At 43.2% G+C, this 288,358-nt stretch overlaps 3 protein-coding genes across 8 annotated transcripts in view; all 3 read left to right on the top strand.

The window, feature by feature from the left end:
- The first annotated feature begins 30,390 nt into the window (after positions 1 to 30,390).
- On the top strand, positions 30,391 to 88,756 carry LOC112264890 (angiopoietin-1). 2 transcript variants are annotated; one of them, XM_024441792.2, is made up of 9 exons: positions 30,391 to 31,435; positions 54,589 to 54,744; positions 55,923 to 56,044; positions 57,288 to 57,520; positions 62,232 to 62,356; positions 63,304 to 63,405; positions 65,671 to 65,837; positions 82,626 to 82,756; positions 86,240 to 88,756. In XM_024441792.2, exons 1-9 carry the CDS (start codon positions 31,013 to 31,015, stop codon positions 86,401 to 86,403), a joined length of 1,623 nt encoding a protein of 540 aa, XP_024297560.2. In that variant the 5' UTR covers positions 30,391 to 31,012; the 3' UTR covers positions 86,404 to 88,756. The 2 variants fall into 2 exon arrangements, with proteins under 2 accessions (XP_024297560.2, XP_024297559.2); XM_024441791.2 differs by having other exon boundaries at positions 30,393 to 31,435; positions 62,229 to 62,356.
- A 29,354-nt stretch (positions 88,757 to 118,110) lies between these two features.
- LOC112264891 (sterile alpha motif domain-containing protein 12) lies at positions 118,111 to 234,309 on the top strand. 5 transcript variants are annotated; one of them, XM_024441794.2, is made up of 5 exons: positions 118,111 to 118,342; positions 150,858 to 151,054; positions 158,130 to 158,259; positions 170,148 to 170,288; positions 193,124 to 193,677. In XM_024441794.2, the coding sequence occupies exons 2-5, from the start codon at positions 150,887 to 150,889 to the stop codon at positions 193,216 to 193,218; spliced, it is 534 nt and encodes a 177-aa protein (XP_024297562.1). In that variant the 5' UTR covers positions 118,111 to 118,342; positions 150,858 to 150,886; the 3' UTR covers positions 193,219 to 193,677. The 5 variants fall into 5 exon arrangements, with proteins under 5 accessions (XP_024297562.1, XP_024297561.1, XP_042151654.1 ...); XM_024441793.2 differs by lacking the exon at positions 118,111 to 118,342 and adding an exon at positions 126,319 to 126,939 and having other exon boundaries at positions 193,124 to 193,678; XM_042295720.1 differs by lacking the exons at positions 118,111 to 118,342; positions 193,124 to 193,677 and adding exons at positions 134,189 to 134,318; positions 229,531 to 234,309 and having other exon boundaries at positions 170,148 to 170,321.
- A 26,477-nt stretch (positions 234,310 to 260,786) lies between these two features.
- Positions 260,787 to 288,358, top strand: part of LOC112264892 (exostosin-1b) — a 129,391-nt gene continuing 101,819 nt past the window's right edge. Inside the window, exon 1 of the mRNA XM_042295722.1 lies at positions 260,787 to 262,616. Within this exon, the coding sequence (XP_042151656.1) occupies positions 261,673 to 262,616 (944 nt within the window). The 5' untranslated portion in view covers positions 260,787 to 261,672. The remainder of the gene's footprint in view (positions 262,617 to 288,358) is intronic.

The raw sequence follows: 288,358 nt of genomic DNA on the forward strand, positions 1-288,358 counted from the left end.
AGGTCTGTTAGCATAAAGTCCCAGATTAATTGGTATAAATTGGTCATTGACTTTGTGGAGGACGCCCGTCTTACTCAGTACAGTTACTCAGTACATTATCGGCGGTGAGTTCTGCAATAACCAATGAGCGAGGTGAACAGTCCCATGGGTGTCATCCATATAAGGCATTAAACCCAGACTCTATCAATATTTGAAAATCATTTTGCATGTGAGTCGGGGCTACATCGGATGGGCCTTGCATCCGGTTGTTCCAACTTCCACCCTGTTTGGAAAAGGTTCCACGTGCCGGTCTACTGCTATATGCAGCTGTCAAGGGGTTGAAAATAGAGGGCGTAAGAGAAAGGGCCGGTGCCAAAATGAAAAAGGACCTAGCCCCAGGCCTCATGCAACACCTATACAGCAGATGTGCCACACTCACAATTAATCGAGCGGTTCGTCCACAAAGGAATTCACTTTTGAGAGGCAAGGAGGTGTGTCTAATCGCACCAGACCTCTGTGTCACCGGGGGACTTTTCAACAGTATGGGTGAACCATCTCTAGTCTATCCCTTCTTCATTCGATTTCTCTTATCCAACACACACGCTCGCGAACAAACATCTAAACACGCACACTCTCACACACGTGCCCCGTGCAAGAAGGCACACACACACACACACACACACACATGCTCACATACACTTAGCCTATCTACAGTGAGGCATGTACACACGCACACACAATCTAGTGGCTGCTGAATGAGCTATCTTTTAGCTTACACAGAACAGTACATTGCACTGCAGATACTGTACTTTGACATAAAAGATTTCTCTATAAACCTCACTTTGTGATAATACTGGATGATACTGTAGCATAGCCACTGAAGTTGTATATACTTACTACACCAAAGATCTCCAAATAGTCGGCTGGGACATCGCTGGATCACAGTTCAGTGTTTCCGGGCAGACGTTGGATTTCATTGGGGTGTTTATCTAGTTGTTGATGGTGACAGGAAATCTGTGGTGATATCACAAGAGGGTGTTAGCCACAATGCTAATGCAGTCTTAGAAAGCCTTCCATGTGATCCTCTGGCAAAAATGTTGCCATCAACACCTCAACACAGACACAGTATGATTGGTACCTATAACAATACAATTATTACAGTATTTCAACATGTAATTTAGGGTATATTACGTGTACAGGTAAGTGCCAAAATAAAGGAAACACCAACATAAAGTTTCTTAATAGGGCGTTGGGCCACCACGAGCCGCCAGAACAGCTTCAATGTGCCATGGCATAGATTCTACAAGTGTCTGGAACTCTAATGGAGGGATGAGACACCATTCTTCCATGAGAAATTGCATAATGTGGTGTTTTGTTGATGGGGGTGGAAAATGTTTTCTCAGGTGCCACTCCAGAATCTCCCATAAGTTTTTAATTTGGTTCAGGTCATGTGACTGAAGCATAGGATGTTTGAATTGCTTAGTTAAACCAGGAACCACACCTGCATGGAAGCACCTGCTTTCAATAAATAGTGTTTCCTTTATTTTGGCAGTTACCTCTATGTCAACATAAATCGGTAATGTCTTTAGCGTCATCAATTCCTCTATTTAATGAGTGAGCAGAGAGAGTTTGTGAAGTAGCATGCAGCTCGGGCTACAGTGCTCATCCTCACGTCTTTGAATCACCAACTGCCATCCTCCAGCCCCCGTTGCCAATTAGGAGAAAGAGCAGAGTGGCCGACAGCAGAGATAAGGATTATTAAGGCTCATTTGGCCCCTCCTCAACATGTACACACACACATATACACGCACAAACAGAGTGCACACACACACACACCCAAGCTCTTCTACTGAGAATAAACTCCAATGAGCTTAGTCTTTATGTTTCCTTAATCTGCTGGGGTTTACAGAAACAAACACACTACCTGTTTATAGGAAAATCCTGTTTGCATTCTCTCAACCAGACACATAAACAGACATACTCTGCCAATGTAGCAAACTGTCACGACTTCCACCGAAGTCCGTCCCTCTCCTTGTTCGGGACGACGTCACCGGCTTTCTAGCCATCGCCAATCCACTTTTCCATTTGTTTTGTCTTTGTCTTACACACCTGGTTTCAATCCCCCAATTACCTGTTCATTATTTTAACCCTCTGTTCCCCCATGTTAGTTTGTGAGTGATTGTTTCTATGTAGGAAGGTCCGTTATTGTGGCCTCTGTTTTTGTATTTATTATATGTTGAGTATATGTTTATTATATGTTGAGTAAAATACGTAAAATACGTTTATTTACTCATATCTGCTGTCCTGCGCCTGACTCCTATACACCAGCTACACACAGACTTCCCTACACTAACTCCTGAGTAGCGATGCTGTTCGTTTGTTAGTGACGGGGGGTTTGACGTCAGAAGAAAAGGACCCGCAGTACCCACAACCATTTATAGTAGAGAAATTACACATACAGTGGGAAGAAAAAGTATATGAACCCCTTGGAATTACCTGGATTTCTGCATGAATTGGTCATCAAATTTGATCTGATCTTCATCTAAGTCCCAACAATAGACAAACATAGTGTGCTTAAATTAATAACACAAAAAGTATTGTATTTTTCTTGTCTATATTGAATACATAATTTAAACATTCACATTGTAGGTTGGAAAAAGTATGTGAACCCCTAGGCTAATGACTTCTCCAAAAGCGCATTGGAATCAGGAGTCAGCTAACCTGGAGTCCAATCAATGAGACGAGATTGAAGATGTTGGTTAGAGCAGCCTTGCCTATAAAAAACACTCACAAAATTTGAGATTGCTATTCACAAGAAGCATTGCCTGATGTGAACCATGCCTCAAACAAAAGAGATCGCAGAAGACCTAAGATTAAGAATTGTTGACTTGCATAAAGCTGGAAAGGGTTACAAAAGTACCTCTAAAAGCCTTGAAGTTTATTAGTCCACAGTTAGACAAATTGTCTATAAATGGAGAAAGTTCAGCACTGTTGCTACTCTCCCTAGGAGTGGCCGTCCTGCAAAGATGACTGCAAGAGCACAGCGCAGAATGCTCAATGCGGTTAAAAAGAATCCTAGAGTGTCAGCTAAAGACTTACAGAAATCTCTGGAACATGCTAACATCTCTGTTGACGAGTCTACAATACGTAAAACACTAAACAAGAATGGTGTTCATGGAAGGATACCACGGAAGAAAACACTGCTGTCCAAAAAAAACATTGCTGCACGTCTGAAGTTTGCAAAAGTGCACCTAGATGTTCCACAGCGCTACTGGCAAAATATTCTTTGGACAGATTAAACTATATTTTAGTTGTTTGGAATGAACACTCAACACTTTGTGTGGAGAAAAACGGCACAGCACACCAACATCAACACCTCATCCCAACTGTAAAGTATGGTGGAGGGCGCATCATGGTTTGGGGCTGCTTTGCTGCCTCGGGGACTGGACAGCTTGCTATTATCGACCGAAAAAATGTATTCCCAAGTGTATTAATACATTTTGCAGGAGAATATATGGCTATATGTCCACCAATTAAAACTCAACAGAAGTTGGGTGATGCAACAGGACAACAACCCAAAACACAGAAGTAAATCAACAACAGAATGGCTTCAACAGAAGAAATTACGCCTTCTGGAGTGGCCCAGTCAGAGTCCTGACCTCAACCCGATTGAGATGCTGTGGCATGACCTCAAGAGAGCAGTTCACACCAGACATCCCAAGAATATTGATGAACTGAAACAGTTTTGTAAAGACGAATAGTCCAAAAATCTGATCCACAACTACAAAAAACATTTGGTGGAGGTTATTGCTGCCGAAGGAGGGTTCATCCAATACTTTTCCCACCCTGCACTGTGAGTGTTTACACAGTGTTTTCAACAAAGACATGAAAACGTATAATTGGTTTGTGTGTTATTTGTTTAAGCAGACTTTGTTTGTCTATTGTTGTGACCTCGGTGAAGATTAGATCAAATTTTTATTCCAGGTATTTACAAAGGGTTCACATACCTTTTCTTGCCACTCTTTCTTATTTTAGTAATGAACAATTGAACGTAATGAAATCAAAATGATGCATGGAATAATTTTTTTTTCATATTTTGTTTCTCTTCCTACTTCTTGGAGAACCACCTGGTGAACACACTTACTTTCTTTCCCTTGCTTTCCATCTCAACACTGGACAGCATGATGGAGACCTCGGGGGCAGAGTCATTGTCTTTACTGGTCTTTTTCTCTTTCTCCTGCACTTTATCACCCACTGCCCACCTCTCCCCTCAGCCTCTTTTCCTCCATCTCACCATTCCCCCTATTCTCCCCTCAGCTTCTTTTCCTCCATCTCTCCATTCCCCCTATTCTCCCCTCAGCCTCTTTTCCTCCATCTCTCCATTCCCCCTATTCTCCCCTCAGCCTCTTTTCCTCCATCTCTCCATTCCCCCTATTCTCCCCTCAGCCTCTTTTCCTCCATCTCTCCATTCCCCCTATTCTCCCCTCAGCCTCTTTTCCTCCATCTCTCCATTCCCCCTATTCTCCCCTCAGCCTCTTTTCCTCCATCTCTCCATTCCCCCTATTCTCCTCTCTCACTCTTTCCTCCATCTTCCTCCTCTCCACCCCTCTCCCGCTCTTTCCGGCATGCTATTTTCTTCATCCTCACTCCATTCCTGCCCCCCAGGTGAAAATAAGGTCATGTCTGTCTCAGTTGTGTCCAGGTTCATATCTCTTCTCAGTTCTGCCCTCACTCGAATCCCCCTCACTGTCTCCTTCCTCATCTTCTCCCTCTCTTTCCGTTCTCTCTCTCTCCATCGTCTTATCGAGGTTCTCCAGTTTTTCTCCTCCTCTCTTCCTCAATGAATTTCTCTCTATCCTCCAAAAACACTTCCTGTGTGTGTCCAGCTATTTTACGAGTTCTGCCACCTCCCTCTTTTATGCTTCCAATTTTCCTTCTTTCTTGCTCACTTTGCTTTTTCTCTCCTCCACCCCTGCCTGAATTCCCGCAGACTCCATTCTCAACTCCTCTCTCGTCTGTCGCTTCCACACCTCCTCCTCTGGCATTCGCTCCGCTGCAGACAGCCACGTCTTCTCCTTGTCTTTCGTCTCCTCTGTCCGTCGTCCCTGATCGGACCTACTCCTTCTCTTCCCCTGCTGTGTCCAATCCAGTTTGGAAGTCTTTGATTTTGATCTCAGTCTCTTTTCTGTTCAACACGTTCCTCTCCTCCATCGGAAATGTCCTCATCCTTTCATCCGCATACAGTGCATCCTCCGCTCCTCCATCTTATCCAAATCCCACATCTCCACTCTTGGCTACAAGATCGAGATAGATAATTTACCATAATAAATTATTTTCACAGGATTAAATGATACATTATTACAGGATTAGAGACCTATAAGTATTTGGTACTATAATTGAGTAATTACAGTACCAAATACGTATAGGTCTCTAATCCTCTAATAATTGCCACTATACTTACTATCAGTCACTCTTCTCTCCTTTGATGTATTTGCATCTGGGGAATCAGCCAAGTGTGGCAAGGAAAGGCATTCTTACTGTGAAATATGTTGAATGGGTTTGAATCACAATCATAGAATTAGAATTCCAAATTAATTAGATGTAGCATTCTATTTCTATTATCATATAAATAGAGTCTCTCCATTGCTCAGCCTGACCTACTCTTGGCGTACCTGTGGTTATATTTCACACTTGATTAAATTAGCACACACACCTGGCCCGGCTGTTCCCTTTCTCTCTCACACCCTCACAGCTGGTAATCTTGTTGTCAGGGTTATTATTAGGGCTGTGGCCTTTGGCTAGCCTTTTTAGATATTGGTGCTGCTTTCATCAGCCCCATCCTCCCTATTGCTCTTTATCTGTTTGCCCTTAACCTTTTCTCCCATGGGCCCGTTGGCCAATTTTACTCACTACTGGAGTATAAATAAAGTGAATTAAAGCTTTCATCTAAGGTCTCATAGTGCAGTGTCATGCCACGATTAGCACACTGGTGCCCTAGATCTATAACTGCTCTTTTACAGATCTATTAGATGTACCTTAGCTCTATTAGATCCTTCCTGTTTGGCCCTGTCTGGGGGTGTCCTCGGATGGGGCCACAGTGTCTCCTGACCCCTCCTGTCTCAGCCTCCAGTATTTATGCTGCAGTAGTTAATGTGTCGGGGGGCTAGGGTCAGTTTGTTATATCTGGAGTACCTCTCCTGTTCTATTTGGTGTCCTGTGTGAATCTAAGTGTGCGTTCTCTAATTCTCTCTTTCTCTCTCTCTCGGAGGACCTGAGCTCTAGGACCATGCCCCAGGACTACCTGACATGATGACTCCTTGCTGTCCCCAGTCCACCTGACCGTGCTGCTGCTCCAGTTTCAACTGTTCTACCTTATTATTATACGACCATGCTGGTCATTTATGAACATTTGAACATCTTGGCCATGTTCTGTTATAATCTCCACCCGGCACAGCCAGAAGAGGACTGGCCACCCCACATAGCCTGGTTCCTCTCTAGGTTTCTTCCTAGGTTTTGGCCTTTCTAGGGAGTTTTTCCTAGCCACTGTGCTTCTACACCTGCATTGCTTGCTGTTTGGGGTTTTAGGCTGGGTTTCTGTACAGCACTTTGAGATATCAGCTGATGTACGAAGGGCTATATAAAATTAAAATAAAATAAAAAAACTGATTTGATTTGATTTGATTTGATTTTGATTAGATGCGCCTATAGTCGATTGCCGCACCAATGTAGTAAAATTATTTTTTAAATCCCCATCAAAGTCCGTACATTTATGCTAGAGATATCTGTTTTTCCACTGCATCTGCCGGTGAAAGGTGGCGGTGAAAGTTGATGGTGGCGGTGAAAGGTGGCGGTGGCGGTGACGGTGGCGGTGAAAGGTGACGGTGGCGGTGAAAGGTGGCGCTGGCGGTGACGGTGGCGGTGAAAGGTGGCGGTGGCGGTGACGGTGGCGGTGAAAGGTGACGGTGGCGGTGAAAGGTGACGGTGGCGGTGAAAGGTAACAGTGGCGGTGAAAGGTGGCGGTGGCGGTGGCAGTGAAAGGTGGCAGAGCTTGAACGGTATTTGTCAGACCATGAGACATCCCGAAAATCAGAAATCTTACGAAAACGTCTGTAGCGTCCGAATGGTTTGACTTACTATTATGGCCCCTTTATGGAAAGGGGAGACAAGTGTCACGGGACTCATCTGAAGGTAACCTGTGCAGGTCTAAAAAAAGTAGAAAGGTAGTTGTGTGCCTACCCAAAAAAAGGGGTTAAATATCTGTAAAATATATATATATATATACAGTATATATTTCCTGTGCTTTCTTGTAACTCCTAGATATAGGACGAACACTTCAAAACCTTATTTCTTATTATGTATTATGTATTTTTTGCCATTAATGAATGTGTTTTTCAATATGTTTCTTGGGCTATAGTAGTAAAGGCCAAATTCTATATTTGATCAAATAATTGCTGTATATATTTTGATACCTAAAGGAGTCCTACAAATCTAAATCAAATAACTAAGTGGCCCATAATATGACCATCTTAAAAACAATTCCAACTTCCATAAGTTCCATTGAACCCCCCGCCCCCGGCCAAAACCTTTTTTGAAATGTACCTGAAAGGTTTATTTTAGCTCTTTAGACATTCATGTTTGAGTGCAGGCATCAATGACTCAACATTGTTCTTCTGCATGTGGCAATCACTAGTTATGTGTGGCATGAAGAGTGATTCTCTATGAAGTCTCTAAGGAAATGCCAGTGAGCACAGCATGGAAGACGTGATAACACATCCATAAGGTTAAACTGAAGTTAATGGTTGGACCCGATGCTCAAACATAACCAACTGTCAGAAATCCAAATAACCACTGGAGAGAGTTTTAAATACTGCACACGCTCAATGAAAGCTGACAAATAACATGCAGATATGATTTAAAATGGCTTTGCACAATTCTTAGCTTTTCACCTCTTTCTGTCAACTGTATGCTTAACCTTCCACTTGTATTCTTAAGTAATTCGTACAGATAGATGTTCAACTTGCACAATAGTAACCAAGCATGCCAATTTCCCACTAATGAATGTGGATTCATAATGCAAGACCTGGAATCTGAGATGAGGAAGGCCTTCCTTTTTGTTTGCCACATATTTTAATTTTGGCGCTATCCAATCCCCTATCATGACCATGTTCTCAATACAAAGGTCAAAAGCCATGTTGGTGATCAGCCAACAAAGTAGAATCCAATGTAAGTGTCAGAGTCGGTTCCCACCTGACCAACTGAGCTAATTGATCAGTTCAGTGATTGCCTAAATTCAACACACCTGTTATTCCAGGTCAGTTCAATCAAAAACGTGAAGTGCCTGCGGTACTCCATGACCAGTGTTGCCTACCCCTGACGTAGAGATTCAAGTCTGCCATTAAGACCCTTTTAGATACCGCTGACAGTTTGTTCTGACCTGGATTTATGGCTGTTTAGTGTTGCAATCCCCTCAAGAGTACTTTATTACTGTAATCAAAAACATATCGCTTTGGCGGGAAGGACGGGGGTCAAAGGACGGCAGATTTATCATCTCCTGTGATATCCCCTACGTTGCATTGCCAAGGAGAGGGTCAGCTTACTCTCGGAGTCTGTTGATCCACCTGCCCGTCTCGCCGCCTGCTGAGCGCAGTACATGTCATAACGGAGACCTCTATGGAGCCTCTCTGTCATACTCCCAGGTGTGGCTCTGTGCCTTCACCAATCATCCTCTTCTTCAGTGCTAACGGGGGAAGGTGCGTCACCCGACAAAGTGGCAGTGACAGACGAACCCGGACCCTGGTCCAGAGGAGCTCATCGCTCCAGGCTATTCTCCTTGTGTTGAGAGCTTTCTTGGCAACGGGCACACAGCATATGAAGGTGCTTAGCACGAGACCTCTCCCACTCTCCCTCACAGTGGCAGGACAGGAAGAAAGAGTGAGCTAGCATGTTAAGAGTCAGCAGGAGTTGGATGTAATGTTGAAAGGCTGGCGAGTGTCCAACAGAATGTGACATGCTCAATATAGTGTGGTGTGATAGACAAGCTATAGATGATATACACGTTTTCATTTTGCGCACATCCGCTGTTCATTATCAGTTTGGAGGGTCCGGATGCATACATATTCAATTTGGGCAATATTATCTCTGGCACTAAATAATATCTCTGGCACAAAATAGTATATCTGGCACAAAATAGTATCTCTGGAACCCATTGCATCATTAGAAAGAAGCATGATAAGTGTTGCGTTGTGTGGTTGGATACATTTTTAAGTAAGATATGGACCTAGATCAGTAAATCACACATTTCCTCAAATATCATCGTTTCAACAGCTTGTGATGGGTTTACAAAATAGTCTTGGTTCATATAGTTGGTAACAATGTGTGCAAGTATGTTATTTTAACAGACAAGACCAACAAACTTGGCACCGAGTGAGCTTCGACATTATCTTCAACCTTCTCAATACTGTCCCCTTGCTGCAGGAACCATGGACATTCAGTAACATTTTCTACATTCCATGAGAAGTGGAATGTTAATTCCACACCAAAGACAACTTAGTGGTTTTAAACCCAACTTAAGCTTGGAAGTGATACACAGACAAACTCAGTAGTGATGACCTTTCAACCCTTTGATGGTCATTGTATATTGGGAGACATTACCTGTGGCCCGACAGGCTGTAACTCAGTTTCAGCACAACAACTTCTCTTATTTTTTCAAAACAAACAAGGAGAGCCTCCCGAGTGGCCAGCGGTCTAAGGCACTGCATCACAGTGCTAGAGGTGTTCGATCCTGGGCTGTATCACAACCAGCCGTGATCAGGAATCCCATAGAGTGGTGCACAATTGGCCCAGCGTCGTCCATGTTAGGGGAGGGTTTGGCCAGGGGGGATTTATTTGGCTCATCGCGCTCTAGCGACTCCATGTGGCGCGCCGGACGCCTGCAGGCTGACCTTGGTCGTCAGTTGAACAGTGTTTCCTATGACACATTGGTGCGACGGGTGGGTGTTAAGAAGCATGATTTGGCGGGTCATGTTTCAGTGGATGTATGACTCGACCTGAGCCCGTTGGGGAGTTGCAGAAATGAGACAAGATCAAAATTGGGGAGGAAAAGGGGGTATAAAAAAAGAAAGGAAGTTGGAGGTTTGAGATGACCTCTTGTTGCAGTTAACGTATCAACTGTTCCTTTTTTTCATAACGTTGACATCCTTAGTCCTCCATTTCAGCATCCACCTGATCTAACTATCTCTGACATGGCTCAATCCTCTTCCCCAAAACATGACCCCAGTCTGTTGTTAGTGAAAACAAAATGGCTGCCATGTTCCATCATGGTGAGTCATATTCCATGACAACAATGTCTTCAAGTAAAAGTTGTTTCAGTTCACCATTTACATTTCCTTTAAGGGCACAACAACACCACCTTTACACATAGGAGAAGACTGTTTCCTACATGGAGACATATGTTTGTAATGGTAACAGACACAGCCAAATTCAGTTTTTGGCCGACTTTATGAAATCCTCTATTAGTTTTTATTTATCATAATACTGCTAATGCTATATTTTTCTGCCTTCCCACAACCTGAGGTTTGGCATGCCAAAAGCCTTCAGCAGAAAAAAAAGACAAAACATTGTCCACAAAACCACACTCAGTCTCTGGCTGCATTTCTAATTCAGTATTTCCTTCTCAATCATCTTATTTCCCCCTGAAACCCGATTTACACGTTTTACATCAAGTTTTCTGGCTTCTAACCATATCCTTGAAAAGGAAGTCTGACCAAAGTCAAGAGAAAGTATATGGTGAATGGAAAGGATCTGTTTGGAAATCTTTTAATAATGTCACTTATTACTACAACTCACCTGCATTTGCTTGTACTGCATCATCAATATTCACAAATCCACACAACCATATGTTGCCTACTGCTATATTACTTAAACTAAAAAGAATCTTGAAATTGACTTCACGTGGGAATAGAATGGCAGTTGTAACGTGTCGTTGAATATATGATTAGCGGATAGCTGTCTTCATTTTCAACAAAGTAGGGATAAGATCATTATAACAGACTTATTACAATAACCCAGGGTGATTACTCCTAAAGAACATATTAGAGTTGGAATCCACATTTCAAGCTTTGTCAGCTGTTTTCCTTGCTAACTACACATGGGCTTCACTCAGTACAGAGCGTCGGGTGGCTGTCACTGAGGCACGGTTGAACAAGCAGAGAATGTGCGCTAGCCGTGCCCGCCGTCTGCCCATCTGTGAAAACGGGGAAACGACACTGCATAACCAGTCGCCAGTTCTGTAAACTGTTAGAAAATTAGGATCAACAAACAGAACCACCGCAGTCGGCAAGCTGGTCAAACCCTGGGTCAGAAAGGTCGCACACCATGTGCTGGTGCTTTCACTCCCCTTCATGGAAATGAGTTCTCATTTATTTGTACGAGCTAATAGTGACTTCAGTGCGTGACAAGTACATAGACATACACTCAGAGAACTGCTGAAGGCCTTACTCGCCTATCCTGAGGCACAGAGAGAGAGGGAGCTCCATTGATTGTGTTTATTGTTGGCCTCCTGAGCCATACAACAAAGTGACGTGATGTAAACCATTGGAGCACTTCTGGCCAAATTTGATGTGACAGTCTCACGGTAAACATATACATAGCGTGGCCAAGCTTATTCTTTTCCTTCACCTTCCACCCTAATGACTTGACATGAAATTGATTAGGGCAAATTAGCAGCCATGTAAACAGAAATTACGTAGATTAAAGGCAACCATAAATTGACTTTGATGGTGAAATTGGTGTATAAACCTTTAGTCAGTATGTGAAGAATCCAACCCCACAAAATGGCCTTTTCCCATTTACTACAGTTACTTCACATCGTAAAGGAAAGCGTGGAGGAGTATAGCGAGGTCTGGCTTGTACCACTGTGAGTGTTCCTGAAAGGTGATGGCTGTTACTTATCCCCACAAATCACACAGAGGATAACTTGCTGTTGGCTGAAGACACGTCAAGCTGACTGTTTTATTAGTTGCCTTTTTAATATGCAGCTAATGGCCCTACTTCTGCAAGGTGTTTAAGGTCCTCTTTAAACTCTGTCACTCACATCCCTTACCTCACCAGGTTGCAGATCAGTGAAGCAAGTGCCGCCAACCATGACGCAATGAGACTTTACAGACCCTTTCCACAGTCAGGGAATAAGAGAAATCAGCTCTGACTTCCCTATGTGGAAATACTCTACTTATGGTCGGCCTGGGCTCAATGTCCGCCATCTTGTTCTCATTATTTTAGTTTGGTTCCATAAATGCCTCCCATAATCCAAAAGTCTTGTCAACCTGCTGCTGTCGTCAGTGTGTTACAGTATTCATTTACATCGCTTTGACTCTCCACACCACACACACAATCTTAAAGAAGCCGAAAGGTGTTCTCGCAATGAGAGACACAAATGATTACTTTGGCTTCTTGTCAAAGAGCTTTACGAGTACACGTAGGGATGTGGTCATCCTGTGTCTAGGCTTTTTTTCACGGAGGTCTTATCATAAGAATAAGCTCATGCTGTAGTTCTCCTAAATGCATTTGAAAACCTTACAGTTTGACATAGTCCCAAGCGTGGCAGAGCTTCTCAGCTGTGTTGTACTATCAGAGCTTCAATGGGTGGTCACCACTTCACATGCCTTACAAGAAGATCATTCGGTGCAAGAGAGCTTCATTTGGATTTTGCTGTATGCAACTTATCTGAGCAATTTAATATTCCTGTCTTGGGTTGCTTTTAGATGCTTTGTGTGTTTTTCTAAGAAGTAAATATCCTTTTGCCCGTACATATCAGCTTTTGCCCATACATATCCAGTTCAAGTGTCCATTGTTATTCCGCAGCTTCAGATTTCAGAACAATCTTTCTGCAGTTCCTCTTTGATATGGCTGTGTTCTAGGTTCAATACAAAACCTGTGGCCCTCAAGACATTGTAGTTCGGAGCTATCCCTTAACTACTCAACATGGTCAAAAGGTTAGGCATAGAAATACATTGACTGTACCTGAGCTTCCCAAACATCTATCCAAGGGCCCAACACAGAGAGAGACAAATAAATTGCTCATTTGGCAAAAACACTAGAGCTAAAATGATTTCCTTTCGCGAAACATGGGCAGGTCTGTTACAGAAAGGGTCATCGATCTGGTGAAGGGAGAGCGAAAACACAAGCAAAACAATTGAATCACTCCGAGTTACTGCAAGAATGCACAATAGCATTGAAGAGATGTGGAGGAGATGTCAAAACAGAGTGAGGGAGTGTCAATGATAGCTCACATTGACCGGTTCATGTTTGTCGGGTTACACTTGGAGATTGATTCAATGTTACATCGACCACAAACACAGCCAATGCAGATCAAAATTCTACACCCATAAATAAAACCATTGTAATTCACTACCTGTAAGTGGTAAACTCAGCCAGGCCCTTAATGAACCTGGGATGATAACAGTAGTTCTTGCACACAGACACACATGCACGCATACACACACACACACACACACGCATACACACACACACACACACACGCACACACGCACACACACACACACACGCATACACACATGCACGCATACACACACACACACGCACACACGCACACACACACACACACTCACTCGCTCACACCACACACACACACACACACACACACACACACACACACGCGCGCGCGCACACGCACACACGCACACACACACACAGGTGTAGGTTGAGTGTGACACTAATCATTGCCTGCTACAGGCACCAAGAAAGGCATGTCATTGAAACTATCTGACGTGTCAGCCAGTCAGCACTTTTAGTGCCTACTCCACCTGTCCCCCTGTACATGGCTATCTAACTGGGTATTATTTTTATACCAGTAGCTATCTCTACTATCACATAGGAATTCGCAGGTCTGGTGACAGTGAATGGCTAAGGTCAGGCCAGGGAGAACAGGAGAGTGCACGGCCACAACATCTGCGTTTTGCTTCTATGGATTTACATGGAGATACGAGAAGAGACACACCAAAATAGACTATTGTGGTGATTACGTCTTGGTAGTTACATGGACATGTTATGATGTCATTTCTTGCACATGTTCTCAACTCGTCCATTTTTCATGAAAACTTATGAATAAGTCATTGGTGCATCTCATAACCAAAAGTATAGTAATAGAGCCAGGGGCTTCTTTATTGTGGCGGTGTGAGTGTGAGCGGATGTGAGCCCAAGCCCAATATGTTTCCTTCCTTTAGTGAGGCCAATTTTAAATAGCTAATGTGTAAGTTATAGCAACTACTTTTGATAGTATAACAATGGGTTCCAACTTAAAATAAGTGCAGTGGCGGAAAAAGTACCCAATGGTCATACTTGTGTAAAAGTATAGATACCTTAATAGAAAGTTACTCAAGTAAAAAGTAAAAGTCACCCAGTAAAATACTACTTGAGTAAAAGTCTAAAAGTATTTGGTTCTAAATATACTTAAGTATCAAAAGTAAAAGTACGAATCATTTCAAATTCCTATTAAGCAAAGCAGGCGGCACCATTTTCTTGTTTTTAAAATGTATCGATAGCCAGGGGCACGCTCCAACACTAAGACATAATTTACAAAAGATGCATTTGTGTTTAGTGAGTCCGCCAGATCAGAAGCAGAAAGGATGACCATGTGTTGTCTTGATAAGTGTGTGCATTGGACCATTTTGTCCTGCTAAGTATTCACAATGTAACAAGTACTTTTGTGTGTCAGGTAAAACATATGGAGTAAAAAGTACATTATTTTCTTTAGGAATGTGGTGAATTAAAGTTGTCAAAATTAGAAACAGTAAAGTAAAATACAGATAACCAAAAAACTACTTAAGAAGTACTTTAAAGTATTTTTACTTATTAAGTACTTTACACCACTGAATAAGTGTTCCTTATTCAAGGTAATTACAGAGGCAGGTAATTACAGAGGCAGGTACAATGTAATTACAGAGGCAGGTACAATGTAATTACAGAGGCAGGTACAAGGTAATTACAGAGGCAGGTACAAGGTAATTACAGAGGCAGGTACAATGTAATTACAGAGGCAGGTACAATGTAATTACAGAGGCAGGTACAAGGTAATTACAGAGGCAGGTACAATGTAATTACAGAGGCAGGTACAAGGTAATTACAGAGGCAGGTACAATGTAATTACAGAGGCAGGTACAATGTAATTACAGAGGCAGGTACAAGGTAATTACAGAGGCAGGTACAATGTAATTACAGAGGCAGGTACAAGGTAATTACAGAGGCAGGTACAATGTAATTACAGAGGCAGGTACAATGTAATTACAGAGGCAGGTACAATGTAATTACAGAGGCAGGTACAATGTAATTACAGAGGCAGGTACAATGTAATTACAGAGGCAGGTACAATGTAATTACAGAGGCAGGTACAAGGTAATTACAGAGGCAGGTACAATGTAATTAGAGTCTAATTTCTCTTTTTACCTGATGCCTGCATTATCTCTTTCAATTATGGCTAATGGGAGACGATTCCCGTCTTTCCATGGATAAACCAACTAGGCTAGTAATTCGACAATTTAATTCATATTTATGGATGGAATACAAGTTTGTTATTAAGGCACATGAAAGTTGACATGTTCCAGAAGCCATTTCTGCCACAAAACGCATTTTGATAAAAAATGTACGTTCAAATGGCCCTCCTGTGAAGTGGTAGCATGCGATATACGCCTAGTTTCCTAAAACAAGTCACATATGTCCCTCTAATTTCCAACGACTACTTACATTTCCCTCAAAACCCTCAACAGTGTATCCACTTTTTAAAATGTTCTACAGTGAGCCATTCTAATGCAGTTGGGGTGTCTGAATACTACTGAGGCCTTATACAGTCCAGTAAGCCAACTGTAAATGGATACAGGATTCACAAATGTTTCATCATCCCACTGCTTGTGTCTGAAAACATGAAAGACAGGCTGGCTTGGTTGCCATACAGTGCATTCAGAAAGTATTCAGACACCTTGACTTTTTCCACATTTTGCTTCATTACAGCCTTATTCTAAAATGGATTCCACTATGTTTTGTCAGAGCGAAAACCAAGCCATGAGGTTGAAGGAATTGTCTGTAGAGCTCCAAGACAGGATTGTGTCGAGGCACAGATCTGTGGAAGGGTACCAAAACATTCTGCAGCATTTAACGTCCCTAAGAACACAATGCCCTCCATAATTCCTAAATGGAAGAAGTTTGGAACCACCAAGACTCTTCCTAGAGCTGGCTGCCCGACCAAACTGAGCAATCAGTTTGGTCGAGAAGGGCCTTGGTCAGGGAGGGGACCAAGAACCGGAAACCGAGCACCAAACCTAAGGTGAAGCATAGCGGTGGTAGCATCATGCTGTGGGGATGTGTTTCAGCGGCAGGGACTGGGAGACTAGTCAGGATCGAGGGAAAGATGAACGGCGCAAACTACAGAGAGATCCTTGATGAAAACCTGCTCCAGAGTGCTCAGGACCTCAGACTGGGGCAAAGGTTCACCTTCCAACAGGACAACAACCCTAAGCACACAGCCAAAACAATGTAGGAGTGGCTTCAGGACAAGTCTCTGAATGTCCTTGAGTGGCCCAGCCAGAGCCCGGACTTGAACCAGATCAAACATCTCTGGAGAGACCAGGAAAATTGCTGTGAAACGACGCTCCCCATCCAACCTGACAGAGCTGGAGAAGGATCTGCAGAGAAGAGTGGGAGAAACTCCTCAAATATAGTTATGCCACGCTTGTGATGTCATAACCAAGAAGACTCAAGGTTGTAATCGCTGCCAAAGGTGCTTCAAGAAAGTACTGTGTAAAGGGTCTGAATAATTATGTAAATGTGATATTTCTGTTGTTTATTTGTAATTAATTAGCAAAATAATCTAAAAAAAAGGTTTTTGCTTTGTCATTATGGTGTATTGTGTGTAGTTTGATAAGTTAAAAAAAAAACAATATAATACGTTTTAGAATAAGGCTGTAACGTAACAAAATGTGGAAAAAGTCAAGGGGTCTGAATACTTGCAATTGACATTTTTTCCAGAGAACAAATGTGTACATTTTCAGCACATAAAACATGACATAAAACAGCAGTTTGTGGTCAGCATTTCTTTTAGATGTATTACTGTCACTCTCTGACCTCAGATATCTCTGTTTTCTTTATATTTTGGTTAGGTCAGGGTGTGACGAGGGTGGGTATGCTAGTTTTCGTATTGTCCAGGGGTTTTGCATGTCTAGGGGTTTTGTAGGTCTAGGTATTTGTATGTCTATGGTGGCCTGATATGGTTCCCATTCAGAGGCAGCTGTTTATCGTTGTCTCTGATTGGGGATTATATTTAGGTAGCCATTTTCCCTTTTGTGTCCACCATCTGTAGCTCAACAGAAGTTGGGTGATGCAACAGGACAACGACCCTAAACACAGAAGTAAATCAACAACAGAATGGCTTTCAACAGAAGAAAATACGCCTTCTGGAGTGGCCCAGTCAGAGTCCTGACCTCAACCCGATTGAGATGCTGTGGCATGATCTCAAGAGAGCAGTTCACACCAGACATCTACAACTACAGAAAACATTTGGTTGAGGGTATTGCTGCCAAAGGAGGGTCAACCAGTTATTAAATCCACAGGTTTTACATACTTTTCCCACCCTGCACTGTGAATGTTTACACGGTGTGTTCAAGAAAGACATGAAAATGTAGAATTGTTTGTGTGTTATTAGATTAAGTAAATTATGTTTGTCTATTGTTGGGACTTAGTTGAAGATCAGATAAAATGTTATGACAAATTTATGCAGAAATTCAGGTAATTCCAAAAGGTTCACATACTTTTTCTAGCCACTGTATGTTTTCATAAATGAGGGGCTTTGTAAATGAAGGATGTTTTAGGAAGCCTTAACTCACGACTTTTCAAATAAACGTTTATTGATGAACAACATAACCCCAGAAGATGGATAGGATGATTATCATAGCCCTTTAGAAACATTTAATCACATGAGAAGAACAAGGCTGGAACATCTTGCATATTAACTTGATAACTTTTGGCCTTGCTACAAGAAGGACATTATCTAAGTAGCAGATATGTTTTCATCAGATCCAAACAGATCTACAGCAACATAACTTTTATAGTTGTTACATCAACCACAGTAAGTAAGATGCGTCTGTTGTACATGAGTCCTCATATTGTACGTTTCCCGACAAGCTAATTACATTGTGAACATTTTTGGACTCCCAATCTCTCCATTATAGGATTACCATGGTGACAGAATTGAGAAAAAAACCCATGCTCTGTCTGGTGTTGGCTGCAACATACCTCATGATATCTGCAAACAACCCATAATAGGTGATGGCTGGAGCAGACTGAGAAACAGACTGAGAAACAGACAAGGCCTTGTCAGATTTTCTACCGCCATCATTCCTCTGTTGGAAGCCAGAGAAGAGAAGTGCACTGTAAGTAAACCTGAGATTTACCCATCCCTATTCCTATTGATCTCAGGGGGTTGATAGACCACCATGTATCATCCTGCTTCTCTGAGTGTGTTACGAAAACACAGGCATGCTCTGCCAAGACAACGGAGGCTTGGGAGAACTAGAAGAGGATGAACACGCACATGAACTCTATCTGTGGCTAACTGTGTGCGACTTCCGTGTTTCAGCACCACTTCAGTGCTTTTTATATCCCAGTAAGTGAACCTGAGAGGGAACTACATTTGAGTCAGGAACAGTTGGATATTGATTGAATAGACGAAAGGCAAAGTGCTATAGGTGGACACATTTATTGCGCTCGCGTAGGTGATCTCATCCACCCTCACACACACTCTTTGACTTGATATGTGTTGTTGTTGTTCCATAGGTAGTGTGGGTCCAGACAATAACCATTTGATGATCTCATGCTCTTTTCCCATGTTAGAACGACCAGTCCCATGACTGCAGAAGAAAATACAACGTAACAAATGGCAGCGTGTTGGCTGCATTCAAAATGAAGCGTGCAAACACAGCTTGCCAATGGGGAAATTAGGAGAGTAAGGAGAAAGATACCTGGGCTTGTTACGTCCGTCTGATGAACACGTTGGCCATTGCATCAGAGGCTGACAATGACAAAAAGCTTTGGGGCACACACATCATGACAGTGACTTTGGGCCACACACATCATGACAGTGACTTTGGGCCACACACATCATGACAGTGACTTTGGGCCACACACATCATGACAGTGACTTTGGGCCACACACATCATGACAGTGACTTTGGGGCACACACATCATGACTTGTGTCAAACAGTGGTCCAAGAAGCCAGCTAAATGAGTTAGGGCTAATTACGGCTGCATTGCTATCTATTCCCCATGGTGGATCAGGTTGCAGGGTTGATAATGTTGTGGAAGGCTGACAAACACTAGGGACAAAGAGTAGTAGGCTATATAGACAATCACAGAGAATAATCTCAGTGTATTGATGAAGTGGATGAGGTATTTATTCAGAGAAAATCATTGATGTTGAAGGGGCACTGAATGAAATGCTAAAATGAAGGGGCTACAATTAAGATTTCTTTGTTAGAATCATTTGTTTTACAGGTAAAGCAAGTCTGATATCAACAGGTATCAGCTTTCATCAGGTGCCAGTTGCACTTCATGCATGCAGTCCATTGCTATAATCTTGGAGATGTTTTTCCCAAAATGTCACTTAAATGGGACATTAACTCAATGCAGAGGTATGAGGTGGGGTCCTCTTGAAGCAGACCTAGACTATTGAAGTGTAATCTCTAGAGATCGTCTTTATGTAGGTAGGTAGGTCAGCATTTGTTTAGGCCCTGCCCACTGGGCACAGACATCAGTTCAACATCTAGTTTTGATTTACATTTGGTTGAGTTGTCAGTTAACATGAATTCAACACGAAATCTCCCCCAAAATTCCCCCTGTCAGAAAGTTGGGTGAAAAACAGACAACATTCCCTTAAGTTGATGACTTTTTGCAAATCCAATCAGTGATTCAACGTCATCACATTACATTTTTTTGTGAAAATGACGTGGAAACAATTTTGATTCAACCAGTTTTTGCCCAGTGGGTGGAACTGGAAGTAAAATCTAGGGGGACATTGGTTGCCTTGTTAGGGAGAATGGAGGAGTGTGATCTTCTGTAAACACTTCTGAAGGGTCCCTCCACCCTTTGCCGAGATAACAGCATTGCAGCACCGTCCACTTGTTAAAATATACAAGCCAGATCAAGCAGATTACAGAAGCTAACAGCTATTGGGGGATCTAAACAAGTTTGCTCTGGAAACCCAATCACCCTGGATATGCAGTGATTGTCCACACTTCAGTGAACCACCTGGAACCTTCTCCAGGCTAACCTGCAGACAAACATTGTTAAGTGTTGACTCTGCTTTTCAAATTATGGAGGAAAGAGTAGCTGCATGACATGGCAGATATCTTGAAGTAGCGCCAAATTCTGCTTGCCTCGCAAACAAGCAGCGGAGATCATATTCTTTGTTTACGCGTTTGTTTTTCGCACAGGGTCAGTCAACCTGTTGATTGCAAATGAAAAGCCAGGCTCGTGTTACATAATGTAAACTGCTATGTGACAATCCTGATCAAACTGATTCGTAAAGAGTCCCATGCATGCTGCAGAAGTCTAAGTATTCACAGTTAGGCTTTAGTGCGCTACAGTATGTACCTGCTTTGTATTGTGAGGCTACAGAGCACATGTTTGTGTTATGTGTACAGGTGCTGTAACAGGGCATTTGCAGAATTATAGCTGAATTGACATGTCAGCGTTAGCAAGCAAAATACTGTGGACTTTTGTAACTTCTTAGTCCTGAAGATGAATGACTACTTGAACTTTCAGTTTGCTTTAGCTACAATGCTAAACTGGTGAGCTGTAGGGGAAAGTACTCATGAGGTCTAAATCACAGAAGCTTTTAGAGGCCGCACAATTATACACAGTACCAGTCAAACGTTTGGACACACCTACTCATTCCATGGTTTTTCTTTATTTTTACTATGTTCTACATTTTAGAATAATAGTGAATACATCATAACCATTAATTATAACACATGTGGAATCATGTAGTAACCAAAAAAAGGATGTATTTTATATTTCAGATTCCTCAAAGTAGCCACCATTTGCCTTGAATAGTGGCTACTTTGCTTTTCACACTCTTGGCATTCTCTAAACCAGCTTCATGAGGTAGTCACCTGGATTGCATTTCAATTAGAAGGTGTGCCTTGTTAAAGGTTCATTTCTAATCAAAATCAAATCTAACTTTATTTGTCACATGTGCCAAATACAGCAGGTGTAGTAGACCTTACCATTAAATCCTTACTTAAAAGCTCTTAACCAACAACGCAGTTCAAGAAAGAGTTAAGAAAATATTTACAAAAAATGTGTTTGAGCCAATCAGTTATGTTGTGACAAGGTAGGGGTGTTATACAGAAGATAGCCCTATTTGGTAAAAGACCAAATCCATATTATGGCAAGAACAGAACAAATAAGCAAAGAGAATTCTGAAAATGTAAAAAACGTTTAAAGTTTCTTCAAGTGCAGTCGCAAAAACCATCAAGCACTATGATCAAACTGGCTTTCATGAGGACCGCCACAGGAAAGGAAGAGCCAGAGTTACCACTGCTGCAGAGGGTAAGTTCATTGGAGTAACTATAGCCCAAATTAATGCTTCACAGAGTTCAAGTAACAGACACATCTCAACATTAACTGTTCAGAGTGAATCAGGCCTTCATGGTCAAATTGCTGCAAAGAAACCACTACTAAAGGACACCAATAAGAAGAAGAGACTTGCTTGGGCCAAGAAACACAAGTAATGGGCATTAGACCGTTGGAAATCCGTCCTTTGAGTCCAAATTTGGTTCCAACTGCTGTGTCTATGTGAGACGCAGAGTAGGTGAACGGATGTGTAGTTCCCACCATGAAGCATGGAGGAGGAGGTGTGATGGTGTGGGAGTGCTTTGCTGGTGACACTGTCAGTGATTTATATAGAATTCAAGGCACACTTAACCAGCATGGCTACCACAACATTCTGCAGCGATACGCCATCCCGTCTTAGTGGGACTATCATTTGTTTTTCAACATGACAATGACCCAACATACCTCCAGGCTGTGTAAGGGCTACTTGACCAAGGAGAGTGATGGAGTGCTGCATCAGATGACCTGGCCTCCACAATCACCAAAACTCAACCCAATTGAGATGGTTTGGGATGAGTCGGACCACAGAGTGAAGGAAAAGCAGCCAACAACCGCTGCTTTTAGCTTTTAGTATTAGTCTACAATGTAGAAATTGTAAAAATTAACAAAAACCCTCGGATGAGTAGGTGTGTCTAAACTTTTGACTGGTACTGTATGTGTCAAACACATGTGTATTTTTTGCTGTCTGATCACTCTCTTGCTCTTTCATTTAGTCAGTTTCCAGGTTTATGAATGTTTTGTTTTCTATTTTGAAATGCTACCATGGGGCTAAGCCGCAGCTAATGGAGCTATGGGTGGTTTTCCCCGTTGACTGTTATTCTCTCCTACCTTACATTCCTCCTGTGACACTGCCACATCTGGGCACCACCAATGACAACGAGAGGAACTCAGGTCTCAATCAAGAATTACAATAAAAGAGCGCTTCGTAAAAATTGACAGGCGGGGACTTTTTACCTTTCCGTAAACTTGACCTGAACTTTGCCATCCGAGGAGGATAGGGGAGATCCGAACTGCTTTGACAGGGGACAGAGCCCAGTGCCGGTGTTGAGTTCGGGCTCAAGAGTGGAGGGGATAACTAGGAATGGCAGCACGTTCGAGTTAATGGCTTGGGGGAGTCACTCGTCGGGTCGTCTCACCCTGATGACATCATCCCTCCAGGCAAGTGCCACATTGGGCTGTTTAAAGAATCAATCAAGTCATTAGTCCAAGGTTCTATGAGGCAGACTAAACATGTCTGTCTGTCTGTCTGTTTGTCACTCTCATCCGGAGACATGTTATCCATGGTCCAGGCCCAACCTGTGACAAGATGCCCGCTTTGTCTCTCGGCTGTTCTTTTCTTTCTCGTGTGTTGAGTAAACAACTTCTATCCTTAAGTCGTTCATATGCATTCCCTTGCAAGTAAATCCATGTGAGATTGAGGCACTTCATTTGTTGCCTCAAGGATTTTGAGCTTACATTGTGAGCTCATTGTACTGTAGGCCTTGTTGAAGTACCCTTATGGATTTAGTTGTAGTTGAACAGCTCTCCTCTCTCAGCATACCACCCTGCATACCACTGCTTGCTTGCCTCTAAAGCTAAGAAGGGTTGGTCCCTGAATGGGAGACCAGACGCTGCTGGAAGTGGTGTTGGAGGTCCAATAGGGGTCCCTCTTCCCTCTAGTCTTAAAATTGAATCCCAATGCCCCAGGGCAGTGAAGTGGAAATTGCCCTGCGCAGGGTGCCGTCTTCAAGATGGGATGTTAAACGGGTGTCCTGACTCTCTGTCATTAAAAATCTCATGGCACTTATCGCAAGAGTATAGGGCTATTAACCCCATTGTCCTGGCTAAAATTCTCAACCTGTACCTATTTCTGTCATGGACACCTAAATATTATTATTATTGTTATTATTTACTCAAACACATAGCTACTCACATTCACACCAAGACAAACACACACACATCCTCAATCCCTAATTCTCACCTCACAACCGTCAAGTGTGAAAAGTGAAGTCTGCACGCTGATTCCTGTCAACACAGCCAGCCATTGTGTGATTTGCTTTTACGGCCTCCTGAGACCACGGAGGGACTCGACTGTGGGTACTTCAGTAGGAGAATATGTAGAGCTCACAGGTCTGCCCTGGACTCAGAACTCCAAACAGGAGAATAATACACTGTTATGGCCCGCATTAGCACTTGCAATGAATGGTATGGGCACTGGCGCTGGTTCAGGGTTGCCATGACAAACCTGAGGATTAGGGGCTAAAGCCTCTTCTCTGTCCTCATAGTGTCAGCACCACGGTGGAACTCTGACTGGATTGCACAACTATGTAATTCATTAAAATGTGCCTCGTTAAAGGAGCAGGTAAGTACGAAGGGTCTTAAGCTATTGAAGTGGGTACGAATTAGTTGCTTAAGCCTCTATTGGGAGATAACCCTCAGTTAAGTTCAACTCACTTTGTGCATTTTGTAACAGTTTTCTTTCTTCCATAATGTAAAAAGAAAACAATGTGCTATTGATGTAGGAGGCAAATGTGAAGACAATGTAATACCTTCATGGCAATTGAAACTTGTCTTTCAGGTATAACAATACTTTTTTAATTACATTTTTATCTTTTTAAATCTTAATATTTATAGACAATTCAGTAGTCTCGATTTGAATTGTCTTGCATTTACAGTTGAAGTCGGAAGTTTACATACACCTTATCCAACTAAACTCAGTTTAAACTCAGTTTTTCACAATTCCTGACATTTAATCCTAGTAGAAATTCTCTGTTTTAGGTCTGTTAGGATCACCTCTTTATTTTAAGAATGTGAAATGTCAGAATAATAGAGAGAATGATTTATTACAGCTTTTGTTTCTTTCATCACATTCCCGGTGGGTCAGAAGTTTACATACACCCAATTAGTATTTGGTAGCATAGCCTTTAAATTGTTTAACTTGGGTCAAACGTTTCGGGTAATCTTCCACAAGCTTCCCACAACAAGTTGGGCGAATTTTGGCCCATTCCTCCTGACAGTGCTGGTGTAATTGAGTCAGGTTTGTAGGCCTCCTTGCTCCCACACGCTTTTTCAGTTCTGCCCACAAATATTCTATGGGATTGAGGTCAGAGCTTTGCGATGGCCACTCCAATACCTTGATTTTGTTGTCCTTAAGCCATTTTGCCATTTTGGAAGTATGCTTGGGGTCATTGTCCATTTGGAAGACCTATTTGCGACCAAGCTTTAACTTCCTGACTGATATCTTGAGATGTTGCTTCATTATATCCACATAATTTTGCTGCCTCATGATGCCATCTATTTTGAAGTGATCCAGTCCTTCCTGCAGCAAAGCACCCCCACAACATGATGCTGCCACCCCCGTGCTTCACGGTTGGGATGGTGTTCTTCGGCTTGCAAGCCTCCCCCTTTTTCCTTTGAACATAATCTATGGTCATTATGGCCAAACAGTTCTATTTTTGTTTCATCAGACCAGAGGATATTTCTCCAAAAAGTACGATCTTTGTTCCCATATGCAGTTGCAAACCGTAGTCTGGCTTTTTTATGGCTGTTTTGGAGCAGTGGCTTCTTCCTTGCTGAGCAGCCTTTCAGGTTATGTCGATATAGGACTTGTTTTACTGTGGATATAGATACTTTTGTATCTGTTTCCTCCAGCATCTTCACAGGGTCCCTTTGCTATTGTACTGAGATTTTTACTTTTCGCACCAAAGTACGTTCATCTCTAGGAGACAGAACGCGTCTCCTTCCCGAGCGGTATGACGGCTGCGTGGTCCCATGGTGTTTATACTTGCGTACTATTGTTTGTACAGATGAACGTGGTACCTTCAAGCGTTTGGAAATTGCTCCCAAGGATGAACCAGACTTGTGGAGGTCTACAATTTTCTTTCTGAGGTCTTGGCTGATTTCTTTTGATTTTCTCATGATGTCAAGCAAAGAGGCACTGAGTTTGTAGGTAGGCCTTGAAATACATCCACAGGTACACCTCCAATTGACTCAAATGATGTCAGTTAGCCTATCAGAAGCTTCTAAAGCCATGACATCATTTTCTGGAATTTTCCAAGCTGTTTAAAGGCACAGTCAACTAAGTGTATGTAAACTTCTGAAATTTGTGGAGTGGTTGAAAAACAAGTTTTAATGACGCCAACCTTAGTGTATGTAAACTTCCGACTTCAACTGTATATTTGTCTTGTATGTGTACATATACATTGATAAAATCAACAGACAACCAAATAAATGTTGCTCATTTCTTTTCCAAAAGCACAACATGAGCCAGATACTGATTTAGAACAGCTGTATTCGGGCCTTGAGAAACTGACACAATCCATTCTGTGCTTCATTGCCATAAGTTAGCCATTTTGTCAAAGAAAGTGTTATGGCGAAAGACCAACTTGGGACCTCAACAGTTAGAAAAATGACAGTAGTAGCTTTGAAACAGCGTTTGTTTTCTCAGTAATGTTTCATGTTTACATTCCTATGAGAATTAAGATCTGAGATTACACAACTCAATTAAGATGATGTAAATACAAACAGCTTGTGAGTTATGGAAAGGCAGACAATGCCAATACAAGCTGGAATAAAAGGAAGTTGTTTCTGATATGACCATTTCTACTTCGTAATTTTATAGAGTCGACATGTATTGGCACTTGGGCCAATGACTCCATGGCTGCGCACAACTCCAACACCATCATTAAAGTTGCTCCACAGGATTTATTTATATTTTTGCGCATTGTAATTTCAGAAAATGTCTATTATAAATCTGCTGTTATAGTGGAATGATATTGTTTCACAGTATTACTGTATTGCTACTTATTCAACCACTGATTTCTCCTGCCGGGGTGGAATCTGTTGTCATAATGTGGCTGTGTTATTTAGTGGAAATTGCTGTGTAATTTCCTGGTTGCAAATATTCGACACGGTTTCAGTTATTGTGAGAAAAGAAGCACTGAATATTGTAGGGAATCATTGTACCATCTAAATCGTTGTAAATATATTTTCAATAACAAAACGTTGGGCCAAAACCATTGTCTTAAGGTTGGTGGACCAAAACCATTGTCTTAAGGTTGGTGGACCAAAACCATTGTCTTAAGGTTGGTGGACCAAAACAAAGTCAGAACAGTTTCCCATTTTGACAACAGATGACTATCCGGTGGGAGAAACCATTAGGCGAATATCACACCCAATCCCAACACTGCTGGGTAAGTAATAATGTAAAACATTATCATTCCACTATTAGCGGCAGATATATTATGTACACTTTCTGACAACGCAAAATGTCCCAAAAATTCTATGTGTAGCACCTTTAAGTTTGCTGATGACACGACGGTGGTTGGCCAGATCACCAACGACGATGAGACAGCCTATAGGGAAGAGGTCAGTGACCTGGCAGTGTGGTGCCAGGACAACAACCTCTCCCTCAATGTCAGCAAGACAAAGGAGCTGACCGTGGACTACAGGATACGGAGGGCTGAGCACGCCCCCATCCACATTGAAAGTGGAGAGGTTTGAGATCTTCAAGTTCCTCGGTGTCCACATCACTAAGGAATTATCATGGTCCCCACACACCATCACAGTCGTGAAGAAGGCACGGCAATGCCTCTTCCCCCTCAGGAGGCTGAAAAGATTCAGCATGGGCCCTCAGATCCTCAAAAAGTTATACAGCTGCAACATTGAGAGCATCTTAACGGGCTACATCACTGCTTGGTATGGCAATTGCTCTGCATCTGACCCCAAGGCACTATAGAGAGTATTGCTTACTGCCCAGTACATCACTGGGGCCGAGCTCCCTCCCATGCAGAACCTATATGACAGGCGGTGTCAGAGGAAGGCCCTAACAATTGTCACCCAAGTCATAGACTGTTCTCTCTGCTACCGCATAGCAAGTGGTACTCATCCACCAGTCTGGAACCAACAGGACCTACTCCCAAGCCACAAGACTGCTAAATAGTTAGTTAAATAGTTCAACCAAATAGCTACCGGGACTGTCTTTTGAGTCATCACGTACGCTGCTGCTACTGTTTATTATCTATCCTGTTGCCTGGTCACTTTATCCCTACCTATTGTATATGTACATATCTACCTCAATCACCTCGTACCCCTGCACATTGACTCGGTGCTGGTACCCTGTGTATATAGCTAAGTTATCGTTACTCATTGTGTATTTATAACTCATGTTATTATTTTTCTATTATTTCTCTTTTTTTCTTTCTGCATTGTTGGGAAGGGCCATTAAGAAAGCATTTCACTGTTAGTCTACACTTGTTGTTTATGAACTGTTAGAAGAAAGCATTTCACTGTTAGTCTACACTTGTTGTTTATGAACTGTTAGAAGTAAGCCTTTCACTGTTAGTCTACACTTGTTGTTTATGAACTGTTAGAAGTAAGCATTTCACTGTTAGTCTACACTTGTTGTTTATGAACTGTTAGAAGTAAGCATTTCACTGTTAGTCTACACTTGTTGTTTATGAACTGTTAGAAGTAAGCATTTCACTGTTAGTCTACACTTGTTGTTTATGAACTGTTAGAAGAAAGCATTTCACTGTTAGTCTACACTTGTTGTTTATGAACTGTTAGAAGTAAGCATTTCACTGTTAGTCTACACTTGTTGTTTATGAACTGTTAGAAGAAAGCATTTCACTGTTAGTCTAACTGTTTATGAACTGTTAGAAGAAAGCATTTCACTGTTAGTCTACACTTGTTGTTTATGAACTGTTAGAAGTAAGCCTTTCACTGTTAGTCTACACTTGTTGTTTATGAACTGTTAGAAGAAAGCCTTTCACTGTTAGTCTACACTTGTTGTTTATGAACTGTTAGAAGTAAGCCTTTCACTGTTAGTCTACACTTGTTGTTTATGAACTGTTAGAAGTAAGCATTTCACTGTTAGTCTACACTTGTTGTTTATGAACTGTTAGAAGTAAGCATTTCACTGTTAGTCTACACTTGTTGTTTATGAACTGTTAGAAGAAAGCATTTCACTGTTAGTCTACACTTGTTGTTTATGAACTGTTAGAAGAAAGCATTTCACTGTTAGTCTACACTTGTTGTTTATGAACTGTTAGAAGTAAGCCTTTCACTGTTAGTCTACACTTGTTGTTTATGAACTGTTAGAAGTAAGCATTTCACTGTTAGTCTACACTTGTTGTTTATGAACTGTTAGAAGAAAGCATTTCACTGTTAGTCTACACTTGTTGTTTATGAACTGTTAGAAGTAAGCCTTTCACTGTTAGTCTACACTTGTTGTTTATGAACTGTTAGAAGTAAGCCTTTCACTGTTAGTCTACACTTGTTGTTTATGAACTGTTAGAAGAAAGCCTTTCACTGTTAGTCTACACTTGTTGTTTATGAACTTTGACAAGTAAGCATTTCACTGTTAGTCTACACTTGTTGTTTATGAACTTTGACAAGTAAAGCATTTCACTGTTAGTCTACACTTGTTGTTTATGAACTGTTAGAAGAAAGCCTTTCACTGTTAGTCTACACCTGTTGTTTATGAGATGTGACAAATACATTTGATTTGAGAGTGAAAATTGTGAAAATTCCTACATTTTGTAACTTTTGAGATATATAGTTTCTCCTTTTCAGTTTATTGAGAAGTCATTGAAAATAGATGAACCTTTTTTCAATAATTGAATTGGAAGTCTACTTCCTTTAATTGACTTCCTTCCATTCGAATTGAGCCCAACCCTGGGCTGTGGACTGTTTGATAGTATATCTTATTTGACAGCATGGCATTTAAGCTCAGGTTTATGGCAATGCTAGTAGTTTTGATTTAATACACTCAAGAACTCCCTGGTTCATTTGGACTTTGTAACAGGACACCCATGTTTTAGGACACCAGCGAAGTTCATCAACTGTACCCAGTTTTCCCAGAAATGTTTGCACATGCTTCGTGTCTTGAGTAGCCAGGGTTTGTTATCTTGGGTCTCCTCCATGCATTAACTCACACACCCCTCCTTCTCCCACACTGTGAGCCCAACATTAGGTTGTATCCACTATCACAGAATACACACACTTTATCACACACACATCAGGGTGGTTTGGACCACAGTGAAGTGATGAGGGCCTGGTCATCTCTATCTGTTGATAGCCTTCCCTGAATCATAAGGATGTCAGGACACTGTCCATAATAGGGACTTGACCTTTGACCCTGGGCCTTTCACCACACTATTCCCTCGGCTTCCCTTGCTGGCTGCCGATGAAGACATTCCTCTGTCTACTTTTGGATTTCGGTTTTGTTTTCCTTAAAACACGGAGAGCTCTCCCGGATTGGTATTTTGACAGCTTTTGCAGAGTTTCGCACCATGTTGTGGCTATTTTTGGTGAGAGGAGAAGAATTACATTAGATATGATATATCACTTCACTCAATATGATAAAGTATGTAAACATTGAATTCTCTTACCACCTAAATGGGATAAAACTCGATTTACTAAAAACCATGGAAATACAACACAGCATTGTGAACCCCTGTGTTATATCGTTGAGTGTTATATAGTTGAGTGGTGGACAGTGAGAATCCTGTGGCATCTGCTGTGTACTGTAGTGCAGGGGAGACGGGAACAGACTGAGTGTGTACAGGGGCAGGGCTACCACACAAGCCTCAGGTCAGAGAGCGTGTAAACCAATCCTCGCAGTCTGAGCACATCCTCTGTGCTTGGGGTCCCTCTCTGCCTTACACACACACACACACACACACACACACACACAAACACACACACACACACACACACGAGGGAGAGAGAGAGAGAGAGAGAGAGAGAGCGACTCGTCCATAAACACACATTCCTCTGCAGTCTCTGTGAGGGGCAGGCTCAGAGTGTGCTGGAAGCCTGGTGCTGGTCTTTAGTGAGCCTCGCTCCAGTCGTTTAGTCACACAGGGAAACCAGAGCAGAGACGGAGGAGGAAGAGCAAAGCAGTCACACAAGAGGAGGTCTGACGACACTATCCGTATGCACTGACCCTTGTATTTAACACATGTAGACATACATGCACACGTGCATGCTGCATTGATACAGTGTAAAAAGGACCATCTATATAAACACACAAGCTGTCACGGTGCAACACGTGTATGCGGCGAGCCCTGGACGACTGGACTTCTGGCTGACTTCTGACCGGACACGTAGCGCTCCAGCAGCCCATTACAAGAGTGTGTGTGTAAGTGTGTACGTGTGTGTGTGAGCACACCGGAGATGCCCTCCAGACCTTCTCACAGTAGGAGGTCCAGCACGACGATGGATGACACGTGTTCTACATCGACTGGGATCCGTACAGCATTCTGATCCACTAAAAGAAATACTGGCCCAAGACCGACCGCTGAACAGACGAAAAGTCATCCAGAAGCCAACGATAAAAGGACTTTACTTTTTCAACCTTTCCTCCAGGCTGGAATGATGTTGTGGAACAAGTTTGCCTGCCACTTGCTTTCGTTGGCAGCCCTACTGGTGGCAGTGGGCTGCAGCGTGGGGGAGCATAGAAAAGGGACAGATGGCAGTGCCAGCGGCGTAGGACAGGGCAGCACAGGTGGCAGCACGGGTAGCAGCAGCAGCAGCAGCGGTAGTAGTAGTGAAAGTAGTAGCAGCAGTAATCGGAGGTACCACAGAGTCCAGCATGGACAGTGCACCTACACCTTTATCCTACCTGAGGGCGACAGCAGCGGAGGGAATTCGTGCCGACAAGGGAAAGCAGCGACACAGTTCAACAGCGCCAATGCGCTGCAGAGAGACGCTCCACCCCTGGAACAGGACTTCGCTTCCCAGAAGATCCAACACATGGAGCACGTCATGGAGAACTACACTCAGTGGCTGCAGAAGGTAAGGGAGAAGTGGTCATAGTCGAAAGCTTGTGCAGGTGTCCTTTTATGTTTACTTTCTGAGTATGCATTGAAGCGGTCTGTGTTTACGCAAGGGCTGTGTTGTTGTGTCTGGCTCTGATGGGTTTTTTTTTGTGACCCCTTTAAAGGTATGTGCGTTTGAGAGTGATGTTCTCCAGCTTTCAATTGGAGTTTCCTCGTGGTTGTCTTAATGAAAGTTCTTACAGTATTGTCAGGGATTTATCTGGGCGCTCTATGGCTGGAGCTGTGTGCTACGACTCTGGTATTCATGGTTTAAGATCTTGGAGAGGGTCTTGAACAAATCTCATGAGGAATCTAGTTAAAAGCCTTTGTACGGCTGTCCCATACCGACAAAATAACCAACATCCCATAAACAATTTACATCCATAAAGCTGTTTTGTTACGTAACTGTATATATTAACCATTGATCTATTTGTGTAAGATCCGTGTTTGGTACTTCTCCGAAAAACTCTGTGCTCCCTGAGCAAAACTCCACAGATGTCAAGTTACGTTCCACGCTGCATCCGTCACGATGCGTGGTCGTAATATGTCAGTCCTCCAGAGTTCTCCAGTGTGCTGTCTCTTTAATGACAGGAAGCCTGTAAGGACCACTGCTAGAGTACGACGGAAGAATGCTCCCTCTATGTACTGCCACCCAGGACTTTCCATTAGTCCACACTCTAGCTTTAGAATATAAAGAAAGCGAGTTAATGGAATCATCAGATATTTTCTATAAGTAAAGGATTTACTAACATGAAAGACATAAAAATAAAAATAAATGTGAAAACGTACTGATTATTGGGAATAGATTAGTTAAAGGGAATAGATCTTCCATTTTCTGATCTGTATCTTTTGCCTTGCAAAATTGTGTATACATCTTTATTTCAAAGCTCTGTACATTTTTCATGGGTAACCTTCGAATTGGATTTTCAACAGGCAAGGGCAGATTTACAATTGGGTAAGCTACACTACTGCAGGAAACAGAAATAATGATTTTGCAATGCAGTGCTCATTGAATTCAACTGGGAATGCAATCAACCAACAAATATACTTGTCGATAGGCTTGCCAAGAATTGTAGGCAAGGGAACTAAGCAAATGTACTCTCTATCAGGGGTTTAAGAGACAGATGCCTGTGTTGCGTACGACTCCTCACATCCTTTTCCTCCAACTTGTAAAGCCAGTCAGGTGTTTATGACCAGGAATATGGTTTCACTGTGACGTTGATGAATTGTGAAGTCATCACTGATACCACTTGGCAACTGAATTGTTAATCTTAGACTCCTTATCGTTGAAAAGATAAACTATCTCTCTGAAATGAATACATGAGTCAAATAAACAAACTCTACATTCGGAAAAGCAGCTCTGCTGTACTTTTTCACAATAATGTGACTTTGCAAGGAGATTAGGAGGGCCAATCTATGATGAATTGCTTAAACACACAATCGTTTATTTTTGTCTGTAAAATGTTGGCACAAAGTGAACAAATAATTGCACATAATGCACAATAGATTTGATAGTTTTCTCTGGAATTGTGGGATTAATTTAACTGAGCATCATCAATACCCGTTAGCGTGCTGGGGTCTCTGCTCACTAGTAATTGGAGCACCATCTTAAAAGCTATTGGGGCAAGTTTCTCAACGGTATTACTGCTTTTCATCTACCTCCGAAATGTATTCTTTCCAGTCCTCTGGTTGTGAGAAGTGGTCGTTCTTTATAAATGACCCAACATTTCATTCCAATGAACTGCTGGTTGAGTTTGTAGTTAGGAAAGTAGGAGAGATGTTATTGCTTCTTACTGTATGTTGTATATCACACTAGTAAAGCACAAACATAGAGGTATGCACATATCAATTCCCAAATAAATTGGTTGGCTTTTGCTCAGAAACTACACACATCACTATACATCACTCGGTTTATCTCGTATCTGGGAAGAGGAATTTCAGTGGTAAAAACTGCTCGAAAACTTGAGATAAGCTGTGGGCTGTAAATGGTTGTGGGAATGATGACCTATATAAATTAAGAAAAACTATTGGCATGCAAAACATTGTTCCGTGGAGAAAAATTATATCACATAATGAGGACCATGACTATACATTGTAAAAAAATAAAAATAAAATGTTGATTCAATGTACAATTTTAACGCAAGCAGTTGCAATAGGATTGTGAGTTTGCTCAACAAAATAACATTGAAGTTAATTCAATGTGCAATTATAAGTCAACCAGCTGCATTAGGATTGTGAGTTTGCTCAACATTTGGGCACATTTGGCCTTAGAGCTGAACCAACTTTGAGCAGAGCAAATTCTTGTCCTTTTGAAATGGTAAAAATGGTAGTGTGTGAAAGCATCTGCCATCACCACTAATACCATCGTGTTTCTTCCCCGACACATTTGCATTCTCTGCTGACCTCTGACATTTTTTTTCATCTTAAGGGGTAAAAAAACAAAGGAGAAACAAAAAAATCCTGCATCCTGCACGTCTTCAATATTCTGAAAGAACAATATGCAATAATCTTGTCAACAGTTGATTGACAATAGAAGTGACAGTAACCGGTGGACACCAACATAATACGAATTAGGGGAGACGTTTTAAGAGGCAGCACACAGTGATAATTCAGCCCAATTACAGAGGTGCGGGAACATCAGGATGCAGTTAACATTTCTCATCAAACAGAGGATTAAGTGTCCCAGCCAGTCGATCTATCTTAATCACGTAAGCCTTGACTGCTTGTCAAGAGGAGAGCTGTCCCTAAATGCTACTCCAGCCACCACTGATGAAAGAATCCACAAAGGATACCACACACGCCTCGATGCATGGGCGCCTTAACTTGTTGGGGGGTAGATGCAGCAAGCAGCTGTTCGGGAATTATTAGGCCGTCCCAATCTTTCCCCTCCGTGGAAGTCTGGTCGGCCCAGGGAAGAGCAGGCACTGATAACATTCCTGCTCAGTCAAAGGTGGCTTCTGTTTGTCCAAGGATTACTTCCCCGGCAGGCCTGTAAAGAAGGGGGAATTGGACCAGATTGCCTGTGATCTTTGGGTATTTGTTGCTGGAAAGTAGCCAATTAATGCATCCCCACTCCATTCCATCACTGCCTGGTTTGTGAAAGTGTGCATGTTCAGTTGTAGAAGAGAGATCATCGAGTTTGCCTTTTAACGACAAACAAAAAACATGAAATCAAAGTTAAAATAACATCGGGTGAGATGTTTCGTATCACTCAGCCGATCACTTCCAGATGCATTCAACGTTTGAATGATATAAATCAGCTACGGGAGAGATACACTCAAGATCCCCTTTCCACTTCCTCAATAATTCAAGGACAACTCAAGTCATTGAAACTTGGACCAAGGTCCATTTCAAGGAGCCAAAAAGAAATCCTGCTCCCCAGGAGTGAAAGTGATAGATCTTCACACGGTCACTTTAGTGCCGAGCGTAGAAAGGGTTTCAAACCAATGTTTCTTCAGGGGGAGGCATTGCCAGAATAAGCTGTTGAAGTTAAAAGAGGAGAGATGATATCAGTGTTCACAGTGCTATCCCTGTGAATTTCCCATTGCTCTGCCTGTTAGTGTAATCAGGATGCACAACATGGGTAGTTCCTAGTTTCCCTTCACCCCTTGGGGTTAATACAGCAAAAAGGGGGAATATTTCTTAACGCTATCAGAAGGCCACACAGCCTGCCTAAAGAGCCAAGGAAAGACTAAGCTATTTTAGGGGTGACTTCCTCTGTATCAAAGCTTCTTTTTGCAAATAACGCGGGCCAAAACGAACAAATTGGACGATGCAGCGAGCTACTGGACGCACAACAGACTGAGAAGCGCTTCCTTCCTGTCCCTTGCAGAAGTTGCAAGACCACGAAAATAGCAGAAGGGGCTGTTGTACTCTGCTACTGCTTCCATAGATGAATCTTTGCCTCACTTGCACTGGCAGAGAAGGTGGAAAAGAGAACAGAGCTTCTTTGCAGCATGTCAGGAGGATAGTTAAGGAAGTCCATTACAATGTCACAGTATTCCCACATGGATGTGAACATTGAGGCCGACATGGTTATTGTTATTTTCAGGAAATGGGTATTTAGTATGTTTGTCACGGTCAATATGGCAGCTCACTTAGTATCAAACTCTTTTCCCAGAAATCGTATTTCATTGTGGTCGTTAGCTTCGAACCTGTTAGAACTTTTGATATTGGGCAGAAAAAGTATTTTTAACTTTACGCCATGGTTATGAAACCAAAGTGAATAGGGGAGGTTTTTAATGCCCACGGTCTTGAGAGTCTCTCCAGTTTCTCTTGAGTCTCTCTGAGGCATCATGTGTACATGTGGTTAAACTCCCATCATTCATTTCAATGAATTAACCTCCAGTGGGCTCTTGGTACAGGATTTTACCTAGCTTTAATTGCAATGTTATTTTTGTATTTGCTTCGGAGTGCCAGTCATTTGCTATACACCGCTCAAAGACATTTTACTTACTGCTCTGCACTCCCCAGTATATGTGTGAAATCAGTTGAGAACGTCCTGTATTATGTTTGGGTTTCCGAGTATATTCACTTCTTCAATGGAACACATTTTTCTTCCTGGGATTACCACAGGTATTATACATAAGAGAGAGTGTGCTGCAGCATGTCACTCAGGTGATATAGAGAGCTTTACCATCGGCCTATACTGTATGTCAGGGGAACTGATATTTGGATACTTCCGTTCTCGATGACATTTGACCTTGTTTTGAGTAATGGTTCAGTATGGTGTGCCTGTATAAGGAATTAACATACCTTGGGTGGCAGGTAGCCTTGCGGGAGAGCGTAGGACCAGTAGTTGAAAGGCCGCTGGTTCAAATCTCTGAGCCGACTAGGTAAAACATTTGCCGATGTGCCCTTGAGCAAGGCAATTTAACCATCATTGCTCCTGTAAGTGCCTCTCGATAAGAGTGTCTGCTAAAGTCTCAGTCGTCGCGCTTGTCTTTAGAAGTTATAGCTCGCAAGCATTGCCAAACGTACAGCATACAGTGCGAAGCCTGTATGGGTGAGTGATTCTGACCCAAATATAAGATAGTAGCCATTGTGGAATATTATACAACACTATAAAAACGGATTGTTCAGTCAGTGGTCCAATAAATGCTGCTATCACAGTGTACTACAACAAATCGTTGAAATCCAGCTGTGATTTGAAAGAGCCCAATGGTATATCACTGCTTTCTATTATTTATACAAGACATAGACTATAACTCATGTCCAAATTTCTCTGGCTTGTTAAGTTTCTGTCATATTTCTCTGAACTGTCGTTCGGGGAGCCCGTTTGGGTTCATTCCAGCCCTGTAAAATTCCACGAGGCCCTACAAGACGCTGCCTTTATGTAAATGTGTACCTTCAAATTCTACAGCGGTGTTTTCTTCCAGGGACAGCGATCACAGGAAAGATATGTGGGCCTATGCTTTCTACTTCTGTTTACTGGCATGAGGCGGGAATAGAAGGAACGTACAGTAATGTATTGCCGTTATTTCTTTCTTTTTCGGGTCCAGCCAATCTTCAAGTTCGGTGTAGCATTTATCCTCTACAAATTCCCCATCGGAATCCTGTTCCATCTGACAATTATTCAGCTGAGAGATAAGGCTGACTGCGTGGAGTTCGGGGGAAATTCCTGAAGCATCCCAAAACACTGCCATTAAGCCCTTACTCCCCTTCGAGGTTGTGTCCTACAGATGTTGCATTGTGAGCGGTTGCTTTTGTCTGTCAGCACCGGGGCCACTTGCCAAAGTTCCAAAGGACAGCATTTCACCTCATTTGAGAGTTCAGCTTCTTCAACTTTTCCACGATTACAAATCAAAACATCACAATTGGTGATGAAAGAGAGCAATGGAATAGTTTCTGTCAAAGTGAGAGGCTATGAATAAACAAACAGAACAGCAGATAAATAACAGGTCATAAAAGCACCCGCCGTGTGGGAAAACAAATGAAGAGAAGCAAGTGAAGGTGGGGAGAGAGGGAAAGAGTGTGGGAGATATTGGGTAACAGATAAGCAGTTTCACTCCCTCACAGCCGGAGTTGGATCAGTAAAATGAAGAATAGGCGAGTTTTCCTTCTCTTACTCTGTTCTTGTTGTGATCTGGGCCAATCGCACATCAGGCTTCATGTCACACTTTGCAATAACCTCAGTCATTTCTTTGTTCTGTCTTTTGGTGTTGGTGAGGCGTAGGGAAAAGTTCCTTGATGAATAATTCTTTGTAGTCCACATCTCATGATATATTAACATACGGTGTGGATCTGCACAACATGGTCGGCCACTCACGACTCCTCCCAGTGCGGTGGGTGGTTTTGTCTTGTGTGTGGGACGTGTTTGAGTCCCGGGTTAACGGTTTAGAGCTGTGATCGGCGTGGCACCTCATCCACACCCCTCACACACACACACACACATACACAGACCCAACATAGGAACAGTTCTGGAGAATATCTTAACCCCGTCCAGCACTGTGTTTGCCTGGTCTGGGACCCAAGCCAGGTTTCTCACATTCCACACAATACCAGGGCTGTGGCTGGCAGAGCCAACTAGAGATGACTGGTGAAGATGTCGATAGAGTGCTTGCTTGACCCCCCTTCCCCTTTTCTTCCCTGTCACATCATTTTCGACCTCTGCTTAAAATTGGAGTCAAAGGTCAATCCACCTTACACCCTGACCTTTTAGAGAATAACTGTACTAAATGTAGTCTCAATTACCCTTATGATAGAGCCCTAGCAAGCTTTGTTGGGTCAGGATAAGACCGACCTCTTGTACTATGATACTGTAAGTGTTTCTAGTAAATTGCAGGGATAAAGGGATCGTTTCAACAAGAGGTGTAACTGTTGTCGAGGGCAGAAATTCAGTCACTACCAGACTGATGCGGACCACGACCAGAGAATCACTCAACAAGACAGCCCCAGAACACATGCCTGTAGCTGGAAAACGAATGGAGCTTTACGCCTGTTTACTCATAAATGGGTTCAGATGTTTGTTTGAGTGGACTTTACTGCCGGGGGAGCTGCAGGCTGGGGTTGCGGGTGTTAATCCTCAGCAGGTCTGGAGGGGTTGTGTTTGGATGGACTGGAGGAGCAGGGGATGAGATTCAGTCTGACTAATGGTGGTCCGTAGATGGTCAGGTGGGATCTGCCTCTGTAGGCCCCCAGAACTCATTCCTTGAGCTTGAAACATTATGCATTAAGTTCTCAAACTTCTTAATGTGTAGTATTTTATGTCATAGTGTCAATCTGCATACTAATATAGCGTTTTCTTTGACTTTACTTAACCTTATTTAATTTTTTGACCTATTCGGGACATTTCAATAATGCTATATTGTAGGTGACTACTGGTAGTCACATTTTCCAATGTAAGAGGAATCCAAAAAACAATTGGGCTCTCAAATATTACATAATGATTTTGGAGTATTCTATAGCATACTATAATATGGTAACCATAGTCTAGCGGAAAGGATCCCTAAGCTTCCCTTATACTTCAGCTCAGCCGGGGGATGATGGTCCTACAGTACTTGTCTTTGGGGTGCGCTGGTTTCGATCATTTGATCTCTCCCCTGCTTGTCACTGTGTGTATACACACTTCTTTTGCACTTCAGTCTGAGAAAGCAAAAATAAACAGAGGTCCAGCCAGATGAAAGCCTCGGGATAAGGCGACATTGTGCTACGTATGCTCTGGTCCTCTGCTGCTCCGCTCGGGGCCCTCTGAGGAGTCAGAGCTGTAAGTGACTGGAGAGGACCACGCTGGGTTATGATGATGTTACAGGGTTTAAACCGAGCTCTACTGTGCCGGTCTGGTCTGCCTGGGGATATTCCATATGATATGACTATGAGCTGAGCTTCCACAGCTCCAAGGGTTGGGGTTTTGCTTGAAAGTAACTGCTTTCTCTCCATGTTGACATGTGGATTTCAGATTAGAGAAAAAAAAAGTATCATTATTATTTATAGTTATTATTTTACACAACATGATCTCTGGGTTGTTGGTTAGGATTTGAAACTAGCTGTACAATTGCAGGAACAATGGCATATCTTATGACTTGTGACATTTTTTGATTGTGTAAATACTGAATATTATAGACATTGTTACACCGGTAGGACCTGAGGTCAGACCAAAGCAGCTCCATCTGGTGAGGGCTACTGTACCTCTTCCTGCTGCTTTGTTTTCATTCCACTGCTGTTCAGTAGGCACCGCAACTGAGGAAAAAAGGGCCTGTTTCCAGTGACTGCCTCTGCGGCCTCCACGCCATTGACACCCCCCCCCCCTTCTGCCCGGGGCACGATGACTACCGCTGTCAGCACAGACGCATGACATCAAAGCCCCCTGTCCAGAGTCCAGACCCGCACAGCTGCAGATGATACATTGTCCAGTCTAGCTGTGAGATGGGGATGAGGAGGCAAATGAGAAGTGCCCCATCATTTAGACCTGATGTAACAGTGTGGCTGGTTGTGTGATGTATCCATAGCAAAGGAGGGAAGGGGGCCCATGGTTTGACTTGGGAGTTTATATAGGAAGTTTTTCTGTTTGCGAGGGTAACCCTGGATGACTTGAGAGTCTCTAAATAATCGCTTCTTCACTTAGCGGGATGCTCGGGGGAAAGATAAACATGGACATGCCGCTGAATGTAACAATACCTTGCATTAAATGGCAGTTCAATTTGAATAGAAGAGGCATCAGCTCTGATAGATGTTTAGCTGGCACTGGCAGTGAGGGAACATAGTGGTTATTATTATGTGATGAGAAAGGCCTACCATATTCACAAACGTTGAGATTGCACACATACCAACTTTATCATGAGGCAAACTAATTCCATCTATGTCTGAAATGTGCTGGCAGAGATAAAGATACCCCAAATGTTTGGATCGAATCACCCACGTCCCGTGGGTTGATATTCCTGTGTGTTCTAGGGCGAGGAAGATTGAGACAGCAGTGCCGAAGGGTTTACTCAGCCATTAGTGGCCACGTTCCTACTTGGATGAAGCCCAGTGGAAACCTTCCCATGTTTGAGAGAATGACAAGCTCGATTCCTCGGAAAACTAGAAAACTAGGGGTCCAGTATGAGGGCAGTTGAATTTGTTGAGTTTGTTTTGTTGTTTGGTTTTGTTTCTCCATTCCCATGTCTTGGATGAATGAATATGTTTCCTCTCCCATACGTCCAGATACACATCATTAATTGGGGTAATTTGAGGGCCTGCTTTTGACATAAGAGAGCTCCTTGAAACTCAAGGATTTGTGAAAATAGACATCCACACACAATCAAGGCTGCAAAATATTTATTTTCTCTCTTGATGAATTCACATGACTGATGCTAAGTGACCTGAGCTCAACAGAAGGAAGTAAAACAGCAATATATGGTTATTACTATAATATCATATAATTGAATTATATGATGAGTAATTCATAGAATACTACTGTTCCTTATCTAGTTTTACAGACCGGGTGAAAATACTAATTTATTACTATACATGGGGCAAGTATAGAAAACTCAGTAGTAAAGGATTTTGGAGATTCATCAGGGTGTTGCTACTGGAATAGGGTCATATAAGATAGCCAAATAATACTTGTCTAGACCAACTCTAAGAAATCATTTGCAGAATCTTGATTGTAATAACAAGCAAGCCTTCCACATCACAGCACCCGAATCTGAAAGAGAAATGTAAACATTTCTGTTGGACGAGATCCCTGCGGCCGTTCAGAGAGGAGAGCTGAAATTCAAAGCGAAGACTTTCTCCGTCCCTCTTGTTATATTTCGACTAAGTTCATAAGACAGGATATCAAAATTTAATTGCTTCTTGGTTATGTTAAATTATTTTGGGCTTTCTTGTGAAATTGGCTCCTATCTTAAACTTTTTACCTGTCTGTCATTGTCTGTACATTTTTAGTAGCGTGTTACCTTGGTTGCCGAAGATTGTGTTTCGTTTAATACATGATATTGTTGAAGCCCTTGAATTGATGTGTGAGATCTCTCTGACATTGGTTAATAATACGTGTATAGTAGATGGATAGGCAAAGTATTCCAACCAGATAAATGATTCCAATCACATAAGAATGAATGTATCTGATGGATGAAGTAAGATCAAATTTCCCATAAAGGACAGAAAACTGTTGGCAGTCATGTTCAGATATAGTTTTACTTTTCTCAGGCTTTTTCCCATTTATAAACATTTGACCTTTGTCTTTACAAACTTTTGAATCTTTAATCTGTTTCAAGTTATGCAAAATGTTACTTTTCCAAGCATCGGACCTCCATTTCAGCCGACCATTTCAAATATGTAAATCAAATCAAATCAAATGTATTTATATAGCCCTTCGTACATTAGCTGATATCTCAAAGTGCTGTACAGAAACCCAGCCTAAAACCCCAAACAGCAAGCAATGCAGGTGTAGAAGCACGGTGGCTAGGAAAAACTCCCTAGAAAGGCCAAAACCTAGGAAGAAACCTAGAGAGGAACCAGGCTATGTGGGGTGGCCAGTCCTCTTCTGGCTGTGCCGGGTGGAGATTATAACAGAACATAGCCAAGATGTTCAAATGTTCATAAATGACCAGCATGGTCAAATAATAATAATCACAGGCAGAACAGTTGAAACTGGAGCAGCAGCACGGCCAGGTGGACTGGGGACAGCAAGGAGTGATCATGTCAGGTAGTCCTGAGGCATGGTCCTAGGGCTCAGGTCCTCCGAGAGAGAGAAAGAAAGAGAGAAAGAGAGAATTAGAGAGAGCATACTTAAATTTACACAGGACACCGAATAGGATAGTAGAAGTACTCCAGATATAACAAACTGACCCTAGCCCCACGACACATAAACTACTGCAGCATAAATACTGGAGGCTGAGACAGGAGGGGTCAGGAGACACTGCGGCCCCATCCGAGGACACCCCGGGACAGGGCCAAATAGGAAGGATATAACCCCACCCACTTTGCCAAAGCACAGCCCCCACACCACTAGAGGGATATCTTCAACCACCAACTTACCATCCTGAGACAAGGCTGAGTATAGCCCACAAAGATCTCCGCCACGGCACAACCCAAGGGGGGCGCCAACCCAGACAGGAAGATCACATCAGTGACTCAACCCACTCAAGTGACGCACCCCTCCTAGAGACGGTATGAAAGAGCCCTAGTAAGCCAGTGACTCAGCCCCTGTAATAGGGTTAGAGGCAGAGAATCCCAGTGGAAAGAGGGGAACCGGCCAGGCAGAGACAGCAAGGGTGGTTCATTGCACCAGAGCCTTTCCGTTCACCTTCACACTCCTGGGCCAGACTACACTCAATCATATGACCCACTGAAGAGATGAGTCTTCAGTAAAGACTTAAAGGTTGAGACCGAGTTTGCGTCTCTCACATGGGTAGGCAGACCATTCCATAAAAATGGAGCTCTATAGGAGAAAGCCCTGCCTCCAGCTGTTTGCTTAGAAATTCTAGGGACAATTAGGAGGCCTGCGTCTTGTGACCGTAAGCGTACGTGTAGGTATGTACGGCAGGACCAAATCAGAGAGATAGGTAGGAGCAAGCCCATGTAATGCTTTGTAGGTTAGCAGTAAAACCTTGAAATCAGCCCTTGCCTTGACAGGAAGCCAGTGTGGGGAGGCTAGCACTGGAGTAATATGATCAAATTTTTTGGTTCTAGTCAGGATTCTAGCAGCCGTATTTAGCACTAACTGAAGTTTATTTAGTGCTTTATCCGGGTAGCTGGAAAGTAGAGCATTGCAGTAGTCTAACCTAGAAGTGACAAAAGCATGGATTAATTTAGAAAAGTTTCTGATTTTTACAATGTTATGTAGATGGAAAAAATCTGTCCTTGAAACAGTCTTGATATGTTCTTCAAAAGAGAGATCAGGGTCCAGAGTAATGCCAAGGTCCTTCACAGTTTTATTTGAGACGACTGTACAACCATTAAGATTAATTGTCAGATTCAACAGAAGATCTCTTTGTTTCTTGGGACCTAGAAAAAGCATCTCTGTTTTGTCCGAGTTTAAAAGTAGAAAGTTTGCAGCCATCCACTTCCTTATGTCTGAAACACATGCTTCTAGCGAGGGCAATTTTGGGGCTTCACCATGTTTCATTGAAATGTACAGCTGTGTGTCATCCGCATAGCAGTGAAAGTTAACATTATGTTTTCGAATGACATCCCCAAGAGGTAAAATATATAGTGAAAACAATAGTGGTCCTAAAACGGAACCTTAAGGAACACCGAAATTTACAGTTGATTTGTCAGAGGACAAACCATTCACAGAGACAAACTGATATCTTTCCGACAGATAAGATCTAAACCAGGCCAGAACTTGTCCGTGTAGACCAATTTGGGTTTACAATCTCTCCAAAAGAATGTGGTGATCGATGGTATCAAAAGCAGCACTAAGGTCTAGGAGCACGAGGACAGATGCAGAGCCTCGGTCTGATGCCATTAAAAGGTCATTTACCACCTTCACAAGTGCAGTCTCAGTGCTATGATGGGGTCTAAAACCAGACTGAAGCATTTCGTATACATTGTTTGTCTTCAGGAAGGCTGTGAGTTGCTGCGCAACAGCCTTTTCTAAAATTTTTGAGAGGAATGGAAGATTCGATATAGGCCAATAGTTTTTTATACTTTCTGGGTCAAGGTTTGGCTTTTTCAAGAGAGGCTTTATTACTGCCACTTTTAGTGAGTTTGGTACACATCCGGTGGATAGAGAGCCGTTTATTATGTTCAACATAGGAGGGCCAAGCACAGGAAGCAGCTCTTTCAGTAGTTTAGTTAGAATAGGGTCCAGTATGCAGCTTGAAGGTTAAGAGGCCATGATTATTTTCATCATTGTGTCAAGAGATATAGTACTAAAACACTTGAGCGTCTCTCTTGATCCTAGGTCCTGGCAGAGTTGTGCAGACTCAGGACAACTGAGCTTTAAAGGAATACGCAGATTTAAAGAGGTTTCTAATAATCATGATCTTTTCCTCAAAGAAGTTCATGAATTTATCACTGCTAAAGTGAAAGCCATCCTCTCTTGGGGAATGCTGCTTTTTAGTTAGCTTTGCGACAGTATCATAAAGGAATTTCGGATTGTTCTTATTTTCCTCAATTAAGTTGGAAAAATAGGATGATCGAGCAGCAGTAAGGGCTCTTCGGTACTGCACGGTACTGTCTTTCCAAGCTAGTTGGAAGACTTCCAGTTTGGTGTGGTGCCATTTCCGTTCCAGTTTTCTGGAAACTTGCTTCAGAGCTCGGGTATTTTCTGTGTACCAGGGAGCTAGTTTCTTATGAGAAATGTTTTTAGTTTTTAGGGGTGCAACTGCATCTAGGGTATTGCGGGGTATTGTTAAATTGAGTTCCTCAGTTAGGTGGTTAACTGATTTTTGTCCTCTGGCGTCCTTGGGTAGACAGAGGGAATCTGGAAGGACATCAAGGAATCTTTGTGTTGTCTGTGAATTTATAGCACGACTTTTGATGTTCCTTGGTTGGGGTCTGAGCAGATTATTTGTTGCAATTGCAAACGTAATAAAATGGTGGTCCGATAGTCCAGGATTATGAGGAAAAACATTAAGATCCACAACATTTATTCCATGGGACAAAACTAGGTCCAGAGTATGACTGTGACAGTGAGTGGGTCCAGAGACATGTTGGACAAAACCCACTGAGTCGATGATGGCTCCGAAAGCCTTTTGGAGTGGGTCTGTGGACTTTTCCATGTGAATATTAAAGTCACCAAAGATTAGAATATTATCTGCTATGACTACAAGGTCCGATAGGAATTCAGGGAACTCAATGAGGAATGTTGTATATGGCCCAGGAGGCCTGTAAACAGTAGCTATAAAAAGTGATTGAGTAGGCTGCATAGATTTCATGACTAGAAGCTCAAAAGACGAAAACATTTTTTTTAAATTGTAAATTGAAATTTGCTATCGTAAATGTTAGCAACACCTCCGCCTTTGCGGGATGCACGGGGGATATGGTCACTAGTGTAGCCAGGAGGTGAGGCCTCATTTAACACAGTAAATTCATCAGGCTTAAGCCATGTTTCAGTCAGGCCAATCACATCAAGATTATGATCAGTGATTAGTTCATTGACTATAATTTACCTCTTTCCTTACAAGGCTTCAGTGATGAGTCAAACCACCGGACCTCCATTTCAGCCGACCATTTAAAATATTTGCCTCTTTCCTTACAAGGCTTCAGTGATGAGTCAAAGCACTGGACCTCTATCCTAGCTGACCCATTGATCGATCCTCCTTCTGTCACGTTAAGGCAGAGGACGAGAGAGAGGATGAGAGAGGATGAGAGAGAGAAGTCAATTAAATTGGAAGATCTGCATTTGCCCAAAAGCATAAAAATAGGAGCCAATTGGAATTTGGAAGTCCTTATTTTCCTTACTGCACAATACTCGAAATCAGATAGATTTTAGGGAGTTTTGGAAACAAAAGAAAACGCCAAGTCTTTAGAGTTTTCACCAGTGGGCACGCTTCTCACTTTTGTCAATTTGTTGAGCCTAGGAGCTTTTGATGGACAGAAAGTGGTGTATTGGCTTTACTTGCCAAATGATTTTGGGCACTGGTTTTATATGCAATGATTTGGGTTGGAGATGGTTGGTTTGGTTTCAGGTTGTGTACACAAGACTAACTATGTCCTTGGAAAAGGATAACAGAATGAAATCAACACAACAGCATTCTGACAGAAAGAGAGAGAAACAGAGAGGACAGCTTTGGGTCCTGGCAGTGGACTGGTTGGATTAGAGTGTGATTCCCATTGGACTCTGGTCAAAAGTAGTGCACTACAGTATATAGGGAATAGGGAGCAATTTCGTTTTGGTACATGGCAGTCACACTCTGTCCATGGATCAGTTAAGCCCTGGAATCAGCACCTAGCAGGGCTTCAATAATGAGTCATAGCACTGGACCTCCATTCCAGCCGACCAGAGGCCTATTGATCGATCCCCATTCTGCCACGTTGAGAAAGAGAGAAGAGAGAGAGAGAGAGAGAGAGAGAGAGAGAGAGAGAGAGAGAGAGAGAGAGAGAGAGAGAGAGAGAGAGAGAGAGAGAATCACAATTTGGTAAATGCCTGGTATCTAGCTGAGAGGGTAAAGGTTGTAGAAGGTAACTTTGATTTCAGCCTGAGTTGCTCTCCCTAATTCGTATCCTCTCATGGTCTCACTCACTGTCTCAAAGTGACTTATATACAAACAACCCACTACATTTTGGCTGAAGCTGGGGCAATGAGACAATGAGTTATATTCTATATGTATGCTGTTTGTAAAGAATTATATGCAACCTCAATTTAAGCAACCCATTAAAGTCCTGGGCATTGAGTGAATTATAACCACAGGTTTCAGAGAACGTATTAAATCCCCCTTCACTGTCCTTCACTGGCGATAAGAAGGCGTTAGCACATTTGCTGGCATCATTCTCAAGGTGCCCTGTGCTGTAGTGTGAGGTGCTAATCGACAGTAATAGCTCCTTTACCGTATCCACTTGAGGCTTCTCAGATGGTTGGGGCCCGTCAGTGGGAAATGCAACCCAGACACCCACAGAGCCAGAGATAAGCTAGGCTACAACAGAGCACAAACGGTATGTTATAAACTGGGTGGTTCGAGCCCTGAATGCTGATTGGCTGACAGCCGTTGTGTAACAGACAGTATACCACGGGTATGACAAAACATTTGTTTTTACTGCTCTAATTACGTTGGTAAGCAGTTTATAGTCGCAATAAGGCACCTCGGGGGTTTGTGGTATACCTCAGGGGTTTGTGGTAAGGGCTGTATCCAGGCACTCCGCGTTGCGTCATGCTTAAGAACAGCACCCTTAGACGTGGTTTATTGGTCTTATACCACAACCCCTCGAACTTTATTGCGTAAATATACCACGGCTGTCAGCCAATCAGCATTCAGGGCTCGAGCCACCCAGTTTATAAAGGGAAATCATGCACACTCTAGAATGCTCTTCAAGCCAATCAGAAAGGAGTATTCAACAATGCCATGGTATAAGTAAGCAACAAGCAATGCGTAAATCAATCACACAACCTTTACCACCTTTCTACTCATGGCTCTGATAATGATCCACAGTCCAGGTAAGAGGTTAAACCTGACACCTGACTGAAACCTGACAACCTGACACCACAGTTATGGCTAACCTTGATGGATTTGGAGTGACCCTCAGCCAATGGGCTGCGTGTGGAGTTTAACCAAGTCCTCCAGCTGCTGCTAAGCCAAGCTGAACTGGTTCCTCTGACTCAGATAATAGCCCAGATTCCTCTCTAACAAACGTGAATTTCGATCAAAGAAACAGAGTGATTCATTGGCCTAAAGCTATTTGTATTTGTCTGCTGTATTTAGATGGAACATATATTCGATTTTTTTGTTGTTGTTTCCATTCAAATGACATTGCATTGTTTCAGATTGAATTTGAGTGCATTTTTTCGGATGACTTGTGTTTTTGTGTCTGGTCAGATGTCATGAAAATCTGACTTTGGCATTTAACCAACCCACATGAGAGTGGAGCACACCAGCACTGCATGCATAGCATGCACTTTAATGTATTTCATCATCGCTTTCCCAATTCCCAACAAGGGTATGCCTCTCTACTCACTTTCTACCACTGAAGGACACTATTTACTTTCTCCTGATTTCTAATCCTCTGCTGCTCACTGTCTGGAAAAGCACAGGCAAATAACTTAACACCCACATTGGGCTACTTTGCTTCTTCCCATGTGGTATTTTGACATGATGGGCCGTGTTTGTGTAATCTTGTTTCTCCTTGGTACTTTCCGTTTTATGACCCTCGCCAGATTGAGTCCTGGGTCAGGCACATTCCCTGGGAGACTGGCCATATGTCGATGAGCGCTGAGCTTAAGTTTCTGGAGGGCCACCGGTGTCACTTCCACCGGGGTCTCTCAAGGTGACTTACGCAGGGTGCAAGCAAGGCATATCAGACAACATTTACACCGTTTCGTTTTAACGGATTAGCAAACTGCTATAAAGAGTACAAGCTGCTTGGGAAGCGTTTGAAGAGTACTACAGTGTATCACCATTAAAGGCACAGGTCTCCAAAGATAAATACTTGCCATCCAAGTCGTGCCACGAGCCCGAGGTTATCAATTCAGACTGTTTCAATACATTATAATATCGGTGTTTCCGAACCATGTAGGTTCCAGACTCGTCATGTTCTTTCCAAACTCTTGTACCCTAGTGTGACACTTAAATCAGTCTGTTGTACTTCACAGCCAAAGGAGCTCTGTTGTATCTGAAAGTGGGCCTGAAACAACGCTACACTTAGCTTTTATATGAACGCCAAGACAGGGATATTGCACTGAAAGACTATTTCCACGTGGCAGACATTTGCTGATGGCTGATGGGTAGAAAGATGTCACAGTTTTAGGATTGAACTGTCTCTGCTCTGTCTGTGTTATAGTACTGTATGTTCACGAAACATTGAAATCCATCCTTTATATAGGCAAGCAATATGACAGTTGAGTATTTCCCTATTTGTAAGTGCCAATCTTTTGAATATGTTATACACATTAAAGTGATTTCTCTCTCTCAGCTTCAGCCCTTTATACCCCAAGATAATTCTAGAATGCTACTGTAGATTACTGGGAATTTTCATAATAAAGCTAATCTTCTCACACATTTCAAATAAACAGACATAAAGTAGCTCAAAAACAAAGTACAAATGACAATTACAAAACTTAGTTTTAAAGAGCACAACCTCTTCTTTAATATGACACCACATTAGTGTCAATAGCAATAACACTCATTTTGTCTTCCATTGTGTAAAGACTGTTACGTCTCTCGTCGGAAGGCGTGGACCAAAGCGCAGCGTGGTAAGTGTTCATGATATTTATTGATCAAAACACGCGAACAAAAAAACAAAGTGAAAAACAAACAGTTCTCTAAGGCATATAAACTATACAGAAAACAACGACCCACAAAACACAGGTGGGGAAAAGGCTACCTAAGTATGATTCCCAATCAGAGACAACGATAGACAGCTGCCTCTGATTGGGAACCACACTCGGCCAAAAACAAAGAAATAGAAAACATAGCAATAAAGAAACTAGAATGCCCACCCTAGTCACACCCTGGCCTAACCAAAATAGAGAATAAAAGCTTCTATGGCCAGGGGGTGACAAAGACACTCACTATCAAAAAAACATTAACACTGAACACAACAACAAAAAGTATTTAAAATTGTAGTAAATTTGACTAAATTACTCACTTAAAATGTACCAAGTATAATATATAATACTTATAAATATTATTTACATATCTAAAATACGACCAGAGGACGATATTCAGAAAGTATTTCAAAACCCACACAAAGTAGGCTAGTGGAATGACAACATTTCTTACTTCTGCAACAATGTAAAAATTCAAACAACTATTCAGAGACCATTTAAAAAATATATGTAACCTCTCTCAATAAGATTTAGTACAGACCAGGCCTGACACAAAATGTAGAAATAGTAGCCTACTTTGACAACAATTCAGTGAATGCAGTATTAGATAGAGACAGATAAAGAGAGACACTACAAAACACAACAACTGTTCCGAGATTTGTAGGGCAAATTCATATTTCACACTGTCACTTTAGTGGTTGCATTTAGCCTACAACATGTCATGGAACTTCTGGAAGTACTGCCCCATCCTGCAAAGGGGCACAGAACACGTAGAGCACCCAAAGGAGGTTTCTACACATCTCCCACTCTTTGCCCTGCGTCCACTCCGGATGCACACCACACACCCACACACCACTTCACCTGCTTTCAAATGAGTTACAACTCAGTCCACACGCCCTGGTGCCACAGTCTTGGCTCCCCTCTTCCTGCCACTGTAGCCATATCACAAAGTGGATGGACAAACTGCATTTTGAATGCCTTCAGGGACCAGCGCCTACGGTTTCTGGGAAGGGGTCTTTGCAGGGTCCCCCAAACAATATATGCATTTACGATGGCAATGTTGAGCATCCCCCAAAACACATACTTCCACTATTTTCTGCCTGGTGCGTCCAACATTGTAATAGCTCCTCAGTTGGTCAACATGGTCAACCCCACCTATTTTCTGCCTGGTGCGTCCAACATTGTAATAGCTCCTCAGTTGGTCAACATGGTCAACCCCACCTATTTTCTTGCTGTAATCCATTACAAGCTCTGTTCCTAGCACCTCCAAAACCCTTACCACTTTTACTTTAGGCCCAGGCTGTGTGGTACTATGGTGAATGGTGGATCTTGGGGCAGACACACGTCATGGAAGGCTTCCCTCTCGGATGTGTTCTCCCTCTTCCCCTCCCTCTTCTTCCTCCTCTCGCTCGGCTTTGTCCTCTCCCTCCTCTTTTTCCTCCTCCTCTCCCTCCCACTCCACTCATTTCTCCCTCCTCTTCACTCTCCTATTCCACTCTCCCTCCACTCTCTTCTCCTTCACTCTCCCTTCCTCTCTCCCTCCTCTCGCTCTCTCCCTCCACTCTTCTCTCACTCCCCTCCTTGCTCCACATCTCTATCCCTCCTATCATCTCTAACTCCTATTCGTCCCTGCCTTTTGCTCCAGAGCCCTGACTCTCCACATCACTTCCTTCGCTTTCACTGACCTTGAGGAACAGAGGAACAGAGGGAGAGGAGAGGAGCAACAAATAGGATACAATTGTGGTCAGGAACATAAACTCTCTCTTTCCCCTCACACTGCCTCTCTCTTCCTCCCTCTCTTTCTGTTTTTCAACTATACACATACTCTCTTCCTAATAAGGAGTTTCCATAATAAATTGTCTGAAACAGTTACAAGCCTCCCATTCCACACACACACACACACACACACACACACACACACACACACACACACACACACACACACACACACACACACACACACACACACACACACACACACACACACACTCTCTCTCTCTCCTCCAATCAACTCTTGCTTTCTTGCCTGACAGACTAACTACAGAGTTCGCCAATGTTAGCTGATTAGTTACGAAGCTGGGACAGTTTCCAAATGAATTGCATTGGTAGAAACAGGATAGAACAAGCAACTTGTTAGCTGGCTATGTAAACAATTAGAAACTGGGTGGTTCGAGCCCTGAATGCTGATTGGCTGACAGCCGTGATATATCAGACCGCATACGGGTATGACAAAACATGTATTTTTACTGCTCTAATTACGTTGGTAACCAGTTTATAATAGCAATAAGGCACCAAGGGGGTTTGTGGCATATGGCCAATATACCACGACAGAGGGCTGTGTCCAGGCACTGAGAACAGCCCTTAGCCGTCGTACATTAGCCATATAACACCCCCCGCCCCCCTCCACTCGTGCCTTATTGCTTAAATATCCAACTCATCATATGAGCTCCACTGAAGAGGCATTTACTATCCTAACACGACAGCTAAGCTGTCAAATAATAGGAAAACAAGGCAATGTATAGCCTATAAATATCTGCACCTAGACAACATGACAACCCATGACAACCCATGTACTTGCTAGCAACAGATTGTTAGCAAGTACATTTTGCACTATTGACACAGATATTACTGTTGGAAAAACAAGGCCATTGGCGCCGCTATAGTAATTTAACTGTGGGAATTCTGTGGGAATTCTGTGGGAATTTAACTGTGGGAATTCAAATATGTTCGTTTTGTGCACATTACAAACCATAATTGAGACACACATAATACTCTTTTATACCTGACAGTCTTTAAAGTTGAAACTTCTACAGTTTATAGCCCTTCACAAACATACTGTACCTGTATATGGGTTGAAAATGGCAGATTTGGGCACTGATAAGAGCCTGTACAGTAATACTCTATAAATTATGTCAGCGCTCAGGCTCTGAGCTTTACAGGGCTTTATGGTCTTTGACTGAAAGCCATTCTGAATTTGAGCACCGCATGAGACAAGAATTTACCCCCATCCCTCCCTCTAATTGCACAACCTTTGCACATGTTGTGTTGTCTCAGTGAGGGAAATGCTGTAAATAAGAGAACTCTGTGTATTTTGAAAGATGAGACGTTGAGGATTATAATAAATACCACTTTGATGTCATACAAGGAAGACAAACCCCCGTCAGTCCAAATGTGCACTTCACATTTCCATATCATAAAACTCATGTCATATACAGTGTCCATGTTTATGATCACTATTTTTGATGTACAAGACGACATGGGTTGTTCTGAACAGAACGAGCCCATGTTTGTCTATTGTAAAAATGTGCCGCAGGAACACTCACCTGGATGCACGCATGACTCCTTTCTATGCGTACCAAACATGACGATGTGTTTCTCTGAATTGCCCTGTGAATGCCTAATACTGTAAGATGATATTTTATAACTTAGCTAGCCATTTTGGCAATAGAACAATCACCCAGATGATGCCCACCTGACCCAGATTGCGATTTATAATAGGCCGTTTTTAGATTGCGTGAAAACAACTGTTATTGTGTGATGGCGGAGATACAGGGTTGTGTTCCGAGAGAAAAAACTACTACAAGTGTGCTTGCTGTAGTTTCTCAATGCCACAGCTAGGAGAGCTATAAAAAAAGAACGTATGGTTTAAGATTCTTCTTTGAGTCATAAAAGCGCATTGAAATGACTTTGTGCCCACTTTGGAGAGGTGTGTCATGTGGCCGCTTGGAGACACCAGATAGTCCTTTCACGTGGTGTGTTGCACCTACCTTACATGTTCCAGGAATATTCGCATCATGTTACGGACGGTATCGAGAGTGTTTTCAGGTTTCGCTATCAACAAACGCAGCAAAGCGTACAGTAAATGTCAAAGGAACATAAAATCAACAGTGTAGCGTTTTGGATTCAGTCGCGTGCCGAGGTGAACTGTTTCCACAATCTCCAAATGGTTCCCTTTCAAATTGCTACCATACATATGCATTTCATGTTTCTTCTTCATGAAACATTGAAATGTATCCATAGATGTTCATTCCCGCACGGGTAAAGGGTTAATGGTGAAACTTCTACGGTCTTCAAAGTTTAAACTCTCACTCATGCACTAGCTGTAATGGGCATGAAAGCCAACATAAGGTCTGAGCATGAAAGTCTAGACTATCCCAGTGCCCGTGTTTTCTAGAATAGGACTAAGGGCCTTTTAACGTGAGTCATTCAGGTCCCTGGAAGCCACACATTTAAGGTTCCTTTAACCATGTCGTTTTGAGGGTATCATCGGACATCACGGCTAATCGGACAATAGAACAATCTGTATTTTCCGTGGGATGGAAAAATGAAGCGAGAGACTTTGATGTCACAAATGCTTCCTTTAAGAGTCTCACGGCAACAACATAAATCCTTCACACTCGAGTGAGTAGTGGAGTTTGGCCGGTGACGTCTCCGTGTGTGCTGTTCTTCTCGTTCAACGAAGTGTATGTGTACCCGGAACAGTTGCTGAGTAAGGACATCAGTGCATGCGACACTGCAATGTTTGTAACTGGCTGGTGGGTTTCTGAAAATACCCTATTAGATAGTGAGCTCAGAAAGGCCACTGTCAGATTGACCAAATCAAACAGGCCATCTAGATTATTCTAGAATGTTTTCAAAAGTGTCAGTGCAGATGGTGAAACGTAACAGGCCGAACATCACCGCAGGTGCATGAACTGACGTTGATTTAAACCCTGTCCCAGCCTTGTCATCCGTTCACTTTTGGGGGATGAAAGCCTGCTCTCAAGATAAGCACCAGTGAGTATCTGGCCATCTCTGTCTCATCTTTCCCTAGCTAAATGACCTACGTCTGGATCCACCTATATTCTGAAGCTCATTCTTCACTTTCTTTGATTCCCCAAAGAAGAGGTTTTGTGTTAGAATAATGTGGTGGAAAGACAGAATCAACTCAGTTGATCTATGACATAGAGATACTGATAAGAAGGCCTTAGAAATGTCCACGTGAGGGAATGTTACAATGATTACAGAATGTATGAGATTTGAAGCTTGATCAACATGGATGGGAGCCATTTGTCAGGCATGTTCTTTCTTTCAACTGTAAAGTGATTGAATGCCGTCTCTCAACTGTCACTGTTTTCAAACGTATCTCTATTTTGTTGTGTCTGCATGATTTACAGCGTCTGTTTATCCTCTGCTACTTTCGTTTTTCAACATGCCCCAGTTTTGTTGAGTCTGCATTATGGGCCATCTGTTTTAGTCTGTTTCATGCTCTGTGTCTCATCCATCCTCTCATAATCTATCTTCAGATTGAAAACGACATAAAGGAGAGCATGAAGACAGAGATGGCCCAGTTGCAGCAGAGTGCCGTTCACAACCACACGGCCGCCATGTTGGAGATGGGCACCAACCTCTTGTCCCAGACGGCCGAGCAGACCCGCAAGCTAACGGATGTAGAGACGCAGGTACTATATCCCCCTAAGCTCCTCACACTCCGGCCGGGAACAATCTCACGCACCATAGACTCGGCTATTCCACATTAAACCACCCAAAAAAAAGCAAAAGGGCGAATTGGCCAAAGAAAATATGGATGACATGTAAATACCTACGCTCTCTTTATGTGATGTTCATATCAGTGAAGGCTACGCAGAGGAGGAAGGGGAGGACCAGCCTACTCAGTGAATTTCATAAAAATAAAAATGGTAAAACATTTAAAAAGTTATCCATTTTAGATAAAACTACACTAAATATAATCACGTCACCAAATAATTGATTAAAACACACTATTTTGCAGTAGCCTCAACAGCCCTTTGTAGGGTAGCGCCATGGTATACTGTAGCCGGAGGACAGCTAGCTTCTGTCCTCCTCTGGGTACATTGACTTCCACCCAAAGTTATCAAATAATTATTATAGTACTGAATAAGCATAAGCTAGCACTGCAGTGCAGTGCATAAAATGTGGTGAGTAGTTGACTCAAAGAGAGAGAAAGACAATAGTTGAACAGTTTTGAACAAATGCATTTCTTCCAAAATGAAGGAGAAGCAAGAGAGAAATACGACGTGGCTGTGTGTTGACGCGTGATCAGGGGTTTATGCATTTTCCCGTTTCTGTTGAAAAATAGAATAGAAACTCTTGTTTGTGTCACTGTCTGTCACCTCAAATTTGTCTCTCAACCTGTGTCCGTTGTAGCAACCTCATGATGGGTATAAGGAAAATTTGAGTATCATGTAGTAGCCTAAACCCGTCGCTGTTACATTGAACTGGGTGAATGGAATATGAATGACAGTTATCCGACATGTTGTAATATAAATAAGGCCATGCTCATGAAAAAAAGAATCATCCTCCCTCATCTTAAACGGCACTGACCGCCACTGGTGCCTATGTATGTTTAGGTTTCAACTTCTCTTGATACTTGGGGAGCTTATGAAGGAAGGGGACAAAAGTGGTACTTGTGGGGGTAGGTTTTGATAAGCAAAGTCACTGAGTATTACCATGTGTCAGAACAACCTCTCTTCATGCAAAACCTATACTTTATTACCTCTTCCTAAAGAGGAGCTGATGATTTACATCTTACCTACATTTTGTTTTGCTGGAACACCTCTATAAGGCAGGATACCGCTAACCTATTTCTGCCTTGGGGCAGGTTCTGAACCAAACCTCCAGACTAGAGATTCAACTGCTTGAGAACTCCCTGTCCACCAACAAGCTGGAGAAGCAGCTCATGGTGCAGACCAACGAGATCAGAAAGCTCCACGACAAGAACGGGTAAACTCACAGGCCGCTAACACAATGTGAAACATCATTTAAAGACATCATGCCTTTCATGACTCCAGACACAAACTCATGTATAGACAGATCAACTCAATGTGCAACAAGACACCCAATCCCGTGAAGTATAACAGTATGAAGTCCATGAGGCCATATTTTCCTAGATGGTCTTTGAAAGCTGCACTTTAATGATGTTGCAATGGGAGTAATTGAATGTGGCTTTTGGATGGCTTTTCAGAGTCCAGTTTGTCCAGTTTGTCTCTCATCGTCTGCTTAAAAGCTCCCTCCCATCCCCAGTGTTTACTGTAAATACAGTAACACAGCTGTACTGAATTCTTCCATTCATAAAAATATATATATACTGATTCCTATATTTGAGAGCTTGCGCTCAAGGTTTATAGACATGGGTTCCACATGAGGTTGGTGGCACCTTAATTGGGGAGGATGGGCTCGTGGTAATGGCTGGTAATTGCCTCCGTTCCAGCCATTATTATGAGCCGTCCTCCAAGAGTAGCCTCCACAGAGGATTCCTTTACTGGGAGCAATTTTCAAAGATTGCGCAATTATGAAATCACCTCCCATTTAAACATTTTATTTTATTCATCAATTTAATGCAAGCGGAGTAGTTCTGAATTTGTTCATCAATACGACGTCAGCCTGTATCATCTTTCAGACTATATCATCTTTCAGATTAAATCATTTTCCAGACTATATCATTTTTCAGACATTATTTATAAAGACCATAGGATACGGTTAGAGCTTAAATTAGTCTGCAAAGTTTCTGATGTAATGTATGTATATGTGTTCATTGTCTGTGTGCAACTCATGGTGACTGAATGCACTGACATAAAGAATTGCTATTATGTCTGGGCGTAATGTATATAGTTGGGTTTCCATAACACATGTTGCCACGGCTACAGTTCAGAACATGTTTTAGGGTCGGGAGAAGGGGATATGCCGGAAGCGGATTTGGTATGATAATTCACTTGCTTGATCTATCAAACGAAGGCAGGTAGAAAATAACTTAGAAAGTGATGGAATTCGACTGTTTTTGACAATCACAAAGAAATACCAGTAATTATTTGGTAACTGTTATGTAACTACCATACAACTATGTAAGCAGCAAATCACAAATAGAGGACTAATCCGAAAGTTGGTTATAGCTTTAGTGTACAGTCATCTATAAACTAAATCTATAGGTCTAACAAACCTTCCTATGTCGGGTCTTCCGCCTCCCAAGGTTCATGGAGCAGAAGATGCAGGAGATGGAGTCTCGTCACCGGGAGGAGCTGGGGACGCTGCGGGAGGAGAAGGGAAGCCTGCAGGCTCTGGTGGGGAAACAGAGTGGGGTGATCCGTGAGCTGGAGACCCAGCTGACCAGGGCCACGGGCAACAGCACCGCCATGCAGAGGCAGCAGCAGGAAATGATGGACACAGTGCACAACCTCATCAGCCTCTGCAACAAGGACGGAGGTATAGTAGCTAAGAGTCTCGTGTTGACAGACTTCACACTGTATTGTCCTCCAAGAAGATGCCTAGTTGGGAGCTACACCCTGAAGAGAAAAGTCAAAACATGTGCATGTGTGTTATTACAGGTGCAAGATGTTAAAAAAATTGATATGTTATTTAAAAGAAGGTGCTTGGAAACTGTTTGGGCTCCCAAAGATGAGAGAGAGGAAGGAGCTGCCATGATGCCAATACGATAAACATGGTTCCATACAGAGAGGCACAGTGATGCCCTTAACCTCTGCTCGAGGGGGAAGCCAAAGTGGTCACTCATCACTCTAGTTGCTCGGTGTGGTGCTCTCGTTACGGTAATGGTTTATCACGCTTCACCGTGACAGCCTAGGCTGTGGTTACCGCTTGAGTGAAATGTCAAACAGCCACCATTTTGAGTAATCAACTCTTTTTCTTCGTTCGTGTCTCCCCGTGGCGATAATAAGGGACCCCTCGGTCCACCTCTTGACCCTGACAGCAACATGAGCCTCATGTTTAGTCAATGCAGTGAACTCATTACACCCCCTCCAAATCAACACAACAGCACTCCCAAACCCACTTGATCCCAAAGCTTCCCTCGATCACATTCAGTCACAGGAGATTTCAAGTAAATGTGTGTGCTGGGATTGGTGGAGTGTCTAGCGAGAAACCTTGCACTATGTTCATGTTCCTTACTTCCTGCTGTGACGGCCCAAGACCCCACACTGCTTCCTGTGGCTGTTCACCCGTATAACAGGAAATGAGCAGGCATGAATAGATATCTAAGACACGGAGAGTGGATATGTGCATGACATGATTATCTCGTGCTACTTCATAGCTTTATTGTTCTATGCAAAAAAGACTCCCTAGCGGCTTAATTTCATAGCTCTGACAGTAGGAAGACTTTATGGCAGATGGTCCTTTGAGTGTCGTTTAAGCTGTCTACTGAATGGGTCATATTAACTAATCCCTGTGTATTAACTAATCCCTGTGTATTAACTAATCCCTGTGTATTAACTAATCCCTGTGCCGTGCCATATTTTGACCCAAATATGTTATTAGGGTTTCTTAAGTCTCTAAAACTGTTTGCTAAATGAAAAACAAGTCATTAACTGACATGGAAAGACGTCCACGTTTGCCATGTTCCATTAGTTGCCAGTAATCCATTTAGTAAACACCTCTGCAACTTTGTCACCTAGTCAGCCATGTAATCTCCCTGTCAGCTCGGGGTGTTTCTTTGGGTCACTGGGGCATCCAGCCTCCCAACTTGATTGGTGGCTGCTTTAACAAGAGGAGAGTGAAATTAAACAATGGACACCCTGGCTCTGTGGTTGGTCCCATCCTCCTCCACGGTGGCACTGAGGGCTAACCGGGCGCTGGGGTCACCTCTTCACCCCTGCCGAATAATTCAACCTATAATGGCTCCTAGGGGAGGTTGCAACACTTCCGTTCCCCACAGTGTCTAAATCTAGATGTGATGATGCTCCGTTACAGGGGAGGATTTTCAGGGGGAGGATTTGTTTGTTTACCAAACAGATTTGTGTTTTTGTTCGGGGAGGGTTAGCTTTTCGTACCATTGGATGGCGTCTATTCGAGTTAGGCTCTGTTTTGAAAACTGACCCCTAGCATTTCCTTTAATGCTCAGATTCAAATCATCACTGACAGTTACTATGGGGAACATTTTAAAAAGGGAGTTTAGATGCTAAACATATGCCCATGAACATTGTTACTGAAGTTTGTCAAGAATCATACTTCTCAAAATTTAGGCTTATTTATACTGAACAATAATATAAATGCAAAACACGCAACAATTTCAAAGATTTGACTGAGTTTCAGTTCAGTCAATTGAAATAAATTCATTAGGCCCTAATCTATGGATCTCACATGACTGGGCAGGGATGCAGCCATGGGTGGGCCTCGGAAGGCCATAGACCCACCCACTGGGGAGCCAGTCCCAGTGAATCAGAATGAGAATGTTTTATTACAGACAGAAATACTCTTCAGTACCTTTTCCACTGTACTATGCTCTGAACTCTAATCCAACCATCTCTGGTGCAGCCAGATGCCACTGAGCTCACGTTTGGGTCGTCATTATTACCTAAATCTTTCGAGAGAGCATTGAGCCAAATACCGTTAGTAGTGGTAATTGACCTCAGTGTTGGAACGCTCTTCAGAATCTCTGGGCGCTAAATATGATTTTCTTTCACAGTATTCTATCATCGCACCTAATGAATGCCATCAATCATTTTTACAGCCGGGAAAGCCATGTCTGGAGGGAATATGATCTTATTTTAATTATCCGCATTTAGCTCAGAGTTCTATGAAATGCTTCAAAATGGCATTTACCGCGTTGATTGTACATAGTGTACAGTAAATCATCAGATGTTTTCTACCAAGGCCTTTTATGATTTAACTATGCTCATGTTTAAGCATACTAATTTGTCTTGAAGTGACACCTGACGCTGCAAAGATACTCTGGAGCAAGTAGGGAGATTATCCATGAGGTGTGTATTGGCATCATCTATCATGGACTTATTCCAGACTTCTATTGACCCTATTTTGGTTTGCTTGTCTTTCCCTCAGATATTTGTTTGTGGTTTTGAGTCAATTTTATTTGGTTTTTAGCATCCTTTCACATTTAATTGAGTCTGCTAGATCTGTCGCAGTCCATTTTGGTTCCTTTGTTTCCACGTGTGTCCATTTGACTCCATGAGGTGCCTTCTGGGTCCACAGTGAGATGTATAAAGGGACCTTTTCAATCCCCAGGGGTCTTTGAGGGGCCTCTCGGGGCTGCTTGGGTCCATGTAGGTTCATGAGAGTCTTTTTAGATCTGCGTCACAGCCTCTCTGGGTCCATTTGGGCTCTGGGTACTGATTTATGCAAACACCCAGCCCTGCTATCCTTTTCACATGAACCCCCTGCTGAATACAAGTCCCCACTGAATCACAAAATATTTGTCTGTAAATAAATATTGGGAAATACCTCATATTTTCAGAGCCAGGCTGCAAGCTCTTCAAGGGTGCCTCTCCTATAGCAGGGAGTCACCAGTCTCTGGTAGACTTTGACTGCACCGTTTATTGTGAAATTTGTCCTCACTGTGACAGACTGTGAGTCAGAAGGTTCCCCTTTGACACCGATCTCTCCCACCTCTCTAATGCGTCCTGCCATCTCCCAGTATGAAGTAAATTGCGTCACGACAGGGCCGGCCTTTAGTTGTGTTAGACTCCGCAGAGTAAGGTCCTACTCTATCAACCTGTCACGGTGGGATATTCTTGTCGCTGACACCCAATACTTCATCAAAATGGCCTAAATAATATGCCTAACCTACAGCCTGTGTCTCGACTGACTGTTCAGCTGAGGAAGGGGGATCAAAGTGGAGTCTAAGGATCACTGACACGTTTCGCTTTCCAGTGACATCCCCTTTGCGTAAACAATCCCAATAGTAAAAACAATGGTGTGAAAACTGAGATTCGCCCCCTCGTTTTGGAATTGTAATTTCCATCGATATAACAAGGACTTGGAGGGTAAATATAAACCACTTGTTATAACAGGAACTTGAAATGTATAGCTTGTAGTATTTTGTCCTAGGCCCCTTGCTTGGTTTCAAAAATATTGCCGCCATAATTATATACAGATGGAAATAGACCCAGCTGCCTGTTCGAACAGGCCTGTCAAAGTCAGATGCCCTCTCTCTGGGCGGGAGATCATCCACTTGACAAACTGCTTTTATCTTGCTAATAAGCCATCCAGTCACCCTCTGATTTTATCATGAGCTATATGGATATCCACACAGAACTTGTAGTTCGGCTTCTGTGTCACTTTACTTACATATTCATTTTCTGGAATGTAAAGATGGTAATCATGATAAATGTACACTGCCGGTTTTGATATTACAAAAACCCCACTGCTTGATGGCTCATATGTGACATGAAACCTAAGGTAGTCAATTATTTATTTAAATAGCGGGATCAAAATTGACATATTTGTATATACACTGAACAAAAAATATGTAAACTGTAAAGTGCTGTGCCATGTTTCATGAGCTGAAGTAAAAGACATCCGTCGTATTTTGTTGTGTGACAAAACTGCACATTTTAGAGTGGCCTTTTTGTTTGTCCCCAGCACAAGGTACACCTGTGTAATGATCATGCTGTTTAATCTGCTTCTTGATATGCCATACCTGTCAGGTGGATGCATTGTCTTGGTAAAGGAGAAATGCTCACTACCAGGATTGTACTGTAAATGCAGCCAACTTGACACAACGATAAGAAGCATTGGAGTGGGCCAGCATCCCTGTGGAACGGTTTCGACACCTGACGAATTGAGGCTGTTCTGAGGCCGGGGGGTGGGGGGGGAGTGAAACTCAATATTAGAAAGGTGTTCCTAATGTTTGGAATACTCAGTGTATTTTGGTAATGGATAGCGCCCAAGTGCTGAGCACAGGGCTTTTAATAACCTCATTGACACCTGTCAGTCAAATATATAATTTGAAAATAAAGACATATGGAAGTTGCTTGTTGACACTTGTTGATAGATTGTTTGACAGTCTGAAGGCAATACAACTGTGGCAGTTTAACATTCAAACACCACCTCTGTGCGACTGTTTTTTTTTAGCTTAAAAGTACTATTTTCTGAAGTCTTTCTAGAACCTGAATTTCCACAGCATGAAGTTGTGATGCCAAATATGTACCTCGTGTTTCCTCAGTAGTCCCAAACAGCACGAAGCGGGTGGACGAAGAGAAGAAGTTTCGGGACTGTGCCGATCTGTACCAGGCTGGTTTCTACAAGAATGGGGTCTACACCATACATATTAATGCCCAGGAGACCAAAAAGGTGGGCAGACAGTCAGAACTTCATATAGAGAACGCCATGTGAAAATATCTACCATTTCATCACTTTAAGCAGCTCTTTGATAAGTGTTTAGGGTGTTTTTTGTTACTAGAGTGAGCTTCAACTCTGTCCAAGAAAGCCAAAGACATTGACCCACTTGAGAGCAGCAAGTGAAGTGGGGCTATGATAGTTATTGGCTGCTTCAGTGCTTCAGGAATAATCGAAGGCTCAAAATATACCCTTGGCAGCCTGATGAGGGCCAGGGTTTACAAGAGGGTGGCGGGGGAGGGGGTGAAACAGGTGTTCACCACCTCCACAGGGTGCTGCCAGGCCTCAGACGGATGGCAGGGAGGTACGAGAGGGGAGGTTGGCGGAGGAGTGAGGGATGAGGGGGAGAGAAAGGAGAAAGGAGAAAGCCTCGTGTCTGGTTTCGGAGAATTCTGTCAGGGGCTATACCTACTTAATTATACCCAGACCGGGCACTGTGTGTTCAGCTGGGGTCTTGTCCGAGGTGATAGACCTCCTCCAGACCTTCTCCACTACTCAAACAAATAGCACCACAGCAGATAGATACCCCTGTTATCAGCTTACACAGCGGCCAAGGGTTAAGGGTCATGTTCCATCCAGGTGTCCAGTGGTATGTGTCCTGCTCCACTGGCCCCGTCCGCTTATGTCTGCACCAGGCCTGGGATTGGGGTCACCTCCTGGGAGTTGTTGGGAGGATCAGGACACATTGATTACATTTGAGTAGGACTCACAATACTTCGCCCTGATGATACATGAGAAGGACTGTGTCCTGGAACCGATGATTCATAGAAAGGAATCACTAGTTAGGCCAATTTAACCTGTCATGTCTATATTTGTGCTCTAAATTGTAAGATAAGAACATGTGGATTGTGTCTGTAGGCAGCCTGAGAACTTAATGACCAACGGGGAATGTGTGTTTACAGGTGCATTGTAACATGGAGACCGCTGGCGGCGGATGGACGATCATCCAGCGAAGAGAGGACGGCGGCCTGGACTTCCAGAAAACGTGGAAGGAGTACAAGACGGTGAGACGAGAAGAATAACAAACAGCCCAACTCGAAAGCACCACATGCACAAGATAAAGCCATGCATGAATGAGGGGTCTGTTTCCAACACACATCCTCTGCTACAGTAAATTATAACAAATGGGCGTACTCTCGCCTCTCTCTCTTGGATTCAACATGTTGATAAAGAGTGAGGTAGGATTCCCTTGTATTCTCAAGAGTGGCCAGGCCCGTGTGGAACACTCCTACAAAATGTGTCCTACCCAGCATCACCAGCTGTATCTCTGGTACATCTGTACACAGGGAGGGATTCCTCAGCCCTCGTATTAGAGACTCTAGCTTGGGTGTCGGAGGCTGGCACAAAATCCAACCCAACCCTGGGCCTGACACACTGTTGTTATTCATTTCAAAACAGGACAGCAGTAGTCGGAAAACGATACATTTGTTTAGTCTTACGTAACAGTGCAAGGTGTTGTGATCATCATCGTCCATTCGATACGGGAATAGATATCGACTGGTGCACTAAGAGGCTAAGCTCTGTTTTGCTTTTAGGAGCGATGAGCTACCCCATTGCCATTCCAATTAGCTGTAGCGTATACTAACATAACATAGGCATCACAGCAGCTGGAGACCAGATTAAATATGGAGGGTGTTTTAATTACCAATCTGAGCACATGGTAACGGGTGATCTGCAGAGGGTAAATATAGATTTGACAAGGGTGAAAAGGGAAAGGTTAAAGAGGTACGGACAGAAAGTCCAGCTGGTTAGAAGCAGTGAGGGAGCCAAGCATGGAGAGCGTGGAATACAAGTGGCAATGGAATCAGCACGGACCCTAGCACCGCCACCGAATACTGGCACACCATCGGTGTGGTCCTTTGCCTCCCTCAGAGGCCCTTCCTTGAAGAGTCTGTTAAGTGATTGATATTGTTTTATTGTGTGATTCAATTCACTGCTGTTGGTCTCTGTGGGCTTTTGCACGTAAATTCAAAACACTTGAAGGATTCATAAATCTTTTGGGCAAACTTTATTGGGCTATTCCTATTTTGTGGGAGGATGGAGAGCACTCTGGCAGTGACCCCTACAATTAGTCGTCAAGTATGTGATCTTATCACCGTAATGTTTATAAATACATTAGCAGTACTAGATAGAGTATATGTAGCAGGATAACAAATGTGTTCTTTAACCGGTATGAGACACAAATCAATTTGACAATTTGCAATACCTTATTAAGTAAATATTTGTCTAAGTTAGTATTTGTCAGAATGCATGGCAAACTTTATGAAAGAACACTTTCTATCAATCTTTATCGTTTTAAGAAAAGGTTTACTTCTCTACCCAGCAATACTTCAAACCTCCTCTCTGAAATTCCTGGTAGACGCATTCAGCCAAGTTTGCGTGTGAATGAACCCTCTGGTGTGGAGCATTAAGGGGGAGCCACTACTGTTTGAGTCCAACCATCCCAACCACAAGCCAGGTTTGCAGAGGTGAAACGGAATCACAAGGGGAGGCCTTGGACAGCGCTAAAAGGCAGATCAGTCGGAAGTCAGATTGAGTCAGGGACGTGGCCCAGCCACTTTCTCCTTCCACCCACACAGCAGGACATGTCTCAGGCTGGAGGAATGCCCCGTGTTTACTTTCCTCCTTTCCTTCTCCTAATCATCGCAGGCTCTCGACACATCTCCCCCTTCAACCCACCCCTTCCGCAAATCATTAATGGAACAGTCCAGAGCTCCAGACCAGTCTCTATGAGCCATCATGTCATCCTAGTTTCTAATTCTCCCCATTGCAGGTTTGTTACTACTGCTGCCGTCAAAAGCACTTTATCTACAATGGGAGTCATTGTGCTCCTATCTAAACGTTGTAATTGTTGAGAAGGCGTACGTGGCGTTGTGTGCATCTGTTGTCATTCTCATGGACTGTGTAATAAAGCGGGTTTATTACGAGTTTGGTTTGGGTGGGAAGAGGAAGGGTGGAAAAGGTGCTTTGTGTGCCTTTTTTCAGCTGGTCTCAATTTATGCTCTCATAAACAGGGAGGGCTATTCTTGTGCGGTTTCATGCTTTGTGTTGCATTTGTTTAGGCGTCAATCCTGAAGCAGTCATTGATGATGACATCACAAAAATGTTATTAAAAAAATTCCATGGTGGAGAGATTGCATCTTTTCCAGGAAGACCTTGGAAGGGATCGGGAATAACTTCTATCCTGTATCCCGGAATTTACAGTAAGATTCCCTATGGGCCTCAGTGATGACTCTGGCCTCCTCTTTGCTCTTCTTCTTCTGTTGCAGGGCTTTGGGACGGTTTCTGCAGAGCACTGGCTGGGGAATGAGTTTGTATACCTGCTGACCAGCCAGAGGCAGTATGCCCTCCGTGTGGAGCTGACCGACTGGGACGGACACCAGGCCTTCTCCCTGTACGACCGCTTTCACATCGATAGTGAGAAACACAACTACAGGTACTATTAAAGAGCTGTATGTATGTGTCTTGATAAGCCTCGAACTCATGTTGCCACTACTGACTGATATCTAAAATGGAGACATTGCTGACATTATGCAGTCCAAATTCCTTCTCTTTTAATGGTATCATGTCATAACAGATATTTTACATACAGTAAAATGTTCCCACAACTGATACTTGGTCCTTGAATAAGGAGTTAAACGTTTTGCTTCTTCAAGAGAACTAAATATGCAGACGTTTGGATTCGTTAGTTTGGAGAACTACTGGAACATTCCAGAAAGTTTTGTGCAATCAAAGGTCTCTGAGAGGAGATGGTCTGACAATTCCAATTGAGGTGATTCATCAGATTTGTAGCCCCTTCTGATAAGAAGCTACTTCAGTTTCTAAATGTTATTTTTTCAACTTCAGATGGATTTCTGTTTGTTTTCCGAAGACGTTGCAGCCATTTATGCTGCCGGGAAGGGTGTTTCGCAGTGTTCAGATGTTTGGACAAACTGGTGCGGTCGGGTTGAGAGTGAGGCGATTGTCATATCTAATTTGTGGAAACATCTTGGATTATGTGACGACAGGATTTACTTTAAGAAGTCTTGCCTCTTAAAGTGTTAGGTGCACACTCTCCAGGTTTTCTCTGTAGGCTACAGAAATTGATTTTACGGTAAAGCTATAGGGAGACGTCAACCGATTTCTTTTGTTATGCGCTGAGACTAAATCTGGGTTTATTTGTCCCATTGTGAAGATTGGATAACTCCATCCCTTTTTACCTCTCAGAGTTTAATACTGACCGCACAGGCATTGACTTCCTTCTCCCTATAGTCAGTATTTGACAAGGATAGATTTGTTAAGTGCAGAGAAGGACCATGTAGGATACGGTTCAAGGGGGGATAATGCAGGTATGTTCATCTACACTGTATGTAAAAGGACACTTGAACAGGGATGGTGATTTATTTGCAACCAAAGGATTCTCCCTCCCTCTCTCTCTTTCACTGTTTCCCTCTCTTCCTCTCTCTCTCTCCCTCACGCACACATACTGTAACCTCTTGCTATTTCGATGGGGGAAACAGTGGTTGTTTGTTTCTTCAGGGCAGGAAGAGGCGTCTTTGAGCCTACAGTGGGCTTTAGTTAAGGGAAGGAAGGCTCGTTGGTGCTCGGAGTGGAGAAATCTAATCGGCCTGCTGTTCACTATAAATATATTTGTTCTCTCAAATAGTTGTGTGATTGCTTCTCAAGAACATTGGCCAAAACCAACCAGGCCACAAACAAAGCTGCCATCTATGTTCTGTTCTCCTCTGCTCTGGCACCTCCACTTCAGAATCCCAAACAATCTGCGACATGTTCTTCAACTTGTATTTATTGTACTGAGAAGCAACAGATTGTAGCAAAAGATAGCATGACGTTTTGGTTTGGTTTTGGATTATTTTGGGCATCGGTGGTGGGGGCCTTACTGGAATAGTACAATCTCCACTGACGCAGACAGACACGTTTGTTATGACACGTAAACGAAAGTAGCACGGTCATGCAACTCACTTGCAACTCACACACACACACACACACACACACACACACACACACACACACACACACACACACACACACACACACACACACACACACACACACACACACACACACACACACACACACACACACACACACACACACACACACTGCCCATGCCCACACGCACCCATTGGATACCGCAGATGGTAATTTAAAGCTGTAGTCCACCGATGCACAAGTGTGCCCATTTATTATAAACAATGCCGAGCTTTGCTAGGAAATGTTTGCTTTACTGCCAGCTCCTTGGTTGCGTCTAAATATAAAGCCAGACGGAAATGACTTGGTTTGAAAGAAGTGCAATTATTGCCCAGAGAAATATAGGATTCTAATCCTTGATCTAAATCATATACAGCATGGAATAATTGTCACATTTATTACTGTCCCCCCCCTATTTTAATGATTTCCAAAGCACAGAGGCTGAGTAATACTCACCAACACTATTTTATTTAGTATCCAGACAGCATAATAAATACAATATAATAAAGCTATTAAATCAATCCATCGCAATGTAGATCTTGGTTATTCAAAACATATTTGTGAGTAAGTAGTTGGAGAAGTAAGTAAATTGGCCTGGTTCTCCTCTCATGGTGTGACTAATGCCGCGTTCAAGTGCTAGTCAGAACTAGGAAACTCTGAAATTTCCGAACTGCAAACTGGTTATAGTTATACGCGTGCAGCTTTCAACGAATCAGCAAGTCAGAAATTCAGAGTTTCCTAGTTCCGACTAGCATCTGAATGCGGCAATAGTCATTTCCAGATGACACAGTATTATGGGATTGACGCAGAAGTCTTGGAGAGTCTGTGCTACTCTTCCCTTTTTTTTGTGTTGAAGCCGTGCTTAAGGATGTTTGTACTGGCAATAGCCTGCATCCATATAAACATGAAAAAAGCATCTTAGTATCAATTTTACAGCAAGGGAATACAGTATTTGTGAAAATATCTTCACTTGTTCTGTCTTTTAAATATGAGTCTGTGTGTGCAGCTAACTTTCTTGTTCCCTAAGCTTTTTCTCCCCCTGTATTTTCCCATTATGTAATGCCTTATTTTACCCCAAAAGGACAATGCCCACCATGCCCATATTACAATATACTTTAAACTGGCATCAACAATGCTACTCAACTTATACTTTACAAATACCGTTGAAATTGCTGAAAGAGTATTTACGGGCTGACCTTGTAACTCATAACTACACAGCTCCCACTGAACCATGCTTGAACAAGCTTGTAAAATTATTTTTTTTGGGGGGGGTTCGCTCCATTGTGAATCACGTTTCTGCAATTGCTATAACCTATGTCTCTCTGTAAACAAATACAAAGGAACAGTCTATAAAATGGACTGAAATTGTTAGCTTGGTGAAATAGTGGGTTGCAACTGAAATAATGGGCTGTACAGTGATTTAGTCATGACCTGCGAATGGCATTGTAATGATGTCCATCAACACATTCAATCGATAACACTAATTTATCAACATTTACAGTATGGGCCTCAAAATGAGGCCTTAGACCCTGTTAGGAGTCTTATTAGAGAAAGATGGCGGGAGGAAAGAGCAGGGGAAAAAAGGACAGACTGAAAGAAAGAGCAAAAGAGGGAGAGTGATCAGAAAGTTGGGAATAAATACATTCCTACTGCAGAGGGGCAGGGAGGGGAATGGAACAACCATTCACACTGCCAATCTGTGGACAGATCTTATTCATAATAGATTTGTGTCTAATCTTATTTAATAAGATAATTTTGAAGGATCGAAGAGGGCGAGGAAAACGATAGTTATGGTTGTAAGTTGCTTAGAAGGTTTGCTGTGAAGCAAAACATCAGTGTTGTTGCAAAGTTTAACTAACAAACGGATGGGGACTTTTGTTTCCAGAACTGGTGTGTGTGTGTGTGTGTGTGTGTGTGTGTGTGTGTGTGTGTGTGTGTGTGTGTGTGTGTGTGTGTGTGTGTGTGTGTGTGTGTGTGTGTGCGCGTGTGTGCGCGTGGTGGCCTGGGTGGTCAGTGTTTCCGGGGGTCGGCCAGGCATGAGATAGTGCCAGATACATGTTATTTCTCAGGGGTCAGAGCCATCAGTCAGGGGTCAGAGTTGATTATATGACACAGACTACAGAAGGGCTATGACCAATGGCTTACATCCTTTTCAACATGGATCTGAGTAGTGGCCCTGTACCACAGTGGTCCTGGGGGATCATTTGACATATTAACAATTCATATTGAAGTGTTGAATTATGTAACTGTTTAGTCTACTTGTTAATCCTTTATAAGCTATTTAGAGTTTCCTTAACTTTCAAATGCCCTTAGGTGTACTAACTACAGTACAAGTTATTATTATTTACTTTACTACATTATGAATAGAATCTTTGCAAGGATTCAAATTCCATGTTAGTTTCTGCTTGCATGCACCATGCTGTTTTTGGGTCTGTAAATGTGTGTATTTTATTGCAGTTGTGCTTTAACGTTGCATGTGAGGATTTAAGTATTGAATAAAACCATAATCTCCGGGAACATTTTGAAATCGAACTATGTTAAAAAGCAGTGTGGGAGTTACTGAACATGTGCACGGACACGAGTGAGGTTTACAGCTCAACGCTCTCCTCCGCATGTATGCCGAAATCCTCTCCGTTGGAGAAAGGCCCTATTATGTTTACTCTTCAACTGACTGTTAAATCTTTATTAAATATCCTTCCTCTTCAAGCCAAGTTCCCTAAATCCTGGGATTTCTCCATATGGTAATGGAAATCTCCCTGGTGGAATCAGACAGTACCCTCAGATGTATTTGACATGGGGATTTGGAGAAGGACTTGGCAAAGGAGGGATTCTCTAGCTCGGCTGTAACCCCTCTGTCCTAGCCTTACACTGAGATGGGATCCCTGATACCCCTAACTCCTGAAGCTCGGTTTACTCATCCAACACTTATCCGCACTGCATTCTGACTGATAACCACAGTACAGTGGGGAGGCAGCAACACTGAATACTGTCTGTCTGTAAATCAAATGCTAAGGTATCTGAATACAACGTTATGTTGTGAATCTAAAATCTAAAGATGATTTAGGTGAGAGGCGGTGGTATTATTCTGATATTTTATTAACCTTTTGTTGGGTTGCGGTTTAAGGTTTTAGCTTAAAGAAATTAACAGGGATGCATACAGTATGATCTACCTCAGTGATGATAATCATTGGCAACTTGTAAAGTAAAAAATGGTGAGTGTGTGTGCACATACGTGTGTGTGTGTCCATATGTTCGTCTGTCTCTGTGATGACACCCAGCGGCAGGCGAGCGAATGGGCTACAGCCAGACACCTCTGGGTAGGACGTGGTCCATTGGGTATGGTGATTAACCTCTGCTTTGAGCCAATTAGGCTGCAGTTCAGCAGGCTAATGACTGCCAGGTGTGTGACAGCATGTGCTGCCTGGACCTCAGCAGGTTTGGTCGTCTCAGACTGGGATAAAAGGAATGAAGCCAGCATGCTAGGTTGAACTGTGTCAGTCAAGAGAGGAAAGAAGTCCATTTGAAAGACTGACACAATTCTTTCTATGCCACACACATACAAAATAAACGTTTGTACAGGCAGACATACTGTATATAACAAACGTACACATGTAGGTTACATGTTACAATGTGCTTAAAACATCTCTGGGGGAATCCCTTCAGAATGTCAGTACATACAATGAAGTAAAACATCAATATCTCCCATTTGGGATAACACGGGGCCTTTTGAAATGGGACATGGCAAGCAGATAACAGACGGGCTGTGGAAGTGTCAGTGGGGGCCATTCCACAGTGTGTTTAGCCACAGTCTGATACATCTCACTGGTGCGGAGGAGAAAGACATATTTATGATTTTCTTTATTTTGCAGTGTTTAGGGATGAATGCCACCTTCACTGAGAACCCCTGATGTATGGACCCCTATGGCACACAGGACTTATAGTACTTTGGGGAGTGGAGGTCTCTGTTAACTTTAACTGTCGCTGGCTGAGCCTGGGTGGTTTGATACAGCCTTACAGATACAGGGACTCAATTACTATGTTGTTTTATGTTGCATACATGCAGGTATTAGGTAGGCCTAACTCAAGTGGTTGAAACAAAAGAGAAGTGAGATTGATGGAAACAATTCTATCATGATAATATATCATGATGTAATTCAGCCTAGAATGAGCAACCTTTACATAGTTTGTATGACCAATATAGCCCTGCAGCCTAGCTGTAAAGTGTTATTGACAGTGGAGGCTCCTCATCCTACTCAATAAATTTGATTTTATATTAAAAAAGTTGTCCTTTTTAGATAAAACTATAGTAAATATATTCACGTCACCATATAGCTGATTAAAACACACTGTTTTGCAATGAAGGTCTACATTTCCATCCTCCTCCGGGTACATTGACTTAACTACAAAAGGCTCATGGTTCTCACCCCCTTCCATAGACATACATTGTAATTATTACTACTTCCGGAGGACGTCGTCCAACCTATCAGAGCTTTTTCAGCATGAACTGACATCTTGTCCACCCAATCAAAGGATCAGAGAATTAATCTAGTACTGAAAGCATAAGCTAAAGATAGCTAGCACTGCAGTGCATAAAATGTGGTGAGTAATTGACTCCAAGAGAGAGAAAGATATTAGTTCTGATCAAATTCATGTATTAAAACATGTAGGAGAAGTAGTAGAAAGAAAGAGAAAGAGCTAGCTAAAAAAATGTTTTTTTTAAATCACTTTTACTTTTACTTACTTAGCTAGCTAATGTAGCCTAATCAAACACCCGGCTCAAACAGAGGCTATCCAGCACTGGAACTCTTCCAAGTCAAGGTAAGCTTTTTTTAAAATTAATTTATTGTCACCGGGGCCTGCCGTTGTAACTGCTAAATTACTTACTGTTACACTGTACTACGTGATTGTAGCGGATTTACTAATGTGTTACTTCTAGTAGCTATGTTGACTATGAGGGCAAAGGCTCATATTTTGAGCCCAACATTTTTGGGGGGCTTGCCTGTTTTGCATGTTATTTTGGCATTAATCTGGGATAAGTGGGCGTCCCACCTGGCCAAAAGCCAGAGAAAATGCAGAGCGCCAAATTCAAATAAATTACTATAAAAATTTAACTTTCATGAAATCACACATGTAAGATACCAAATTAAAGCTACACGTGTTGTGAATACAGCCAACGTGTCAGATTTCAAAAAGGCTTTTCGGCGAAAGCAAACAATGCTATTATCTGAGGATAGCACCTCCGTCAACAAAAGAGAGAAAACATATTTCAACCCTGCAGGCGCAACACAAAACGCAGAAATAAAAAATATAAATCATGCCTTAACTTTGACGAGCTTCTTCTGTTGGCACTCCAATATGTCCCATAAACATCACAAATGGTCCTTTTGTTCGATTAATTCCGTCGATATATATCCAAAATGTCAATTTATTTGGCTCGTTTGATCCAGAAAACACTGGTTCCAACTTGCTCAACGTGACTACAAAATATCTCAAAAGTTACCTGTAAACTTTGCCAAAACATTTCAAACTACTTTTGTAATACAACTTTAAAGTAAATAATCGATGAAATTGAAGACGGGATGATCTGTGTTCAATACAGGAAGAAAACAAACTGACGCTACCTTTCTGTTCACGCGCCTCTAACAGTACACTTGAAGTGACCCTCTTTTTAAACAGGGCTACTTCTTCATTACACAAAGGAATAACCTCAAACAATTTCTAAAGACTGGTGACATCCAGTGGAAGCGGTAGGAACTGCAAGGAGGTCCCTTTTCCCAATGAAAACCCATTGAAAAGCGAGTGACCTCAAAAACAAAAGATCTGAATGGTTTTTCCTTTGGGTTTCGCCTGCTACATAAGTTCTGTTATACTCACAGACATGATTCAAACAGTTTTAGAAACTTCAGAGTGTTTTCTATCCACATCTACTAATTATATGCATATCTTATCTTTTGGGGATGAGTGGCAGCCAGTTGAATGTGGGCATGCATTTCATCCGGATGTGAAAATACTGCCCCCTGTCACCAAGAAGTTAATACGTGTCACATATCAGTTTGCAAACAATGTAAAACAAAATATATATCATTGAGTTAATAAAGCCGCATACAAACATGGTCTCTTTTTTGTATCGTTGAGTAAGGCAGCTCCAAAATGCAGGTGTTTTCAGCCTAGCTCAGTGCTTTCTGTGGTGGGGCAAGCCAGCAGAGAATACAGAGTGTTACGCTGTGACTGGCTCAGTGTTCTGTCACTCATGGGGACACTACGTCACCACCAAGTCTAAGGGTAGAGCTAGAAAATTCTAGCCCCTTGGGTGCTGCCATAGAGTTACATTAGAAGTGCCCGTCCAAGAAGGCTCAAGGTCATTGGCCACAGATAAAATGACGGCAAATCACGTTACATGTATAGTAACTTTGATTGGACTGATTGTACTCATGTCAATATCATACTTTCAAAATCTTAGCTAGCAGTCATCATCATGACATTTAATGGTTAAAGACTTGGAGAATAAACCCTCCTCCTCACAGCTGCTAATTTCCCTTAATGTTGATGATGTGGTTGTTACTGACAAGAAGCACATGGCTGAGCTCTTTAATCACCACTTCATTTAAGTCAGGATTCCTACTTGACTCAGCCATGCCTCCTTGTCCGTCCAACATTTCCTCATCTCCCACCCCTTCTAATGCAACTATCCCCGATGCCTCTCCCTCTTTTCCCCTGCCCCGCTGCAAAGTTTCTCCCTGCAGACAGTCACTGAGTCCGAGGGGCTAAAGGAGCTCCTTATTAAACTTGACCAAAAAAAAACATCTTGGTCAGATGGTTTAGACCCTTTCTTCATTAAGGTTGCTGCCCCTATAATTGCCAAGCCAATATCCAACCGTTTTAACCTGCCTCTCCCTTATGGGGAGGTTCCCATTGCTTGGAAAGTAGCCACGGTTCATCCTTTATTTAAAGGAGGGGAACAAGCTGTTCCTAACTGTTAAAGGCCTATTTATATTTTACCCTGTTTATCAAAAGTGTTGGAAAAACTTGTCAATAATCAACTGACTGGCTTTATTGATGTCTATAGTATTCTCTCGGGTATGCAATCAATTCCGCTCATGTTATGGATGTGTCACTGAAACCTTAAAGGTCCTCATTATGTCACCATTGCCCTTGATTCTAAGCAATATTGTGCTGATATTTTTATTGACTTGGTCAAAGCTTTTGATACGGTAGACCATTCCTTCTTGTGGACCGGCTAAGGAGTATTGGTGTCTCTAAGGGGACTTTGGGCTGGTTTGCTAACTACCTCTCTCAAAGAGTGCAGTGCATAAAGTCAGAAACTCTGCTGTCTCAGCCACTGCCTGTCACCAAGGGAGTACCCCAAGGCTCGAACCTAGGTCCCACGCTCCTCTCAATTTACATCAACAACATAGCTCAGGCAGTAGGAAGCTCTCTCATCCATTTATATGCAGTTGATACAGTCTTATACTCAGCTGGCCCCTCCCCGGATTTTGTGTTAAATGCTCTACAACAAAGCGTTCTTAGTGTCCAACAAGCTTTCCCTACCCTTAACCTTGTTCTGAACAGCTCCAAAACAAAGGTCATGTGGTTTGGTAAGAAGAATGCCCCTCCTCCCACATGTGTTATTTCTACCTCTGAGAGTTTTGAGCTTGAGGTAGTCACCTCATACAAGTACTGGGGGTATGGCTAGATGGTGCACTGTTCTTCTCTCAGCACATATCAAAGCTGCAGGCTAAAGTTCAATCTAGACTTGGTTTCTTCTATCGTAATCGGTCCTCTTTCACTCCAGCAGCCAAACTAACACTGATTTAGATGACCATCCTACCCATGTTAGATTATGGATACATAATTTCTAGAGCGGCAGGTAAGGGTGCTCTCGAGCGGCTAGATGTTTTTACCATTCGACCATCAGATTTGCCACCAATGCTCCTTATAGGAGACATCAGTGCACTCATCTCTGTATACCCATCGCAAGACCCACTGGTTGATGCTTATTTATAAAACCCTCTTAGGCCTCACTCCCCCCTACTATCTACTGCAGCCCTCATCCTCCACATGCAACACCCGTTCTTCCAGTCACATTCTGTTAAAGGTCCCCAAAGCGCACACATCCTTGGGTCGCTCCTTTTTTCAGTTCGCTGCTGCTAGCGACTGGAATGAGCTGCAACAAACACTCAAACTGGACAGTTTCATCTCAATCTCTTCATTTAAAGACTCAATCATGGACACTCTTGCTGACAATTGTGGCTGCTTTGTGTGATGTATTGTTGTCTCTAACCTTCTTGCCCTTTGCGCTGTTGTCTGTGTCCAATAATGTTTGTATCATGTTTTGTGCTGCTACCATGTTGTGTTGCTACCATGAGGTTGTTACAGTGCCTTGCAAAGGTTTTCATCCCCCTTCGCATTTTTCCTATTTTGTTGCATTACAACCTGTAATTTAAATTGATTTTGATTTGGATGTCATGTAATGGACATACACAAAATAGTTCAAATTGGTGAAGTGAAATGAAAATAATTACTTGTTAAAAAAATAAAAAATAAATAAACGGAAAAGTGGTGCGTGCATATGCTATGAAACCCCTAAATAAGATCTGGTGCAAACAATTACCTTCAGAAGTCACATAATTACTTAAATAAAGTCCACCTCTGTGCAATCTAAATGTCACATGATCTCAGTATATATATACCTGTTCTGAAAGGCCCCAAGAGTCTGCAACACCCTTAAGCAAGTGGCACCATGAATACCAAGGAGCTCTCCAAACAGGTCAGGGACAAAGTTGTGGAGAAGTACAGATCAGGTTTGGGTTATAAAAAAATATCAGAAACTTTGAACATCCCACGGAGCACCATTAAATCCATTATAAAAAAAAAATGGAAAGAATATGGCACCACAACAAACTTGCCATGAGAGGGCCACCCACAAAAACTCATGAACCAGGAAAGGAGGGCATTAATCAGCGAGGCAACAAAGAGGCCAAAGATAACCCTTAAGGAGCTGCAAAGCTCCACAGCGGAGATTGGAATATCTGTCCATAGGACCACTTTAAGCCGTACACTCCACAGAGCTGGGCTTTGCGGAAGAGTGGCCAGAAAAAAAGTCATTGCTTAAAGAAAAAAATAAGCAAACCTGTTTGGTGTTTGCCAAAAGACATGTGGGAGACTCCCCAAACATATGGAAGAAGGTACTCTGGTCAGATGAGAGTAAAATTGAGCTTTTTGGCCATCAAGGCCAACACCTCTCATCACCCCAAGAATACCATCCCCACAGTGAAGCATGGTGGTGGCAACATCATGCTGTGGGGATGTTTTTCATCGGCAGAGACTGTGAAACTGGTCAGAATTTAATAAATTATGGATGGCACTAAATACAGGGAAATCCTTGAGGGAAACCTGTTTCAGTCTTCCAGAGATTTGAGACTGGGACCGAGGTTCAAAGTGGTAGGCATGTTGTGTAAATCAAATGATACAAACCCCCACATTAGTTCCAGGTTGTAAAGCAGCAAACCACTGTATGTTGTGTAGCTACCATGGTGTGTTGTCATGTGTTGCTGCCTTGCCATGTTGTTGTCTTAGGTCTCTCTTTATGTAGTGTTGTGTTGTCTCTCTTGTTGTGATGTGTGTGTTGTCCTATATTTTTGTTTTTCATATTTCACTTTTAATCCCAGGCCCCCGTCCCCGCAGGAGGCCTTTTGGTAGGTCGTCATTGCAAATAAGAATTTGTTCTTAACCGACTTGCCTAGTTAAATAAAGGTTTAATAAATAAAGTTGACAATCTACTGGCAAATCCTTTTTAATCCTTGTCATATGAAGAGAAATAATGAAGAGAAATTATAGAGAAAACGAATTGGTGCTCATCGGCCATTGGACATAAACATTACACAACAAGTTTGAAATCACAAATTCAACAATAAGTGGTTTGGAATCAGTGACTAACTGCAAGCATTGCAAAGCAATCACTAGCCTGCTAGTCAGTGGAGTGGCTGTGTGGTCCCAAATATGGGATTAAGCTCTTTTCCAAGTTTAAAATGATAAACATTCAACATTGGCCATGCTGTCAATGAATCATGATTTGGGCCATGCTCAAAACAACTGTTAACTCAGAAATGAGAGAACTTGACTTCAGTGAGTTCAAGACAACTGGGAAGTTGGGAATAAACAAGCTCCGACTGGGAAAACACGCTTTGAACTGTCATCCAACTCGGAATTGTAAATCTGGCCTCTTTCTAGAGCTCCGACCTGAAGATCAATGACGTCGTCAGGATTTGACCTTGTTTTTTTTTTTTGAGTTCCCAGTTGTTTTGAAAGCACCATAAATCCAGAGAATGCCAGACTTTGATGACAAAATTTGCCCACGATGGCCCGCCGCGCCACCTTCCTGTTCAAGTGAGCACAGCGCAACAAGGTGAGTCCAAAAATGTCTTGTATGCTGCTGCATAAATTATGTAATATGCCAAGGAGGTATTATACTGTAGCTAAGAAAGTAATACTAAGTGTATGTTGTGTAATAAGCTGTTAGTAGCCCATGTGCCTCACCCTAATAGTTTGGTCTATTTTCCCCTCTCAATTTTGCCTACTGTTCCCAGTCCACCTCCAGTTTCAATTGCTCTGCCTGCGGCTATGGAAACCTGATGTTCACTGGACGTGCTACCTTGCACCGTACCTGCTGTTTTTGACTCACTCCCCCCCCACACACACACACACACACACACACACACACACATCTGCTGTCTCGACCTCTGAATGCTTGGCTATGTGCCAACTGACATTTACTCCTGAGGTACTGACCTGTTGCACCCTCTACAACCACTGTGACCATTATTTGACCCTGCTGATCATCTATGAACGTTTGAACCTCTTGAGGAACAATCTGAACTTAATGGCCATGTACCCATATAATCCCCACCTGGCACAGCCAGAAGAGGACTGCCCACTCATCAGAGCGTGGTTCCTCTCTAGTTATCTTTCTAGGTTCCTTTCCTTGTACAGAATTGTCATAGCCTCTGTGCTTCTACATCTGCATTGTTGGCTGTTTGGGGTTTTTGGCTGGGTTTCTGAATAAGCACTTTGTGACATCGGCCGATGTAAAAAGGGCTTTATAAATACATTTGATTGATTAATGTAAATAAGGCCCAAGCGCCAACAAAAAAAAAGATGTCTTCCCTAATCTTAAACAGCGCCGACTGTCACAGTGTTGTAAGTGGTGTTGTAAGTTTGCAGGCTTTGCGCTAATGATAGTGATGCCCTCATGCATTCCCTCATGCATATTGGAGTGGGCTGTTAAGGACTGCAGTGGACTAGTCGACGCATACCGTGTTTAGCCCAATAGAATCCTCTATTTGAAAATAGATGTCATTTAATTTGTTTGCCAAGGATATATTTTGGGAAAGCTTGACAATTGTTCAAGTTTCAAATGATCATGTATTATCATAAAACAATGATACTCGACTGATCCCAATTTTGGTCATTTCCCTCTTGTACTCTGCAATACTCCAGAGTCCTGTCCTTATTGAGATTGAAATCAAATCTACAACAAAGCAGTAATAATGATGCATAGTATTAATACTATTAGCATTTGTATAAATGTTTTATATATCCATCATCTGGCAAAGAAAGAGCACTAACAAACCAGCATCCCCTTTGGATATTAGCAGAATGACATGGCAGGACACCAACACTTCTTTCTTCAGGCTGTCATTGAGAAAGCTCAAAACAATCCCCCACAATCCAACATTGTGTTTATTAATGAGCCTTGGTCAATCTAATTTGCTCGAGTTATTCCAACAAGAGCCAATCAGATCGGCACAGTTGGCCTTCAAAGTCTGTAAGGGCCCGCATCGGTTGCGCAGATGTTTGACCCTGGAGATGAAATACAGCCCGTTACATGACACGCTAAACGTTTCTGCCGAGAAACAGAGACCGCAGAACAACTGTACTCACGCAGGGGGAAAAAACGTCTTTTCCTCTTGAAGACTGCTGCCTCGGATCACCCTACTTATCAGTTAAGCACATAATGGACTTGACATGACAGGATGCAGATGTCAATTGAAGTGGATTATCTGAGGTAAATTGTCTGGTAAATACACAACACACCCAGTAAATACACAACACACCCAGTAAATACAGACAAAAACTATTTTAAGGTCGGACGAGCTTCATGCGGAGAATCCCTCTTTATGATGTGTCTTGGCGATGTTTCTCTGTGCGGTCGAAAGGCTGTGTAAATGTCTTCTAAATACACAGCTTGTGTCTGTTCTTTATCGGAGCAGTAGCAGGCTACATCCTGGACTGTGTGGGTCAGGAATTAACAGAAGTTAAACTGCCAGGAACTCAAGCTGTGTTTTGTGATATGAGAGGTGAGGGCCTTACAATAGAGTATCTGCAAGAACTTCTGTAGTCTTAAAGGGTCAGAGTCGTTCTTCAGCACGTGTCACAGATGAAGACTCACTACCCCCACCCTTCCACTACCCACACACCCACCCACACACACACACACAGCTGTGTTTTCGTGAAATTTCAGGACTTTTTGGAGTGTACATTTTTTTAATCATATTTTCCCTAACCCCAAAAACCCTAAACCTAACCCTAAACCTTAACCCCAAAACCCTTACCCTTAAGCTTAAAATACATTTGAACAAATTCAGGACCTGAAAAAAAACTTTGAAAAAGTTATTGTTTTCCATCACTTTTCAGGACATGAAGGTGAAATGTTACGATATTGGGGTCCAGATAATGTAGGAAAACAAGTGCATACGCACGCACACACACACACACACACACACACACACACACACACACACACACACACACACACACACACACACACACACACACACACACACACACACACACGCAACTCCCTACAGTATTTCATCACCCCAATACCATGTCTAATTTCAGCATGTTCTATTCATCCAACCCACCTTTGATTCAGATAAAACCATTATGATTAGAGCTATGACTCTCCACTACATAATACAGTATTGGTTTAGTGGCTTAGTTGAATTCCCAACAGTGATATAGTCACTTCTTTCCTCTTTCGCTCCGTACAAATCATCCATTTACACAGCTGTCTAAATACAGGAGTCATGTTCATGTTAAAAGACTTGCTCCAAGAATACACACCACTGACCAGTGTCTCCACTTCATGAATCTAACCTGAAACCACACAGCTACAAGCAGATGTGTCAGTCAATTACAGTTTGAGGGACATCAGAATGTAATATCTTTGCATTAATTAATTGTACACATATTTTGTAGGCTACACTTCACCCCCCTCACTTTCAATGGGCAATGGGAAATTCATTCCAGGTGGCTACCTCATGAAGCTGGTTGAGAGAATGCCAAGGGTTCGCAACGCTGTCCTCAATGCAAATATAAAATCAAATATAAAATATATTTTGATTTGTTTAACACTTTTTTGGTTACTACATGATTCCATGTGTTATTTCATAGTTTTGATGTCTTCACTATTATTCTACAATGTAGAAAATAGTACAAATAAAGAAAAAACATTAAATGAGTAGGTGTGTCCAAACTTTTGACTGGTACTTTATATAAATATCTATTTTTAAAAGCCTTTCCAACCTTTCTCATAGGAAAAAACACAACTTGACTAAGACTTGTTACCCGCCTACTCCCCTGTCCATTCTGATTGACGGCAATGTGTTTCAGGAAATGATTTTGCTTAACAGAGCATGTTTCAGAGCACAGAGCAGACACATTGGCATGGTACTCTGACAGAGTTTCTTGGCTCTGAGAGTCCATCTTTGGTGAGAGAAAACTCTTTGGCATGTGATAATGTGGGTTAGAGAAAGGCAGGCCACAGAATGAGCTCCTAATGATGCAGGTCACAGCAGGAAAGAGAGGATTGACACTACAGCATTTCTGCTCTCTTACCAAGAGTGATTTCACAATTCACAATGACACACACTCAAGTGTGTTTAGGCACACCTACTCGTTTTTTAAAACTATTTTCTACATTGTAGAATAATAGTGAAGACATCAAAACTATGAAATACCACATACGGAATCATGTAGTAAACAAAAAAGTGTTAAACAAATCCAAATATATTTCATATTTGAGGTTCTTCAAAGTACCCACCCTTTGACTCTCTTAGACCCCATTCAATTCCCAGTTGGGGAGAATTGTTAGGGATTGAGTGGTGAGAAAGATAGTGATGATTGGATCTGAGAAAGGTAGTCATGGAGTGGGCGGATCGATGAGGAAGACACCAAGGCGTATGGTTTGGAGTCATTGACTCTTTTTGATCATGGAATAAATATTCAACCAGCTTCCAACATTAGTCGATGTCAAGCATCCTAATGACATTGAGATGTGAGATTACACTTGCCAAATCACCTCGTCAATAGACAATGTCTTGTGACCTTGCAATACCAGTCACTCAACCTAAAAATAGAAATCCACAAAACACACTATTCTAGCGACACGGCGTGAGAAAACAGCATTACGTTACCCCTCCACCCAACCCACCTTCCAGAGACATCCATCTCAACCCACCCCAGCCACGGTGCCCCTAGACAGGGGTTCCATGATACTGGTCCACCCTGCCCTTCCTGTATGTGCCCGCTGGTTCACTATGTCTTTCACCACAGCAGTACAGCTGGGGCTTTGGTTGATTTACAGGTACCACATGTGTAGGTTAGACTGAGCAGCCCTGCAGGCAGCAGGCCTGCAATACTGTAACATACAACGTCTTTGGATTAATATGCTTTATCTCCACCAAAAGGCCTGCCATAGGAAGCGCAGCAGGCCTCTGATCATTCCGACAGAGAAGAGTGTATCACACCGTACTGTATGACCACAGGAGGGAAGACAGTGGGCATAGTGCATTGCATACACACAAGAAGGGACACTGTGTATCTGAGGACTAGGACCAGTGGGAGGGGAGTTATGTAGCCTACATGACGGTGCCACATTGGGCTGTACCTGGGTCAGCCCTTAACGACCTGGTGGGGGGTCTCTCTGCTCCTGTTATACTGTAAATCGCTGCTCTGAGGCTTGCAGGAGCTTCCCAGACAACTTTGTCTACACGTCTCTCTCTTTATTTCATTCATGTTGACCCAGGCGGAGAGACTGTTTGCAGAACAGATTTGCACAGGCAATCACTGCTGAAAATGTAACTTTCCCGGGAGGTCTCTTACAGTGTGTTATGTCTTCTTCTCTCCCTCTATAATCGCCCTCTTCTATTTTGTCCCCTTTTTCTTGTCGTCCTCTACCTCCTCCTCTCAGACTGTTCCTGAAGAGTCACAGTGGGACAGCAGGCAGGCAGAGCAGTCTGGTGATCCACGGGGCAGACTTCAGCACCAAAGACATGGACAACGACAACTGCATCTGCAAGTGTGCCCTCATGCTCACAGGGGGTAAGTACCAGAGTGTCCCCATAATGCACCAAACTGCATTGTTGAAATATATAGTTTACCAAGCTACCAATGACTTCACAATGGAAGAAGTTAAGCAAAGGTTAAGCTAACCGTAAAGTTACATTGAAAATGTAACTACAAAATATTTGTGATATATTATCATATCTATATCTGAATGTCAGACCTCAAATTGCAAGACCATGGCAAAATGATAAGTGTGTATAGTTCCAGTAGTTAGCTACACTGCTACATGGCAAAACATTTTTAATTAACTACTGAAAACACTACCAAGATTTGAATTGAGTTCAACTACCACCAAGCTAATGCATGTAGTTAAATGTAGTTAAATTACTAGTTGAACTATTCTGAACAAAGATCTAAATGCAACATGCAACTATTTTAAATATTTTACTGAAATAGAGTTCATATAAGGAAATTAATTAATCTATGTATTTCACATGACAGGGCAGGTACGCAGCCATGGGTGGGCCTGGGAGGACATAGGCCCATCTACTTGGGAGCCAGGCCCACCCACTGGGGAGCCAGGCCCAGCCATTCAGAATTCGTTTTTCTCCACAAAAGGGCTTTAAAACAGACAGAAATACTCCTCAGTTTCATCAGCTGTCCAGGTGGCTGGTGTCAGTTAATCCCACAGGTGAAGAAGCCAGATGTGGAGGTCCTGGGCTGATGTGGTTACACATGCTCTGCGGTTGTGAGGCCAGTTGGATGTACTGCCAAATTCTCTTAAACGATGTTGGAGGCAGCTTATGGTAGAGAAATAAACACTCTATTCTCTGGTAACAGCTCTGGTGGACAATCCTGCAGTCAGCATGCCAGTTGTGCACTCCCTCAAAACATGAGACATCTGTGGCATTGTGTTGTGTGACAAAACTGTACAATTGAAGAGTGTATTACACCATGTGCAATGATCATGGTGTTTAATCAACGTCTTGATATGCCACACCTGTCAGGTGTTTGGATTATCTTGGCAAAAGGAGAATTGCTCACGAAAAGGGAAGTAAACACATTTGCGCACAACACTTGAGAGAAACAAGCTCTGGGATCTTTTATTTCAGCTCATGAAACATGGGACACTTTACATGTTGTGTTTGTATTTTTGTTCAGTGTAGATAAAGTTCCCTACTCCCCAACACTGCCACACTGTGACATGGTACAAAGAGAACCCAATAATGTCCTATTTAGTGATGTGGTAGGGGAGAAGAGTCCCCACAAAGAGAAGAGTCCCCACAAACCACTACATCATGGCGGAAAGGAAGATTTATCTTTGTGATGCATCCTGGTCAATTGTCTAGAGAACTTGGTTCCACTACAAGACTAGCCTGACTCCTCCTAGCTCAAACCTTGAGACTGGGTTGTGTCATTTTAACACGGACCTGTGCATGTGGCATTGTACCACAGTACAGAGTAATGAGGCGTGTGTGGAGCTTACTGCATCTCCTAACTTCTGCACTCCCACTACAGCACATTTGGGGTTTCAAATTAGCACCATAAATGTCCATGGGCCGGGTACCAAGTGTCAGGGAGATTCAACATGACTCTAATTCTCTGGCTGTGTAAGTGGAGCAAGGTGACCCTACTCACTGTATGACAGTTCCCCAGTGGAGGACTAGGCTTGTAAACCGTTTATGGTCAATGGCAAGAGAAGACAATATCGGGGATCGGGGAATTCTGTCCAACCAAATCTAAGGACTGCGTATTTCCCCTAATTCAACAAGCCAGTCTCACATTCCAGCAGTGTCTTTAGCTAGAGAGGGAGAGCAGGAGTGACACTTCCTGCAACAGAGTTAGGAAGGGTGCCTGTATCATAGTAGTGACTTAGTGTAATTAATAACTGCACCACGCTCAAAGGGATATTTAATGTATTTTAATATATATGTATATATATTTTATAGGTGCCCTTTGCGAACCATTGGAAAACTTCCCTGGTCTGTGGTTTAATCTGTGCTTGAAATTCACTGCAATTACAAATTACCTTAGAGATAATTGTGTGTGGGGTACAGAGATGGGGTAGTCATTTAGAAATCACGTTTAACACCATTATTGTACACAGAGTTAGTCCGTGCCACTTATTATGTGACATTGTTAAGCACATTTTTACTCCTGACAAAAAGGGTTGAATAGTTATCGACTCAAGACATTTCAGCTCCGATTTTTTTAACGAATTTGCAAATAATTCCACTTTGACACAAGGGGTATTGTGTATAAATCAGTGGCACCAAATTTAATTTGATCCAAAAGTAATCTTTTTAAATTCATTTAAAACAACAAAATGTGGGAAAAGTCAGGAGGTGTGAATACTTTTTGAAGGCCGTTGTACACACAAGCTCAGTCATACTGAACAGACCTAACCCAGTCCTACTGTATGTTCACTAGTGTACTGAGGTGACAATGACAAAAGACTATCCGGTCTGGAAACAGATCACCAAGTGTTTCTAGCAGGGTCATCTGTTTTTACGAGAGTAAAAGCCCAGCACTGGAAAACACAGAGGATACTGATCAAATCGGAAATAAATCATCATGGATTTAGTCACAAAGAACCAATGGGAAAATCTTTGCCACCCTGACCCCATGCCAAGACAAGAACAACAGAACGAACTGTGGGACTCAGTGTTAGGTCTTCTGTGAAATGTCACAGCTCACACTGGCACTGGTATTTAGACCTGAGCCGAAAGGCTGTGCCCCACCATATATCACCCATCGATTGACACATGCCACACTGTGCCAACCTGAAAATATAAATATTTGTCTTGCTCATTTTCATGTGTTCTTTGGTGCTAGGGGCAAAGCAATACATTACCTTTGAGGGAGAAATTAGCAAGAGGATAAAAAAGTGCATACAACAGCATTATATGCAGGGAATTTATGTCTTCTGAATGCCAATCCCAACAGAGCTTATTTGAGCCCATGCACATCTACTCTTTCTCTAAATACCACTGAGAGTTAACAGGTCCTTAAAACGAACCTCTCAAAGCAATTCATGTTGACAGAAGTGAGTGCTACAGGGCGATAGTCATTTAGTTCAGTTACCTTTCCTTTCTGGGGTACAGGAACAACGGTGGACATCTTGAAGCAAGTGGGGATGGCAGACTGGGATAGGGAGAGATTGAATATGTTTCTAAACACTCCAGCCAGCTGGTCTGCGCATGCTCTGAGGACAACGGTGGATGCCGTCAGCCTTGCGAGAGTTAACATGCTTAAATACCTTTGCAATTATGTCTAAACAACTGCTCCATTGCTGCTGTTGGGAGTTCACTGTGGCATTCTGTCAAGGTTCAACATTGCAGAACCAGAATAGAGAAACTCAAAGTTTACATTGTAGGACCTTCTGGTGTGAAGTTTCTGCTTTCTTTAAGCAATGGCGTTTCATACACACTAAGGTCTGTCTTTGGTTGTTATCAACTTTTTATCATAGGGGCTTATAAAATGATCTAATTCTCTCCATCTGTTCTTTGCTCTGCCCAGGTTGGTGGTTCGACGCCTGCGGCCCGTCCAACCTCAACGGAATGTACTTCACCAAAGGGCAACACGTCGGGAAGCTAAATGGCATCAAGTGGCACTACTTTAAGGGTCCCAGCTACTCGCTACGAGCAACAACCATGATGATTCGTCCGCTGGACTTCTCATAGACACCGAGTGCGTCCAGAATGGCACCCTATTCCCCATATTGTGCAATACTTTAAATGAGTGCACTACATAGGGAATAGGATGCCATTTCAGACGCGACGTTAGAGTTTCTCCCCTACACTCTCTGTAAGGCCAATGGGACAACTATATTAGGAGGAATGCTTCCTGCTTCACCCTGTTACTATCGTCTCACCATAACGACTTTGGAGTTTGTCCGGATGGGAACTCTACACCACCTGGCTGTTGCTCGGTAATGTTACTTCAGAGTCAGCCTGGAAGTGTGGTTGGAGGGAAGAGGGCTTGTGGAACGAGAGAGGGGTCTCGTCTTATCATAGAGCTACACTGTGAGTGATGAACTCCTTGCGAAGTCGGAGGACAAACTGCTTCGCTCTTTTTTAAAATATTTGACGCATGAACTCAAGTAGAGTTCAGCTCTCACCCCAGGCCTGTGGACTCTCACCCCAGGCCTGTGGACTCTCACCCCAGGCTTGTGGACTCTCACCCCAGGCCTGTGGACTATTGGGGTAGACTTCTCTCCTTTTTGGGAACGGACTGCAACATTGCAACTTCGTCTACACATGAAGATTATATGACAGACCACACGACTACCCATAGACTACATGACAGGCTGCCTTCAGACCACACGACTCCCTATACGCATCTGGAATGTTCTGGAATGTTCTCACAACCATATGGGAGAACAAGGCATTTTTATAGAGGTGTTGCACCAAGACATCGGGACATTGAACAATGTTTTGTATTTCATGCTTTTTATTGCTATATAACCTAATACATTTGGCATGACTTGATGTTGTTTTTACATAAGTCACTCTGGATCGTTTCTGGAGAGGAAAAGTCACAAGGTCACCATCAGTATAAAATGTTGGTCTTATATGTACTGCAGACTCCAAAGGCAGTTCTGAGAACAAGCCTGGCTCAGTCAATGGTTTTGCTGCCACTTATATAGTTGTTGTCCTGCCAGAGTGCGCTGATTATTTTCAAAGTTCAAAATGCCACGTTATTATTGGATTTGGCAACTGACAGAGATTTATCTGCAGTTGGTATTGGCTGACAACCAATGACTGCCAAGGCTAAAAATGTGGTGATCTTCTTTCCTCATTTAAATATAAAAAATAATATACTGTAACAGAATACAGATATATATATATATATATATATATATATATATATATATAATATTAAAGCATTGCCATACCGTAACTAGTAAAACTGTGTATAAGAAGGACACCATTATTTGTGACACCAAACCAATTGAAGGTAGTGCACATTATGCACTATTTATCTCTAGATGTTGTATGAATATGGTAAGTTTTCCATCTCAAATATTGCTATACATCTACCCCCCGAAAGCGTTAAAGAAATGGATGGTGTTATTATACATTTTCTGAGAGTTTTGGAACCCTTTGAACATCAGATGGTGATTTTTCATTTGAAAACACTGTACAGTATATAGTATTTGGGTACAGCAAAGTGTAGATGATTTGAACAATTCCGAACCACATAAAATTAAAAAAAACTACCTAGCCATTGTGTGCGCTTGGATCATAGCTTCATAAATGTTCCTTTCAAATGGTACTCCTCAGTTTGCTTTGCTTTTGCAATGGTGTTTTACAAAAAAAGGGGAAGAGGTTATGTTATGAATAATCACCTTTTTTATGACCGGAGGTGGCTACAGGGTCTTGACAGAAATGTGGTCTGTCCATATTTTGAAACTCTAACCACTGACCAAAAGATAAGTCCCATTTTATTGGAAACACCCCACAACGTCCCTCGAATGTGTCTTTGCTTAGACATACAACCGCACTGAACCCCAGATCCAGACAGGTTTTTCTCTTTCATCATTGCAGCTTAGAAACTGTTGTTTTGGCTGAGGCATAAAATGGAGGATTCCTTTAAGTGTACTGTGTGTACTTGTATTGCATTACTACCAGCATGAAACAACATGAACGAATGCACGGTTTTATATACAATGTTACTAAAGGTGGGCTACATGTTCAGGAAAGACACATGGAACTTGTAAAACTATGAAATTACATGTTTATTAACATACTAAAAGTGTATAATTTAAGTGTATATGTGAAATAACTTTCCTGAGGAAAGCCACTCCATTTTGTTTTTATTCCTCCAGAACCACAGTGGTGTTCTGAAGTTGAGCTTAAACCATAGAAGTAATAATAACAAGAGTTGAGAAACGTGCCTTAAATGACTCTGCTTTTACCTCGTTAAACTGTAGATTTGATATTTTAATTCAACTACATTTTTTTTTGTAACAAGTGGTCGAAATGTCAAGTTGTTAAACTAAATAAAAAGCATGTGATGCACTAATGTTTTCAATCTGGGTATACATTGGCCGTTTTTTTTTTTTAATGTAAGATGTGCTGATTTTGAAACAGACCGATTTTGGGGTCACATTACAATGTATTCACTCACAAGTCTCTCTCACCACAACATCCTTTGACACATACACACTCAGGTCCCAATGGGCACACCCTGGTTGAATCAACGTTGTTTCAATATAATTTGTCAGCGTATTGTGACATGGAATTCTATCTCAATATACCTCTTTATTTAGGTTGATAGCATTACGTGGAAACAATGACATTGATTCAAATATACCATTTTTATAATCAACATTGAAACATGGTCAAATAAAATATGTCTAATTTAAACATGAAATTCAACACAATTTAAAATATTTATGTTTTTACGTGGAATTTTCCACACAAATTCAATGTATACATAGTCCTTATGATTATGTGGAAATTCGATTGATGTAACAACCTGTTAGTCAGGTTAAGTCAGTGTATTTAAATTAAGGTTTTGCCCTAATTTCAATGTTCACAACGCTGGTTGAAATGAGATGAAAACATGACAACTTTTTTTTATTTTTAAATCCAATGTATTTTCCATGTTAATTCCACGTCACAATACACTGACAAGTTACTTTGAAACAACGTTGATTCAACCAGTGTGTGCCCAGTGGGGTTCTATATTTCTACCAAACAGAGGAAATTCGCCACTCTCTCTTATGACAATACCTTGTCTTTCACACCAAGTCAAATAGAGGAGAAACACAGAGGAATGACACATGAGTGAGTCCTCCTATTAGGCAAATGGTGCTGAGATTATGAGGACCCGTGTGCGCACGGGTCAGCTGCCTTTGTCTCCACCTCAACTCGGCCCCTTAATACACTGCTGCTCTCTGCCGTGACAGATTGCAGAGGTGTCAAATGATGCTGCCGAGACCGTTGGTGTCTCTTCATAGTTGAAATTTCTGGGGCCTAATCAGAGGTTGAACAAATTACATCTGCCTGCAAACAGCTGCTTATCCCTTAGCTCCTGGGCTGACCTGAAACCCTTACTGGAATCCATACAGGGGCTAGGGTGGGGGTGAGGAAGGGTCCAGACACACAATGAACAGGAGCGATGAGGTCGGCTCCCTCCACTATAGAAGTGCAGGATACAGGATGGACGATGAAGGATGGGGAATCATTCCACTGTGCAGGAGGTATGGACGTTTTCTTCAAAAAGAGGATTTTGATGTCTTCAGAAGTAGACAGAAGTAGAAAGAATTCCAACTAGGGGCTCACATATTCAGGATGTTAGGTGAAGTGTAGTCTGACCCTTGGCCCCTCTCTTAACGCTCCCCACCTCCTGCCTCCACAGGCTGTTAGCTGTGCTGAAGACGGATCATTTCCTGTTTTCTAAGGGCGGCCGAGGGAGTTTGGCGCCGATGGGGAGGTTGCTGTGCCTGGGCTGCAGACAGTGCTGGGCCCAGACCAGATTAGATAAGAGGAAAGACAGTACCTGCAGTGTGAACACAGAGAGGCATCTCAACCCCCTGAGACCACCTACTCACATGAAGAATATGAAAAATGAAGGGAAAACGGAAATTGAGACATCTGTATGAAAACCAGGGGTGAAAGTAAGGTGGTCTGGTATGGCGTCCCAACAAAATAAATAGTGTGGGTATGAGCCTATCCCAATAATTAAAACAAAATGTCAAGAAAATTGTAGGCTATAACCGCATGTCAGACGAATGAAAAAATGTGCAAACGGATTGTATAGCCTACGCTCCACAATGTGTTGTGGTTAGATGAGAACACTGACATTTTGCCAAGGCAGAGATGAGTGGCCGACACCGAGACACACGTGGACAGCAGTGGACGCATAAATTCTGGCCTAATGACGATCGCCAAATGTCATTACCCTTTTCTGTGTAAAAAAAAATGTCTCTTTCCCATTGTCCACTGTTTGGAGGCTGGAAATAATTTACGAGTGGATGAACGTGCGCGAAGGAGCCCTTTGAAGTGACTGTTTGACAATCAGATAAAAACATCATGACTGTTTGTGTTTACGCCACAAAAAGAAAATACATTTTTAAAGTTAAAGGACAAATCTTTAGGACTAGAGCCCACAGAAATCCTATTGAATTAATAGAGGTTCTATATGGAATTCTAATGATTAGGCCCATAAGAAAATACAGGAGGTCCAATACCGGGAATAAATTAAATCTACTTTCGCCCCTGATGAAAACAAAATGTGTCCGTTGGTCCCCTCATGAACTTTTTAGAAGTCAAAATTCCTGCTAACTTCCAACCTAGATTTCAAACATTATTAGAATGGATTTTGATTTTTTTTTGATAGTTACAGACGTTTAGAGGACTTTGCTGTAGTAAGTGACAAAACAAATGGAGCTGCTTGCTGTTACACGCTTATGAATAGCCTATATGATGTGTTCGCCAGTTTCTTTATACGGTTTTACCCGGAGAATAACCTTCTTGGTTCAAGGTGAAAACCTTTTTTGGTTTCAGGTACTTTAAGGGTTCCAAATAGGGACTAGCCAGTTGGATACAACAGTTGCGTGCCTTCGTGTTTGAAAGGTGTGAATAAAAATGCTATATTTACTTTCTTGGGGGAAATCTATACTGAACAAAAAAATAAACGCAACACTTAACAATTTAAAAAATGTTGCTGAGTTACAGTTCATATAAGGAAATCAGTCAATTGAAATAAATGTATTAGGTCCTAATCTATGGATTTCGAATGGCTTTGCCGGGGCTCAGACATGGGCAGGCCTTGAAGGGCATAGGCCCACCTGCTGAGGAGCCAGGCTCAGCCAATCAGAGTGAGTTTTTCCCCACAAAAGGGGGGGGGGGAGAAGACGGATGTGGAGGTCCTGGACTGGCATGGTTGTGTGGCCGGTTGGATGTACTGCCAAATTCTTTAAAATGGCATTGGAGGTGGCTTTTGGTAGAGAAATGAACATTGACTTCTCAAAGCCATCAAATCTTGAGACATCTGTGGCATTGTGTTGTGTGACAAAACTGCGCATTTTAGAGAGGCATTTTATTGTACCCAGCACAAGGTGCACCTGTGTAATGAAATGTCTGTCAGGTAGATGTATAATCTTGACGCAAGAAAATGCTCACTAACAGGGATGTAAACAAATCTGTGCACCAGATTTTAGAGAAATAAGCCTTTTGTGCATATGGAACATTTCTGCAATCTTTTATTTCAGCTCATGAAACATGGGACCAACACTTTACATGTTGCGTTTAAATTTTTTGTTCAGTGTAATTTAGCTTTAAACAATGAATGGGGGCCTCGTCTTTCCATGCTTACGCGCAGAGGCAGTTGCATCGCTGCAGCGTTATCTGATTTACCGAAGGAGGCTAATTTAGTTACATCAATAGATTACATTTACTTAACCAATGGCAGCTGTTTACCACAGATGGAAATGGTCATCTGTCAAATATTAGTCCACCTTATTTGTAGACAATGAAAAGCAGCTTGTTCAGCGCTGTGTGCGTCCAACGTCTGTCCAGAAATTCAGATTCAATAACAACTACTGCATAACAATGTCTAGGACCCTCCCCTGGGGTCCTTAAATAAGGGAAACTGTTAACAAATAGCATTACTAGATTTGTTTGAGATTGTGGCATCTGTCTGTAAGGCATTCCAATGCTTGGAGTCTGTGCAACAAGATGCGCATGATTCTGATCCTACACTCTAACTCCTGAATGACTGACTTGACGTCTGTAGCTGCACTGAGGTACAGTAACATATTACAATACAAGACACAACAGAGTCAATGAAGAAGCTTCTTGATCGTCCTCTAGCACAGATACAGTGTAAGATGGTTGGATGCAAACTATACAGCCGATATAAGTTTAACCGACTATCAAAACGTATTTAATCCTCTTCGTTCCTATGTGGGACACAAGGCTTAGACAAGAGAGCGCCACTGCTTCCGATCTTCACTCTTTTTGAGGACAGCTTTCCATGGCAAGCCACAGTCCTTCATCTCCTTCTCCGAGGTTCTTCGACGGGACTATCAAAACAGATATCCCAGAATGAATCAGTTGCAGGTTTGACAAGGGTTAACCGAGCACTTGAAACAAAGTCTGTCTCATAAAATTCATAACATGCAAGTCTACTGAAAACCGTTACATCAAGTATTGACATCAACACACACAAATTCCAAGTCATTCCCTTGTTCGTTGCAGCAGACTCTGAAATCCAAAACCTTCTCAGTGGTCTCTGTAGAATTGTAAAGATTAGGTGTTAGGTCATGCATTTTTGGTTAATGGCTCTTAGAAAATGAAAGAATCATTGTTTTCCTCAAAACGTGCAAAGACATTTTTCTTTTTTCATTTGATCAGAAACACGAACCATATCAAGTTGATGTACTTCAGAGATTTGTTACACTTGTGCTGGACCTGTACCATGTGTAAGATAAATCTGCACCTCTCATGAAATAAACAATGTCCTTTAAAAAAAATCCAAGATCCTATTGCGACTCCAATGTCTGCCTGTAAACTGCTCTGATAACATCAAAAGGTCACCACCGATCCTCAATCTAACATTCTTGACTTTTGCTAATAAAGTGGTCGCTATTGGCACACCCTATTGGTTTTTAGAGTAATAGATATTCCTGTCTGGCTATGGGGAGAAAACCCACAAGAATGTTGTGCTAGAGCAACGTTGGGTTGCGTCGGCTTTGAGTAAAAACTCCTGTTTGGTTTAAGCAAAATAAATAGAAAGGAACAAGAGTATAAACACGAGGTGAGGTTACGGAAGCCCCTCTCCGTCTTGAAGAACTCAATAGGTGTTCATCATGACAGATGGTTTGTGGTAGTGGAAACGACAGTTGGTTTAGAATGGCGCTTGAGCGAGGTGAGGCAAGGCGAGGGCTGCTCTTTCCAATGTTAGAGAAGGCTAAATCAGACCCTGGGTAGCCCCTCTATACTGACCCCGAGTCATGTTTTAGGGCTCCGCTGTGACACATTGCTGGGTTTTATTTGGGAATGGCTTTCCTTCATTTGCTTAATTACATGATAACATTTCTACTTTTTTTTTTTTTTTTAAATGTCCAAGTCATTCTTTACATTGCAAAGCATAAATGAACTGGTTTGAAACCTGAAGACAAAGCAACACCTCACAATGCCTCTCCCCTATTTGACCTAGGTCGTTTGTGTGTGTGTATTGATATGTAGGCTACGTGTGCCTTTTAAAACATTTTTTTTGGTGTAGCTCTGTCTTTGAGCTGTTCTTGTCTATTAATGATTATGTCACGTTCCATGTTTTGTGTGGACCCCAGGAAGAGTAGCTGCTGCTTTTGCAACAGCTAATGGGGATCCTAATAAAATACCAAACACCAAACTGGTATGGGGGGGTGTTATGACTGTTTTTGGGGGTTTTCACTGAATGTGATGGGTGAAACAATGAAAATGTAAGTGTTGCTAGGTGAAAACTTTCAAGTGACTCTGTACATTTCAAAATCTATTACACATCGATGTAGATATAAAACTATTGGATTGTGTTTTGAATCATATGGCTCTCTCCAACTCAATAAAAAATAATATATGTGCTGCACGTGTGGACATGAAGGATGAAAAGCAAGCGGCTGATTATGAAATGCTCTGGACCTGACAGAGATCCTGGCGTGGCCGCAGATAACGAGGTGTGATGGTTGACAAAGAATCACATGCCCAGAGCAACACCTCTTTACAAGACCCCATTTTACAAAGGAGAAGCCCCTCATCCAAAGACAACCTCATGCCCCAATTAAAAACGGATTAGGCAGTCGAGCACAGAACACTACCACGGGAATAAACTCACAGAGGACAACCAACAAGACCCGGGACTGACGCACTAAAGAAGCGAGGCTGCCAAAGCCTTACAACCACATGCAAACCATTCCTTTCCCACCTCCGGACAAACAAATGACTGAAACAGAGCCTTTTTCAGTTGACCATTACTTTCCAATGATATCTATCCTTAGAACTTGGGGGACGACAACTGCTTGAGTGTATCCGTAGTGATGAGAACCAGTACAGCAAGGCTTACTTACTTAATCCTCTTCGTACCTTGAGGCACATAAGGCTTAATAAAGTAGCAGACAGGGGCCCAGGGCCCTTTATCAGGTGTCATACAGTACCCATACACTGGTGTCCTGTGTGAATCTAAGCTCTCTCTCTCTAACTCTAACTGATCAACTATGAAAAGTCAACTGACATTTAGTCCTGGGGTGCTGACCTGTTGCACCCTTTACAACCACTGTGATTATTATTATCTGACCCTGCTGCTCATCTATGAACGTTTGAACATCTTGGCCATGTTATAATCTCCACCCGGCACAGACAGAAGAGGACTGGCCACCCCTCAGACCTGGTTCCTCTCTAGGTTTCTTCCTAGGTTCCTGCCTTTCTAGGGATTAATAAATACAAAAGGGCTTAATATAAATACATTTTATTGATTGAAGTATTACATTGGAAAAGTTCAAGTTCACTTGAACAAATTGTACATAGAAAAAATATTTTCAGCATATAAATCAAACACAATGATTTCTGATTATATTGGCCATATTTTAAATCAGTTATCTAGAGATTTGTAGTTTTCATAAAAGCCCACATTTTCTCATAGATTTTAATTTAAAAATCTCAGATGTGACATTAGGATAGAACAAAAATTGCACAATCCACAATTCACCCAGTAAATGACAGTCTACTGTGTACAGTAAAGAGGATAAAGACAATAGTAGTGTAGTAGGTGTAAATTGAGTTGAGAAATTGAGAAAAGCATCCCTACTTTATTGTGAGTGTCACCAAAATTAAAGACACCATGTCAGAGATTGTATAGAAAGCAATAGGAAATGTTACGGTATAGAAAACTCCACCATTATCTCTGCTTTGTGGCTCTGGCTGGTTGCTTTTGGCAGAGATGCAATGCTTTGCAAATGGTGGATTGCAAGTGCAAGGGTCTCGCGATGTATAATTTACTCTTCAGAACATGGAATAATATTCGTTTTAAAGTAATTTTGAGGTCAAAACCAATGCTGATTGATCAAAACCAAGGCTTAAAAGGGATAGTTCACCCAAATTACAAACTGACATATTGGTGTTCTTACCCTGTACGCAGTCTATGGAAAATGGATGACAGCAATCCATGCTTTGGTTTTGTTTTCCTAGGCATATGTGGCACAAATCCCATTCAAGTCATGGTACCTAAATTAGCATTTTACGCGTATCATGTCCAAATCATCTGTGACTTTATTGAGTTTCACAATCAATTTTAGATACTTTAGGACACGGTTTCCCAAACTTGGGATCACGAAACCATGTGGGGTTGCCGGATTTGAAAATGGGGTCACAAGAGATTGGTTCGTAGAACCAGGGTTCGGTCAGTAACATCCGGTAGCCACTAGATTACAAACTGGTCGCTGAGTCTGTTCCATTATTATTGTATTTGCAGTGCCTTAGACCACTGCGCCATTCGGGAGCCAGATGACTGAATGTGATGTCGAGGTTGAGCGGCTTCACTGTAAGTATATTCAATAAAACATTTTTTTTATGATTAATGACTATAAAATAGGGGGTTCTGTTTTCTTCATACAAATGTGTCTCTAACTTGTTTAAGCTACAAAATATTATGACCCCATCACTGAATGATAAGACTCTTATGAATACATACGTTTCCCTCAGCAATCCATGCTTCCCTGCTTTAGGACGATTTGGACATGAACACCAAAGCATGGATTGCTGTTATACCTTGCCCATAAACTGCTTATGTAGCACATGAAGATGTGTGAAACTTTCTCTTGAGCCTGAAGTGTCCCTACTTGCACCGCTGAATACAGTAGCTAGTTTTTTTCATGTGGTGCAACTGGTAAGGTGCTATGGAAGGTCACGTGTGCTAGCAAAGAGGAGGTCCTGGGTTTGAGCCTTGGTATGAGCCAAAGCGGGACACGCTTTGCAATCAGCTTGACGTCCTTTACAGATGGTGCCAGTGACTCGGATGTGCAGTTGTGCTCAGCTTATTGGGCGGCAGGGTAGCCTAGTGGTTAGAGTGTTGGACTAGTAACCGGAAGGTTGCAAGTTCAAACCCCTGAGCTGACAAGGTACAAATCTGTCGTTCTGCCCCTGAACAGGCAGTTAACCCACTGTTCCTAGGCCGTCATTGAAAATAAGAATTTGTTCTTAACTGACTTGCCTAGTAAAATAAAGGTAAAATATTTAAAAAATTGCTGTGGAGTATGTTTTGGGGGTGAATGTAGCACATGGGGTTGTGTAAAACACTTGTCCATGCCCCGGGTGCTGCTGGAGAGACACGGCGCTCTGTCAAAGCAGCCTAACATAAATCACGCAGCGGCCACATTTGAGCCTATATTAGGTAAACAGTGCCTTCGGAAAGTATTCTTCACCCCTTGACTTAATTCACATTTTGTTGTGTTGCAGCCTGAATTCAAAATGCAAACAATCATTTTTTTTGTGCTCACCAATCTACACACAATACCCCATAATGACTAAATAAAAAATAAATCAAATCAAATGTATTTGTCACATACACATGGTTGGCAGATGTTAATGCGAGTGTAGCGAAATGCTTGTGCTTCTTGTTCCGACAATGCAGTAGTAACCAACGAGTAATCGAACCTAACAATTCCAAAACTACTACCTTATACACACAAGTGTAAAAGGATAAAGAATATGTACATAAAGATATATGAATGAGTGATGGTACAGAACGGCATAGGCAAGATGCAGTAGATGGTATCGAGTACAATATATACATATGAGATGAGTAGTGTAGGGTATGTAAACAAAGTGGCATAGCTTAAAGTGGCTAGTGATACACGTTTTACATAAAGATGCAGTAGATGATAGAGTACAGTATATACATATACATATGAGATGGATAATGTAGGGTATGTAAACATTATATTAAGTAGCATTGTTTAAAGTGGCTAGTGATATATTTTACATCAATTTCCATAATTTCCCATTATTAAAGTGGCTGGAGTTGAGTCAGTGTGTTGACAGCAGCCACTCAATGTTAGTGGTGGCTGTTTAACAGTCTGATGGCCTTGAGATAGAAGCGGTTTTTCAGTTTCTCGGTCCCTGCTTTGACCTCGCCTTCTGGATGATAGCGGGGTGAACAGGCAGTGGCTCGGGTGGTTGTTGTCCTTGATGATCTTTATGGCCTTCCTGTGACACCGGGTGGTGTAGGTGTCTTGGAGGGCAAGTAGTTTGCCCCCGGTGATGCGTTGTGCAGAGCTCACTACCCTTTGGAGAGCCTTACGGTTGTGGGCGGAGCAGTTGCCGTACCAGGCAGTGATATAGTCCGACAGGATGCTCTCGATTGTGCATCTGTAGAAGTTTGTGAGTGCTTTTGGTGACAAGCCAAATTTCTTAAGCCTCCTGAGGTTGAAGAGGCTGTGCTGCGCCTTCTTCACACGACGCTGTCTGTGTGGGTGGACCAATTCAGTTTGTCCGTGATGTGTACTCAGAGGAACTAAAAACTTACTACCCTCTCCACTACTGTCCTATCTATGTGGATAGGGGGGTGCTCCCTCTGCTGTTTCCTGAAGTCCACAATCATCTCCTTTGTTTTGTTGACGTTGAGTGTTAGGTTATTTTCCTGACACCACACTCCGAGGGCTCTCACCTCCTCCCTGTAGGCCGTCTCCAACTCAAACTTGATGATTGAGTTGGAGGCGTGCATGGCCACGCAGTCGTGGGTGAACAGGGAGTACAGGAGAGGGCTCAGAACGCACCCTTGTGGGGCCCCAGTGTTGAGGATCATAGGTATTCCTCTTGTCCAGATGGGTTAGGGCAGTGTGCAGTATGGTTGCGATTGCGTCGTCTGTGGACCTATTTGGGCGGTAAGCAAATTGGAGTGGGTCTAGGGTGTCAGGTAGGGTGGAGGTGATATGGTCCTTGACTAGTCTCTCAAATCACTTCATGATGACGGAACTACGGGGCGGTAGTTGTTTAGCTCAGTTACCGTAGCTTTCTTGGGAACAGGGACATTGGTGGCCCTCTTGAAGCATGTGGGCACAGCAGACTGGGATAAGGATTGATTGAATATGTCCGTAAACACACCAGCAAGCTGGTCTGCGCATGCTCTGAGGACGCGGCTCGGGATGCCGTCTGGGCCTACAGCCTTGCGAGGGTTAACACGTTTAAATGTTTTACTCACGCCGGCTGCAGTGAAGGAGAGTCTGCAGGTTTTGGTTGCGGGCCGTGTCAGTGGCACTGTATTGTCCTCAAGCGGGCAAAAGTTATTTAGTCTGTCTGGGAGCAAGACATCCTGGTCCGCGACAGGGCTGGTTTTCTTTTTGTAATCCGTGATTGACTGTAGACCCTGCCACATACCTCGTGTCTGAGCCGTTGAATTGTGACTCTACTTTTTCTCTATACTGATGCTTAGCTTGTTTGATTGCCTTGCGGAGGGAATAGCTACACTGTTTGTATTCGGTCATGTTTCCGGTCACCTTGCCCTGGTTAAAAGCAGTGGTTCGCGCTTTCAGTTTCACGTGAATGCACCCATCAATCCACGGTTTCTGGAATTGTATGGGTACGACATTGTCAATGCACTTTCTAATGAACTCGCTCACCGAATCAGCGTATTCGTCAATGTTGTTGTTGGAAGCAATGAGGAACATATCCCAATCCACGTGATTGAAGCAGTCTTGAAGCGTGGAATCAGATTGGTTGGACCAGCGTTTAACAGACCTGAGCTCGGGAGCTTCTTGTTTTAGTTTCTGTCTGTTGGCAGGGAGCAAAAAAATGGAGTCGTGGTCAGCTTTTCCAAAAGGAGGGTGGGGGAGGGCCTTATATGTGTCGCGGAAGTTAGAATAACAATGATCCAGGGTTTTACCAGCCCTGGTTGCGCAATCGATATGCTGATACAATTTAGGGAGTCTTGTTTTCAGCCTCATTAAAATCCCCAGCTACAATGAATGCAGCCTCAGGATATGTGGTTTCCAGTTTGCATAGAGTCAAATAAAGTTCGTTCAGGGCCATCGATGTGTTTGCTTGGGGGGGAATATATACGGCTGTGATTATAATCGAAGAGAATTCCCTTGGTAGATGATGCGGTCGACATTTGATTGAGAGGAATTCGAAGTCAGGTGAACAGAAGGACTTGGGTTCCTGTATGTTGTTATGATCACATCACGTCTCGTTAATCAAACCCCCACCCCTCTTCTTACCAGAAAGATGGTTGTTTCTGTCTGCGCGATGCATGAAGAAACCAGCTGGCTGCACCGACTCCATTAGCGTCTCTCGAGTGAGCCATGTTTCCGTGAAGCAAAGAACGTTACAGTCTCTGATGTCCCTCTGGAATGCTACCCTTGCTCGGATTTCATCAACCTTGTTGTCAAGAGACTGGACATTGGCGAGTAGTATGCTAGGTAGTGGTGCGCGATGTGCCCGTCTCCGGAGCCTGACCAGAAGATCGCTTCGTTTGCCTCTTTTACGACGTCGTTGTTTTGGGTCGCTGGCTATGATCCGATCCGTTGTCCTGGGTGGAAGGAAGAACACAGGATCCGCTTCGCGAAAGTCATATTCCTGGTCTTAATGATGGTGAGTTGACGTTGCTCTTATATTCAGTAGTTCCTCCCGACTGTATGTAATGAAACCTAAGATTACCTGGGCTACCAATGTAAGAAAGAACACGTAAAAAAACAAAATACTGCATAGTTTCCTAGGAACGCGAAGCGAGGCGGCCACCTCTGTCGGCCCTGGGAAGTAGCCATAGACAAACATAGAAATGGAATTCAAGTCTGGGCCACTCCAGGACTTTCACATTCTTGAAATGAAGCCATTCCAGCGTTGCTTTAGCTATTTGCCTGGGATCATTGTCCTGTTGGATTGTAAAATCTTTGCCCCAGTCTAAGGTTGTTGGCACTTTGAATCAGGTTTTCATCAAGGATTTTCCTGTATTTGGCTCCATTCATTGTTCTCTCTATCCTTAACAGTCTCCCAGTCCCGCTGAAAAGCAGACCCATTGCGTGATGCTGCCACCACCACGCTTCACGGTAGAGATGGTGTCAAACGGGCGGTGAGCTTTTCCTGGTTTTCTCCAGACATAGCACTTTGCAGTCAGGACACAATGTTCAGTTTTTGTCTCATCAGACAACAGGATCTTTTGCCTTATGATCTCAGAGTATTTCCCGTGATTTCTTGCTAATTCCAGGCATGCTTTCATCTGCCTTTATTTCAGGAGTGGCTTCTGTCTAGCCACTCTCCCATAAAGCCCAGATTGGTGAAGTGCTGTAGAGACTGTTCTCCCATCTCAGCCAAGGAACAATGATTTGGCATGGGTCACCAGATCGTCAAAAAGTTATACAGCTGCACCATCGAGAGCATCCTAACCGGTTGCATCACCGCCTGGTATGGCGACTGCTTGGCATCTGACCATAAGGCACTACAGAGAGTAGTGCGTACGGCCCAGTACCTCACTGGGGCCAAGCTTCCTGCCATCCAGGACCGAAACACCAGGAACGCACAATCCCTCCACCAGTGCTCAGACTGTCCGCAATAGGCTGAGAGAGGCTGGACTGAGGGCTTGAGGTCCTGTTGTAAGGCAGGTCCTCACCAGACATCACCGACAACAATGTCGAGTATGGGCACAAACCCACCGTCGCTGGACCAGACAGGACTGGAAAAAAGGCTCTTCACTGACGAGTCGCAGTTTTGTCTCACCAGGGGTGATGGTCGGATTCACATTTATTGTCGAAGAAATTAGCATTACACCGAGGCCTGTACTCTGGAGTGGGATCGATTTGGAGGTGGAGTGTCCGTTATGGTGTGGGGCGGTGTGTCACAGCATCATCGGACTGAGCTTGTTGTCTCAACGCTGTGTGTTACAGGGATGACATCCTCCTCCCTCAAGTGGTACCCTTCCTGCAGGCTCATCCTGACATGACCCTCCAGCATGACAATGACACCAGCCATACGGCTTGTTCTGTGCATGATTTCCTACAAGACAGGAATGTCAGTGTTCTGCCATGGCCAGCGAAGAGCCCGGATCTCAATCTCATTGAGCATGTCTGGGACCTGTTGGATCGGACGATGAGGGCTAGGGTCATTCCCCCCAGAAACGGGAACTTGCAGGTGCCTTGGTGTAAGAGTGGGGTAACATCTCACAGCAAGAACTGGCCAATCTGGTGCAGTCCACGAGGAGGAGATACACTGCAGTACTTAATGCAGCTGGTGGCCACACCAGATACTGACTGTTACTTTTGATTTTGACCCCCCTTTGTTCAGGGACACATTATTCAATATATGTTAGTCACATGTCTGTGAAACTTGTTCAGTTTATGTCTCAATTGTTGAATCTTGTTATGTCCATACAAATATTTACACAGTTTCTTCAAGTGCAGTCGCAAAAACCATCAAGCACTATGATGAAACTGCCTATCATGAGGACCACTACAGGAAAGGAAGACCCAGAGTTACCTCTGCTACAGAGGATAAGCTCATTAGAGTTACCAGCCTCAGATTGCAGCCCAAATAAATGCTTCACAGAGTTCAAGTAACAGACACATCTCAACATCAACTGTTCAGAGGAGATTATGTGAATCAGGACTTCATGGTCAAATTGCTGCAAAGAAACCACTACTAAAGGACACCAATAAGAAGAAGAGACTTGCTTGGGCCAAGAAACACAAGCAATGGACATTTGACTGGTTTCAAATCTGTATTTTGGTCTGATGTGCAAATTTGAGAATTTTGGTTCCAACCGCTGTGTCTTTGTGAGACACAGAGTAGGGGAACGGATGATCTCTGCATGTGTGGTTGCCACCGTGAAGCAAGGAGGAGGAGGTGTGATGGTGTGGGGGTGCTTTGCTGGTGACACTGTCAGTGATTTATTTAGAATTCAAAGCACACTTAACCAGCATAGCTACCACAGCATTCTGCAGCTATACGCCATCCCATCTGGTTTGCGCTTAGTGGGACTATCATTTGTTTTTCAACAGCACAATGACCGAACACACCTCCAGGCTGTGTAAGGGCTATTTGACCAAGAAGAAGAGTGATGGAGTGCTGCATCAGATGACCTAGCCTCCACAATCACCCGACCTCAACCCAAATGAGATGGTTTGGGATGAGTTGAACCGCAGAATGCTCAGCATATGTGGGAACTCTTTCAAGACTACTGGAAAAGCCTTCCAGGTAAAACTGGTTGAGAGAATGCCAAGAGTGTGCAAAGCTGTCAAGGCAAAGGGTAACTACTTTGAAGAATCTCAACTATAAAATAGATTTTGATTTGTTTAACTCTTTTTTGGTTTCTACATGATTCCATATGTGTTATTTAATAGTTTTGATGTATTCACTTTTATTCTACAATGTAGAAAATAGTAAGAATTAAGAAAAACCCTTGAATGGGTAGGTGTGTCCAATCTTTGGACTGGTACTTAAAAAATAAGAGGTTAAATACATGTAAAAATATATATAATAAACCAATACTTCCTGAACTTTCTTATATACTATATACACAAATGTATGTGGACACCCTTTCAAATTAGTGGAATCGGTTATTTCAGCAACACCCGTTGCTGACAGGTGTATAGAATTGAGCTCACAACCATGCAATCTCCATAGGTAACATTATCAGTAGAATGGCCTTACTGAAGAGCTCAGTGACTTTCAACGTGGCATCGTCATAGGATTCCACCTTTCCAACAAGTCAGTTCGTCAAATGTATGCCCTGCTAGAGCTGCACGGTCAAATTTAAGTGCTGTTATTGTGAAGTAGAAACTTCCAGGAGCAACAACAGTTAGCCGTGAAGTGGCCGTGAAGCTCACAGAAAGGGACCGCCGAGAGCTGTAGTACGTAGGGCGTAAAAATCGTCTGTCCTCAGTTGCTGAACTCACTACCGAGTTCCAAACTGCCTATGGAAGGAACATCAGCACAATATTCTGTTAGTCGGGAGCTTCATGAAATGGCAGAGCAGCCTAAAATCACCATGCGCAATGCCAAGCATCGGCTGGAATGGTGTAGAGCTCTCTGCAGTAATGAATCATGCTTCACCATCTGGCAGTCCGATAGATGAATCTGGTTTTGGGGAATGACAGAACATAGTGCCAACTGTAACCTTTGGTGGAGGAGGAATAATTGTCTCGGACCATTTTTCATGGTTCGGGTTAGGCCCCTTGGTTCCAATGAACGGAAATCTTAACGCTACAGCATACAATGGCAAACTGTTGTCCAACTTTGTGACAACAGTTTGGGAAAGCCCTTTCCTGTTTCAGCATGGAAATTCCCCCGTGCGAGGTCCATACAGAAATGGTTTGTCGAGATCGGTGTGGAAGAACTTTACTGGCCTGCACAGAGCCCTGACCTCAACCCCATCTAGCACCTTTGGGAAGAATTGGAAAGAATTGGAGAGCGGCAGTCGCTCAAGCCGGCAATTGCTCAAGCCGGACACAATATCTACACATTGCATTTGGGCAAAAACAATCCTAATTTTGTGTTATGATGTAGGCTAATCTTTATAGTTTCTGTCATATAAAAGCCAGAGTTGCTGAAAAAGAACACTACTACTTTGACTGCCTGTCCACCTCCTGCTATAGCCAATGTTAGCTGCATGTAACTCCCCTCTTGAGTTTTGCATCACAGGCCTAGTTCGGTGCGAGATGACTGTTAGAACCGATGACGTGTTTCTATTGTCAACTTAACTTCCGTTTCCATTAAAAAAACGGAAGTACGAACTCCGCTCAGACATCTTTATTTCTATGCCTGCTACGTTAGGTTATTAAAACAGGGAAAATATGCTTACTTTCTTTATGAAACACCATTTTCCACCACAATGCTGAACGCTATATGCAGCATCTGGGATTAGCATTAGTCACTAGTGTTGAGCGATTACAACTAATTGACCAACATTGGTTTCATTCTTTGAATTCCATTTAGTTCGGTTTGTTATCTGTGAGCTCAATGTGCAGTTTCTCTAGCGAGAAATCAGATCAATCCCGAACTGTGCAATGTAGTAGGGATTTATAGTTTCCAACAGGCCAATATTCTACATAGTTTCATGCAGGTAAATAACTACACTGACCATAATCCATTGCACACCTACTTGTCTGGTGTGGGGCAAACAATGAGAGGGAGAGAAGAGAGCAGGGATAGAGAGCAGTTACTTTGCGAGGTATCTTTACCGAAAAATACATGATCTCAGTGATTGACATTTGGTATTCAGCAGTCATAAAAGTATTTCTTATTTACTTTGAAGAACTACTCAAATTGTGATTTTGTCTGACAGCATAGACAGCTGTCTAGATTAGATGATGACTTGGAATGAAATAATAAAGTCATCAAATAAAACAAATGTAATATACCTTGCAACTGAAATGTTTTATTAAAATAAAGTAATGTGAATAAGGGATAAAGAGTAATGGGCACTCCCATCATGAGACCTCAAAAAGCACTAATCGCTCAGCACTATTAGACACTGTAGCATTATGGTGAAAAATTGTGTTTCATAAAGAAAGTAAGCCTATTTTCCCCATTTCTTTCCCACTTTCTCGAGAATGTTTTATGTATGAACCGTCCATGGAGGATACATGTGTATAGTCTGCTGCATACATTCCCTTTGGATGGCAAGATTAAACGACTCGATATCACCATCTGCCGGGCTTTGAGTTACTTTGGGTGGTAGAATTTGCATATTTTTACGATGCAAGATGAAAATCTGCTGCCAACTTTGTCGCTATATTTTGCGAGTTTTCAGACCCCTCCGACAAATGTTATTGGTAAAAGAGGCTAGAGACAAATTCATCTACTTTCAAACTGCCTTTGGCGAGTTTAAATATTTTATCAATCAAATAGAAATCAACATATCAGCCAGGATCAAAATGACACTTTAGCACGTCTGTGTTTGCGCGCATCACCTGAATGTGTACAAGACAAGGGGGCCATTGCTCAAGGAGAGAGAGACAGTCGGACATTGCTGCAGCAGGTAGCCCATAATATAAATCAAATCGTACAGTATTTGTCACATGCGCCCAATACAACAGGTGTAGACTTTACTGTGAAATGCTTGCTTACGAGCCCTTCCCAACAATGCAGAGTTTAAAAAATATAAATGAAATACTAACACAAGGATTCAAATAAAATACACAAGAATGGAGATAATTTGAGTGTCCAAGATTTACGTTTACTATGTTATGTTTAGTCTATGAGACCAGGCTGATTCAATGACTCAAATGTACAAATGTTATTTTAGCAGTCTTATGGTTTGGGGTAGAAGCTTTCTCTGAGCCTGTTGGTCCAAGAACCGATGCTTTGTACCGTTTGCCGGACGGTAGCAGAATATATTCGCATGAAAATCTGAAAATCTGTCAGCAATTAGATGAAAACCTAGCTACTGAAATTCTTTGAAAATTGTATTTTACCTCCATCCATTATTTGGTTTAGGTGACTCGCTCCAAATGTGTCCCATCCCTGGTTTTTGGAAGTATCCTCAGGTCAGCACCAAGTGCACATCTTTAATCTAATTAGGCATCACAAATATTAACTGGTTAGTCCTTATTTTACCTTAGTCTGGGACACCCTAGTCTAGAACTAATTAATCTGAAATTAAGCAACGTCTCAGAAAGCTATTTTTTAAATCTGGATTAATTTAAGCAGAATTAGACTAGTCCTGATTTAAATTAAACTCTGTCCTGGAAACCTCCCCGTGGTGTGAAGAAAAATGATTACAAAATGTTATCTTGTTTTTATAGCTACTCCTTACTGAGAAGGCCCTCCTAACATCTAACATCATTTTGCCTCTTAAAAACACTGAACCCTCATGTTTCTTTAAACTCTATGTCTTTCTTCTTCCCCCCTTTTCTTTATCCACCCTCCCTAAAATTGGGAATCTATCACGGACATGTCCAATAAATTCTAATTAGGGAGCCGTAGCTCTGCTCCAGCGCCTTAATGCGATCTGGCTACACGAGCGCACTCATTCATCCTGTGAGTCTCCATGCAGGGGAAGATGTGATATCCTCCTCTTCCTGGACGGCCCACGCTGACCCCAGGCCTGTACTACAGCTAATTTAAGGTCCTGTCTGTTTATTTATGAGGGCCGTTCGAGACGGCCAAACACAATGAATAATGCACTTCGCCTCTGTCTTTGGGAAGTATTAGTGGATTACAGAGGTTTTTCTCTAAGCGACTTGCCGACATCATTTACGTCCCTGGGCCAAGGCAGATTTGTGGAGCTTTCTGGCTGTGTCTTTGGGGTCACTGTTGAGATAGGAGAGGATGTTGTGTGGTTGTATCAAAAAAACATGAGGAGAAATGAATGCCAAGTTTACTTACAAAGACAAAGACAGAAAATGTTTGAATGTTGTTAGTGTTGCAGTCTGCATTGGAAATGACACCTCATTCATCAAATAAATTCTGAGTAGAAAAAAAAGTACCATCCAAGAGAAGAAAGACTGATAATATCCTCTGATTCTGGCTTAGGCAGATCCTGTATGCTCATCTAGTTATACTGCATTCCCCAAAACAACCCACCTCACTTTGATCTAGGACAGCACACAAGATTCCAAGGCAGTCAAGATAGATGCTTTTAGCCATGTTATGTTTTATCAGTGCTCTGAGTTAACGGTCATGTTAATCAGAGGCAGATTAGAACAACAGAACATTGTATTATCCATAAACAGCCCACTAGAAGCACCCCAAAAAATCTGCATCACCGGCAGGGGTCACAGAGTGCCTGAGAGGTTGCTTCACCACCAATTTTGATCCTCATACCGCACAATTAATCTCGATTGCCAACCAAAACAACCCCGCCGAATAGCTGCCGACACTAAGGAATAAAAGGCAAATAAGACAGAGGACTATCAGCTCTAGTTTTGATACGCACCAGGAAATGCAGGTGCACTCACTCTGTTCTGCCCCTTTCCTGGATGCAGTGTCTGGACCACCAGTCCAGGTGGCCAAAAAGACCAGACCGGAATGGACTTTCAATAAGAAATGTATAGTACTTACACCTGGAACTCCAGTTTATGGAGTGAAGCCAGACTGAAAACCATCTCATTTCCCTCGTCCACACTGGTTATGGGCTACCACACTCTGATGGATGGGAAGCTGGGGCATTAGTGGTGAGGTGAAATGTATTAGTCTGCGATAATACAGCACAAGCAGCATGATGGGTTGCGTCCGGTCTGAGTACATACATGGCAACCACTAACCTGATCCACCTTTCTGAAACAATGTAAGCTTGCGAGATGACGATGGTGGACCAGGCTAGGTAACTACAGCTCTAGTTCAACATGCCTCACTCACCCATTCAATCTCCTGTAGGCTATTTGACCACTGGCGCCACAGAGCTGTATAGACTCAACACTGACCTTGTGGGGACCTCTGGAGGTGTTTTACTGAACTTACAGTACTTAACAACTGCTGCTTGGTGTGATGAATATATACTGAACAGAAATATAAACACAAATTGTAAAGTGTTGATCCTATGTTTCATGAGCTAAAATAAAAAATCCCAGAAATGTTCTGTAAGCACAAGAAGCGCATTTCTCTAAAATGTTGGTACAAATGTGTTTACATCCCTGTTAGTGAGCATTTATCCTTTGCCAAGATAATCCAGGTGTGGCATATCAAGAACCTGATTAAACAGCATGATCATTACACAGGTGCACCTTGTGATGGGGACAATAAAATGGCACTCTAAAATGTGCAGTTTGTCACAGAACACAATGCCACAGAGCATGCAATTGGCAAGTTGACTGCAGGAATGTTGCCAGAGAATTTCTCTACCGCATGCCGTCTCCAATGTTGTTTTTGGCACTACGTCCAACCGGCCTCACAACAGCAGACCACGTGCAACCACGCCAGCCCAGGACCTCAACATCTGGCTTCTTCACCTGGGGGGGGTCGTCCTCACCAGGGTCTTGCCCTTACTGGAATTGTGGGTCGTACCCGACTTCAGTGGGCTAATGCTCACATTTGATGACCACTGGCATGCTGGAGAAGTGTGCTCTTCACAGATAAATCCCGGTTTCAGCTGTACCAGACAGGTGGCAGACAGTGTGTATGGCGTAATATGGGCAGGCGGTTTGCTGATGTCACCGTTGTGAACAGAGCGGTGGGGTTATGGTATGGGCAGGCATACGGACAACAAATAAAATGGCATTTTATGGATGGCAATTTGAATGCACATACATACCATGACGAGATCCTGATGCCCATTGTCGTGCCATTGTCGTTCCCATGTTTCAGCATGATAAAGCACAGTCCCATGCCGCAAGGATCTGTAAACAATTCCGGGGAGCTGAAAATGTCCCAATTCTTCCATGGCCTGCCTACTCACCAGACATGTCACCCATTGAGCATGTTTGGGATTCTCTAGATCGACATGTACAACAGCGTGTTCAGAGTTCCCACTAGGACTGGGCGGTATACCTTGTTTTACTATATATTGTTAATGATGCATGGACTGGTTTGGGTTTTTACTTTACCTTCTATAACGGTATTTGAATGTTTGGTTTGTTAAACAGATCCCTCTGTTACTAAAGGAGTGCATTTGTTGATGGTCAACCTGGGGACACTTTGCGTTCAGTCTGCATGGTCAATGCAGCACAGGCAACCATGTTGATGACAACGATGCTGATTCCACTTTGCATATATAGTCTCCAGAGACTCAACTAGTCTAAAGAAGGCCAATTTTATTGCTTCTTTAATCAGAACAACAGTTTTCAGCTGTGCTAACATAATTGTAAAAGGGGTTTCTAACGGTCAATTAGCCTTTTAAAATGATAAACTTGGTTTAGCTAACACAACATGCCATTGGAACACAGGAGCGATGGTTGCTGATAATAGCCCTCCATACGTCTATGTAGATATTCCAGCCGCTACAATAGTCATTTATAACATTAACAATGTCTACACTGATCAATTTGATGTTTTTATAGACAAAAAAATTGATTTTCTTTCAAAAACAAGGACATTTCTAAGTGACCCCAATTTTATTTGAGATTATTTGAGATTACTGACAGGTTTTCTGATTTCTCACCCCTACTTAAAAAAAAAAGATATCTATGACCAACAGATGCATATCTGTTTTCCCATCATGTGAAATCGATAAAGTATGGCCTAAAACATTTATTTCAATTGACTGATTTCCCTATATCAAATGTAGCTCAGTAAAATCTTTTAAATTGTTGCTTGTTGCATTTTATATAGTTGGTGATAGTTGGGGATTTTGTCAAGTATTTGCAAAAAAACATTCCTATTTTTGTCACTAGATGTCAGTAGTAATACTGTTGGATGGTGTGTTCTCATTTATTGAAATGTATGTTTTTAGACAATCAATTTTCACAAAAATGTAATTTAGTTAACTCTAAACTGTCTTGATAAGGCTTCTTGAAGGTGTCAACTTTACATAGACATTTGTTAGACGACTGTGGAGGTTCATCTACAACCTAATCTGACTACCAATATACAGTATATTTTCTATAGAAGTTTTCCCTAAAACAAGTCCCAGCCCTAAAGTGACAAAAACCTCCCCAAAAAGTATAAAAACTATCTATCCAATTGAGCAGAATATTTGTTATTTACAAAATAAAATGATATAAGGATTATTTTCCCCCCATGTGATTGAAATATGACACCTATTTAGAAGTCCAAAATAATACAAAAATGAATTATGTCAATTATTTTAGGCCTGTCGTACCCATAAATCGACTATACCCCATAAATGTGAGTCAGAGGTAATTAACATATTTGTCCATAAGGTAGAGCTCTAACCTGCCTATGAGGTTATCTGGTATCCGGAATGACCTGAGAGTTATACAGGAGTCCTCTGTTCATGTTCACTTTCATACATCCACACCGTGTGACTGACTGCCAACAGCTGTCTTTCACCAGTCTGCTGGCCTGTGTATGCTTGGGCCAGATTCTATTAAAATATCCCTACCCTCTAATTCAACCCATACAAACAACAAGACTAACACACACACACACACACACACAGAGATTCACATAAACATCCACACACATGTACACTATCATATTAGGCTATGCCTAGAGAGCTGAACACATACACATGTATGCATCTAAAACTCATAAAAAGTCTTGTAGCACTGGGTGCAATAAAAGAGCCAGTGCTTCCTGTTTGTAAACTCTGATCTCTCTACCAGGTCCATTGCAAGACTAAACCCTACATGTGTAAGCAGGAGCTCCTTGTTTTCCCCAGGTATCACATTATTTCCTGGTTAGAGTCCGTGTGCCTTCGGTCCCCGGATCAAATGTCTCCTTCTGTCTTTGACAAGCCCTCTGGTTCCTGTGAACCATAAAATAACTCCTGTGCAGCTGTAGCTGCTCCAAGCTTCTTGCCTCAGCACACTCCACATAGTATATTTGCATGCACAGTGTGGATATCATGTATCTGTACAAGTGGCAATGCAGTAAGTCTTTGTGTTTATGAAAATAGAACCTTGCAGCAAACATGCAAGTTAGAGCAGAATTTGACATGTGCTGTAAGCTAATATTTTTCTTGTGTGTGTTTGTGCTAGGTGATCATCAAATCAAATTAAATGTATTTATATAGCCCTTCTTACATCAGCTGATATCTCAAAGTGCAGCAAGCAATGCAGGTGTAGAAGCATGGTGGCTTGGAAATACTCCCTAGAAAGGCCAGAACCTAGGAAGAAACCTAGAGAGGAACCAGGTTATGAGGGGTGGCCAGTCCTCTTCTGGCTGTGCCGGGTGGAGATTATAACAGAACATGCCCAAGATGTTCAAATGTTTATAAATGACCAGCATGGTCAAATAATAATAATCACAGTAGTTGTCGAGGGTGCAACAAGTCAGCACCTCAGGAGTAAATGTCAGTTGGCTTTCGTAGCCGATCATTAAGAGTATCTCTACCGCTCCTGCTGTCTATAGAGAGTTGAAAACAGCAGGTCTGGGACAGGTAGCACGTCCGGTGAACAGGTCAGGGTTCCATAGCCGCAGGCAGAACAGTTGAAACTGGAGCAGCAGCATGCCCAGGTGGACTGGGGACAGCAAGGAGTCATCATGCCAGGTAGTCCTGAGGCATGGTCCTAGGGCTCAGGTTCTCCGAGAAAGAGAAAGAAAGAGAGAAAGAGAGAATTAGAGAGTGCATACTTAAATTCACACAGGACAAGACAGGAGAAGTACTACAGATATAACAGACTGACCCTAGCCCCCGACACATAAACTACTGCAGCATAAATACTGGAGGCTGAGACAGGAGGGGTCAGGAGACACTGTGGCCCCATCCGATGATACCCCCGGACAGAGCCAAACAGGCAGGATATGACCCCATCCGCTTTGCCAAAGCACAGCCCCCACACCACTAGAGGGATTTCTTCAACCACCAACTTACCATCCTGAGACAAGGCCGAGTATAGCCCACAAAGATCTCCCCCATGGCACAACCCAAGGGGGGGCGCCAACCCAGACAGGAAGATCACGTCAGTGACTCAACCCACTCAAGTGACGCACCCCTCCTAGGGACGGCATGGAAGAGCAGCAGTAATCCAGGGACTCTGTAATAGGGTTAGAGGCAGAGAATCCCAGTGGAGAGAGGGGAACCGGCCAGGCAGAGACCGGTTGACCAGGTGATCTCTTTAACAGATGCTTTTGAATCAAATTACGCCCTACTGTATTGCACCAACCCTCACTGTCTTTCTGTCTGTCACTGTCCTCCTGTTGAGGCTGAGCTTGACTTGATTGATTGCCCACTGGGCACAGACATAATTTCAACATCTCGTTTTGATTTACATTTGATTGAGTTATCAAGTAACATGAATTCAACGTGAAATCAACAAAAAATGTCACATGTCATTGGATTTAGCTTAAAAGTTGGGTGAAAAAATGACCAAATTTCTTTACAGTGAGGACTTTTTGTAAATCCAATCAGTTTTTTTTTATGACGTGGAAACCACGTTGATTCAACCTGTTTGTACAGTTGTGGCCAAAAGTTGAGAATGACACAAATATGAATTTTCACCAAGTCTGCTGCCTCAGTTTGTTTGATGGCAATTTGCATAAACTCCAGAATGTTATGAAGAGTGATCAGATGAATTGCAATTAATTGCAAAGTCCCTCTTTGTCATGCAAATGAACAGAATCCCAAAAAAGCATTTCCACTGCATTTCAGCCCTGCCACAAAAGGACCAGCTGACATTATGTCAGTGATTCTCTCGTTAACACAGGTGTGAGTGTTGACGAGGACAAGGCTGGAAATCACTCTGTCATGCTGATTGAGTTCGAATAACAGACTGGAAGCTTCAAAAGTAGGGGGGTGCTTGGAATAATTGTTCTTCCTCTGTCAATCATGGTTACCTGCAAGGAAACACGTGCCGTCATCATTGCTTTGCACAAAAATGGCTTCACAGGTAAGGATATTGCTGCCAGTAAGATTGAACCTAAATCAACCATTTATCGGATTATCAAGAACTTCAAGTAGAGCGGTTCAATAGTTGTGAAGAAGGCTTCAGGGCGCCCAAGAAAGTCCAGCAAGCGTCAGGACTGTCTCCAAACGTTGATTCAGCTGCGGGATCAGGGCACCACCAGTACAGAGCTTGCTCAGGAATGGCAGCAGGTAGGTGTGAGTGCATCTGCACGCACAGGGAGGCGAAGACTTTTGGAGGATGGCCTGGTGTCAAGAAGGGCAGCAAAGAAGCCACTTCTCTCCAGGAAAAACATCAGGGACAGACTGATATTCTGCAAAAGGTACAGGGATTGGACTGCTGAGGACTGTGGTAAAGTCATTTTCTCTGATGAATCCCCTTTGCGATTGTTTGGGGCATCTGGAAAAAAGCTTGTCTGGAGAAGACAAGGTGAGCTCTACCATCAGTGGACAGACAGACATCACTAAACCTGGACAGACAGACATCACTAAACCTGGACAGACAGACATCACTAAACCTGGACAGACAGACATCACTAAACCTGGACAGACAGACATCACTAAACCTGGACAGACAGACATCACTAAACCTGGACAGACAGACATCACTAAACCTGGACAGACAGACATCTCTAAACCTGGACAGACAGACATCTCTAAACCTGGACAGACAGACATCTCTAAACCTGGACAGACAGACATCTCTAAACCTGGACAGACAGACATCTCTAAACCTGGACAGACAGACATCTCTAAACCTGGACAGACAGACATCACTAAACCTGGACAGACAGACATCTCTAAACCTGGACAGACAGACAACTCTAAACCTGGACAGACAGACAACTCTAAACCTGGACAGACAGACAACTCTAAACCTGGACAGACAGACAACTCTAAACCTGGACAGACAGACAACTCTAAACCTGGACAGACATCTCTAAACCTGGACAGACAGACAGCACTGGGTCATCCGGGGAGGCCATGCAGAGGGATAGTGACGACATCTCACCTAAAGGGGAAGTTGAGTCATGGGTGAGGGTCAAAAGACCAGCTCAGTGTGAGTTCAATGTTCTTTGCATCAGTATGGTGACTGTATTAACATTCATGTACAAGCGATGGTGCATGACGGTCCCTCATTAAACGTTCCCCTAAGTATGTATGGGATACTGTAAGTACACCTAAATAACTTGATACAGCACATTTGTTGCTCAAATAAAACAGTTTAATGCTACACTTGTTCAGAACTTTACAATGGAAATGAACGTTGCAATTGATTGATTGCAATTGATTGATGATTGTCTCATTTTTTTGTTAAATATTTGGGTGATTGTTCTTCACAGGAGCAAAAAGGAGTTGGATGACGCCAACAAGATCAACGCTCTCTCAAAGAAGTACAGTGCCGTGGGCAATCTGAAAAGCCGCTGGCAGAACTGGTCCTCGACAAACACCGTCAACCAGAAGCTCAACCCCTTCAGTGAGGACTTTGACTATGAATACTCCATGTCGCTACGCCTCCACAAAGGGCGAGGAGGGTTACGGACGCTCCAAGGAGGACACCAAAACAAACAGCCGAACGTGCCACGGTGAGATAGCCGACATGTGCTGTGTGATCAGGACTATGGACGACCCAGATCTGGACGGGAAGACCCACGTCACTTTCAGAGAACTGTTTGATAGATACGTACGTGTATCGGACAAGGTGGTGGGGATTCTTCTGAGAGTCAAGAGGCATGGGAAGGTGGCGTTCAAGGGGGAGATGCTGTGGCAAGGGCAGGATGATGGTGTTATCATCACCTTGTTGGTGTGACTTCCTCTCTTGTGGAACCAAGTGTATTCGGAAAGTATTCAGACCCATTCCCTTTTTCCACATTTTGTTACATTACAGCTATTACCTTATTCTAAAATAGATTAAATACTTTTTTCCTCATCAATCTATACACAATATCCCATAATCACAAAGCAAAAAAAGGTTTTAAGAAATTTTTGCAAATTTACCTGTGGTAAATTGAATCGATTGGACATCATTTGAAAAGGCACACACCTGTCTTTTAAGGTTCCACAGATGATAGTGCATGTCAGAGCAAAAACCAAGCCTTGAGGTCGAAGGAATTGCCCGTAGAGCTCCCAGACAGGATTGTGTCAAGACACAATTCTCGGGAAGGGTACCCAAAAAATGGAAGAAGTTTGGAACCACCAAGACTCTTCCTAGAGCTGGCCGCCCTGCCAAACTGAGCAATCGGGGGAGAAGGGACTTGGTCAGGGAGTTGACAGAGCTCTAGAGTTCCTCGGTGGAGATGGGAGAATCTTCCGGAAGGACAACCATCTCTGCAGCACTCCACCAATCAGGCCTTTATGGTAGTGGCCAGACGGAAGCCACTCCTCAGCTAAAAGCACATAGCAGCCCGCTCGAGAGGATCTGCAGAGAAGAATGAGAGAAATTCCCCAAATACAGGTGTGCCAAGCTTGTAGCGTCATACCCAAGAAGACTCGAGGCTGTAGTCGCTGCCAAAGGTGCTTCAACAAAGTACTGAGTAAAGGGTCTGAATACTTATGTAAATGTGATTTTTTGTTTTATACATTTGCAAAAAAAAATCTAAAAACCTGTTTTTACTTTGCCATTATGGGGTATTGTTTGTAGATTGAGGGGAAAAAATGATTTAATCCATTTTAGGATTGGCTGTAACGTAACAAAATTTGGAAAAAGTCAAGGGGTCTGAATACTTTCTGAATGCACTGTAAGTCCTTTTCAACATTGAATGACTATGCACTGCTGGATAGGAATTTAGACAATTTGCTGCTATGGTGTAAAGAAGACTTAACATCACTAACTAACTCAATATTGTATGTTATTTTGTTGCTTCCCGCTGCAGTGCATTTGTTTGTTATGGTCACCAGAGGTAATGCTTCAACCTGATTGATTGTTATTGGATTACATAAATATCTTTGACTTGAGGAACAATGTGTAATTTAAACAGGGATTGAGTTTCATGATTAACGGGTTCAGGAGATACACAAAGGCTACAGTTCCATGTCTTGTGTGCCAGACACGATGATGACACCATGATGACCGGAGCATTTTCAGGTATGTCTGTATCAACTGGAAATCTGTCCATTAAGCTTGAATTGGGGACATGAACCCAACTGAACTCAGATGTGGGCACATTGGCTGCGTTTAGACGGGCAGCCCAAATCTGATCTTTTAAAAAAAATGTTTTTTACCTCTAATCAGATCTGAAAAAGATCTGATGTGATTGGTCAAAAGACCACTTAGTGGAAAAAATATCTGAATTTTGATGCCTGTGTGAACACAGCCCTTGTGACCATGTTTGACATCCTACATTTAAAAGAACCTTGATACTGTATTAATCAACAATTTATTTATTGGCTAAACTTGGTCTCAGTTTAGTCTCTGATATGTATTGTCCACTTTTATTTGAATAACCATACTTTCTCTTTGTCAATCTACTAATTTGAATGTCATTGTTATGGAGTTACTGGGACTTTGTTGACTAGTGAACTCTTAATAACCATAGCCCAAACCTAACAACAGTGTTAGACAAGTAAAGTTCACCTAACATTGCATGCTTTCCTCTCAAATAATACAGGACATTATCTATGTGAACTGGTCTGTCACGCCCTGACCTTAGAGAACCGTTTTATTTCTCTATTTGGTTAGGTCAGGGTGTGATGTGGGGTGGGCATTCTATGTTTTGTTTTTCTATTATTTTCTATTTCTATGTTTTGGCCGGGTATGATTCTCAATCAGAGACAGCTGTCTATCGTTGTCTCTGATTGGGAACCATACTTAGGTAGCCCTTTTCCCTCCTTTCAGTGTGGGAAGATAACTTTGTTTGTGGCACATAGCCCTTAAGCGTCACGGTTGTTTTGTATTGTTTATTGTTTTTGTCGGCGTCATCCTAAATAAAAGGAATATGTACGCTCACCACGCTGCGCTTTGGTCTAGTTCTTTCGACGGCCGTGACATGGTCGTATTGTGTTGGACAACACACCTAATCGAGACATCAAGCAATTTGCTAAACTTTTGGTGTTCTTGGGAGAAAGAACAATTAATTAAATTATCTAATATCTATTGAGTTGATAAGGAATCATGATCATGTCTTTAACTGGAATTATTGTTCTGCTGACTGAAAATGCATGGCCTACCTATAACATTAGTTACACTATGTACTGAATGTTTCTCCCTTTTGGTGACATTTATTTGACCATTTAACTTTATTTAACTAGGCAAGTCAGTTAAGAAGACATTCTTATTCACAATGACACTCCCAATCACAGCCATATGTGATACAGCCTGGATTTGAACCAGGGACTGTAGTGATGCCTCTTACACTGAGATGCAGTGGCTTAGACCGCTGTGCTTACTCGGGAGCCCGAGTGTGTATATTTTGTTTTCATATATTTTCAAGAGGACCACAATGGAAATAATTGTAACTTTTTCATGTCATCCTTTATGATTTGAATTGCATTATACTGTATCCTCGTGTGGTTGTATTGTGTTTAAAAATGTATATTTAATTAAGGAATACAAAATATTTAAACGTAGAGATTTGCCCTTTATGAATGCGGAATACACCTGACTTTGCTAATTCGTAAAACAGGAACATAATTTTTCTCAGGGTTCCTTGTTCCAGTGTATTCAGTACATTATGTATATTGTGGCAAACAATGAATTCTCTTTTTTCCTGCCAGTCTGACGCCATCCACAGTCTTTGGTTGACTTGTCTTTATTTATCTTCCTTTTTTTCGCTCTGAAGTTTAAAGTTGAAATGTAATAGACACAGGTTGCGCACACACAAACAAATGTCCTTTGTGCTCTGAGGTATGTTCTGATGATTAAACCCATCTATGAGGAACTGATTTTTCATACCTCACCATGCCAGACTGGTAATACCACTAAATGTAACCCACCCAGTTAAATATAAACGTCAGTGACAGGGAGCATAACACCGCCCACAGCTACAGTAGCCTATGGCTTCCTTGTTCCTCAGGCACATCTTTGACTGGAAGCCAAAGCCGATGCTGGTAGGAATAGACATTAAAAGATGTCAGCTGCAGTGGGTATAAGTAGAGGAGCACCTTGGCTGTGATTGGGAGAGACTCCAGAACAGCGCGGTGCTTCTCACATCAGACACTGATGCACTGACAGCCTTCGTTAACACCCGCTGCTGGCTCCTTCACTGACTCCTACCTCTAAACGGGTTTTATATGCACACTTTATCTGTGAGTATAGAGTTGTTTTTATTATTTGAATATTGCTCTTATCATTAAGCGGGAATACTATTTATTATTATTGATTTTTTTTATTGGCCCATCCACTACCACCCCTCTTCGGAGGATAAAAATAACTGTTTTTACAGCTTTTTCTTTTTTGTTACGTGTAAATTCTACACACATTTTAAATACATGGCACTTTATTTTTTGACTCTGTAGTTACATAGCAAGAATATAGTTAATAATAGTAATTCATAATGGGAATAGTAGTAAGTAATGTTTTGTACTGTAAGAACAATGTAAGAATGCATTGGTTATAGTTGGAATCCATAGCGGTGAAACTGAATCTGAGACCGTTTTATAGCATCTGACTGTTTGAATTTAAAATCCGTGTTGAAAACCAATAGCATTACTGTTGAGTTAACTTTCAATCAGATTGCAGACCTACTGGATATAAAGATAACAGCACCACTTGCTTCACAGAGATGTGATAAGAGAGGGCTGGTAAGATAATACAACGAATAGGAGTAGTACTTTGAGGGACAAAACGTATTAGTCTTGCAGTATTGGACAAATAACAATTTAATACATTTTACAATAAGGCTGTAAATGTCACAAAATGTGGAAAAAGTCAAGGCACTCTATCCATAATCGCTAACAAAGGACAAATGGCGGAAACACAACAATAATGCTCCATTTCCAATAACTCCCAAAGTTTTTATCCTTTAGTAATGGAAAAATGGTAAAAGGTTGCTAAATTGTGGTAACATTTTCCTGTAACTTTCCCAAACTTCTCAGGTTTTCTAGAACTCCTGGTTGGAAGATAATCAAAATCAAGGGGGAATAAGCAGGAAATCCAGAATCCTCTAACTAGATTTGTATTATTATTATTTAACTAGGCACGGTCAGTTAAAAACTTCTTAGGGCTGAGATCTCGTTAACGGGATCGAAATGACAACAGCCAGTGAAAGTGCAGGGTGCCAAATTCAAACAACAGAAATCTCAAATTAGAATTCCTCAAACATACAAGTATCTTATACCATTTTAAAGGTAATGTTGTTGTTAATCCCACCACAGTTTCCGATTTCAAATAGGCTTTACGGCGAAAGCACCACAAACGATTATGTTAGGTCAGAGCCAAGACACAGAAAAACACAGCCCTTTTTCCAGCCAAAGAGTGGAGTCACAAAAATCAGAAATTGAGATAGAATAAATGACTAACCTTTGATGATCTTCATCAGATGACACTCATAGGACTTCATGTTACACAATACATGTATGTTTTGTTCGATAAAGTTCATATTTATAATCAAAAAATCTCATTATACATTGACGCGTTATGTTCAGTAGTTCCAAAAACATCCTGTGATTTTGCAGAGAGCCACATCAATTTACAGAAATACTCATTATAAATGTTGATGAAAATACAAGGGTTATACATGGAACTTTAGATAAACTTCTCCTTAATGCAACCACTGTGTCAGATTTCAAAAAAGCTTTACAGAAAAAGCAAACCATGCAATAATCTGAGTACGGCGCTCAGAGACCCAACAAGCCAAAAAGATATCCGCCATATTGTGCAGTCTACAGAAGTCAGAAATAACATTATAAATATTAACTTACCTTTGATGATCTTCATCAGAATGCACTCCCAGGAATCCCAGTTCCACAATAAATGTTTGTTTTGTTGGATAATGTCCGTCATTTATGTCCAAATAGATGTAAGCGCCATTACAGTCCGTAGAAACATGTCAAACGATGTATAGAATCAATCTTTAGGATGTTTTTAACATAAATCTTCAATAATGTTCCAACCGGAGAATTCCTTTGTCTGTAGAAAAGCAATGGAACGGGAGCTACCTCTCACGTGAACGAGCGTCACGAGTTTGTGGCACTCTGCCAGACCACTGACTCAAAGAGCCCTTATGAGCCCCTCCTTTACAGTAGAAGCCTCAAACAAGTTTCTAAAGACGGTTGACATCTAGTGGAAGCCTTTGGAAGTGCAACATGACCAATGTATCTTCAATAGGGAATGAGTTGAAAATCGACCACCCTCAGATTTCCCACTTCCTGGTTGGATTTTCTCTCAGGTTTTTGCCTGCCATATGAGTTCTGTTATACTCACAGGCATCATTCAAACAGTTTTAGAAACTTCAGAGTGTTTTTTTATCCATATATACTGATAATATGCATATATTAGCAACTGGGACTGAGTAGCAGGCAGTTTACTCTGGGCACCTTATTCATTCATGCTACTCAATACTGCCTCCAGCCATAAGAAGTTTTAAGAACAAATTATTATTTACAATGACGGCCTACACCGGCAAAATTTGGACGACGCTGGGCCAATTGTGCACCGCTCTATGGGACTCCCAATCACAGCCGGTTGTGATACAGTCTGGATTCGAACCAGGTTGTCTGTAGTGACGCCTATAGCACAGAGATGTAGAGTATTACACCACGGCGCCACTTGGGAGCCCCTTTTTTAAAATCCTTGAATGGACAGAGATTAGGAGAAAGTGACTGGTAGCAGGGTAAATAATAATAATAATAGTAAACAGTATGGCAGCAGCATAAGTGGTGGGTAAGTCTGTGCACGGTGGTGTGTGTGTGTGTGTGTGTGTGTGTAAGAGTGTCGGTGTAGGCTTGATAGGTGGACATACATGTAAACAGGGCTGAAAAGTGACTGGTAGCAGGAATACATAAATACTTATGATAATATACTAATGGTAATATATACATGTAAATAGGCGTAATAGTGACCAGTAGCAGGATAAATAGATAGATACTAAATGGTATTGGCAATGAATAATCAATGAACAGCAGCGTAGTGGTAGTAATACATTTAAGCAATAATACTTTTAGCAGCAGCGTAGATGTGTGGGTGGCAGTAGTTGTTAGCCATTTAACATGATTATGGCCAAGGAATAAAAGCTGTTTAGAAGTCTAATGGTCTTAGCCTTGATGCACCAGTACCGCCTGCCAGAGAGGATCATGGAGAACAGTCCGTGTCTCGGGTGACTGGAGCCTTTGGCAATTTTTCAGGCCTTTCTCTGACACCGCCTGACATGACGTCCTGGATGGCTGGGATCTCACCTCCAGTGATGCTCTGGGCTGTCAGCACCGCCATCTGTAGGGCCCTCCGGTCGAGGGAGGTGCAGTTGCCATACTTAGTGATGTGGATAGTGAGGAACTTGAAGCTCTTCACTCCTCTCGACTGTAAATAAAAACAATAACGAAGCTATTCACTGAGTATACTAAACATTAGGAACACCTGCTCTTTCCATGACGTAGACTGACCAGGTGAAAGCCATGATCCCTTTTTGATATCACTTAAATACACTTAAATCAGTGTAGATGAAGGGGAGGAGACAGGTTGAAGAAGGATTTTTAAGGCTTGAGACTATTGAGACATGGATTATGTATGTGTGCCATTGAGAGGGTGAATGGCAAGACAAAACATTTAGGTGCCTTTGAACGGGGTATGGTAGTAGGTGCCAGGCGCACTGATTTGTGTCAAGAACTGCAACGCTGCTGGGTTTTACACACTCAAAAATTTCCCGTGTGTATCAAGAATGGTCCACACCAACCAAAGGATATCCAGCCAACTTGACACAACTGTGGGAAGTATTGAGTCCATCAGCCCTTTGGAACGCTTTCCACACCTTGTAGAGTCCATTCCCTGATGAATTGAGGCTGTTCTGAGGGCAAAAGGGGGGTGTAACAGCTGTTGGAAGGAGTGGAGGACCAAGGTGCAGTGTGGTACATGTTCATCTTTCTTATTTGAACTGAACACGGATTAACAAAAAAAGCAACGAAGAGAACAAACAAAAACCGAAACAGTTCTGTCTGGTGCAGAAAGACACAAAACAGAAAACAACTACCTACAAAACCCATGTGGGCAAGAGCTACCTAAGTATGGTTCTTAATCAGAGACAACGATAGACAGCTGCCTCTGATTGAGAACCACACCGGCCAAACACACAGAAATAGAAACACATAGAAAAAGAACATAGAATGCCCACCCAAATCACACCCTGACCAACCCCAAAATAGAGACATAAAAAGCTCTCTATGGTCAGGGCGTTACAGTAGGGGTGCAACTCAATATTAGGAAGGTGCTCCAATACGAGTCAATGTGCAGGGGTACGAGGTAGTTGTGGTAATTGAGGTAATATTGTATGTACATGTGGGTAGGGGTAAAAGTAACTAAGCAATCAGGATATACAGTATAATAAACAGAGTAGCAGCAGCGTATGTGAAGTGTGAAAGTGTCTCTGTGTGTGTGTGGCAACTATATGTGTGTGTGTGTGTGTGTGTGTGTGTGTGTGTGTGTGTGTGTGTGTGTGTGTGTGTGTGTGTGTGTGTGTGTGTGTGTGTGTGTGTGTGTGTGTGTGTTGGAATGTCAGTGTAGTATCTGTGAGTGTGTGGGTATAGTCTAGTGAGTGTGCATAGAGACAGTTCAAGGGAGTCCGTGTAAAACAATTAAGATAAATAAATAATAAAGGGGTCAATGTAAATAGTCCAGGTAGCCATTTTATTAATTGTTCAGCAGTCTTATGGCTTGTGGGTAGAAGCTGTTCAGGTGCCTTTTGGTCCCAGACTTGGCGCTCCGGTACCTCTTGCCAAGCGGTAGCAGAGAGAACAGTTTATGACTTGGGTGGCTGGAGTCTTTGCCAACTTTTAGGGCCTTCCTCTGACACTGCCTGGTATAGAGGTCCTGGGTGGCAGGGAGTTCGTTCCCAGCGATGTACTGGGCCATATGCACTACCCCCTGTAGCAACTTGCGGTCAGATGCAGAGCAGTTGCCATTCCAAGCAGTGATGCAGCCAGTCAAGATGCTCTCAATGGTGCAGTTGTAGAAGTTTTTGAGGATCTGAGGGTCCATCCCAAATCTTTTCAGCCTCCTGAGGGTGGAAGAGGCATCGTCGTGCCCTCTTCACGACTGTGTTGGTGTGTTTGGACCATGATAGGTCCTTAGTGATGTGGACACAGAGGAACTTGAACCTCTCGACCTGCTCCTCTACAGCCCAGTCGATGTGAATGTGGGCGTGTTCGACCCTCCGTTTCCTGTGGTACACGATAAGCTTGTCCACGTTGAAAGAGAGGTTGTTGTCCTGGCACCACACTGCCAGGTCATTGATCTCCTCCCTTTAGGCTGTCTCTTCATCGTCGGCGATCAGGGCTACCACTGTTAATGATGGTGTTGGAGTCGTGTGCGGCCACGCAGTAGTGGGTGAACAGGGTAGCCCCTAGTGGGTGAACAGGGAGTACTGGAGGGGACTGAGCAAGCACCTCTGAGAGGCCCATGTATTGAGGGTCAGTGTGGTCGATGTGTTGTTGCCTGCCCTCACCATCTGGGGGCGGGCCGTCAAGAAGTCCAGGATTCAGTTGCAGAGGGAAGTGTTCAGTCCCAGGGTCCTTACCTCAGTGATGAGCTTGAATGCTGAGCTGTAGTCAATGAACAGCCTTCTCATGTACAGTAGGGGTTTCTTTTGTCCAGGTGGGAAAAGGCAGTGTGGAGTGCAATAGAGATTGTGTCATCTGTAGATCTGTTGGGGCAGTATGCGAATTGCTGTGGGTCCAGGGTTTCTGGGATGATGGTATTGATGTGAGCCATGACCAGCTTTCCAAAGCATTTCATGGCTACAGATGTGTGTGGGACAGGGAAGTAGTCATTTAGACAGGTTACCTTGGCAATCTTAGGCACAGGGACTATGGTGGTTTGCTTGAAACATGTAGGTATTACAGACTGGGTCAGAGAGTGGTTGAACATGTTAGTGAAGACAACGCATTCTCTGGTAGGCTCACATCACTGGGCAGCTCTCGGCTGGGGTTCCCTTTAATCTGTGATAGTTTGCAAGCCTACGCACTATGCAGTAGCGCTGTGAGCATCATGCTTGTGAGCCTATGGGAACACACACACAGACATAAAATGTTGTGATACTGGAAGAAAGAATAAGAAAGACACTTTCAGTTCAAGTCATTTTTGTTAGGTTTATCCATTTTCTTTCTTCAATCCCCTGGCACTTACAGTTTCAGAAAAGGAAATTAAATATAACTTGCTAATTGGTGTTTCAAATTAAACACTTCCTAAAATCGGGAAATTGCCTACACTCCCCACAATTCTTTGAGGGGCAGTTGCTGTGCACCCCAGTTTTCCAGCAGCAAGTGACCAAAACGCCGATGTACAATCAAAGCATATTGAGTTCTACATTCTACTACTGTATGAATGATTCCCGAATGTATAGAGTAGCAGAATGGCTGTCGAAGGTAAGATAACTCAATGTTGTTTATTAAAATTGGTTGTTTATTTTGTTTCAGCAGTGAGACGAGGCATGATATCACTGTCTATGGATGAATCAACCCGATATAGGCAGTGAGGGGATTCAATTATCTGGCTCGGGTTACCTCGTTGGGAGGATTTTGTACTGGGTGAAAAGTGAGGAAGTTATTTGAAGCAGGCCCGGGTTGAACCGGGCAAAGGCCCATCACCTCATTGGGCGAAAGCTGGAAGGGACGAGCGCCCTTCTCAAATGGAACAGTAATCTGCACCGCTCTGTCATTTTGTCAGCAAGGCAGCATGGTGAATCATCCAGAAACATACATCTCTTTCCGTCAAATAAAAGTTCACATTTTCTAACTAGTTTTCATTGCGAAGGCAGATAAAGCATTTTTATAAAGCATTTTTATCAAAATCCTACTAATAAATACATGTGCTTAAATACGTCACTTTTGTTTTAAGCCGACTTCGCTCGAATGCGAACAACTTTCAGCCGGGGCAAAACACACCTACACGGACGCCTGTGCGAGATTAATCGAACCCTCAGTGATTTCATTCGTTTTGGAACTGGGCTGACTCCTGGGCGTGATCCATGTGCCCCATTCAAAGCCAGGGTCAGCTCAAAACAAACGTGAATTATCCTCAGCTAAGTACGATTCTGTGTTTACTTTTCACATGAAAAAATGATTGCTTTTGATTAAAAAAAAATTATATGCCTTCAAAACAGATTTTATGGAAAAGAGATGTCTGTTTCTGGACGATGCACCATACTGCCTTGTTGACAACATGGCCGAGCCACAGATTACTGTTTCATTTGAGAAGGGCACTCCTCCCTCACTGCGTTCACGTCAGGGGCCATTGACCGGTGCACCTTGGCTAAGGTTAATAGAACTCCCTCAGTGATGGGTTTCTTGCACATTTGTTTCGTGAACGGTAGGCTTAATGGAGTTGCCAACAACCAGATGCATCCGGTTTTAAGGGATACAGCTAATTCAACCTAGCTTCCTTTTTTTTGCTGAAAACCGGAGAAGTTTTACTCTGCCCAATATCTGTCCACAAAAATAAGCCCATGAGGTCAGTCATTTCTGCATGGAGGTCAATGAGTGTCGAATTTAGTCAACAACAATTGCAATTACTAATTTGCTACATGAGGTATATTTGATTAAATAGAAGTAATGGTTCGGTTGTTACAAATGCACTGATATAAGTGGACACACATTTTGGCAATTTACCCCAAAGCGACTTTATATTGGAGCGGTTCCTGTGATCAAAGAGCTAGATAGAGGACTCATCACCATTTTAAAGTAGCCAACTGGGTGGGGATTCTTATGAGTTGGGAGTAATCAGCCAATGAAGAAGAAAATGTACTTCTTTAAAATGGAGATGGGCAGCGCTGGAGATCAGTAGCGCTGCCCATGCAGTCACAGACGTTATAATAGCTCTGATACCAAGATTAGCCCTCTATCTATCTCTATGGCATGTTGTTCACATCTTGCCCTCTCATTAGCTAGAATGGTCCCTCCCTCCTGCCTTCCATCTTTGAGGACATGCATTTCTATTGTTGGAGCGGTCACTCGAATATCTTGTCACTATAATAGACTATCCTTGGTTACCTGCGCTCAAATGTGAAAGCCTGTGATTGGACGATATTGCAGTTGCCGCGCTCTATATAATTTTTGGCCTGGTCATCGGTCATCTATTCCTACAGTGCAGTTGATATGTATACCACAATGGTGTTTGCAAAGAGGGAAAGCAGGCCATTCACATGATATACAGATCAGTATTAATACGCAGGCGTCAGTCGGTATTTGAAACCCTGTGTAGCGTTGCTTCGAAAGAGCTGTGATGAAAATACTAGAGAATAGGTATTTGTCTTCAATAATGATTTACAGTCTATGCCGGTGTGGGTAAATTTAGAGCAACCGTTTGAATAATTAGTCTAAATTTGTGACGTGCGCTGTTACCGTGCGGTGCTTGAGGTCTGCACCTGTTCACTAACATGCTGAAGCCCGTGGTGAGTGCTCCATCTGCGTAGGAAACATCACTTTTTGACATTTTAAAGCCTTTTATTTGCATTAACTAGAGAGCGCGTTATTTCTGCAGAGTATTTACAGTAAGGTCTAGTTTAGCAATTATGCCATGTAGGCAAGCGAACGGCTTTGTTCAGACCAGTGATAAAAGCCTTTAGTTTCGTAAGGCGACGTTGTGGACCATCTGTGAAGAAACCAAGACGAATAGATCGCCATAGTGTGCAGTTCCGCGATGCTCGGCCAGTCACCTCACCTTATTGGAGGTATCTTGTGGATCCAGAATCCAATGAGAGGTATGTTTGGTGGGTTCATAACCTATGGGAGTATACTTATAATGAAACCCTTCTCTGTGTCAGGTGTGACGAGAATTATTGTGGACAGGTTGCCTATCTCATGATCTTTAAGTGTTGCCATGTACTGACGCTATCACTTTTCGATCCCAAACGGTCTCTCTGGTTTCACTTCTCCAGTAAAAATGTAACGTGTTTCGGTGTAATCAACACCTACCACCACACATTTTAAATGCAACATTTGTTCAAGCTGAACCGTGTGATCATCATGTGTGCATCATGCATGTGTTGTCCTGGGTCACCCCTGCATCTCCTGGGATTTTTTTTATTATTATGTACGACTACTGGTGAGGAAAGAAGTCTTAAACTCCTATGTAGCCCACATGACCAGACTGCAGACTCAGGTCTATTCAACATGTCCTTGCTCTAAATCTTGTTATACCATTTAACATTTTCTCAACGACCAACTTCACTGTGGTACACTTAGCTATATTTGCAGATAAAGTATGCCTTTATCTGCATAAATGATTTTGACGCCGCAATAATCTCTTGCTTTGCAGAGATTGTGTGTAGATATGTGAACTGCACGTCAGAGGAATTTCTAATCTCGCCCAAGGTCAGGTCTTATTCTGCTGAAGCTCCCCAAACATCCTTGTAAAATGCACTGGAGATTGTATTTGGATATTTGTTTTGTCTTATGCATAATATGCAGCTTTTCCACACTTATAATAAGGATGCCCCCATATCTAGACATTTAACTCTTACTATTACCAATACCACATAGGGCCTACGCACAGAGAGACAAAATGTACCTTGGTCGTACTCTCTAACCTGCAAGAAAGTCCTGTAATGAATAGAAATCTGTGTTGGCTGTTCTGTGATTGAGTCCTTTCTATGCTGAGTTTCAACAACCTGGATTCAGGGTTAGACAACATAGTAAACATAGATCCGGGACACTCCATTTAGTATGATATGGTATGTATTTATTTGTGTATGTCCATGATGGTTGGGCGGTATCATGATATTCATACCGTCGTAGTCTTATATCGGAATATGAGGCGGCATATTGACAGGTTGTGTTTTATATTAAAAGTCAAGTGATTTTTGTTTTGTTGCTTCAATAGAGTGATCGGGGACGTGCATCTATAGTTTTCCTTCACAGAAAATATACTGAACAAAAATATGAACGCAACATGTAAAGTGTTGGTTTAATGAGCTGAAATTTCCATATTGCACAAAAAGCTTATTTCTCTAAAATGTTGTGCACAAATTTGTTTACAACCCTGTTATTATTTCTCATTTGCCAAGATTATCCATCCACCTGACAGGTGTGTCATATTAAGCAGCATGGTCATTACACAGGTGTACCGTGTGCCGGGGACAATAAAATGCCACTTTAAAACGTGCAGTTCTGTCACACAACACAACGCCACAGTTGTCTCAAGTTTTGCGGGAGCCTGCAGTTGACATGCTGACTGCAGGAATCTTTACAAGAGCTGTTACCAGAGAATTGAATGTTAATTTCTCTACCATAAGCTGCCTCCAAAGTTGTTTTAGAGAATTTGGCAGTGTATTTCTGTCTGTAATAAAGCCCTTTGTGGGGGAAAATCTCGTTCTGATTGGCTGGGCCTGGCTCCCCAGTGGGTGGGCCTGGCTCCCAAGTGGGTGGGCCTACCCCATCGCTGCCCCCCTGCCCAGTCATGTGAAATACATAGGTTATTGCCTAATTTATTTATTTGTAATTGACTGATTTCCTTATGAACTGTAACTAAGTAAAATCTTTGAAATTGTTGTGTTTTATATTTTTACATTATGTCAAAATTGTGAGACAGCCTATGGGCAGACACCGTGCCTCCCTCATATCTTCACACACACTCCCTTGATTAACGACCAGTGCTGTTACAAATGTGCTGTGCTACTTGACGGTGACTCTATGTGATGAAGCCCAACTTAATACTGCTGTGAAAACATGTAGAGGATGTCATTCTCATAAAGTTGTCTGTGATGTCATAACTGGTGTTGCTTCATGACAAGTGATAGGAACAGTCGTGACATAATGTCCCGCTGCATGATCTGCTGTATGACAGTGAAAGCTTATCTTGCACATACTGACATAAGTTGTTATGACTGCTTATGTCATCTATTGCATATTACTTGGGACACTGTACGCGGCTTTGTGGCTGAGGGTTCCAGGGAACTGTTACAGGACATTGCTTAACACCATGCCCAAACCGGACGTCCGCCATCGTGCGCAAATTGATTTTGTCCCCCCACACCAAACGCGATTGCGACACGCATGTTGAAATATCAAAACAAACTCTGAACCAGTTATATTAATTTGAGGACAGGTCGAAAAGCATTTAACATTTATGGCAATTTCCCTAGCATGCTTGCAGTTGCTTAACCCTTGATTTAAAAACAGTGTTTACCCCTTTTGGCCGAGCCTGTCCATTCCCTTCAGTCTGGCAACTCTCTGCTCAGCCTCTCTAATGCATCCTACCCCGACCCTCCTCCCTGTGCGTCCATTCAGAAGCCTAAATCAAATCCCTCAGTTCCGCCGGCCCAGAGCCCTGGCCGTCAGCGAGGCCTCTCAGCCCAGGGGAAGATGCTGGCTACACTTCCCAAGGAACCTGACAGGCTCTTTGTTGCACCTCAACACTAGCCTCTTTCACTTCGTTTACTCGGGGCTTTATGGAATCACCCACAGTATAGGGAGAAAACACTTTTAACAGCACCTACGTGATATATCATACTTATTAACCTCAAAGCTGTGGTTGTCAGTGATACACAAGAATATGAATCTTTTCTAGCTATTTCTTCCGTGTTCTAGTCATTCAGTAGCCTTATGTAGTACATTACAACCTCAGTAGTATCTTTGGCCATATTCTAGTCAATAAAAGCGGTTAGGATGGAAAATATATTGTGCCAGAGTCGTTATGGTTTCAAAATACCCACAAATTGTCTTCATATTCACAGAGCAGCCTATATTTTGTCAGTCACTGATTAGATGGCCTCCTATTCCTCCCACTGAGCTTGTGTAACTGCCAATTTACTGAAGTGGATTAGATGTCAATTGGAAGGTGTCCTTTTTTTTTCTTTTTTTTACACAGACTCACACTGAATTTATATACTGAGGCAGAGTCACACACAGAGCTACAGGGATGAGGTAACACAGCCTAATTTTAGACCTGATGAATATGCAATTGACGCAAGGCACTGAGAGCACGTACCTGCTGATGTCTCCCGGCTGTGTACTGTAACATCAACTCCTGTAGTTTTACTGTCTGTCAAAAGAATCAATTCACTCAGTCAACGGCATGAATGACCTTTTTAAAAGTGGCTTTCACGCCAAATTGGTTTGGTGCATTTATTCCGAACACTACATTTTAACCCCTTAGTTTGGTTTGTTTGCACTTGGGGGGGGGGCGCTGTAAAAGGGTGGTCTCGGTCCGGTATACTTCGTATCATGGTGCGGGTTGCTGCAGGTGAAAAATCCGGTCCGGACCAAACACAGGAAAAGCACCAGAGTCGCGCAATATTATTGGTTGCTTGACTGCGAACATTTGATGAAACAAATACAGTATCATATCTTGATATCGCTGAAACATTCTGTGAGTAGCAGGACATTTATGAGCGCATCCTATGCAGATTAGGGGAGATGGGGAGGCTATGCTGGGATATAGACTACTGAATATAGCCTATTCACACAGCAGTTAGAGGGGCTATCGTGCTGTTTCCTCATGCATGTTGTATAGGTAATATGAAGATTGGGGACAAAAGTGATGCTTCATGATAATCTGAAATGGATTGCATGGACACATGGTTTTGTTCAGGAGTGTTTGTATGTTTGACATTTTGTCAATGTGAAACCACTCGGACCAAATGAAAGAAAATAAATAAATACAATGTAACATATAGTCGAACTCTGATTCGAACTAGAGCTCAAAAGTGTGTGAAAACGCCCTAAGAAAATACTAGGGAGGAAAAACAACTTAAAGTAGGAATGTCTTGGACATGCCAATTACCTTTTTAGAAACTCCTCTCTTAGTTAGAAATATGATTCCCATCTCCTTTTGAATAAAGTATGCGGCCAAAATGGCACCCTATTCCCTTTACAGTGCACTAGTTTTGATCTGCGCCCTGGTCAAAGGTAGTACACTATAATAGGAACAGGGTGCCATTTGGGACGCAGAATTGAGTCATGGTGCACCCTGCTGTGTACTCTGCTTTGTAACTTCGGATAACCATGAAGTTTGCCGAGCCCCATTCTGCTGCGTGGTTTGAAATGGCAATTTCAGAGTCATTGAGAGAGTCCTTCAGAGACAATTTCAGAGTCATTGATATAAATGTGGGCACAGATGAGGGACTCGATGTCAGAGTTTTATGCATGATGGAATACCTGAGTTAGAATACACTCTGTTTACAGGGTTATAGAGATAGATAGAAATCTGTATCCCATTGGGGTTGTTCAGACGTTACAATCCTATTACAACCAGGTAAAGATTTTCTTTTTTTTAAGACGTCAGGGAAGATACCAACCATACTCTGGTTGGCATCTGGGCACATAACCAGCAGTCTTTGTAGGTCTTTTTAGAGATTAGATAATCTTACCATGTAGTCTGACGTCATAAGGATGCCGTTGTAACCTGTTTTGGTTTCTGGCAAATGTGGCTTCTTGAGATTCACCTAACACAGTCATTCAGGAGGTGTCACGCCCTGACCTCGGGGGGCCTTTTTATTTCTCTATTTGGTTAGGTCGGAGTGTGATTTCGGTGGGCATTCTAGTTATTCTATTTCTTTGTTGGCTGGTGGTTCCCAATCAGAGGCAGCTGTCGATCGTTGTCTCTGATTGGGGATCATACTTAGGCAGCCTTTTTTCCACCTTTTAGTTTGTGGGATCTTGTTTTTGTGTAGTGCCTGTGAGCACTCCAGTCGTTACGTCTCGTTTGCTGTTTATTGTTTTTGTTGGTGAGTTTCATTTGAGTTTCACATGAGTTTCATGTGGAACTCTATGCACACTGCGCCTTGGTCTGCTCATTTCAACGGTCGTGACAGAAGATCCCACCACCCACGGGACCAAGCAGCGAGCCCAGGAGGAGTCGAGGACATCCTGGACGTGGGACGAAATCATGGCAGGAGACAGAAGCCTGCCATGGAAGCAGGCGGAGGCAGCGAAGGAGCAACAGTGACGACGCCGGGGTTCGCGGCCACAAAGACAGCCCAAAGGACAGCCCGAGGTGGTGGTCGACGGTGCCAAGGTGTGAACCAGAGACAACCTGGGAGGAGGTAGAGAGGTGGTCGGTCGACCCAGGGAGAGTGCCAGAGCCCGCCTGGGATTCAATAGAACAGTGCGAGGAGGGATACCGGAGAATGGAGTTGGCGAGGAGTATGCGGCAACGTAGGCATTTGGAGGAGCGTGTCACCAGTCTGGTGCAATCTGTGCCAGTCCCACGCATCAGGCCTCCAGTGCGCCTCCCCAGTCCGGTACATCCTGTGTCTCCTCCTTGCGCTCATCCTGAGGTGCGTGTCACCAGCCCGGTATCACCAGTGCCGGCCCCACGCACTAAGCTTCCGGCGATGGTTCCCAGTCCAGAGCTTCCGGCGACGGTCCACGGTCCAGAGCCTCCGGCAACGGTCCGCGGTCCGGAGCCTCCAACGACGGTCCGCGGCCCGGAGCCGCCTGAGACGGTCCGCGGCCCGGAGCCGCCTGAGACGGTTCGCGGCCCGGCGCTCCATGAGACGGTCCGGTTCCATGGAAGCGGAGGGACCAGCGAGCGGAGCGGGGTCTACGTCCCGAACCGGAGCCGCCACCGAGACTAGAAGCCCACCCGGACCCTCCCCAATCGAGTCAGGTTTTGCGGCCAGTGTCCGCACCTCTGGGGGGGTACTGTCGTGCCTTGACCTTTTAGAGCCTTTTTCTTTCTCTTTTTGGTTAGGTCGGGGTGTGATTTGGGTGGGCATTCTAGTTTTTCTATTTCTTTGTTGGCCGGGTATGTTTCCCAATCAGAGGCAGCTGTCTATCCTTGTCTCTGCTGTTTATTGTTTTTGTTGGTGAGTTTCATTTTAATAAACATGTGGAACTCTATGCACACTGCTCCTTGGTGCGCTCATTTCAACGATCGTGACAGGAGTGCACTTGCCTTGCCTACTGTACTCACCATATAGAAGGATGAATGTTTTAGGGGTTGCATAAAATACCCATGAGGCTCGTCATACCTCCTCATACCCATGGGTTGGACCAAGCTTTAAAATCTGCAGCTGCTGAAGTCGAAAAAGTACAGAAACCCATAAAGCTTATTTTTCAGTCATGATTATTTTAGGCACTTAGTTTTTTTTGTTCTTTGCCGTTGTGCCTTCTGCTGAAATATTAAACACTGTCCTTATGCTCCAAATCGAGCATATTTTTGTATTGGACTCTGTGTTTGATGCCCAGCTCAAATACTGTAGCTTACTGCCTCAGCTACACACCCAACGGTGTGAGTTAAATTTTGTATTCGGAGAATGCATCAGTTTCTGGCTCACATCGGACAGCCTATCAGAGGCCAGCCTGGGGGCCATGGTGGAGCCGGGCAAAGTTTGAACACTTACATTTTTATATGATTTCAGGGTGAATTAGAGAGAGAATTGTGATATGTCGCAAACTTCAGTCAGTCTGAAAGTTCCCATGTGTAGCCAGGAAATGAACTCATCAAGCCTGCCGTGCCCAAACACTTCCTGTAGGCCTAGATCAGGTCTTTGGCGGTACTGTCAGGCACATGGTTAGTGGCATCAAAGGTTTGTGCGTACTCTAATACTGTATATTCTAATGTTGGAGTTTACTCATGCATCCCAAGGTTGTAGATGAACCATGTAGACAGAGTTGACCTGTGAGTCTTAATGTGCTAATAACCCATGCAGTAACAGTATTGACTCATACCTGAACTTTGCAGCAACCGAGTTGACCTGTCAAACCTGTAGTGACAAAGCTGACCCATGCATGCCAAGGCCCTGTTAGCTGCGATGGCTAAATGCATCTCAATTCAAGTAGCACAGTTGACCTATACATTTTGAGGCCCTGTACAAAACAGCCTATGGCAAAGAACTATGCCAGAGCATCCTGGGGTGACCAAAGTAGAGTAGCTGGTATCGGTACGAGGGTAAATCCATTTGAATTCAATCACATTTTGACAGCACCGCTTGTGATTTGAACGAAACCTTCCATCCATTTTTGCCCATTGTAGAATTCAGAAAGTAAAATTAAATAAATAAAAATACAATTTGGACCTGAATGCCAAAATCAAGGTGCTCAAATTTGACCTATTTTGCAGACCCCGCCATCTGTGTCTTCATCACTGGAGAAGATGAACAGTTGAGATTGAAATCATTTCAAAGCTTACAAACAGGTTTGTCAAACTATTTGATCATTTTTTAAAATCATTATTTTGACCTTAAACGTCCATTACCTAAAAATGCGTAAACTCTTGTTTTGTTTTTCTTCCTTCATATTCGCATCGCGTATTTTTACATCATCTGAGGTGTTGTGTTGTGCCTGCCATCGTTTGAGACACAACATTCTCTTGAGTACAGGGTTGGTGACATGTTTTGGCTTATGAGTATGTACTAAATCACAACTTTCAAATGGTACCACAAAATGGTTGGAGGTCAGAGGTCAGAGGTCAGAGAATGTTGACTTGAATGGGAATATGTTTTAAATTATACTGGCAATATTCCATAGGAAATCTATTGCGATAATAGAATATACATGAGCACTTTAAGTTCGAAGGTGGGTGGACAGGCGGCCATCTTTGTGGTAGTAAGCTGAAGTTAAACTGTCAATGGTGTAACCGCTAAATTGCAGTGGTCAGAAGGAATGGGTCCGTTCTATGATTGAAATGACACCCACAAATTATCAAACAGTTTGAAACCCCTGTTTTATAAGATTTTAAATTATATCGAACTCAACTGTTTATCTTTTTCAGCGATGAAGACCTGAATAACATGGTATGGTGGGGTGCGGAAAATGGGTCAACTTTGAGCTCCTTTTTCGATCTCGAATGTTTTGGCTTTCATGTCCAAAAAGTCACTTTCTGTCCAATTCTTCCATGGGCAAACATGCGTGGGAAGTTTTGTGTAAATCAAAAGGGAAGCTGTCAGAAAGTGATTGAATTCAAATGGATTTAACCATGCATAGTTGTATATAGTAGTATCTACTTTTTGCCACAGGCTTTGTGTACGTGCCCTTTATGTGTTAGGAAAATATGTGACCAAATATGTGACCCATGTAGTAACAATATTGACTCATCTGTTTAGTGGGGTTATGTTTTTAGTAACTCCGATCAACTGAGATCACCTACTCATCCCAATGCTCTTGTGACTAAGTTGACCCATGCATGTCAATGCCCCATTGGCTGAGATGACCTATCAATCTCAAAGCTGAGCTAGCCATGACATTATAGATAGATGACAAAGTTCCTCTCAACCCCATCCACTCACTGGCTTAGTAAGAGGCACACGAGGTGAAGATCCCCATATGGGACAATGAGCTCCTCTTTCCCTCTTCAAAGAAGTTCCAATTAGTACTTTAAGCAAGCGTGTAACAAGGATCTGACTGTGCCTTCCCCCTGCTGATAGAAAATGTGCTCTTGAAAGTCCTTAGGGTAGTCAGTTGGAGACACACACACACACACACACACACACACTCTTACCCTTTTGGAGAGATTTAGCAGGCTTCTCTGACTGTCCTTGCAGAGACTTTTGCTTACAGTAGAAAGGGAGAATCAGTGTTGCCCTGTGTCATTTTTGTCGATGAAATTTGGGCAGTGGGCCTAGGACTGTATTAGTATTTGGATGGGCTATGAAGAGAGATGACAGAGTGAACCGCAGATGGAAGAAGTTAGACTCCATGAAAAAAAAAACATTATTCAGACTTCCTCAGTCCATAAATCACAAAAGTTGTTTGCGTTCAGAGCATCTCTAGAGAAGTAAAGATGATTTTTCTGCAGCTTCTGAAAAGGCTTGTTTGTAGTTAGTGCCCGACGCTACTGTTAGTATTTAAAAGAGCAGCTGCAGGGCTGGCAGCAGAGCCTATGAATTGTCATTTCACTGGAGCCCAGTCAATCCCTGACTCCTCTTCAAGCCCCCGTCAGGGTCTCCCCTGGTACGAATGGGGAGAGAGCGAGAGCACTCACCTCCGTTTCCCCTGTACGCCCTCTAGCGGATCACTAATTAGCTTCACCTTTGGAAAATGTCCCGGAGTTGGCTGCTGAGGCCCCATCTGTGCTGTACAGGGCTACAGTCAGTTGGCCTCTTTCTCCAGGCCTGGTTTCTGGGTCATGCAGTGTGTGCACAAACAATTCACTCTGCTCTACTTTGACAGCGAAGCCAGAGCGCCCGGGGACCAGCTCACACTGAGCAAACTTCACTTCTGATTATACTGGCTTCTCTTTAGATCTGTGGGTTCAAATATGACTCTGGATACCTGTAGGGAACATAAAACCTGTATTTGTAGTACAGATTGACTTTAAATAGCCTACTTGTGTTTCCACAACCTTGTTTCACCCTTCTATATTGCTATCTTCAATCCAAACGTCGATGTTGTTGATGCTGATATGGGGGCTTTATGCAGCCTGACTTAACAAATATCTGGGGGGAAAGTCTGTAATGCTCATCATTGTATAGCCTTAAGTCAAATTTGAGATCGAAGTATATGACTTAAAATCGGGGTCTATGCTCATCTCATACTTATCCTTAGCTCGCTTCTAGTACTATACACGATTCAATCACATCTGCCACGCTGATTCTCAACACCGGGGCCCCTCAGGGGTACGTGCTCAGTCCCCTCCTTTACTCTCTGTTCACCCATGACTGCATGGCCAAGCACGACTCAACACCATCATTAAGTTTGCTGATGACACAGTGGTCAGAAAACAGTGGTAGGCATGACGAACAGTGGTAGGCATGATCACTGACAACAATGAGGGAGGTCAGAGACCTGGCAGTGTGGTGCCATGATAACAACCTCTCCCTCAACGTGATCAAGACAAAGGAGATGATCGTGGACTACAGGAAAAGGAGGGCCGAGCACGCCCCCATTCTCATCGACGGGGCTGTAGTGGAGCAGGTTGAGAGCTTCAAGTCACTTGGTGTCCACATCACCAACAAACTGACAAGGTCCAAACACACCGAGACAGTTGTGAAGAGGGCACAACAATGCCTATTCCCCCTCAGGAGACTGAAAAGATTTGGCATGAGTCATCAGATCCTCAAAGTTCTACAGCTGCACCATCGAGAGCAACCGCCTGGTATGGCAACTGCTCTGCCTCAGACCACAAGGCACTACAGAGGGTAGTGTGTACGGCGGAGTACATGACTGGGGCCAAGCTTCCTACCATCCAGGACCTCTGTACCAGGCGGTGTCAGAGGAAGGCCCAAAAAATTATCAGACTCCAGCCACCCTCCAGCCACCCTGGACTCCCTGCACATTTACTCTGTACCAGTACCCCTTGTATATAGCCTCTGTTAGGTTCTAAATATCAGAGTAAGAACTCGACGGACACGATGACAGCTTAAACCAAGTTTATTCATCCCAAAGGATCGAACAGCTGAACAGACGATGACATGGTGCTACCAGTGGTGGTGGTGTGTGTGTGTGTGTGTGTGTGTGTGTATATACCCACCCCAATTTGGGGTGGAGTCTCCTCCTTCTCGCTAAACATTGCATCTTTATTGCTAGGCAGGAAGTTAAGTGATACGGGCAATAAACTGTTCCTTCTCCCTTAATGTGACCTGACCGAGACCCCCTTCGTCACTAATCCACAGCTCTCTCCCCTTATCAGTGCTGCCACCTGATCATCTTCCCTACACTTGGCACATTCCAAGCTTAATTGCACTGATCATATACATTCCTCCTACAGATACACATTAACTGCTGGTGTAGACCCTAGACTATGGCACCCCTCATGTCTCTAGCATAACTAATGATTAATAATATTCAAAGTTTAGAAATATGAACTCGTCACCTCGTTACTGTTATTTATTGTTGCTCTTTAATTATTTGTAAAAAAATTTCATTTGTATTTATTTGTTCAGCTGCATTGTTGGTTAAGGGCTTGTAAGTAAGCATTTCACTAAGGTCTATTGAATACTTGTTGTATTTGACGCTAACTATACGATTACGACAGCGTGATATGAGTCCTTTTATACAGGTGATAAAACACAAGGACATTGGGATGAGCTATTCCAGGGCTGGTATGTTGTAACACTCGTACGACCTTTAGATTCATGACCAACCTTTGTCCTTCCAAAGACCATTGATACAGTACTGCCAACTGCCAAGATGGTGGTTCTATGTATTTCCATTCAGCTCTTTCTCTCTCTTTCCCCCTCATTGACTCTGCCTCACGATGTACGCACAGCGCATGTCAGAGAGGAAAGGGAATGGGGGTGAATGTTCTGGGCTATATATAGTAACTGTTGCAGCATCCTTTTTCCTCAACCCCCACCTACCCCACTAAGCCCCCCCTCCAACAGGACACAGACTAGGCAACTCTCCCTCCATCCTTTCTTCACATCTCCGTCCCTCACCTCTCCTTCCATCCATCGCCCTCTATCCCTTTTGAATCTCTCTCTTTCTATCTCAGCATTGCTGTAGTTGTACAGACACACTTAACAGAGAATGCATAATGAATTGCTGCTCCAGAATGGTTGAACACCAGTCATGCAATGAGTAACGATATGGAGAGGGAGAAAGAGGGAGAGAGCAGGAGGATAGCTCCGTGCCCTGCATCCTAAGTTGCCTTTGTTTAAAACATGGCCCTCTCATGTATATTGCCCTTTCTGTTTGAAGGAGAATGCATCATGGTTTCTGCCTAGTTCCTCTCAATCTTGGAAGTCCCAGAGCTAGGGTGAATACCGGAATATTGTTTTACATTGTGGGATGCAACTCGTCTGCCTAGGGAGACGACTCAGAGCGTGAAACTGAAACGGCACCAGATGTATCTGGTAATCACCTAGCCTTGTCAACAAGTCAGTATGCTGATTAAAAATGGTGATAATGAGGTGGCATTGTAAGGGTTCAGTGGAGTTCATGTTTTGCTGCCATTGCGTGTTTACTATTGCTTGGATTTGAAACTCTCAGGGGTTTATGTCTAGTTGTCTAATTTACATTTTGTTTCTATCAGCTCAGATTTGAAACACTTCTCTCACATTTAATGATTTATTTGTTGATAATACACTAAACAACATAAACGCAACATGTTAAGAGTTGGTCCCATGTTTCATGAGCTGGAATAAAAGATCACTGACATTTTCCATACACCCAAAAAGCTTATTTCGCTCAAATTCTGTGCATACATTTGTTTACGTCCCTGTTGATGAGCATTTCTCCTTTGCCAAGATAATACATCCAGCTGACAGGTGTGGCATATCAAGAAGCTGATTAAACGGCATGATCATTACACAGGTGCACCTTGTGCTGGGGATAATAAAAGGCAAATGTGCAGTTTTGTCACACAACACAATGCAACAGATGTTTGGAGGGAGCATGCAATTGGCATGCTGACTGTAAGAATATCCACCAGAGAATTTGGCAGTAAGTCAAACCGGCCACATACCACTTGTATGGCGTCGTGTGGGCAAGCGGTTTGCTGACGCCAACGTTGTGAACAGAGTGCCCCATTGGTTGTGGTGGGGGTTATGGTATGGGCAGGCTACGGACAACGAACACAATTGCAATTTGAATGCAGAGATACTGTGACGAGATCTTGAGGCCCATTGTCGTGCCATTCATCCGCCACCATCACCTCATGGTTCAGCATGATGATGCACAGCCCCATGTCGCGAGGATCTGTACACCATTCCTGGAAGCTGAAAATGCCCCAGTTTTTTCATGGCCTGCACACTCACTTGACAATGTCACACATTAACCATGTTTGGAATGCTCTAGATCGACTTGTACGATAGGGTGTTCCAGTTCCCGCCAATATCCAGTAACTTCACACAGCCATTGAAGACAATGTGAAGGAGATGTGTCAAGCTACATGAGGCAAATGGTCACACCAGATACTGACTGGTTTTCTGATCCACGTCCCTTCTTATTTGAAAAAATGTAATAAAAATTGTATCTGTGACGACAAACCTATGCATATCTGTGTTCCCAGTCATGTGAAAACCATAGATAATGGCCTACTGAATGTATTTTAAATTGACAGATTTCCTTATGAACTGTAACACAGTAAAATCTTTCATTGTTGTATGTTGTGGTTTATATTTTTGTTTAGTATAGTCTTGTAGCCTATAATTGTCACAATAAAATCCGGCAGGACTTTGTCCAGTAACCCATTGTGGTGTCCTCTGCTTTACATTGTCGTGGACTGGAGTGGTAGAGCTACTGCATCAGGTTCAGATGGGCGTCTTGCCTCCTTACTCTATTATAAGGAAACACTTATTTAAAAAAAAAAAAAAAAGGTTTTCCTTGTTGGGTTTCCTGTAATCTCTCGATGACAGTGGCCCAGAACAGGAATTGGCAGCTCTCCCCCATCTGGCATCGCTCCAACATGACTTACATCAGATTTATGGACGTGTCTTTTTTAATTTTATATCTCCTCACGACACAAATTTGCCTGTCGTGGAAATTTATGAAAATAATCAAATTATTATGCAGCTCGTGTAGTTTGTGTACCCTCCAAAAATAGTGTGGGGTTAGACTGGATTAGAGTGAATGTGTTTTTAGAGATTACAGTCAAGGAAATGGTTTTCATCTATGACCTTGAGCATAAGAGTGCGTGCATTTTATTTATGTGTTCCATTTTTTATTTTGGATCATTTTGCAAGCCTTTTGAGGTGATGGAATGTTTGGATTTTCAAAACTATTCCATGGTAAGGCCTGACAGAAAGAGTACTGTCTGTTTTCTGATTAGACTTCAAATAGGGCCCGCAATCTACATTTGATCAATATGTGTGATTTATGTCATGAATGTCAGTGTTATAAAAAGCTTTGGACCTCAATGTTGAATGTCCTCAAAGTAAGATCATGTTGGCCACTCTACCAAAAGGATGTTATCTGCTGCCCTCTAGTGATATTCTAATAGAACAACATGCACCAAGAAATCACATTTAGATTATGGCGATTCATATTAACAGAACATGCAAGTCGCGGATGCAACGATCTGCTGTCCTTACCGAATTCTGATGCGCACTTTGAAGGTGTTAGAATAACTGTACACGTTTACTTTGCCTCAGCCAACAAGATGAGTAAAGAATAGCAAAATCACTGGCCCATGTCAATCTACTACCCCCATAGTAGAAGAGTTTACATATTCTATTGGTCAGCCTGTCTAGAAAGAAATGGCTTTTCCCAAACAAACTCTGGGACGATAGATCCCAAATTCATACAACCAGTAGGCCTAGGCTAAAAAAAAACACGTTAAAAAGCAATGAGTCTGATGCAACTGATCAGATCATTTAGCTTAAAAATGTTAATGGAATACTTCATCACATAAGTGCAGCAATGCACACAAGGCACTAGGCAAGTTAAGTAATAAGTTGCATGGACTACACTAAGTGTTTAGCATGATTTTTGAATGACAACTGTACCTCATCTCTGTACCACACACACACACACAATTATCTTTAAGTCCCTCAGTCGAGCAGTGAGTTTCAAACACAGATTCAACCACAAAGACCAGGGAGGTTGACATTGACTATCTGAAGTTATTAATAACAATTTGGATGGTGTATCAATACACACAGTCACTACAAAGATACAGGTGTCCTTCCTAACTCAGTTGCCGGAGAGGAAGGACACCCCTCAGGGATTTCACCATGCGGCCATTGGTGACTTTAAAACAGTTTTCTCCCTATTTTAAACTCTGAGGATGACTCAAAAACATTGTAGTTACTCCACAATGCTAATCTAAATGATAGAGTGAGAAGAAGGAGGCCTGTACAGAATAAAAATATTCCGAAACATGCATCCTGTAAAGTAAAACTTTGTCCTTAACACAAAACGCTATGTTTGGGGCAAATCCAACACATCACTGAGTACCACTCTTCATATTTTCAAGTATGGTTATGCTTGTCATCGGCAAGGACTAGAGTTGTATTTTTTGGTGGGGATAAATATGAACGAAATAGAGCTAAGCACAGGCAAAACCTGGTGGTCTGCTTCCCAAAAGCTGAAGAACATGCGCACATCCAGGTACCTTTTTGCAGGTGCTGGAGTTGAAGGAGGAAAACGCTGCACACTGCTGCTCATGCTCCCAGGTCTTCATCAGGCATCCATTTTCCCAGGTGTGGGTGGAAGGTCGTATGCATGTATGGGCAGTACTCCGTGAAATCACTTCCTGAAACAGGAGGTACAAATGTATAACAGGTTCACAGTATAAATGTATATGACCACACACAAGGAATGTGATCAATATTTACAGTTTTTTTAATAGATATATCACACAAAAGTAGGTGGATTTGGCTATTTCAGCCACACCCATTGCTGACCAGTGTGTAAATTTGGGCACACAGCCATGCAATCCCATAGACAAACATTGGCAGTAGAATGGCCTTACTGAAGAGCCTGGTGACATTCAATGTGGCACCGTCATTTTTATTTTTATTTCACCTTTATTTAACCAGCTAGGCTAGTTGAGAACAAGTTTTCATTTACAACTGTGACCTGGCCAAGATAAAGCAAAGCAGTTCGACACATAGTCAATAATACAGTAGAGGAAAAAAAAGTGTATATATACAGTGTGTGCAAATGAGGTAATATAAGGGAGGTAAGGCAATAAAAAAATAGGCCATAGTGGCGAAGTAATTACGATATAGCAATTAAACACTGGAGTGATAGATGTACTGCGGTGCAAAGGTGCTAAATAAATACAGTATGGGGATGAGGTAGTTAGATTGGCTCTGTACATGTGCAATGATCTGTGAGCTGCTCTGACAGCTGGTGCTTGAAGTTAGTGTTGGAGATATGAGTCTCCTGCGTCAACGATTTTTGCAGTTCGTTCCAGTCATTGGCAGCAGAGAACTGGAAGGAAAGGCGGCCAAAGGAGGAATTGGCTTTGGGGGTGGAACAGTGAAATATACCTGCTGGAGTGCATGCTGCGGCTGGGTTCTACTGTGGTGACCAGTGAGCTGAGATAAGGTGGGCTTTACCTAGCAAAGACTTGTAGATGACCTGAAGCCAGTGGGTTTGGCAACGAGTATGAAGCGAGGGCCAGCCAACGAGAGCGTACAGGTCACAGTGGTGGGTGGTATATGGGGCTTTGGTGACAAAACGGATGGCACTGTGATAGACTGCATCCAATTTGTTGAGTAGAGTGTCGGAGGCTATTTTGTAAATGACATTGTCGAGGATCGGTAGGATAGTCAGTTTTACGAGGTGAAACAGTTTTACGAGTGAAGGATGCTTTGTTTGTGAAGGATGCTTTGAAATAGGAAGCCGATTCTAGATTTAATTTTTGATTGGAGATGCTTAATGTGGGTCTGGAAGGAGAGTTTACAGTCTAATCAGACAGTCTAACCAGACACCTGGGTATTTGTAGTTGTCCACATATTCTAGGTCAGAACCGTCCAGAGTAGTGATGCTGGGCGGGAGGGTGCAGGCAACGATCGGTTGATGAGCATGCATTTAGTTTTACTTGCATTTTAAGAGCAGTTGGAGGCCACGGAAGGAGAGTTGTAATGGCATTGAAGCTCGTCTGGAGTTTAGTTAACAGTGTACAAAGAAGGGCCAGAAGTATACAGAATGGTGTCATCTGCGTAGAGGTGGATCAGAGAATCACCAGCAGCAAGAGCGACATCATTGATGTATACAGAGAAGAGAGTCGGCCCGAGAATTGAACCCTGCGGCACCCCCATAGAGAGTGCCAGAGGTCCGGACAACAGGCCCTCCGATTTGACACACTGAACTCTATCAGAGAAGTAGTTGGTGAACCAGGCGAGGCAGTCATTTGAGAAACCAAGGCTGTTGAGTCTGCCGATAAGAATGTGGTGATTTGTGTATATTGGTTCCTAACTTCTCTGAAAAGTTGCATATCACGGGGGCTATTTGATGCTAATGCAGTACGCCACAATGTTTTTGTGCTGGTCGAGGGCAGTTAGACCTGGAGTGAACCAAGGGCTATATCTGTTCCCGGTTCTACATTTTTTTGAATGGAGCATGCTTATTTAAGATGGTGAGGAATGCCCTTTTAAAGAGTAACCAGGAATCCTCTACTGACGGGATGAGGTCAATATCCTTCCAGGATACCCGGGCCAGGTCGGTTAGAAAGGCCTGCTCGCTGAAGTGTTTTAGGGAGCGTTTGACAGTGATGAGGGGTGGTCGTTTAACCGCAGTCCCATTATTGATGCAGGCAATGAGGCAGTGATCGCTGAGATCCTGGTTGAAGACAGCAGAGGTGTATTTGGAGGGCAAGTTGGTTAGGATGATATCTATGAGGGTGCCCGTGTTTATGAAGTTGGGGTTGTACCTGATAGGTTCATTTGATCATTTGTGTGAGATTGAGGGCATCAAGCTTAGATTGTAGGATGGCCGGGGTGTTAAGCATGTCCCAGTTTAGGTCACCTAGCAGCACAAGCGCTGAAGATAGATGGGGGGGCAATCAATTCACATATGGTGTCCAGGGCACAGCTGGGGGCAGGAGCTGGTCTATAGCAAGTGGCAACGGTGAGAGACTTGTTTCTGGAAAGGTGGATTTTTAAAAGTAGAAGCTCGAATTGTTTGGGCACAGACCTGGCTAGTATGACAGAACTCTGCAGGCTATCTCTGCCACTCCACCCCCTTCGGCAGTTCTATCTTGTCGTAAAATGTTATTGTTAGGGATGGAAATTTCAGGCTTTTTGGTGGTCTTCCTAAGCCAGGATTCAGACACAGCTAGGACATCCGGGTTGACAGAGTGTGCTAAGGCAGTGAATAAAACAAACTTGGGGAGGCTTCTAATGTTAGCATGCATGAAACCAAGGCTTTTACGGTTACAGAAGTCAACAAATGAGAGCTCCTGGGGAATGGGAGTGGAGCTAGGCACTGCTGGGCCTGGATTAAGCTCTACATCACCAGAGGAACAGAGGAGTAGGATAAGGGTACGGCTAAAGGCTATAAGAACTGGTCGTTTAGGACGTTCGGAACAGAGAGTAAAAGGAGCAGGTTTCTGGGCGCGATAGAAAAGATTCAAGGCATAATGTACAGACAAAGGTATGGTAGGATGTGAATACAGTGGAGGTAAACCTAGGCATAGAGTGACGATGAGAGAGATATTGTCTCTAGAAACATTTTAACCAGGTGATGTCACTGCATGTGTGGGAGGTGTAACTGAAGGGTTAGCTAAGGCATATTGAGCAGGGCTGGAGGCTCTGCTTAAGTGAAATAAGACAATCACTAACCAGAACAGCAATGGACAAGGCATATTGACATTAGGGAGAGGCATGCGTAACCCGGTGATCATAGGGGTCCAGTGTGTAGTTAAGCTGGCTGGAGACACGGCGATTCAGACAGGTAGCGGGCCGGGGCTAGCAAGCTAGCAGAAGGGCCTTATAGGTACGTCGCAACGAAAGAAGTCTGTTGTAGCCTCCTCGTGCGGGGCCTCCTCGTTGCAAAAACAACCCTCGGGCAGATTACGTCAGTAGTCCAGTCGTGATGGATTAGCAGGGCTTCGTGTAGTAAAAGGGGTCCAGGCTAATTGGCAAAATAGGTATTGTAACCCAAGGAGTGGCTGCTAGCTGGGAGATGGGCCTAGCATGGGCTAGCTCCAGGCTAATTGGTGCTTGCTTCGGGACAGAGACATTAGCCAGGAGTAGCAACTCGGATTGCAGCTAGCTAGCTGCAATGATCCAGGTGAAAAGGTTCAGAGCTTGCGGTAGGAATCCGGAGATATGGAGAGAAAATAATTCCGGTATGCTCTGGTTTGAATCGCGTTGTGCAAATTAGCGAGGGATTTCCGAGCTAGAGGTTAGCTGATGACCGCTACCAGTGGTTAGCTGACCACTATCTAGTATCTAGTTAGCGGGCTAGCTTCTGTTGGGGGATTCTGGTTCGAAAGTAAAGAAAAATACTTTAAAAAATAGCAGATCAATACCACATTGCATGAGGCAAGTTGCAGGAGAGTATTTTGAAGTTGAGGTTTAGGAAAAATATATAAAAAAATGCAAAGAAAAAAGATAGAAAAAATATATACACAGGACAAGATGAGGACAAAGACGTCTGTCTGCTACACCATCTTGGAACAAAACTGCAGTCTGGACCCCAGTTCTAGGAGATAGTCATGGTCACGTAAACGTGGTCATGGAAAACTCCTGGCCATAGACATGACCTAATGTAATCTATAAAAATATACATAAGGAATATAAGGCTGATTTTAGTCAGGTGCCCAGTGATCCAGTAGAGTTCTGTTACTTACACAAACGCTGAGGGGGAGTAAATTGGTGGGAACTCATTGACATCCAAAACGTTGTCTGTTTTGTGTGGAGCATTCCACTGCCACGCTGTAGGCTCTGACCAATAGAACACTGTGGGCCAGGGCCATAGGATTCCACATTTCCAACAAGTCAGTTCGTCAACTTTCTGCCCAGCTAGAGCTGCCTCAGTCATCTGTAAGTGCTGTTTTTGTAAAGTAGAAGCGTTTAGGAGCAACAATGGCTCAACCGCGAAGTGGTAGGCCACACTAGCTCACAGAACGGGACCAATGAGGGCTGTAGCGTGTAAAAATCATCTATCCTCAGTTGCAACAATCACTACCGAGTTTCAGACTGCCTCTGGAAGCAACTTAAGCACAAGAACTGTTTGTTGGGATCTTCATGAAATTGGTTTCCATGGGCGAGCAGCCGCACAAAAGCCTAAGCTCACCATGCACAATGCCAAGCGTTGGCTGGAGTGGTGTAAAAGATGGAAACGCATCCTCTAGAGTGATGAAACACGCTTCGCCATCTGGCGGTCCGACGGATGAATCTGGGTTTGGCGGATGCCAGGAGAACGCTACCTGCCCCGATGCTAGTGCCAACTGTAAAGTTTGGGGGAGGAGGAATAATGGTGTGGGGCTGTTTTTCATGGTTCGGGCTAGGCCCCTTAGTTCCAGTGAAGGGATATCAATGCTACAGCATACAATGACATTCTAGACAATTCTGTGCTTCCAACTTTGGAGGAGATCCTTTCTTGTTTCAGCATGACAATGCCCCCGTGCACAAAGCGAGGTCCATACAGAAATTGTTTGTCGATCAGTGTGGAAGAACTTGACTGGCCTGCACAGAGTCCTGATCTAAACTCCGTCAAACCTTTGTGATGAATTGGAACGCCGACTGCGATCCAGGCCTAATCACCCAACATCAGTGCCCAACCTCACTAATGCTCTTGTGGCTGAATGGAAGCAAGTCCCTGCAGCAATGTTTCAACATCTAGTGGAAAACCTTCCCAGAAGAGTAGAGGCTGTTATAGCAGCAAATGGGAGACCAACTCCATATTATTGCCCATGATTCTGCAATGAGATGTTCGACGAGCATGTGTCCACATTCTTTTGGTCGTGTGTATGCGCGCGCGCGTGTGTGTGTGTGTGTGTGTGTGTGTGTGTGTGTGTGTGTGTGATCTCTCACACTATTCAATTTGGGCAAAAAAAGCATTTGGACATTTTGGAACAATAAAAACGGTTTTAAGTTAAGGCCAAAGGAGACCGTGTGTTGAGCCTGTGGATCCAGAAAGATTCCCTTTTGAAGATGGGTTTCAGTTGTGGGTCAGTATCCATAATGTCCCAGTGCTGCCTGATAATGTCCTTTTTTTAATGCCTTTCCCAAGGGTGAGTATTCTACTTTTCTTTTACTTTTGGTTGAAGGCTTTCCAAGTGTGTTAGCCCTTCAAAACAATCATTTGCATGTTTTATCCAATTTGTCATTTGTAGCCGTCTTCCTTTTGTGAGGTCCGTGGTCGGTTTCTGGTAAGAAGCTTCAGAGCTGTGTATTCTTCTGATGCTGCTGAATTGACTAACAGTGAGACTTTTTAAATAAGTGGACGTGGCTGGAAGTTGTCACCTCTTGAGGGTGGTTTCCTATATAGATCTGTAGAGGGAGGGTTTTGTCCTTCATAAAACTGATTTTGTGATAGGGCGTAGTTAATGGTGAAGCGATGGTGCGCATTCATAGTTTAATTTATTTATATATAAAAAATGTATTTACCCCCTTTTCTCCCCAATTTCGTGGTATCCAATTGATTTTTAGTAGCTACTATCTTGTCTCATCGCTACAACTCCCGTACGGGCTCGGGAGAGACGAAGGTCGAAAGCCATGCGTCCTCCGAAACACAACCCAACCAAGCCGCACTGCTTCTTAACACAGCGCACATCCAACCCGGAAGCCAGCCGCACCAATGTGTCGGAGGAAACACTGTGTACCTGGCGACCTGGTTAGCTTGCACTGCGCCCGGCCCGCCACAGGAGTCGCTAGTGCGCGATGAGACAAGGATATCCTTACCGGCCAAACCCCCCCCTAACCCGGACGACGCTAGGCCAATTGTGCGTCGCCCCATGGACCTCCCGGTCGCGGCCGGCTGCGACAGAGCCTGGGCTGGGATAAAGGGGTTAAGGTCTGGATTCAGCACCACCTTTTTTCCCCAAACATTGGTTAAAATAATTAGGAGCCGTAGTGCCCCCCGTCGCTGTCCCTTTGGTCTGGAAGAAAAAGTCAGTTCCACCACAAGTCCACAATACAATTGGCACATTCATTGAGGAAGAACTTGAGGGCCTCTAGGGCCACCCTGGTGGGGGATGTTTAGTATATAGACTGGTAACATCAAAAGTACACAGAATAGAATGTTCTGGTATATGGCCCACATATTTCAGGAGATTAATCAAATCAATAGTCTCTGGTATACGTGGGGAGAGCGATCACCCGGGGTTTCACTAAATGGTCTACAAAGGCAGAGATATTCTCTTTCAGCGATCCGTTACTAGGAGAGTGTACATGACCAGGGGGTTGTCAACTTTCATATACTCATATTCTGTCTTTGTAATTTTCAGCACTGCATTCTCAGAATGTCCTTGTCATAGTTTGCAGCTTTTTACATCACTATTGCACCTCTGTCGGCATGTTTTTATCATCATACAGGAGTCATTTTTGAGTTCCATAAGGATTTCTTTTCCTGCTTTGGACATATTGTGGAATAACTAGTATTCTTGTTTCTTAGCCAGGAGATAGCCATGTATCTTTCTCAACGAGGCAGCAATAGGTTTCAAGAGGGACTTATTTTGGGTGGTAAATATTTGCTAAATGCGTTTTCCCTTATGTCTTCAAAGCGAGAGTCAAGTTCATTGTCATTCAGGTTATCAATTGGAAGAGCATTAGCACTCTCCTGTCTGGTTACTAGTCTCATTCAATGGATTTACATTGAAGGGGGCAACCCCATTACCCCAAAACTCAGTCACTCAAACTGCGTCACTCAAAAGCTCAGTCACTCAAAAGTCGATAACTGTATCAGTCATTGGCCTGTGATGTTGGGACAAATGATAGTCCCTTAGCTAGGGCAGATGAACATGTATCAGATATAGACCTGTTGGACAATTGAATTACCGTGTCTTGCTCCGTGTGTGTGGGGGGGGACTTCGGGTGTTGCCGTCTTCCTGCGTTATCCTCTCCAGCATTTCTTGCTTGGAAAGCGGGGTGGGTGGTGGTTGTGATGACGGCCTATTCGATGATGTCGTCCATCGGGATTCTCCAAAAAAGAAGACGCTCCGGCTCTTAATTGGTCACTGGAGTTAGATGTGAAGGGAGGTTGATCGCCACTAGGATTATGGCTGGGCTGGCGTTTACCCTTCCAGCTTGCTCGTGGGAGTGTCTCCGCCATCCCTCCAGAAATGCACCTTCTGCTCTGTGTAGTTTAAAAAAATTTTTTTTTTTAGCTTGCTTGGCTTTGTCTCCAAGTTTGTCATTCATTTTTCCCACGTTGATCAATGTTCTCTTTTTTTTGTCCTTTATTGGTGATCTTGCTTTCTAGATCAACATTTAGCTGTTTCATTTGATCTCTAATCATGCTCAATTGTTCTGACTTCTTGTATGGTCAGAGCCATTAAATCAAAGGAGTATTTATTAAGAATCTCGCACCATCGTTCACAAAAGAAGGGGTTGTTCAAACCAAGAGAAGGTGCTTTCTGTATCCATAATCCTCGTGGAATTATTTTATGCCTTAGATAATCGCTCAAGGTAACTGCATGATAATTACTGTTGTGCTTCTCAGCCAAGGGAGTGGGCTCACTCACAATTTTGCCTAAGAACACAGCCATGAATAAAGAATGGTACCAACACATCCTCATAGGGCAACTTCTCCCAACTGTCCAGGAACAGTTTGGTGACGAACAATGCCTTTTCCAGCATGATGGAGCACCTTGCCGTAAGGCAAAAGTGATAACTAAGTGGCCCGGGGAACAAAACATCGATATTTTGGGTCCATGGCCAGGATACTCCCCAGACCTTAATCCCATTGAGAACTTGTGGTCAATCCTAAAGAGGCGGGTGGACAAACAAAAACACACAAATTCTGACAAACTCCATGCATTGATTATGCAAGAATGGGCTGCCATCAGTCAGGATGTGGCCCAGAAGTTAATTGACAGCATGCCAGGACAGATTGCAGAGGTCTTGAAAAAGAAGGGTCAACACTGGAAATATTGACTCTTTGCATCAACTTCATGTAATTGTCAATAAAAGCCTTTGACACTTATGAAATGCTTGTAATTATACTTCAGTATTCCATAGTGACATCTGACAAAAAATATCTAAAGACACTGAAGCAGCAGACTTTGTGGAAATTAATAATTGTGTCATTCTCCAAACTTTTGGCCACGATTGTACACTTACTAAGTAGCAAGATGATGGTTGGTTCACAGACACACATCTATACTGTACACATTGGTGTCCTATAGTTTATTTAACCTTGTGTTTGTCCCCTCCCTCCCTCTTATCTCTCCCTGCAGCTGTCCACTGCAACCTGACCCAGAATGGGATGGACCACCAGATGTGCCCGGACGATGTGACCTCTCACCTGGAGGAGGAGCCTCTGGACCAGGGTGCCATGCTGGACGACGACAGCCCCACCTATCAGGACGTGAGCCCCGGGTACCAGCGCCGCTCACCGCCCCAGCGCTCCGTCTCCGAGTCAGAACTCTCACGTGTAAGAACGGGGACTTCAGTGCCGTCTTCATCAACCCAGTCCTCGGGACCCACTAGTCGTTACATATATTTGACGTATCCTAAATCCAGCACACCTGGTTCATAAAAAAAAACGCTTGCTGATTAGTTGACTAGTTTTCAGGTGTGCATGGTGTTGGAGCACGTTACATGTATGGTACGGCTGGTGTGACCCGAGGACTGGGTTGAGAAAGGCTGCTCTAACAAATGTCAGGATGGGTACCAGGCTGGGGTGACCACTCACCATAATCATTGGTATGTAATAGATGTGTAGGTGCATTTTGGGATATTTGTAATGTGTCCCATCTTTCGCTGTCCCTTGCTAATTTTCAAGGCATTTCAGATCTGTAATTCTAACAGACAATCTTGAATTCAGCAATTACTTACTACACTTTCTGGCACCTAACCATTGCTTGATCAATCAAGTAAATACACAACTTTTCAAATGAACTCCCTTGACAGCCCTTATTCAATGTTTCCTGAGAATGACTTGTTTAGATTAAAGGTTGTCATCAGTGGAGAATTTTATTTGATTTCCTCTCTAAAAATGGCATCCTGTCGAGACAACAGATCTGACATTTCCTCCTTTTTCTGCCTCTGTCTCTGATGGGAGATGAGAAAGAAAACGACAGAGATAATTATCTGTCAAGCTGACTGCCTGGAACTGCTTTCACCCAGACAATATGTCCTCCAAGAAGCCCTATGTAGCTACGCCTTTGAAATGTAGAGGAACAACTAGGCTTGGGCAGATTTTAATATTGTCATCCTTCTCTTATCCCGGGATTTAGTGAAAACGAACATGAACTAAATGGCAAAGACAGGCAAATCCAGCTCATAAAGTTATACAAGCATAGCTAGTAGCTACCGAATGTCATTTCTGATGAGTGTGGACATTTACGAGCAAGAGTGAACGAGAGAAATTGTGCAAATGAACAAAGTTGTGATGCATGCTTTTCTGATGGAAGACTAGCATGTGCACACGGAGGAGAGAACTCTAGTAGGAAGCATAGGGGAAAAAATGTCAGCTGTGCAGAACTCATCCAGAACTCTCTGACTTCTGGCAGAAAGCCATTATAAGATATCTGACGGCAAACATTTTAGTAGTGAATTGCATACATGTGTAACTTCATCGCCTCATGTGCGCCGCACAACAGAGACTCACTATAGATATAGAAATCTATACACTCCCGTTGTGCGACTTACTAACAAGCGCGTGACTGGCTCAACCGTTTTGGGGAACTATGGTAAGCTTCATAATGTGACAGGTGACATGACAAACCCACTCTGCTTTATCTCCTAATGTATTGCACAAGTTGACTGCAGGTATTAACTAAAAGTAGTTACAAATAGTCACTTTTTATTGAAAATGTTCAAATATTGAAAAACCGTCCTGTGGCTTTTTCCAATACCCTGGTAAACGGTATAACGCATAAGCCTACGAACAACTAGAATGTTTTTTTTTATGGTCTCACTGCATGGTACAGGCCTTCTGTGTTCCTACAGTATAAGAGTGTGATAAACCACCATGTAGGTTAATTTGAAAAATAATGTGGGGGGGCGGAGCTGTTGGCAGAGATTGGAGTAGCCAGGAGGAAGGCACGGCCAGCCGTTGAATGTAGCATAAAGTACAACACGTCTTAATCACAAACTGTATTTTCAACCATGTACATTGTACAGTATCTGCCATTTGAGTTCATGACTTTGATACCCTTTTCACACTACTGAGCCAAACCAACTCGAGCCAAGCTGTACTGCTCTGGCCAGGCTACACATTCCCCTAGATGCTGGAACATGTTTGAAAGGACAATAAGAAAAGAAAACGTCGGAGCCATCACAGTACGGCGCAGTTCTGCCTATAGAGGGAACTCTGTGGCTAAGCAATGGCATTGACTGAAAGCATGACCTTTGTAGAGCATGGTGCCTTCAACTCCAGGATAATGGGTTCGATTCCTGGGACCACCCACCCATAAAATATATGCGCGCATGACTAAGTCAAATTGGATAACAGCGTCTTCTAAACGGCATATATGATCATGGAAAATCAAGAGACCCTACAGATATCATGCCCAAAGCAATATCTTACTTTGTCTTACACACACATGAACTTCTATTGCCCTGCTGTGTTATGGACCCATATTGACTTCTGAGGTCAGGGAATTAAAAGCCAGTGTTGTGTTGTGCACATTCTTTTGATGTGGCCCAATGAAGTCGGTCTTGACGCTGCTTGTAAATCCAATTTCTCAACCTGGAGCGCGTCTTTTAAAGAAAGCGGTTATTAATTCACTCAGAATAGCGTGTAATTTCTCCCTCCCAGCCCGGCCTGCCGTCCACATAGCGACAGCCTAGCCTGCCTTATCCCCGCAACGTAATGGAATAATTAGTTCATTTTCTTTTCCGTTGAGCTTTGGGAGCGAAATAATAAAGGGAGAGAAACAGCAGGCCCAGGCAACGCCTGACGCAACGCTGGACTAGTTAATTAAGTGAGCTACGAAAGGAGATGGGGCGAGAACAACACTGGGGCTCGACGTCTCAAATGACCACTCAGTCAGTGTGACACTAATGGCTATTCCCTCTCAACAGTGAGGAAATGTATCGGAATGATGGAATGATGCAGTGTGGTATTGGATTGGTGCAGTGTGACCATGTATTCGCTAGATGGCGCTGTATGTTTGTGAATGCCAGAGCTGTGTAGTGTCCTAACTAGGCTACACAGTGGTGGAGCTATGCTAACACTACAGTACGAGAGCTCCTTGAATGCCTTTAGATTCTTGTAATAATGGTGTTACTTTGAATTAATGTAAGTAATTAATTCACTATCGATCGGTAAGGCTTTTAGTGTCAATATTAAGTATCCTATTAATTACACCTGGTAGTAGTCTGTGTTGCTGTGGGTTTCATTTTCATGGCTTTGGCAACTGACATCCTTAAAGTGTTTGTGTTTTGAAGTTGTCCTTGCTCTGTTGCTAAGGTAACATGTAAAATACATGAACTGCGTAGTGTGTTAAATTATGCCAAGGACAGATTGACTGTTTTTTTGTGTGTGTGTGTGTGTGTGTGTGTGTGTGTGTGTGTGTGTGTGTGTGTGTGTGTGTGTGTTTACGAGCTTGTGCATGCAGACATATTCTCAATTTCTCACTTAGAAATAAAGCTGTCTTTTTCTCGCTCTGCACACCGGCGCTTGTCACTCAAATCTCTAATTGGCCCAGAGTCTCATGAAGTTCTGTGGATGATTTCCCTTTGTTTCTCCGTCTCTCTTTCTCTCTCTCTCTCACTCTCACTCACTCACTCACTCACTCAGCCTCACCCAGAAACACTGCTCTGTGTTGCATTACAGTACTATGAAATACATGGATGGCTATTGATTCAGGAACTGTTGCAGTTCCCCCTCCAACCCCAGCGAGCTTACCCTGTGCGGGGAACATTATGAGCTGAGCAGTAGAGTGAGCAAAGCCAAATCCTTTCTCTTGGATGACATACAGTACCAGTCCAAAGTTTGGACACCTACTCATTCAAGGGTTTTTCTTTATTTTACTACGTTGTAGAATAAAAGTGAAGACATCAGAAGTATGAAATAACACATGGAATCATGGAGTAACCCAACAAGTTTTAAATCAAAATGTGTTTTAGATTCTTCAAAGTAGCCACCTTTTGCCTTGATGACAGCTGGAATGCTTTTCCAACAGTCTTGAAGGAGTTCCCACATATGCTGAGCACTTGGTATATGCTGTTTCCCTTCACTCTGTAGTCCAACTCATCCCAAACCATCTCAATTGGGTTGAGGTTGGGTAATTGTGGAGGAGAGGTCATCTGATGCAGCGCTCCATCTCTCTCCTTGGTCAAATAGCCCTAACACTGCCTGGATGTGTATTTTGAGTCATTGTCCTGTTGAAAGACAAAAGCTAGTCCCACTAAGCGCAAACCAGATGGGATGGCGTATCGCTGCAGAATGCTGTGGTCACCTACTCTGTGTCTCACAACGGCACGGCGGTTGGAACCAGAAATCTCAAATTTTGACATATTTCCACCGTTCTAATGTCCATTTCTCGTGTTTCTTGGCCCAAGCAAGTCTCTTCTTCTTAATGGTGTCCTTTAGTAGTGGATTCTTTGCAGCAATTCAACCATGGAGGCCTGATTCACTCAGTCTCCTCTGAACAGTTGATGTTGAGATGTGTCTGTTACTTGAACTCTGTAGCATTTATTTAAACTGCAATTTCTGAGGCTGGTAACTCTAATGAACTGATCCTCTGCAGCAGAGGTAACTCTGGGTCTTCCTTTCCTGTGGCAGTCCTCATGAAAGCCAGTTTCATCATAGCGCTTGATGGTTTTTGCGACAGCACTTAAAGAAGTTTTTGAAGTTCTTGAAATGTTACGTATTGACTGACCTTTATGTCTTAAAGTAATGTCGGACTGTCATTTCTCTTTACTTATTTGAGCTGTTCTTGCCATTATATGGACTTGGCCTTTTACTAAATAGGGATATCATCTGTATACCACCTCTACCTTGTCACAACACAACTTATTGGCTCAAATGCATTAAGAAGGAAAGAAATTCCACAAATTAACTTTTAACAAGGCAGTCCTGTTAATTGAAATGCATTCCAGGTGACTACCTCATGAAGCTGGTTGAGAGAATGCCAAGAGTGTGCTAAACTGTCATTTAAAAAAAATGTTTAGGTTAATACATGATTCCAGAGCTGTTATTTCATAGTTTTGATGTCTTCACTATTATTCTACAATGTAGAAAATAGTCCAAATAAAGAAAAACCCTGGAATGAGTGTCCAATGTTTCGACTGGTACTGTAGGTCCCATTTATGCTTTGCGAAAACCAAACACTGCGTTCCACAGTAAGAACCTTATACCAATGGTCAAGCATGGTGTGGTAGTGTGATGGTTTGGGGATGCTTTGCTGCCTCAGGACCTGGATGACTTGCCTTAGAGATTACTTCCTTCTATTATCTGAGAATTCTACAGGAGAATGTCAGGCCAATCGTCTGTGAGCTGAAGCTGAAGTGCAGCTGGGGTCATGCAGCAAAACAATGATCCAAAACAGACAATCAAGTCTACATTTGATGTTTTGGAATGGCCTAGTCAAAGTCCAGACCGAATCCCAATAGAGATGTTGTGGCAGGACATGAAACGTGGCAGGACATGAAACGTGGCAGGACATGAAACGTGGCAGGACATGAAACGTGGCAGGACATGAAACGTGGCAGGACATGAAACGTGGCAGGACATGAAACGTGGCAGGACATGAAACGTGGCAGGACATGCCTTAAAGTATTTGCCCTCATTCTAAATTCTCTACTTCTGCATATATATATTTTTTATACTGAATGTCAGATCTTCAATGCAAACCTAAAATTTAGATAAAAGGGAATCTGAGTGAACGAATAACAATTACATACTCATTTAATTTAATAAACAAAAGTTATGCAACACCAACAGTAATGCCCCCGTGTGAAAGTCATTTCCACTCTAACTGGTTGTGCCACCTTCAGTTGCAGTGACTCCAACCAAACGCTTCCTGAAGGTGGCACAACCAGTTATTGAGTGTAAAGTGGAAATGACTTTCACACGGGGGCATTACTGTTGGTGTTGCATAACTTTTGTTTATGAAATAAATGAAATGAAATTCGTATGTGATATTTGTTCACTCCGGTTCCCTTCTATCTAATTTTAGGTTTGCGTTGAAGATCTGACATTCAGTATAAAAAATATATATATATGCGAGAGTAGAGAATTTAGAATGAGGGCAAATACTTTTTCACTGCACTGCTTCCTGTAGTTGTTGATCAGTCGCACACAAACACACACACACCTTCTTTCTTTCTCTCCCCTTTCCTCCCTACTAGCTCATCGTAGTGTTTCTGGCTAAGCCATCCAGAGCTACACTAGCTCATTCGCCGTACTGTACTGTACCATATGCCCCAGGCTGCTGGTCAGGGTTAATTGGTGGCGAGCTGAGCTGTATTTAATGGTTAACGTGGGTTGTTGTTGCAACGCCATCTTCTCCTCAGCGGAGGTCTCCTGTCTCTTCCGTCTCTGCAGATTTGGTGTCTCTGTGGCCTGCCAAAGCAGGCACGTCGGTCATCTGTACTCTAACTATACTTGGCACTGGGAGAAGGACAGTCTCTCTCTCTCTCTCTCTGTCAGTCAGTCAGTCAGTCAGTCAGTCAGTTAGTCAGTTAGTTAGGTAGGTAGAGACATAAAGGGGAATGTGGTGGGTACTGTTATGCTGGCCTAGCCGAGGTGGAGGCATGTTCTATTGCTATGCTGCACCACACAGCGAGCCGCTGCTGACTGGAGTGGGAGGGAAATGGGAGGAAGGGGGTGGATGTGAAATTTTAACCACCTCTCTCGGTGGGTAATTTGAGTTGCCCCTCAATCAAAACGAAGCGATGCCAGCACTTTCGCTACAGTGGCGGCTTGTTCAGCGGGACGCACACTGAATGCCTGAGGGATTAGGCAACATATGAACTATCAACCTGGCTGCATGGTGTTGTCTGTCAAAGGATTTATAGTATGTCCCATTTGGTCTGGTAAATAGTGCTGTACAATGATTCCATTAGTGGTTCTTGTGAAACATGCATATCCGCTTATTACCCTATCTGTAGACAATGCTATATCATTGGTAAGGGAAAGGGGGATACCTAATCAGTTGTCCAACTGAATGCATTCAACTGAAATGTGTCTTCCGCATTTAACACAACCCCATCCGAATACTGGCATGTACTGTGTAATTTCTAATCCTCTGAATACTGGCATGTACTGTGTAATTTCTAATCCTCTGAATACTGGCATGTACTGTGTAATTTCTAACCCTAAGGCCTGCATGGTGTATAAGCTAGCTACTCTTGTGTATTGCTGTTGATTTTACTGACCTGCAGATCTAGTCTTAGGAACTGTGCCATCCGGATTATACAGATAGCCCTTTTATCTGCATTGGTTGATATTGTATTGTTTGTGTGTGCACTGTATATGTACAGTCTGTGTTAGTACTGTATGTGCCATCTATTTTGCACCTATAAGTCATCTGTTGTCTTTCCCCTCCACGCAGTCGGGGAATGTAAAGCTGTCCAAGCCGGTGGCCCTGTGGACCCAGCAGGACGTGTGCAAGTGGCTGAAGAAGCACTGCCCCAAGCAGCACCAGATCTACAGTGACTCCTTCAAGCAGCATGACATCACAGGTGCGCCCGCCACAGCCTGAGTCTGTCTGTCTCGTCGCGGTTACTGTTGCCACCGTCGCCATGTCAATCATCCCCCTAACGAGCCCCTCCAAGGTCACACCCGCCAACGACCCGCCTGCCGCATAATGACGAAGGCTAATTGCCACGCACTCAACCTCTCGGAGCACGACTGATTACATTAAGAATGTTTATTTGCAGCTCGCCGTGACTGGCGAAATGGAGCACTTCACCCATAATGCACTTAGGCCGTGAGGAAACCGAGGTCGCTGGGGTTAAGGGCTCAACCGGAGCACACGGCAGCGGCGTTCCATTAAGGGGTAGAAAATGCTAGCTGAGAAATGCTACTTTCCATTAAGATTAGTAGGAGCTGGCGACGTACAGTAAGAATCCCAATTAGCCCATGTCAATAACATGTACATAAACAAATAAAATAGCAAATGATGCACTATGTAATAAATATAGAAAAGGGCCCATTTCATCCATCTCATTTTGCTCATGAGAACCATCACCACGAGTTTCACTAAATTCAAACTTGGCAATAAACTTAGGTTTAAAATAGTAGATCATCTTAGCACGTTGTCTCTGAATATGCATTTCCTCATTTAGCCCGCCGATAATGAAACAAGCACATGACCTAAGATGTTGTCTCACAATTAGTGTAATGACCTGCGGTTATGAGATGTTTTTGTCTCAGGATCAGAGGAGTGGATAAGGGGTTAACCACCGGCCCAATTAGCGATAACGATATGCACAAAACACGCTAGTAATTCCCCTCGTCATCCCAACCCGCATGAATTAACAGACTGCAATTAAAACAGGCCAGGCCATACCAATCGGGCTCACAATGCAATTTGCATCCCAAACATGCAGAAATATCATGCATAATTTTTTCACTAGATTAGATTTAACTAGAGCAAGCAAATCATGAGGAATGTAGTATTGTGCTTGAGTACCACACTGTGTAAACAAACTAGTAGAATAGGAACAAGTACTGTGTACACAACAACAACTAGAAAGACCTATTGAGTCCCACTGGCCAAGGCAAGGAAATTGAGTTGGAAAATGATAATGCTGTGTGTGGTTCGTTTCTGGTCTGATTAGGAGAAGGCCCTTTGTTTGATAGGACTTACTTTTGCTATGGTATCTATGGTAATAGAGTAGGAAGATAATATTTCAACAGTCAGAGAGAACCCAACGCTCTTGTAGGAAGTCAATACAACCAATTTCATTGGTCTTGGCCCACTGGTCATCCTTTCAGAAGTAGCAAATCAATACAGGGCACCGTATCCAAATCATAACTCTTACACGTCCCTTATTTAGGTCCCAGCTCTGACAGTATAAGATATTTTACATCTCAAGGCTTTGCAGCAGCACTACGTTTTCACTTCTTTGAACGACTTCAATATGCAGCTGTCGGTTGCCATCCCCTGCCAGCAACGTGGAGCGGCAGCCAAAGTCAAAATCAATGTTTCCCATCCGAGCACCTCGATTGCCAAGATTCACCCCACCCCCCCCTCGACGCTCCCGAAAGACCACCTCCGAGTTTGACATTAACACCGAGCTGTCATTTTAAAATGCATTAAAGCATATTAAGGTGTAATTAGATATTAGTCCCCTAATCTTGTGTAATTACAGAGACTGAGTCGTGGCAGCGAGCAAACAGCATAGTGTGGTAAATGAGTTTAGTACACATTTACTGATACCCGTAAGTGTAATCAGCGGAGAGGTGCACAAACATATGTAATCAGAAGAGGGAAGTGAAGGGGTTGGCGTCGATTGAATCGCACTCCCCTGTCAGGGAGCGGTGCATTGAATGAATTAGAACATGGTGATCCAATGGCCTCCCACTCCAGACAGATAAAGAAAGGAATTGGATTAGATATGAGACAGTAACCGAAAGGTTGCTAGATCGAATCCCCAAGCTGACAAGGTAAAAATCTGTCGTTCTGCCCCTGAACAGGGCAGTTTAAGCCAGTGTTCCTAGGCCGTCATTGTAAATAAGAATTTGTTCTTAACTGACTTGCCTAGTTAAATAGGTAAAAAAAAAAAAAAAAAAAGTAGGGAATAGAGTGCCATTTGGGACACACACTTGCAGTCATATGTAAGAATCAAACAATCTAAAGTGACTAGAGAAATGGTGATGTTTTTAACAGCATTGGTTCTATTCAGTGGTTCACCTCCGTAAGAGCATAGGAGGATAGGAGTCTTTTATTGTAATATCGAGTGTTTTGATGTATCTCCAAGTGCTATTGGAAAAAGCCTGACTGCTGCTTAACCCAGTTGAACATGTTGCACACTGCTTATAAATGTTGTAAAAGGTATAAGCTTGTCACACAGCCAAGTTCCATCCTGTAAACATCCCCTCGTTTTTCCTCGGTCCATCTTTCCCTTTACAAATCACAGTGGCACGTATTACACAGTGGCAACCTGTGAGACACCTCCCCAGACATGTTCAAATCACAGCCGGTGTAGGTTATGATGGGCTGGTGCTCATTCCTCGAGTACTGTTTAGGACCCAATCAATGCAATGCAAATGGTCCGGGTGGCCATTTTGATTAATTGTTCAGCAGTCTTATGGCTTAATAGAAGCTATTAAGGAGCCTTTTGGACCTATACTTGGCGCTCCGGTACCGCTTGCCGTGTGTTAGCAGAGACAACAGTCTATGACTTTGGTGACTGGAGTCTTTGACCGTTACCCAGCAGAGGGGTCATTTAAATGGTGTTTTTCACCTTTCTCACAGCTCATCAAATATACATTTGCTACCCTGTGCGACACCTACCCAGGCACGTTCAAATCATAATCTACACCGACTGATTTGAACGTGCCTGGGTAGGTGTCGCACAGGGTAGCAAATGTATACCCATCTACTGGGCAATAGGCCTAAACAGCACTTGAGGAATGAGGACTAGCCCATGCTAAACTACACCAATGTCTCTCTGAGGACTAGGCATTCAGGCTAAAGGCTACATGCTTATTACTGACGCTCAGCCTGCAAACGGCTCCACTGTTCACCATTTTAGTAAGTTAAAAAATAAACATGAAACTACCTGAATATTCTCCTTAGAGGTCTTCGCAGGTCCAAAAACTTTCACCCGGAACCGATATGCATAAATAAAAATGAATATAGAGGCCCGTTTCAAATGGACCAAAGGACAACTAGACCCCCTCCGTATAGAGACCTGGTCGAATCCAGACCCGGTACGATCCGAGTGAGGGAAGCAGCAGAAAATGTTTATTTTTCATTTTTAAAGCTACTTTATTAACCGGAGCTGATAAAGCACTAGAGGGAGAGGGGTGCCACTCTAGCAGGTGGGGGGAGGGGTCGTACTGTGAGCGAGTGACATGGGGAGCAGGGAGGATGGGAGGGGAGAGACAAGCGACAGAAACCAACCAAGCCATCTCGCACTATAGCTGCCATAGCTAGGTTATTTATCATCAAATATGATTACGTAGGACCGGTGTTGGATTGCATCAAACTGGGAGACTCTAATTAAGCTAGGCTAACTGAGGCTGCAGTGCATGCACTTTCTCATCCTACAACTCCGTTCAGAATATTAAGTAGCAACCTGACTGTCTGTTGGCTGTTGGTCGTTTGTAGGCTATCCTTTAAAAGTCATTTTAATTTCATCTTCCATTGATTCCATATCTTCTAACTTTTGCCTCACGGTGTGAGGCTCTATGGCTGTAGCCTATTGCTGCTTTGATGACTTATGATTGGCCAACCGCAAGCTACACGCGCCACGTTCCACTCTCATGAAAAGCAAGAGCCACATTTATTAATGATACCATTTCTCTCGCTCTCTCTACTGCAGCAGTCTCCTTCTGATCTGTATGGGCCCTTTCGGACAAGTCTGTTAGAATTACACATACCCACATACCCGTGACTATTAAATCAGATCTGACCCAAAGCTGTGACATTATTTAGAATTCTGGACCTGCTCGGGTCCTGGATCGGGTCTCTGGTATTTGGGTAGACGTGGTTCCGTGAAGGCCTCTATTTCTCCTAGCAAATGACCCATCTGGACAGCTGTCGGGTAGAGAGACAGTGGGGATTGTCAGTTAGTCATCCCACTGATGAGGTGATTTTTTAATTTTAAAGTGGGCCTTGATTATGTCTTGACGATGTCTGGATCCAAGCGGGTGGATTGCTTGATTATGAGGTTAGATTGATCCCAAGTGATCTTAAGTGGAGAATTCTGAAGGATGCAATTGATCCTCAATGATTGTGAGAAAAACATTGAGGGATACAATGGAACGAACGCATAGTAAGTGATCAGATTGGATCTGAGTGATCTGGAGAGCCACCTAATTGTATGATCATTTGGTTCCTCTCACAAATCAAATACAATGTATTATATTGTTCCTCTGTGCTAGTTAATAAACAACGATTAGTGGCCAGATACTGTAGATGGGCAATGACTCTGCATTAGCATCCTGCTGAGGTTGCAGTCTGTGCATCTGATTATCCCTCTGCTGCTGTGCTTGGCTTCATTCAGGAAGAGGGCTGCAGCCCATTGAGAATGATGCCCCTCTTTTCTCCAGTCAGAAATAACATTAGCATCTAATTTGGAACCGATCTCAGAGCATAGTCCATCTCATGGACATTTGGGAGCCAAGTTTTTTTTTACAATATCGTGCCTAGGTTACTAAGAGTCGCATCATGGTCACCGTGTATTTGTAATGTGTGCCAGTAAGCCAAGTACTAGTAAAGGATGGTATACACAGTGTGTGGGAATGTTAACTCTCATATTTACTTAGACAACAGTGGGCCACATTAAATTGGCTAGCGGGCCGGATCTGGCTCACAGACCACCAGTTTTAGACCATTATAGAATATTATGTTGACAAGGATGTATTGCTCATTGCATGAAAGGAATTATTGCATATGTGGAAGGTAACCAGAGACTCCTGAGACATTCAGTAGTCTATGCCCACTTACACAGAAGACCCACACATGCAGCTGTGTCTGACGGTTTTATCTAGATCTACATTCTCCCCCTCTATCTCCAGCTCCAGCCAGCCCAGCTCGTACTGTCAAACACATGAACACAACATGTATGTTTGCTGACTGGAGCCATTTGGAGAGAGTTGGGAAAGTGAGGCTAATTTGCTGCTTTTGTGCCCCTGTCCTCACCCTCTGCTGCTCCACAGAGCAGTAATTAGCATGGCTTTTGGTTCAAACTCGAAAAGGGACAGATCCCGCAGGGGGGTGTGTGTGTGTGTGTGTGTGTGTGTGTGTGTGTGTGTGTGTGTGTGTGTGTGTGTGTGTGTACTCTAAGCCCCATTCATCAAACGTGGTGGTCGACTGTGCCAGGCCATAGATTAATCTGCCAGCAGCCCCACACTGAGGGAGGTCTGCACTCCCCCTGCCCATTAATCTAACGCCTGGTCTGTGGGCTCTGTGTGTGTGTGTGCACTGTAGGTTTGTATATGTAGATTTATGAATATGCTGACTTGAATAATGTATATTACAGTATCTGTACCTTTATAGGGGGGAGTAGTCATTTTTAATAGTAACTCATATTTGGATGAGGAGGAGGCAGTGCCTCATTCCCAGGCAGGTTTGGGGTAATGATATAGAGGGGCGGACAGTGAGAGAGAGCAGAGCTAACACCGCCAACCAACAAGCTACAGGGGTAATGATATAGAAGGGCGGACAGGCTACTGGAGAGTGGGAAGAGTGGGAGTGAAATTTAAATCCAATCAATATTGTGCAACTGAAGAGGCAGAAGTGGCTTAAATCATTTTCTCTGTCAATTGGCCAAAGATAAGTGGATACAGGAGATGAAGTAAAAAGGGAGCTTTGTTGTCTGGCAATGTTCCCATCAGACAGAGCTAGAGGAGAGGAAAGTATTACACTTATTCAGATGGAAACAGAAGCCCTCTTACCTTAGCTGGGGTTGAGTCGGAGTGTGTGTGCGTGTGCATTAGGGATGGGCACGGTTAATCGAATATCCAGATATCCGAACGGACGTTAGTATTTGATTACTTAAGTGAGTGTTCATTTTTGGAGTAGACCTATTTTAACAATGAAAAATATTTTTTTAAATGAAATAATCCTTGCAACGTTTTTATAAAACGGTGACTTGAGCTACTGATGGGCATTTCGCTGTCCAGGCTGCCCTGACATCGGTATGCTGTTTCCCCCACTTCAAATAGCAATTCTTCTGCCATGGCAAAAATCTCTGTCGCTGTTGCTGACAAATTACCTGAGAAAAGCACCCTGTCCCCTGTTTACCTTTGCGTCATTCTGATCGGTCGAGCAAATTAGTTACTATAAGAATTTTTACTATCCGAAAAACTGACATGATATTATTCGAATACTAACATAACCAATCTCTAAATAATACAATGTTACCTGCCATGATGTGACCCATTAGGAAATAGCTACTCTAACTCCACCACTGTCCCAGTGGTCCCGCATTTTGGGGTCACTGTGCTTTGTCTTAGCACTCCACTCATCCCCAAGTTGTCTAGTCAGTCCTGTACAAGTCTCTTCTTTCTCTACACTCTTCCTCTTTTCTTACTTGTTGTCTTCTCTTTTTTTCAAATCCACGCCCAGTCCCTCTCAACTAGAGGTCGACCGATTATGATTTTTCAACGCCGATACCGATTATTGGAGGACCAAAAAAGCCAATACCGATTAATTGCCCTACTTTTGGGGGGGGGGGATTAATTTAATTTTTAAATGTATTTGTAATAATGACGATTTATTTTATTTATTTATTTCACCTTTTATTTAACCAGGTAGGCAAGTTGAGAACAAGTTCTCATTTACAATTGCGACCTGGCCAAGATATAGCAAAGCAGTTCGACACATACAACGACACAGAGTTACACATGGAGTAAAACAAACATACAGTCAATAATACAGTATAAACAAGTCTATATACGATGTGAGCAAATGAGGTGAGATAAGGGAGGTAAAGGCAAAAAAAGGCCATGGTGGCAAAGTAAATACAATATAGCAAGTAAAACACTGGAATGGTAGATTTGCAATGGAAGAATGTGCAAAGTATAAATAAAAATAATGGGGTGCAAAGGAGCAAAATAAATAAATAAATAAAATACAGTAGGGAAAGAGGTAGTTGTTTGGGCTAAATTATAGGTGGGCTATGTACAGGTGCAGTAATCTGTGAGCTGCTCTGACAGTTGGTGCTTAAAGCTAGTGAGGGAGATAAGTGTTTCCAGTTTCAGAGATTTTTGTAGTTCGTTCCAGTCATTGGCAGCAGAGAACTGGAAGGAGAGGCGGCCAAAGAAAGAATTGGTTTTGGGGGTGACTAGAGAGATATACCTGCTGGAGTGTGTGCTACAGGTGGGAGATGCTATGGTGACCAGCGAGCTGAGATAAGGGGGGACTTTACCTAGCAGGGTCTTGTAGATGACATGGAGCCAGTGGGTTTGGCGACGAGTATGAAGCGAGGGCCAGCCAACGAGAGCGTACAGGTCGCAATGGTGGGTAGTGACAAATCAGATTGGTGACAAAACGGATTGCACTGTGATAGACTGCATCCAATTTGTTGAGTAGGGTATTGGAGGCTATTTTGTAAATGACATCGCCAAAGTCTGTGATAGACTGCATCCAATTTGTTGAGTAGGGTATTGGAGGCTATTTTGTAAATGACATCGCCAAAGTCGAGGATTGGTAGGATGGTCAGTTTTACAAGGGTATGTTTGGCAGCATGAGTGAAGGATGCTTTGTTGCGAAATAGGAAGCCAATTCTAGATTTAACTTTGGATTGGAGATGTTTGATATGGGTCTGGAAGGAGAGTTTACAGTCTAACCAGACACCTAAGTATTTGTAGTTGTCCACGTATTCTAAGTCAGAGCCGTCCAGAGTAGTGATGTTGGACAGGCGGGTAGGTGCAGGTAGCGATCGGTTGAAGAGCATGCATTTAGTTTTACTTGTATTTAAGAGCAATTGGAGGCCACGGAAGGAGAGTTGTATGGCATTGAAGCTTGCCTGGAGGGTTGTTAACACAGTGTCCAAAGAAGGGCCAGAAGTATACAGAATGGTGTCGTCTGCGTAGAGGTGGATCAGAGACTCACCAGCAGCAAGAGCGACCTCATTGATGTATACAGAGAATAATACTGAATGAACACTTATTTTAACTTAATATAATACATCAATAAAATCAATTTAGCCTCAAGTAAATAATGAAACATGTTCAATTTAGTTTAAATAATGCAAAAACAAAGTGTTGGAGAAGAAAGTAAAAGTGCAATATGTGCTATGTAAGGAAGCTAACGTTTCAGTTCCTTGCTCAGAACATGAGAACATATGAAAGCTGGTGGTTCCTTTTAACATGAGTCTTCAATATTCCCAGGTAAGAAGGTTTAGGTTGTAGTTAGTATAGGAATTATAGGACTAATAGGACTAATTATAGGACCCTCTATACCATTTGTATTTCATTAACCTTTGACTATTGGATGTTCTTATAGGCACTTTAGTATTTCCAGTGTAACAGTATAGCTTCCGTCCCTCTCCTCGCTCCTCCCTGGGCTCGAACCAGCAACACAACGACAACAGCCACCATCGAAGCAGCGTTACCCATGCAGAGCAAGGGGAACAACTACTAGAAGGCTCAGAGCGAGTGACGTTTGAAACGCTATTAGCACATGCTAACTAGCTAGCCATTTCACTTTGGTTACACCAGCCTTATCTCGGGAGTTGATAGGGTTGAAGTCATAAACAGTGCAATGCTTGATGCACAACGAAGAGCTGCTGGCAAAACGCATGAAAGTGCTGTTTGAATTAATGTTTACGTGCCTGTTCTGCCTACCACCGCTCAGTCAGATACTTAGATACTTGTATGCTTGTATGCTCAGTCAGATTATATGCAACGCAGGACACGCTAGATAATATCTAGTAATATCATCAACCATGTGTAGTTAACTAGTGATTATGATTGATTGTTTTTTATAAGATGAGTGCTAGCTAGCAACTTACCTTGGCTTACTGCATTCGTGTAACAGGCAGTCTCCTTGTGGAGTGCAACGAGAGAGAGGCAGGTCGTTATTGCGTTGGACTAGTTAACTGTAAGGTTGCAAGTGTGGATCCCCCAAGCTGACAAGGTGAAAATCTGACATTCTGCCCCTGAACAAGGCAGTTAACCCACTGTTCCTAGGCCGTCATTGAAAATAAGAATGTGTTCTTAATGGACTTGCCTAGTTAAATAAAGATTAAATAAAGGTGTAAAAATTGTTATGAAAACTTGAAATCGGCCATTCCGATGAATCGGTCGACCTCTACTCTCAACCTTCTCTCTCCAGCTCTCCTCTTCTCTCTCTTCAGGCGTTCTCCCCTCATCCTCTACTCCTCTCTTCTTTCTTCGCCCGGACATGCTACACTGCTCTGTGTATTAATTGTGGTTTGATACATTCCCTGTTGTGGCTTCGTGGGATTGTTGAGTCAATGACTCAGAACCGCAGTAGAGAGAGAGAGAGAGAGAGAGAGAGAGAGAGAAGTCTGGACCTCCACAGAGGCGTTTCGCCCGGCTGCTACTGGAAGGAGAGGAGAGGCGCTATGTTGGCACTGCTGCCAAAAAACTGGCAGCTTGGCTCCGAATTGCTCTTATCTCGACGCATCTTAAGCTGTCCACAATCGTACAGTTCTATCGCCTTTTAACTCTGAGCTGTTGATGACTAAAGATGCGTTATTATAGCAGTTGTTTAGTCATTGATCTGAAAGCTTTATCTCTCATACATCCTGTATGGTTGTTTGTTTATAGAACAGATAGCCACGAGGTAAAGCTAAAGGCGTATCCCTGTTGAAAGGCAGATTTGTGTCGGATTTCGGATGAGGTGCCAAGTGATGGTTGGTCGTTATTTATAGACTCCTCATGTGATCCTTTAACGTTCATATTGTCGTTCTCACCCACTCACTCACGTCCCATTTTACTGACCCTCGTAGACCAGTAAAATGTTTTTAGTTAGCTACTCTGTATTTGTGTAGTAGTCATCATTAAACCATACAGGAGCTGGCATTACAATTTTATTCGATTTTTTTTTGGACACATTTAGCGTTTTTGCCACACTTGCCATAGTTATCCGCAAATAAAGTGTTTTGGCAGAGTATATTTTCCGACGCTGTAGATCTGGGCGATTTAGGCAGCAACCAATATCGTGATACATTTCTTGAACTGATAAGTAAACGATAAGTTTATAACCTTAATCTGCTGGGTTTATATTTTTAAACTACAACTACTACTAGTTTGCTGGTTGTAGCCATCAGTTGTCACATTTAACAAACACCCATTTAGCAAAGTTATTCATTTCCAACTTCACATTTCTCTAGTATAGGCTACTTATTGTAATGAACGATATCAGCAAAAGGCCTGCGATAAGTGATCGGTGTGGTGTTGATAATTCTCGGTTTATCGTCCCAGCTCTACAATGCTGTCAGCTTTATACCACCAACACACAGCTTTGTGTGGTAATTCATGGTTGCATAAAGCCTAAAACTGTATTAAATCACCAAAAGTGACTTTCAGAAGATGACCTAGCCTACAATGCTTTCACAAAACACCCTTTTTTGTTATTTTTGTTACCTCAAATAATGAGCCGTGTCAAAGAAAGTAAATATGCACAAAGTCGTTAAGTAACAAATCGTTATGAAAATCTACAGTGCGTAAAGAGTCAGTAAGTACAGTGCTGTTGGAGGAGTAGATGGGAGGAAGGAGCTCGGGGGTGAAAGCGAGAGCATGTGACAGTCACACCACCGTAGTCCCGCTGTGAGACCGTAAACCAGGGAACGTTCACGGCTGCTAGCCAATCAGGAGGAGCGATCCGGAGCCCAGAGTCATTAGGGTCAACGAGTGATGGGTGGCTCTACAGGGATCGGGTTTATGCATGGTAATCACCGGGAATTATCTACTATCTAGCTCCCCAATCCCGCACACTGCCACAAAGGCCTTCCATAACGAGCGTAATTAATTAGACTCTACTTTCTCCACTGTGTTTTTATTACCGGACCAAATCCGCCACTTTTTAAACAAATTATATTCAAGAACATTCAATTAGGGATTATGAAAATCAAGAGCTCCCAGAAGGAGGTGCCTATGGGTGAAAGAAGAGTAATAATTATGTTAAGTGTGTTATGTCGCAAGATGAAGATATTTCTTCAGTGGGTCATCGTTGGCTGCTTGACGCTACCTGCTAGCATACCCGCGCAGAAATGTAATAACATGATTTGAATGGATAGACTAGAGCAGGGATCATCAACTAGATGTTTTTTTTTTCTTGAGCGGATGGTCGGGGGGCCGGAACGTAATTACAAATCATTTGTAGGCTGCAGATTGACCGCAGGAAGCCCAAACTGACAGATTTGACTAAAACACAATCATTTCAAACCTTGCTTACATTTGTATATGATCACGTCTCTCTATTTTGATTTTAAATTTCCAATCACTTGGAGCTGATTTCCTGCTGTTTTTACATGTCAAGCACTGAACATAATTTTTTTTATATATGTTGTTTTTTTTGCTCAGAAAACAAATTTGGCCCACTGGCTGCCAGTTGGGGAACCCTGGACTAGAGAATTATCTATTCATGGTTTGAGAATAGTCCCCTTGGTGAGATCTACACATAATGTAAATGGGATATATCATGGATGTATATATTGTGCTGCTTATTGTATGTAGCAAAGTTGAATGCAGTTGAAGGCAGCATTCAGAGAGAGATTCCTTTTTGGTCAGTTATGCTTTAGTTCACCTTGAGGTGCTTCAGAGATCTGAAGTGTGATCCAATTCCAAACAATTGATCAATTTCATTAAATATACATTGTTACTTATGGTGTTTATTCTGGGTGGGAGAGACGCATCAGTCTTATCTCATGAGGGGTTGGTTTTAACCTTTCTTTCGCTCTCTCTCTCTCTTTCCATCCAGGACGGGCTCTGATGAGATTGACGGACAGGAAGCTGGAGCGAATGGGCATCATGCAGGAGGGCCAACGGCAGTACATCCTCCAGCAGGTCCTGCAGCTCCGCGTCAGAGAGGAAGTCCGAACCCTGCAACTACTCACGCAAGGTATACAGCGCATTCGGGAAAGTATTCAGACCCGTAGGTTTTTTCCCACATTTTGTTACGTTACAACCTTTATTCTAAAATGGATTTTAAAAATGTTTTCCCTCGTCAATCTACACACAATACCCCATAATGACAAAGCCAAAACATTTTATTTATTTATTTTGCGAAGTTGTAAAAAAAAAAAAAAAATCACATTTAACATAAGTATTCAGACCTATTACTCAGTACTTTGTTGAAACACCTTTTGGCATCGATTACAGCCTAGAGTCTTCCTGTGTATGACGCTACAAGCTTGGCACACCTGTATTTGGGGTGTTTCTCCCATTCCTCTCTGCAGATCCTCTCAAGCTCTGTCAGGTTGGATGGGGAGCATTGCTGCACAGCTATTTTCAGGTATCTCCAGAGATGTTCGATCGGGTTCAAATCCGGGCTCTGGATGGGACACTCAAGGACATTCAAAGACTGCTTAGGGTCGTTGTCCTGTTGGAAGATAAACCTTTGCCCCAGTCTGAGGTCCTGAGCGCTCTGGAGCAGGTATCAAGGATATCTCTGTACTTTTCTCCATACATCTTTGCCTCGATCCTGACTAGTCTCCCAGTCCATGCCTCTGAAAAACATCTCCACAACGTGATGCTGACACTTTGCATTGGCTATAGAATTCAATTTTGGTTTCTCATGGTCTGAGAGACTTTAGGTTCCTTTTGGCAAACTCCAAGTAGGCGGTCATGTGCCTTTTACTGAGGAGTGGCTTCCGTCTGGCCACTCTACCAAAAGGCCTGATTGGTGGAGTCCTGCAGAGATGGTTGTCCGTCTGGAAGTTTCTCCAATCTTCACAGAGGAGCTCGGGTCAGAGTGACCATCGGGTTCTTGGTCACCTCCCATTGCTCAGTTTGGCCGGGGGGGCAGCTCTAGTAAGGGACTCGGTGGTTCCAAACTTCTTGCATTTAAGAATGATGGAGGCCATTGTGTTCTTGGGGACCTTCAATGCTGCAGACGTTTTTTGGTACCCTTCCCCAGATCTGTGCCTCGACACAATCATGGCTTGGAGCTCTATGAACAATTCCTTCGACCTCATGGCTTGGTTTTTGGTCTGACATGCACTGTCAACTGTAGAACCTAATATAGACAGGTGTGTGCCTTTCCAAATCATGTCCAATCAATTGAATTTACCACAGGTGGGCTCCAAGTTTAAGAAACATCTCATGGATGATTAATGGAAACAGGATGCATTTGAGCTCAATTTCGAGTCATAGCAAAGGGCCTGAATATTTAGGTAAATACGGTATTCCTATATTCGCTTTGTCATTTTGGGGTAGTTGTGTGTGTAGATTGCTGAGGATTTTTTTATTTTGTTTATTATTTTTTATAAATTTTGTGTGGTAGTGTCTCAAATGGCCCCCTATTCCCTATATAGCGCACTACGTTTGACCAACAGTAGGAATATAATGAAAATGGTGCCATCTGGGATGCACCTCATAAAACCCCTGTCATTGGTCATGATAAAGCCTGTTTGACTAGTGACCAGCTTTAAAAATGCCTGTGAAATGATAGGCCATTTCACTCACCCGATTGCATGGTCATGTGTCTTTACACTCAGTCAGTTTAAATTGTTCTCTAGGCAGACAGCCACCTGCCCCAATCAGCACTACAGCCAATTTATGTGTGTATTTCTGGGACCTACTCTCTACAGTCTGTCTCCCCATATCAGATCATCGTCCAAGCCCAACACTGAGTAACTGACCCCCTCACATCCAGTCATTCTTAGCGATTCGTCTCTCCTCAAAATCACTCGCACTGACACGCCCACATCACCACTGGCAACTGGAATCAGCCTCATCCCCATCAACTTGTCTCTTGCTGTCAACACAGACTGCTTTTGCCTCGGGGGCGAAACCCAAATACTGGCAAACTGTTCTCGTCATGAATTCCAGGAAAACAGTTGGAGTTGTGTTTTCGCTTTGATGGCCCTTTCTTATTGCCACTCTTCTCTCTCTTGCCACTTGTTTTGCCCTTGCAGTGCTGACGAGCAGAGAGCGGGAGGGGAGAGAGAGAGAGACCAGTGGATAGGCTGGAACAGACTAGGGCCCCCGGGCAAATCCACTGTAGGTGCTACTGCTGGGAAAGAGTTGAAATAAGGGAGAACAAGAGGGGTAGAGAGGGGCCTCCTCTGTCTCTAGAACGCTGAAGCTTGTGCTACTAGAAATACTGCTGTGAGAGGAGTAGTGAGAATTAGAACAGTGAGGGAAGAGAGGAGGTGAGAGAAATGGTGATTGGTGTGAAGAAAGGAGGAAGTGCAAAAAGAAGAGATTGAGGGAAGGAGATGGACAGAGGAGAACTAGTTTTAGTGCATATACTGCGGAAAGTGCTCGGTGGGTCAATTGTGGGGGAAGCAAACACTGAAGGAGGATGACAAGATGATAGAGGGAGAGAGCCTGAAACTGAGGAGAGCTAGTGTACTTCAGACACCTTTGGAATACATGTGTGGGAAGGCTAACAGCTGGAAAGGACCTAATGGTGAGGGATGTTGAGATAAGTGACATGTTTTTTTTTTTTGTGAGAAAAGTAGAGACTGAAGGAGAGATGAGGAGAGGAGATTGCTGGTGTAGTGATTAACCTTTAAGGCACAGTGGGCCATGGGAGGAAAATGGATTCCCATCTCTCACTCCCTTCACCGTTTCCACACCAGAGGGATGATTCTGAAGGATTCTCTACTTTTTTATCAACAAAAAGGGAGAGTTGTCCTTTTGCTAAACACTAACAGTCAAGTTAGGGAAAGACGGCTTTTAGACTGCGGAGCACGTTAAGAAAGCGTGGTAGTGTCATTGTTTGCCTAAACGGGCAGTCCCATTTGCATATACTTTCATAACATAGTTTGTTCACCTTCAGGCACATGGATGTTCAAAATGGATCCAAGCCTTGAACTCTTTACTATCATCTATCTCATGAAGGAAGTTGTGCACAAATTCCAACTACATCAGTTAATGCAAATCATATTAGTGATACTGTACTGTAAGAGGAAGGTGGGTTGCTTCAACCGCTGCTCCACTTATGTGACTGGATACTCTGTTGTTTTGGCATTGCTAGAGTGTATTCGTTAGCCTGAAAGACAGTGTATGCCACTGACTTTCTACTTTCCTTCTAGGTCTGTCTGTATCCATGGATACAAGTCAAATACTTAAGACAGTTGCTTGGTAATGAATTATAGCTTGTTAACCTTCTTGACAAGCAACAATAAAGAAAAATAAATTTAAACTGAACACAAATATAAACGCAACAATTTCAAAGATTTTATGATAGAGAAATCGACATTCAGTTCTCTGGCAACAGCTCTGGTGGACATTCCTGCAGTCAGCATGCAAATCAAATCAAAGTTATTTATATAGCCCTTCGTACATCAGCTGATATGTCAAAGTGCTGTACAGAAACTCAGCCTAAAACCCCAAACAGCAAGCAATGCAGGTGTAGAAGCACGGTGGCTGGGAAAAACTCTGTAGAAAGGCCATAACCTAGGAAGAAACGTAGAGAGGAACCAGGCAATGAGGGGTGGCCAGTCCTCTTCTGGCTGTGCCGGGTGGAGATTATAACAGAACATGGCCAAGATGTTCAAATGTTCATAAATGACCAGCATGGTCAAATAATAATAATCACAGGCAGTAGGTTGAAACTGGAGCAGCAGCACGGCCAGGTGGACTAGGGACAGCAAGGAGTCATCATGCCAGATAGTCCTGAGGCATGGTCCTAGGGCTCAGGTCCTCCGAGAGAGAGAAAGAAAGAGAGAATTAGAGAGAACATACTTAAATTCACACAGGACACCGGATAAGACAGGAGAAGTACTCCAGATATAACAAACTGACCCTAGCCCACCAACACATAAACTACTGCAGCATAAATACTGGAGGCTGAGACAGGAGGGGTCAGGAGACACTGTGGCCCCATCCGATGATACCCCCGGACAGGGCCAAACAGGAAGTATATAACCCCACCCACTTTGCCAAAGCACATCCCCCACACCACTAGAGGGATATCTTCAACCACCAACTTACCATCCTGAGACAAGGCCGAGCACGCACATGAGCTTCCCTGAGACGGTTTCTGACAGTTTTTGACAGAAATTCTTCAGTTTTGCAAACCCACAGTTTCATCAGCTGTCTGGGTGGCTGGTCTCAGACCAATTGCACGCTCCCTCATCTTGACATCTGTGGCATTGTGTTGCGTGACGACAACTGCACATTTTAGTGGCATTTTGTCCCCAGCACAAGGTGCACCTGTGTAATGATCATGCTGTTTAATCAGCTTCTTGATATGCCATACCTGTCAGGTGGATGGATTATCTTGGCAAAAGAGAAATGCCCACTAACAGGGAAGTAAAACAAATTACACAAAATTGCACAAAATTTGAAAGATTTGCTTTGTGCAAATGGAACATTTCTGTAATCTTTTATTTCAGCTCATGAAACATGGGACCAACACTTGGGACCAATACCTGTACGTGTTGCATTTTTATTTTTGTTTAGTATAGTACTAAAGTATACAATGTTCATGTTTTTATTCTAGAATTATATGCATACATACAGTACCATTCAAAAGTTTGGATTTTTGTTTATTTTAATATTTTCTACATTGTAGAATAATAGTGAAGACATGAACTATGAAAACACTTGGAATCATGTATTAACCAAACTATTGTTAAACAAATCAAAATATATTTGAAATTCTTCAAAGTAGCCACCCTTTGCCTTGATGACAGCTTTGCACACTCTTGACATTCTCTCAACCAGCTTCACCTGGAATGCTTTTCCAACAGTCTTGAAAGAGTTCCCACATATACTGAGCACTTTTGGGCTGCTTTTCCTTCACTCTGTGGTTCAACTCATCCCAAACCATCTCAATTAGGTTGAGGTTGGGTGATTGTGGAGGCCAGGTCATCTGATGCAGCACTCCATTACTCCCTTTGTTGGTCAAATAGCCTTTACACTGCCTGGAGGTGTGTTGAGTCACTGTCCTGTTGAAAAACAAATGATAGTCCCACCAAGTGCAAACAACATGGGATGGCATATTGCTGCAGAATGCTGTGGTGTGTGCCTTTAATTCTAAATAAATCACTGACCATGTCACCAGCAAAGCACCATCCCACCTCCTCCTCCATACTTCACGGTGGGAACCACATATGCAGAGATCATCCGTTCACCTACTCTGCATCTCACAAAAACACGGTGGTTGGAACCAAAGATCTCAAATTTGGACTCATCAGACCAAAGGACAGATTTACACCGATCAAATGGACATTGCTCGTGTTTCTTGGCCCAAGCAAGTCTTATTATTGGTGTCCTTTAGTAGCGGTTTCTTTGCAGCAATTTGACCATGAAGGCCTGATTCACGCAGTCTCCTCTGAACAGTTGATGTTGATGTTTGTTACTTGAACTCTGAAGCATTTATTTGTGCTGCAATTTCTGAGGCAGGTAACTCTGACCTTATCTTCTGCAGCAGAGATAACTCTGGTTCTTCCTTTCCTGTGGCGGTCTTCATGAGAGCCAGTTTCATCATAGCGATTGATTGTTTTTGCGACTGCACTTGAAGAAACTTTCAAAGCTTTTGAAGTTGTCCGTATTGACTGACCTTCATGTCTTAAAGTAAAGATGGGACTGTCATTACTCTTTGCTTGTTTAGCTGTTCTTGCCATAATATGAACTTGGTCTTTTACCAAATAGGGCTATCTTCTGTAAACCACCCCTACCTTGTCACAACTCAACGGATTGCCTCAATGAAAGAAATTCCACAAATGAACTTTTAACAAGGCACACCTGTTAATTTAATTGCATTCCAGGTGACTACATCATGAAGCTGGTTGGGAGAATGCCAAGACTGTGCAAAGCTGTCATCAAGGCAAAAGGTGGCTACTTTGAACCATTTCAAATATAAAATATTTTTTGATTTGTTTAACACTTTTTTGTTGTTGTTGGTTACTACATGTGTTATTTCAATGTTTTGATTTCTTCACTATTATTCTGCAATGTAGAAAATAGTAAAAAAATAAAGAAAAACCCTTGAGTGAGTCGGTCTGTTCATACTTTTGACTTGTACTGAATATTTTTTTCAAACAGTTGTGGGTAGTTCACCTTAGGCTGTATTAAATCTCCATAGACTGGAAAGTTAGCGGTTAGTTGTTCAAAAATATTGTCCCCCTCTGTATTGAATTTCATGGCCATAAATGATGCATATCTCCAATAGTAATTCTTTATTAGAGGCAAACCTCGTTAACATGCCATTGGATGCAAGTGACTGCATTACTCTTAGGAACTTGAATGACACAGCACAAAGAGTACAATACAAAGTTATCCGTCAAGTGTATTGGACTAATCGGTGGAGATGGATATAGCAAGGAAACACTTTAGTTGCTATGTTAGAAGAACAATAACTTTTAGTAGCAACAATAACTCCATTCTTCAGTCCACTTCACCTATTGTCTTTGCTGTAGGTCATTGGTTCAAACAGTCTCTGCTCTCACTGCATTCTTAAGCAAGAGTGTTTTCTCTAATGAAGAGTCTTTGCACCATAGAGTCTAAAGTGCAGAGTTTTCTTGCTCCCGGCTCCTTAATGAATGATCTCTCCCTGCTCTATGGCCTCATAGGAATGTCATCACTTGGTGATATTTAGTGATAAATAAAATATAGATATTACTCAAACCACCTTCCAGGCCGGATTGAATGGGTATACATGTTTGACACAGAATTAGAAATTCAAATACTAATAATAGTAATTTAATAGGATCTCTAAGGTTTGGCACCTCTGATTTAGAATCTTGACTCTGGAGTCTTTAGCGAAATATACAGTTGTCTTTACTCCGAATGAGTCTTCGGTGGGTAGTGTCTTTCCTTGGAGTCTTTAGTGAATAGAATGTCTTTACTCTGGAGTAAGAGGCTGAACTGAGAGGACTCATTATCTGAGCTCTGCTTGGCAGGCTGCTGTCTTCTGTGGAGTCACTAGCCATGACAATGCCTCAGTCTCCCCCTTTTCTCCCCCTCTTTCACTCGCTCTCCCTGGAAGGTGTTATTTTTTTATTTCCTGTCAGCGAGATCCCCCCCCCCAAAGAGACCCTATCTGCACCGGAACGTCGGCAAGATATGATTAACGTGAAGAAAAAGGAAAATGCCTTTCTTACCTATAAGACAGAAGCTGAGTGGCATAATATCACTATTTGACGAAGTCCTCAGTTTGGTTACTCATTTTAAACTTGAAACACAAGTTTGCGTTAGGTGGCACTACATATTAGGTACCAATCGTGGCTCATATTTGAAAGGTTAGGTGTCATTATGTAGCAAAGTAACGTGGCCGCATTGTTCGTGAAATTGCCTCGGAGCCCTCGCTCATTAGTCGCTAATGTCTGAAAGCTCGGCTACCCACAGTGAGAGACAATGTAGCTACACAGCCCACATGCTAATAAATGTTATGAAATACAGGAAATAATTATTTCTCTCTTTTGTGAAGGCCCAGACTCCATTAACTCCATTTATTTGCACCGTGTTGAGAGGGGCCTCAGCAATGAAGCTATATCAGCCTCCCCACAGTTGGGAATGAGTGGGAAATGTACCCCAGGTGTTTTGAAACGAGCCTGAAACAAAACACTGTGGCATTTGAAAAGAATAGTTCTACCTTTTGATAACCTCCTGCAACAATTCCCCTCAATATGGAGTAAAGGCTCCCTGCTTAGGTTACCAATTAGAGCCACTGTTCTCCCTCACAAATGCCTCAGACCAAACTGCGAGTGTAAGGCGGCCATTTTCTTTCTCCTTTGGTTTCCCTGCCTACTCGCATAGAGGGAGTTGAAGAACGTCAAGGTTAGCTGCCAAAGCACATTTCATTTGGTTTTATCCAGGGAGAAGCAGGGAATACAAGAATACAACAAAACCTTCTAACCTGCTCTATCTCTCTCAAGGATGTCAGAGCAGTAGGGCAGTGAAGCATGAACAACACGTGCAGATCTGTTAATGAAGCTGAAGGAGAGAGGGCACCGCTGTGGAATTCAAGATGGAATACCCAGGGCAGCGAGAGGGCATGCAGGTAGAATAACCAGAGGCACTGATGGTACTGTAGTCATACGTGAGGCTCTCTGCAGCATCACCTTCGACCTTTGAACTTGGTAGAAGCACAGAGATATTTCAAACAGACTCCCTGTCAAGGCAGTGCTATGATTCTGATCTGTTAGCTGATGCTATAGACTCTAGAGGCAAAGGCTTTATTAGTTTCATATCCTACAATGGACCTTTGCAGAGAGCATGGACATTGACTTTATACGAAAATGAGTTCACCAGGAATGGCAAGTGTTGTGAACATAGTAGACTATAATTATTACGGATTAACTTTTCAAACTGTTACTCTGCAAATCTTTGCACTGAAATTTGCAAAAATATTGACCCCGGAAGGTCGATTTTAAAGCCGCAAAAAAGAAAAGAATCATCTGGTCATGGCGGTTTTAAGTTTCACCCCATTGAGCCACATTCATCAGTTTACGGCAAAACGAAGAGCGTTAAAAAGGCATCGCCCTGCCCTAGCTGGTTCCACTCAGTCTGTAGACAGCCGTCCCGACCAACACAGGCCACTCAGGAGTCCAGACGCCTGCCCGCCCAGGCAGTCGGGCACATGAAGTCAGCTTCCCAGCATTCACTCATGATCTAGCCAACCTGGATCAATACCTAAGAGGGACGCCTTACTGTTGCTCCACCAGCCGAGGCCAGCCATTATATATCCCTGGGCCTTGGCTGCTGGCTCCAACCCTATATGGAGGGTTGCTATAGGACTCTTATAGAGTGGTGAGGAAGAGTAGGAGCTCCATTTAGCCATTCATTGTAGTCATTGCGATCTGAAGAGTTTTCTTGTCAATTACCTTGTGACATTCCTGGATTACTCATTATATTAATAAAGTCAGATTTGAAACAACATATGATAGTCAGTTGAAGAAAAAAAAAGGTTACGGGTACAAGACTGTCTACATACAGTATCTGGCTTTGTTGGCAAAATCACAACATATACATATCCCAATGAGCCAAGCAGGGAGAGGCTGCCACAGTTCCAAGACCATTCAGAAACTTCCACCTTAACCCTAGACCAATGACGCCGGTGGATCTCAAAACTGCACTTGGATCCGCGTTAAGTAGCAATGATATCCTTCGCCGCTGTCACCGTCATCTCGAACCTATCTTGACTATTCAAGTTCATTTCCAGCAAATGTCTTAGTTACATGATTATATAACTAGCAAATGAGTTTTGAAGTTGAGGGTGCAGTATTTGAGGGTTTGGCAATGAGGACGGAAACTAGCATAGTTCCGCTAGCTTAGCCGGGGGAAACTAGCTCAGGCCTAGTGCACGTGTGCATAGAAAGCTAATTCAGGAGACCGATTGTAGAATTTATTCTCTATCCGGAGCGCAGTGCGACAAGTTTGATTAAACACCTCAGACTGAAACTAATAAATCAGATTACTTATATTTAAGGAAATCAAATCGATATACAATCCCGAAATCAGCTGTAACTGTCAATAGTAAAAGAAACCTTTAAAACAATGTTTGAGTGAAGCCTGAATACAGAAAATGAATAGGTGAATTAGCTTCTGGACGCAGTACACTCCTCACAACTATACATTTTTAGAGGTTTTGGTGGGTTTATGTGTTGCCATGGTGACCTTAATGTAGTAGATTGTGTGTCATTGATCATTTAATGTAGTTTGGAGGATAGCCTGTTTTTCTTGTACTGGTCTTGCTTATTTTGTTTTTGTGACTCGGTGTCTAGTTCTCTCGCTAGAGTGAGTGGCTCTCTCTTTTATCTCAGCACCTTTTTTAGTAGCTGGTCAATCTTAATCTCAAGGCGTTTGTGTGTATTTGGTGTTTCAGTTAAGATCGATAGAGGTTCGTTTATAGGCGTGGAACAGATGGGACATGTTAGCCCATGTTGCCATAGATGCATATGGATGGCCGTAAAAAGGAGGAAGACGGAGCGAGAGAGCAAGGGCATTTTGAGGGAAATGATGTGTATCAAAGGGGTACATAATTTACTTTTATGCCTATAATGCAAGTCCTGGATCATCATTATTTACTATCTAACTAAATAATAACACAGAATACACACACACACTTACTAAACTCAGCAACAACAACAAAAAACGTCCCTTTTTCAGGACTGTCTTTCAAAGATAATTAGTCAAATCCAAATAACTTCACAGATCTTCATTGTAAAGGGTTTAAACACTGTTTCCCATGCTTGTTATGAACCATAAGCAATTAATGAACATGCACCTGTGGAACGGTCGTTAAGACACTAACAGCTTACAGACGGTAGGCAATTAAGGTCACAGTTATGAAAACTTAGGACACTAAAGAGGCCTTTCTACTGACTCTGAAAAACACCAAAAGAAAGATGCCCAGGGGCCCTGCTCATCTGCGTGATGAGGCATGCTGCAAGGAGGCTTGAGGACTGCAGATGTGGCCAGGGCAATAAATTGCAATGTCCGTACTGTGAGACGCCTAAGACGGCGCTACAAGGAGACAGGATGGACAGCTGATCATCCTCGCAGTGGCAGACCACCTGTAACAACACCTGCACAGGATCGGTACATCCGAACATCACACCTTGTTGGACATATACAGTGGGGCAAAAAATAATTTAGTCAGCCACCAATTGTGCAAGTTCTCCCACTTAAAAAGATGAGAGAGGCCTGTAATTTTCATCATAGGTACACTTCAACTATGACAGACAAAATGAGAAAAAAAATCCAGAAAATCACATTGTAGGATGTTTTATGAATTTATTTGCAAATTATGGTGGAAAATAAGTATTTGGTCACCTACAAACAAGCAAGATTTCTGGCTCTTACAGACCTGTAACTTCTTCTTTAAGAGGCTCCTCTGTCCTCCACTCGTTACCTGTATTAATGGCACCTGTTTGAACTTGTTATCAGTATAAAAGACACCTGTCCACAACCTCAAACAGTCACACTCCAAACTCCACTATGGCCAAGACCAAAGAGCTGTCAAAGGACACCAGAAACAAAATTGTAGACCTGCACCAGGCTGGGAAGACTGAATCTGCAATAGGTAAGAAGCTTGGTTTGAAGAAATCAACTGTGGGAGCAATTATTAGGAAATGGAAGACATACAAGACCACTAATAATCTCCCTCGATCTGGGGCGATTTTGTTTCTGGTGTCCCTTGACAGTTCTTTGGTCTTGGCCATAGTGGAGTTTGGAGTGTGACTGTTTGAGGTTGTGGACAGGTGTCTTTTATACTGATAACAAGTTCAAACAGGTGCCATTAATACAGGTAACGATTGGAGGACAGAGGAGCCTCTTAAAGAAGAAGTTACAGGTCTGTGAGAGCCAGAAATCTTGCTTGTTTGTAGGTGACCATTTTGTCTGTCATAGTTGAAGTGTACCTATGATGAAAAATACAGGCCTCTCTCATCTTTTTAAGTGGGAGAACCTGCACAATTGGTGGCTGACTAAATACTGTTTTGCCTAACTGTATAATTTTCTATTCCTCATTTACTCAAGTGTTTCATTTATTTTGGAAGATACTTGCATCTTGTGGTGGCCAAAGCTCTTTTAGTTTTACAGCTACCTCCGAGAGATATCCAGGTACTGGGTATCAGTCAGAAATGTGTTGATCCCAACACAGCCTACCAACATACCAGCCTCCTATGGTTCTCAACTGGTTTTGTCTCTGGACCCAAATTGAACCAGGTTGTCTCAGTCACAAGACAATATTCGCATTGCGAACAAGTATCGCCAAAGTACAATATGTAAAACGAAATTTTAAAATGTGGGTTGAGAATCGCCGCCCTAACATGTATTGCCGTTTGATAAGATTTGGCCTCTCGTGGTTTACTGAATGAAAAGTGCAGAGAAGTGCCTTATATCTTTATAACTGAGACTAAATGAATTCACAAGGCTTGGAGCTTCAGAGAACTTCTAACTTTCATTTGAATGACTTTATAAACATATACAGGCAAGGTTTGCCAGGAGGATGAAATATAAATGAGGCTTTTATTTGTAAGTTATATTTATCTTGATTCATTTTTCCTCTCTGCGTCTATCATGTGTGTGTGTGTGTGTGTGCGTGTGTGTGTGTACGTGCGTGTGTACGTACGTGAGTGCACGCACACCTGTGTTCGTTAGTTTGCTTGCTCGTTTGATACGACATCCCTGACTGTACCCCTGTAATGCTACTTCATATTTCAGTTTGTGTGTGTCAGATGTCGTCGTCTGTGCGTCGTCAAGCATCCGGATCAGCACAAGCGCACCGCCGTGCACGTTGTCGGAGCCGCCGCAGGCTTAACTTGCCCTCTATTAAAGATGTACGGTCTTCAAAGAGGGAGTTATTAAACCCCAGGGCCCCACTTTGTGACGCTCTGTTTGTAGCATTGTACTGAGTTTAAAGGAGGTTCATTGAAAGGTCTTTTAGCCATTCCGGTTGATTGATCTCACTCTGGCCCCTTTGATATGCAAGCTAAGAATGCCAGTCTTCTCACTCGCTCTCGCTCGCTCGGACCTCTCGCTCTGTCGGCCTTCTTTCTGTCGGCCCTCTTTCTCTCGCCCCTTTGGCCCTGCTCGTGCCAGGCGCCATGTTTGAGGGACACTCCTGATTTTAATTATATCCTTTGATTATCTTCCAAACTGAACTCATCATCTTGGGAGAGAGAGAGAGAGAGAGAGAGAGATTGCTGATGATACAGACCTGGGCTGCCTCAGTGCCTCTGCCAAGCAGCACCGTCGTATAGAAGAGATGTGTGTCCAGCGAACGCTGAGATGTGTCCCCACTGAGATATTCTCTCAATACGCATGGGATTTTACAAGAAGAAATGTTTGTCTTTGAGTGTCTTATTGGGGGGGATGGTTGAAGATGGGCTGCAGAGTTAGCTGAGAGGGGTTAGCCTAGCCTAAGCTAGCACCTGGCTGTAGTGGTACCAGTATACAGATGTTAACATGCTGTAGATTCATAGTCATGACATAACATTAATGGGTTGGACATTTCCAGACATATAATCTAGCTGTAAGCATGTGCAACAATTTCATCTGTTTTATGACCAGCAGTGCCTGTCATGGTGGATGTGATTTGTTGCCATGGGATGGCAGCCATTTTGAAATCCACGTTGTCCAATGAATGAGCAGTATTCCTTTGTCTTAATCACATGTAATGGGGTCACTCTTAAAGCCCCCACAGACTGTACGATTTTAGCTGTTTTATGCCACGATTTTGACTTCCCCAGACAACATGTTAACATCGTGGGCATATTCTTAGGCCGTAAACGATTGTCGGACATCTTGGCTTGTTCAGTGTGACAGGTTCTAGGCCTGATTTTTAAGCACCACTACATGCGGTCGTAGGCTCCGACAAAGTTCCGGCAGTGTCAAATGTTTTGACCAATAGGAACACGATTATTGCGTTGCAAGAAGAACAATTTCCCTAATCTGGTTTAGCCTACATTACACATCTGAAATCAGGCTACCTGATAGGATTTTGATAAATGCACAGAATTGCCAATCAAAATAAATGTTCTAACACAGTGACCATGTCAATTTTGGGAAGCCTATTTGATTCGGAGTTCGGACATATACAGATAGTTTTTACATACAATTTCTAAGATTCAAACGTTCATTTTTTTTCCCCCGAACTCACTACATTCATGCATAAGCATAGAGAGAGGAATGCTCTACTGGTGCTGGCACATGTGCAGATCAAATACAAGCTTGGAGTCACCCGATTATATGGTGTGTGTGGTCCTCCCACTACGACTCAGGAAACCAATGCAGTTTATTAGGCTACAGATGATGAACTTCACAGGGTTTTGAAAGTGCATGTTATGAGCAGGATTCTCCTCCTTTCCAATAAATATTGAGGGTCTTATTCCGGTGACATGAGGATCGATGCTTGACTGCTGTTTGACAAGTACAAATATTCTAGCTCATAATAATCTCAGGTAGACTCAGTCCCGTGTGCCTCAGTTGGTAAAGCATGACGCTTGCATGGTTGTGGGTTCAATTCCCATGGGGGGGCCAGTATGAAAATGTATGCACTCACTGTAATACTGTAAGTCACTCTGAATAAGAGCATCTGCTAAATGACTCAAATGTAAATGTACAGTGTAGCCTGCCTGTACAGCCTTCCCGCACTGTATCGGTGAGTTGTTGACTAGAGTGCTGATGCCAAGACCAGAGTAAGCACATTTGCTATTCAAAACAACTGTTTTTGTGACAAAACTTTCTGTATAATTGAAAAATGCGATGGGAACACATTGACCTTTAGATTTTTATTCAGTACATGAACACTAAAGCAAAACGGTGCCCACAAAATGCAATATGTCATCACGCACTGATTTTCCTCCACAACAAGTCCATTTGGTGGAAACGCACCACTGGAGGGAAAATACCTATTTTCTTTATGCCGATTTGAGAATATTCACATAAAAATCTGTCGCCAATGGAATGGGAACCTAGTTACTGGAATTCACTGTCGGGGCCCAAGTCTAACAGAACACACGGTCCCTCTTTTAATGTGTCTCCATCTAATCATACATAATCAATTAAAGAGCAATTGCAGAAAGGCAGAGCGGAAGTGGAGAAAGTCAAAGTTGCAAATCCATTATGATATTCTGAGGGAGCAACTGGTCAGAAGGCAATTAGAAATGCCAGATGGGCTCATTGTTCTAACTTGATCACTATTAATCAGAATCATTTGAGAGTGCTCTTCTCGACCGTTGACGGCCTGATGAATCCTACCCCCGCAAACCTATGTAAACTTCCACAAAAAATAACCAACAATAGGCCGGGTGTCAGTCAAGCAAGACCTGATGAGAAGTTTGATATGTGCCCTAGCCTAACACGCAAACGCACTATGGATCTATTTTCCCTGGTTGACAGACGTGATCAGGAAAGTGATATCACAACTTAAGCCTTCAACCGGCCTTCTCGATCCTATCCCCACCACCTTCAAAACAGTTTTTGAATTACATATCTGAAGAAGTGCAAGCTATTGTTAATCACTCCCTGTTCACAGGCACTTTCCCCACTGCACTAAAAACTGCTATGGTGAAACCCCTTTCTGAAGAAAAGTAATCTAGTTTCTTCAGCTCTTAGCAATTTTCGGCCAATCTCCGACCTTCCACTCTTAAACAACATTCTTGAGAAATTGGTTTTCAAACAGCAAAATTATTTTTTTAAGAGCCAACACAGACGCCAAACAGCTCTCTGTCCTTGTAATCTTGGATTTAAGTGCTGTATTTGGTTTAGGACCTATTTAACCGGTCAACAGTGTGTCACCCTTGGTGAACATAATGCAGAGAAAATACATGCCACGTGGCGTTCCACAAGGTTCGATTTTGGGTCTGGTGCTTTTCAGTTTATACAGGGCATTCGGAAAAGTATTCTGTAGTGATGCCTCAAGCACTGAGATGCAGTGCCTTAGACCGCTGCACCACACGGGAGCCCTATGCAGAGAGGGGGGGAAACTAAAGTATGTTGCTACACTTTAATTAGAATTCCTCTTTAGCCCTCTGTTCTTTATAATAGTTCAATTTATTGTCATTTGTTCCGCTCCTGGCAATGAGCCCCTCTTCATCTCTCTTTCCCTATTCCTCCCTTCTCGTCCTCTACCCCAATCCATCCATCCTATTGGCTCTGTAGCGTTTGGCTCGTAGAAAATGAGGAATGATTACATTACACACTTTTTAGTGTCCCTACTATAAAACTGGCGCGGAGAAACCCATAATGGGGTGGAATGAGTCAGGTTGGCCGTCGTGCCAGCCGTTTTCTTTGGCTCGACAGCCGGTTACAGAGCATATATGTATATATAGCATATATATATATATATATGACACTATATATGACACAAACTTACCCACTGATGTTAATGGGAGAGATATTATTTCTCATTGCGCACACATTAAATCGTAATCGAGAAATGTAAGGAGGGCTCATGTTTCTCATCGGTGTGCTTCAGTCCTGGGCCTTATTATTTGCCATTAGTCAACTGTAACTATTCTCAGAAACCTGCGGTTTCTTTTCCCAAGTCATGTTTGTCTGTTAACACGTTTTACCCCGTTCAGTTTTCGCTCAGTTTTCCTCCGCTAGTCTTATATCTGTCCTACTCTGTCAATCTGTTTACAAGGTCGGTAGTAGTGCCAGGCCAGTCTGTCCCATCTAGATGGACATCTCACTTCTGTGTTGAGGCCCACAAGATAGCGCTGAGGTTAGCTAACCAGACTGTTACCAAGCACAGAGAGCCAACTTCAGTCACGGCTACTATAGCTAGATTCGTATCAAAGGTATCTAACTCCTAGGTGTGAGTCGTGCCCCTGTTCTGCTCAGATCAGAGAGTTGGTCTTCTTTGTTATGTACTGTACGGGCTCTCGCAAAGGGACTATGTCCCCGGGGATCATGTTTCCCTGTTGCAATAGATCTATGTTTCTGTAATTAATGAATGTGAGTCAGGGAGAGGGTAGGGGACTAAGTTATTTGATCATTAAAAGGTTATTTTAAGGTACCAGGTACAGTCGGTGTATTGTAATTCAAACTTTCTAAATCGGTGTCATTAAAGCACCAAACGGACTGAAACAGTTAGGGACTATCTGAACCTGTCCAATAGGAAACGCTAGCTTTCCGGTGGAAAACGTTTTTCTACAGTATGCCCTAGTAATGAATACAACCCTGATCTAAGACCTGCAGTAGAGAGAGTAAATTGGCCTCTTTCGCAATCACAACGATGTTAATAGACTCATGGAAACGTCAGATATTTACTTCTAAGTTCATTGTGAACTGTTTTTTTTTTAGAGAACACATACTTTAACTGTCTCCATTCGAGACAGAAAGTCTATACTGGGTAGCTTATCTCTCTGTGTAATCTATCTATGTAATAGACTACATTTTATGCCTGAGTTGAGCTGCATTACATTCTGGCCCCGACAGAGATGTATTAACTTGCAGGTCGACAAATGACCTTTTTGAAATGTTCTGGACCTGAAGAGAGGGGGGATTCCTTCAGCTCTTCCACACCAGCTGCATAATTTTACTCGGAGTAGCAGTGGACGTGTGCACCCTCACTTATTCATCACCTCCAGATTTGCAGGAGAGCCATGAAAGAAAGTATTTCAACTCCCTCCTCATCTCCCAAGAACATTTTTCATCCTCCTGAAAAGAACATGAGATGTCTGGTTTTTTTTGTGTGTTTTTTTTCCCTCCCGCTTCCGCAATTCCACAGCGAAACTGTTTTTTTCCCCCTCCCTCCATCTCTCTCTCGTTCTCTCTCTGTCTCTCTCTCGGCTACTCCAGTACTTTTGAACTTTTTTACTCTTAATCCCATTGCCTAAAAATATGCCTGCGCCGTCTGAAGCCCAGCCGGTCCAGGAGAAACTCTGGTGTCTGCGGAAGAGGGAATTAGAGTACTGCTCTCCAGCCAAGTGGAAATGAACAGAGCGAGAGGAAGAGGAATGGAGAGAGTGAGGAGGAAAAAGATTTCAGGCTGTACCAGCACTCTCTCCAGCCTCTCTCTGGACATGCTTAATGCCATTTTATAGTTGGCATTAAGGTATCCCTCATTTTTGCTATCCCAGAATTGCAGAGATTCGCCTTATATGTTGTGCTATTCTAGATCATATCTTGAGCTTAGTGCACAGACATTGAGAGTGAAATGCATGACTATTGTTTTCCTGGTGGCGGACAGATAGACAAGGGGGAGCAGTGGAGGAGAAAGGAGAGGGACGGTAAGATGGAGAAATAGACACAGAGGTGGAGAGGGAGACAAAAGAGAGGAGGCAGAGAACGAGAAAAGAGGATGAGGGCGGGAGACAGACTCCTTAAGCGGCAGAGACTCGGGGGAAATACCCGAGCAATATCCCAACCAACCAGCCTCTGCCACCCTGCCCCACACAATTACAATATATCTGACAGAGATATTGAGCGCGGATCCCTTGCCATTTCTGTTGATGCACCGGCCGTCAAGAGGCAAGAGTTTTATATAAAATTACAAAAAAAATGGAATTAATACGGTCTTATTGAAAAGAGGAGGCCCGGGCCAGCCGGGGAAAATAACAATGCGAGTTTCTGTCTCCAGAGTCCTCTCTTCCTCAGATAGCAGGTGGAGGTTTGGCCGGACCATGTTGTTCAGTTAGGTTCATTACTCATTGTGCGAGAATAGAAATGGAGATTGCTTGGGGGCTGCTACCTTGATATTAGGTAGAATAGAATAAATAGAGAATAAATCTGTGGATACTGCAAGAAAAGCATGGGGTTGACTGGAGCACTAGTCACTTCTTATCCTCTCAGGCTGTGCTGTTTTGGAAGACCATTTTCCCCCCATCACGCCACCTTAGACAAGCACTTCGGTGAACTTTGAGACCTAATGTAAGAGCTGTCCATTTTTAGAAGAGACAAGCTTAGGGCAGGAGACAAAGGCAACCAACCTGTCAGGCACAGTCAGGAGACTATGGCCAGGCAGTCAACTACTGTACAGCTCTGTCTGAGGGACAGCATCTTCCCCTTTGTTTTTTTACTGAAGACAGTGAAATTCTGTCTGTCAGAATTTGGGAGGTGCAGGGGACTGGTCAAGGGATGTATCCATTTTAAGAGGTTTCTGCACTAGCTTTTTTTGAAAGGTATATTTTTATTTAAATTTTGTACGATTGTTTTTTTTTAGACAATAGACCTAGACAAAAGACAAAAGACAACTTAACATTTCAGACATGGATCCACTAAACTAGACATGACGTTGGCTGGGACTTGATGCCCAACCTTAAACATAAAGAAAAAAGACAAACAGTAGCTCAGACATTCATACATTTCAACAAACAGTAATGACCTCAAACTTTCCCAAACCTACATGTTCCCACAGTATCGATACCCATCTTGTTTGTTCTCATAAGATTTGTATTAAAAATGTTTCATCCTATGGATATTTCAAGGGTTTGTAAATACTTTATCCCATTATCGCTTCAAGTTGCGCTATTTATATCTGTAGCAATTATTTTCAATAATAATTCATTTGATTAATCCACTTAACGATCTAGGACCATATGATTTCAAGTTTAAGTAAACATTTTCAAACTGATTGATAAGATAATGTTCCAACCCATTGGGTATCTCATTGCACCCTCATGCCATGTCTTGAAATATGCCGATAAACGGATTCAAAGTAAACTTCCATTACAAAACTTCTGACAGCCAACTTTCTAACTCCGCCGATACATTTTTGACATTATAGCATAGGTCTTGGTCCCAAAAAGGTATATTTTGTGATGTTCTACCTTTTTGCGGCAAGGTGTTCGTCGGCTAATCCATATAGCCCTACATGGAATCGGTGAATGCAGGAGTGTACCAAACCTGTTTAATTATGTATATTACATGTTGTATTTATCCATTTTCAAAGAATTTGTCTGTCCATTCTCACCTTCACCCCGTGTCTGTCCATTCTCACCTTCACCCTGTGTCTGTCCATTCTCACCTTCACCCTGTGTCAGTCCATTCTCACCTTCACCCTGTGTCAGTCCATTCTCACCTTCACCCTGTGTCAGTCCATTCTCACCTTCACCCTGTGTCTGTCCATTCTCACCTTCACCCTGTGTCTGTCCATTCTCACCTTCACCCTGTGTCAGTCCATTCTCACCTTCACCCTGTGTCTGTCCATTCTCACCTTCACCCTGTGTCTGTCCATTCTCACCTTCACCCTGTGTCAGTCCATTCTCACCTTCACCCTGTGTCAGTCCATTCTCATCTTCACCCTGTGTCAGTCCATTCTCACCTTCACCCTGTGTCTGTCCATTCTCACCTTCACTCTGTGTCTGTCCATTCTCACCTTCACCCTGTCTGTCCATTCTCACCTTCACCCTGTGTCCATTCTCACCTTCACCCTGTGTCAGTCCATTCTCACCTTCACCCTGTGTCAGTCCATTCTCACCTTCACCCTGTGTCAGTCCATTCTCACCTTCACCCTGTGTCAGTCCATTCTCACCTTCACCCTGTGTCTGTCCATTCTCACCTTCACCCTGTGTCTGTCCATTCTCACCTTCACCCTGTGTCTGTCCATTCTCACCTTCACCCTGTGTCTGTCCATTCTCACCTTCACCCTGTGTCTGTCCATTCTCACCTTCACCCTGTGTCTGTCCATTCTCACCTTCACCCTGTGTCTGTCCATTCTCACCTTCACCCTGTGTCTGTCCATTCTCACCTTCACCCTGTGTCTGTCCATTCTCACCTTCACCCTGTGTCTGTCCATTCTCACCTTCACCCTGTGTCTGTCCATTCTCAACTTCACCCTGTGTCTGTCCATTCTCATCTTCACCCTGTGTCTGTCCATTCTCACCTTCACCCTGTGTCTGTCCATTCTCACCTTCACCCTGTGTCATTAGCCCTTTTAAACAATTTTTAAAAAATACTGTTGCTTTTCAAGTCAACGCAACGCTTTGAAAACAAACCTTACTCTGAACCATACGTGACCTTTATCTCATGACATTGCTCTGGATTTAATCCATTTACCATGGGCTACTGTCATTATCTGTCCAATTACAGATTGTTTTTTTAAGTTAGGTTGTACACTACTCCTAGAGACTATACTGTATATGTAGAATACTGCTATGGTATACTACTACTACTACTACAATTGGTGACCCCAGGGGAATGGATATCCACATCTAAATCTTATTTGTATTGGGGTTAAGGGGATCACCAAGTCCAGGGGAGAGATCAATCTCTCTCTCTCTCACACACACACAGCCCTCAACCTTCTCAGATCTCCCTTCCCGCGCTTGACAAAACCTGTCATAACAATAAAAAATGCAGGATGTCCGACTATTTTATGAAGTCTGGAAATGAAAATGAAATGGGTCCATAAATCACATGGAATCTTTAAGTGTTTCCCATGTTTAATTTAGGAACGAGAGAGCGAGACTAAAGCGCTGACTCCACTGCCACCAGTGCGGATGACTACATAGACCTAGATTTTAGAAACTAGTATGTAGCCTCCATGTATAACGGAGACTTATAACGCTATATTGTAACGGGTTTCTTCCGTCGAAGGAGAGTCGGACCAAAATGTAGCGTGGTTGATAATATACATCTTTAATAAAGAAGAAAAAAACAAACAAGACAACAAACGGAACGTGAAAGGCTGTATTAGGTTATCTTGTGACAACTAACACAGAGACCGGAACAATCACCCACAAACACACAGTGAAACCCAGGCTACCTAAATATGGTTCCCAATCAGAGACAACGAGAATAACCTGACTCTGATTGAGAACCGCCTCAGGCAGCCATAGACTATGCTAGACAACCCTACTCAGCCACAATCCCAATACCTACTAAAACCCCGATACATAAACACAACACAAAATAAACCCATGTCACACCCTGGCCTGACCAAATAAATAAAGAAAACAAAAAATACTAAGACCAAGGCGTGACATATATGCACAGTTACCACCTTCGAGAACACAACTAATACATGATACAGATGTAGGATCTTAATTTGACCAGTTTCCCACAGCAGGAAAATAATCATGCAGCAACAGGAAATGTGAATTATTGGATTATAATTATTTGACATTTTTGTAGGGATTGATGATACATTTTTAGTTAGGGCAAATCAAGTCTGCAATTTTAAGGTGGAAATGACAAACTTTAGAAGCCTTTTTAACCCTTGAATATACTAGAAGTTAGCATTTCTTGCTGTGCAGGAAAATCCCTACAACAACATGGTGATCAAATAAGATCCTACATCTGTAAATGCTTTAGCACACTACGCAATACTAATATACGATCTAGGTATAGACATATTATACAGGCAGAATGAATTATAGATGGGTGTAGACATAGTATTTATTCACAATGTTTAAGAGAGCGATATATTTACGCTGTTCAAAATGATTGGTTTAAGTCCAATTAGGTTAAATGGAATTGATGCGAGAGAGACAAATGGAGTACATATTTCATCGGAGTAGATCCAGTGTGTACACTTATTTTAGATTATATGCGTATAGTAACAGTCTACTGAATTAATTCATAGGTCCTTCCATCTCTCTCTCACACACACACACACACACACACACACAAAGAGAGCAGCTGGATACGGAGGGGAATTATCATGGGACGTGGTGTGAGGGTGTTGCTGATTTTGTATAAGGCCTACATTAGGGAGCCCTTTGATCCACAGTGCTCCCTTTGCCCTACAAAAACACAATTAAAATTGTGTGTGTGAAGGAACATCACGTTATTAACACCATTCTGACATCGCTTAAATGATGAATATGTTTTGCTCTGAGGGGGTAGATGGGGACGACGTACCCCCTGCGCCCCCTACCTCAGGTGTGTGTGTGTGTGTGTGTGTGTGTGTGTGTGTGTGTGTGTGTGTGTGTGTGTGTGTGTGTGTGTGTGTGTGTGTGTGTGTGTGTGTGTGTGTGTGTGTGTGTGTGTGCATTAGGAATACACAATTCATCTAATTCACATAGAAATCTTAACAATTACGTGCAATATCCACATCGCAATTGATATCCATCTTGCAATATTTTAAAACGCCACTCAGCCGCGTGTAACATCCGTTTTTTTATAGTTTACTCTGTTTTTGTCGTCTCTCCCGCTCTCCTCTTCAGGCTTTCTCACGCACAAAAAGCCTCGCTCTGTCACTCACGCAGCGCAGTTCCTCCTCCCCGCTGTTAGATTTATTATACGTTTGCATGCTGTTCTGTTAGGTCATGCAAGTCAACACATTGTTCCAAACAAGAACGATGCTGCTTTCCACTTTGCTTCTTAGTGCCTTCAGAAAGTGTTCACACCCCTTGACTTTTTCCTCATTTTGTTGTGTTACAGCCTTGGGAGAGAGAGAAAGAGGGGGAGACGGAGGAGTTTTCGGGGCTAGTGACTCCACTGAGGACAGGAGCCTGCTGAGCAGAGAGCTCAGATAATGAGGCCTCTCAGTTCAGCCTCTTACTCCAGAGTAAATGCATTCTATTCACTATAGACTCCAAGGAAAGACCCCGAAGACTCCTTTTGCAGTGCCTTCAGAAAGTATTCACACCCCTTGACTTTTTTCCAAATCTTGTTGCGTTAGACTGGATTTTAAAATGGTTTAAACTGAGATGTTTTGTCACTGGCCTACACACAATACCCCATTATGTCAAAATGGAATTGTGTTTTTCGAAATGTTTACAAAATAAAAAATGGAAAACTGAAATGTCTTAAGTCAGTAAGTATTCAACCCCTTTGTTGTGGCAAGCCTAAATAAGTGCTTAAGTTGCATGGACTTTCTCTGACCTACAACATGACATACAGCCCTCTGTGTGCAATAATAATGTTTAACATTGTTTTTGAATGACTACCTCATCTCTGTACCCCACACATACAATTATCTGTAAGGTCCCTCAGTCGAGCAGCGGATTTGCAGTGAATTTCAAGATTCAACCACAAAGACCAGGGAGGTTTTCCAATTCCTCGCAAAGGGCACCGATTGGTAGGAGAAATAAAAGCAGTCATTGAATATCCTTTTGAGCATGGTGAAGTTATTAATTACACTTTGGATGGGGTATCACCCCATCACTACAACGATACAGGCGTCCTTCCTAACTTAGTTGACGGAGAGGAAGGAAATTATGACTTTAAAATAGAATTGAATGGCCGTGATGGGAGAAAACTGAGGATGGATCAACAACATTGTAGTTCCTCCCCAATACTAACCTAAATGACAGAGTGAGAAGGAAGCCTGTACAAATGTAAAAAATATTGCAAAGCATTTATTCCTGTTTGCAATAAGAATCATGTGCAAAGCTCTTAGACCCAGAAAGACACACAGCTGTAATCGTTGCCAAAAGAGATTCTGACATGTATTGACGCCGCGGTGAGAATGCTTATGCAAATGGTATATTTCTGTATTTTATTTTCAATAAAGGTGCAAAAATGTCTAAACGTTTTCACTTTGTCATTATGGAGTATTGTGTGTAGATGGGTGAGGAAAAATATCTATTTAAATCCATTTTAAAATCAGGCTGGAACATCAAAATGTGGATTAAATCAAGGGGTATGAAGGCACTGTATATCATTCTATTTCTAAAATTCCAACACTTCAGCCAAGTGTTTTGATCTATATCGCAAGTCAAATCGCAATCACAATATTTAGTTAAAAAAAATGTAAAAGCCTTCTTTTTTTAAATTCCCTGTCGTGCAGCCCTAGTGTGCGTGCATATGTTTATGCATGCGTGTGTAAGGGGGTGTGGGCTGGGCCTCAGAGAGAGAAACTCTGCAGAAGGAGTGTGGAGCTGCCGCCCAGCACAGTGTATGTAGAAGTCCTGTTAACCTTCATTAGCCTTCTCCAGTAGAGAGAGATTAGCAGAATACAAATGCCATTTTCTCAGGTCTCTATTGAATAGCCTTCTCCTCTCCACAGAACTGCTGACGAATGACCTGCAGAGAAATATGATTTGGGGGGGAAGCAGGTGTTTACAGAATGCTAAGCACCTCTGCTTTAATATATTATATGCAAACTATTAATGATAGGAATACATGAAAGGTATTTGGCAGGTTTATTAGAGAGCATTTTTGTGGTGTGTGGTGGCTGATAGAGGTGGCTGTTGGGAGTGTTTGACCTTGAAGAAATAAGGTCTTGGACTCCTACATATTTGATCTGTTTGACGTGCCATGCCATGTATTTATAATGGAACATGACTTATATCAATGGTCAAGCCTGGCAACATGTACTTTAATGCATTATAGATGGGCAAGTTCTAGTTCAAGTACCACCAATTCTACACTGTCGTTAACGTGTGTAAGCAGTACTGGTGGTTGGTATTGTGAGTCAGAAAGCCTCGGTCTTCATTTCAATAGAAGAGCCACAGGTAGGGAGTGAGAGTTGCTGTTGCTAGGTTGTGTTAGGCCATAGAGGGAGGTAACACAGACTTGTGGGCACACTAACACTCAGACATACTTTGTAAACACAGCAGTGGTGTAAAAAAAAAGACTTTAAAGCAGTTGTGGGGGTATCTGTACTTAACTATGTTTGACTACATTCCTAAATGTACTCCTTCATCACTTTTCCCTGACACCCAAAAAGTACTCGTTACATTTCAAATGTAGCATATGTGATGTCTTCTAGCATCTCTCCTCCAGTCTCATTAGCTCTGTTCACTTTTTCCTCTTCTCCATCAGTCTCTCTCTCCTGCTGTCATCTCTGCTCTCTTCTTTTCTCCTCAATCACTCGCTCTCTCCTCCCATCGTCTCTCTCCTCTCTATCAGTGTCTCTCTCCTACACAGCAACAGTGTCTGACCGACTGATAGCACATCCCTGGGCTGGTGGAGGAAGACACCCACTCTGTCTGGGCTCTGCTCTGCAGTACTGCTAGCTAGATGTCAGCAGGATTATATTTCAGACAGAGAGATGTTCCAGGGTGGCCGGACTTGTTTCTATCTGTGGAACTGCAATGAATGTGAACAGAGTCATACAAGAAACCAGTAGCCTGCCATCTTCTGATATCATGCTATAGCACAGAGCTGATGTAGTTATTGGCAAAGAAACGTGCGCGCACACACACACACATACGTACACACACAGACTTCTCTGGATCCAGAGTGACTGCAGTTAACTAGTTTATGTTAGAAAACTGCTTTAAGATTCTCAGGGGCCTCTTTGAATAATCTATAGGGAACTGTATACCCTGTTCAAATGGAGAGTTATTTAAGCTTGCTAGCCTACGTTACTCCTGACTGCATATCACTGGCAGCATAAATTGTTGGCAACTTCCCAATGTACTCTGTGTGTAGGTGTGCAGTACTGTGTACGTTTACAGTCATTCTAATCACTCTGGTACCTTGGCCATTTTTACTGACTTATTCCACATACTATGTCATGGGTCTGGAGGGAGAGGCGTGTCACTGGAGAAATTAATGCACTTTACCGTGAGAGCCCAATGACTCCTATGTGGCAACCCTACACACACGCACACACACACACAGCACCATGTATCGCTCCCCAGAGGGGAACCATAATCTAAATCTGTTGACAGCGAAACAAGAAGAAAAACCGCAGACTGGATTCAAGTCAGTCTCAGGGGTTTGAATGTTGAACGGGTTAGGATCTGTGTACAGGGAAAGTAACAGCCAATCTGTGCTGGAACTGTTGGACGACACACATCCTGACATCCTGGCATCTGTGGCCTGTGAAGTAAAAAACATAATTTAGTGTGGGTGTGGGTGTGTGCTCTGTAATAGCTTACAGGTGATGTACAGTAAACTAGAGTTGTTCTCTTGTTTCCATAGTGTAGGCATAACGTAGGAAGATCATAGTTTGTTTCTTTTCTGCATCCGGCGACTGCTGGCGTGCCATGTAAATCCAAACCCACAGTTAGCACCGGGTTCGATTTAATTTAGCGACACCCTGTCTCTATCCTTTTCATTGTTTACGCACAATGTAACTGTAAACAAGAGTTCGGCGTCATCTAAAGGCCCGAACCGGTCATATAAAAACCTCTGTTTTACCCTGTCTGCATTTCTCTGACTGGCATGTGCCACTGGCACGGCCCGCAACCAAAACATGCGGACTCTCCTTCACTGCAGCCGACGTGAGTAAAACATTTAAACGTGTTAACCCTCGCAAGGCTGCAGGCCCAGACGGCATCCCCAGCCGCGCCCTCAGAGCATGCGCAGACCAGCTGGCTGGTGTGTTTACGGACATATTCAATCAATCCTTATCCCAGTCTGCTGTTCCCCATTGCTTCAAGAGGGCCACCATTGTTCCTGTTCCCAAGAAAGCTAAGGTAACTGAGCTAAACGACTACCGCCCCATAGCACTCACTTCCGTCATCATTAAGTGCTTTGAGAGACTAGTCAAGGACCATATCACCTCCACCCTACCTGACACCCTAGATCCACTCCAATTTGCTTACCGCCCAAATAGGTCCACAGACGATGCAATCTCAAACACACTGCACACTGCCCTAACCCATCTGGACAAGAGGAATACCTATGTGAGAATGCTGTTCATCGACTACAGCTCAGCATTTAATACCATAGTACCCTCCAAACTCGTCATCAAGCTCGAAACCCTGGGTCTCGACCCTGCCCTGTGCAACTGGGTACTGGACTTCCTGACGGGCCGCCCCCAGGTGGTGAGGGTAGGTAACATCTCCACCCCGCTGATCCTCAACACGGGCCCCACAAGGGTGCGTTCTGAGCCCTCTCCTGTACTCCCTGTTCACCCACGACTGCGTGGCCACGCACGCCTCCAACTCAATCATCAAGTTTGCGGACGACACTACAGTGGTAGGCTTGATTACCAACAACGACGAGACGGCCTACAGGGAGGAGGTGAGGGCCCTCGGAGTGTGGTGTCAGGAAAATAACCTCACACTCAACGTCAACAAAACTAAGGAGATGATTGTGGACTTCAGGAAACAGCAGAGGGAGCACCCCCCTATCCACATCGATGGGACAGTAGTGGAGAGGGTAGTAAGTTTTAAGTTCCTCGGCGTACACATCACAGACAAACTGAATTGGTCCACCCACACAGACAGCATCGTGAAGAAGGCGCAGCAGCGCCTCTTCAACCTCAGGAGGCTGAAGAAATTCGGCTTGTCACCAAAAACACTCACAAACTTCTACAGATGCACAATCGAGAGCATCCTGTCGGGCTGTATCACCGCCTGGTACGGCAACTGTCGTAAGGCTCTCCAGAGGGTAGTGAGGTCTGCACAACACATCACCGGGGGCAAACTTACCAGCCCTCCAGGACACCTACACCACCCGATGTCACAGGAAGGCCATAAAGATCATCAAGGACAACAACCATCCGAGCCACTGCCTGTTCACCCCGCTATCATCCGGAAGCGAGGTCAGTACAAGTGCATCAAAGCTGGGACCGAGAGACTGAAAAACAGCTTCTATCTCAAGGCCATCAGACTGTTAAACAGCCACCACTAACATTGAGTGGTTGCTGCCAACACAATGACTCAACTCCAGCCATTTTAATAATGGGAAGTGATGGAAATTGATGAAAAATATATCACTAGCCACTTTAAACAATGTTACTTAATATAATGTTTACATACCCTACATTATCCATCTCATATGTATATGTATATACTGTACTCTATCATCTACTGCATCTTTATGTAATACGTGTATCACTAGCCACTATAAACTATGCCACTTTGTTTACATACCCTACACTACTCATCTCATATGTATATACTGTACTCGATACCATCTACTGCATCTTGCCTAGGCCGTTCTGTACCATCACTCATTCATATCTTTATGTACATATTCTTTATCCCTGTACACTTGTGTGTATAAGGTAGTAGTTTTGGAATTGTTAGGTTAGATTACTCGTTGGTTATTACTGCATTGTCGGAACTAGAAGCACAAGCATTTCGCTACACTCGCATTAACATGACAAATAAATTTGATTTGATGACATACAGCCCTGATTTTCGTGCACTCGCTCTCTCCCCATCTCTCTCTCACGCTCCCTCTCTGTCTCTCTCTCTCGCTTCCTCGGAGCTGTGTGTGTGTGTGTGTGTGTGTGTGTGTGTGTGTGTGTGTGGTTGCGTTAAGATGATGATGTAAACTGCTCTGTTTTAACATGGCAGCTCCCAAATTGCCCTGAAGTGGCTCGTGGTGTAATTGCAGGTTGGGGCAAAAAAAGGGAAAGAGTCGTATGGAGTCAAGTCGCTCCTCCCCGGGGGGCCAAAAAAGACTCTCCTGTCTTAAACTCTCCATAAGTGACTTGTCTAGGCTGACGCCTCCATCACACCCACACCTCGAGTAAGATCTCCAGGAGCCAGGCAGCAATTACCCATCAGCCAGGTTGGTGTGCCTTGCAGGGGAGGGAGCGTGAGGGGGTGGAGAGAGGGGAGAGATGGAAAGCTGGAGAGCGAAACAAAGCAAGACAAGGAGATGGAGAGAGAAAGAAAACGGGGGGGGGTATCTGTCAGAACCAGGAATTGTGCCGCCGTCACATTGCCGTCAACCCGGCAGCCATCGCTGATAAAGACAACCCAGACAAAGGATCTTCATGTGTATCCTCTCTTCCTCTCTTGTCTCTCCTTTCTACCCTCCTCTTGCTTTGTTGCCATTGTCACCCGCCCTACCTCCCCCACTTCCTACAAATTAGCGCCTGCATTTACCCATCAATCAGTAGACTGAAGAATGGAGTTAGGAAGCAGATAGAGGGAGAGAGAGCGCGGTATACACCGTCATTCTCATTAAGGTTCCGTCCTACTCTCATACACACACACACCTCACTGACTGACTGAGTCTGTGTTATTTTGGGTGATTTCCGGAACCAGTTGGTGCACTACCCGCCTGCTCTCCACTGATCCATGACGGCAAACGTATTTTCTCCCTCAAGTCTTAATGAAGAGTGAAATCCTGTTGTTTTGCGCTGGCTGTGTTTATTCTCGTTTTTCGTCCAGTCTATCTTCGTTTCCCTACGATCAAGGGTAGACGGAGTAATGCATTTTAATAATGCAATGCATTTGCAGAGCGCTTTTCATTTACAGATGCTAATCACAAAGCTCTTTACAATGAGAGCAACCATTTGAAAGAAAAGCTTTAATAAAAGAGCTATAAAAAAAAACATTAGGCGAGAAATGAAAAGTACTAAAGAGGATACACAAAATAATAGAGGCGACAAGGACAAAGCAATAGAACTTGAATGTAAGGTATTTAGAGTGCCTTTTTCCAAATGAGTGATGATTCATTGAAAGATGTAGTGAAACAAATAATGTTAGTTAGCGTGCTTGGTTTGACATACCCATGCTCTTGTGAGGACATATACAGTGCCTTGCGAAAGTATTCGGCCCCCTTGAACTTTGCGACCTTTTGCCACATTTCAGGCTTCAAACATAAAGATATAAAACTGTATTTTTTTGTGAAGAATCAACAACAAGTGGGACACAATCATGAAGTGGAACGACATTTATTGGATATTTCAAACATTTTTAACAAATCAAAAACTGGAAAATTGGGCGTGCAAAATTATTCAGCCCCTTTACTTTCAGTGCAGCAAACTCTCTCCAGAAGTTCAGTGAGGATCTCTGAATTATCCAATGTTGACCTAAATGACTAATGATGATAAATACAATCCACCTGTGTGTAATCAAGTCTCCGTATAAATGCACCTGCACTGTGATAGTCTCAGAGGTCCGTTAAAAGCGCAGAGAGCATCATGAAGAACAAGGAACACACCAGGCAGGTCCGAGATACTGTTGTGAAGAAGTTTAAAGCCGGATTTGGATACAAAAAGATTTCCCAAGCTTTAAACATCCCAAGGAGCACTGTGCAAGCGATAATATTGAAATGGAAGGAGTATCAGACCACTGCAAATCTACCAAGACCTGGCCGTCCCTCTAAACTTTCAGCTCATACAAGGAGAAGACTGATCAGAGATGCAGCCAAGAGGCCCATGATCACTCTGGATGAACTGCAGAGATCTACAGCTGAGGTGAGAGACTCTGTCCATAGGACAACAATCAGTCGTATATTGCACAAATCTGGCCTTTATGGAAGAGTGGCAAGAAGAAAGCCATTTCTTAAAGATATCCATAAAAAGTGTTGTTTAAAGTTTGCCACAAGCCACCTGGGAGACACACCAAACATGTGGAAGAAGGTGCTCTGGTCAGATGAAACCAAAATTGAACTTTTTGGCAACAATGCAAAACGTTATGTTTGGCGTAAAAGCAACACAGCTCATCACCCTGAACACACCATCCCCACTGTCAAACATGGTGGTGGCAGCATCATGGTTTGGGCCTGCTTTTCTTCAGCAGGGACAGGGAAGATGGTTAAAATTGATGGGAAGATGGATGGAGCAAAATACAGGACCATTTTGGAAGAAAACCTGATGGAGTCTGCAAAAGACCTGAGACTGGGACGGAGATTTGTCTTCCAACAAGACAATGATCCAAAACATAAAGCAAAATCTACAATGGAATGGTTCAAAAATAAACATATCCAGGTGTTAGAATGGCCAAGTCAAAGTCCAGACCTGAATCCAATCGAGAATCTGTGGAAAGAACTGAAAACTGCTGTTCACAAATGCTCTCCATCCAACCTCACTGAGCTCGAGCTGTTTTGCAAGGAGGAATGGGAAAAAATTTCAGTCTCTCGATGTGCAAAACTGATAGAGACATACCCCAAGCGACTTACAGCTGTAATCGCAGCAAAAGGTGGCGCTACATAGTATTAACTTAAGGGGGCTGAATAATTTTGCACGCCCAATTTTTCAGTTTTTGATTTGTTAAAAAAGTTTGAAATATCCAATAAATGTCGTTCCACTTCATGATTGTGTCCCACTTGTTGTTGATTCTTCACAAAAAAATACAGTTTTATATCTTTATGTTTGAAGCCTGAAATGTGGCAAAAGGTCGCAAAGTTCAAGGGGGCCGAATACTTTCGCAAGGCACTGTACCTGGATGCACTTGGCCAGATACAGTTGAAGTCAGAAGTTTTACATGCACCTTAGCCAAATACATTTAAACTCAGTTTTTCACAATTCCTGACATTTAATTCTAGTAACAATTCCATGTCTTAGGTCAGTTAGGATCACTACTTTATTTTACGAATGTGAAATGTCCGAATAATAGTAGAGAGAATATTTTATTTCAGCTTTTATTTCTTTCATCACATTCCCAGTGGGTCAGAAGTTTACATACACTCAATTAGTATTTGGTAGCATTGCCTTTAAATTGTTGAACTTTGGGTCCAACATTATGGGGAGCCTTCCACAAGCTTCCCACAATAAGTTGGGTGAATTTTGGACCATTTCTTCATGCGACAGAGTCAGGTTTGTAGGCCTCCTTGCTCGCACACGTTTTTTCAGTTCTGCCCACAAATGTTCTATGGGATTGAGGTCAGGGCTTTGTGATGGCCACTCCAATACCTTGACTTTGTTGTCCTTAAAACCTCTTAGAGCTACCCCCCTACTTTTTTCAATTTCCGCCTGAAGACATCTAACTGCCTGTAGCTCAGGCACAGAACCAAGGATATGCATATTCTTGGTACCATTTGAAAGAAAACACTCTGAAGTTTGTGTAAATGTGAATTGAATGTAGGAGAATATAACACAATAGATCTGGTTTAGATAATACAATGAAAAAAACATATTTGTTTTATTGTTGTATCATCATCTTTAAAATGCACAAGATAAAACAAATATTCAGATAGGATGATGGGGACAATTTCAGTGAAAAACATAAGAGGGCAACAGTACTTGTGCAAAGTTTCAGAATGATAACTTCCAAAATGAGTGTGCTACATGACATTTATCATGAAGTCATCCAGGTGTCCCACACAAGTAGCCCAAATGTACCCAAGTGGCCAATATTGCGCTGCTGATGCGAGGTGCCATAGCAGTCTCTTTCTGCTGTAAAGCAGAGGGTCACCAAGCATGTGGCGCTGGTGATGGGGGACTTAATTTAGCAAAGAACACAGCAACACCTCCATGCTGTGCCCTTTTGGCCCTGAGGCACATCCATGCCTGCAGAAATAAATTTGGGCAGATGAACACCACTTGTGGCATGAGCTGGATGAACCAGCTTCAGTGGGGGATGGACACCTTGGCACTGGGGGCTCCCATTCGGAGTCAGTGTCACTGTGAAAGAAAATGTTCAGTTAGAATAGTTTCACATATGAGCCCTGTATCAACAGGTATAATAAACAGATATATCGAGTACAGGGAGTACAGGTTGAATATATTATTATAGACCTGCTAGATCTACTGTCTCATTTATATTATGATATTTCAGCTAGACCTACTGTCTCTATTATATTATGACAGACCAGCTACATCTACTGTCTTTATTATATTACAACAGACCAGCTGTATCTACTGTCTCCATTTCACTTTCGCCATTGTTGTGGGCCTGCCCTCCCCTCAACAGCCTCAAATAGGCTATTTATTTCACAAATAATAATCTCCCAGTTAAAAAGATGAGAGAGGCCTGTAATTTTCATCATAGGTACACTTCAACTATGACAGACAAAATGAGAAAAAAAATCCAGAAAATCACATTGTAGGATTTGTAATGAATTTATTTGCAAATTATGGTGGAAAATAAGTATTTGGTCACCTACAAACAAGTCATCTTTTTAAGTGGGAGAACTTGCAATATTGGTGGCTGACTAAATATTATTTTTTCCCCACAGTACATACAAACATACCCCCACCCACAATTTATAGCCAATGTGTACTTTGCACATTTCATTACTGATTACATTTTTATATATTGCAAATAAAAAAATAAAAAATCACGAATAATATTTGATATTATTAATTTCAAACAACGGCATTAGCATGAGAAGAACTTACCAGTCCAAAACGATGTCCTCTCCGTGCAAAAATTAATCTTCCATCTGGGAGTCATAGCTATGCTCGCTAACTGAATCTTCGTCCAGGAGCAACTCTGTCTCACATTCCCTATCAATTTCTTATATCATTTTGTGTACATCTGTATATCTAGACTTGGATTTTGCTTTCCCTGACTTAGTCGCCACAATGTTTGATATAAAAATAGCTGAAGATGCGCTTTACCGAAATACTGCTGTGCGTAACACGCGTGGCTCCTTCCAGTATGAATCTGCAATGGCGAATGACCCTCTTTACGCCCGAGTTTACTACATGGGCTGGTCTTCCAACACATAAACATGACATATTGCTGTTTACCTCAGCTCATTGGCTATCTGCCCAGCTAGATTTCAAGACGATCAGTGGTCATTGGGTTAAAATACAGTCAATCCACGAAACAGCGGTCATATAATTGGTGCACAATGAGGTCATTACTTGTTGTCTTTAAATTGGTTTCTTTCGGTCAATACGTCCCGCGAAAAGAACCATCATGTTTGGTTATGTTACACACAACCAGTTGATTGCAATGAAACCAAACATGACTGGATAAACGCACATTTAGTGTGTGTATTTACATTGAATGTTTCGTCGAAAGTTGAACGAGACGGAATTCACGACACAAGCGGTTCACAAAATGTATCGTGTTAGGCTGTAAAAATGGATTTTATCAAACAAAAGACCATTCATTGTGTAACAGTGAGCCTTGGGATTGCAAACAGAGGAAGATCTTCAATGGTAAATGATTTATTTTATTGCAATTTGTGATTTTGTTACGCCTGTGCTGGTTGAAATAGTATTTTGGTATGGGGCTCTGTCCTCAGATAATCGCATCGTATGTTTTCGTCGTAAAGCTTTTTTGAAATCTGACAACGCAGGTGGATTACCAAGATTCTAGGTTTTTGAACCATGTAAGACACTTGTATTTTCATGAATGTTTAATATTACTATTTATGTAGCGCTCTGCCATTTCACCGGATGTTGTCGAATTTAATCTCGCAAACGGGATCTAAGAAGTTTTCTCCCGCATAGGTTTTAGGTGTCAGTGACATTAGTGCAAGACTGAATGTTAAACATGGACTTGCTAATTGGTCAGGAAGGGTGATAATGAGCCAATGTGAGATGGGCATGGCTTTAGTCTTCCAGTCCTAGTTGGTATCCTGTACAGTCAGTTCCACCCAGGAGCTTTAAAATCTGATTCATATTGAGTTAATGACTAATTGTTGTTCCTGAGAAATCTAGGTGCATTTTCAAATTAGCACCAAGGCACTCTTGGGGAAAAATACATAGTAATTAACACTTAAATAAATAATTAACACTTCTGAATTTTTTACTAAATGCCAGATTTCATGATCTACTCTACTGAAGGTACTGTCAAAGAAAGTGCTGTTGTACTTCAAGCATTTCTCTATTTCTCTCTCAATTAACCATTTTAACATATTTCGTATGTTTAAAAAAATATTTTTTAAACCTCAACTCCTGCAACCCGCCTCACCCAATGTATGGATCTGCTATTTTCTTTACTTTAGAACTGGAACCTCCAACAGAAGATACTAGCTAGTAGTCAGCTAGCGGTCATCAGCTAACCTTTAGCCCAGATAACTCATGCCAGTCTGCACAGCGCGATTCAACCCAGTCCACATCTCCGGATTCCTACAGCAAGCTCTGAACCTTTTCACCTGGATCATCGCAGCTAGCTAGCTGCTATCCGAGTGGCTACTCCTAGCTAACGTCTCTTTCCCGAAGCAAGCACCAATTAGCCTGGAGCTAGCCTATGCTAGGCCCATCTCACGGCTAGCTGAAGAGGTCCATCAGCCACTCCTTGGCTACAATACCTATTTTGCCAATTGACCTGAACCCCTTTTACTGCCGATACAGAGCCTCACCGATCCTTCACGACTGGTCTACCGACGTAATACGCCCAAGGGGGTTTTCAACAGGCTCCTCTGTCGCGACGTCCCCTGAATGCCCATCTGCTATCCGCGGCCCGCTAGCTGTCTAGAGCATATCGGACTGTTAGCTAAAAAGGCCCAAAAGCCTATTTTCTTGGGCTATAATACCTATTTTGCCAATTGGCCTGGACCCTTTTACTACACGGAGCCCTGCCGATCCATCACGACTGGTCTGCCGACGTAACCGCCCAAGGGGGCAACAACTGACTCTTCCGTCGCGACATCCCCCTAAGGCCCTTCTGCTACCCCCGACCAGCTAGCTGTCTGAATCGCCGTGTCTCCAGCCTGCCTAGCTACCCACTAGACCCCATGATCACTCGGTTACGCATGCCTCTCCCTAATGTCAATATGCCTTGTCAATTGCTGTTTTGATTAGTGATTATTGTCTTATTTCACTGTAGAGCCTCCAGCCCTGCTCAATATGCCATAGCTAACCCTTTTGTTCCACCTCCCACATATTCGGTGACCTCACCTGGTTTAAATGGTGTCTCTAGAGACAATACCTCTCTCATCGTCACTCAATGCCAAGGTTTACCTCCACTGTATGCCTTGAATCTATTCTTCCGTGCCCAGAGACCTGCTCCTTTTACTCTCTTTTCCGAACGCACTAGACGACCAGTTCTTATAGCCTTTGGCCGTACCCTTATCCTACTCCTCCTCTGTTCCTCTGGTGATGTAGAGGTCAATCCATGCCCTGCAGTGCCTAGCTCCACTCCCATACCCAGGCGCTCTCATTTGTTGACTTCTGTAACTGTAAAAGCCTTGGTTTCATGCATGTTAACATTAGTAGCCTCCTCCCTAAGTTTGTTTTATACACTGCTTTAGCACCCTCTGCCAACTCAGATATCCTAGCCGTGTCTGAAACCTGGTTTAGGAAGGCCACCAAAAACCCTGAAATTTCCATCTCTAACTATAACATTTTCCGACAAGATAGAACTGTCAAAGGGGGCGGAGTTGCAATCTACTGCAGAGATAGCCTGCAGAGTTCTGTCATACTATCCAGGTCTGTGCCCAAAGAATTTGAACTTCTACTTTTAAAAATTCAACTTTCCAGAAACAAGTCTCTTACCTTTGCCGCTTGCTATAGACCACCTTCTGCCCCCAGTTGTGCCCTGGACACCAGATTGCCCCCCATCTATTGTCAGAGCTCGTACTGTTAGGTGACCTAAACTGGGATATGCTTAACACCCCGACCGTCCTACAATCTAAGCTAGATGCCCTCAATCTCACACAAATTATCAATGAACCTACCAGGTACAACCCCAAATCTGTAAACACGGGCACCCTCATAGATATCATCCTAAATAACCTGCCCTCCAAATACACCTCTGCTGTCTTCAACCAGGATCTCAGCGATCACTGCCTCATTGCCTGTGTCCGTAATGGGTCTGCAGTCAAACGACCACCCCTCATCACTGTCAAACGCTCCCTAAAACACCTCAGCAAGCAGGCCTTTCTAATCGACCTGGCCCGGGTATCGTGGAAGGATATTGACCTAATTCCGTCAGTAGATGATGCCTGGTTATTTTTGAAAAGTGCTTTCCTCAACATCTTAAATAAGCATGCCCCATTCAAAAAAATGTAGAACCGGGAACAGATATAGCCCTTGGTTCACTCCAGACCTGACTGCCCTTGACCAGCACAAAACACATCCTGTGCCGTACTGCATTAGCATCGAATAGCCCCTGCGATATGCAACTTTTCAGGGAAGTTAGGAACCAATATACACAGGTAGTTACGAAAGCAAAAGGCTAGCTTTTTCAAACAGAAATTTCCATCCTGTAGCACGAACTCCAAAAGGTTATGGGACAATGTAAAGTCCATGGAGAATAAGAGCACCTCCTCCCAGCTGCCCACTGCACTGAGACTAGGAAATACTGTCACCTTCGATAAATCCATGATAATTGAGAATTTCAATAAGTATTTTTCTATGGCTATCCATACTTTCCACCTGGCTACCCATACCCCGGTCAACAGCCCTGCACCCCCCTCAGCAACTTGCCCAAGCCTCCCCATTTCTCCTTCACCTAAATCCAGATAGCAGATGTTCTGAAAGAGCTGCAAAATCTGGACCCCTACAAATCAGCCGGGCTAGACAATCTGGACCCTCTCTTTCTAAAACTATCCGCCGCAAATGTTGCAACCCCTATTACTAGCCTGTTCAACCTCTCTTTCGTATTGTCTGAGATCCCCAAAGATTGTAAAGCTGCCGCGGTCATCCCGCTCTTCAAAGGGAGAGACACTCTAGACCCAAACTGTTATAGACCTATATCTATCCTACCCTGACAGATCACCTAACATTTCAAATCCCATCGTACCTTCTCCGCTATGCAATCTGGTTTTCGAGCTGGTCATGGGTGCATCTCAGCCACGCTCAAGGTCCTAAACGATATTATAACCACCATCGATTAGGGACAATACTGTGCAGCTGTATTCATCGACCTGGCCAAGGATTTCGACTCTGTCAATCACCACATTCGTATCGGCATACTCAACAGCCTTGGTTTCTCAAATGACTGTCTCGCCTGGTTCACCAACTACTTCTCAGACAGAGTTCAGTGTGTCAAATCGGAGGGCCTGTTGTATGGACCTCTGGCAGTCTCAATGGGGGTGTACTTCTGTCCCTTCTTTGGACACTGTTAACTAACCTCCAGACGAGCTTCAATGCCATACAACTCTCCTTCCGTGGCCTCCAACTGCTCTTAAATGCAAGTAAAACTAAATGCATGCTTTTCAACTGATCACTGCCCGCACCTGTCCGCCCGTCCAGCATCACTACCTTGGACGGTTCTGACCTAGAATGTGTGGACAACTACAAATACCTAGGTGTCTGGTTAGATTGTAAACTATCCTTCCAGACTCACATTAAGCATCTCCAATCCAAAATTAAATCTAGAATTGGCTTTCTATTTCGCAACAAAGCATCCTTCACTCATGCTGCCAAACATACCTTGTAAAAACAAACTATCCTACCGATCCTTCACTTCGGCGATGTCATTTACAAAATAGCCTCCAACACTCTACTCAGCAAATTGGATGCAGTCTATCACAGTGCCATCCGTTTTGTCACCAAAGCCCCATATACTACCCACCACTGCGACCTGTATGCTCTTGTTGGCTGACCCTCGCTTCATATTCTTCGCCAAACCCACTGGCTCCAGGTCATCTATAAGTCTTTGCTAGGTAAAGCCCCACCTTATCTCAGCTCACTGGTCACCATAGCATGTGCTCCAGCAGGTATATTTCACTGGTCACCCCCAAAGCCAACTCCTACTTTGGCCTCCTTTCCTTGCAGTTCTCTGCTGCCAATGACTGGGACGAATTGCAAAAATCACCGAAGCTGGAGACTCATATCTCCCTCACTAACTTTAAGCACCAGCTGTCAGAGCAGCTCACAGGTCACTGCACCTGTACATAGCCCATCTGTAAACAGCCCATCCAGCTACCTCATCCCCATACTGTTATGGGGATGCACCGCAGTATCTCTACTTGCACATTCATCTTCTGCACATCTATCACTCCAGTGTTTAATTGCTAAATTGTCATTATTTCGCCACTATGGCCTATTTATTGCCTTACCTCCCTTATCTTACCTTATTTGCACACACTGTATATAGATTTTTATATTATGTTATTGACTGTATGCTTGTTCATTCCATGTGTAACTCTGTGTTGTTTTTTTGTGTCGCACTGCTTTGCTTTATCTTGGCCAGGTCGCAGTTGTAAATGAGAACATGTTCTCATTTAAATAAGACAAATAAAAATGTACATTAGTAATTAAGCGGACACTTTTATCCAGAGCAACAACCACACATACCAGTCAAAGTAAGCAGAAATATCCTAAATAAAGCAGCTATCAGAAAAGTCAGCGCTAGTAACAAGAGACAAGTGCAAGTGTTCATGCAACAAAGGCAAGGGTGTTGTTGTTTTTCCGGGGACTTCCTTAAAATGTCTACAAAGCCTACGGTTCTATACATTCTTCTAATATATGGGTACATGAAATAAGCATAGGCTTAATGATCATATTTGCAGCTATAAATGCATAATCATTAGATACACACTAATTGTCAACCCATTGTATTGTACTGTATTTACAAAGAGGCTAGATGCTAGGTACTGCATCTTTATTCTGCACTAGTAGGTAAACCTCTGTTTCATCGGGGGAACTCTCCAAAATACAGAGTCGGTTTGTTTATTTCTTTGTTTTGGGGTTTTGGATTAGATTAAACATTTTGTGCACAATAAAAATTCAGCGACTTACAGTAATTCTCTCTTTTGTTTTCTGCCCTTAATAGAATTGTGTGGGAAGCAATTTCCTGTAGAAGGAGTGATTATCATAGGTGCTTAGGTAGAAAATTGATTTACAATTGTCTCCCTGCTACACTGCCTTCATTCAAGGCTCTCAACATACAGTCAGAGGGGGTGATATAAAGAGAAAGATGTGTAATTGCAGATCACAAGGATCACAGATCACGCTTGTGTCCTCTGTTCTCATACCCTCTTCCCTCACTCTAGTTTTTTAATCTCTCGCTCACTTTTACTCCCTCTCTCCTGCTTCTCTCTCCCGCTCTTTCACCCACCTCTGTTTGTTCCCCTCCCTCACTTTTACTTTCTTGCTGTAGTCCATCTGTCTTCTCTCTCTCTCCCCCCACACACACTTACCAGTCCACACACTCTTACAGTCCTTTATTTCTACCCATATCTTATGCTCTCATCCATAGCTGATGCGACCTAATTTTTACATTTCAACATCACCTAGCAGGGGGAGCAAAGGTGTGTGCGTGTGTGTGTGTGCGTGTGCGTGTGTGTGCGCATGCGTGCTGCTCGGGTGGTTAGATGGGTGCGGCCTATCCTCTCCCTCCGTAGTCAAACAAAGGCTTTGCTCATTCATACCGGGCCCTGATTGGGCGGGGGGAGGAGCAGGGCAGATGTCTCGGGCTGTGATTAGTCAGTGGCGTGTGGGCGGTGAGAACAGGTGACACATTGGACTGGAACGCGTGAGAACGAACAGCACCACGCTGATTAGTCATCATTTGAGCACAAACTGTTCCCTTTTCTCTTTCACTTCTCCATCAGACCATTCCTGATTCCACTGCTCAGGCTTATACAGTTGAAGTACTCAATCTGTTTTACTCACTAATATGCTGTTCGATCAACAACCGATATGATTGTTGATATTTGTCGAGTGATTCCCTGTCATATCCAATAGACCAACAGTTGATGAGATGAGTTCCACCCCATACTGTCCACAGGTATTTGTGTAGTTGGAGTGCTACTGTATATACATCCAATCTCTTAGTACTTATAGCAGTATCTTTTAGGAGTACTGTAGTAGTATCAGTCAACATGTTCCATTTGCCCCTCCAGTAGTCTCATTTACCAGCTGTGCATGTTATACCACTTGCTTGCAGATACCATACTGACATCAGCCTCCCTCTGTGTCCTTAGTGTCACTTGGCTTGACCCAACACCATTATGTACCCACCAACATTATGTACCCACAGGTATATCATATTTTATACCAGAGCTACTGTCCTGTAACAGTGTAGCACCACACATCACTGAACCATCACTGTAGAGTTCTACAGCAGCGAGGCCACATTGACTTGAGAGCACGCTGGGACATGCTGCAGTGGTGAATGGCCAATGACGGCCTTGATAGGTGACACTTACTCCCCGGGGTCTCTCCCCTCCCCGCCACATATGAATATTTATCCCACGTTAGCCGACAGATGCCCCCGCCGATATCCACCGGGACCTACACATAGCTGACACTTACATAATATCCCGTTTTACCACAGGTCGATATACATTCAGTGGCCCATTTATTAGGTACCCATCTGGTACCAGAACGGCCTGAATTCTTCAAGTATGGAAACTTTGCTCAGTTGGTATCAAGGGAGCTAACGTGTGCCAGGAAAACATTCCCCACACCACTGCCAACATCCTGTACTGTTGACACCAGACAGGATGGGGCCATGGACTCATGCTGCTTAGACCAAATCCTGACTCTGTCATCATCATGACGCAACAGGAACCGGGAGGCCGTTCTGAGCACCACTGTTGTACTGTTGTACTGTTGTACTGTACTATTATTTGCCAGTTTATAGCCCGCCTGTTAGCTTACACGATTCTTGCCATCCTCCAACTTCTCATCAATGAGCTGTTTTTGCCCACAGGGCTGACCTCTGACTGGATGTTTTTTGTTTGCGTGAAAAGCCAGCGCATCTGGCACTGACTATCATACCACGCTCAGTCGCTTAGGTCACTTTTTTTCCCAATCCTAACATTCAACAGTAACTGAATGTCTCGATGCCTGTCTGCCTGCTTTATATAGCAAGCCACGGCAAAGTTACTCACTGTCTGTAGGAGCTAACCATTTTCGTGAACAGGGTAGTGCACATCAAACTGGCCACGATTTTAAGGCAGTTAAGGTGAAGTGCCATCTCGCTCAAGGGTACAGAGAGAGCAGTGGCAGCGTTGCCCCCCCCTCTCCCCCCCTCGCATAAGTCTTCGGCGGTTCCGCGTTTGGCTCCCACAGCTGTTTCCATATTTCACCTGTGTGTTGTGACAGAGCTGCGCAGCCCCGTAATGTTGCCTTTTAACCTTCCATCATTGGGGCCTGTCTTTAACACTGTAATTAGCATGTCATAGACAACTGTAATAGCTTACTATGTCTGTATGTGCCAAATTATATACCACTGATGTGATTGCAGCAGACTGCTTGCAGCAGTTTGTAAGCTAATCATTAGCTATGTTGCTAACCAACATTGCTAACCAAGAGTGCGGTGTGTTCCCTGTGTCAAGTCACTCATCATAAACTGGCATCTGGTTGTTTATTAGAGCCAAGACTTTTTCCTGGTCAGGTCACATGGTCCCGAGTAACTCCTGGCCCTAGTGAGTATGATGACCTACCACACATGTTACGCTTTGCTACATCTAAAACCATTTTTATGCAATGTTCAGCTTTATGGTTTGCCGCACTATGTCTCTACTTTCAGTAAGGAAACCGGTCAGTCTGCAGTCCGTGCATTGTTTTCATTTAGGGAACATAAGACAGAATGTTGCCCAAGAATCTGGTAATGAGGTCCAGGCTTGCCCACTTCTCCCTTTTTTCTTCTGTCTTCCCGTATCCCTAACACAAGCAAGAAACAATAACTCTTAAGTAATCAACCTGAAATGAGTCAATCCAACACACATACACCGGCAGAACTAATTGTTTGAAGTGATTTCTTATTTATTTACGAGACAGCAGAATTAGTTTACATGTGAAATGCTGCTCCACTCATGCAGAATAAAATCGCTTCACAACATTTTTCAGGACTGAAGGCCTCCAAGTGAGATTTTTGTTGATTGGTGATATGATTGTGTGGGAGGACTGGCTGTTCTTCCCTGACCACTCGAATTACCGCCCAGACTTGGGAGGGTTAAGTCACTTGTTTAGTTTACTTGTTCCACATAGAGTAAATGTATAGAAAATCTATATTTTGGGGGATTTGCCTGGCGATGCAAGCATTCCACTGGATTTTGCCACTTCTACAGATATGCAATTTAAAGAAAGTAGTTAATGATATTATAAATGATAGTGAAATCATGGTGGATAATGAATGCATTATCCTGTTTAGTTTTAAAGTAAATGAACTACTGCTGTCGCTAAGCGATATGGCTGTGTATGTATGTATGTATATATATATATATATATATATATGTATATATATACAGTGGGGCAAAAAAGTATTTAGTCAGCCACCAATTGTGCAAGTTCTCCCACTTAACAGATGAGAGAGGCCTGTAATTGTCATCATAGGTACACTTCAACTCTACTCTCATTTCTTCCCTTTGGTCTATTGAACACTTGTTCTCTCGTTACCGTACCTCTTTTCCCCCTCCAACCTCTTTTGTATCTCTGCTCTCTCTCTCTCTCTCTCTCTCTCTCTCTCTCTCTCTCTCTCTCTCTCTCTCTCTCTCTCTTCTCTCTGCATCCCCTCTTTCAGGTGTGTTGAACACAGAGGCTGTTCTATGATTTAAACATGTTGGACACTAAGCTGCTCATCCCCTTTGGCGTGTCAAACTAAACATTAGAACACAGGGGTACTCTGGCCACAGCGGAGAGTGAAAGTTTATATATATATATATATATATATACACAGTGGGGCAAAAACGTATTTAGTCAGCCACCAATTGTGCAAGTTCTCCCACTTAAAAAGATGAGAGAGGCCTGTAATTTTCATCATAGGTACACTTCAACTATGACAGACAAAATGAGAAAAGAAATCCAGAAAATCACATTGTATGATTTTTGATGAATTTATTTGCAAATTATGGTGGAAAATAAGTATTTGGTCAATGACAAAAGTTTCTCAATACTTGGTTATATACCCTTTGATGGCAATGACAGGGGTCAAATGTTTTCTGTAAGTCTTCACAATGTTGCTGGTATTTTGGCCCATTCCTCCATGCAGATCTCCTCTAGAGCAGTGATGTTTTGGGGCTGTTGCTGGGCAACACGGACTTTCAACTCCCTCCAAAGATTTTCTATGGGGTTGAGATCTGGAGACTGGCTAGGCCACTCCAGGACCAGGAAATGCTTCTTACGAAGCCACTCCTTCGTTGCCCGGGCGGTGTGTTTGGGATCATTGTCATGCTGAAAGACCCAGCCACGTTTCATCTTCAATGCCCTTACTGATGGAAGGAGGTTTTCACTCAAAATCTCACGATACATGGCCCCATTCATTCTTTCCTTTACACGGATCAGTCTTCCTGGCACCTTTGCAGAAAAACAGCCCCAAAGCATGATGTTTCCACCCCCATGCTTCACAGTAGGTATGGTGTTCTTTGGATGCAACTCAGCATTCTTTGTCCTCCAAACACAACGAGTTGAGTTTTTACCAAAAATATCTATTTTGGTTTCATCTGACCATATGACATTCTCCCAATCTTCTTCTGTATCATCCAAATGCTCTCTAGCAAACTTCAGATGGGCCTGGACATGTACTGGCTTCAGCAGGGGGACACGTCTGGCACTGCAGGATTTGAATCCCTGGCGGCGTAGTGCGTTACTGATGGTAGGCTTTGTTACTTTGGTCCCAGCTCTCTGCAGGTCATTCACTAGGTCCCCACGTGTGGTTCTGTGATTTTTGCTCACCGTTCTTGTGATCATTTTGACCCCACGGGGTGAGATCTTGCGTGGAGCCCCAGATCGAGGGAGATTATCAGTGGTCTTGTATGTTTTCCATTTCCTAATAATTGCTCCCACAGTTGATTTCTTCAAACCAAGCTGCTTACCTATTGCAGATTCAGTCTTCCCAGCCTGGTGCAGGTCTACAATTCTGTTTGACAGCTCTTTGGTCTTGGCCATAGTGGAGTTTGGAGTGTGACAGTTTGAGGTTGTGGACAGGTGTCTTTTATACTGATAACAAGTTCAAACAGGTGCCATTAATACAGGTAACGAGTGGAGGACAGAGGAGCCTCTTAAAGAAGAAGTTACAGGTCTGTAAGAGCCAGAAATCTTGCTTGTTTGTAGGTGACCAAATACTTATTTTCCACCATAATTTGCAAATAAATTCATAAAAAATCTTACAATGTGATTTTCTGGATTTTTTTTCTCATTTTGTCTGTCATAGTTCCTATGATGTACCTATGATGAAAATTACAGGCCTCTCTCATCTTTTTAAGTGGGAGAACTTGCACAATTGGTGGCTGACTAAATACCTTTTTGCCCCACTGTATATATATATGTATATATATACACATTTTATTTATTTATTTTTATTTTCATTCTAGCTAACTATATAAATAAAGGTTATAACCTGTGTAAAGAGAAAATAACATTCCACAATACCTCACACAACCCATGAGCCAAGACTGCCGCCTTGTCTTGCACAGCTGCCTTCCTCACTCTCTCTCTCCTTCGACATTTGACCTTGTTGAAACCAATTTTGCACTCGAGCGAGAGACAACATTCAGTACATTCTGCCATTGAGTTGGCAGAATAGGAGAGAAATAAGGTCCCGTTACCACAGTAACACGTGGATATGAGGAGTTTTCAACCCCGCAGTGTGTGAGGTCATCATTATTCAAACAAACACCACGCAGCTCAAGGTTGTTTTGGACATAAAATTGCTGAGGCCCAAACATTGTGATTCCTTACTGGACTCACTTCCTTGTCTTTCTCAATGATCTCCATCACTTCTGTCCATTCTGTCGAGTCATCATATTTCTATAGAAAATGAAATTCGCTTCAGCTGTGAAAGACTGACTCACTGACTGATGATCCCCTTAACCTTAGCTATTGATACACTTCCCCCTTTCTAAAATTGGACGATATAAGATCACGTCTTATACTGTAGAGTTTTGAAGGACTCTCATATCATATTGACTTTGAATTGAATTGCCAATGACTTCTGTGTTGACATCGAAGCCCTTGTTTGGGTGAGGATGCTAAAGGATTCAAGGAGTCTTTTCAAGACTATTCTCCAAGAATACGTGGCGGTCTGATGGACATTTAAAGGACAGTGAATGGAAAGAAAGCACTGGTTTTTCATGTGAAAGCTATATTCTGGATTTAAAAGACAATGAATGTAGCATTTGAAGCTACAGTGCATGGTAAACCTAATTGATGTAGCACAAGACGCCATGATTGATTTCACCACGTTGCATTGTTCTGTCATTCCTTGGATCGAACTAAAGTACAATGGCAAGCAGAAAAAAAACCTTTGGAATCATCTGGATTTCTGCATAAATTGGTCATAAAATTAAATCTAAACCACAACAACAGACAAACACAGTCTGCTTAAAAACCTCTTAAGGATCCACCCCTTTTTTTCAATTTTCGCCTAAAATGACATACGCAAATCGAACTGCCTGTAGCAAGGATATGCATATTCTTGGTACCATTTTAAAGGAAACACTTTGTGGAAATGTGAAAGGAATGTAGGAGAATATAACACAATAGATCTGGTAAAAGATAATACAAAGAAAGAAAAAAACATTTTTTTGTATTTATTTTTTTGTACCATCTTTGAAATGCAAGAGAAAGTCCATCATGTATTATTCCAGCCCAACTGCAGTTCGGATTTTGGCCACTAGGTGGCAGCAAGTTTTAGACTGATCAAATTAACAATTGCATTTCTGTTCAAAATTATGTATCAAGACTGCCCAAATATGCCTAATTTGTTTATTAAGAACTTTTCATGCCCAAAACTGTGCACTGTCCTCAAACAATAGCATGGCATTCTTTCACTGTAATAGCTACTGTAAATTGGACAGTGCAGTTAGATTAACAATAATTTAAGCTTTCTGCCAATATCAGATATGTCTATGTCCTGTTCTTGTTACTTACAACCTCATGCTAATTGCATTAGCCTTCGTTAGCTCAACTGTCCCATGGAAGGGACATCGATCCCGAAGAAGTTTTTAAACTAAAAACACACATTATTGCATCTTTCTTGCCTATATTGAATACATCATTTAAACATTCACAGTGTAGCTTGGGAAAAGTATGTGAACCCCTAGGCTAATGACTTCTCCAAAAGCTAATTGGAGTCAGGAGTCAGCTAACATGGAGTACAATCATTGAGATGAGATTGGAGATGTTGGTTAGAGCAGCCTTGCCTATAAAAAACACTCACAACATTTGAGATTGCTATTCACAAGAAGCATTGCCTGATGTGAACCATGCCTCGAACAAAAGAGATCTCAGAAGACCTAAGATTAAGAATTGTTGACTTGAATTTAGCTGAAAAGGGTTACAAAAGTATATCTAAAAGCCCTGATGTTCATCAGTACACAGTAAGACAAAAAAAACATTGCTGCACATCTGAAGTTCGCAAAATAGCATCTGGATGTTCCAAAATATTCTGTGGACAGATTAAACTAAAGTTGAGTTGTTTGGAAGGAAGGAACACGCAACACTATGTGTGGAGAAAAAAAAGGCACAGCACACTAACATCAAAACCTCATCCCAACTATAAAGTATGGTGAAGGGAGCATCATGGTTTGGAGCTGCTTTGCTGCCTCAGGGCCTGGACAGCTTGCTATCAACAGAAAAATGAATTCCCAAGTTTATCATGACATATTTTGCAGTAGTATGTAAGCCTATCTGTCAGTCAATAGAAGTTGGGTGGTGCAACAAGACAACGACCCAAAACACACAAGTAAATCAACAACAGAATGGCTTCAACAGAAGAAAATACGCCTTCTGGAGTGGCCCAGTCAGAGACCTCAACCATATTGAGAGGCTGTAGCATGACCTCAATAGAGCGGTTCACACCAGACATCCCAAGAATATTGCTGAACTGAAACAGTTTTTGTAAAGAGGAATGGTCCAAAATTCCTCCTGAAAAAACATTTGGTTGAGGTTATTGCTGTCAACCAGTTATTAGATCCAAAGGTTCACATACTTTCCCCACATACTTTCCATACTTTCCCCACATACTTTCCATACTTTCCCCACATACTTTCCATACTTTCCCCACGCGTGAATGTTTACACGGTGTTCAATAAAGACATGAAAACGTATAATTGTTATTCAGTTAAGCAGACTGTATGTCTATTGTTGTGACTTAGATGAAGATCAGATCCAATGTTATGACCAATTTATGCAGAAGTTCAGGTAATTCCAAAGGGTCCACATACTTTTTTCTTGCCACTGTAAATGACATTGAGGTTCCGTAGGGAGTGAGCAAAAGGTCTCATGCCTGGAACAGTGCATAGTCAGGGCAAGAGCTCTAGGAGCACAATGCGGGACGGCGCGCTCCAGCTCAATAAATTATCACGGGGACTATTTTTAAGCCGAAGTGTAAATGCACTAATCCTCCAAGCAGTAGCTGCGAATAGCCTACCGAGAGTCACATCAGGGAATAGCACTCTTCATCTTTCTCCCTTCTCTCTCGTTCCTTCCCGCTCCCCCCGTCTCTCGCACTCTCTGCCTTCCTTTTCTCTCCCCCCCGTCTCTCGCACTCTCTGCCTTCCTTCCCCCCCGTCTCTCGCTCTCTCTGCCTTCCTTTTCTCTCGCCTCCCATCCTGCACCGTCGCTCTCTCTGCCTTCCTTTTCTCTCGACTCCCATCCTGCACCGTCGCTCTCTCTGCCTTCCTTTTCTCTCGACTCCCATCCTGCACCGTCGCTCTCTCTGCCTTCCTTTTCTCTCGACTCCCATCCTGCACCGTCGCTCTCTCTGCCTTCCTTTTCTCTCGCCTCCCATCCTGCACCGTCGCTCTCTCTGCCTTCCTTTTCTCTCGACTCCCATCCTGCACCGTCGCTCTCTCTGCCTTCCTTTTCTCTCGACTCCCATCCTGCACCGTCATTCTCTTTCTCTTTCATTCCCCGCTTCATTCTCTCCGCCTCTTTCTTCTTTACCCTTCTTTTCATATGTAAAAAAACAACAACACTTTGTTCCTGTGTTGGGGTATTGTGCTTATCGCCCAGACTCTATGGGGACTCCGCAGCGTTCTATTCAATTTTAATAAACAATAACAGCCTTTTAAATAAACGGGGAGGAGAAACATGTAAGAGACACTGCAAACGTGACACAGAGCAGGAGTATAGAGCATTTTGGTCCATATACTACCATACAATTATATCATAAGCATATTGGCCCTCCTGCAAGAACTAGAGGCCTATGGCTTTATGTAACAGCTTTCCTCCTATGGGATTCGTTACCTAGCCACACTTAGAAAAGTTAGCTACACGAAGTAAGCCCCTACGTCTTTGGCAGCTGTAGTTGTGTGTTTTGGTATGGGCTACGGGACGCTCCCGTGATGGTGTTTAATAGCACATAATGGGCTGCCGTTAATCATGGGCTCGGGGTTCGGTTTTACAAGGTTAATGACGCCGTAGCGGAGCTCTCGAGTGTGTCCCATTCCTCAGGTATTTATCAGTGTCAGGTGAAAGCTGTGCTGGGACTGGGCAAGGCTGCAGCCCCCGACTCTCTCCTCCCCTAACTAGCAGAAGGAACCAAGAGTGGTGCCAAAACTGCAGTAGAATACCTGAGCCCCAAAGTAAATGAATTATTCAGCAAACTCCAATGTCTGTGATGATGTAGCAACAAGGTTTACCAGAGCTAGTGTACACCTAATCTCGGTAACCCAAAACCGAAAATCTCTACAAACTACTCGATTACAATACTATTTAGGTAGTCCGGGTAACTATTTAGCAGCCTTGTTTAGCAGTCAGCTAATGCGAATACAGCTAATGCTTGAGCTACAACTGGTATTATAGCTGGAACCAATGCTAGAGATATGGTGAATACACTACTAGCTACAACCAAGCAATTTTGGAGCTACAACATATCTTTGCATTCCCCCATGCTGGACCTACAATAACCATGTGATAACGGTCTTGAGATTAACGCAATAACACTGTAACCTCCCTGAAAGTGGAGGATCGTGACGCCATCACCACCATCATTAAACATTTCTGGACCGCCTACAGTAATGCTCATGGCACATTTACAGTACTTTCAACATTTCTGCACTCACGCGTTCTTTGTTTTTTTTGTGTTGCATCACTAAGTGAAAGCCCTAGAGAAGTTATGTGGCAAAGAGTCATCTTTCTGCATACTAAAGAGAACATAGTGCTGGTAGTGAGTTAAGTAAGGTCCCGTGCTGAGTACCATAACATGCAGTAAAGACATTTGAGAATGGAGGCATCATGGCATCGTACTATGATGATTTACAGGGAACTGAGGTGAACTGTTGGAATAAAATAATGATTATAATTCAATAGTCAGAATATAAATAATAGTGGGCACTTTGAATACAGTGTTGTTTGACATGATAACGAATGAAAATGCCAGGGAGGAGTTATTGTGACAGGGGTAGGAACCAAAGTGTTGGTCAGTGTTTCCTAGGGGACCCTATCATCTTTGGCTACATTAAAAGTTTACTTGTGTATCCAACATATTCATGCTTTGCCTATTCCTCTTTGATTTGCAAGAAACTGTTGCACAAACATGCTGATTTAGACCTACACTATCAATGTATAGCTAGCTATATTTGCTCTGACTTAGTACATTTATTAGCTAGCTAGCCAGCTAACTAGCGATTAACATTAGAAGCTAACACGATTTAGCTGCAAACTAGTTTGCAGATTTAAGAAAAACAAGCTAATAGTGTAAATATAGAACGCTTGTGGATTTATATTAAGAAGCAAAGCGGAAACATCATTGTCAACATTGTTGCATGTGCTGCATTAACCATGCAGAATGGACGCAAGTATCTCGTGGTCAAGCAACAACAGAAGGATAAATGTTGGTTTGGCAGATGCCAGAAGAACGCTACCTGCCCCGATGCATATTGCCAACTGTAAAGTTTGGTGGAGGAGAAATAATCGTCTGGGGCTATTTTTCATGGTTCGGGCTAGGCCCCTTAGTTCCAGCGAGGGTACATCTTAATGCTACAATTCTGTGCTTCCAACTTTGTGGCAACAGTTTGGGGAAGGCACTTTCCTGTTTCAGCATGACAATGCCCTCATACACAAAGTGATTCCCATACTGAAATGGTGTGGAAGAACTTGACTGGCCTGCACAGAGTGCCATTCTCAACCCCATTGAACACCTTTGGGATGAATTGGAACGCTGACTGCGAACCAGACGTAATCGCCCAGCATCCGTGCAAGGCCTCACTAATGTTCTTATGGCTGAATGGAAGCAAATCCCCGCAGCAATGTTCCAACATCTAGTGGAAAGCATTCCCAGAAGAGTGGAGGCTGTTATAGCAGCAAAGGGGGGACCAAGTCTATATTAATGCCCATGATTTTGGAATGAGATGTTCGACAAGCAGGTGTCCACATACTTTTGGTCATGTAGTGCACATCATTTACACACACAAACACAAGCGTCAGCTCAGACAAATCCATCTCAGAGAGGCCCAGCTTATGAGCTCCATCGGCAGCAGATTTTAATTTAGAATGGAAACTTGTGTTTATGCAACAACTGTAAGTGTATCGAACCGAATCTCATCGATTCATTCTCTAATCGCACCGAATCGTTTCCAACCAAAACGCATCGTTCCTGTATTGTGTCCAAGCACATGTATCTAGATGAGTATCAAATCATCTTGAAAGGGAAAGATGCACATACCTACAAACCGCATATCAGTATTGGTATCGTATTCTTCAGTAACTATTAGTGTCCTACGTAAATGTGATGGGTGTGGCTGCCTCTAGTTGAGGGCTTGTTTATTCTTGGTGGGATGGATGACAGACAAATTTCATTTTCCACCTGCAACCAAGCCCTGTACTTTCTTCATTGCTGTCAATGTAGAGAAAGATGCAGGAAAGGGCAGCAAAATCGTCATGGCCTCAGTGGTTAGTTCAGGATACTCTTCTTCACAGTAGGCCAGAAATCCACGAGACATTTGCTGGAATTTGATCTTCAGTGTCCTATTACAGGATAACTCCAACTCCTCTTCAGCCATTCCACAATGTCCTCTCTTAGATGTCATGGCGAGGGCAAACGGATCACGGACCCAGTCCCAATCATTTATGTTTCTCCGTGAAGTATGAATTTATATACCCACTCCATGAAGCGTGATGATTGTCTCTCACTATGTTCACTGATGGAATGTTTGTGTCCAAAAACATGTCAGTAATCCCGTTCTGTAGCCTTGTTAGCCAAATTTCAATTTCCGTCCTGAAAGCATTGATCGTGCCTCGCACCTCCAGAATAGAGGCATAATCCCCTTGCATGGATAAGTTAAATCTGTTAAAATCAGCGAGGTAGGCATGTTTAGCAATCCATTCTAAATTGGAGAAAAAAATGCAAGTTTGTCCTCTTTCAGAAACTTGCACATCTGTGTGCGTAGGTCAAACACCTGCTGTAACACTTTTCTGCGGGAGAGCCACCGCAGCTCGGAGTGAAACCAGTGTCATGTTCCACGTCCATTTCTTTGCAATGATGTGTCAACAGACATGATTACGGTGGCCTTGATTTCACAAAATTAACTCCTGTCACAACCTTATTAAGCACAGAAGTCTTGATCCATGGCTTTGGATGCAAGTGCTTGTCGTGTGTAACATGCAGTGGGCGCCCACTATCTTGGGGTTGACAGCCTTTATTCTTGCGACTACCCGACTCTTGCGACTGGTCATTGCCGCCGCCGTATCATTTGTGCATACAGCCGCACGTATTTCCCAGCTTAATCCTTCTTCGGTCATGAATTTATCCAACATTTTGAATATTTCCTCACCTGTTGTGTGACCCGGCACCCTTTTCCATGATTGCTAGCCAGGCCCGGAGAAATTAAAAGGAGCGAGATAACATTGACCTAGCATGAATGAAATGCATCCGTTGATTTGATTGACATGACTTTGTCAAATGAGTTATTTGAATAAACCAGTCACAAGCACAATACAAGACAGGCAATGTGGGCTTTGCCTGTGAGATGCTTGATCAGTGCACAATTCAATAATTTTTGGCAGACCCCAGGCTATCAACTTAGTCCACGGATCCCTTGGCCAAAATGTGTTTAATATGTAGGTAATATTCAATAAAAAAATATACCTTGTTTGCCTCAAGTGTTTCCATTATTTTGGTTGGTTACCTGTATGTTTATATCCCACTTTGCTGCCATGCACACACCCTCCCCTCACCCCAAACGCCCAGTCAGTCCCAGATTCCCCAAAACAAAATCTTTCTCCTAATCCTAATTACAAACATTGACAGTTTGAGTACTAGTGGGGGTTTGCAGTTGCAGGAAGAACTGTGACAAACAAAAACCTGTGTGACATGTCATAACAAAGACCGAACGACTCCCTCCGCATAAATCAAATAAGACTTATTTAGTTAACCTCACTTGGTTATGCTGATGAGCAAGAGGTTTTCTGTTTCGTAGAGGGAAAAAACATCAGTCTTTGTTTATGTTGTGATATCAGGGCAGGGGAAAAGGGAACTCACGAACAGCCTGAGAACAGGATGACCTATTTTGAAGGCACACTGTGGAACAAGGCTTTGCTAAAACCTTATCTGTGAGCTATAAGTATCTAAACAGTATCCTCCTTCGTGTGCGTGCGTGAGCAAGTGCTGCTGCAGTAATGAGTATGTAGACCAACCAGATAGTAGAAATACATTCACTGATCATTTGCTTGCTTAAAGCACATCAGACGAAGGGCATTCCGTTTCAGGCCTGGTTAGACTATCTTCCAAGTGTGAAGGTCTCATAGACCAAGTAAACGTAATGTCCGTCACCAAAACAACAGCCTTTCTGAGATGGCATAAAACCCGAAACAGAGGGAAAAGACCCAGTCAAACACCAGATCTCACACACACACAAAAATGGATACCATCCAATCACAAATGAGACCACACCTAGGGCTGTTGCGGTGATCATATTATCGCCACACCGGCGGTCAAGAGTCAAATTATATGTGACTGTTTAGTAACGTTAATTAGGCTTCTCCAAGCTCTGATACTGCTGATGTTCATTAGTAGCCTACCAAACTTGCTAACTGCCTGGTACTCAGCACTCTATTGTCCCTCTAATCACTCTGACATCAATGCAAATGTCATTGAAAATCTAATCAAACACTTCATTTGAGCCCATGAGCTCATGTTGGGCAACATGTCAGACCTCTAATGCAAAGAAAATAAATTCATAGAGACAAATCTGCCCGATTCCAGCCTTGCTAAAGCACCCCTAGATCATCACCGATCCTTCACCAAATGTACAAAAAAATCACACACACAAAAAAACATTGAGTTAATAAAGCCGCAAACAAACATGGTCTCATTTTTGCTTCCTTTGAGTAAGGCGGCTCCAAAATGTAGGTGTTTCAGCCTAGCTCAGTGCTTTCTGTGGTGGTGGGGCAGCCAGCGGAAAATATGGAGAGTAAGGGTTGGTAATGTTCTCTAGTTGCGCCGTGACTGGCTCAGTGTTCTGTCACTCATGGGGACACCTCCAAGTCTAAGGGTAGAGCTCAAAAATTCAAGCCCCCTGGGTGCTGCCATAAAGTTACATTAGAAGTGCCCGTCCAAGAAGGCTCAAGGTAATTGGCCACAGATAAAATGATGTCAAATCACATTATATATACAGTAGCTTTGATTGGACTGATCATGTCAACATCATCCTTTCAAAATCTTAGCTAGCATTCATCATCATGAATCAAGTCGACAATATACTGGCAAATCGTTTTTTAATCCTTGTCATATGAAGAGAAATAATGTTGAGAAATTATAGATAAAACATATCTCATATCTCATAGCTCATGGACATAAACATTACACACGTTTGAAATTGCAAATTCAATGAGTGGTTTGGAAGGAATCAGTGACAGTGGCTAACTGCAAGCATTGCAAAGCAATCACAAGCCTGTTATTCAGTGGAGTGACTGTGTGGTCCCAAGTCTGGGTTTAATGGTCTCTTTTCCACGTTTAAAAGGATAAACATTCAACATTGGCCATGCTGTCAATGAAGCATGATTTGTACTCAACTTAACTCGTAACTGGGAAATCTGACTTCAGTGAGTTCAAGACAACTGGGAACTCTGGGGGAAACGTTTTGAACGGTCATCCAACATTTTCCCCTCTTGATTTTGCCTACTGTTCTGACTTGGTTGTGCACATGTAGCCTATAACCTGTTTTAGAGAAATGTAATCATTGCATATTGTATTTTTTTTTCTTCAAGTCATTAGTCACATCATGCAGCCTTACAATGTATTAAACATCAAAACATAGCCCAACATTTGTAGAAAAACTAAAGTTACATAAATAACTCTAGATTAAGCATACAGGAGTACCTATTTTCTTAGTTAACCGCTCAACGCAGAATAGCCGCATGTGCGCACTCCCTCAAATCGTTTGTAGAAAATATCCTTTCTATTTTTTTCCCGCTTGTTCAATTCTTATACTATAAAATATAAAATGCCACAGAATTCCAAGAAAATCTTCTCTGCTGAATGAACTAGTGTAGCCCACAGCTATTTGGCATGGCCATGACCGGTGGTGGGGAAAGTATCCAAATGTCATACTTGAGTAAAAGTATAGATACCTTTTAATAGAAAGTTACTCAAGTAACAGTGGAAGTCACCCAGTAAAATACTACTTGAGTAAAAGTCTAAAAGTATTTGGTTCTAAATATACTTAAGTATCAAAGTAAAAGTATAAATCATTTCAAATTACTTATATTAAGCAAAACAGACGGCACCATTTTCTTGTTTTTAAAATGTACGGATAGCCAGGGGCACACCCCAACACTCAGACATAATTTACAAAAGATTTGTGTCTAGTTAGTCCGCCAGATCAGAGGCAGTAGGGATGACCAGGGATGTTCTCTTGATAAGTGTGTGAATTGGACAATTTTCCTGTCCTGTTAAGCATTTAAAATGTACGTTTGGATGTCATGGAAAATGTTGGGAGTAAAAAGTACATCATTTTTCTTTCAGAATGTAGGGAAGTAAAAGTTGCCCAAAATATAAATAGTAAAGTACAGATACCCCCAAAAACAACTTTAGTACTTTAAAGTATTTTTACTTAAGTATGTTTACACCCCTGATAAGGACAACTCAGAGTATGTGATTCTGAAATGAAATGGACTACATTTTCTTCACATAATGTTTCTTTAGACCTGTCTAAAATAATGGATATTGTAAAGGTGTAGGCTATATTACATGGATTTGAGACTTTTTCAAATGTAGATGTTCCAAAGGTCTTTTAGACTGTGTGGAAGCCTGGAGATGCTAAATGTGTTTACAGTCAATTACCGTATTGCTTGACAATCACCAGCTGACCAACATTTTGTGACTACCACACCCCCAAAAACTCGAAACGCTCCAATCACAAACCCCCGTCCCGTTTAGGTACCCCTCAAGAAAGGCTTGACTATAGCCCAGATCAGGCACTTCAAAGCTGGCTTGACGATTAGCTGGGTACTGTGTGACTCTCCAGGCGTACACTTTCTCACACCGAGTACCACAGAGGCAGAACAGAGGTGAGGAGAGAGAGAGCGACAGACACAAAGAGGGAGCGCGAGAGAGAGAGATACAAAGGTAGATGCAGACACTCAGAGGTGTGCATGCTCTGATTAAATAATGAGAGATGAGGCCTGATTTATTAATGCATAGAGATAGATAAATGGAGAGCCGGAGAAAACAGATTAAGCCCCCCCCCCCACCTCCTCTCTTCATTCAGAGCTTTCGAGAATTCCGACCTGTGAGTACCTGTTTCAGAGGCTGCTGCTCGTATCTTAATACTGGGTGAATCACATGAATAATTTAGCCCAGTGGCAAGGGAGCCACCACCGGCTAGAGAGGGACTGAGAGAAGAGTGACTGAAGCGACTAGAGGGAGAGAAGGCCAATATACACCCTGTCGTTGGGTTCTACTGTATGTGTAAATTACAGTGCAAAACGCTACATTAATAATCATTGGTTAGTTTAATAACTAGGCGTGGTGCATTGCTCTTTTTTTGTGTCTCACACACACACACTAATCGCACACAGGCATAGCCGCATACACACATTCACTCACAAAACATAGGCGACACACTCACCCATACGCACACACACTGCACTGGCACACTGACACACTCGTACACAAATACAAATCACTCGCGCACACAAACTAGGCTACACAGACGCTCACATGGCTGTGTTCATACCCTGTCATGTTTAATTTTGGTTGGTAGAGTGTAGTAATCGGAGAAAAGAATAGAATTGAGTCAATCTGAGTTCACTGGGTGTTCTGAGGGCTCTTAAAAGGGCACGGTAGAATTGTACTCGCTTTTATTCACCATTTCATATTATAGCTCCTAACTAAGGCAGTTTGAAGGTTATTTTTTCAATGATGTGCGGGGCTCTAAAAAAATATTATAATAACTGTCTTATATTGCCTGTGAATCAGGATTTTTTTTTTTTTTTATAGATTTTTTAAAATTTGATTATCATCCTTAATTAATTTTACCGGGGAAGTCACTTTGAGATTGACGGCTCTTTTTCAATTGAGTCCTGGCCAAGAAAGCAAGAGTTGAGAACAAGATAATAGCTGATAGATTTATAATACGAAAGGTGTATATAACAACGGGAACAGGGCAACCAGTCGTAGCATTCAGTTTGTGTCTGCAGCATGCGTTTGTTCTGTTGATTTCTGCTCCAGGCAAAGAAAAAGGGAATTCTTGACATTGACATCAATTGAAAATACAATATTTGTCATTGACTTGAACCTTGAGGCCTGTTCTCGATTCTCTGCTACCACCTTTATAACGTGGGTACATGTATTATAGAGAAGAATGTGTGTGTGGAGGGATGGGTCGGGGTGGGGGCTGTGTCAAATAAAATCACATTTATTGGTCACATACACGCGTTATTGCGGGTGTAGCGAAGTGCTTGTGTTTCTAGCTCCGACAGTGCAGTCATATCTTATCAATTTCACAACATTTACCCAATACAAACACTTCTAAGTAAAGGAATGGAATTAAGAATATATAAATATTTGGACGAGCAAAGTCAGATTGGCATAGACTAAGATACAGTAGAATAATAGAATACAGTATATACATATGAGATGAGTAGTGCAAGATACGTAACATTATTAAAGTGACTAGTGTTCCATTTATTAAAGTGTCCAGTCTATGTATATAGGCAGCAGCCTCTTATATGCTAGTGATGGCTATTTAACAGTCTGATGGTCTTGAGATAGAAGCCGTTTTTCAATCTTTGTGCGTGTATATATGTGGTTGTGCATGTATGAAAAACACCTTGACGTGTGTGTGTGTGTGTGTGTGTGTGTGTGTGTGTGTGTGTGTGTGTGTGTGTGTGTGTGTGTGTGTGTGTGTGTGTGTGGTATATGCATGACGGAGAAAGAGGGGGGAAACCTTGACTATTTTCTGCACTATAAAGTGTGGTGTGTATTAGGAGAGAGACTATGGCAGGCTGTCTGCTCGTCAAGGGTATCCATGATGGTAATGAATTTCAGACTATCACAACCACTATCACTCTCTCGCTCTTCCTCACACACACACAGCCCTCTACCTCCCTTTTGTATCTGTGTGTGTGTGGTCGGACACGTGCTTGTATACAGACAGTTACTGAAGACATGGACTGATGCGTTTGTCAATGATGATTTTCATATGGATGGATGCATTACCGGAGCGCCAAGTCCAGGACCAAAAGGCTCCTTAACAGCTTCTACCCCCTAAGCCATAAGGCCGCTGAACAGCTAAACTAATCAAATGTTTACCCGGAGTATTTACGTTAACGCCCCCCAACTTTATGTTGAGGTATGTTGTTTGATACACAGCCACATAGCCTATATGGTAAATACAGCGTTGGCTCTTGCTTTTCATTTCAATCTGAAAATGGTGTATTCACAGTGTGACACTCTTTCAGAGACGAGTTCAGGCTCATCAAAGAGGCATTGGCATGTGTCACCCGTGCTGTGTCACTGTCGTCGCCGAGCTTTAAATGTCAATTGTCTCCCCTGATCCGCCTGACTCGTTCTTGTGCGTGTGCTTTTTCTCTCACACACACACACACACACACACACACACACACACACACACACACACACACACACACACACACACATATATAGACACAGACCAGCTCTCCACCTATTTGTGTTCCTTGGAGTGCAATGCTGCGCCACAGTATTGATCACCTGCTGCTTCTGCCCTTTTTATAATTATGTCTCCACTCTTTTTTACTCTTCCCTTTCTCCTTTATCCTCTCTGTCTCTCGTCTCCTTCTCTCTCCTCTTTTGTTAATTCCCTTTCCCCTGATCCATTTTTATGCCTCCCTGTGCCCCGTGCTTATCACACTCCTTTTTCTGTTTGATCCTCATGTACATCATTTAACTCTGTTCATTTGTCTCCCCCCTTCTTTTTTGCTACTTATTTCATTTAAAAAAAAATCCTAATCATCATTCTTTCTGTTTATCCATTTCTCACTTCCACCTTTGTTCTCCTTCCTCTCGCTCCCCCCTCTCTTTCTCTCTCCTTGTCTGCAGCCTCTCTGGAGTGTTCTCCGTAGCCCGGGCGTTCCAGGACACCAGCTGCCAAAAGGACCCAGTCTCCCTCGGACCTCCTACATCTGACCCCCTCCCCCCACCAATCAGAGCTGTCCTGACCCCAACCTTAATCCTAACGCCAAGCTTAACCCCATGCTTAGTCCCAAAACCTCAAACCTTCACACAAGTAAATTCATTGGCTTGTCCAGTGACTTATCATCGACATTCTATCACTTTCTTGCCTTTAACAAAGCATTCCCACTACATTTGTCCCTATGCCACCCCAACTCTCCTACCCCTTTCGCCCAGGACATTCTGAGAACAAGCATCAAGAGCTGGACAACTTATCAACCCTCAACCGACGATCCAACCACAAAGACTGTGGAGAACAACAATAAAACACACATGTCAAATATGGCATCAACTTGAAAAAAACGTCTATGTTAATTCCTCCTTGGCCGTCCTATGTGAATACAACCCCCGGGATACACCACTGAGCCGGTGTGTAACATTCTGTTGACTTCTAATGGTGACTTTATAGACATATTGGGTACACCAGCCTTTCGCTCTTACCCTCCGTCTTCTTTCTCTCGGTCTCTCTCGCGCTCTGTCCTCACTGACTATGTCGGCGCAGCGAGAGGGTGACACATTTTGCACTTCTATATGTTCCCTTTCTCTTTCACTCTCTCTCCCTCTTTTTCCGACTATTGTCTGCATTGATTCTGTGCATTGTCAGTGTCTGGGCTTGCCTGGTGAAAATATTGTCTCGGTTGTCCTATCTGTGTCCTCTGCCCTGCTCCACTCTCTCCCTCCTTCACTTTGTGGGTCGCTCCCTCAGTGAACTTCACTGCGAATACGTCCAGGTGTGGCATGAAGAGAGAGAACCAGGTGAAAAGTAAACGACTGATAACCTACATGGGACAATTGGTGGGTTGAGAGATGTGGTTGAGAGAGAACCAGGCAAGTGCTTCTCTACTGATGAAGAGACCATAAAGAAGAAAAAGATCACACTGAAGACCCCCCCCCTTTCCATTTTAAATATGAGCTGTATTGAAAATAGTGTAGAAAGGAAAATGTGCAAAAAAGCATGTACCATGTGCAAAAAAACATGTACCATGTGCAAAAAAACATGTACCATGTGCAAAAAAACATGTACCATGTGCAAAAAAACATGTACCATGTGAAAAAAACATGTACCAAGTGCAAAAACACATGTACCACGTGCAAAAAAACATGTACCATGTGAAAAAAACATGTACCAAGTGCAAAAACACATGTACCACGTGCAAAAAAAAACATGTACCGCGTGCAAAAAAAACATGTACCACGTGCAAAAAAACAAACCATCCAATGTCTGCCAAGTCTATCAGAGACATGGCATTTATCTCCCTCGTTGTTTTATGACAAACTAACTCTTTGCTGTAACTGTTAATGTGAAATGGCCATTCACTGTTAATATAAAGGCCTTTTACTGTACTTAGAAGCACATGGAACTGTCATGCCAACAATCCCGTCAATTGCTTGGGCCATCGTCCTCTATATGTGTGTTTTCAAACCCTGTAGCCAGTATGCTGGAGTGATTCCTATTACCCATGTATCACTACCACTGTAGCATGACCTATTGTCACCATCACAACAACTTTCTCTCTGTGAATAGGAATAAATGGGGATCCCCAAAAAAATAAATGGCTGTCAAGAAATGGAAGTAGGGGAATTCCAACCCTGGAGAAAGCCATTGGTTTAGCTGAATTTAATTGCAACATTGGGTCTTGTGTTACGAGTGTCCATTGTTTGGATTGAAGCTTGGCTTATGCTGTGTAGTTGGTGGTTGGCCCATTAGTAGCACATTTAATAGTATTGATTAAACCTTCAGGACTGTGTAGACCTACAGGCCTGGAATAGCCCATCCCTGACATTGGAGAGGTAAGGAATGCTGATACTTAGTCACATGGGATGAAGTCATTCTTAGCTAAACACAAGTGGCTATTTCATGCTTCGGTGGAGATCTGGTGTCAGTATCTCTCTTGGCTAGTGGGGGCTGCCTGCCCTGCCTGCTGCCAGTTGGGGGACCTGGCACCTTCTTTTCACATCATCTGGATGTCGATAGCCGAACTGGGAGAAGTAGTCTACAGTATTAACCCAAGGCAGTGTTTGGATAAAGAAAAAAAACTCCTGGAACTGTAACATGGGCTGCTCCTTCCTGCCAACTATAACTGGGCTGTAAAATGAGTTATTTAGTAAAGGAAGTATTATGACTTTGTATATGGTAACTCACCATGTGACTTTCAGGGCATTTCGAACCTGGGTGTGTTCATTAGGGCACACCGGAACCGTTTTGCGACGGAAAACCAGACCGAGCGTTTCTTATTGGACAAGTCCAGGTAGTCCCATGTTTGAACCCATTTTCTCCCGTTTGGTGCCTAATGCACATGACCATGCCAGCTCTGCCAAGGTGCCCGAGGACTTTCCTGAAATGGCTATTTCCACAATCCCCTGATACATTTTTTACGCTTTTGGAATTTATTCATTGGCACTTTACTAGTGCACTGTTACTCAAGAGAAACCTTACTTTCTTATTGCACAAGACAAACCTTAGTACATCACCCACACATACATGCAAATGGAAGCAGACTTACAAGGAATTATGTGACTACACAGTCAGACATTACATTCACATGTGTATATAAATACATATGCCTATATTATGCACGCGCAAACACAAACACACATAGGACACATACACATTAACACACTTAAACTAATACAACTGTTAAAGGGATAGTTTGGGATTATGTTTCCGAGTCCACTATAAAGGAAGTTAGCATTGGCTCGTGAAACTACCTCTAACTAGTTTAGGGCAAAGACTAGAACCTATCCCTTTACAGTTTTTCTCAATCGCGTATAAGCAGTTTTTGTGTCTGTGTTGGAACATCTATAGCAGAAAACCGCAATGATGAAATGCTCGAATACATTTACAGAACTTCTGGTCATATCTTAGATCACCGTTTGCAAAACACTTCATTCAAATGTCATCAGTGACTACAAAATGTACTGTTACGTGTTCTGTTCACATAATATAACACAATTACGGCCCTGCTACACTATAGCCATCGGGCGTCTGGCGTTGCCATCAGCTGTTGAGAAAAGGCTTCCTTTGAAATCGAAGAAAGCTGCTTCCCTGTCAGTGTTGCATCACGTCCAATGGCAGCAGCGCCCAAGCTCAAGAATCGCCATGGTGAAATTGTTGATGGCTGATGCGCGAGTTCATTCTATCTTGTGAATTGAAATAATGAGAAATAAAGTTGCTTTTGGTTGCATATGGCTTTGACTACACCACGGGTTATTTTACGTTCACAATGTAAACAAAAGCAACTTCCGTAATTAGAGAACAGAGAATCATTTAATACAACTAATAGGAACAGCTTAATCAGTACTTCTGAAAAACTGGACAAAAGATATTGTACTTAGGCATAATTGATGAATACGGAACTGTACATTTGGGGAAAATATAATGAAGACGCTCTCAAAACAACACGCTATGTGACACAACGCTGGTGGCATAGCAACGAAAAGCTTAAATCAGGAGAGAACTTTGTGCGATTTGTGTTCACTGTTTCCGGCAATCCGTATACTGCACACAATTCTAAATCACCCCATCAGTGTCATATTATGTAGCCCTAAAATATATGGAAAGGTCTAGATGACTGTTGGGACTGTCTAGTTGTTATGACATTATTTTTTGACAATATTGCAGACATTCAGAGATGCACATAATTAAGTAATCATGCGGCCTATTCATATCAGTTGTGTTCCTCCACCTTACCATATTTCTATTGCGTATGGTTTTTCTGTGAACCAATGGAAAGTCTACAGGACAATGAACAAACCTGCCTTTGTATTGAGTACATGGAATTGGATTGTGATGATACTGATGAATGAATCGTGTGCACACAGTGCTTTTTTTTATCAGGACTATTTGATAGAGTATGAAATTGTTTGGTAAAATATGCATAAAAGGACAGGAATTGCCCATAACTCTGCACCTTTGGATAGTTGTACTTCTACTTTTGATCATCATGATTTTGTGACTGTAAATAAAATGTATTGATCTACTGGGATTTGTAAAAGCCAGACTAACTTCCTGTTTTGTCTGCTCGGACTCAAAAGAGAAGTTTGGTTGCGTTCATCTTTCTGTAGGTAGTGGTGTTCTTTTGATGAATCTATTAGCAATGTTGATGGTAGGCTATAATATCATTTTGATGAATGTATTTTATGTTTTGAGAAGGCAACTACATTTTTGAAAAGGCATTTGACTCTTTTCCAAAAGTCCACGGAGTTCTGTGTCTGGTGAACACTGTTTTGAAAATTGACAACATTGTTCCAAAAAATGCTTGAAATCGATTGAGAAAAACGAATGTATGATTTTTGGCCAGTTTGACAGCATGTTTTTTTTTTACTTTCTGGTGTTTTTTTTGTATCAAACAGGCATGCAGACCAGGTCTTCAGCCCCCCCCCCACACACACACACACACACATACACACATAATCTACATATAGGGTGCCTAATCATGGATATCAATGAAATATTATAAATATCTTAATAAATCTATTAACCTGTATACTGTAGTGTACATTACTGAGCATACCTCACTGCATATTGTTTTTTTACACATATACCACATTTTCTTTACACACTGTATTGTGTTATGTGTAGACTAATACAGCAGACAGGGACTGAATACCTTTCTTCAGTGCTGAATAAAGAGTGAATACACAGATCCTGAAGATAGATGATGTATCAGTGGTGCTGTGGTTAAACAATACTATAGCATGTAGACAATCTCTCCTGGTTATCACGCTCCAGCCTCCGTACTTCCTCTGGGTCCTGGATGAATGGAAATGACTGAGAACAAATCTGCTCACACACACACACACACACACACACACACACGAGAGCAGCTTCACACACAAATGCCGGTGGTGAAAGCAGCGCCGTGGAGCAGCGCGCTGGTGTCAATACTAAAACTCACTTACCCTGGGCCATGCAGCGGAAAGGGGGAGGAGTGCGAGATGACAGTAAATCACTAGGGCCCACAAGACATGCAGGAGACACTCAGCGTGTTAGGCTGTTTAGATTAAATCTGCCCGGTTTTCTCTCTCTCGCTATCTCTCTCTGTCTCTTTTCCTGTCTCTCTTTCTCTCTCTCTCCAAGCAATCCAATTATATCCATTGCTTCTGCTGTCCCTCTACACATCTCTGAGTCAGGGCCGAGATAGAAAGATGGACACAATCTTTTTAATCTGTCTCCCTCTCCTCTCATTTCTTCCCTTTGGTCTATTGAACACTTGTGCTCTCGTTACCGTACCTCTTTTCCCCCTCCAACCTCTTTTGTATCTCTGCTCTCTCTCTCTCTCTCTCTCTCTCTCTCTTCTCTCTGCATCCCCTCTTTCAGGCGTGTTGAACACACAGGCTGTCCTATGATTTAAACATGTTGGACACTAAGCTGCTCATCCCCTTTGGCGTGTCAAACTAAACATTAGAACACATGAGTGCTCTGGCCACAGCGGAGAGTGAAAGATGTACAGTGGGGCAAAAAAGTATTTAGTCAGCCACCAATTGTGCAAGTTCTCCCACTTAAAAAGATGAGAGAGGCCTGTAATTTTCATCATAGGTACACTTCAACTATGACAGACAAAATGAGAAAAAAAATCCAGAAAATCACATTGTAGGATTTTTAATGAATTTATTTGCAAATAATGGTGGAAAGTAAGTATTTGGTCACCTATAAACAAGCAAGATTTCTGGCTCTCACAGACCTGTAACTTCTTCTTTAAGAGGCTCCTCTGTCCTCCACTCATTACCTGTATTAATGGCACCTGTTTGAACTTGTTATCAGTATAAAACACACCTGTCCAAAACCTCAAATAGTCACACTCCAAACTCCACTATGGCCAAGACCAAAGAGCTGTCAAAGAAAATAACAATTAAAGAGCAACAATAAAATAACAGTAGCTTCGCTATATACAGGGGGTACAGAGGTTAGTCAAGGTAATTGAGGAAATATGTACATGTAGGTAGAGAAATATCTATCCTATCCATGGCTGCTCGTCTCAGTTTCAGTCCAATCATCACTCCAGGTGGTGTGTGTCAAATGACCCACTTCAGCAGCCAAGGGTTAAGCCTCTTTCCACCATCAGTTATTACAGCAGGATCTAGATCAAATTTGCACCAATCCACTCACACACACAGACACACACAGACACACACACACACACACACACACACACACACATACACCCTTCACCTGGTTGAGCTCACTTTAAACCACTTCTCGTGTTTATCTCCTCTGCTCAGGGCCTGTGTGAGCACTTCAGAGGAACCACAACATTGCTCCTAATGAATCAGTACTGACTGTGTCGAGCCTCTCTCTCTCTTCTCGCTCTCTCTTTATCACTGACAGGCTTCCCTGTGCCTGGGGAATTACAAGTAACTTTTCTGATAGGAAACCCTAGACTGACTTGATGGATTCCACACTGATGGATTCCGACAGAGCGTGGCCCTTTTTCAACGTCCGCGGCAGCGTGAAAGGTTTTTCTGGTCAGCTTCCCGTTTCAGGGGGCGTTCTGAAAGCCGAACGATTGACGGGTGTAACGGTAAAGCCCGGCGACTTTCCCATTGTCTCTCGCAGCTGCGTCCTGCCTGCCACCTTTCGACATCAAGGGGAGAGTCCGTGTTATTAGCCTACCGCTGCGTTTGAGTGTCAGGGAGAGTCAATTATGTCAATGACAAGGAGGGAGAAAAAAAAAAAGAGAGCAGCACGGTAAAAGCTTTCTTTCTTCCCAGAGGCTGTGTTTGTATGTTCATGTGATTCTGAGAGCGCGTATGTGTGTGTGTGTGTGCGTATGTGTGTGTGAATGTGTCCCGCGCCACTGTTAATGTGCTGGAGTATGCCAGAAACAATAATTCCCCCTACCAACAACACCTCTCTCCTCCCCCCACCTTCAATAGCTAGTGGAACAGGCCAAATCCAGCACAGTGGGGAACGGGAACCTGGGGGCATCCAGCCTGCAGGTGCCACTGAGGATGAAGAGGTGCCGTGAGCATGCTCAGCCCTAATGATATCCGCCGGCACTTTCTCCCCGTCCCCGTCCCCGTCCCCCCCGTCCCTCGGTGAAGAGTCCTGGACCCTGGAGTCTCTGTCACTACCTCCTAATGAGGCACAGAGCTTGGCACAAAATGGGCTCTCAATTTCCCTCACACTTCCCACTACTGGGTCGACTTCAGGGAACTAGGGGACTGGCAATACTTACTCCCTGATGATGTGTAAAGGCGGAGTTGTGAGATGATGTAACATGTAGCCTTTGGTGGGTAATCCTCAATCTTCTCGCATTTCATTTCCCTTGAAAGTACAGGACCCTGAGGGGGCAAAACATTGAGCTTTGATGACCCCTTTCATCTACTATGTATGAGTCAATATTAATTTAAACTGCATTTGAGTCCCATTTCCCACCTGCATGAGTGTTATTTTATGTCAGTGTTTTTCCACATTAATCGTTTACCTTCGCAGTCCTCTTCCAGTGATAAAATTCCCCCTTTTTTTCATTGGTTCAGGAAAATCATGTTCATTATTTGTTCTTCCAGGTCCAAGGCCAATAGAGGACACCAACAAAACTTCCCCTTGGACACTAAGCAACTGGGGAATATGAAACCATAATCGTCTTGTTGTGTAATATGTTGGGTCCTGGTAATTTTGTACAATTGGACAAGCTTGCTTTTCCTTATTTTTTGTTTGTTTTTTTTACTCCAAATACATATACGAAAAACAACTTACAGACACACAAACAATGACTATATCTCATATGCCCAGACCCACATAACCACACCCCCATCCTTAGTGCCTGCATTATTGGTTGCCACTTGGCCCTAAACAAATTGGCACAGTTTATCTCGGCCGCCCATGCTATTTCAATATATAAATAATAAATCATTAGATTTTTCCATTGTGTTAATGACGGGGGATTCATTGATTTCCACGTTTTTAGTATGAGTTTTTTCAAGATAAGTGATCAAAACAAATAAAGCTTTATTGATACAGCACATTTCAGACATGGAATGCATGTGCTTTACGGGGGTAAAAAAAAAAAAAAACAATGAAAATAAAAGCTGAAATATTTACCACACAACAGACATAAGATTTTTTTAAACTAAAGAATGACACAAACTGAATGACTAACAAGCACCCCAAGGAAAATCAAAACTAAAAATATCTATTTTAAATATGTCCACAGTTCCCAGGACCCTTCAGGTTCTCTGGCAGGCTATTCCAGAGGCTGGGAGCATAATAACTTAAAGGCTGCTTCTCCATGACTCTTGGTCCTGGGCTTTGGGATAGTTAAAAGGCCAGTGCCAGAGAACCTGAGGGACCTACTGGGTACATAACTTAAAAGCATGTCCGACATGTATTGGGGTGCACAATCATGGATTGGTTTCAAAACCAATAGAAGAATCTTAAAATGTATTCTAAAACTCACAAGCAGACAGTGCTTTAAATCCGGTGTAATGTGTGCTCTCCGTCTGGTCTTGGTCTGGTCTGGTCAATACCCATGCTGCAGCATTCTGTATGTTTTGCAGTTGACCAATGGCTTTCTTGGGTAGACCAAACAGGAGAGCAGGAGAGCATTACAGGATGAGCATTACATGGAGGAGTCTCTCTGTATCAGACTGAAAGAAAAACGGCCACAATTGGCAATGTTCCTCAGGTGGTAAAAAAGCTATTTTGGTCACATTCCTAATGTGTGATTCGAAATTGAGTTCAGAATCTAAAATAAAACACCAGGTAAAAAAAGTAGGTGTTGTCTTCATTGCCTGTTAATTAAAATGTGCAGCTAGATTCTCTCTCTGTGTTTTGGCTCCAACAATAAGTAACTCTATCTTGTTTTTATTTAGCTGAAGGAAGTTGTGAGCCATCCAAGTATTGAAATCACTTATACAGTTTAATCATTTATCCGTGGAGCTAAAATCCCCAGTGACACAGGAATTCAAAGTTGTGTATCGTTTGCGTAGCAGTGAAAGTCAATACTGTGCTTTCTGATAACTCTGCCAAGGGGTAACATATATACAGTGCATTCGGAAAGTATTCAGACCCCTAATGTTACATTACAACCTTATACTAAAATGGATTAAATGAAAAATGTTCCTCATCAATCTACACACAATACCCCATAATGACAAAGCGAAAACAGATTTTTAGAAACGTATTACGAATAAAAAACAAATATCTTATTTACATAAGTATTCAGACCCTTTGCTTTAAGACTTTAAATTGAGCTCAAGTGCATCCTGAATTCCATTGATCATACTTGTGGTGTTTCGACAACTTCATTGGAGTCCCCTATGCTAAAGTCAATTGATTGGACATGCTTTGGAAAGGGGCACACCTGTCTATATAAGGTCCCACAGTTGACAGTGCATGTCAGAGCAAAAACCAAGCAATGAGGTCGAAGGGATTGTCCGTAGAGCTCCGAGACAGGATTGTGTCGCCGCACAGACCTGGGGAAGGATACCAAAACATTTCTGCAGCATTGAAGGTCCCCAAGATCACAGTGGCATCCATCATTCTTAAATGTCGGTGTTCCTCAAGGCTCCGTTTTAGGACCTCTATTGTTTTCACTATATATTTTACCTCTTGGTGATGTCAGCCGGAAGCATAAGGTTAACTTTCACACAGCTGTACATTTCGATGAAACATGGTGAAGCCCCAAAATTGCCCTCCCTGGAAGCCTGTGTTTCAGACATAAGGAAGTGGATGGTGGAAATGTTTCTACTTTTAAACTTGGACAAAACAGAGATGCTAGTTTTAGGTCCCAAGAAACAAAGAGATCTTCTGTTGAATCTGACAATTAATCTTAATGGTTGTACAGTCGTCTCAAATAAAACTGTGAAAGACCTCGGCATTACCCTAGACCCCGATCTCTCTTTTGACGAACATATCAAGACTGTTTCAAGGACAGCTTTTTTCCATCTATGTAACTTTTCAAAAATCAGAAACTTTCTGTCCAAAAATGATGCAGAAATATGAATCCATGCATTTGTCACTTCTAGGTTAGACTACTGCAATGCTCTACTTTCCAGCTACCCGGATAAAGCATTAAATTAACTTCAGTTAGTGCTAAACACGGCTGCTAGAATCTTGACTAGAACCAAAAAATGTGATCATATTACTCCAGTGCTAGTCTCTCTACACTGGCTTCCTGTTAAGGCAAGGGCTGATTTCAAGGTTTTACTGCTAACCTACAAAATATTACAGGGGCTTGCTCCTACCTATCTTTCCGATGTGGTCCTGCCATACATACCTACACGTACACTACGGTCACAAGACGCAGGCCTCCTTACTGTCCCTAGAATTTCTAAGCAAACAGCTGGAGGCAGGGTTTTCTCCTATAGAACTCCATTTTCATGGAATGGTCTGCCTATCCATGTGAGAGACGCAGACTCTGTGTCAACCTTTAAGTCGTTATTGAAGACTAATCTCTTCAGTAGGTCATATGATTGAGTGTAGTCTGGCCCAGGAGTGTGAAGGTGAACGGAAAGGCAATGGAGCAACGAACCGCCCTTGCTGTCTCTGCCTGGCCAGTTCCCCTCTCTGCACTGGGACTCTGCCTCTAACCCCTCTAACCCTATTACAGGGGCTGAGTCACTGGCTTACTGGTGCTCTTCCATGCCATCATTGGGAGGGGTGCGTCACTTGAGTGTGTTGAGTCACTTATGTGATCTTCCTGTCCGGGTTGGCGCCCCCCCTTGGGTTGTGCTGTGGCGGAGATCTTCGTGGGCTATACTCGGCCTTGTCTCAGGATGGTAAGTTGGTGGTTGAAGATATCCCTAGTGGTGTGGTGTGGGGGCTGTGGTGTGGGGGCTGTGCTTTGGCAAAGTGGGTGGGGTTATATCCTGCCTGTTTGGCCCTGTCCAGGGGTATCATCGGACGGGGCCACAGTGTCTCCCTACCGCTCCTGTCTCAGCCTCCAATATTTATGCTGCAATAGTTTATGTGTCGGGGGGCTAGGGTCAGTCGGTTATATCTGGAGTATTTCTCCTGTCTTATCCGGTGTCCTGTGTGAATTTAAGTATGCTCTCTTTAATTATCTCTCTTTCTTTTTCTCTCTTTATTTCTTTCTTTCTCTCTCTCGGAGGACCTGAGCCCTAGGACCATGCCTCAGGACTACCTGGCCTGATGACTCCTTGCTGTCCCCAGTCCACCTGGTCGTGCTGCTGCTCCAGTTTCAACTGTTTGGCTATGAAACCTTGACCTGTTCACCAGACGGTTTTAGGCTGGGTTTCTGTACAGCACTTTGTGACATCAGCTGATGTAAGGAGGGCTTTATAAATGAATTTGATTGATTGATCTGCAGCACTCAAGGCAGTTAACCCATTGTTCCCCGGGCGCCGAAGATGTGGATGTCGATTAAGGCAGCCCCTCGCACCGCTCTGATTCAGAGGGGTTGGGTTAAATAACTAGGTATCCCCCTTTCCCTTTACCTTTCCACCAATCAGGCCTTTATGGTAAAGTGGCCAGACGGAAGCCTCTACAGTAAAAGGCACATGATTGCACGCTTTAAGTTTGCCAAATGGCACCGAAACGACTCTCAGACCATGAGAAACAAGATTCTCTGGTCTGATAAAACCAAGATTGAACTCTTTGGCCTGAATGCCAAGAATCACTTCTGGAGGAAACCTGGCACTATCCCTACGGTGGAGCATGTTGGTGGCAACATCATGCTGTGGGGATGTTTTTCAGGGGCTGTCCCAGGGAGACTAGTCAGGATCGAGGCAAAGATGAACAGAGCAAAGTACAGAGAGATCCTTGATGAAAACTTGCTCCAGATTGCTCAGGACCTCAGACTTGGGCGAAGGTTCACTTTCCAACAGGACCATGATCACACAGCCAAAACAACGCAGCAGTGGCTTCGGGACAAATCTCTAAATGCCATTGATTGGTCCAGAAAGTGGAGAGCAACACATCCAGTTCTACTACGCAAGAAAAAAATTAATGCAGTGTTAGACAGGATTACCCGTACATACTGACCAGCTCAATTAATGACCGTGCTATATGGCAGACCAATCTGAACTCATCTCTCGGCATGTCCAGCCCACTCAATATATCAGCCAATCATGGATAGCAGGAAGGTTGCTGACTTTTTCTGAATCTGAACCATCTAGGCTCGTAATTTAACATTTGTAGTTGTATTTACAGATGGCATACAAGTCTGTTGTTAAGGCACATACAGGTTCACATGTTCCAGAAGGCAATTCTGCCAGAAAACGCATTTAGATTATTGTTTTATGTTTACGTTCAAATGGCTCTCCTGTGAAGTAGTGACCCGTGACATATGCCCTTTCCTGAAACGAGTAACAAATGTGATATTTCAGTTTATGTTTAATAATAACAAAACATTTTAAGCCATTTTATAATAAGGTTTCCACATTTTATTATGTTACAAAGGTCAAGGGGTCTGAATACTTTCCGAATGCACTGTAAAATGAACAGTACCGGACCCAAAATCGAACCTTGTGGAACGCCACAGGTGATATGTATTTTCTCTGAGTTATGTTCACCAAGGGTGACCAGTTAAATAGATCCTTACCCAATTTAGAACTGGACCGGAGAGGCCAACCACTTCTCCAGTCTGTCCAGAAGGACATCATGGTCACCAGTGTCAAATGAGGCACTTAAGTCTAAGACAGAGAGTACAGAGAGCTGTTTGGCATCTGTTTTGGCTCTAAGATCATTTAACACTTTAACTAAGGCCGTGTCTGGGCTGTGCCGGGCACGAAAACCACATTGGATTTTTTTTTAAATTTAGTTGGCACTTAAAAATGTATTTAGCTGTTTGAAAACCAATTTCTCCAGAATGTTGCTTAAGAATGGAAAGTTTGAGATTGGCCGAAAATTGCTAAAGAAGAATCTAGATTACTTTTCTTCAGAAGGGGTTTCACCATAGCAGTTTTTAGTGCAGTGGGGAAAGTGCCTGTGAGCAGGGAGTGATTAACAGTAACTTGCACTTCTACAGATATGCAATTAAAAACTGTTTTGAAGAAGGTAGTGGGAATAGGATCGAGAAGGCAGGTAGAAGGCATAAGTTGTAAAATCACTTTCCTGATCATGTCTGTGTCAACCAGGGAAAATAAATCCATAGGGCCTTTGCGTGGTAGGCTAGGGCACATATCATCATACTTGTCATCAGGTCTTGCTTGACTGATACCCAGCCTAATGTTGCTTATCTCACCTCTGAAATATGCCGCAAACTCATCACATTAAGTTCACATAGGTTTAGGTTTGCGGGGGTAGGATTTATCAGGCCGTCAATGGTCGAGAAGAGCACTCTCAAATTCTGATTAATAGTAATCACGTTAGAAAACTGAGCCCATCTGGCATTTCTAATTTCCTTGTTATATATGCCAAGTTGCTCCCTCAGAATATCATAATGGATTTGCAACTTTGACTTTCTCCACTTCCGCTCTGCCTTTCTGCAATTGCTCTTTAGTTGATTAGTCTCCTCACTAATCCAAGGGGCCCTCCATTTGAATGTGGCCTTTTTCAATTTTACTGGAGCTATGGTATCAATGGTTGCCCTTCATTTGCTATTAAAGTTATCAACTAAATCATTATTTTTATTTTATTTTTTATTTTACCTTTATTTAACTAGGCAAGTCAGTTAAGAACAAATTCTTATTTTCAATGACGGCCTAGGAAGGCAGAATAGCATTTCTTAATAATGTGTTATGTATTACCCTATGCTAAGGACAGCAAGGTAGTAAGGTAGTAAACAATACACAGTGGTGATCAGATAAAGCAATATCAACAATAGAGGGTATGCCAATAGAAAAGCCCCTTGGCAATAACCAGGTCCAGAGTATGGCCGCGGTTATTGGTGGGCCCAGTAACATGTTGGATTAAGATGAATAAATATAATGACCTTGGAGTCAGTCTCTTTGTCAACATGAATATTAAAATCACCCAACACAATGATTTTATCATAGTTCTCAAGGACAATAGACAATAGTTCAGATAAATCGGTAAAGAAAGTGGAACAGTGCTTTGGTGGCCTATACAGGGATATGGCCCGCACTTTTCCCTTTTCTGATAGAGCATGGAAAGCTGTAGTCCGGGGGGAGGCATCAATAATAGCTGCACTACACTCTGACAGCCATGTTTCAGTGAGAAACATGCAATCAACTTTCTGCTCAGTAATGAGGTCATTCACGAGAAAGGCTTTACTTGTGATTGCTCTAACATTTAAAAGTGCCATATTCAATGAGTGTGGGCCACTGCCACAGCCTCGAGGCCACTGGCCACATCTCCACCAATGGAATAACAACCAAATTATTAATGTTACAACCGCATTTTCCGACAGTCTCCAATCTATCAGAATGGTAGGAGATGACAGTTTGTATAAACTCGCTAGAAGGCAGAGTTAAAGGTACATAAATTAGGTTACTCACAATAACGATAGTGGCATTTCTACAGGAGTTGATATGAGAAGAGAATCGTCCAGCCCATTGAGTATCTCACTACATCCCCATAAGCCATGTCTTGAAATATCCAGACAGACGGATTAAAGTTAAGTTTACATTGGAATACTGACAGCCAACTTTCTAGCTCCGTTCATAAACTTTTGGACTTTATAGCATTCCTAGAAAACATGGATTATTGAATCATTATTAGTTTTACACTTAAGACATGACTGTCAATGTGCTGTAGAATTTATGAATTTTGTCTCTTGTATAATAAATTCTATACATTAGTTTATACTGGATTGGCGAGATGGTGCCAACAGTGATGGCTGCCTCGCTTCTAGTTCTTACAAGCATTTCGCTACACCCGCAATAACATCTATTAAATACGTGTGTGACCAATATAATTTGATTTGATTAAGAGTACATTTTTGTTAACTGTAATTTTGTTACTTATGCTCCAACTTTCCCTGCATCTTGTGCCAACATCAGTTCTTTTTCAATCTTGGTTCCAATAGTTAAACATTTTTCTAAGAGATTGTTAGTTGGATATGCTCTCTGAAAGGTTTTGTTTGTCTTACCTATCACATAAACATCCTTTTCTGACTCAAATCCAGGCTGTATCACATCCGGCCAAGATTGGGAGTCCCATAGCGCGGCGCACAATTGACCCAGCGCCGTCCGGGTTTGGCCGGGGTAGGCTGTCATTGTAAATAAGAATTTGTTCTTAATTGACTTGCCTAGTTAAATAAAGGTTAAATAAAATAAAATACATCAATAAAAATAAGGTTCCCTCAAGGTTGCTCTGATGTCTGAAAGATTTCAATTCAACATTTCATGATATGTAACATTTAAGTTGCATATATTTGAAACTATCTACATTGGTCAGTCCAAAATGGCTTTTTAATTCTGTCATGGAAATGAATGTATTTCCTCTTACCAAGTCATTTACGGTTTCTATGCCTTTAATTTTCCAAACTTGCTTTCTCATTAACTGCTGTGCAACCTTTCCAGTGTACCATTGATCATTGTGCAGTCAGGTTTTTCCCCTGTACCAACAGTCATATTAGTGGTCTGATGTGATGATGTCATTTACAGGAAGTGGTGTGAATCATGGCTTCTTCTTATGCTGTAGTTTACTTGAAAGGGCGTGGAGTGTAGGTGTGTAGGTGTGTACTACCACAAGGATCAGGTGAGTTACTAACATCTTTTGTTCGTGTGTTTGTGTGTGTGTGTGTGTGCGTGTGCGTGTGCGTGTGCGTGTGCGTGTAAATGGCACGTACCCCTTTCTCACAGCCTCTGAACAATGGAGAGGGCACAGTTCACGGTCTCCTCTCTCTACACCTCAGAAAACTCAGAGGATATGCTACAGTGAGGGAAAAAAGTATTTGATCCCCTGCTGATTTTGTATGTTTGCCCACTGACAAAGAAATGATCAGTCTGTAATTTTAATGGTAGGTTTATTTGAACAGTGAGAGACAGAATAACAAAAAAACAAAATCCAGAAAAACGCATGTCAGAAATGTTATAAATTGATTTGCATTTTAATGAGGGAAATAAGTATTTGACCCCCTCTCAATCAGAAAGATTTCTGGCCCCCAGGTGTCTTTTATACAGGTAACGAGCTGAGATTAGGAGCACACTTATTGGGAGTTCTCCTAATCTCAGCTTGTTACCTGTATAAAAGACACCTGTCCACAGAAGCAATCAATCAATCAGATTCCAAACTCTCCACCATGGCCAAGACCAAAGAGCTCTCCAAGGATGTCAGGGACAAGATTGTAGACCTACACAAGGCTGGAATGGGCTACAAGACCATCGCCAAGCAGCTTGGTGAGAAGGTGACAACAGTTGGCACGATTATTTGCAAATGGAAGAAACACAAAAGAACTGTCAATCTCCCTCAGCCTGGGGCTCCATGCAAGATCTCACCTAGTGGAGTTGCAATGATCATGAGAACGGTGAGGAATCAGCCCAGAACTACACGGGAGGATCTTGTCAATGATCTCAAGGCAGCTGGGACCATAGTCACCAAGAAAACAATTGGTAACACACTGCGCCTTGAAGGACTGAAATCCTGCAGCGCCCGCAAGGTCCCCCTGCTCAAGAAAGCACATATACATGCCCATATACATGAACATCTGAATGATTCAGAGGACAACTGGGTGAAAGTGTTGTGGTCAGATGAGAACAAAATGGAGCTCTTTGGCATCAACTCAACTCGCCGTGTTTGGAGGAGGAGGAATGCTGCCTATGACAAGAACACCATCCCCACCATCAAACATGGAGGTGGAAACATTATGGTGGTGTTTTTCTGCTAAGGGGACAGGACAACTTCACCGCATCAAAGGGACAATGGACGGGGCCATGTACCGTCAAATCTTGGGTGAGAACCTCCTTCCCTCAGCCAGGGCATTGAAAATGGGTCGTGGATGGGTATTCCAGCATGACAATGACCCAAAACACACGGCCAAGGCAACAAAGGAGTGGCTCAAGAAGAATCACATTAAGGTCCTGGAGTGGCCTAGCCAGTCTCCAGACCTTAATCCCATGGAAAATCTGTGGAGGGAGCTGAAGGTTCGAGTTGCCAAACGTCAGCCTCGAAACCTTAATGACTTGGAGAAGATCTGCAAAGGGGAGTGGGACAAAATCCCTCCTGAGATGTGTACAAACCTGGTGGCCAACTACGAGAAACGTATGACCTCTGTGATTGCCAACAAGGGTTTTGCCACCAAGTACTAAGTCATGTTTTGCAATTTATAACATTTTTGACGTGCATTCTTCTGGATTTTTTGTTGTTATTCTGTCTCTCACTGTTCAAATAAACCTACCATTAAAATTATAGACTGATCATTTCTTTGTCAGTGGGTGGCAAACGTACAAAATCAGCAGGGGATCAAATACTTTTTTCCCTCACTGTATATCCCAGACAAACAAGTCATCTCAAAAATGACTTGTTTGTCAATGTTTGTTATGTCAATGATCTGTTGTTGCACTCTTGGGATGGATAGTTTGAGACGATTGTGTATCTCTATCAAATCAGCCAATTGTCCTGGTTCTTAAATTGTCTCTGCATTTAAATTGTCACGAATTAAGGATTATTTCACCTCCCCCCTGTGCAATTAATCGTGACCCCTCACCATCTTAAGACATTACATTGAATAAGAGGATTGATTTATTGATCAAACTAGACCCGAGGGATAAGGATTATGTCGTGGCCGTGTGATGATGTTGACACTCCAACATGTGAGGGCTGGGGCGCGTGCCCATCGACTGTGTATCTGTGTGGTGGGAGGAGAGGGGAGGGTGGGGGTTAGTTGGGGGTGGGGGACTCAGCCTAGCAGGCCAGCTGGCACGAGGGCAGCCTCTGGCTCGGCTGGGCTCCGTGGGCATCCGGCTTGGTACAGCCACGCATTGCGACATCTGAGACCATGGTGCCAACCAAGACAGCGGCACAGGTCTCCCCTGTGCCAACTCAAAGAGTCAGTGGGGAAGAGAGGCAGTGAAAGTTGACGAGAGCCAATAGTATGGCGGCATAAGTGAATTTGGGGGTCAATGAGATCCAATAGGAGCACGGGAAGGGGGAAGGAAGGGTTAATGGGGGCCAATAGCAGAAGAGAAGAAGTACAGGTACAGTAGAAACTGTGGTTTCCCTCTGTTTGCCTGTTCAGCTCAAAAGACTATAGCAGAAAGGGTTTCAAAAAATAGAATTGACTAAAGATAAAGATCAACTGAATGTGTTGCAATTCACTGAACTGTGCACCTAGAAAAATGTCACAAGTTAGGGGTGAATCCTAATTTTCACTAAAGTCAACTTTTCACTTAGTTTCCCATTGACATCAATGAATGACTAAGAGAAAATTCAACTTAAGTCGAGTTAGGATTTGCCCCATACCGCACTGAGATCAGTTTCATTATGCACTTTATTTTATAGACCATACCCGGATGTGGGCAAATCTATGCATGAAAGTGGATATCTTCACTGTCACTGAGATATGTGTCTCATAAAGTGGGTTGAATATCCCACCCAGCTAGCCAAGCTCACTGAAATGTGCATTATCACTCTGATGTGCTTTGACAATTCCAACTGCCTCAATATTAAACCCCTTTGAGTATGGAATGAAATGCTAGGTCAGATCGCAGTCAGCTCCAAGTATGTGCTCCAAGTGTGTGGTGAAAAGACAGACCTGCAATGGTATTCATGCATATGGCATGGCATTCACTCCCACTTCCATAAAATCCCCATTCCCACATACGCAGAGATAAAATACACAATCACATGGCTTTAGTGATTGCTCTGCCACAGACATACATGCAGACATACATGCACACATAGGGTGTTTCTCAGAATGCATACTACCGTGCTCCGAGCACGGGAGGGTCGGAGTATATCCAAATCAAAGTATGCAAAACGGAGCAAGGTGGGCAATTCTTGAATGCGTACTCCGTTTGTAAAGTTTTTGAAGCACGCGTCAATGCAAGCTTCAACGGAAAGTATGCAAGAAATATGACGCAACCACGTGAAAAACAATGCAACTTTTTTGAATTCAGTGGGGGCCATTATTTGAGCTGAAGCGAGAGAAAATACACTCCTAATTTGGAATGACATTTTAGTTAAAACATTTTATTTGTTTATTTTTGTACTTTTACACCTTTTTCTCCCCAATTTCATGGCATCCAATTGGTAGTTACAGTCTTGTCTTATCGCTGCAACTCTCGTACGGACTCGGGAGAGGCGAAGGTCAAAAGCTGTGCGTCCTTCGAAACACAACCCAACCAAGCCTCACTGCTTCTTGAAACGATGCCCACTTAACCCGGAAACCAGCTGCACCAATGTGTCGGAGGAAACACTGTGCACCTGGCGACCGTGTCAGCGTGCACTGCGCCCGGCCTGCCACAAGAGTCGCTAGTGCGAGACGGGACAAGGACATCCCTGTCAGCCAAACCCTCCCCTAACCCGGACGGCACTGGGCCAATTGTGCGCTGCCCCAAGGATCTCCCGGTCGTGGCCGGCTGCGACAGTGTCTGGACTCCAACCCAGAATCTCTAGTGGCACAGATAGCACTGCAATGCAGTGCCTTAGACCACTGCCCCACTTGGGAGTCCCTTGGAATGAAATGTTGCCTATTCTCATCTCATATGTTGCCTGAATATGTTATCTTGATATGTTAATAAATACATGCTGTGTTCATTTTGTTCATTTTCATTTTGTTTACCTGCCTACGTACCATAGATCACAAGACCATAATAAGCCAATAGGGCTAACTGGCTAGCTACCCACAAGGAATGGACATCTATCTTGCATAATATTAGTTTTAGGTAATTTTGCCTGTTAAACTATCTGGTTAGCTACATAAAATGAGGTAAAACAGTTGCTTTGTGTATATCCTGTTTGGTCTCTATTGCCATTGTCCTGGCTGGAAGACTGTTCAGTGAATGAGGAGGTGAGTTAATGCAGTACGGGGAGCGTGAGTGCTTCTCAAATGTATTGTTTTATGCATTCTCCACACTCGTACTCAAGAGAACGCCGTTGGAGAATGCACTCGGGGCATGAGAGTGAGGAGCACGGTATTATGCATATTGAGAAACACCCATACACTCAAATATACACACACACACAACACACACACACATGCAATCACATAATAATATTCACAAACACACACGTCTGTCTGTGAATTCACTACACACACAAACACCTCTGTCTGTGAATGAATTACTGGTCTCTCATAATAAGCCTTTTCAATCCGACGGACCCGGCGCTTATGATCTGGCCCACAGGAGGGGCCCAGACACTCAAAGCCTCTTTATCTTCCCACTGTGTGCTGATGCATTGAAAAGGGAGCGGGATGCAACCCCCCCCCCACCTCCTGTCATAATTGTGCCCATGCCTTCCCCCACTAACTACGTGGGATGGCAGCACTTTGTAAGGCCTCATCGTGATTAATTGCCTGAGTAACGTTGCTGGAGTGGTCTATTTCTTGCATGTGGGTCAGGTTGTACTGTGTGTTGACAATGAACCCTGATATGACCAAAATTAAAGCAAAGACTTTGGCAAAAAAATGTACACTATCATTCAAAAGTTTGGGGTCACTTAGAAATGTCCTTGTTTTTGAAAGAAAAGCACATTTTTTTTGTCCATTAAAATAACATCAAACTGGTCAGAAATACAGTGTAGACATTGTTAATGTTGTAAATGACTATTGTAGCTGGAAATGGATGATTGTTTTATGGAATATCTACATAGGCGTACGGAGGCCCATTATCAGCAACCATCACTCCTGTGTTCCAATGGCACATTGTGTTAGCTAATCCAAGTTGATCATTTTAAAAGGCTAATTGATCATTAGAAAAGCCATTTGCAATTATGTTAGCACAGCTGAAAACTGTTGCCCTGATTAAAGAAGCAATAAAACTGGCCTTCTTTAGACTAGTTGAGTATCTGGAGCGTCAGCATTTGTGACAACGTCAACAGTGAAGAGGCAACTACGGGATTCTGGCCTTCTAGGCAGAGTTCCTCTGTCCAGTGTCTGTTCTTTTGCCCATCTTAATCTTTGCTTTTTATTGGCCAGTCTGAGATATGGCTTTTTCTTTGCAACTTTGCTTAGAAGGCCAGCATCCCAGAGTCGCCTCTTCACTGCTGACGTTGTGCACCGGGGCCTCCCACTCCTCTTTCTATTCTGGTTAGCGCCAGTTTGCGCTGTTCTGTGAAGGGAGTATCCTGTGAAGGTTGTCTATGCATCTCAAGCCCACATTATCCCTCTGAGCTAAAGCCAAAGCAATTGTTTTCTCTTGTCCCCAGCACAAGCCTTCAAGTCTCAGCCATGGTTGCTCCCCACTGAGCACAGACGTCAATATATTCAACGTTGGTTCAACGTAATTTCATTGAAATGTGTGCCTAGTGGGTCATTACGCAAGTCCAGTTCACTGAACCACCTCCAATTCGCATGATAAACCCACCTTCCCCCATCCATCCCCTAGTGAAATAGTAGAATTTTATGCATAGTCTATTTACTAGCAGATACAGATACAGCCCAGACTGTCTTGGGACACACTAACCCTCATTTCTCTCAGTTCACCTGGAGGCTCTATTTTACCTTATGCAGTTTTACAGTATGATGTTTCTCTCTGCAGAGATAAAGAATTTGTTCCACATTTTATACTTATATGAGTCCTCTAGGTTTTTAGCTATAGTACAGTGAATGGAATGTCTGATAGTGACACTCCAAGCTGTACAGGCAATCCCAATCCCAGACGAGAGAGAGAAATAGACAGAAAGAGACATTTTATCTGGCCTGAATTGGCACATTTAAATACAGCAGACAACCATTAAATAATCTTACAGACAGATGAGAGGCAGAGAGAGACACACGGAGAGAAAAACAGGTTGCAGCGCCAGAGAAACAGAGAGAGAGAGAGAGAAACAGAGAGAGAGAGAGAGAGAGAAACAGAGAGAGAGAGAGAGAGAGAGAGAGAGAGAGAGAGAGAGAGAAACAGAGAGAGAGAGAAACAGACGGAGAGAGAGAGAGAAACAGAGAGAGAAACAGAGAGAGAAACAGAGAGAGAGAGAGAGAAACAGAGAGAGAGAGAGAGAGAGAGAGAGAGAGAGAGAGAGAGAGAGAAACAGAGAGAGAGAGAGAGAGAGAAACAGAGAAGAGAGAGAGAGAGAGACACACGGAGAGAAAAACAGGTTGCAGCGCCAGAGAAACAGAGAGAAACAGAGAGAGAAACAGAGAGAGAGAGAGAGAGAGAGAGAGAGAGAGAGAGAGAAACAGAGAGAGAGAGAGAGAGAGAGAAGAGAGAGAGAGAGAGAGAGAGAAACAGGGAGAGAGAGAGAGAAACAGAGAGAGAGAGAGAGAAACAGAGAGAGAGAGAGAGAAACAGGGAGAGAAAGAGAGAAACAGAGAGCACCTTTCCAAGAGCCGGCCCTGACACAGTCTTGACACTTGGACTGTATTTCTCAGAAATGGCAGAGCGTTGAACTGTGTCTTCTCAAGCTCCGAACCAGCTGTCAGTGTGTACTCAGTGTGTACTCAGTGTGTACTCAGTGTGTAGCGGCGGCTGTACAAACCTGCCAACTCCTGTCTGAACTCACTGTGGCCCTATATTATCGCAACGTCCAAGGCCCTCTTGGTTCTCTCATGTCTCTCCATTCTCTGCCTGGGTAGCCTCCTTTGTTTACACCCAAGCCCATCATGTCCGGTGCCGGTTGAGGCCTGACTTACAGGATATGAATCTTCATCTTCGGTGTGCCGTGTGCCCCATTGGAGCGATGCTCTCCCTCTGCTCTATTTCCCTCCCAGCGTCTGGGTTGTTGACACAAGGCAAAGCCAAAAGTTCAGGTTTAGAAATTCCCCAATTTCACAGGGTTTAGGGTGGATACAGGAGAGATGATTTATATCTAGGAGAGGTTATTTATGACAAAGACCCCCCCTCTTGTGGAGGGGTGGAAGAAGCAGTTGGAGGTGGTGATGCTCGTTTCAACACTGCTGATTTTAGGGCCTTTTCATGAGATCGTAATGACATGAGAGAGAGAGAGTTCCGGTCTCTCCTGTGGTCTTTTTTGTGTGTAAATACTGTGCTACTGTAATGACACACATCTGCAGTTGTGTTACTAATGATGGCCAGCCTGACTGGTCTTTGTCAATGAAAGGGTTTGTGTTTGTGTGTGCGTGCATATGTGTGCTTGGTTATGCATGCACATGTACACTGAGTGTACAAAACATTAGGAACACTTGCACTTTCCATGACAGACTGACCAGGTGAATCCAGGTGAACGCTGTGATCCCTTATTGATGTCCCTTGTTAAATCCACGTCAATCGGTGTAGATGAAGGGGAGGAGACAGGTTAAAGAAGGATTTTTAAGCCTTGAGACATGGCTTGTTTATGTGTGCCATTCAGAGGGTGAATGGACAAGACTAAATATTGAAGTGCCTTTGAGGCCCAACAGTTTCCCGTGTGTATCAAGAATGGTCCACCACCCAAAGAACATCCAGGTAACTTGACACAACTGTGGGAAGCACTGGAGTCAACATAGGCCAGCATCCCCGTGGAACGCTATCGACACCTTGTAGAGTCCATGTCCTGACAAGTTGAGGCTGTTCTGAGGGCAAAAGTGGGTGCAGCGCAATATTAGAAATGTGTTCTTGTTTTGTACACGCAGTGTATGTGTGTGTCAAATCAAATCAAATCAAATTTTATTTGTCACATACACATGGTTAGCAGATGTTAATGCGAGTGTAGCGAAATGCTTGTGCTTCTAGTTCCAACAATGCAGTAATAATCCAACAAGTAATCTAACTAACAATTCCAAAACTACTGTCTTATACACAGTGTAAGGGGATAAAGAATATGTACATAAAGATATATGAATGAGTGATGGTACAGAGCAGCTTAGGCAAGATACAGTAGATGATATCGAGTACAGTATATACATATGAGATGAGTATGTAAACAAAGTGGCATAGTTAAAGTGGCTAGTGATACATGTATTACATAAGGATGCAGTAGATGATATAGAGTACAGTATATACGTATACATATGAAATGAATAATGTAGGGTATGTAAACATTATATTAGGTAGCATTGTTTAAAGTGGCTAGTGATATATTTTACATCATTTCCCATCAATTCCCATTATTAAAGTGGCTGGAGTTGAGTCAGTGTGTTGGCAGCAGTCACTCAATGTTAGTGATGGCTGTTTAACAGTCTGATGGCCTTGAGATAGAAGCTGTTTTTCAGTCTCTCGGTCCCAGCTTTGATGCACCTGTACTGACCTCGCCTTCTGGATGATAGCGGGGTGAACAGGCAGTGGCTCGGGGGGTTGTTGTCCTGTGTGTGTGTGTGTGTGTGTGTGTGTGTGTGTGTGTGTGTGTGTGTGTGTGTGTGTGTGTGTGTGTGTGTGTGTGTGTGTGTGTGTGTGTGTGTGTGTGTGTGTGTGTGTACATCTGTACATTTGGGGAGAAATATATGTTAGAGGGGTACAATAAGTTTGTATTGATCCTAAAACAAACTGAAACAAACAAGCTGTATGAAATGACTGAAACTCTTGTGGGATCTCAGTAATTTGCCATTCTGGAAAATCTTTGAAGGGACTTTGCCTAATCATACAGAATAGCAAATGTTGTTCTATAATCTTCATGTTCGCCTCCGGCATTCTGTCCCTGCCTCAGTCACCACACCCGCTTCAACATTAAAACAAATAAAGAAACTCCCCATAACCGACAAACTTATTTAAAACAAACCTGATTTTCAAGAATAAATACCCGGCCTGCCTCCTCATCCCCACCCACACTTCCTTCTCGGCACCCACGCATAGCTGACTTTCATTTTCATCCATATTTTTTCCTCCGGACTAAACAAATTAGGAGGCAAATGAGGAGGGAGGAGAGATGGGTGATGAGGCATAACAGAGGGAAGGGGAGGAAGAGGACAGGAAGGGAGAGGGAGAGCCAACAGATGACAAGCAGAAGAGTAGGAGAGAGATTAGGCCTATGAATGGTCAAGAAATGTGTCTCAGAAAACAAGGGCTGAAAATGGAACCGGAATGTGTTGGCCTTTTTTCGTCCTACTGTAGGTAAAGCCAGGGGTTTTTCCCTGACCACATGACCAGAAAATACACTTGGCCATAATCATATGTCATGATGTTCCAAATAACCAGGCAAACAATGTACATTCATATTGACGGGTCTTCATAGATCGACATGTCACGACTGTATCGATGGGAGATTTCTGCTTTGTTTCATCAGTCTTCAGTCTACATTCCAATCCGTACCTCTAAACAGTGTTCCTCCAAAGACATCCTCCAGCATTGTTTGCCTGACCACGTTAATTGCAGCATCCAGACAATAAAAATGTACATGAATCAGCAGCAGCAACAACATGCGAGAGCAGCAAGGCACAGAATGTTCTGTGGTAAATCCAGGACAGCAAAGAAAGACAGTTTGAAGAATGAGAGGTCAGTACAATACAAGCTGTCAGCAGATAGTAAATGTTTGCTCGGGGACTTTCAATCAATAGTCAAAATGAATGGTAAACATGGAATATTGAGAAAAGATTATGTTTTTACCATGCAAGGTAGATAGACAAGTAATTTTGTTGACTAATCTATTATATTTCGGGGAACTGCAGTCAAAGTGGATCGAGTGTCTAGTGTCATTTTAAGTATTTTCTACTCCATGGAATATGGAGAGCAATTTGTGTTTTTACCATACAAGGTAGCTCGATGATATATTGTTGACCAATTCATTATAGTTCAGTCACGATATAAAACTTATCCGTGGTTAGATTGGTTTGTTGCGATTGGTGGAACAAAGTACAATTAATTTTGAACACTGTTTTTAACACTGTTTTCTACTTCAACACCATCATATAACTGTAAATCCCTACACGGTAGAACTCCCGCTGCCCGGTAAACGCCTGGTAGTAACACTGGATAAGAATGCATTACTGCTCTATATTGCACAGTGCTATAACCGTCTCCCAGTCCTCAGTAGTCCGTGTTACTTTGTGTAGCGAAAAGACTAACACAATAGGACGTTCATAATTAAGCCCACTGCTGTCAAGTCATGTGAATGGTCTGACATGTCCTCACTTGTCATTTTGACCTTTTGCGTGTGTCATTTTCTCCTCCATCAAGCCAGCTGCCTGCATCCCTCGTTCCCCTATGACGGGTGGGTCATTGATCTATCCTCGCAGTGTTTCACAAAGTCTCAAAGACTTGGGTAGAAAATGGTTCTCTTACTCCATTTTGGAAATGTATTTATGTACTGTATATGCTTTGTTAAAGGGGATTTCTGATTAATTGAATCATTTTACAACCGTGGTGAGAAATTGAGCCATGTCTGTTTGATTGTGGGTAATCAGAGGTATCTGCTATATGCTGATGGCATCAAAGCACATCATGTAAATTCTCTCTTACTCACTGACTCCACCTTTCTCACTTCTCTTTGACACTATACCTTGTTCTCTCTGAAGCTAAGTCTAAAATTAGAACGAGGAGTAATTAAAATGGGTAAACAAGGAAAAGGGTGAGAGACAGAGAAAGAGGGACTTTTTCCCTCACAATGTTCGGAGCATCTCTCCAGCAAAGAATCATGGTAAGGACTGCATCCAGCTCTCTGCTCCCATCCAAGCAGATTGGAAGAGGGAAATGGAGGATCGGGCAAGAGGGAGTTCAAAGGGGTGAGGAAAGCCACTCGGATCTTTGGCAGTGGAGTTAATGCATTAATATTCACCCTGCAATGGAGGGCTTTGCCCCATCATCTCTTCAAAGAAAAAGAGAGGTAGAGATTGTGTGTATGTAGATGGTAAATACAGTGTGTGTGTGTGTGTGTGTGTGTGTGTGTGTGTGTGTGTGTAAACGCAAGGGCTTGTGTGTGCGCGTGTCATTGCGTTCACTATGAATGGTGTGCAGACATAATCTGTGATCGATATGATTTCCTTCCAGTATCAGTAGGATTACTACGGTCCATTTATTATTCTATACGAGTGTGGTTTGCGTGGATAATTGTACATTAAGTGGATTAGCATGCAGTGGGAATCCCTAATGGGAATTAGCTACTTTGCTTTGAATGCACATAAATCAAATAATCATGCACTGTAGTACCCATCCACTTCTGCAACATCAGCCTATTTTAAAGTGTTGAAATCCGTGCTGTTGTTCACGTTAATAAATAGTAGAGAGAGTTTTAATGATACCGACACTTGTTATGTTTCAGTTCTGCAGTTACTTATGTGATAGTCATATTTAATGTGGTTAAGTCTAATTTAGGTTGTTATTTGACACTCTTCATCTAAGGATCTCCAAACTCTTTGAGTGTCGGTTTGTTCTTCTTTGCCAAACAACACTCAACCAAACAGAAGAGATTATTTCTTTAATCATGAAGTTTAAAACAATGCCATATGTAAAGTACCTCCTGCAGGCTTTTTGACGAGAAACTCCGCGAGAATTAGATTTTTTTTTTTATTCTCCCGGTTTCAACATCATCCAAATACCAAATCAAAATCCACCTTAGATGAATTGCAGTGGAATACAAATGAGTGGTTCAGGAGTCAGCGGCAGGGATTTTTAATGAGGACAAAAACCTATCACCATATCTAACCTCCAGTTCATTTGCTGCCTTGGCATCCCAATAGAATTCTCGTTGAAAATCCGGAGTTTTGGCTCTAGCTCGCTTTGAGCCCTGCAAACGATGGCCGTCCTCCTCCCACATCCCAGAACATTTAAACCCTCACTTTGCCTAAAGCAATCCCTGCTCCTGCAGTGTAAAGGTCATTTGAAATAAATAAATAAAGGAAGGAAGATTGCAATAGCATCCCACACACCAAGCTCTGAGCAGCATTTGAAAAGGCTAGGAACCCCAACTTAACATTCATTCGCCTGGGGGTATTCCGTGATGGTGCGAGTAGAGGAACAGAACTTCCAAGACCACACTAACTCCCACTCAGTAGCCATATCTACATTAGTCACATTGTGCCTGTACTGTACAATAGTGCTGTACTTATGCCTGTACATTACTACTGTACTTGTGTAAATACCTATGGCCTTTTTAGTCATTGTCAGATTTATTTTGTCTTTGGGAAAGTCTACCACAAATGTTTATTGCATTGGGATGTTGAGCCCTCAAGGATTTGAATTCTATTAGATACATTTTATACTTATCCTCCAGAACCTTTTCACCTCTCAGAGTTTGCAGATATCATCCTTGAGAATGAATTAGAACACGTCGGTGACAAGACAATGGATATGGAGTGAATATTTGAACAGGTGTAATGTATCCTAAATCCATCACAATGTCACAGATAAAAATTGTGTACAGTAGAACACACTCCCAAGGAGACCATGAACAGGAGATTACATCAATTTAACTCAATTCCATGTTTTTATGAGCCTCTCCGTCTCCCTGCGAGTACAAAGTGACCTCTATTAGGTTTGCAAACCCTTTATTGTCACCCCATAACAAATCCTGGCCTGCTGTGTTTTGGTTTCCCATGAGGGTGTCTTGGGGCTTTGTGGTTGGGTTACACGACCCTGTTATGTGTGTGTGTGTGTGTGTGGCTTCTCCTCTGAGCTTCTCCTACACATACACACACACACACTCCGTGCTCACACACACATACTCCGTGCTCACACACACACACACTCCGTACTCACACACACACACACACACACACACACACACACACACACACACACACTGTTCTCACACACACACACACACACACACTGTACTCACACACACACACACTGTACTCACACACACACACACACACACTCCGTACTCCCACACACACACACACTCCGTACTCCCACACACACTCTCTGTGCTCCCACACACACTCTCCGTGCTCCCACACACACTCTGTGCTCCCACACACTCCGTGCTCCCACACACACACTCTGTGCTCCCACCACACACACACATCTTTTAGCCAGGCCTAGCTGCTTCTCCAGCCTCCAGGAGCGCTCAAGATCATAACATCATCCTAAGGGGAGTTATCTGTGCCCGATCTGCAGCGGCTAGAGGACTCTCAAAGCCTGTTTTGTCTTCCGTCTGCCAGGAACCCTCTAAACCCTGGGATTACCTTCCCAGCCGTGGCTATTTGTTTACCACAGCCCGAATTTACCGTGGCCTTTATCACAGTTGCCTGCTGACACGGGGAGGAAGTTCTGCTTCACACACAGTGTATCTGTATACCAGGGGAACAATAGCAATCCTTCAGATAATCCAGCTATTCTCAACCAACCAGAGGTGCCCTGTTTGGAGTTGGTTCGTTTAACTCATGTAACACTGTGCAAGAAAAGTGGGTCTAATTAGGTATAAAATATAACGGCAATTAATTGGTGATTAAATTAAATGGGATATCTCTGCCATTGCCAGCGAACAATTGCCATGAACAGCAGTGTAGGTATCTCCTATGCACATATCTGAATGAGGGGCACAATTGGTTTCAAAAGTGAATGACGGGGTCCCTGTGGACCTAAAGGTGGCTGGTGTTGGGGGCCTAAAGGAGGCTTTGTCTCAACAGCACACTAATACCCTATTCACACTATGTTTGTCATGGGTCCCCACGTCCTCAAAAAGTTCTACAGCTGCACCATCAAGAGCATCCTGACCGATTTCATCACTGCCTGGTAGGGCAACTGCTCAGCATACGACCGTAAGGTGCTACAGAGGGTAGTACGTATGGTCCAGTACATCACTGGTGCCAAACTTCCTGCCATCCAGGACCTATATACTGTGTGGTGTCAGACGAAGTGGCCAAAAAATTGACAAAGACTCCTGTCCCCCAAGTCATGAACTGTTCTTTCTGCTGCTGCATGGCCAGCGGTACCGGAGCGCCAAGTCTAGGTCCAAAAGGCTCCTTAACAGCTTCTACCCACAAGCCATAAGACTGCTGAACAATTAATCAAATGGCCACCCGGACTATTTGCATTGACATCCCCCCCCATTTGTTTTTACACTGCTGCTACTCGCTGTCTATTATCTTTGCATATTCACTTTACGCCTACCTACATGTACAAATGACCTCTACTAACCTGTACCCCCACACATTGACTCAGTACCGGTACCCCCTGTATATAGCCTCATTATTGTTATTTTATTGTTACTTTTTTATAATAATTTTTTTACACTTTAGTTTATTTAGTAAATATTTTTTTTAACTCAATTTTCTTAAAAGTGCATTGTTGGTTAAGGGCTTGTAAGTAAGCATTTCAATGTAAGGTCTACTACGCCTGTTGTATTCGGCGCATGTGACAAATACCCTTTTATTTGATTTGAGCTGAGTCGAACCAAGTGCACCTGGCCTAGGTACAGATCCACACTTCCAAGCTGGAACCAAGCTGGAATGAAGATGAGGAAATATCCAAGCCAGCACAGTATGGTTCAGGTTGGCCCGATAGTGTGACTCAGGCAAATAACATATCAGAGCCAGCATGGTACGGTTCAGGTCAGACTCGGGCACGATAGTGTGACAACGGTAATAGCGAGGCTGGCTAACCCCCATCATTCTGTCTCAGCTCCCAGTCGGTCCCTCTCAGTGGGGACATCTATAATTACCCTCCCACCTCCCTATACTAATTGGTCGATAAAAAACAAGGATGGCCCCTTCACCCAGCCTGAGCGTTGTGCATAAAATGGCAGCTGTGTGGATTATATGAGGCATGGTGGGACTTCTTCTCGCATGGTGGGTGCTATTAATCTCTGTCATTAGTCATACAGTGCACTTCACTTTGGTTTGTGTGAAAGACTAAACTTTTTCAGATCTCCACCTTTATAGTTTAAAATAAATTATTTTTATATTTGTGAAAATCTTAATTGAATAGATGCAGTAACACACAGCCTATAGGCCTAAACTTCCACTCACTCCTGATGAACCATCAATTCGTGCGGTGTAAATGTTACCGTAGGGCATTCAACTTTGGTTGCTGTGATTTTGTTTGCACACTAGAGAGCAACTCTGGTTTTTGGCCACAGTGTCACCTCTACTAATAAAGAAAATTACATTAAACGAGTTATTTCAAGACAGTGGTGACAGTGTATAATCATTACGTGCAATACAATCTGTATAAAATACTTACACATAGGTATTCTACATTTTTCGGTATTTTACTCGTGCTTTAAATTATTCGCTGAGAGGGCTCCGGTTGTGAATGGGTGCATTTGAAGCACCGCCTTTTCCGGTGACCAATAATAGACCAATGAGAAACGCGTATGCACAGTGATGGGACGTTACGTCAGCTGCCATCGTGTCGGGATTGGAATGTTACAGAGTAACAATCGAAACATTTGAGCATTTGGTAATTGGACACAAGAATCAAGGAATCCCGTTTTTATAAAAATGTCAATGTATTTGCAAAGTCACATGGTAACTGGAAATACTGTTTGAGGTCGTTGCGTCAATTTATTCGTTTAGGCATACGCCTATCTCCGAAGAGATTATTTTTGCGTATATGAGGTCTGTCGGGAGATTAAAACATAAGAGAAATGCAGGGATTCGTGAGGCTACAGTTGCACTGATGAACTGCTCTTGTTCTACGACGGTTTCCTCGTTCGTTCATTGAACCATGGAGTGAAATATCGCCGAATTATACTCCCGAGGCATCTGGATCTAAAAGCCGACCTCACCGAAGGCTTTAAACCACAGACAGCGTGTTAACAAATCTTAACCGTGGGATACATTTTCTGTGTTGGCCAAGGCAGGAAACCACATGAACCCCTGCCGCTACTCTACAGGGGAAAGAGTTGGTAAAACGCTTCGGGCATCTCTAACCGGGCGCAGTTTTACATTTGAATACAGACTGGCTGAATGAAGGAGAGAGAGGGAGAGAGGGGCAAAGGGAGTATATGAATGCTTTTACTTGGTCGAGGGGGAATTTTGTTGCCCAGAGACACTATATTGTGAAATGGACAAACTAGATAGAGAGAGAGAACGCATTTAAAATCGCCCACATGCGCTGGATCAATCGCTGGATTGGGGAACGGAATACGAAGAAGGGGGAAGACGCGAGTTTGAAATCTTTGCAGGCTGGAAGATGGCGGAGCGGTGTAGTTGGAGGTGGTGAGAGCCTAACTTCGGGACACTTCAATTTTATTTGTAAAAAAACTTGCCCCTATTCGTAGGACACATGCAGGCCAAAAAACGATATTTATTCCTGCTCTCTGCCGGTGCATGTCTAGTTCTACTGTTCTACTTTGGAGGGGTACAACTTCCAGCGTCGGGCAGAAATCGGCATGACCGTAGTCACAATGGATATCGCCCCGACCAGCCGTGGCCACACTTCTCTGACCCTTTACAACAGTTCCTACCTTGGGATCAACTGGACACTGAGGAGTACAACATTCACATATCACCGAGGCAGAAGAGGGACGTTAATACAAGCGTGTACAAGGGCAAAAGATGTCGCATGGATTCGTGCTTTGATTTCTCTGCATGTAAAAAGAACGATTTCAAAGTGTATGTCTACCCCCAGCAGAAGGGGGAGAAAATCTCAGAAAGTTACCAGAATATTTTATCGACCATTGAGGGATCCAGGTTCTACACCACTGACCCGGGACAAGCTTGTCTATTCATCCTGAGCTTGGACACCCTGGACCGGGACTCGCTCTCGCCACAGTACGTGCACAATCTCAAAACCAAGGTCCAGAACCTTCATCTCTGGAACAACGGCAGGAACCATCTCATATTTAACTTGTACTCTGGGACATGGCCGGACTACACGGAAGACCTAGGTTTCGACATAGGCCAGGCCATGTTGGCCAAGGCCAGCATCAGTACCGAGAATTTCAGGCCCAACTTTGACGTGTCCATCCCGCTGTTCTCCAAGGAGCACCCTAGGACCGGAGGGGACAGGGGGTACCTAAAGTACAACTCCATTCCACCTTTCAGGAAATACATGCTTGTGTTTAAGGGGAAACGATACCTTACAGGTATAGGGTCAGACACGAGGAATGCCTTATATCATGTCCATAATCAGGAGGACGTGGTGCTCCTCACCACCTGCAAACACGGCAAGGATTGGCAGAAACACAAGGACGCACGCTGCGACAAGGACAATGCAGAATATGACAAGTAAGTTATGACGTGTTGACAGATTAAAAAGGACTGTACATGAAAGCTGTTATAAATGTCTTATGTGGGTCATATTACCACTGTAAAAGAAAAGTGGTCACCTTTGTCCTTCTGTACCATTCCAAAACAGGCACCATCGCGCGCATCCTTGAGGTTCTCGGTTGCGCTCGGCCTGGTGTGTTTTGCGAGCAGATTGTGAACTCATATTTTATTGGCATACAATGCCATTGACTGCCGTTCTCGGGGACTGAAATGGCTTATATGGTTCTCTTACTGTTCTAGCGTGAACGGAAACCTCGCCAGCCAGTCAATTACCTTTCCGGTTTGAATAAATCACCCTCCACCAACTTCACTGATATTGCAGCCAAACGAGGATATGCACTGACACGTTTTATTTGCTCTATACTTTAAGGGAATAAAGCAATGTTCACTGTAAGAGTGGTGTGGGAGTGTGACCTTGCTATCACACTGCTATAAACTCCACATTATAATGAATAAGTACAACACTTATTAGGCCTAGACTTAACCGCCAAATCATGTTTAGTTGGAATAATTTTGTGAAATGCTGTTAATTCAATAAAGCCCAGCCCATATCAAGTAGGGCTACATCCACAATCATTTTCATCATAGTGTCCATATTAGGTTTGATAGTAGGCTAAGCTTGTGCTTTGCGTGTTATCACTGATTGTGGATACCACAACTGTCTTTGGTTGCAATGATGCCAGAGTAAGTCAAGTCACATTGTAACCATGGTAGTAAACTTTGTCATTGAAGTTTGCACTGAGCGTCACCGAGTCTACTTCTCCGAGAGTGAGACTGGTTTATTTTAGGCCGAGTTACCTCCTGATTGAATATCTCTCTAAATCCTCGGTAAACTTGGGATATGTGAACTCAACTTATACTTCTTGCCCGATGTTAGTTAAAATGTTTAGTGAAGGGACATATTGGCTCCCACAGTACTCTATTGAAGACTAAATATTTCCAGTTACTTGTAAAAGCAGGAGAGGGACCATGGCTAGCACTACATCCCAAATGGCACCCTATTCCCTATATAGTGCACTACTTTGTTTTGACCCGGACCAAAAGTATTGCTCAAAATGGGGAATGGGGTGCCATTTGGGGGACACTAGCTCTATGGGCTTAGTTTGGTCAAAGGGAAGTCTAACTTGAACAGAACTTTTCATTGACTGACTGAAACTCACTGAGACCAGAACACACTGCCCTATGACACAGCGCCAATTCCAAATATGCTGCAACACCATCCCCACAAGTAAGTGCTTGTCCATTTGTCATCCCTCTCCTCTCTATCTCCCCGTGCGATCTGCTCTTCTCCCAGAGAGATGTCTTTGGCTCGTGTCACCTGGAGAAATGTGTCATCCGCTATCTGGATTCCAGGCATCCCTCTCTCGACTGCTCACCTTTCCTTTGGCCCAGTTAGCACCGACATGGCTTGGCCCAGGTTAGCACCGGCATGGCTTGGCCCAGGTTAGCACCGACATGGCTTGGCCCAGGTTAGCACCGACATGGCTTGGCCCAGGTTAGCACCGGCATGGCTTGGCCCAGGTTAGCACCGGCATGGCTTGGCCCAGGTTAGCACCGGCATGGCTTGGCCCAGGTTAGCACCGGCATGGCTTGGCCCAGGTTAGCACCGGCATGGCTTGGCCCAGGTTAGCACCGGCATGGCTTGGCCCAGGGCACCCAGGTTAGCACCGGCATGGCTTGGCCCAGGTTAGCACCGGCATGGCTTGGCCCAGGTTAGCACCGGCATGGCTTGGCCCAGGTTAGCACCGGCATGGCTTGGCCCAGGTTAGCACCGGCATGGCTTGGCCCAGGTTAGCACCGGCATGGCTTGGCCCAGGTTAGCACCGACATGGCTTGGCCCAGGTTAGCACCGGCATGGCTTGGCCCAGGTTAGCACCGGCATGGCTTGGCCCAGGTTAGCACCGACATGGCTTGGCCCAGGTTAGCACCGGCATGGCTTGGCCCAGGTTAGCACCGACATGGCTTGGCCCAGGTTAGCACCGGCATGGCTTGGCCCAGGTTAGCACCGGCATGGCTTGGCCTGGGCCAGTGCGTACTCTATGCGCTGCGTTCACAGCCAGGGAGTCTCTCATAGTCAGAAACGATGGTGAGAATGCTGGAATGCACACACGTGTTGGAACAGCTGTTTGGGGTAATGAGGGAATGGTGCCAAGGTGAAAACACTGCAGCATACCTGGATGCATTTCACTGCACTTTGGCTTCGTGATGGCAACAGTATAAACTGCGACCCTCTCCTTGGTCCTGTGGGGCTCAGTTTCTAAGAGCGTGGTGCTAGCAACGCCGGGGTTGTGGGTTCGATTCCCCTATGGGGTCACGCATACTAAAATGTAGCCTATGCACTCATTAGGATTTAAGTCACTCTGGATAAAAGCGCCTGGTAAATGGCATATTTTATTTATATATATTCTCAATTCTGTCCATGGAACTGTTTCCACATGGTGCCCCCCCCCGCCCCCCTTTCCCATCATGACCTTTCCGCCTCTAAGAGGAATGTGGCAGGAGCAGCGGATATTGGAAGGCTGTTAAACACAGGCAGTGCCTGGTAGCCCTGGACACTAAAGCTTAGACACACACACACGCGCGCACAATTAATTTTCTGAGAGTTGCAATCACTTCCATTCTGAATCACTGGTTCCACTTCCATCCATGGGCAAGCATCAATAATAGATTGATTCATTGATCCATTATTCAATGAGCTTTATGAGCTGCTGACTATAGAGTCTGGGACAGTCAGTGGGGGGGGAGAAACTATTCAATGACAAATTACAAGGCATTCAATACTTTGGTTCATCACAATCCTATCTGCTGCCCATGTGTTTATGTGCTGTTAGTTATAGCATGCCATGGGCTATATCCGAGGACTCTATCATAAACTAGTTCATCTTTTCCAACTTTCCAAACCGTCTCCTCTCTGTGTGTTTTGGCGACGTCTGTGTATTGCTTGTTTGCTCCTCCTCCATGAGTTACCCAGCAGACGGCTGGATCAGGGACCCCCCCCACCCCATTTAATAGTTAACCAGGTCTGTCGGCCAGTATTGACTTTGTACTTTAGCCTCTTCACTACAGGCCGCCACTTCTCAAGGTCACTCCAGGGACTCCTCCACTCAGTTGAATGGGGAGTCTGTGTGTATGTGGGATTGCACTGTACGTTGTAAGAGTCGGCCAGTGTGTGTGTATTCACATTTTTTTTTTTGGGGTGGGGGTTAGATTGTAGCTTCCATCAATTCCAACCCCCCATATATTTTTGGGTGAATATGTATATTGTTTTTATTCTTATATATTTTCCTTATTTCCCCCTAAAGCTTCCACCAATTGGAGTAAATGCCCAGTATACATAGAATATACATTTTTACAGACACAGTACATCCCATCTTTGAACACCATCCTATTCCTATTTGCCTTATTTTTCCACTGTGCTGTGAGGTTTCGCACAAATTATGAACCTTTCTATTGTCATACTGAACAAAAATAAACGCAACAATTTCAAAGATTTGACTAAGTTACAGTTCATATGAGGAAATCGGTCAAATGAAATAAATGAATCTCGTCACAGTATCTGTGTGCATTCAAGTTGCCATTGATAAAATGCAATTGTGTCTGTAGCTTATGCCTACCCATACCATAACCCCAACGCCACCATGAGGCACTCTGTTCACAACGTTGACATCAGCCAACCGCTCGCCCACACGACGCCATACACGTGGTCTGTGGTATGAGGCCGATTTGGAAATTCACTAAAATGATGCTGAAGGCGACTTATTATCTGGCAACCGCTCTGGTGGACATTCCTGCGGTCAGCGTGCAAATTGCATGCTCCCTCAACTTCAGACATCTGTGGGATTGTGTTCTGACAAAATTGCACATTTTAGAGTGGCCTTTTATTGTCCCCAACAATAATGATTGTAATGATCATGCGGTTTAATCAGCTTCTTGATATGCCACACCTGTCAGGTGGATGGATTATCTTGGCAAAGAAGAATTGCTTACTAACATGGATGTAAACGAATCTGTGCACATTTTTTGAACAAAATCTGATTTTTGGTCTTTGATGCAGGGCCGAGAAAACAAGTGCACGCATGCATATATATATATATATATATATATATATATATGAGATCATGTGACACTTAGATTGCACACAGGCATACTTTATTTAACTAATTATGTGACTTCTGAAGGTAATTGTTTGCACCAGATTTGATTTAGGGGCTTCACAGCAAAGGGGTGAATACATATGCACGCACCACTTTTCCGTTTAGAATTTTTTGAAACAAGTAATTTTTTTGCACTTCACCAATTTGGCACATTTTGTATGTCCATTACATGAAATCCAGATAAAAATCCATTTAAATTACAGGTTTTAATGCAACAAAATAGGAAAAATGCAAAGGGGGATGAATACTTTTGCAAGGCACTGTAGGCTTGAGGTGGCTTCCTTGATCACGCAGGTTGCCAGCCTACGTAATTAATGGGGGAAAACGCAGAGTGGAATGTTTACCTTTTCTACGCCAATGGCTAGCCGGCGTTCGTGCATATTGGATGCATCTCCGTCTTGTCGTTTGCATTATTCGACTGTCCGGAGTTTGTTCGCCAGGGGAGCCTTCTCCGGCCCCTCCTCTGATAGCGGAGTCGAAGGAGCACAGCAACAGTAGCATGGCAATCAACGATTGTCGCATGTCATGAGCCGTGAGAGGCAGAGAGAGGATACAAACAACAAATAGTTTTGCCGCCCTGGAGCCTGATCTTCCTGCACCTTCTCCGGGGGTAACTGTGTCTGCAGCTGCTGTGCCTACTCCTTCCCCTTCGTTTTCAAAGTCGACACCGGCAAACTTCCGTCCCTGCTCTGGATCGAGCGGTGCTTCTCAATCTGTCGGAGGCCTGCACCATCCTGTGAAGCGTGGGAGTAGGCGGATTTCCTCGTCCTTCTCGCCAGCTGTGATTTTGGGCAGCTCCATGGTAAGAAATGTGACTGTTCCTGGTGCTAAAACAATGGACCATCCTGGAGCTTGAGTAAATGACCTTACTTAGCTGCACCCGAATGTACTATGCCAGGACATGGACATCGATTCTATCGTAGTCAATGTGGGCTTTAATGACGTTACGGGCAGCTCTGAACAGTTAACTGGATTTCAAAGAGCTGATTGACTCTGCTAAACACTAATAAAATACCATATCTGGCCCAGTGTCCTCTTAATCGTGGCATTGAACACTTTATCATGATTCTTTGTCTTCACAACTGGCTACATGATTATTGCAGTGGGTGTAACTTTTTGTTGACAATTTTGATACCTTTTGGAAACGACATGTTTTATAAAGAGGATGTGATCCACCCAAATCGTTTGTGTTTCTGGATCCTTTCACTGGATTATAAGGCTGCGTTGAGACAATGACTTATCAATGACCCAAGCCCAGCTCAGTTAATCCCTACCATTTCTGCCGTTGAGTCATCATCATGCTTTAGCAAATGTACATTATACCAGTGGCATTGGTAGACACAATGTAAGTAACCTAATTTATGTCCCACTAACTGCCCTGAATACCTCTGCTGAGCCTACAGTTATTGTATGCAGCAATCATGTCCCTATGAACCAGATTTATGCTGTTAGCACTGAAGCGGTGTGACCTAATAGGAACTCCTCTGTGTTCAGCTCACCCTGCACTAACATAAATAATATGAGAATATCTACTTCTGCTAAGCTTTCCAGTAAAGCAATGAAAACAATCAATCCCAGAAAAGTGCTCAAAATAGCCCACGTTAACATAAGAGCTTAAGAAACAAGGTTCATGAAATAACTTTCTAGTAATAGATGGCATTCATATTCTGACTTGCTGAAACTCACTTAAGACAATACCTTTTGATGTAGTGGTAGCAATATAAGGTTTTAACATTTACAGAAATGCCAGTGGTGGAGGTGTTGCTGTTTATATTCAGAACCACATTCCTGTAAAGCTTCGAGTATCTCATGTTAAATACTGTTGAAGTAAAATGACTACGGTCCATCTGCCTCACCTAAAGCCCATTCTTGTGGGAAGCTGCTATAGACTACTAAGTGCTAACAGTCAGTATCTGGATAACGTGTGAAATGCTTGATAATTTATGCGATCGCAACAGATCTCACATGCGCTGCATACAACCGGTACAGCCGAATACAACCTTCCAGTGAAATGCTTACTTACGAGCCCTTTACCAACAATGCGGTTTTAAGAAAAATACCCAGCAGAAAATAAATAAAAGTATCAATTAATTAAAGAGCAGCAGTAAAATAACAATATCGAGGCTATATACAAGGTGTACGTACTGGTGCTGGGGCACCGGTTAAATCAAATCAAAGTTTATTTGTCACGTGGGCCGAATACAGTGAAATGCTTACTTACAGGCTCTAACAACCCGTGCAAAAAAAGGTGTGAGGTGAACAATAAAACAACAGTAAAAAGACAGGCTATATACAGTAGCGAGGCTTTGAAAGTAGCGAGGCTACATACAGGCATCGGTAAGTCGTGCTGATTGAGGTAGTATGTAGATATGGTTAAAGTGACTATGCATATATGATGAACAGAGAGTAGCAGTAGCGGAATTGAGTCGAGTTAATATATGCATGTGGGTAGAGTTATGCATAGCTAATAATAGAGTAGCAGCAATGTAAAAGAGGTTGGGGGGACAATGCAAATAGTCTGGCTAGCCATTTGATTAGCTGTTCAGTAGTCTTATGGCTTGGGGGTAGAAGCTGTTTAGAAGCCTCTTGGACCTATAATTGGTGCTCCGGTACCACTTGCCGTGCGGTAGCGGAGAGAACAGTCTATGACTAAGGTGGCTGGTATCTTTGCCAATCTTTGCCTCTGTAGTGCCTTGCGGTCGGAGGCCGGGCCGTTGCCGTACCAGGCAGTGATGCAACCATGCTCTCGATGGTGCAGCTGTAGAACCTTTTGAGGATCTGAGGACCCATGCAAAATCTTTTCAGTCTCCTGAGGGGGAATAGGCTTTGTTGTGCCCTCTTCACAACTGGTTGGTGATGTAGACGCCAAGGAACTTGAAGCTCTCAACCTGCTCCACTACAGCCCCGTCGATGAGAATGAGGGCGTTCTCGGTCCTCCATTTCCTGTAGTCCAAAATCAACAGCATAGGAATGAAATCATGAACATGTATTGATCACTAATGATTACTAATGCTGCAGAAATGTGCTTGAAAGCAGTATCCATTGGATGTAGTGATTGCAATATAGTAGCCATATCTAGGAAAACCTAAGTTCCAAAGGCTGGGCCTAATATAGTATATAAGAGGTCATACAATACGTTTTGTAGTGACTCCTATGTTGATGTAAAGAATATTTGTTGGTCCGTGGTGTGTAATGAGGAGCAACCAGACACTGCACTTGACACTTATGAAATTGCTTATCCCAGCTACTAACAAGCATGCACCCATTGAGAAAATGACTGTAAAAACTGTTAAATCCTCGTGGATTGATGAGGAATTTAAGAATTGTATGGTTGAGAGGGATGAGGCAAAAGGAATGGCAAATAAGTCTAGCTGAACAACCTGGCAAAAGTACTGCAAATTGAAAAATCATGCGCCTAAACTGAATAAAAAGAAAAAACTACACTATGAAACAAAGATAAATGACATAAAGATTGATAGTAAAAAGCTTTGGAGCACCTTTTTAATGAAATTTTGGGAAAAGGCAAACTCCGCTCTATCATTCATTGAATCAGATGGCTCTTTCATCACAACCAACTGATATTGCCTACTTTTAATGATTTTTTTTTCATTGGCAAGATTAGCAAACTTTCATTGGCAAGATTAGAAACAAAAGCTGACATTACACATTGTCTATCAACAATGACAAGCTACCGGGGTCTGACAGCTTGGATAGAAAATTTTACTGAGGATAATAGCGGATGATATTGCCCACTCCTATTTGTCATATCTTTAATTTCAGCCTACTAGAAAGTGTGTGCCCTCGGGCCTGGAGGGAAGCAAAAGTCATTCCGCTACCTAAGAATAGTAAAGCCCCCTTGGTCGGCTATTTGAGCCAGTAAATCAGCCTGTAAAGCCAGTGTGTCTATGTATGCGGATGACTCAACACTATACACCTCAGCTACTACAGTGACTGAAATGACTGCAACACTTAACAAAGAGCTGCAGTTTGTTTCAGAATGGGTGGCAAGGAATAAGTTAGTCCCTAAATATTTCAAACTAAAGGCATTGTATTTGGGACAAATCATTCACTAAACCCTAAATCTTGTAATAAATAATGTGGAAATTGAGCACGTTGAGGTGACTAAATTGCTTGGAGTAACCCTGGATTGTGAACTGCCATGGTCAAAACATATTGGTACAACAGTAGCTAAGATGGTGAGAAGTCTGTCCATAATAAAGCGCTACTCTGCCTTCCTGACACCACTATCAACAAAGCAGGTCCTACAGGCTCTAGTTTTGTTGCACCTTGACTACTGTTCAGTCGTGTGGTCAGGTGCCACAAAGAGGGACTTGCGATTGGCTCAGAACAGGGCAGCACGGCTGACCCTTGGATGTCCACAGAGAGAGTAAATGTTAATATGCATGTCAATCTCTCCTGGCTCAAAGTGGAGGAGAGATTGACTTCGTCACTACTTGCGTTTGTGAGAGGTATTGACATGTCGACAGCACCGATCTGTCTGTTTTTAAACGACTAGCACACAGCTCAGACACCCATGCATACCCCACAAGACATGTCACCAGAGGTCTGTTTAAACTACTAGCACACAGCTCAGACACCCATGCATACCCCACAAGACATGCCACCAGAGGTCTGTTTAAACTACTAGCACACAGCTCAGACACCCATGCATACCCCACAAGACATGCCACCAGAGGTCTGTTTAAACTACTAGCACACAGCTCAGACACCCATGCATACCCCACAAGACATGTCACCAGAGGTCTGTTTAAACCACTAGCACACAGCTCAGACACCCATGAATACCCCACAAGACATGTCACCAGAGGTCTGTTTAAACTACTAGCACACAGCTCAGACACCCATGCATACCCCACAAGACATGTCACCAGAGGTCTGTTTAAACTACTAGCACACAGCTCAGACACCCATGCATACCCCACAAGACATGCCACCAGAGGTCTGTTTAAACTACTAGCACACAGCTCAGACACCCATGCATACCCCACAAGACATGTCACCAGAGGTCTGTTTAAACTACTAGCACACAGCTCAGACACCCATGCATACCCCACAAGACATGTCACCAGAGGTCTGTTTAAACTACTAGCACACAGCTCAGACACCCATGCATACCCCACAAGACATGTCACCAGAGGTCTGTTTAAACTACTAGCACACAGCTCAGACACCCATCCATACCCCACAAGACATGTCACCAGAGGTCTGTTTAAACTACTAGCACACAGCTCAGACACCCATCCATACCCCACAAGACATGTCACCAGAGGTCTGTTTAAACTACTAGCACACAGCTCAGACACCCATCCATACCCCACAAGACATGTCACCAGAGGTCTGTTTAAACTACTAGCACACAGCTCAGACACCCATCCATACCCCACAAGACATGTCACCAGAGGTCTGTTTAAACTACTAGCACACAGCTCAGACACCCATCCATACCCCACAAGACATGTCACCAGAGGTCTGTTTAAACTACTAGCACACAGCTCAGACACCCATCCATACCCCACAAGACATGTCACCAGAGGTCTGTTTAAACTACTAGCACACAGCTCAGACACCCATCCATACCCCACAAGACATGTCACCAGAGGTCTGTTTAAACGACTAGCACACAGCTCAGACACCCATCCATACCCCACAAGACATGTCACCAGAGGTCTGTTTAAACTACTAGCACACAGCTCAGACACCCATGCATACCCCACAAGACATGCCACCAGAGGTCTGTTTAAACTACTAGCACACAGCTCAGACACCCATCCATACCCCACAAGACATGCCACCAGAGGTCTGTTCACAGTCCCCAAGTCCAGAACAGACTATGGGAGGCGCACAGTACTACATAGAGCCATGACTACATGGAACTCTATTCCACATCAGGTTACTGATGCAAGCAGTAGAATAAAATAAAAAAATATATGAAATACATTTTATGGAACAGCGGGGACAGTGATGTAACACAAACAGGAACAGGCACATGCATACACAGACATAACATACGCACTATACACACACACGTACACATGGATTTTGTGTTGTAGATATGTGGTAGTGGAGTAGGGGCCTGAGGGTACACTTTTTGAATGTAATGTTTTTTTAAATTGTATAACTGCCTTAATTTTGCCGAACACCAGGATAAGTAGCTGCTGTCTATGACTTTGCAAAGCCCGAGGCTGCAATACCGGGCCGCTGGATAGGAGAAATGGTGCATTTTCATAACTGACATCCGCATGAATGATATGGAAACACAGAAATGCCATATTTTCCTTTCCTCCTTCATGATGTGGAGCTTGGCATTTTGTTGACACAGTGGCAAAGATTGACTAGAAACCCGGTAAAGCAAAGACCACATCCCTGTCTTGTGTTAAAATAGCATTATGAGTTCCATTTTCGGAAATGTCAATGGCGATTTATTCCCTGGGCAGATAGTGGGTCGTCGTTTTGTTTTCTCTAGTCATATTAATACGTCATGAATATTTCATCGTCCTCTCACTTAAATAAAGCGCTGGGCCATGATCGCGCCAAAATATGCGAATGATCTGTAGGAAATTATCGTGGAATGCTTGTTTGCCTCTATTAGTGTGGTTTGATTGTTTCTGGGGAAGATGTAGTCTAGCCTACACTGGCATGGTTGTTTTTATCTTCTGTCAATCTCGCCTCTTTCTCGCTGCGTTTATGTACCTTTTTTTATTTTAAGTCCGTGGAATTGTGTTCTAGTTATTCGCACCTCATGCAGAGTGCTTGTCTTGTCGGATGCTCGTGAGACAGCTGTGACCTTCTGAGACGAGGAGACATGGTGTAGCATTGGTGATCTTTCTGATTGTGAGAGCAACATGGCCTTCTCTTCCTTCCTAGCAGTCGCAGATGTCGAGGTTGCGGTCATAATGCTTGGTGCTTGCTTCAGTTTCAGTGTGGCGCTTGCTCCTGATCATGCTGATAGGTCTGTGTTTTTAGCTATCTCCTGTTGGGGGTGGGGTGTGTGCACCAGCGAGAGGATGGGTCATTGACATGTGTGTGTGTGTGCCTGGCTGAGTGATGAAGGTGAGGCTGCTCTTAGTGACCCACAGTCACCAGAGGGATGCCATGATGACGTGGCTGCTGGCTGGTCTGTGGTAGCTGAGAGACCAAGCTGGACGAGACTGACCGACCTGAGGCTTTACTAGCTCAGTCCTAGTACAGCCATCTCCGCTTGGCTAGTGGTGGAGAGGGATTGATCAATTGGGAGTGTTTCACCCAGAATGAAAAATTGATTGCTGCAAGGTGAAAAAACGAAAGTATTTTCATCCTGGACTGTCATGGAATGCTTGAGGCATGAATGAGTAAGTGGGAAGGGTACAGTTGGTAAAAGCCTCTCGCTCTCTCTCTTGCTCTCTCGCTCTCTCTCTCTCGCTGTCTCGCTCACTGTCTCTCTCTCTCGCTCTCTCTCTCTCTCTCTCTCTCTCTCGCTGTCTCGCTCACTGTCTCTCTCTCTCGCTCTCTCTCTCTCTCTCTCTCTCTCTCTCTCTCTCTCTCTCTCTCGCTCACTGTCTCTCTCGCTCTTAAAGTGATGAGTTAGGCAGGTAAGTTCACATGCTCAGTTTAGAAGGTACTACGGAAGCAAGTGAGACAGCTGGTTGGCTCTTTGAAGTCAATTGAGTGAGACGGGTAGCTGACTGGTTCCATGTAAAAAATGAATGAGACAGGCGTGTGATTGGTTGCCCATTACAATTTTGCTCGGAGGCAGTAGGAAGACATTGCATCTACATTATGGAAGCAGAATCTTTTTTTTTGTTTTGTTCTGACATCTGTCTCGTTTAGTGGATAAAAGCCTTACGTCTTGGTATTCTCTACTATGTGGCACGGACTATTTACTTTTAATTCTCATTCTTCTGGGGTCATATTTTCCTCAAATCTTTCACCACCTCGGGCTGTTAATCTCAGTTTGTAGCCTACATAGCCAACATTCTAAAACACAGCCCACTCTTTTTGTTTGTTTCTCTGGGTGTCTGTTGACTGTAATTGCTTGGAATTAGATTTAGCTTACTTTACGAATCCATTCACAACTGATGAAGCCTGTGGGTCATCGGTGTAATTTTTTTCCCATAAGGCACTTCCTGTAATCTGTTGTTTTATTGTCTTCTGGGGAGCTCCCACTGTTAGGCTGCTCAAAGTAGCCCAGTTGGCACAGGCTTTACGGTCGCTGTGAATATGCTGTGGTTGCATGCTTGTTATCCTGTTCCCGCCTCCAGACAATATTTTGTTGATACGGATTAAATGGAGATTTTGTGTCACTGGTCTACATAATACTACCCCATAATGTCAAAGTGGAATTATGTTTTTTGCAATTTTTTACAATACCCCACAATGACAACGCAAATGACAAAGTTCAATCTTGGTTTCATCAGACCAGAGAATGTTGTTTCTCATGGTCTGAGAGTCTTTTAGATGCCTTTTGGCAAACTCCAAGGGGGCTGTCATGTGCCTTTTACTAAGGCGTGGCTTCCAACTGGCCACTACCATAAAGGCCTGATTGGTGGAGTGATGCAGAGATGGTTGTCCTTCTGGAAGTTTCTCCCATCTCCACAGAGGAACTAGAGCTCTGTCAGAGGGACCATCAGGTTCCTGGTCACCTCCCTGATCAAGCCCCTTCTCCCCGAATGCTCAGTTTGGTCGGGCGGCCAGCTCTAGGAAGAGTCTTGGTGGTTCCAAACTTCTTCCATTTAAGAAGGATGGAGTCCACTGTGTTCTTGGGGACCTTCAATGCTGCATAATGTTTGGTACCCTTCCTCAGATCTGTGCCTCAACACAATCATGTCTCGGAGCTCTACGGAGAGTTCCTTCAACCTCATGGCTTGGTTTTTGCTCTGACATGCACTGTCAACTGTTGGAACTTTTATGTAGGCAGGTGTGTGCCTTTCCAAATCAAGTTCAATCAATTGAATTTACCACAGGTGGACTCCAAGTTGTAGAAACATCTCAAGGATGATCAATGGAAACAGGATGCACCTGAGCTCAATTTCGAGTCTCATAGCAAAGGGTCTAAATACTTAAGTAAGATATTCCTGTTTTTTATTTTTAATAACTTTACAAAAATGTCTCAACTGTTTTGCTTTGTCGATTATGGGGAATTGTGGCCAATGGTGACTTTAAAACAGAATTTAATGCCTGTGATGGGAGCGAACTAAGAATGGTCAACAACTCCAACACACATCGCTGAGTACCACTCTTCATATTATCAGGCATGGTGGTGGCTGCATCATGTTATGGGTATGCTTGTCATCGGCAAGGACTAGGGAGTTTATGAAAAGAGCTAAGCACAGGGAAAGTCCTAGAGTGAAACCTGGTTCAGGCTGCTTTCCAACAGACACTGGGAGACAAATTCACCTTTCAGCAGGAGACTAACCTAAAACACAAGGCCAAATATACACTGGAGTTAGTTACCAAGACAACATGTTCCTGAGTGGCCCAGTTACAGTTTTGACTTAAATCAGCTTGAAAATCTATGGTGAGTCTTAAATGGCTGTCTAGCAATGATCAACAACCAACTCGACAGAGGTTGAAGAATTTTAAAACGGTGATTCTAAAGGTGATTCTATCATATCTTGACTCAGGGGTGTGAATACTTATTATGAGGTATTGTGTGTAGATTGGTGAGAGATCTATTTAATCCATTTAGAAATCGGGTTGTAACACAACAATTGTGTTTTATAAGTCGAAGGGTAAGAATACTTTCTGAAGGCACTGTACGTGGACTCAATGGCTCTACCGAGTTCTGTGCAGAACCCTAAATGTAACACAAAAATTGCTTCCATCTGCTTGCTGTCGAAAACAGCGAGAAAGAAATGGTGGAGGACAAATTGAAAAGATTGCATTGGATAAAGCTATAACAGTGAATACGTATCTTGGCAGGAGGGACCCTTGTTATCTGGGCATTTCTAAAATATTCAGGCTTACACGTGACAGGGGGATGGTAGGCTAGGAGAAAGTGCTTGGGGGAGCTACGAGGTATGACTGGGAAGCTGATTCATTTGGCTGTCTAGAAGTTAGCATGCCATACGGCTGTGTCACTCACTTCACTGCTCTTAGCTTGAGTGTTTTTCTTTATGGTAGTAGAGGTTTATAAAGTTATGCTAATCTAGCTAGCACCTTGACAAGACTGTCCTGGAGTGGGTCATGGAGGACTTTTTTATTTTTTAACCTTTTATTTAACTAGGCAAGTCAGTTAAGAACAAATTCTTATTTACAATGGTGGCCTACCCCGGCCAAACCCAAATGGCAGATTTTATGGCCCCAGGAACAATTGAACAACTCCTCAGGCCTGTACTTCAATGGAACGACAGGTTGTTTACGTCACATGCTGTCCTCAATACACTGACCTCATTTACGTCTCACCACCACGAGAGCAAAAACAAACACTTCTGTCCACTGTATTGATATTCAAATAGTAATTTGCAACAGGGCGAAAGGGGTGTTACTTCAGCGACTGACGACGCCTTTTTCAAGCGTGTCAATGTGCTTGGGAGACAGTAGGGGCCTGGCCATCAGTGTTTTATTGAAGTGGCGGCAGAGGATTGGATGGCTTGCACACCTCGTTCATGCTGTATGCGTTAGTTGGACTTCCCCTCTGTGGGTGTAAAGGCTCGGCTGCCCTAGGCACTCAGAGGGGCCCTTTTGTGTTAACGTTCTCTCTGGCTCTTTAGCCGCTGCCTGGTGCCTTGACACCACAGCCCCCAAACAACCTCTTCCCCCAAGGCTCTGAAGTGTGAACGCCCCCCCCCCCCAATCTCTCCTCTTAGCCAATCATTACCCAAGGCTGCTGTCTCGTCTCCTTTGTTTTGTTGTTGCTTTTGAACCCTAGATGCAGGCAACAATGGCTGCTGAGACAGTTCAGAGACCCCTAATTTGGCGGATTCCATTGCACTTCACGGATCACCGGCCAAGCCAACACTGAGGGGGTGAAGGGCTGGGGTGGAGGTAGGGGTCGGAATCTGGTCCTAGCGAGGAGACTGTATGCCAAAGCATGGATGGGGAGAACATTTCATTCATTTGGTTATCAGGGCAGTTTTTCATTTGCAGTTTGTTTTTTTCTGCTGTCTCTCGTCTATGTATTCATGATTTCCTAAAGGGCCTCCCTTTCAGATAAGGGAAAGGGGTGCATGTTTGGTTGTGGAGAAGGTAGGACAAGGTGCAGCTGGTGGTACTGTTGTACTCAGCAAATGCCCCCCCCCCCGGATCTAAAATGGGAATGTATAAAAAAATAAAATAAGAAAAAGGCATTTTAAATTATGCTATAGCTCCACAAGCTAAATGTGCTATACAAATGGAATGGGTGAAAAGCACGATGAAAATTCTATGAAACCTTTGCCTGCAAAGTTGAATGAGTCTGGCTTGGCCATTTGCCAGTTAGTGCAAACGCAGTAGTAAGCTATAGGCCTACATAGGTACGGAATGAAGCCATTTCTTCCGTTTAGGATTCTTTGTGAAAGTCATTTCAAGGTTGCATTTTTGACCTGTGAGTCATAGGTCGTCCACAGCCTGAGAGGACCGTTTCCTACAAGCTAAGCTCAGTTTTTTGTTGTTGTTGTGGTTTGTCATCTGTCAGGAGGCGGAAGGCCATGATTCTGTTTCTGCAGTCGCTGTAAGGTGTTTTGAACCTGCATCCTGATTTGCGGTGTCTAGCCAACCGCATCCTCGGCATCAAAGCGACTTAAAAGCGCCGAGGAGAGCCCTGTGCTGGGAAATTGGAGTTTGCGGGTCTTACTCCCGTTAGCTGCTTGACAGGGGTGTTTATTCTAAGGTTGAAATGTTTATGTTTTTACAGGACAGCCCTTTGTTTTCAAAGCGTCTGCTTTCTTGTTGCGCAGTTCGCTTGCTAGACATAACGTTCCCTCAAAGTGAGAGTGGGGGGGTGGTCGGGGAAGCAATGTGGTAGGGCCATTGGCACAGTGACACCGGAATGTGACGAGCTATCTTCTGAAGAAGCTGCCCGTTTATCTGGGGGTTGCCAGGGCTGGGGATTAGAGAAGCCTTTTAATGCAGCAGTGCACCTTTTTTTTTTAATGCCATTTAGACTCGTAGCAAAACTGTGACTAACCTCCCACCTTTCAAACAGCGTTCATTCCCTGAGTCGGTGTCTCACTTCTTTTGATGCCATTTGAATCCAATCCCAACGTTTTTCATGCATGTTTGTCACCCCTCCACTTGCTTTTTATGTTCATGGGTGTGTGTTAGTATTTGACACACAATCACGCGTAGGAGAGTGTGGAGTGTTTGTGTAGCTCGAGTTTTCACTGGCGTTTTATAGGTGTGTTTGATGTATCCTGTTTTGTCTCTTGACCTATGGTTGCGTTTAATATATATTTATCAAGGTATATTTAATGTCAATGTGTTACTGAGGTGAGAGTAAATTCTCCTGCCTCGGAGTAGGTACAGTGCATTCAAAAAGTATTCAGGTCCCTTGACTTTTTCCACATTTTGTTACTTTACAACTTTTATTCTGAGGGGTTGGGTTAAATGTGGAACACACATTTCAGTTGAATGCACTCAGTTGGACAACTGACTAGGTATCCCCCTTTCTGTTTTTATTCTAAAATGTATGACATTGTTTTTTCCCCCCTCATCAATCTACAAACAATATCACATAATGACAAAGCAAAAACCGGTTTTTAGTATTTTTCATATTTTATAGAAATAAAAAACTGAAATGTAACATTTACATAAGTATTCAGACTCAGTACTTTGAAGCAGTGATTACAGGCTTGGGTCTTTGGTATGATGCTACAAGCTTGGCACACCTGTATTTGGGGAGTTTCTCCCATTATTCTCTGCAGATCCTCTCAACTTATGTCTGGGTTCATTGGGAGCGTCGCTACACAGCTATTTTCAGGTCTCTCCAGAGATGTTCGATCAGGTTCAATTCCGTGCTCTGGCTGGGCCACTCAAGGACATTGAGACTTGTCCCGAAGCCACCCCTGTGTTGTCTTGGCTGTGTGCTTAGGGTCGTTGTCCTGTTGGAAGGTGAACCTTCGCCCCCAGTCTGAGGTCCTGAGTGCTCGGGAGCAGGTTTTCATCAAGGATCTCTCTGTACTTTTCTCCGTTCATCTTCGTCTCAATCCTGGCTAGTCTCCCAGTCCCTGCCGCTGAAAAACATCCCCACAGCATGATGCTGCCACCACCATGCTTCAGCGTCGGGATGGTGCCAGGTGTCCTCCAGTGCAGACGGAATGCTTGGCATTCAGGCCAAGGAGTTAAATCTTGGTCTCATCAGATCAGAGGATCTTGTTTCTCATGGTCTGATGGTCTTTGGGTGCCTTTTGGTGAACTCCAAGTGGGCTGTCATGTGCCTTTTACTGAGGAGTGGTTTCCGTCTGGCCACTGCCATGAAGGCCTAATTGGTGGAGTGCTGCACAGATGGTTGTCCTGGAAGGATCTGCCATCTCCACAGAGGAACTCTAGAGCTCCTTCAGTGAAAACCGGGTTCTTGGTCACTTCGCTCACCAAGGCCCTTCTCCCCTGATTGCTCAGTTTGGCCGGCGGCCAGCTCGGTGTTTCCAAACTTCTTACATTTTATGAATGATGGAGGTCACAGTGTTCTTGGGGACCTTCAATGCTACAGATTTCTTTGAAGTCCATCCCCAGATCTGTGCCTCGACTCAATCCTGCCTCGGAGTGCTATGGACAATTCCTTTGACCTTGTGGCTTGGTTTTTGTTCTGGCATGCACCGTCAACTGTGGGACCTTATATAGACAGGTGTGCATTTTCAAATCATGTCCAATCAATTTAATTTATCACAGGGGGACCACAGGGGGACTCTCACACATGATCAATGGAAACAGGATGCACCTGAGCTCAATTTTGAATCTCATAGCAAAGGGTCTGAATACTTTTTTAATAAGGTGTTTGTTTTTACATTTTTAATACATTGACCAGGCCACGTATTTGCACCTGTAAACACACACTGAGAGGAGTAGACTTTTTAATTTATTTAAAAACGATTAACCCCTTTTTTCTCCAATTTCGTGGTATCCAATTGGTAGTAGTTACAGTCTTGTCTCATCGCTGCAACTCCCATACGGACTCGGGAGAGGCGAAGGTCGAGAGCCATGCGTCCTCCGAAACACAACCCAACCTAGCTGCACTGCTTCTTGACACAACGCACATCCAACCCGAAAGCCAGCCGCACCAATGTGTCGGAGGAAACACCGTACACCTGGCGACCTGGTCAGCGTGCACTGCGCCCGGCCCGCCACAGGAGTCGCTAGTGACCAGAACACCCCTGCCAAACCCTCCCTAACCCGGACGGCTGCGACAGAGCCTGGGCTCGAACCCAGAATCTCTGGTGGCACAGCCTTATACCACCGCGCCACCCGGACGCCCTGAGAGGAGTAGACTTAAACAGAGCCTGAGAGAGCACTGTCATTCGGCTAGCCTATATGAGCCGTAGTCTGAGAGCGTGTGCTGATGGGTGTGTGGTGTAGTCAGAAAGCATGTGCTGTTCGTGTTTGTTTCATTTCAGATGGTTGGGTTTGCACTCTCTCTGGCCGAGTCTGTCCATTGCGCAGTTAGAGGAGAGAGTATGCTGTTTTAGCAGCCTAAGCAAGCATGTACTAGGTTTGCCCTGTAGTCTGGGCAGTATGTGTACAGTACAGTGTGTATCCTCTAGTCTAAGTTGTACTGAATCAGTAGTGCGTTCCAGACTCTTCTTCCCCCTGTGGGTTATTCTTTAGTCCTTTGGCACTTTGCTTCCCCGGTGCATCTTGTTTGGACGAGTGCTGGAGCCCCTTTAACTGTGACCACTCATGCGGAACCCCGGAAGCTACACGTATGAATAATTTATCAGCAGGATTTTTATTCATGTATATTTACTCGGTCATTTTTGTAGTGTGTCTACACATACAGCGCTACTGCTCATCCCTTTTTACAGGTAGCCTCAGGATTTTCATTTTTATTCAGCGCCATGAAAGCTGTGGGTCCTTGTATTATCTCAGACTTAAGACCTTTTCATTAGAATTTCATCTTGGATAAGAAACTAACCTTAAAGCCCTATTTTGTGGAGAGTACATTTGCTGAGTTTTAATGGTCTAAAAATTCAGGAATACATTATTCGATTGCGTTTTAAAGCTGAATATGGACTGAGGCTGCATGGTCTCTAAGCCACTGGCATCTTGGGATGCCGATAACCTTAAAAAAAAAAGTTTTAAAAGCCACAAAGTTTCAGACTACAGAATAAATCTAAAAAAAGATGCGTTGTTCTGTATTTCTCACAGCCTGTCTATTGGGTTGGTGGTGGTGCATTCTTTATGCAAATCAAGCCAACATGCCTTTGTAAAGATCATTTGACTAATTTAAACCACTTTCTTACTTTACTTTCTTAAAATCCTGCTACATATCTAATGCCTTGCCATATTCCCCGAATTATCGCCCAGGTGAGGCCAACCTATCCTATGTAAGAGTTGTTGAGGTCGCATGAACCTTTTTGTGGGAGCAGGGGTGAGTTCAGCAAGTCACAATGTTTTTGAACGTTTAGATAGTAATGTAGAACAAAATATGCGTCTCTCACATGTAGAATAGGGAATCACGTCTGCTCTTTTCATGGCATTTCTATCTGCAACATTCGGCTACTGAATGTGGCCCCGGTGAACTCCCCTTGTTCTGTAAGGAGGCTGGTTAAGGTCTCTTGAGGAAGCTTATGCTGGTCACTCATTCTGCGATTCTAAAGCCAGTTATAAAGGGCCCTTGTCCGTTCAGCATCAGCAGCGCTACACCTTCCCTCCTAATCCTGGCGTAAGAGGAGGGTTAGGAGCAGCACTGCCTCTTTTGCTAACTAATCGCTTCAATGTTGCCCAGCTCTCCTGTCCTCTCTGGATTAAGGGAGCACTTTATCTCTCTCACTGGATTGCCTAAATGTCCCCACTGGCTGGGGCAACGTCGTCCAACCTAACATATTGTTGGATTACGTTAATTCATAGAGGCGATAGTCATGAATGTAGGCCTAGCCGACATGCACGTGTTGCTCCTGTAGCTACGGGCCCGCCAGTTGCCCACCCCTGTTGTAAAATATAGTTATGACGTGCCGTCTGGATGTGTAGTGGTGGTGAATAGCGTGTGTGTGTGTGTGTGTGGGGGGGGGGTGTGGGGGGGGAGAATAGGCGTTTGGAGTGAATGAGCTCTGCCCTGGGGCAGATTGCCACCGTCACCCTGCTGGTTAATGATTGACAGGGCTCTACATTTCCTTATCATAGCTGTCCTTGTTCCGCTGTCACTCCAGCGCCTTGTCGAGGCCGACTACACACAGCTCCGACACTTTTATGAAGTGACTAGTCACCATTGCAAATGAATAGGTGCTGTATGTCCATTGCTGGATCGTGGTGTTCTAGCGTGGTACCGGTTTTGAAATAAGCAGATGGAAATATATTGGGGCTATTGTCTCCCCATTGGCAGGCGGAATTCTCTCCTCTCAGATAGTGATTCACACAGGCACACAGCAGGAAGAGCTGTGTCTTCATCAGGGTGGCACTCTCTCATTGCTCTATGGTAATTCATGCGATTACATACCGCGTTGACACTGTGCAGGTCTTTTGATTTGTGAATTGCGGTATCGTTTAGCCTTGGGGCCACAGGCTCCCTCGGTGTTGTGCGGTGCTGTGAATGTGATTTAAGCCTTTTGACTGTTTTGTCTTACCCGCTTTAGGTGTGGTTTGGCTAGGGATCAAATCGCATTCAGGTCAATGTCCACTGTACTGTGAAAGACCTTTTGGACAGACCCATTCCTGTGCAATCTGTTTGTGTGCATGCGTTTGTGTGTGTGCGCTTCTGTTCATTAGAGTATTTTTCAGGACCAAGCTTTGGTAGTGCCTGGACTTGTGGAAGTCGAATCACTCACAAAGGGGAAGTCCCCCTCCCTACATGTCACATTCCATTGAGTTAACACAGAGCGAGCCAGGGAGGGAAACTAACTAGTCTCCAACAGTCTCCCTGTCTGGCTTTTCCGTTTCCAACAGCGGAACTTAATCATGCGCCTCAGTGTAAAGACAGTCAGTGTACACACAGCGACTTGCAGAACTTCATTATGGGAAACGCAAGAGTAGCGGTCAGGTTCACCACCCTCCCCTCTAATGGCGCTGTCAGCGCAGCCACCTGTTCCACAATGATGAGCCTCTTTTTCTTTTCTTTTCTTCACACGCCATCAATTTCCAACCTAGACCTAAGTTGGTACGGAAGCGGCTGGGCAAGCCGAGTGCAATTATGTGGTGGAAAAAGAAGACTGGCGGTGCTAGAGAGGGCTGAATGGCCTGGATGAGACTGCCGGGCCTGAAGGAGAGCATTTGTGACAGTAATTTAGCACATGGGTGCCTCCGCTGCGGGGGTTATTGTAGCGGTCAGGGTCTGCCGAGTCCGTGCAGACGCTGCATGTGTTTTCAGTCGGACTGGCCACTAAACTCGCAACTATAGACAGCCAAATAGACCACATCAGACTAGACCTCTGCACCCTGACCCTAACACAGACGTACCCAAACAATTACCATACATGCGCTTGACCCTAACCCAAACGGAGCATGGGGGAAAGCCTGACCCGAACACAAACAGACCACACGTGTTTGGGACACAAGTCAAAACGCACCACATCCCAGAGACGGTTCATGTGTTCGCCTCGTAAACTCAGACCGACCACATGAAGACTTAACCAGAACATAAACAGGGAACACGTGTCTTAACAGACCGCGCGGACTGTCGGAGCTGTGTTCAACTTTTACAACAGAGAATAGGCAGACGGCTGCCCTCGGTTACTGTGGTGTGCGGTGACCCCTGCCATATTTAGCATTGCGCAACATCGTCCCACTTGGGATTTTGAAGTTTTGACCAAAAACTGCCTCACTTTGTTAGCTCTTACTGCTGTCGGTCACACTGTCCCGATTTTAGTATTGACACTCTTCACATCCTGGAAAGAGCAGAATGGACAGAGGCCTGCTTGTGCCAGGAAAATGAGTCATTTGTTTCAGGGAAATAACAAAGTGAAAAGTTGATTGCCAAGCATTTAATAGGATCTTCTTAGGCTGAGGGCAATTTTAAAGGGTGTGGGAGGAGGATTGTGCCAAAGGGTTGAACAGCAGCTATATGATAGACATGAAATGGCCTATCACAGCCTGACCCCGTTCAAAAGTCAGAGCAACTCGCATCAATTAGCCACACCATGTCACTGCCATTGTCCTCTGCTTGTCCGGAACCTTTTCTCCTTGGCAAAGTCCAGGCAAAATGCAAAAGTCTCCAAAAACTTCAGTCAGGTTTCTTTTTTTAGCTGCCTTTCCTTTCTGTGTTGTATTGTGTTGAAAAGCTTTCGTCTGGCTGTTGCCAAGAAAAGAATGACTCCGGGGAAGGAAAAAAAAAAAGGAGATTTGTATTTTTTTTCTTTTCTTCACCTCCTCAAAACCTTCCCGTAGTCACTGTCTGCCATTCCAAGCCCTTCCCCGTCTGTCACTCACTGTGCTGGAAAATCCGACTCTGTCAGGGTTCAAAGCCCACCCGAAAGAATAGGCTGCATTCTGCTGCATGGTTTAGTGAGCAACAGTGACTGCCTTTGACTTCAGAGACAAAATGTTGCTGGTTGATATACATTTGTTTGTTTGTTAGTTGAAAAGGTCCAACTATCTTTTATTTTGGATCCTACCGAACTTGGTAAATCATAACTCACGGAGTTGCCGTGGTGTTTTTTTGCGTGAACCTAACCTAACCTTTTTTTTTTTTTAAGGTGTTTGTGGAACTCACTCGAAGGGCTATAACTAGCCATAGAAAAACCACAAGAATACAGCTGGGCTGAACTTACCTTGACCTTTCCTTTCGGTCAACTGTAAAATGAAAAAAATATACTACTGGTCTGTAACGGGGGAGCATCTGATCCTGGCGGGCCAGGGGTGATATCACGGAAGTGATGATACATCATCAGGATTTATCACAGCTTCACAGTGGGAAAGGGAAGAGGACTTGATCCCTACAAGAGGAAAAATACATTAATCACATCATGACTTCATTTTTTGTATTTTTTTTTTTAACTGAGGTTAAAATCCATGCAGGGAAGAGGACTTGATGTCATATCAGATGATGCCCATGGCTCTGTGCTCAGAGCCTCATGTAATGCCACCTGCCGGTTAGAGCTCAGTTTCAGAGTCTGTTTAAGTAGTCAAGTTCAGGTTGGGTTATTGATCGCGCTGCAGGAAACTGCCCTGGCGTTCTATAATGGAGTGGTTACCCATCTGCTTACTGTGTTTTAGCCACAGTTCATTCGAAATTGGTGTGGGTCCATGACCGACTGTCCTTTTCACTGAGTATATTTTTTTGTTGTTTAACTTTAAACGGTTAGGTTTCCTAGATCCTTAAGCTTGAAGAAAATTCATATTTAAAAAAATATATAGATATATGTTTTTGTCTCCCTTATTTTTCTTCTCCGCAGTACTGCCTCCAGAAATAGAGACGGCAGAAACATACAAGTCTGTTAGCTAACTGCGTGACTCAGAGTCCAAAGAGCAAGGCTGACAAACCCACCACGGGGCTCTCCAATATCTCCGCGCACAGCTTCTTGTTCTCCTCTTTGTCCTTCTTACTCCGACTCATACCACTTAAACATGTTACGACAACTATACAACTATAATAAGAAATCATTTTCTCACTTTTGCATCAAAAGTGTGATTTTTCTTCTGTACATTTGGCTCCACCATGCTGATGCCAGCTATGGTTATCCTGCGCAGAACTGGGCCCTAGTGCTGCGGGTATGCCTGGCAGTAGGCGGCTTTCCTGTGTGACCGGCATGCCATCTGGAAAGAATGCTTATACCAGAGTCTTAGCAGGACTTTCCACACTACAGGGAGAGGAAAGCAGTAGCATTCCCTCAGTGCCTCATTAGGCTATGGCAGGGAGGAAGAGGACGAATGATGAGGATGGGTGGGGGTTGGGGGGGCAGAGCAGGAAGCTCCAGAAGTATCGGGCGGGTGGGAATGTCTGGAGACAATCAAGTGATGAGCAGACATTTTTTTCATGGCAACTGTTAGTCATGGGAAGAGGTAGGCTAAAGAGGATAAACAGACCATTGTCCTCTCTCTCTCTCCCTCCTATACCCACTCTTTTCCCCATTGTCAATCTCGTGTTTCTCAGCCCCTCCTCCTCTCGCGATCAGTGGAGATCTAGCTCCATTGCCCCCCCTGTTTGAAGCTATGATCAGATGACTTGTATGGCGCGGTGGGGTATTCCCGGTGCCTGTCCGTGCCGCTAGATCTCCCTGTGCTTTACAATCACCAGACTGGCACTTCTTTAAGGGGAGAGGAGATCAAACGCATGCCTCGGAGCCTGATACGAGGCATGACAAGCTTTACCAGCGAGAGAAGCGGGAGGTGCAACGAGGCTCGGGTTGGTAAGAGCATAAACCATGCTTTTATCGTACGGGAGGCTAGATTCTTCTGTGGTGTGTTTGTGTGAAGATGATGAGTCCAAATGGTTCAGTCACAGAAATCAGCCTTGCCACATTTTTTTTGGGGGGGGGGGGCTGATAACACACATTGAATGCCAGACACGTCACTGCGCTTCTGAACGCTCCATTTAGATTAACCTCGCTGCAAATGTTGTAGTCAATCTTCAGTGTGGGGGAGATGTATCGAGTTCAAAACCTGGTGACCACAATAGAGGCGGTCAAAGCCATCCATCTTTGTCAGAGCTTCAGGCTTTAGGTTAGGAGCTACGAGAGGAGAAGGAAGTGGTAGCTATGTAGGTAGCTGATAAGGAAAACAAGGAGAGATGGGGAAGAGTGGTTCATAGTTAGCGGTCTGATGGACTGAAAGACTGCCTACAACCATGGCACTAGAGCAGCATGGAGCCGCCATGTGTGTGTGTGTGTGTGTGTGTGTGTGTGTGTGTAACCACATTCCTCCCTAGTATCCCCAGAGGAAATGAAATGGGCCATGTTGCAAACACCCTGGCCACCATGCCTCCCAGTTTCTGTGAACTGGAAATGGGGCAAAAGGACACAGACTTGGAGTGTGTGTATAGTCTACATGCATGTGTTTCGTGTACTCCGTGACGCGTGTCAGTGTATATTCTGTCGCAGGCTTCCCAACACCCAGCGAGGGATTGATTCTTAAAAAAAAAAAAAATAAAAAACTTTGATCGCTCTCTGTTCCCGCTTTGAGGCCTCTGTCTCTCCACCCTGCATAAACCCCATGTCCGCAGAGACTCTGTCAGATGTTATTTGAAGCGATCTCCTCTCCGTGCCCTAGCGTTGGCTGTCCCTTTGTGTTGCTATAAGATGTTAGACGGTGTCAGTGTCTGCCTATACCGCAGTGACTTAGCGCTGACAGCTCTGGTTTGCTCTGACGTGTTCTCATGTCGAGGTGTCTTAATGTAAAAACGGATAGATCCATATTAAAGGGTTTTCCCTGAGTCTTCCCACACAGCTCAGATCCCTCTTTTACCTGCCTGGTGCTGAGTGCATCTGCCTTTTGATCAACAGAACCACTAAATCCCCCTTTACAAGCATCAACCGTCAACTGCCTCGC

Source organism: Oncorhynchus tshawytscha, linkage group LG13 (assembly GCF_018296145.1).
Source record: "Oncorhynchus tshawytscha isolate Ot180627B linkage group LG13, Otsh_v2.0, whole genome shotgun sequence".
In the NCBI taxonomy this organism is placed as follows: domain Eukaryota; kingdom Metazoa; phylum Chordata; class Actinopteri; order Salmoniformes; family Salmonidae; genus Oncorhynchus; species Oncorhynchus tshawytscha.

Coding starts and splice junctions, on each gene's coding strand:
- LOC112264890 (XM_024441791.2), top strand. CDS start 31,013: ATGATGTTGTGGAACAAGTTTGCCTGCCACTTGCTTTCGTTGGCAGCC. Junction 31,436..54,588: donor ACACTCAGTGGCTGCAGAAG/GTAAGGGAGAAG, acceptor ATCTATCTTCAG/ATTGAAAACGACATAAAGGA. Junction 56,045..57,287: donor AAGCTCCACGACAAGAACGG/GTAAACTCACAG, acceptor CCGCCTCCCAAG/GTTCATGGAGCAGAAGATGC.
- LOC112264891 (XM_042295719.1), top strand. CDS start 134,204: ATGCCAAAATCAAGGTGCTCAAATTTGACCTATTTTGCAGACCCCGCC. Junction 151,055..158,129: donor CCGAGTCAGAACTCTCACGT/GTAAGAACGGGG, acceptor CCCTCCACGCAG/TCGGGGAATGTAAAGCTGTC. Junction 158,260..170,147: donor CAAGCAGCATGACATCACAG/GTGCGCCCGCCA, acceptor CTTTCCATCCAG/GACGGGCTCTGATGAGATTG.